The 239,224-nt window shown below is 51.8% G+C and overlaps 8 protein-coding genes and 1 long non-coding RNA gene across 33 annotated transcripts; 3 read left to right on the top strand and 6 right to left on the bottom strand.

Annotated features, from left to right (window-relative positions):
* Nucleotides 1-4,189: 4,189 nt before the first annotated feature.
* On the bottom strand, nucleotides 4,190-22,075 carry PRR35 (proline rich 35). Of its 3 annotated transcripts, XM_085075181.1 has the most exons (4): nucleotides 21,943-22,033; nucleotides 21,852-21,910; nucleotides 9,139-10,841; nucleotides 4,190-8,112 (listed from the first exon to the last, which is right to left on the bottom strand). In XM_085075181.1, the coding sequence occupies exons 1-4, from the start codon at nucleotides 22,031-22,033 to the stop codon at nucleotides 7,179-7,181; spliced, it is 2,787 nt and encodes a 928-aa protein (XP_084931307.1). In that variant the 3' UTR covers nucleotides 4,190-7,178. The 3 variants fall into 3 exon arrangements, with proteins under 3 accessions (XP_084931307.1, XP_084931306.1, XP_084931305.1); XM_085075180.1 differs by having other exon boundaries at nucleotides 4,191-8,112; nucleotides 21,852-22,075; XM_085075179.1 differs by lacking the exons at nucleotides 21,852-21,910; nucleotides 21,943-22,033 and having other exon boundaries at nucleotides 4,191-8,112; nucleotides 9,139-11,104.
* A 34,238-nt stretch (nucleotides 22,076-56,313) lies between these two features.
* On the bottom strand, nucleotides 56,314-113,976 carry CAPN15 (calpain 15). Of its 13 annotated transcripts, XM_085075167.1 has the most exons (17): nucleotides 113,555-113,974; nucleotides 107,931-108,321; nucleotides 107,658-107,839; nucleotides 104,948-104,988; nucleotides 103,188-103,322; nucleotides 97,274-97,593; nucleotides 69,255-70,749; nucleotides 65,721-65,929; nucleotides 65,324-65,507; nucleotides 62,291-62,514; nucleotides 61,273-61,398; nucleotides 60,503-60,655; nucleotides 60,176-60,337; nucleotides 59,321-59,547; nucleotides 58,969-59,129; nucleotides 58,512-58,690; nucleotides 56,314-58,280 (listed from the first exon to the last, which is right to left on the bottom strand). In XM_085075167.1, exons 6-17 carry the CDS (start codon nucleotides 97,447-97,449, stop codon nucleotides 58,103-58,105), a joined length of 3,474 nt encoding a protein of 1,157 aa, XP_084931293.1. In that variant the 5' UTR covers nucleotides 97,450-97,593; nucleotides 103,188-103,322; nucleotides 104,948-104,988; nucleotides 107,658-107,839; nucleotides 107,931-108,321; nucleotides 113,555-113,974; the 3' UTR covers nucleotides 56,314-58,102. The 13 variants fall into 13 exon arrangements, with proteins under 13 accessions (XP_084931293.1, XP_084931295.1, XP_084931294.1 ...); XM_085075169.1 differs by lacking the exon at nucleotides 103,188-103,322; XM_085075168.1 differs by lacking the exon at nucleotides 104,948-104,988.
* A 6,056-nt stretch (nucleotides 113,977-120,032) lies between these two features.
* On the bottom strand, nucleotides 120,033-122,884 carry NDUFB6 (NADH:ubiquinone oxidoreductase subunit B6). Its single transcript, XM_085075204.1, has 4 exons — nucleotides 122,598-122,884; nucleotides 122,430-122,522; nucleotides 121,331-121,375; nucleotides 120,033-120,185 (listed from the first exon to the last, which is right to left on the bottom strand). The coding sequence occupies exons 1-4, from the start codon at nucleotides 122,775-122,777 to the stop codon at nucleotides 120,117-120,119; spliced, it is 387 nt and encodes a 128-aa protein (XP_084931330.1). The 5' UTR covers nucleotides 122,778-122,884; the 3' UTR covers nucleotides 120,033-120,116.
* A 26-nt stretch (nucleotides 122,885-122,910) lies between these two features.
* Nucleotides 122,911-129,842, top strand: EEF2KMT (eukaryotic elongation factor 2 lysine methyltransferase). Of its 5 annotated transcripts, none has more exons than XM_085075195.1 (9): nucleotides 122,911-123,000; nucleotides 123,902-123,964; nucleotides 125,203-125,283; nucleotides 125,473-125,577; nucleotides 125,762-125,895; nucleotides 126,703-126,861; nucleotides 127,121-127,428; nucleotides 128,366-128,515; nucleotides 129,251-129,842. In XM_085075195.1, the coding sequence occupies exons 1-9, from the start codon at nucleotides 122,971-122,973 to the stop codon at nucleotides 129,349-129,351; spliced, it is 1,131 nt and encodes a 376-aa protein (XP_084931321.1). In that variant the 5' UTR covers nucleotides 122,911-122,970; the 3' UTR covers nucleotides 129,352-129,842. The 5 variants fall into 5 exon arrangements, with proteins under 5 accessions (XP_084931321.1, XP_084931318.1, XP_084931317.1 ...); XM_085075191.1 differs by lacking the exon at nucleotides 122,911-123,000 and adding an exon at nucleotides 123,538-123,813; XM_085075192.1 differs by lacking the exons at nucleotides 122,911-123,000; nucleotides 125,473-125,577 and adding an exon at nucleotides 123,529-123,813.
* Nucleotides 129,843-131,412: 1,570 nt separating this feature from the next.
* On the bottom strand, nucleotides 131,413-140,976 carry ALG1 (ALG1 chitobiosyldiphosphodolichol beta-mannosyltransferase). The gene is made up of 13 exons (XM_085075196.1): nucleotides 140,695-140,976; nucleotides 140,543-140,620; nucleotides 139,251-139,354; nucleotides 138,647-138,795; nucleotides 138,064-138,153; nucleotides 137,299-137,409; nucleotides 136,361-136,476; nucleotides 135,452-135,490; nucleotides 134,819-134,878; nucleotides 133,993-134,103; nucleotides 132,958-133,072; nucleotides 132,198-132,273; nucleotides 131,413-131,874 (listed from the first exon to the last, which is right to left on the bottom strand). Exons 1-13 carry the CDS (start codon nucleotides 140,927-140,929, stop codon nucleotides 131,740-131,742), a joined length of 1,419 nt encoding a protein of 472 aa, XP_084931322.1. The 5' UTR covers nucleotides 140,930-140,976; the 3' UTR covers nucleotides 131,413-131,739.
* Nucleotides 140,926-145,222, top strand: LOC146430963 (uncharacterized). 3 transcript variants are annotated; one of them, XR_014855218.1, is made up of 5 exons: nucleotides 140,926-141,028; nucleotides 141,377-141,521; nucleotides 141,934-142,051; nucleotides 143,476-143,658; nucleotides 143,827-145,222. It is a non-coding gene; the product is annotated as an uncharacterized LOC146430963 (long non-coding RNA). The 3 variants fall into 3 exon arrangements; XR_014855219.1 differs by having other exon boundaries at nucleotides 141,010-141,120; XR_014855217.1 differs by having other exon boundaries at nucleotides 141,010-141,521.
* A 1,129-nt stretch (nucleotides 145,223-146,351) lies between these two features.
* NAGPA (N-acetylglucosamine-1-phosphodiester alpha-N-acetylglucosaminidase) lies at nucleotides 146,352-155,213 on the top strand. The gene is made up of 11 exons (XM_085075165.1): nucleotides 146,352-146,530; nucleotides 146,764-147,249; nucleotides 148,472-148,611; nucleotides 149,188-149,296; nucleotides 149,538-149,666; nucleotides 150,476-150,684; nucleotides 151,493-151,540; nucleotides 151,844-151,972; nucleotides 152,906-153,037; nucleotides 153,190-153,250; nucleotides 153,795-155,213. The coding sequence occupies exons 1-11, from the start codon at nucleotides 146,367-146,369 to the stop codon at nucleotides 154,027-154,029; spliced, it is 1,842 nt and encodes a 613-aa protein (XP_084931291.1). The 5' UTR covers nucleotides 146,352-146,366; the 3' UTR covers nucleotides 154,030-155,213.
* A 309-nt stretch (nucleotides 155,214-155,522) lies between these two features.
* On the bottom strand, nucleotides 155,523-195,366 carry SEC14L5 (SEC14 like lipid binding 5). 5 transcript variants are annotated; one of them, XM_085075160.1, is made up of 17 exons: nucleotides 195,278-195,366; nucleotides 191,467-191,573; nucleotides 189,527-189,602; nucleotides 175,479-175,628; nucleotides 175,244-175,375; nucleotides 172,999-173,127; nucleotides 172,152-172,365; nucleotides 170,366-170,478; nucleotides 165,608-165,797; nucleotides 165,204-165,292; nucleotides 164,741-164,811; nucleotides 163,951-164,122; nucleotides 163,176-163,310; nucleotides 162,703-162,840; nucleotides 161,711-161,956; nucleotides 160,603-160,781; nucleotides 155,523-159,576 (listed from the first exon to the last, which is right to left on the bottom strand). In XM_085075160.1, the coding sequence occupies exons 3-17, from the start codon at nucleotides 189,587-189,589 to the stop codon at nucleotides 159,471-159,473; spliced, it is 2,127 nt and encodes a 708-aa protein (XP_084931286.1). In that variant the 5' UTR covers nucleotides 189,590-189,602; nucleotides 191,467-191,573; nucleotides 195,278-195,366; the 3' UTR covers nucleotides 155,523-159,470. The 5 variants fall into 5 exon arrangements, with proteins under 5 accessions (XP_084931286.1, XP_084931289.1, XP_084931288.1 ...); XM_085075163.1 differs by having other exon boundaries at nucleotides 195,305-195,325; XM_085075162.1 differs by lacking the exon at nucleotides 195,278-195,366 and adding an exon at nucleotides 194,900-195,091.
* Nucleotides 195,367-201,501: 6,135 nt separating this feature from the next.
* On the bottom strand, nucleotides 201,502-237,351 carry LOC146430960 (syntaxin-binding protein 4-like). Its single transcript, XM_085075159.1, has 21 exons — nucleotides 237,267-237,351; nucleotides 231,633-231,728; nucleotides 230,773-230,842; nucleotides 229,693-229,767; nucleotides 221,491-221,576; nucleotides 220,679-220,799; nucleotides 218,078-218,219; nucleotides 217,786-217,892; nucleotides 216,852-217,005; nucleotides 215,240-215,312; nucleotides 212,491-212,588; nucleotides 210,774-210,870; nucleotides 208,643-208,770; nucleotides 208,064-208,156; nucleotides 207,487-207,552; nucleotides 207,202-207,390; nucleotides 206,625-206,741; nucleotides 205,429-205,478; nucleotides 204,444-204,574; nucleotides 203,108-203,165; nucleotides 201,502-202,358 (listed from the first exon to the last, which is right to left on the bottom strand). Exons 1-21 carry the CDS (start codon nucleotides 237,331-237,333, stop codon nucleotides 202,256-202,258), a joined length of 2,121 nt encoding a protein of 706 aa, XP_084931285.1. The 5' UTR covers nucleotides 237,334-237,351; the 3' UTR covers nucleotides 201,502-202,255.
* Nucleotides 237,352-239,224: the final 1,873 nt, after the last annotated feature.

Here is a 239,224-nt window from a genome sequence, read left to right as displayed (position 1 = left end):
TCCAAACTAAACTGTCAACATCCTTAGGTACCCAGCACCTAAAATCAGTGAGGAAATAACGGTGGCTGGGTGCTTTGACTCCCTGGAGCCTGGATTTGGGAAATGATGTGGGTGTTCTGGCTTTGCAGCAGCTGCTGTCTGGAATGGGGGATCCAGGGCTGCCCAGGAAAAGTACCTGTCTGTGCAGGTACTGTGCTCCTGCATCTTCAGGCAGCTTCTGCCTTGCAGGAACATTTGCTCCTTCCCTCTCAACCCCTCGACCCTCAGCATCTTCCCTTGCACCCCAAGGCAGCAGTGGGGAGCATACAGCCCTGGTGCCACTTGGCATTTCCTGTGTTGCCCCAGCCCCAGCAGGCATGGGCTCCTTCCAGGCTGGGAAGTGGGCAGGAAGGCAGAGCTGATCAAACAGCAGCAGCCACAGGGATCTCACCCTGCTTTAGCCTGCAAAGCCTGAGGGAAACCTTCTCGTGCTCAGCTTGGCTGCCTTTGGAAGCATCGGCCCTGGTGAGAGCCAGAGCACTGCTCTCACCCGCCCTAGCTCTTTTAAGTACTTAAACCCTCTGCACTTCCCTCTGTGGGCCTTTGATCCAGCTCCAAAGCTAGAAAGGTTCTGCCCTGGGCAAATACCCAGGGAAACGATCCATTCGGAGGCATCCAGGAACAGGGAAAGGAAACCTCCAATTGCAATAACAGATGGGAAAACGCAGCAGGGAAATTTTGTAGCTTTTTGTACTGTTTTTCTTCATTTAAAGCTGAAGAAATGGGATAGCTGCTCCTCCACACTGGCTGCACACCATGGGGGGATGGAGAACGCAACTGCTGCCGGAGCAGCTATGGAGCTCCAGTCCCAGGGACTGCTCTGCTCTTCAGTGTTTGTGGCTGATGGGGGTTGAAGAGTTCATGTTGGACTCGAAATACTCTAGCAGTGTTACCACTGGAGTCAGGGGACAGTCACCAGGGCACGGTGAGATGGCTTGAGGCAGTGATGCCACCAGAGTGGTTGTGGTGGTGAGAGTGGTGAGGAGCAGTAGTGCTGCTTCCACAAACAGCTGGGAGCAGAGGATCCAAGATGAGCCACAGGCAATGTGTGGAGTGATGCCTTCTGGCTGCCTTTGCTCCTCTTCCTCCCACAGAGAAGCTCCCAGGAGGATGAGGAGGACTTGTGGTTCCTCCCCAGGAGCTACAGTTTGGGTGAGAGCAGGCGGCTGGGCTGTCCCTCTGATCTGCATTGCCCTGGCAGATCAGCCCCTGCCAGGTCTCAGCACATCTGTGCTGCTTCCCTGGTGTGCTACCAGCCCTGGGGGTGACATTTGTGCCTCGAGGGGAGTCACAGCCTCCCCTGCTTGCTCCTACTGTGCTAATGCTTCCAGGCAAAAGGAGAGACAATGCTGAGAAGAGGGGTGAGGAAGAGACAAAGGGAATGGTGTTCTCGTAGCACTATTAGTACCTTCCAGGACACTTGGATCTCCCAAGAACAGCACCACTCCTTACTTAAGGTCATGGGGAAACTCCCCTTTGACATGCAGTCATTTGGCAGAAAGAAAACATTCCCAGCCTTTCCCCATGTGAGACGTGCAAAGGTTGTGACAGACCCTCTGGAGTGTTGGGATCCCTTTGGGGTCAATTCCTGATTTGTCTTCCCAGCTCCAGAGTCCTCTCAGCCTGGTATCTTTCCCTGCCCTCAGCTTGCAGTTAAAGTTGTACTATCACCGCTGCAAAGCTGGGTCATTGCCTCTCTCCTGCCTGAGATGGAGCAATTCTGCTCCAGGTTGTCTTTGCAGCTTCACATGTCTGCTCAGAAATCTCCTGGCCGACCTTGGCCCTTCTTGAGCCCACGTTTGGTAAATTTCCACTGCTCCGAGCTCCGGCCTGCCCATGTTGGGGTAAGAGAAAACTGGTTGTGCTGGGCAGGAACCACTTCTCGTCCCCAGCTGGTTCCACGTGGTAGCCCACAGTTCCGAGTGAGTGCCTAGCTCCCTGGCCCTGCTGCAGGTGGGGCCTGGGATGCCCTGACACAGCGGGATGGGGCACCCCAGCACTCGCTCTCCTGGTCATCTCAGCCACAGCCTCTGGATTTGCATGGTACCAAATCACTTGGATCTCCCCCACGCAGCTGCACATTGCTGTGTGCAGGAGGTTAACTCCCCCTGGTACCAAATGTGTCCCCATTTCTTGGTGTCACACCTAGCACCCTGCTGGTGCTTGGCAGCACCCAACTCTGGACATGACTTTGGCTCTACCACATCTTTTACTTGTGGGCAAGCCCAAGGGGGTTTGCAGCTCCATCCCTTGGACCATGGTTTCCTTGCCAGGCTTGGGTGCAGTGGGAGGAAGTGATGCTCGCCACAGCCCCAGCCATCCTCTATGCAGGAGGATGACTCCTGGTGGCTGTACCTCTGCAACGAATGTCCTCTTCCAGCATGGGATCCATGCCCAAATTTTGTCACCAGTCCTTTGCTGCCAAGTCAGGGAAATCTCCGGACAGAGCATTTTCAGGGGTCTCTGGGGTGTTCCCACCTCATGCTCAGGGCTGCCCTCCTCACAGTGAGCAGCCTCCTAACATGATGTCCTGCCATGCATCCCCACAAGTTCTAGCCCTGTCTGTGTCCCAGGGTGCATGGGTTGCTCCTGCACTGTCTCCCCTTGCTGTTGACCCTAGCAGGGCATCCAGCCAGAACTCACAATCACACAAACACGGCTGGAAAACTGGTTGGGGATGCAGCAAACCCACCCTCCGTGTCCTCCACTCTCAGCTTCCCTGGGGCCACGTCCTTGTGCCAATGAGATGGGGAGTGTAATAACCTCCTCTTTTACAAGGAACTTTGGAACCTGGTTCCTTCCACTGCCTTGACCGAGATAAGCTTTCCCTCAGGGTTTGTTTATTAGGAAACTTCTCTCCCTCCCAATCCCTGAGCTCTCCTTTGCTCTCAAAGCCGGAGGAGAAGGAATACTTGAGCAGGAGCAGCTATATGCACCTGGGGTTAGAAACCCATAAAAGTTGTGCAGCTCCATTGACCAGGAGCTGCTGGGCTCTGAGCTCTGCCAGGGGCCTGCTGTGACCCCATGTCCCCCCATCCCCAGGAGCAGGGGGGCTGCTGCCTCAACAGGGCAGGGGAGGGATTTGGCTGGGTCCTCCAGCTGTCGACTGGGACTGGGCTTGGCTTGGCAGAAAATGGGGGGGACATGCAAGTAGAGGGAGTGTGGTCAGCCATGACCAAGAACGATGGCTATCGGGTGGGCCTGCGTGTAAAGGGTGGGTAATGGCTCCCTATCAGATGCCTTTAGGGTGACCAAATAGCCGTGTAATGGATCCTGTACTGGAGTGGGCTGAGGGGCCTGGAGGTGCAGATTGCAGCCTGGATAAGCCATCCCAGTAGTTCAACTCCCATCCATTATTTAAATATAATCTTTTCAATTGGAATGGTGCCAGCAGCTCAGCCACCTCCCTAGTGGCCTGCAGGTAGGAGTCCCTGGGGAGGGGATTGCCTTGGACAGCCATGGCATGGCGGAGAGGGGAGCCATCCCCTCTATGGGGTGGCTTGTCCTTGGCCACACCAAGGACAGGGTGTGAAGGTTGAGTGACAGGGTGGCACTGGGGACACGGGATGTGACCCAGCACTCTCTCTCTGCTCTACCCTGCACCAGAATTCAGGGTCTGGTGTTGTGGTCCCCAGGGTCCAGCCATGGTAGATTGTCAAGAGAGATGGCAGAAAAAGGCTGTGTGTGTTTGCAGGGACTTCTGCAGGAGCAAGTAGTGTCATGACAAGACATGGGGGAAATGGCTTCAAACTGGAAGGGAGTAGGTTTAGATTACAGGTAAGGAAGAAATTCTTCCCTGTGGGGGTGGGGAGAACCTCTGGCACAGGTTGTCCAGAGAAGCTGTGGCTGCCCCTGGATCCCTGGAAGTGTCCAAGGCCAGGTTGGATGGGGCTTGGAGCAACCCGGGATAGTGGCAGATGTCCCTGTCCATGGCAGGGGGTGGAAAGAGATGAGGTTTAAGTTTCCTTCCAACTCAAACCATTCTGGAATTCTGGGATTCTATGAATTAGGACTCTCGTTGTTTCTGTGAGGACATTTCTCAGCCTGACTTCTGCTATCAGACGCAGTGGGCTGCCCCTCTCCCCAGCACAGGACAAGCCAGTGGGATCCCAGTGTTGATCCAGCAGAATGAAAGGGTCAACCCCCACCCACGTAAATACAGACCACACACAGTCAACATCTGGGTACATCCTGCTGGTGGCTCCCCTGGCACCTCAAAAACAGAGGCTCTGTGATAGGAACTATGGCATGGACTGGTGCAGGATCCAGCCGGAGCACGCAGAGCTCCCAGGACAGAACAAAGCAGCTGGCAGCAACTCCCGCTTGGAGGTTTTCCTTTTAATGGTTTGGTTTTTGTTTTGTACATTCGTAAAACTGTGAACAATAAATATTGTGTGATCAGCCCCCAGCTCCCACTTGACCCCCCAGCTTTCTGCAGAGGTGAGGGACAAGGTGAGTGATATGGGGAAAGCTGCTGGCACCAGCTCCACTCATGGGAGGTGCCCAGCTCACAGTGTGGGCACCACAGAGCAGGGCAGCATCCCAGCTCGGGCAGCAGAATGGAGTCAGGGGCTAGGGACAGAAAGGTGACAGTGTGCAGATAACATCTCAGCTAAAAAGGGGTGAAAGGCAGCACTGCCTGGTGGTCTGGGCGTGGATCTCCTGCTGAAGCTCAGGGCTGATGGTCCCAGAGCTCAGCTACCCCTCTGGTGTCCTGGACCTCCAACGTGCCCAAGTTCAGATGCGGATCTGCTAAAAACATGCAACGGTGCTTGGAACTGGGAGGAGATGTGGTTCCCAGGTGGGCAGAGGGACCTATAACACTTGTTGCTCCTCAGAGGAGGTAAAGACTGGGTGGGCAGAGAAGGATGTCACAGGAAAATGGGACTCTAACTTGCTGGCTGTGCCTCTGGGTTTCCTGCTGTGATTGGGGTGAAGGTCCAGGCATGGAAGAAGAGGGAGGAGTAGGGAGCCCTGAGATACAGGAACAGGGAGGTGCTGGCAGGGGGGACAGGGGCTGTCAGGGCCCAGTGAAGGAGATGAGGAGGGGAGATGACAGCAGAGCATGGGGCGACAGAGTAGCACAGGATGGCAGAAGAGGCTGGAGGGACACTGGGAGGCTGTTGGGAGTGGGTGATGTGAGCAAGATGCTTGATAGAGAGGATCTGCTGTGCTGATGGTGTTCTGGCATCCAGAGATGACAGCACTATTCACACCCAGAAAGGCTGGTCAATGCCACCTCCTTGGGCTCTGAGACTGAGGATGCTCCATCCAGATTCAGGGGTCTGTTCTGGTGAGGTCTCGTGACCTTCCCCTGGGCCCTTCTGGGAAGCAGTAGAACATGGCCCATCAGCAGATCTGGAGCTGGCTCAAAAGGGCCACATTGCTGAGCTGAGCATCTTTCCTTCTGAATGTCCCCTCCCCCCCACCCCCGCCCCACCCTTTCCTCCAAGGAGGAGAGATCAATAAACCCATGGGCCTCTGTGCCCTAAGCAAAGTCTTGCAGCAAGGAATAACCCCTGTGATGAGGTGGAAGCTTTGTCCAGTGAGGAATCAGGTAAAGAATCAGAACAACCAACTCTTCTTATTACCTGGGTCCATCAAAATACCCAGGAGTCCCAGGTCCCACATGGGGCCTTGCCTTCTTCAACCACCACAGTGGTTTTTGGCCCCAAAGTGGGTAAAGTTCCTGGAATATGCTGTGTAGGTCCCTTATTTATAGCTTTGCCACTGTGCTTTGTCCTGCTTTCTTGGCCACCATCCCAGCACTTCCCATTTCAGTGAAGAATCCACCAAGGTGGTGAAGGCCCTGGGTACTAACAGGACACCCCACCATGTCCGGAACATGGAGTGGGGATGGGAGAGGAAATGCTTTTCCAGGAGAGCACTACAGGGAGGGACTCCAAGAATTGCTGGCCCAAGCATGAGAACATCCTGAGCCAGAGCAGGTGCTTCTCAGCAAGGTGGTGGGGACAGGGATGTGTGACTGCCCTGCAGTGGGTCCCAGTCTGCTCAATGGTGTCAGGAGCCCCCAGTGAACACAGGTAGAATGTGGCTTTTTGGGAAGGCCAGTGCTGATCCCACAAGCAGCAGGCACCTGCCTGGTTGGCTGGATCTCCAGTGCTCTGGCTCAGGGGTGGTTGCTTGGCATTGTTCCAGCATGGGACAGGCCAAGTTTGTGCCTTCACAGTTGTTTTTGGGGCTTGTGTCCCTTGAGCTCAGTGGTTCAAGGCAGCATCATCTCACCCATTTTGCTGTCCTGTGTGCCAGTGTTAGGGGGTTTAAGACTAGTGGGCAGGAGCTCCTGGGAGCTGAACTCTGCAGGATTGGGGCCTTGGTGAGGAACATGCATCACCTGGTCTGCATGGGGAGAGAGGGAGGGAAGGTCCTTTCTGTGTGAAGGCAAAAGGAGGTCAGTGGACAGGAACAAGTCCCCACAGCCCAGCATTCCCTACACATGGCAAATGTCCCTGGCAGGAGAACTCAGGACCCAGGTGTGGAGCTGGCAAGGTGGCTTCTGTGTCACACTTGTCATTGTGGCTGGCAGGATTTTCTTGTCTCCACAGTGCACAAAACTGTTGGCCTCTGGGTCAGTCCAGCTAGGCACCTGGTTCCCTGCTGTGACCCTCCAGCCTCCATGGGACTTCACTCTGTCTTTACAAGGTACAAGGTGACAGCCATGGTCTGTTTGACCACAACCTGTAGTTCCACTCCTGTCCACAGATTATGGGAACTGGGTTGAAAATGTCCCTGAGTGCCCCTGATGAGAGGGCTTGCTGAGCCTTTTGATGAAAGCTTGGTGCAATTTTCTCTTGGTGCTTTTCGCAGTTTTCTCTTGGTGTCTGCTGGTGACTCCCCTTTTGAAGAGAATTCCAGGACTGAGTGCTGAGGCTGGGAACATGCAGAGCTGAGCAGCACAGTCTGTGACACAAAGTCTGTGATGGGGGAGCACAGGGACTGGATTTTTACACCTTGTGGAGTCAGCTGGGGGAGCTGCTGGAACCACACACAATGTGGTCCCAGCCAAGCAGTGGTGGAGCTTTCATCCATGGGGAAGAGGAGGAGCAGAGAGGTGGGACACTGGGAAGGTGAAGCATGAGGTGGTCAGTGAGATCCAGGAGCTTTTCAGCAAGGTGGACTTAGGGGTCAGCATGCAGGGGGCTGTGGACACACACGGCGTCGGTGTCGCCAGGGACGCTGCAGGACAGGGAGCGCTGCACGGCCCGGCAGCCCAGGGGCCCATCCTCGGCACTGACCGGGAGCTGTGGGCCCTGCGAGGCGCTGGGTCTGCCGTCGGAGCAGAGCAGGACGCTGGAGTCTGCCTCGCACTTGGTGGTGCGGCTGTAGTAGGGCTCCATGACATGGCGCAGCTCCAGGGGCACGGTGAGGGGCAGCACCTCGGCCTTGATCACGGCGCCCAGAGGGGCCTCGGAGGAGGCTGCCCGCAGGCTCTCGGAGCGACTCATCTTGATCAGCAGGTCGATGGTTTTGTTCTCGGCCTCCAGGAGGCAGTTGGGCAGCCCCTCGCCATCTCCAGCCTCACCGGTGGCAGCACATTTGCTGAGGGGCCCTTGGTCTTTGCCGTGGAGCTTCTCACTTCCCAGGCTCACATTGCAGGGCTCCTTCTTGGCCTGCTGGACCTTCTCCAGACCTTCTGAGGATCTCTTCACTGACAGGTCCAGTGGCCCCTCATGGGGTTTGGTGGCTTTCTCCAGTGCCTGGTGGATGTGGTAGAGCTCCCTTCGGATTTTGACCAGCTGGTCTCTCAGCTCTTTTTGCCCTGGGGTGTCCTCTTTTGCCAGATCAGACAGTTTCTTCTCCACCTCCTGGTACTCCTCCAAGGTTTTGGACAGGTCCCCAATAAGCATGGTTGTGGCCTCAGACCCTGCTGTGGTGGCAGAAGTCTCTTGGGGTCTGCTCTGCTTGCAGAGACCATGGTCCAGGGCAGCACCCACAGAGGGAAGGACTTCGGTGTCACTGCCCTTCTCCGGTTCCTCGGGCTGGCCTGTGAGGACATCTGAGTGCCAGTGGTCCAAGGCCTTGGGGATGTGGCCAGGGTTGGCCCTTGAACCGCTGCAGAGAAGAAGTGAATACAATCAGTAGCAAAAAAGACAGGAAAATCCTCAGGCGTGTGTCCAGAGCCAGCAGCACCAGATTTAGCCAGGGTTCCTCCACTGGCTGCTGCCTGCATGAAACCCTTCCAGGAAGGGCTTAGGCCAGAGCAGGCAGAGCCGTGACTGGACCTGCCCCAGGCACTGTTGTCCCAGAGGAGGAGGGATCCTGACACACACTGTTTCATGGCACTAACAAAGAAAGAGACCAGTCTGGGGAGATGGTGCTGATCCCACCTCAGCTAGCCAAGCCTGGATACTCGTCTTGGAGTATCAGGGAATGTTGGTGGAAGTGACCATCCCACAGTCCTGAAGGCCCAGTTGGAGGGGATCTCTCTGGCTAGCCTGAGAGCACGGAAATGGCATGTGGGGATAGAAAACCATGGAGAGCTTCTCCAGAGGGAGCTCCTCTGGGAGTCAAAGCAGTGGGTTTACTGTGCCATTTTTCTTGGAGGCACAGCTGGACTTGCACAACCAGGGGAGGAACTGAAATTCTGTTTAAAGGAGCTGTGCACATTTCTAGCCTCAGGTAAAAGGAAATGTTTGGGAATGTGACCCTCCTTCTGGGCTTTGAAACCAGAAGGTGAATCAAAGGAATGCAAATAGGTATGTTTAAAAATAGACAGCAATTGTTCCAGCAAACCTGGGATATCTGGGGACACAGAGGAGCTTTCCTGGTGCCTGGGGAGCACAGGTCCACCCCACACAGACATCACATCACCTCTGGCTCTATATAGAACAGGGGAACGCAAAAGACAGCAGGTGTGACATAGCCCAGGTGCTTGGATGCACCTGGGAGCTTTTGAGGCCCTGGAGGGCAGGGAGTTCTGTTTGGGTGGGCACTGGTGTGGCCCACCAGCCTGAAGAGTGCTCAGCCCCTGGGGCTCATCCTATGGATTAGTGGGAGAAATAGAAATACAGCAGGATATGAAGATAAATGAAGTCAGCCTCAAGTGAGGACGAGGCAGAGAGATTTCAGGCACCTTACCTGCTCTGGTAGCTGAGCTTCCCAGCCATCATCCTTTCGGGTCCTATCAAATCCAGCCCATTGGCAGGGAACTTCCTCTTCAAGGGGTTTCCTGGAGGGCTGCTGGTCTCCAGACAGGTCACCACTGGCAAGTCTGTCTTCCTCACACTGCCATGGGTAAAAGCGCCATCCTTCATCCCCACCATGGTTTGGTAGATGTCAGTGCCTGACTTCTTGCGTAGGTTGCTGAGGCCCAAAGCTGAGTTGCTCTCCTTCTCCTGGGACAGCCATTTCTCTTCTTCTTCCTGCCCCAGCATGGCAGAGTGGCTGAGCTCAGAGCCTGGCTCCTCCCGGACACCTTTGGACCAAGGAAAACCTGTCTTCAGCATGGGAACCTTCAGCAGCCCAGGTTTGGTTGGCTCACTGGGAGGTTTGGTTTGGGGCTGTGTGGGCATGATTGAGCCCACCAGCTGCTGGGTGTCTGGCTTGCTAGAGGACATCTTGCTCTCTGTGGAACCGAAGGTGTGCTCAAAGAGCAGGGGATAGTAGAAGCGGGGGAGGAAGGCTGAGCGCTCAGGGCTCTGCAGAGGCTGGAAGTGGGAGGTGTGTGGGTGCATCAGCTGGGCCGTGGAAGCCAGGAAGGGCAGCTGAGCCAAGTGAGGGTGTGTTGTTGCACTGTTGGCCATGGTGGGGCTCAAGTAGGAGAAGAGACTGGGGTTCAATGGGTAGTTAATACCCAGCAGTGAGAGATTCAAGCCCTGAGGTTCATGGTAGTCACTGTAGGATGGAGGGGGGTAGCACGGGATGATGTTGCTGTCAGTACAAGGTGGGGAGACCTCAGGTGTGCTCCTCCTTTGCCCATTTGCCACCAGCTTCCACTGCTCCATCAGGATCCCACCACTGGCTAGGCATTTCTTTGGTACTTTGCAATGCTTTGGCTTAGCATCTAGGTCAGGGGAGGCCATTTCCCTGCTTTTCATGACATGGTTCTTGAGGGAGAAGACATCTGTGATGATGAAGTCGGGCTCCACCTCCTTGCAGGGCTTGCTGTCCCTCTTGTTCTTGAAGCCAAAGACCAAAGTGTTCACTTCTGGGTCACCTTGGCAACCCGGCTCTTCATTTTTCTCTTTCTTCTCCCCCGCATCCATCTCCCTCAGCAGGCCAGCAACACCCTCCTCCTCCTCCTGGAACTGGGCACCCTCCTCGCTAGCCCCTTCAGCAGGCAGAATCTCCACCCCTGTCATCGGCTTGTCTTCGTGACCGTCCCTGCTGGGGACCTGCTTGGCCCAGTTGGTGCCTCCCGGGGTGGCCGAGGAGTCGCAGGTGTCCTGCTCGTCCCGCCGCCCACGCAGGCGGGAGCTCTCCGTGTGCAGCAGCCGCAGCTCAGGGTGCAGCATGTTGCCCTTCTTGTAGGGCCAGTCGGACTCAATGAGGAGGGACAGGGAATTCTTACACAGGCTGTACTTCATGTGGTTGTAGAGGTGGGACTTCTCCATGCAGGTGAAGGGGCACTGGAAGCATTTGTAGTTGTAGGGTTTGCCCCATGGCCTCGGGATGTAGTGAGGCTTCTTCGGCTTCCTCTCCTTGTGCTTGTAGACCGAGGTCAGCTTGCAGCCCACATCATCCTTGGACATGGTGGAGGCTTCCTGGAGATGGCTCCTGGTGGGAACAGAGGGGCACGGCAGGTGAGTCTTCCCACACCTCTCCGGGAAGCACTGTGTGCCCTGGAAGAACAGCATGGAGGTGGTGAGCTGTGCCTGCAGCTTCTGGGTAGATGGCTGTGCTCCATGGGCACCTCCTGGCCCCAGAGACTGGAGCTTCTGGGACCTTGGTCTAGAGCTCCCATATAAACTCAGGCCAGGCATGGAATTTTTGCCCAAACCTTATAGGTATGCCTATATATGCTGATCCCATTATTGACCCTCCTCTCTCAAACCACCCCAGAGGAAAAGGAAAACAAACACTATTAAAGGCGTTGGAGCTAAACCACCTCAAGCTGACATTGAGGCACCCAGGTGACCTGCCTGGCCAGTCAGAGCCTCCCTGGGGCAGCCCCAGCCCAGCTCAGGGACTATTTTCCTGCTGAGGGCAGAGGATAAAAGGGACTCAGCAGCCCCAATACCGTGCTGGGCATGGACCCATTTGGCTTTGCCATCTCCTGGGGTACTGCAGTGCTAGAGCCAACCCAGGTGTTCCAAAGCTCTGGCAACAAAGCTGCTGCAGAGCTGGGCTACATTCGGGTACCTGCAACCCTGCATGTGAATGCGTGATCCAGATGCAAAGAGGGCAGTGGGATGGATGGACTGACTGCCTGTAACCTGGTGTTGCTACGGGAAAACAAGTCCTGCCTCCCTGTCTCCATGGGACTGATGTTGTCCTATGCCAGAACAATGATAATCTGGTTTGGAAAACCAATCCAGCCAAAACTACACCTCCCCCTCTCCCAGGTGTCTTCCCCAAGATCAAAATGTCCAGGCAATATTCCCCGCAGGACTCTGACACTGGGCTGCCCCCTCTGTGCTTCCCACCACAACCTCCCTGGCGACAGCAGTGTCATGTCTGTCCCACAGCCTGTCCCCCACCAGCTCTGAGAGTGGGCAGGGAGCACAACCTCCCAACTTTTCTCCTCCCAGAGGAGCCAGACCTGCACAAGCTCCACAGTCATGAAATTGGGCTCCTTCACAGATGGCCAAGCAGTCACGGGGTGCCTGACTCTGATGCAAATGCCTGTGTCACCCCTCCAGACTCTGCTTTGCCCTGGAGGGACTTACCAGCTTCTCCTGGGGAGAGTAGCAAGTTTGAGGGCTCATTCTGTGTGTCTGGGGCTCATTTCTCAGGGGCCAAACCATTCCCTGCTGCAGCAGGTCCCAGGGCAGAGCTCTGCCCCAGAGATGCTGCAGCCAGGCTGGTGTGGGAATGCAGAGTCCAGGAAGGAGAAGGCCAGAAGCAGCTCCAGATTGCCACCAATGTGGCAGCTGGAGCCATTTGAGGAAAAATCTGCTCCCTGGCTTCTGGGAAGGAGACAAGATTTGGAGGATTGGAGAGGAAACAGAGTGAGTCTCTGCATCTTTGGGCAGCTGGGACAAGGAATGGCCTGTGGGCAGGTCCAGGCAGCGGCTCAAGAACCTGAGAGCCCCTGCAATGGGCCCTGCTCCCCACTGGCCTGGAGTGTGCCCAGTCATAGCCCACATCCTTCTGCACATGGCTTGGGGGGCTTCCCTGCAGGGGTGGTGGGGAGCATTGCAGTTCCCAGGGCAGGGAGATTGGCACCGCAGTGCCAAAGGGCTGGGATCAGAGTGGGATGGGCTGGGAAGGGGCTCCTGCAGCAGCACCACACCGGAGGATGCCACATGGCCCCGTGATAGTGCCCACCTCCCACGGCTGGCTGGCATTTCTGCTGCTCCCCCTGGTGAGCCCACATCCTTGGGGCTGGCCTCTCACAGCCCCATGGCCCCATGACCATCTGCTCCAGGCACACAGGGATGCTCTGGCAGCAGTCTGCAATACCAGTGTCCCTGAGGACAGTCCCACCAGCCCCATGCCCATGCAGTGGCTGTTCCAGACTGAAGGATGCTCTGGTACCCACTCTCATCACCACGGCCACCAAGGGATATCCCCTTCCCCTGGGAGCATGGTGAGAGCATTTGTGTGATAGAATTACCTGCATAGAACCCTTTCAAATTCCTTTCTGAGGTTTGTCATCAAACAGCAGTGTATTTCCTGCCTGCCACAGGGACAGCTGTGCTGTGGCTTTCCCAGGGGCAGGCTGAGCTGCAGGCAGGGCTGGGGAACAGCCCTCTGCATGCCCACACTGGGGGCTGAGGTGGAAGTCGACCCTGCTACTAAGATCGGCTCATGCAGAAAATAAGCAAAAATGTCCCTTTGTGATGAACCTGTGTCTCCTGGGATGTCGAGGAGAGCTCCAGGGCTGCAGCCCTTACCTGCAGCAGCCCAGGCTGATTTCTCCCATTGCAATGGGATGTGCGGGCAGAGCTCGGGGCCTCCCGCCTGCAGGTTCACCTCAGTGCTCACAGCCTGCACCCTGCCCACGGGGACACACTTGTCCGTCAGCCCTCAGCCACCTCCTGTGTGCATCATGCCTGTGAGCCGTGAGAGCTCCTCACATGCTGCACTGCCCAGGGGAGCAGAAGGGATGCAGCAGCAGCTGGACATGATGAGACCCCTCTGAGCATCACTACCCTGCTCCAGCCACTGAGCCTGGGGTGCAGCGAGCATCCTGGACCTGCCTGTCCCTGGTCCCCTGCCCTGTGTCACCCTGCTAGAGGGCAAGAAACCAAGAGTGACGGAGCAGGGAGCCGGGTGCCTCGGCCCCGCTGCGATGCACGTCGCCTGTTTGCAGGTCAGTTGAACAAACATTTGCTGTTTATATGCCAGAGGCAGATTAAATCTTTGCTGGAAGACTGGAACTGGTTGTTCCATTCCTGCACACCTGATCCTCCTCCTCCAAGGCTGCTGCAAAAGCCATTCGTTCCCCTCCTGTGCCCGGTGGTGCAGGGGATGGCAGAGAGATGTCCCATGTAGGGACAGGCAGCTTGGCTGCTCCACCTCCTTAATGCTGTTGAGAGGAGCAGCAAGGGGGGAAGACAGGAGAGAGCAGAGAAAAAGAATGGGAGAGAGATGGGAAGTGCCCTGCGTGTGAGCCAGGCAGGCTCGGGCGCAGTGGAGGCATCCCCAGAGCCGGCTCAGGCCCTGCGGAGCTGGGAGACAGGCGTTGTGGCTCCTGGTTGCTGAGCAGTTCCCGCACCAGCAGATCTTCGTGGTCTGCTGAGTCTCTCTCTGCCACAACACATTATTTCCAGTGGACTGTCAGCTGCGGCGGTGGGGGCTGTGCCTGGGGGCAGCGCGCGGCGGGGATCGTGCACCTGTGCCTGGGAATTGCAGCATCCCTGCTCTCCTCCCCGGGACTGCCGAGGGGAGAGGGCATGCTCCGATGGAGGGAGCCGAGTGGCAAGGGAAGAAAGAGAGGGAGAGACAAAGGCAAGGAAGAAGAGAGATGCCCAGGAAAGAGATCTGCAGTCCCTGGTGCTCCAGTACTTAAAAAAATCTCAGCCTGGTCTCCAGCCACAGGGACGCAGGGAAGGGCACAGAACCATTGGGGCAGCTGATCCACAGCACCTCAGTCATCCATCCAGCTCCTGTCTTTAATAACATCCAAAACTCAACTTCCAGGATGTAGGACAGGCATCTATGGTACCGCTCCAATTTTCCTAATCCCTCAGCCATTCCAGCAGACTGGCTGCTGCTGGATGGAGCACATGGAATGCACATCCCCACTCTGAATCTGAGCTTCTCAGGAAGCTGTGGAAATGTTCAGCCCCTGAAGCATCCTGCAGCAGGCAGTTCTGGGCGCACCACCCGGAGCTTCATTCTCCAGCTTGCTCCCACAAGTCTCACATGATGCCCCCCAATGCTTTGACTGGTGGAAGTAGCAACCACAGTCCCTGTCCACCCTCCAGACACATGGTTCACCACCACACCCCTGCTTCACCATCTCCTTTAAAGGCTGAAGCTGGACACAGGGCCAAACCCTCCCTGATGCCATCCCCTTCCCTGAGCCTGCTCCTGGTGTGTGATAGCCACTTGCAGGAAGGGACTCAGTCCTATGGGTTTCCTGTACCAATACAAACCCTCTCCACCCATAGGTGGGCATGTGAACTTGTCCTGATAGCTTTTGCAAGAGCTTTTCTGGCTGGAGCAAATACCCCATGTCTCAAACTGATATCCTGTCTTTGATGCTGACCTCCAAGTGCTCCAGTGCTGACTGGGAGGCTGCCAGAGAGCTGCAACGCTCCCATGGAAATTGGCTGCCCTCAACCTTTCCCAGATGGCTGTAGGACACAGCATGGAGGAATGGGCTCAAGAAAGGCATGGAAGTTCTTCTCCACTTAGTGTGGTGGCGATGAAACTCCTGCCTTGCACCTCGTCCTGCAGCTGAGGATTCCTGTGGTCTCTTACAAGCTGGTCCTACCCCCCACAGGTGGGAATTCAGTGGTGGTGCCCTGCTCACCCAGCACCAGCCACAGGGACAACTCTTGCCTGCTCATATATCCACCAGTTACTTCCTTCCGAGCTGTCCAGGTCACTCATTTCCTGGGGCTCAGCATCACTCCAGTCTGTGTGGTCCCAGCATTGCCATTTGTCATCCAGGCATGCGTTGCCCTGGTGACCGTGCCAGGACAGGACACTGTGGAGCAGAAGGATGGCCCTTCGATGGGACCTCACAACAAACCCACAAATCATCCCGCTTCTGCCTTTACCCGGACTGCCGTTCTGGAAATTCCCGTGGGGTTTCATCCCGTTTTCCCCAGCGCCGTAGCTGGAGCAGCCGGGCAGCACCGCGGCAGGGGAGCGGGTGGTGTGGAGCCACTGATCAATGCAAACCACTTTCCCTACACTACACGCTTTTGCCGCAGGGGCTGCTCGGCTATTAGCGGCTATCGGGTCCCTTTTCGTTTTCATAGCCTGGGGTTGTGTGATTTGAGCTTTTAAGCGTTTATCGGAGCTGGGATGAAGGCAATTGGCCATGGCAAAGCAGCAGGCACTCGGCAAGAGGAGACAAGTGTGGCTGGTGGGGCTGGGAGCTCTGCACCTCCCCAGCCTCACCCTGTACTGGTGCTGTGTGAGTGACTGTGTGAGGCTGTCCCATCACCTCCTCCTCTGGGTCCCTACATCAGCAGCTTTGAAACTGTTCCCACCTTGAGCTGTGCCTTCCTCCAGCTTGATCTCAATTGTGGCACCAGAATCTCTTCCCCATACGACCTACCTTCAGAAGAGCCTGGGGTTTCCTGTGTCTTCCAAACAGCCAATCTTTCCATGTCTGCCCACCCACCACTTCTTCATGTGCAAGGCCAGAGCTCAGCATGGCTCTGCTGCTGCGAGGCTTCTTCATCACCACTTCTGTGTTTCCATATGTGGGCTCACCAAACCACATGCTTCACATCCCCAGAGCAAGACAAAGTCAGAGTCGTGGCCTACAAATCTGAAGCATTTGGATTCCCAACCTTTGGGTTTCCAGCATTTGGAGGCATCTGGAGTTCCTGGTTGGTAAAGCTTAGCTCTCCCCCCAGGTGCATTTTGGTGAGACCCAAAATCCAGCCCAGAGAGGAGGGTGGGTCCATCTTTGTGAGCATTGCTGCCTTTGGATATGCAGGTTGTCTGGCATGAGGTGTCCTTCAGCCAGGTGATGAACTTACTAACCCTGCCATGTGCTGGAGCCAAGGTACCTTCACATGTACAAGTTTTCCCTAATTTTGGGTCAAATCTTCTCCCATTTGTGCACTTGCTCAAGAAGTGTTGCTGTGTGTCTGACCTCTGCTCTAGCCTCCACCCACAAAAAGTTTGCCTGAAGGCTCCCTGGGGCAACCCCAACACCCCGTGAAAAGCGTTCAACCAAGTGGCAATGGGCTGGAGACGTCATTGTCTGCCTGTGACACTCACAGAACAACTCACAGGCTCCTTGAGAGATGAGATCAGGCCGTCACAGCCTCCAGGCTACTCTCCAGAGACGTGAGGGTCCTCCACCGCAAAAGGCTTTCCCTCCCACAGCCTATCCTGCTGCGAGCCCTTCGGGGGAAGAGGCAGGTTCTGGTGAGGAGATGTAAGACTGTCTCTCCACATTATATCAACCACCCGCAAAGCTTCTGCCCAGGCCCCACTGTGGGATCTTCTTACATCTTCCTCCACCTCCACTCTAACCACTAATGGAGCCTCAGGAGACCACAGGCTCCCAGCAGTGGAGTCAGCACCTCAATGGCACACTGGCAAACTGATTTCCAAATTTGTGAACACATTATCAATCTCCAAATGAAAATGTGCAGGTGGGGGTGGTGCAGAGGGGAAGGTGTCTGTGCAACTCAGGTGGGCTCAACAGTGTGGCTGGCACCCAGGGATGTGCAGAGGAGGTGGTGTCCAGGCTGGCATGGTGAGCATGGGAAGAGGATGGACAGCTGGAGACAGCTGGGGGGCTTAAGAAGTGTGTGCAGCTGGAAGAGGAAGGTAGGTCCAGCCATCCTATGGGCTAAAGTCTGTGACATGCCTATAACGTGTAGGGCTTTCCTGTTTCCAGAAAAAAATTCCATAGCTTATTTCAGTTTCTATGACCTCTGAAATTCCTTTCCCACTTACAGGTTTCTCCTTCTCCTGCTGGTGTGACAGCACAGGATGGATCCTACTGTCTGTGACCACCTGTGCTGAGAGGTTGCCTCTCAGCCTTCCATCTGGTGGACCTCTGGGGATGGTGGCAATCTCCAGAAGCTATTTCTGGTGACCTGCACCAGTCCCCTCTGTCTGCTCTGGCACACCAGCTGCGGTCCAAGCAGGGCAATGTGGGGCTCAACTCTGATTCCCAAAATCCAATTCTCCCTCCCACCACAGACCAAACATGAGTGTTCCCAGTGTGGACGCAGAGGTTAGATCATCTCTCTGCCCTACACAGCACAGATCCCTCGGCTGGGTATGGACAAGATTCCACATCCTCTGCCACCTCCCCTGCAAAGCAATGAGCTCTGTCACACAATGAGGTGCATCTAGTCACCGCTTGACCAACCCAAAGGCTCCCTGAGGCTCCCCAAACTTCTACAGCCCAGTTCCTCATACTAGAAATGTTCCCCTCTTCACTTTCCATTTATCCTTGGACAGTTCACATTCCTTAAATGCCCTGGGGATGGGAATGGTAAAGAAAGGAGATTTCTGCTTTGCTTTTCCTGTCTTGGCAGAGCCCACCTCTTCTTGTGTCTCCTAAGACACACCAAAGATGGCCAAATGTTCCCATATGGGTATGACCTTTCTCACATCCTGAGGTCTCTCCTACCTGCTGTTCCCATATTTCCTGCTCAGGTGTCCTAGTCCACAAAATCAATCTCCATCTTCCCACCAGAAAATGCACCTTCTTCCAGTTCAAATCCACCTGATATCCTCTAGAGGCAGGAATAGGGATTCAACCCTCCTCTGCCTGCCACCCTCCTGCCTTGCAGCCCAGCCCTCTCCTGCTTCTGTTTGTGTCCATTGCTGTGTCCTCACTTACCCTTTGCTGCAGGAGAGGAGCTGCACACAAGGACATCACAAGCATTTCCCTCACCCTTTCTTCTCTCCATGCTTCCTGCTATCTTCAGAGCCTTTTCCACTCTCTCCTGTCTTGGTCCAGCTCCTGGCAGTCAAGATTCTGGCTCTACTCATGTCTTGGATGTGGCTCCTTTTCTGTAAATCTACAGCCCGTTTGGCAGGACATGCCCTGCTGCAGGGAGTTACTCCATCCCAGATGCAGGACTTTGCCATTCCCTTTCTCCAGCTGGCAGCTGCACCTTGCACAGCTCATGGAGCCTGGCAGTCCAGCCTGTGTTTGACCCACCTTGTCTTTACATTTCCAGTTTGGCCATGAGGACACTGCAGGAGACCATGTCGGGGGCCCTGCTAAGGTCACTTATCAGGATCTGTTTCTCTCCCTCCCTTGTCCTGGCAGCCAGTCCTCTCCTCATAGTGGGCAGTTGTGCTGCTCTGGCACAATTTGCCCTCAGTAAATTCACCCTGGCACCTTCTCATCATCTATGAAGATGGAAAGGACTTCAAGGAGGCCTCACAGCTGTCCCAGAGACCAAGATGGGTGCTCCCTGGTGGGTCTGAGCCACCTGTGCTGGAGGGCCAGGGGTTGTTGTGTACCCTGCAGGACCTCTGCACATCTCAGCAGAGCCTGGGATGGAGCCAGCAGTGTCCAGCGATGGTTTGGCTGTCCCACAGCTGGCCCTCTTGGGACTTTCTGAGTTGTGTCACTGTCACCAGGGGCTTAAAAAGCAGAGCATTGCTGGTGGCAGCCATCCAGCCCTCATTTGGGATTGCCCCACACAGCCAAAAGCTTTCCTCAGTACACCCTCAGGACACAGACCTGCCAGCAGACACACTCAGTCACTGCCTCCCTCCTGATGGACTCTTCTGCCAGCTCAGGTGGGCAGGGGAGGGCAGGAAAGGGGCCCATCAGTCACAGGGAACAGACCTTGCTGCACGCTTCTTTTTCTTGGCTGGGATCTTATTCTCCCAGGGTAATCCCCGAAGATTGTCTCTCTTCTAAGTTACAGGACTCTCTTCAGCCAAAACATGGCCAAGATGGGGCCATGATTTCAACTATTCATAGAAAAGGGGGGCTGTTGCAATGCTGGGCCCCCACCCAGGAGGACATGGACTTATCCCTACTCCAGTCTGCCAGGTGCCAGAACTGGCTCCAGCCAGCAATTTTAGGATGGAGCCATGAGAGAGATGTTTAAGCCATTACAAGGTCTAACCAGCCACCAAGGAGCTGCCACCTCAAAGGACCAAGGAACTTGATATATGTAAGATAAAAGCCAATAAAATAAAAGGTGTGGGTGAGGGGTGCTTGGTATGCTGATCCAGCAGCAACAGCGGTGCAGTTTGGTGACCACATCCATGAAATCCAGCCCACTGCTGATCCTAAGTGGGAACATCCCCTGCTTCTCCCTCCCCATCTCTGGGGGAGCACAAGCAATTCCACCTGCTAAATAAAAATCTAAAGGGGAAATGATCCAATTCTGATTGGGAGAGCTTGGGAACAGCAGGGAAATTGCATAGTAGAGAAGCTGGTTGGGATGGACTCCAGGGAATGTGGAGGAGGTCTGCAAGGCAGAAGCCTTCTTGCAGGGATGGGACACCCTGGCTCAGGGCCAGCACATGGGGACACTCATAAACCCTTCAGAAGAGAAACTCGGATTGTTCCTGGGGGGATACCCTGCTGCCAGCAGAGAGGAGGGGGGAGGCTGCTCCACGGGGACCCCAAGCACACAGGCAACACATCACACCTATTTGCAGGCAGATTTCTCTCCAAAACACGTATTTAGTCTTGAAATACATATTTATTCTTGGGCAGGAAGCTCTGCAGTGCTGTGGGCTGACCCATGGGCAGTAGGCACCTCTCTGCCTTCTGCCTGGTACTTGATAACGGTGTTTGGTTGGGTTTTTAATGCAGATCAAAGGTGATACTGCCTGCTGGGATCCTCCCTGTGTCTCCAGCTCCATTGCCTCCAAAAATGGCCTGAGCTGCTCAGCCCCTGGTCCCGCACCTTGGGCAGTGCCGGGGCTGCAGCATGGGGGCGGCAGCCGAGGCATGTTGCTGTAACTGGATGCAGGGACGCCGAGCGGGCAGGTAGCACTGGCCACCAAATTGCCCAGCGAAGTCTGTAGTGGCCAAGGGATTACCAGGAGGAGTAACAAGGGCCCGAGGCAAAGCCACCGGGAGGAGGCAGGGATGTTATTAGCTGGTGCGGGGAGCGGGAATACAGCTCGTTAACCTGTGCTGTGCCGCAGGACGAGATGGAATGGCCGAGCAGCCGTGCTCCTGCGGGTCCCGAGTGCCTGCAAGGTGCCGGGAGAAGCTGCTGGGACAGTGCCCAAAATGCCTGTGCAGGGGCGGGGGTCTTCCTGCATCCGCCCTTCAAACCGCGGTCCTCCCACAGCCTCCGGGTCGGGCAGAGCTCTGAAATTCTGTGGGATCTCCCGAAAAGGGTGAGAAGACCTAAGGGGATGAGGGGTGACACATCCACAACCTCCTGTCCCAGATTTTCACAGAGGGGAACCCAAATCCTCATGGAGGAGTGAGAGCAGGGCAGCAGCATCCAGTGGGTGCCAAAAACTTCTCCCCGTGCCAGTCAGTCCAAGGATTTGCCACCACCCTAATGCACAGCTGGGCCTCGCTGACCTGATTTCCTTGCCTTTTTTTAGGAAGCCTCTGACTGCTGCGAACTGTTCCTTGTCATGTGACCTTTTGATTTAATTGTCGAAATTCCTACAAACATGCATTCCCTGGCGTGAGGAAGTATATTCCTAGTTGACACCATTAAGCATCTCAGTAACTCACCTCCTCTGGCAATTCAACAATTCAGTTTAGTTTTCACTTCCTTTAAGAAGGATTTAGAGGAAAAAAAATATGGATAACAAGGATAATACTGTCTTACTGCTGAATTTCCTCCTTCTCCTGGTTTGTAATTTTTCACAATTGTAAATACTCATACATCTCCAAACCTGCAGACAATCATCGATCTTTTTGATTATTACACAAACACGGAGAGGTAAATGCTTTAAAATTATCCTGCCCTCTGTGTTCCTCCATGATGGTTCCTTTTGCCCAATGTATCCCTTCATTTTTCAGTGGGGAAACCAGTCAGACCTCTGCAACCACCCCATGGTCACGGGGAAAGCATCCAAAATCCTCCACAAACTTTCTATTGTCAGGGACTCGCGTGAGCAGACCCCGGTGAAGGCAGTCGGACATGTCATTAGGAGAGCAACCCAAGCAGAAAGGCCCCATATGACCTCCCCGGTGCCGAGTGCCTTTAATAATCAGGAGTTACGCGGCTTGCAGAGATACCAGCGAGCGGGATCAAAGAGCATCACTTGGGAAACAGTCGCCTCCCTGCTCCCGGTGGGTTTGCTCATCCCCGCTCCAGGTACGAGCTCCTGCTCCCGGCAGAGCCCCAACCTGTGGCGCGGCACCGGGCTTCCCTTGGCACCGCCAGATACCTGGTAATTTATTTGGGAGAGTGCAAAGCTGGCAGGACCAAGCAGTTTTAACAGGGGAGTGTTTTCCACTCCAGGTCCCTGGTGTGTTTTGTTCCCTGCCCAGACCCGCAGTGAGACCCGCCGCTGCCTCCAGCACCTTCCACCCTCCGCGTACCCCATCCATCCCCAAAACAGATTGAAATGTCAGCACTTACAGCTCGGCCCCCGTCCCGGCTGGGTCCCTGCTCAGGGCCGGGAGGCTGCGGGGAGGCTGTGGGAGCGGGGCGAGGGCTGTCTCCCTGTCTGGGACCCAGCGTCCCCAAAGCCCGCCGAGGCGGGGGGCAGGTGATGTCCGAAGCCACTGCCGAGCATTTACAGGGTTGTTTGCAGGAAACATCAAACTCAGGAACAGAAGCGCCAACCCAGGAGTCATCGCCCCCCCTCGCCGTCCCTCCCCACCCTCTTGCTTGGTCTCATTTGTACCGATTTGCCCCGCAGGCTTCGCGCTGATTTGCCATGTCCCTGGCAGGGCTTCGACCGGGGAGGGGGAGCGGGAGCCAGACGGGGAGCGGATCGGGGGGAGCAGCCATGGGGAGGGTGGTGGGGACCAACAGGAGCCTGGCTTGCCAAAAGCAGTTCAGACCTAGAAAAAGCTTTAATGTGCACAGACGGAGCAGGCTGGGAGCAAAACCAGCTGGGCTGGAAGAGAACGTGCTCGGCAAGAGGCTGGTTTGGGGCTGGGTGCGTGCGTGGCTCCGGGCTGCCTCCTCTCTCCAGCCCTCTGCCCCCAGAGGGGAGGCAGAGGAGGGAGGGGAAGGTTATTTGTGAATATTCCCCTTCCAACATCAACTTTTCCTATCGACGAATGATGGGCAGGATGCCAACCTGGTTTTCTCCGGCATTAATGATTTACCTGCACCAGCCACCACCCTTGCCCTGACAGCTCCTGCACCACATCTCCAGCACAAGATCCCTCTCTATGCCACGGGATGGGTCCTCTTGAGCTGGGACAGTCCCACCATCATCCCCACCCTGTGCCCACCTGGAGCTGATACCATCACTGCCATGTCGTGCCCACCCTGGAGCTCATTCCCCGTGTGGGCTGAGCACCATCACCCGTGGAGAGAGACAGAAGCCCCCGTGGCGGTGATGCAGAGATTGGCTGCTCCCCTTCTCCCCTTGCAGGTCCTTTTCTCCTAGAAGTGAGCCCCAGACCATTCAGTTGCGGTGCCCTGGCTGGAAGGGCCACGGGAAGCTGTATCCTGAGAATCTCCTCACAAGATGCTGGATCCAGCCCAGACATCTGTGTCAGGCTGACCCGGCATGGCATTGTTTAATACAATTCCTTGAAATCGGGCCTTCCCAAAAATCTCCTGATGCTCTGGACCAGCCCATGTCTTTGGGGCCAAGAGAGGAGACCCTGTGTCCCCCCTCACACTTGACCCAGGAGCTCCCTGTCACCTGTCCACATCCTAGGTTTATTTTGCAGGGCTGTGGTGTCAGTGCTGAAGCGCTGGATGCAGCACTGGGCACAGCGTTGCGGGAACCCCCCTGGCTCTGCACCCCCTGTGCCATGAGGGGGCTCTGGCTCTGCTCTTGTCCCCGAAGCGTGGCAGGGACACAGCCCTTCCCGGGCACTCCGCAGGCAGCCGGCCCCAATCTGCCGTGGCGCAGGGCCACCTGTGCTGGCTGCCCACGCCATCTGCGAGGGGGGGGCGGGGGGAGCAGGCTGCCATCCCCCCGCCCGGGTCAGCGAGCGGGGGGACAACTGGGGTGGGGGCAGCGCGGCTGCCTCGCTCCATCCGAGCGGATGCCACTGCATCCCGCCCGGAGGGGGGAAGAGGAGGGGATGAGGGTTGCTCCCCCGCAGGTTCCTCCTGGCGTCTGCTGCCGTGGGGCTTGCGGGGACATTTCTGAGCGCTTTGGTGGACACAGAGCGCACCACGGCCCCCCGGTTGGCTGCAGCATCCCCACTCTCTGCTGTCTCTGGGTATCCCCTTGTGCATGGACGCAGAGGTGGACCCGGGGTGGGTCTTGAATCCGGACCCTCTGCGTTGAGCACACGGCTGAGCATGGGGAGATCCCATCCTCTCCTGTCCAAGGGAGTCCAAAGGGGAGCATCCCAAAGGACCCCCAGGACCCTGTTACCACAGAGATGTCTCTCTGCCCTCCTGCTCTGCCCTCCTGCTCGCGCTGGTGGCAGCTGCCATCCTCTCCTCCCTCCCTGCTCAGCTCCAGGAGCATCCTGAGAGCTCCCGGCCGTGGCCGGAGCCCCCGCATGTCTGGATCCCTACACCCGCTGGAGCCAGGCACCGGCAGGCTCATCCCAGGGATCCGCCGGGCGCGGTGGCTGTGGCTGTCCTGCTCACAGGGGACGTCGTCCTTTGATGAGCCGATAACGGAGCCTGCCCTGCGCCTTCCTACAGGTAGCCGGAAAGTTTTATTTGTCACCGGCTGCTGGAAAGGTCACGGCGTCCTCCTGCCCCTTCTATTTCTGGCCCGTGCCCTTTCGCCGTCAGCCGGGAAGCGCTCCCGTGCTCTGGATCCCGGACACGCCGTCTCGGTGCGGCCGCGTCCCCTGCGCCTGGTCCCGGGGGCGGTGGGAGCGCTGCGGGGAGGATGCTCTGTGCCTGCCCGCACTCTGCCCGCGCCGCCCGGGCTCTTGACGGATGAGAAACCGCTGCAGGGTGGGGGGAGCCATATGCCATCGGCTTCGCGGGGAAATAAGGGGAATTTTGGGATGCTGCTGGAATCACCTTAGTGCGAACCCTCGGGAGGCGGGTCTGGCCCCGCGTGTCACAGGCACCGACACGCTCCCGAGGTGACGGGGCTGGAGCAGTCGCTGCTGTGCCTGCAGTGGGGTGCCAGAGATGCAGTGGGGAGTGTGGGTCTGGAGGGATCCCGGGAACCTCACCCAGGGTCGGTCCTTCAGCACAGCCACACGGTCAGGCAGCCGCCCAGCGCTCTCGACTTCCCTGTGCAGGCTGGGCAGGCGCCGGTGATGGGAAGGAGAGGCACAGAAGCATTCCAGCACTGGGGAAACATGGGCTGTGCAATGCTCCCGGCTCTTACTGCTGCCACCCAAAAGTGGGGAGCAAAATGGGAACCCCCCTCACTGACAACAGGAGACAAAGAAGGGCGTTCACCCCGAAAGCTGCCCTTTTCTCAAACCCTGCAGGTTTTTTCCTAACTTTGAGAAATACCCGAACCTTCATCTGAGCTCTTCCTGGGGCCAGGCAGGATCAGTCCAGGGATCCATCGCCTTCCCAGCCACTGTGTCCCGGGATTACCCTGGACCCAGCTCTGCATGTGCGGGTTGACTTGCAGCCGTACAAGGAGTCCTGGAGAGCCTTGGTACCCCAGTGAGGGAGCCCCATTACTGCCCACAGCATCCCAGCATATCCTGGGAGAGCTGTGAACCCAGCAAGAGCTGCAAAGGAGCCCAGCTCCCCTTTCCAGCCTCCCCAGTTTGCTCGGGCAGTGTTGTACCATTAGATCCTTCACTGTACAGAGCCTTTCCCAGCTCTGGGCCAACCTGAAGAAGGTTGAGAAAAGCCCCGGGGAGCTTTTTCATCCCTCTTTGTTCATGGAGCAAAGATATTCCCAGCCCTGAATCTATAGATTGGCCCTTAAACTACAACAATCTCTGGGGACCAGAGAAACAAACGTAGATTTTGGTTGCGGTTTGTTGTGTTTTGTGTTTTTTTCTGTTTCTTTTCCTGCGCAGACAGCCTTTGCCCAGGAGGGGTTAGCATGAAAAATGCATGTGGGGATTGGGGGAGCGGGGGGAGTGGGAGGAAGGAGCTATCGATCAAGTATCTCTGAAAGCCACACAGCTGTGCCAGCCCCGCTGCCTCTGCCAGCCCTTCCCGGCGCTCCCGGTGCCGGCTCGGTGCCTCCCCAGCTTTGGGATGGGGTGGCTGATGTCGTGCTCAGGAAAACCCCTGGATCCCGGAGAGGAGCCCTTTGGATGCCTCTGCCAGCCCTTCCCAGTACTCCCAGTGCCAGGCTCGATACCTGCCCCGGCTTTGGGATGGGATGTCTGATGTTATGCCCAGGAAACTGCCCTGGATGCCTCAGAGCGATCAGATCCCCCGAAATCCCTGCCCTGTGTGTGGGTCCCTCCATCCAGGCTCGCAGCTTGCTCCTTGCCATACAGCATGTCAGAAATGGAGTCGGTCCCTTTTCCCCCAGATCCCATAATGGATTCTCCTCCCAAGCTCTGCAGGACCATAAGGAGGATCTGTGGAATAGCAACAACTCTGCCCTCCGTGCCCATCAACCCTTCTGCCAGCCCCACACCTCTGTACCACTCCAATCAGAAATAATTATGATAATTGCAAATAATAATGAGCCTGATGCAAACACAGACACAGCCCAAGTACAAGGGTGGGCTCCAAGGGGGGTAACCTAGCACTAAGGTGGGCAACCCAGATCACATCCCAGACCAGGAAAGGCAAGCTGAGGCATCTCCAGGTCCAGCAAGAGCTGATGCTGGCAGGAGAGCAGGGACACAAGTCCTGCTCTCAGCTTAGGAGCAGTGCTTTTTCTGGTCCTAGCAGGGCTGGTGGTTCCTACAGGCAATGCCCTCGCAGCCCTGTCACTGAGAAACCCAGGATACAACTGCTGGATCAGGGTAAGGCACTGAAGGAGTAAAATCTTCTCCATATGGTGCTCATCGAGATGGGAACATCAAGTGATGGCGCTGGAGTGGAGGCTTCATGCTATTGATGTCCCCCTCCAACAAAACCAGCATTGCTGGCCAAAACCAGTCTGGAGCCTGGGGCAACAGGAAGGGCTGATTTTGGGCATCACCATGGCTGAAAATGCCCTGAAATTTGTCACAAATTTGAAGTGTGGGAAGGGTGGGAGAGGAGAAAAACAGTGAGGAGAAAAGTGGTGGGAGAAACGGATTAACTAATACCATGAGGGGGAAAAAAATCTCTGACGTCTTTGCTTCTCCGTGTCTGGGCACCAGTGTCCAGCACTGGGGACCTCCTGCTTTGCCAGTGGCACAAGGTTGGGGCACCTGGCAGTACCAACTCGGCCTGATTTAGCTGAGATTTTGTTTGATCCCTGCCACACTCGGTTCCTGTGCACCCAGAGAGAGCAGTTCAGTGCCCTGCCCACAGCTGGGATTTTGGGGTCCAACCAAGGGGACTCAAAAAAGCTGGAGAGCGGTTGCACTGTCCTCATTTCAGTGCACAAATCTGAGAGCATTTGCCACCAGGCAGGATTTTCAAAGGTCCAGAGCCAAGGGGCGAGGTGTTCTCTCCTCTTGTCCGCTGTGGTCCAAGGCAAGGGCAGGGGACTCCCCGAGCCCCTGCCAGCCCTTCCTGTGCTGCCTGATCCCTCTGACGCTGAGTTATTGAGAGCCATCAGATTTTCATTCCTTGCTCAGGAAAAGCTCACGGCAGCAGAGAGAGAGCTTGGCCCAAATCACCGACCCCACACAGGATGCCTGGCACAGATCCTCGACTCCCTGCCCACCCCCAGCACATCCCTGGCCCCACATGTCAGACCCTGGGTCCAAAACCCAACTTGACCACACCTGATTGCCTTCAGGAAGGGCATCTCCAGCTGTGCCCGCAGTCTCAGTGCCCACAGCAGGGTGCAGGGTGCTGCCGGGGTGACTCCTATCCTGGTCCAGGCGGTGGGGATACAGCCACCCCCCTGTGCCACCTGCAGGGCTGGCTCTGCTCTCAGAGGTGCCTCTGACTGAGCGTTGCAGGTTCTCCGAGTTCCCTTATCTAAATACAGTCTAAATTACATCAGCGGTTCTGATGCTCCCCTGGGCTGACCCTTCCTACGTGTGCTGGGGCACTGCATGGAGAGCTGCCCCTGCACGGGGCTGACAGACAGGACCCAGGGAAGGGAGGTGCAGAGATGGGGAAACTGAGGCACAGGGCAAGGCAACATCCTCAGCCTTGCACCCACAGAGCAGTTTGATCATCTGTGCAATTGCTGGGGGTATATAAGCCCAAATGCCCCAAAACATTAATTTTAAATATTTTGTACATCTTTACCCCGATTACAATTACAGAGTTCCGTTTGCCCAGGACTGCTGGGGTTTGTCCAAGAGTCTGGGAGTTCATGGAGGTTCCCCAGCCCCAAGTACAGCCAGGGCTTCTCAACCCCCACATCACCATCAGGCGCAGTCGATACCCCAAAGCAAACAAACCCCTCCCTGCCATAAACTCGGCGAGGCCCCGCGGAGCGCGGAGCTGTTGCTAGGATGATTTTCCATTCAGCAGGACACAAACTATCCCCGGCACGGAGCCTGGTCCCCCTCCGTGGGGCCGGATGTGTGGTGCAGGGACGCCGCAGCAGCTGGGCTGTACAGACCCCCCACACCCACACAAACCCTCGCCTGAGCACTTTGTTTCGAGTTTTGCCTGCCCGTTGCCTCCAGCCCACGTCCCCCCTTCGGTCCCAGCTGGGAACAGTTTCCCCTGCAAAGGAAATTCCAGTGCAGGAAGGTGAAGGCAGCCAGGCAGGCGCTGGAGGCGGCAGGCTGAGCAAAAGTGCTTTTTAAAGTTGTTTGATGATTCTTTTTGCCGCTTTGTCAAAGGCATAGGGACCCCCAGCGGGACCGGCCGGGATGGGACGGTGGTGGGCGGGAGATGCCGGAGAGCAGCCGGGCAGGAGCCGGGAGCTTCCCACAGCCCAGGGAACCTCGACAGCGATTAATGCGAGTAAAGGAACGTCAGCTGGCCCGGGATGCTCTCGCACTCGTGTTGTCCCTGTTTGCAGGGACAGTGGCTGAGGCTGGGTTCTGCCAGATTCCACCTCCCACTCTCTCCGCCACTGTCCTGAACTCCGCTGGCATCAGAAAGGGCTTAAAAAATCCCCGCTGCTAACAGCAACAACTGCCCTATCCCACCTGCCTGCACAGCAGCCGGGCACTGAGCAGGTCCCTCGCACCTTCCCCCTCCCCGGGATACCCTCCTGGAGAAGGAGACAAGGGGGACTTACCTGCACGCAGGACTCCTCTGCCCTCGCTGCGGCTCTGCTCTGCCTGATGTTCGCTCTGTGGAAGTGGGAAGCGTTTTAGATCATGCAGTAGGTTATATATTGTCTGCAAGTCTGGCCCTAGGGCGTCCATCAGTTGGTCTTGCTTTGCTCCTGCCCCTATATGGAAGATGCATCACATGCTCCGCGGCTCCCAGCTATCCGCCTGGCAAAAGAGGAAAAGAAGAAGAGGAGAAAGGGGGAAGAAAAAAAATTAAAAGGATCTTCATCACCATGAAAGAGGCAGGGAGAATTTCTCAGTGGAAAACCCACCAGCCAGAAATCCCTGCCTGACCTGAACTTTCCCTGCTCTCCTTTTGTTATCCCTGGCTCCCAGTGCCCCCTTTCATCTGCTGTTCAAGGCCGGGGAGATGTGAAGGTGCCTTCACCTTGATCCCTCTCCTGCCTGGCCTCCGAGCAGGTGAGGGGCTGAGGCTTCTGCCGGGTGCTGCTGTCCACCTGCAGATCTCCAGCACTAAATATTTATCCCTCCCCAGCAATGCCCCCGGTGCTGCCAGGCAGGACAGGGATGGGGCATTCCCAGGACTTCCCAGCCATCCTGCCCCAAACACACCCAACACCCTGGGGCATCAGGGCCATGCCACGGGTGCACAATTACTGAGATGGCATCTCCTGGAGCAGGGTGCTGGCCAGGAAAGCTCCGTGTGGTGCTTGGAATGGGGGCTGCTCCCTTCACCCATCCAAGGGGAAGGGGCTGGTAGGGAGATCCTGGCACAGTCAGGTGTGAGTGTCCTGGCCACCACTGTGGTGACCACAGGAAGGACAGGCAGGAGGCTGCTGCACCTACTGTCCTGCCAAGTGTCCTGATGGTCTGAGGACATTTCTCCAGAAGAAGCAAGAGTTTCCCCCCTTTTCCCCATCTTGCCTCCCCAGCAGGGGTGCACAGCCAGTTGTGCAGAGCAGAAGCTGCAGAAATCCCAGATTTACCATCTTCTGCACCAGATTTTTCCTGGTGGCTTCTCAGTCCTTGGTACTGCTGCCACCACCCCACCAGCTCCCCAGGGCAAAGTGCAGCTTCTCTGTTCTCCTCCTGAGTCTCTCAGCTGGGAGTCATGCAGGGCACGTTGCTCTCCTGTTTTGGGAAGGACATTCCTGTCTGGAGCTCCTCCGAGAAAGCCTTGGCCTCCCTGTCCTCAGAAAGGGGACATGAGGCAATGGCACCCCTCCCAAACCCAGAGTCATCCTTGGGGCTGATGTCTTCTGGTGGACTTGGTCGCATACAGCACAGGTGGGTCCATAATGATGGGTTCCTGTTTTAGTTATGGATATGGTGGGGTTTTCTCCTAATGCTTTTGTTTGTATTTTGTTAAGGTCCAAGACCTAAGAATTTTTCACAAAAAAATTTATTTGCTTCATTCCCAGACTTCCCAGCTTTGGCTGGGCTGACAATGTGCTCCCAAGGTCCCAGACCCTGCCCACAAACCTGCAGCTTCTTCTGAACTGTGTTTCTACCCCCATCAAAAATATTTGGGAAAAAATAATTTTGTGCTACACCACTTAACTGAAACAATTCTGGAACCTTCGGTACACTCAGAACTGAAGCTGGGTGAGGGATTCCCATCTCCAGGTGGTACAAGCATGGGGAATTTGACTTCGAGGTGGCATCGTATAGGATCATCTAAATACAGGGCATCTGGAGCTGAGCCTCATGAGGTCCTGGGCAAAGATTTCCCTACAACACCTTAGGAGTTGAAGGGCCAAGGATCAGGCTGGTGATGTTTGTTCTTCTGCCCAGACAAGCCCTTCAGACCCTGCACTGAAGGGTCTGTCTGGGCAGGAGGCATTTGGAATCATGGAACCATGGAATATCCTGAGCTGGAAAGGGCCCACAAGAATCATGAGTCCAACTCCTGGCCCTGCACAGACACCCCAACAATCCCACCCTGTGCATTGCTGAGAGCATTGTACAAACACCCCTGGAGCTCTGGCAGCCTCAGGCTGTGCCCATTCCCTGGGGAGCCTGGGCAGTGCCTGATCACCCTCTGGGGGGAGAACCTTTCCCTGATATCCAGCCTGACCCTCCCCTGGCACAGCTCCAGCCATTCCCTGGGTCCTGTCCCTGTCCCAGAGAGCAGAGACTGGAACTGTCCTTAGGAGGAGCTGTAGCCCCTGCTGAGCTCTGCCCTCAGTCTCCTCATTTCAAGGCTGAGCAAACCAAGTGCCCTGAGCCACCCCTCACCAGACTGTATTCCACTCTAGACCCTTTACCATCCTCGTGGCTCTCTTTTGGTGGCTTGTTAATAGGTTTAGATCTTTTTTATGTTGTGGTGCCCAAAACTGCGCCCCAGAACTCTGGCTGGGGTTGTATCTACTTCCTTTGGTTCATCAGAGCTGGTGTGAACTGAGCTCTCCCACCTTGGAGCTCACACCTCCATCCTGCTAAAGCTCAGCCTCACCAGTTCTCATCATTCTGGGGATCTCAGAGGGAAAGTTGTGGAGAGACCAGTGCCTGGTCTGAGCATGCCTTGTCCAGATGGACCAGGATTTCCTCAGAGTGCCACATTCCCACAGCATGATTGCTTCTGCTGTCCCTCCATGTTCTGGAGGTGCCACTGTAGAGGGGCCATGGCAATGCCAGAATGTCTGGTGTTCCCAAGCTCAGTTAAAAGGGCTGTGTCAGAGCAAAGGAGTTTCCATGGATCACACATCTCCAAGGATACACTGCTGTGTGTCAGACCAGAACCAGCTGAGGCTTTGTAAGAGCTCACAGCTCCTTCCAGCTGAGGGGCACAGTCCCCTGTCAGGGCTCTTTCTCTCAGCCACTACTGTGAACTTCAGACCAGGGCAGACCCACCTTCTGGGGTCAGAGAGGCCTGCTTAGAGATGGCCTGGTGGAAAAGTACAGGGGAATCATTACAGCAACAGAGCAGGTCTTTTGGGATGTTCTCATCAAGAGGGAAATGGCACTGCTCCTTTCTCTTTAGTTTGAACTTCACTTGGGTTCCACTTCAGCCTCTTCCTGAGGTTTTCAGTGACTGTCAGCAATCTTGAACTCATGGTTCTGCTTGTGGAATTTCTTACTGGATCCATACTTATCCTAATATTTTGCCCTACATGGACATGATTTCCCATCTTTGGATGAGTGAGTGTCTCATCTTCCTGAAAGGATCCCCATTCCAGGGAACACCTTCCTCTCATGCTGGTGGCACCTTGGCATGACCTCCCACCAGGCTGGACATGTCCTTGCTCAGATAATAGAGCTGCATCCAACTGGGTAGCTCAAAGGCAACACAGCTCAGAGCCTGGTGGGAGACACTGTTCCTGTTGCTGAAGGATGAAGAAAAGCTGAATCCTGGTGCAAATCACCTTCTCCTTGCTGGGCAGGCTCCTGCTCAATAGACCCAGCCTGTTCCCAGGGCTTGGGAACAGGAGTGAGGGATCAGAGCAACCAGGATAACTGATGGCTCCCAAGGAATTTGGAAGGGGAGGGATGGGCAGAGCTGGTCAGGCACTGCTGAGGTGGGAGCTCCAACAGGAGTTACCGAATATGAAGAAATCACACCTGGTTTTTCAATTCCCCCAGCTTTGGCCAGTTGGAAGCTTGGAGAGTATCCAAGGGAAGTCTCCTGTAAGTTTGCTCTGCCTGTGTCCTCTACCCAGGGTTTCCACTGCTGAGCACCACCAGAGACCTTACTAGAAGGACTTTTTCATGACTTTGTGCAGCCACCAGGTTCTTGTGCCCTGTGGTGCTGGGCTCAGACACTGGGGAAGATAGGGAAGTCTCAGGTCAGTTCCAGAGGGACCCAGATGATATTCTCTAGAATAGTTCAAATTTTCCCTTCTGGAAAGCTCTGTTCTCTTGACTAAAACATTTGACAAATCAAATGGACAATGAAAAGCTGTGTATATCTGTTTTCTGGAAGGATATTTTTTCCCTGAGGACCAAAGGAAGGACCAGTTCCCATTCCCATGGAGTCTTGCATCTGGAGGATTTTGTTTTTCCCAGAGTTAAAGATGGTTTCCTCTGTTTTGCTTCATCTGTTCATCTGAAAGTCCCACCAGAAAGGTTTTGTTGAAAGTCTCAGAATTGAAAACTCATGTGTCTACACATCAATGCCTAGGACAGGTACCTGTGGTTGGGACCTGAAATTAGGAGCCTGAGCCTGAGCCTGGTTAAGGGTGGAGATCTTAGTTCTCCAAGGAGCCAGCCTTCCCTAAGTCAGCCTGGCCTCTGCTGCTGTCTGGAGCTGGTGAGAGGAATTCCCTGGGAGCTGTCAGGGTCCTGGTGGGGCAGCTGCCCCACTGCTTTGTGCAATGCTGGGGTGGAAGGGTGGGAGGAAAGCTCCTGCCAAGAGGGGGGATTTCCATTTTGCTGTGTGGTTCAGAGGTGGTGGAGCCCATCACAAGAGATGGAGAAGGCAGAGAGGCCTGAAGGGACTGTGGCTGCAGAGTCCATCGGCTCTTGCTGTGACAGAGGAGCTCAAGAGGCTGGAGGCAGCTGCTGTGACAGAATGATACTGGAGCCCATATCCCTCCCTCCTGCAATTAAAAAGGCGGAAAAGGGGAAAAGAGCAGCTTCGCTGGTGACCTTTCCCTCTTGCAAATCTCAGCCTGCCTCACTTCATACACCAGCATCAGGAGCAAACAGCCGGGCTGGGACCTGGCAGACCAGTAGTGGCACAGAACTACCCAAGGAGGTTGGCCGTGCCTGTGTGTGTGTGCACACCAGAGTGGCTGCTTTCTTCCAGCCTGCAGGCTGCTCCGGGGAGGGGGAGCGGGAAGGGTTTGCTTGCCAGCTTCTCCTGAGGTCCACTGAGAGGTGTCTGTAGGGCTCATCTCGAAGAATGTCAGAGTGCATGTGCTCCGCGAGATGGCCTTTCAGAAGGCATCAGTCCTGCTGTCACGCAGTGGACCACAAATCGGGAGTGACAGCTGTCTCCGTGTGCACCATCCATCTGTGGCAAATGTGTCAGCTAGCTGAACACTCCCGAGGAAACTGCTACGGAGCCGGGAGAGGAGGAGGAGAGAGAGGGGGAGAGAGGGTGAGGGAGAGGGGGGAAAATGCAGCAGCAACAGGGGCCAAGACCAGCAACACGTTAACCCAGCAAGACCAAGGGTCCTGGATGGTCTTGGAATAGACAGCAAAGGGCTGTTGTGTGGTGGCATCTCCAGTGCTCGGTGGAGATGCCCATTAAACAAGAGCCCTTTGCTCTCCCAACCCGAGAAGCTCCAAACCATAAACATTAACGATACCATAAAGCTGTCACACAAAGGGGTGGTAGTGGTGCCACAGTGAAGGGAGGAGGACCAAGGGCTTTTCCAAGGCCATGGCAGGAGGAGCAGCAGACCTGGGAGAGGATGCAGCAGTCCCAGCACCACCCCGGCTGCTGATGCTGCTCCGGGCCAAGGAGTGGGTTGGGCACTGGGGGACACAGTGGGACAGCCCATCTCTTCTCCTAGGATGGGTATCACCTCCCCCTTTTCTCCTCTCCCCTCCTGTTCTTTCCATCACACTGAATTCTTCATCCTGGTGGAATTTGGTGCTATGGGACATCACAGCCACAGGAACTGCATTTGTTTTACCGTCCTTCTGAAGCAGGTCTGTGTGATTAACGGAGAAAGGGCACCTCTTCCCTTGACTTTCTTCACTCATCCCATTCAAATAGGCCTGAAGAGAGGATTTCTTAGGCTAGAAAAAGTTTGGTACTTGCAGGCCACTCTCTCCTTCTGCAGATGATACCCAAAAAGTTCAGTCCCCTCACCTGGCCTGTGTCTTTGATGCTTTTCCAATAATACCTACTGAGATCCTCTACCACAAATTTACCATTGGTATGAAAAACCCTGGATTGTTGTACTAATATTGGGGAGCTACTGACTAAATTATGCATGAACTGGAGTCTTTCCAGTGGAGTGTTATCCATGTATTCCCAGAGACCAAGGAGCTGGAAGCTCCAGGCCACCAGCCACAGGTGACATGTGCGCCTCATCACCAGCTCAACCTTGAGAATTAACAACAACCTGAGACTTTCAGCAGCTGGAAGCCCAGTCTTCATTTTTGGACAAAAACAGTGTGTAGGCACCTTTAGGGCTGTTTAGAAGAGGGAGAGGCTTACCTTGATCCTGAGGAGGTCATAGGACAAAATTGAAAGAAGATGCACAGGAGGTTGAGATCTGAGTCTTTCTCTATAGATGTTTCTGCTTTATAGTCTCAGCTAAACTCCAAATTCCAGCTGAAAAATGGTAAACTGGATTGTTTCTGGTCATGAGGAGGACCACAGGAACAATTTCATTTCCAGCCTTAAGTTTTCGAGCAGGACACACCCACACTGCAGAGAGAGAACTTGGCCAACACCCGTGTATTGGTTCTGTAATGATAAAATATCCATTTCCTGCCAGACATCTCCTCAAACCTGGGGCATTTCCTGGCCTGGAGTGCTGCTGCAATGACTGTGAAGGGCTTTTTCCAATTCTCCAGTATAGAATGAAATGGAATGGGATGGGATAGGATGGCATAGAATAGAATAGTTCAATTGGAAGAGACGGGCAATGACCATCCAGTCCAGCTGCAGTCTTCAAACATTTAGCGTCTGGAGCCGGGAATTACACAAGACAAAGCTCTCTTTTCGTCTGCATTCACTGGAGTTGCAAGGAAAACTTTCCAGCAAAGGAAGGAGGCATGAAATCCCTGGCACCAGTTAGGAGAATCTGGACATCTTCCTCCCTGCCACAGTGCTGCTGAGGAAGTCCCCAAAGCGCAGGCAGTGACATTTCCATGTTGGCAGCCCCGTGCAGGGGACTGGAAATACTCATGGGAGTGGAGGAGCAGAGCCAGTGGGGCAAGGAAGAGGGGGCTGGGAGAGGAGCCCACCAGCTGGGAAAAGGGACTGTTGCGTTGAAGGTCAGTGATCTCAACCATTTTTCATGCTAAAACCTCCTGCAATCAGAGCTAATTACAGTTTAAATCCCAGAATAAGCAACGTATCCCTCCTCCCATTGGATTTGGAGGATAATCCCTCTAGTAGTGCTCATTTACATCACTTAGCACCAAACTGAGCACTGAACACAGCTAAAACCTTGCATGGGAGACAAGAACCTGTCAGCCAACAAAGCCAGTGAAAGGTGTTTCCACAGGGAAAACATGGAAAAGACATGCAGGTAATTCCCAGCTGGTCAGCACCCAGGGTGGTTGGAGGAAGAGTTGCACACAAAAGTAAATCAGAAAGTTCAGTGACTGAGTTACCAAAAGCCACGTTGGTCTGCCAGAGGTGAGTTCTCTGCTTATGAACAGAGGGGATAAATGCCTTGAAAAAGTGAAACAATTTAAAGAAGGATTAAGTCTGTATTTCTTAACCAACTAAGGACAGTTGGCAATCAGGACAGATGAGTTAAAGCAAGCTGTGGAATAAAAATTATCCCAGAAACGTGGGAAGGTGAGAGCAGAAGCAAATATAGCCCCAGCATCAGCTGTCACGGGTAATAGAGCCTCATGAATCAGGCTCTAAAAGAGTGACTTCCTCCGTATCATTAGAATTGCAGCTTCCCTGATTGCCTTGCTGGCATTTGTTATGCTGAGCCCTTCATCCCCAGCCCGTGTTTGTTTTGGACATGTACAAATGATCACATTAGGGACAAAACACAGGGAGGCTGGGTGGGATCAGTGGGATGCTCCTGCTCTTCAGGAGGCTCCCAAAGGTGCTCCGAAGAACAGATGTGCAGATCTGTGAGAGGCTTCCAAAACAGCAGCAAGTGGTATCTTAATTTGGGTGTGGAAACCTGAAGAACAGAGGAGGAAAATGAGTACAGTGTGGAAGCATTCAAGGGGAAAGTAATTCCAGTAATTCAATAAAGCAAGAAACTGCTCTGATTGAGGTGTCTAGGATGCCAAATGAAGCAAAGGTGAAGCAATGACTTGAGTAAGACAAAATGGAAAGCTGAAGTCTCCATTCTGTCAGTGTGAAGCTGCTCTATATCTCGTGCCTGTATCTAACTTCTACCCAGATGTATTTCATATTAAATCTGGGCAACCAAGACCACCAGAGGATGTGTATTTGCCCAGAAAAGGCAATAACAGGATGGGTAAAGAAATGCTCAGTGACTCAGAGAGAGGAACTGGCTTTGCTTTTCTTTTCAGGGATTGGTCTCCAAACCCCTCCAGCAGTACAGGAGTTGTAAGAGGCTTTGCACAGGACCCCAGTCTACACCTTCCCCATCCAGCTTACCTGGTGCATCATCACTTGCAGCATGTCTTCCAAAAGATGAGGCCAAACAGAGAGATCTGGAGTGCTTTTAGCCATCTGATCTTCCATTTCATCACTGTGAAATGCTTTCACAGATGTCCTGGTTGCCACAGGTCTTTGGCTGGCAGCATTTCATGGGGACATGTGACTTGCATATCAATAATGCTCCCCTTGGCAGGTTCTGTAACTGCTTTCTCTTCCTTTTTTCTCAAAATTCTCCCACGACTGACTGTGGTCTGTGTTTGGTGGCCTGGCCATTTTCTTGGCAGCTGGGAAAGATTCACACTGGCAGAGGGCAGGGTTAGATTAGTGATTAGAGATAAATTCTTCCCTGTGAGGGTGGGGAGGCCCTGGGACAGGCTGCCCAGGAAAAGCTGTGGCTGCTCCTGGATCCCTGGAAGTGTTCCAGGCTAGGTTGGATGGGGCTGGCAGTAACCTGGGCTAGTGGAAGGTGTCGCTGCCCATGGCAGGGGTGGAATGAGATTATCTATAAGGTCCCTTCCAACACAAACAATTCTATGATTCTATGGGGACACCAGTCTGCAGGGCTCTGGCTGCAGACAGAGCTGATCCTGCTGTTTTCCCGTTGGGATGCTCCTGCTGTTTGCATTGAAACACAGCTGTCATGGGCAGACTCCTGCCTTATGGATCTCACCGCACTTGCTTTTTTGGGAAAGTGCCTTTCACCAGCCCAGTAAATAGCCAGACTCCTTTGAAAACTGATCTCCTTCATCCCGTCTCCTCCTGCCTCTCCGTGTTGTTTGGATCTCACAGTTTGGTTTTCTAATGAGGGACCAGGCAGGGGTCTCATCTCCCTTCCTTGCAAAAAAAGTGTTCTTGCTGGCTCCCAAAGTCACACAGCAGGGACATATTCCTTGTTCTGATTTCCAGCCCCTTCCAGGGGCTTGTCAATCCCAAAGCCACGAGAGAAGCCAAATGAGGTCTTGCACCTCAGTCACTCCCTCCATCCGAGTCAGGAAGCTCAGTGTCCCCTGCCAGCTGCAGACTCAAGCATGCACCCCTTGCTCCCACCTTCTGCCCCAATCTGTTTCCTGGCCATGTCTGACACCTGCCAGATGTGCAATCTCCACCCGAACCTCCCCCACCCAACCGGTGGCACCACAAACGTGTCCCTAGCCAGCAGCAAGGCAGAACCACATCCGAGCCCTGTGCACCCACCACAGCCCCTCCTCCGCTCCCCGCACGGCCAGGCCAGGTCCCTGCGATGTCTGGCAGTGACAGGAGCGGAGCTGACCCCGCCAGGCGGGTCCCGCCCGGGGGCGGCGGTGTCCGCTCGATGCTCAGGTTACTCTGTGCCGCCTGATGGGCTCCGGCTGCCTTCAAGAGCCATTAACACCAAGGCAGGGGGAGAGCAGCAACAAAAGGCTCTGAAGTTGTCCCTTTCCTGCCTGGGAAAGTCCTCCCTGGGCTGGGGGTGCCAAAGCCTGCAGAGGCCAGGTGCTGGACAAGAGTGAGGCTTTCACAGCTGAAAAAGAAGAACAAAATAAAAAAAATCAGCAGCAGAAAAATGGCAAAAGTTCCTGCAACCTGTCTGGGATGCTGTTACCACCCAGGGAAGAGGAGCTCAGGTTCAGAGGCCAGCAAAAGGGGTTCTAAAGAATAGAAAAAGCCATGGTGGGAGTAGCTGCTTTCCTGGGTTTACATCCCAATCTCTTCCCACCTCACTTTTGCACTTTCTGTCCTCTGGGACATACTCCATTCATCCCACTTCCCCAGCTCTTGGAGACCTTCCTGTTCCTGTCCCCTGTCATATCCTGTGAGGCCAGCATCTCCTGGGGCCCTGGTGCTGGTGGGGTGGCCATGCACACACAGGTTGGTCTGGTGGTTCTTCTAGAACATCCTGGTGACTTCACGTGACAGCATTTCCTTGGAAATACGGGGCAGCACTTTGGGTCTTTCTATTGGACTAAGCCCAAGAAGCCTCACAAAAATTCTTACCACTTTTCAGATTTTGACTATTTTGTCCAATTCAGTTGAAATGGGACCAAACACTTTGGTAGGATGAAGGCTGGGAGAGCCAGTGTGACCATGTGAACCTCGTTCCCTTATGGCAGCAAGCTAAACTGATGGCATTACATTTAAACTGGAAAAGGGACCAGGTAAGCAGGAGCTGGGAGCAGGGAACAGGGATGAACTGGCAGGAGCTGCCTGGCTGTTCACTGGACGTCAGCACCTGGCAAAGCCGAGGGTTGTTGGAGCCATATAAAGAAGAACTGGAGAGAAGTCCATGTCAGTTGACACAAACTGGCTTCCTTCAGCTCCTCTGACATGTTTTTGGAGAGGATGAAGCTTGGCCAGTGACAGAACAGCTCTGTGGCCAGCTGCCTTGGAAGTGCCTGGTCTAGTACCATGCAAAGTATTGATTCAGAAAAGAGAGAAAGATAAAAATAACCTGCTGCATGTTGAAGAAGCCAAGCCCTGGCTTGGGAACATATCCCAGGCAGGGAGTCAGCTCTGACACGTTGTGTTTGGGTTGCCATCTTCTCCTGCTCCACCACTCATCTGCATCTTAAACTAACATGGCAATCCACTGAAAAATGGCAGAGCTGGAGGCAGATGGGAAGATGTGAGAGGCACAGGGAAGGAAAAGGGTAGGTCTTGCTCTCCTAGTCCTGCACAGAGCCCAAGGTGGACAGCAGGGATGAAGGCCCTGTGGGAGGAAAGGATGAGGAAGGTCTGGGTGAGGGTCTGGAGGAGCCCTCCTGGGCTGCTCCAAGCTCTCAGCAGGGTCGATGGAGGCACCAAGGGTGTCTGCAGGGTGCTGGGAAGGGCACAGGGAGCAAAGGGGAGCACTGTCATCCTTCATGGTGACCCACCAAGGGTGTAGGAGGCAGAGCCCTGTAACTTCAGAGCAGCAAACACGTGCAAGACAACAGCAAGAGCTACAGACCAGAGAGAAATGGGAGAGTGAGCAGCTCTTTCAAGCAGCCGGGGAAGAAAAGATAATCAAAAAAAGCACTTTGGCTAGAAGGTGCTTTACAAAGTATTTATGAGGTGCGCTTGTTAAAAATGGATAAGCTGTGCAGTGAGGCTGCAGAACTCCTGCAAGCACCACGGATGGGAACTTCTGCTGCCCAAGGAAGGCCAGGAGGAGCGAGCCTGTGCTCGGGGAAGCAGCATGGACATCACTGCTGTGCAGCCCACACTGGTCTGCAGGACCTGCACTGGCCATGCTGTGCAGCATGCTTTATTCGTGTTCAGGATCCAGAGTGAAAAGGATTTCTATCCCTCATCTTCTACCTCCTTTCTGCAGAAGCTGAGTAGCTCCTGGCACCAGGCTTGTGTCCCACACATTTCAGGGGTTATTGCATCCAGCTGAACCCACCAGCAGCTCTGCAAAGCTGGCTGCTCTCCACAGGGAAAAGGAGTAGGCTTGGATGCAAGGTGGGGGAGCACAGGGCACCCTCCGTCTTCAGCATCAAAATGCTCCTGACCAGAACTGACCGTAGGCCGGATGAGCCAGGAATAGCAAAGAAAAGGTACAGTGGGCTTGGATGTAGCTTTGGAGGTGGCACATGAAGAGGAGGGAGGAGAGTTTTGCAGGGCGTGGATGAGGGATGGCAGACAGGTGCGTTGGATCAGCGCAGAGAGGGTGAATCGTGCCGTGCTGTGCGGAGCCCTGCCGCTCCCGCCTCTGCACGCCTCAGGTCCCCAGCAGATCCATCTCCACCCTGCCAACCCTCCCGGGAACGATCCCACCCCGCCGCGCTCCGCGGCTCCCGGCGAGGCGTCGGCGCTGCGACAGCCGCGTCCCATCGGCGCTGGCAGCGCGACGCGATGTGATGGGGAACAGCTGCTCGCTGCAACGCGACCTCCCCCGGGCAGGGTCCCCCCGCTCGCAGCACCCGGCGGGGCGTGAGAAAAAGAGCAGCGCTGTCAGGGCCCATCAGCGCTGACGGGCACGGGGGGAGCGGCGACGGGGGAGGCAGGGCTGCAGGGGAGGGTCGTGGCTCCTCGCCACGCCTGGGGCTGGCACAGGGTCCTTGAGGGCAGGGGACATGTCCCAGGTTTGTGTTTGCCGAAGTGGTGGCTCCTCTGGTGCTTGGATAAGAGGTAAGACAAGAGTGGCGAGGAGGAGGAGGAGGAGGAGGCGATGAGGCAAAGCCAGCAGGCTCCGTGTCCCTGGGAGTGTGGGGTTGGCAGCAGCTTGACTTGGATGGATGTTTCTCTCCTGGTGCCAACCACAGGACCCCAAAGGCCGGGTCTCTCCTGGACAGCTCCTTGCAAGTCAGGGTCAGAACGATCTCAGTGTCCCACTGTGGTGAGGCACAAAAAAACCATTCCTCTTTGCTTCTCATTCAAACCACCTGCTTTGTCTGGGCCAAGGGCTGCAGAAGAAAAGATGCTTCCAGCTGTAAGAAGCCAAGCATGCCAGTCAACAAATTCGCTAAAGGCATGGCTCAGCCTCCTAGCAACCCCAGCATGGAAAAGAAGTAAAAATCCCATCTCAGTGGGTGAGATCCTCCCTCTTGCCCTCAGCTCAGTGTCAGTTCTGTGACAGCACGGGGGAGGGCAGCCAGCATCTGGGGACAGCAACAGATGGGAGCGGCTCTGCATCTGCGAGCCAGAGCTGGGGCTGCTTGGCTGCAACTGGAGCTGAGCTGGGCTGCTCAGAGCACCCCTGCAGCATCCCAGTCCCCTGGAAAGGCCACAGGAAAAATACCTGCAGGAGCCAACACAGTGAAAGTGCAGCCATGGAGTTGGGAGTCAGTGATGGGCTGTGGGATTGTCCTGTAACTCTGCCACAGGAATGTGATCAGTCCTGCTCCCCGGGGAAAAGGTCCTGTGCTGGGGCACTCCCTCTCATTCATGTGCCAGCTGAAATGATCCCCAGAAAATGGCCTTTTCTGATGGGACTTGTGGTGAGGAGCAAGAGCTGCTGCTCAGGGAGATGTTGAGGCAAGGGAAAGGAGGTCCATCTGTCCCACATCAGATCTTCTCCGTAAAAGAATCACAGAGTCATAGAATGGTCTGTGTTGGAAGGGACCTTAAAAGTAATTTAGTTCCAACTGCCTTTCCAAAGGGTCTTCTCTCTGCTTCACATGGGAATGGTTCCCTAGTGAAAATTCCCAGGTCACACCCATGTCACACAATCCCCCAAACACTCCAAAACTTCTCTGAGGATTTTGGAGCCTCAGGCAAATGTTCACCCATCATTTGCACAGGATAAAATGTAGACTCCAAATGATGTCCCACAAATGTCACCTCCGTAAGAACAAAACAAATGGCAGGCTGAGTCCTGCTGCTTGCCTTCCTCAGCAAAATCCAGGGGAGCCACAAGGTCCTGCTCCATGAGGCTTGAGCTCTGAGACCAAGGAAGCTCAGCAGCCTGGAGGGTGAAGCCTCCTTCACTTGGCCCATGACAGCCCATCTTGTAGAGGTGGGTTCAATGATCTGGAGACCTGTGTACAGAGACCCTGACCCTTTTCCTTCAGGCCTCTGAAGTGCCTTCAGGCGAGCAAGAACCTTCAGTCATTAGAAAGGCTGGATTGAAACTAATTGCCCCAAAAGAGAAAAGCTTCACGTCCCATCCCCAGGCCCTCAGGCCTTTAGAATTTCTGTGGGCAGCACAAAATTAGTAAATTGCTATTTGTGTGATTCCCTAGACCCTTGCCCATAGGACATTTTTGCTCTGTCATATAATGTAAACTCCAGGCTTTGGATGTTCAGAGAATCATAAGTAACTGGAAGAAGGAAGGCAAAATGTAACATGGTCCCTTGGAGAGCTGCAGGCTCCACAGAGCCTCCCTGGGAACGCAGCACTCACACACAGAGCTGAGACAACCACTGACCCCTCCTCAGCTGAGCACATCCATTTCCTCCCACTTGCTTATTGTCAGGAGAAAAAGTCATTATTAACAGCCAAAATTGAATTTTTAAAAAAGTTATAACTAATGGATGAATTTCATGGCAAAACAGGTCTCTGCTGGTTCTGATCCCTGGTGTTCCTTGGTCCTTGTTTGTCTCCTTTATTTCAAGGTCACCCCACTCAGGTGCAATCTGGGTACTTCTATTAGTGCTCAGTGCTGAATTTGATGGCCTCTCCATAGACACAAATAATCAGTCACATCAGAGAAACTGGGACAGGCAACCCTCACTGGAAACAGTTCTGACAGCAACACCAAGTTTGGGGCTGCTCCTTTCCTCCACAGACAGGGAAAATGCTGGATACACCCAGAACTCTGCATCTCCTCCCACCTTTGAACATAGAATGATAGAGTATCTCCAGCTGGAAGAGAGCCATAAGGATCATCAAATGCAACTACCTGCTTCTTGCAGGATCACCTAGAACTAAACCATATGATTATGATCACCATCCAGGCACGTGAAATTGGGTAAAAAGAATGTTGCTCTGAAGCTGTCTTGTCCCCCCAAGTGGTCTCACCAAGTCCCTTTTTTCCAGTCAGGCCCTCATTTCCTCCACCATCACACCTGCAGAAAGGAAACCTGAGATGTGAAGCTCATGAGGTGGAGGACTAACATAAAGTCATGGAATTGTATGGGATTCTCCTGACCAATAGATACTGCTGGGGAAACCTTGTTAGAAAGGCTGAAAGCCCTCTCCAGACACCTCTCCCTCATTTTGTTTCAGAACAATTCAAAACACAATCTGGAACCCCCTCAGCAGCTCCTCTGTCACCAGAACATGGCCAGAGGAACAAGCAGACCTTTAACCATTAGCCATGATGTGGTGCTGCACTCCTGGTGTTTGCTGGTGAATCATCTCTTTGTCTCTCTGACATGGTGCTGTCAGAGAAAAGGGAATAATGGAGTGGACACACACCCTGTAAAGGAGACCTCATAGAATCCCAGAATCATTTAGGCTGGAAAAGCCTTCTGAGATCATTGAGTGCAACAATTAAGCCAGTGCTGACCGTGTCCCCAAGTGCCACATCCACACGGCTTTTTAATCCCTCCAGGGATGGGGACACACCACATCCCAGAGCAGCCTGGCCCAATGTTCTGTGAAGAGCAGATGCTGCCAACCCTTGCTCTGGGCTGTGTCCCACCACAGAGCAGCAGAGGCAGCTGTGGATGGCCTGTAAACAGCACAGGGTGAGGGAGGTGGGAATGGGCTCCTGGATGCTGCAGGAGGGGTTTTGTCTCTGAATGCAGAAACCAAGGGTGGAGAGCAGCAAGAGGAGATACTGAAGGGAAGGGAGACAGGTGATGTCCTCTTATGAACTGCTCTCCCAAGTCCAGCCTTGCACTTGTCAATGTTAAACCTTCTGCCCTGGTTTCTGTATCCTGAAGGCCAGCAAAAAGGGGTTTCCAGGTTATCATCCTGAGCAGCAGGATGGACAGTTCTCCAGCCAAACTAAATGGGTGCTGTTGTGTTTTCCCAGAACTCATGAGAACAGCCTGATAAGAGATTCCTCTCTTGACCTTCAACCAGCAGACTCCACCCCCAGTGCCCCATAACTGCCACCCCCACCCTCCATCCCATTTGGCCTGGAGGTGCCTGGAAGAGGGTGAGGAGCAGGGAGGAAGCTCTCTGGTTCATTGATCCCATCTCTCCAAGGCACAGGAGGCACCTGGGCACCGGCAGCGTGGCCGGTTGTTATTGTCGTTGCTGATTTCTGTGCTCTCCTGCCTCTTTCTCCCTGACTGGTTTGGTGGCCCTGTCATTACCAGGTTTCTCCAGCTGCCTGTCAGGGTCCTACTGGCCTCAGCGTTGCCTCAGGCTCCTGGATAACAAACAAGGCACAGAAGAGTCCTTGGGCTTCCACGGCCTTAATTAGCTGGTGTCATTTTAGGGATGTGTGTCCTGCTGGAGACACAGACAGCTCAGGAGGCATCTTTGAATGCATCCAATTAGAGGGGGCTTCAGAGACAAGCAGGCAGCTCCTGAGTGCAGGGGGCTGCTGTAAGACCTCTGTCCTCACTCGAGGCTGGAGGTGAGTTGTTCTCCCCCTGGCAAACACCAGTCTCTCCGCGGTGGGACCTGTCACTGCTGTGGTCCTGGTGGCATTCACAGTGTCCTGCCTGGTTCTACTCCAAGAAACCTGCCAGCAAATCCTGTCATAATCAAAGCTGCAGTAGATGTTGGCATAAAATTAGTCAGTGTTTGCTCCAGTTTTCAGCAGCCCTGGATCTCCAAAGAGACTGCTGCCCAGTGTCTTTGGACACAGCACAATTCCCCTGTCCCTTCCCCACTGCCAGGTTCTGCTGTGTGTGACAGGCTGATGTGCCAATTCTCACCATAACCACAACCAAGCAGTTGGACTTGATGATCCTTGTCCTGAGTTGGTCCCTCCCAGCTCAGGATATTCTGTGATTCTTTGATAATCTGTTGCTGAGATGCAGCCCAAGGAGACACTTTATTCCTAAGGATGGGTCCTTAGGACATCTAAGGAGGCACATTCATGTCCTTCGTGGACACATGAATTCCTCTGCCACCACAAGCACCCCCTCACCACTCCAATGAACTTGTGCCCAACAGGATCCACAAGGAGAAGCCACCCTGAGGTGCCACGGAGAGCCAGAGGCTTTGTGATTTCACACGGTACCTCCACTGGCATGGAAGTGACCTGAGTTATCTTGTAACCAAATGAGAGACCAATGGAGTGAGGATGTGAATCACAGAACCACACAAAGGTTTGCGTTGGAAAGGACTTTTAAAGACCTTCTGGTTCTACCCCTCCCCACAAGGAGCAGGGACACCTTCCACTATGGTTGCTCCAAGCCCTGTCCAGCCTGGCCTCGAACACTTCCAGGGATGGGGCAGCCACAGCTTCTCTGGACACCCTATGCCAGTGTCTCACCATCCTCATTGTAATTGTAAAAAAAATTATTTATATCCTATCTAAAGCCTATCTAAATCTCCCCTCTTTCAGTTTAAAACCATCATCCTTCATCCTATCACAACAGGCCCTGCTAAAAGGCTGATCTCTGTACCATGAGTGTTATAGGATGTTTTCTGGGATGTTTGTTCTTTAACATCTGCACACAGCTGTTTGCAAAGCCCTCATGGGAAGCTCTGCATTCCAGTCAACCATGAACATCTCCAGCCAAACACGAACATGCTCAGACTGCCAGAGTCTTCCTGTACAAGGTGAGTTCATCCCTTCTCCCTGCCCACATCCTGGCTATGACAGGTCACCTCTGGCACCTGCCTTTCCTCCGGGAAGGTCCCTCGGCAGCCCCATTCTCCCCTCCTGCCCCAAGCCTCACTGCTGCTCCAGCTAGCAGCACCCACCACCATCCCTTCAGCCTCCACCTCTCATCTGCCTCAGCCTCCTCTGCAGGAGGCAGCTTGGTCAATCCCTTCCCCGGGGCTCAACAATTATTAAATCAATGAAAACCTCATGGAAGTGGGGTTCCCATCCCACCCCCAGTCCCGGGTGTGATGCTGAGGAGTCAGGGCTCTGCTCTAGCAGGGCTCAGTGGCAGAGACTGCCCAGCTCTGGCCTCTCAAAGAGTTAACGCCGAGCAGCACCATTAATATTCTCACTGATAAACCCCAAATACCAGCCGTGCACGGCTGTCGCTTTCATTAGCGCCGGGAAAATGAGCCCTTCAAAATAGGACAGGCGGCTGGGGGGGGCGTGGGGAGGAGGGCTCTGGGGCCAAACATGCGATTTTCCGTGCGATTGACGGATCTTAAACCGCCTTCCAGTGACGTCAGGGGTCTCTCGGGTGATGGCGAAGGATTCCCCAGCCCCCCTCGGCCCCGAGCCCCCCAGCCCTCCCCGGGTGGGTGCCCCCCGCCCCGCCGCTGCCGAGAGCCCCGCGCCGGGTGCCGCGCTGGCCGTCGCCCCGAGCGCCGCGCTCGGGAGGTGTGCGGGCGGCTGTCACATCGCATCAGCTCCCAGCCCCGGCGCGGTGACTCGATTAAGGTCCTTCGCCGCAGAACCGGTTAAAGAGTCAGCGATTCACTCAACCGGCTGGGCAGAGCCAGGGGTGGCCGGGCACCGCCGGGCACGGGGACCTCCCAGGGATGGGGCAGGGCAGGGAGCTGGCGTTTGGGGCTTTTTCCTTTTCAGATGTGGAAGGGGAGCGAGAGCCCTGCTCGGTGTGTGGCAAAGTTCATCTTCCGTGTAACCTGTCGAGGAGGTGCAGAGCCCGCGGCACCTCAGATCTCCTAAACTTTGCTTTACCAACTGTATTCCCGGCAAAGCTGAGCCCTGAGGGGCACTGGGAGAGGATTGCTCAGCCAGGGGCCAGATGCATCCTGATTTCCATCAGAACTTTCAAGGGGATCCCGGGGGAGCTGCCAGAGCCTGGTTTGGTTTTTTCAGCTGTTGCATCTCCCAGTGTGGGAGTCCAGCTCCTTTGGGATGCTGTGGTGACCAGGGAAAGGGATCTGATGAGATGGGGAAACTGAGGCAGGGGCCAGGTGCTTGTGCACACGTGCTGTCCAAAGACTGATAGATGGGCTTTAGGACTGGGGTTGTGATGCTGTTGGTACCAGAGGAGCCACAGAAGGAGCTGCTGCAGGAATGGGAAGCACAGCCTGCAGCTGGGCAGAGGCTGCTGTGACACTCTTCAAGAACCACAATAATTGTGACACAGTGTCCCCATCCAGGTCCCATTGTCCATAGAGAGAAACAAGTCATGCTGGGTGACGCCAGGTGTGTGCTAAGGCCTGACAAAGAATGGTTTGGAAGGGACCTCAAAGCCCACCTCATTCCACCCCCTGCCATGGACACCTTCTACTAGCCCAGGCTGCTCTCAGTCCTGTCCAGCCTGGAATTGGACACTTCCAGGGATGAGGCAGCCACAGCTTCATCCTTCTCTTCCTCAATGAAGGGACTGAAGCAGCTTCTGTTCATGCCAGGCATTACCTGGAAAAGGAAGTTCCACTTTGACCTATGCCCAGGGAGGGTGATGATCAAGACAAACGTGTCCCTGACCCAGAGAGACATCTCTGAAGGTACCAAGAACCAGTCATGATTCAAGGTTTCTGGTCTACACAGTCCTGGAGGACACTGCCATGGGTGCTTTCATAAGGACTGTAGCAGAGCTCCATCCCATTTTGTATGGAGCTCATGGTCCTGGGGCTGTTCGGGCACAGAACTGCCCTCCTGCCAGACCCCAGACTGGAGAAGGGTGCCCTGCAGAAGGGTGGGTGTCTCAAAGAAGGATGCTCTGGCTGATGCCCACGCCAGGGTGATGGTACATTCTTAGGGCCATGGTTCTTGGCACCAGCTGCATCCCCATGGAGCCCCAGCACACCTGGGACTGGAAAGGCCTCTGGGGAAGTTCTGCTCCAAGCCCCTGCTCACAGCCTACTCCCTCCTGACTCCCTCCTGGGGTGCCCTCCAGAGCTCATCTCTTAATCTGACCAAGCAGCAGCTGTCCCCAGAGGTCTCGCAGCAGCCAGGCAAGGCATCTAGCATGGGACAACCCCAGCAGTATCCTGTGAAGAGGGACAGAGATGTCCACACCTGGCTGCAGCACAGCTGGGGGTGACTGGTGGAGAAGGGACACTAACACCAAAGTCAAGGGCAAGGTGACACTGCTTAGCGAAGACGGGCTGCACTTCACTCCCCACCTCTGCTGCCTTCAGGCTGATGCCCCTGGTGCCGGGAAGGACCAAACCTGGGGCCGAGGAAGCCAAATCCCAGTGTGTCACACACGTGGGGCCGGGGAGGCTGTGCCGGGCTCAGCCCTCGCCGCGAAGCAGGCGGCAGCCTGTGTGACAAGCCAGACCAGCATGGTGGATGGCAGTAATTATCGTGCCGCCCACAGCTGAAGGGGAGCATATGGTAAGGAAAAGGAAACTAACTTGTATTTTTCCGCACCCCCGGGCTCAGCCTTTCTGGGGCTGTCACAGTCGATTTGTGCTGCCTGAGCTGTTTCGCCCCTGCCGCCTCTGCATCCGGCAGCTCCCTCGCAGGCAGCGGCGGGGCTGGAGCTCGGCGCTCGCTGCTCCCGCAGCCCCTCGTGCCGGGGACCAGTCCGGCTGCTCCGCGGGGTGCGACAGCCACGGTCCCGCTCCCTGCCCCTGCTGGGACACGGCCAGCGCCATGCTGGGGCCGCGGTGGCAGCTGGATGTGCCAGGGATGCTGCGATGGATGCTTTTGGAGCCATGGGGTTGACGGGGCACCTTAGGGTGCAGAGGGTCTGGGGAACCCTGGACAGAGACAGACGCTTACCCTGGCAGGGGGCTGGGTTTGGGGAGGTTTCTGCAGCAGCCCTGGGTTATCCATCAGCTCTGACCTGTCTCTGCTTTCCAACCACACCAGGCTTTCGTGAAGGTGGGTTATTCCCCACTGGAGCTCCCAGGCAACCCCTAAAAGCCAATACAAGTCCTATCCCTGAGCCACTGTGTGTGCCACGGGCAGCCATTTGTAGGGTCCTGGAATGGTTCGGGTTGCAAATGACCTTGAAGATCATCTTGTTCCATCCCCTGCCATGGGCAGGCACACCTTCCAGTATCCCTTGTGGCTCCAAGCCCCGTCCAGCCTGGCCCTGGGCACTTCCAGGGGTCCAGGGGCACCCACAGCTTCTCTGGGAAACCTGTGCCAGGGCCTCACCACCTTCACAGAGATGAAATTTCCTCTACTACCCAATTGCTCTGCAATTACTATCCCTACTCTCTGTTGCACTGACACCCTGGCATGATGTGTCCTCTCAGGTGGCCCCAAGGAGGCTGGGATCTGGCTGAGAGGGAAAGCTGCTGCTGCACTCCATAGATCTCTCCCAGTCCTCTGTCCAAATCCTCCTGCCAAAAGCCATCTAGGAAGTGGTAGATGCAGCAGGCAGCTGTCCCTGTTGGAAGCATTTGGTTTCCAGGCCAGCTCATGGCCAGTGGGGACTTCTCAGGAGTGGGATATCTCCATGGAGCTGCCAACAGGCATTGGGGTGGGTGGGATCCTGCTGATGTTGGCCATGTCGTGACAAGGAGGGTCTGATGCTGGAGCTGAGCTCCTTCAAGAATCGTGATCCCCTCTGTGTTATGGTTCAGGGCTGTGTGGGCACCACCTGGGCATTCTTGCCAGCATCACCGTAGACTGCTTCATCTGCCAGCTGGGTATGGATTCATCCCTGGAAAGCAAACTTCCATTTTCCACTGAGAAGAGGGAAGTGGGAGTTCCCAGTTCCTTTCCAGACCTGCTGCTGCTGCCAAAGGGCTCCTAGAAGAAACTTGGCTGAGCCACTTTCTATGCAGTGGAATGTAAGACCAGTTTTCTCACTATTGCTGGTGTCTCAGTGGTACAGGGCAGCATCTCAGGGGTCTGTTTTGGGTATGGAATCTCTGAAAATAGAGCTGAGCCTTATAGGAGGTGGGGACCATGGTCTGGCTGGTTTGAGACCTCAACTCAGAACTCTTCAGGATGAAAAACCAAATCTGGTCACCCAGGCATCCTGCTTGACCCCAGGAAGGGAGGATTTTGCAGGGGTCTGCTTCACACAGGTGGCTGCTGGTCACAGGATGCAACACCAGCAAGTGGGGGAGGTTATTTCTTCAGGAGTAATTTTGATGAACTGAACCCCTCACAAAGCCCTCAGCAAACACCAATCGAAAGAGGGGACATGAGGAAAAGAGGGCTTGCCCCAGTGTGCCCTGGAGCTGCCCTTCCCGCAGGCAGGGTCACCTTCCTGGGCTTGTTTGCAGCCCCTGGCAGCTGCACAGCCAGGAGAGTAGGGCTGGGGACAGCAGCCACTGCTGGGGCTCCTTCCCCTGCTCCAGGAGGTGCTGTTCTCCATCCGGCTCCATCCTGGGCCAACTGGCTGCCGTGCCTGGATGCCAGAGGAGGGTGGCTCGGGCAGAGGCTGCTGGTTTTTAGCACATGGCCCGGAGAGCCGCTGACCTGCGGGCACGGCGTGGGGCCATCTGTCGTGGCAGCCGCTGGCCCAGGGACAGCTTGCATGCCATGGTCCTGAGCATTGCTCAACGCCGCGGCTGTGTCCCCCGGGCACGGCCAGCTCTGGATGCTCCCCTCACAGCCGGTGCCCTCAGCCGCTCCGGCAGTGCTGGGCTCCCCATCTGACCAATATCCCAGGGATACAGATGGAGAAGTAGAAGGGAGCTGTGCAGCCCCTTGGCTCATCGATAACCCGGAGTGGAGGGATGATGTGCACACAGAACGGAAGCATCAATTAGTTTTTCTCTAATGGCAGAAGGATGGGGGCTCTTGAGGGGGTGGGGGGGGATCCTGAAATGCAGAGCTGAATTCCGAGGCTGGAGGAGGTGAAGGGTGCAGCCATGATGCAGGGAGCCCTTTCCATGTCTGTGTTCTCCTCATGCTGGATCCCTTGGGTTTGCCTGCAGAACCCCGAAAGCATAACCCTCCCACACCTGGGCTCCCCATCTGCCACAAGAGCCCTTTTTGGGGGAAAATTTGGTTTGAGGGGAAAAAACACCAAACCCGAGCTTAAATCCCCCAGCCAGGGCTGAGTGAATGGGAGCGGTGGGGTGGGTTAGGAAGGAGAAGACCCCCGGGAAGCTGCGGCTCCGTGCCTCCTCCCCCTGCGGGTCCCTGACCTCCCGTTTGCCTGTCAAGAGCGAGCTCCGCCACCGAAACACCCCCTGTCAAATTAGTGAGTCAGAAGACGTAAGAGAGACCACCGCTGCTAATTTGTACATTAACTGGTTCTGACAGAAATATTTCACAAGTGAAAAAACAGAAAATGTGCCTCAAGACAATGTGCAACTTCCGTACCAGCAAACTTCTGCTTAACTGTGCGGTGCCCGAGGAGGGGGGACCCCCCGCCCCGCCGGGAGCACCGGGGTGGGTTTAGCTCCGGGAGATGCTCCTGGAAGGCTGGATCAGGCCCTGAGCCGTGGGAGTGGGGCAGGCGGCCGCCGATTTCCCAAAATGGTGTGGGGAGGCAGCGGGTCCTGGCACCGTTCTCCATGGGGAAAAGGGAAAGGGAATGACAGGGTGCTAGGGGCTTGGGGAGAGCCCCCTCCTCGCCCCAGAACAGAGGGGTGCTGCCCCTCCACAGCCCCCCTCTATCACCCACCCGGCTTCCAGCAGCTGCCCAAATCGGGGTCTGCTGCTTTTTGCCTGCAGCCCAGGATACGACCTGCTGGGGCTTGTCCCCACTGTCACCTCGCGGGACGAGCCGTGGGTCACGAGCTGTGGCCTCTCTGCGGGGAAAATCCACGGGTGTAGGTAGCTCCCAGCTGTGCCCACCCAGCCCCACTGTGCCCACGGGAGAGCAGCAGGGTGCAAACCCTCCCCGGGACCCACGGGAACCCCCTTGAGCCACCGCAGCACTGTCAGCTCCTCGTCACCACAAAAGCTGGTGGCCAAAGCTGGTGGCCGAGCCCCTCTGCCGAGCCCCGGGCAGCAGAACCCCATGGAGAGCAATCAGGAGCGAGGTGGCTGCCGGGGCTGACTTGTGGCCCCTCACGGTGGCCTCACGCCCCGGCCCGGCCCGTCCTCCCCCGCGCGGGACTGGCACCGGTGCGTGTCGGGGCGCGGGTGGGAGCAGGTCCTCGGGCCAGCAGCATCGAGCACATGATCTGTTGTGGCAGGTTCCCTGCAGCCTGGAGCCAGCCCCGAGCGAGCGCTGGTGATGGCTTTAATTGCTTTCAGATTCGATAGCCCAGCCCGTGACAGCCCGGGCGGCTCGGCCCCAGCTGTGCCTGCCCGGACCCTGCGAGCCCGCTGCCCTCGGAGAGAGAGCCCGGGAGGAGGAGGAGGAGGAGGAGGGAGGAGCCGTCCTGGGATGGGGTCTTCTTCTTCATCCCGGCAAAGTCTTCTCCTTCCTCATGTCCATCTGGGTGACCCCCTGAGCCTCGTCCCTGGGGACACCCAGCCGAGGGACAGCGTGGTACCCCAGGATGCCGTGGCAGCCCCGCTGTGGAGCCACCCGGCCATGTGCCACCATGACCCCCAGGTGAGAACCCCAGAGCAGCTCCACCCCTACCCTCAGGGTGCATCTCTGCCGTGTCCCCAGTCGGAGGTGGGGGGGATGTTGGAGGGCTCTGCTCACCCATCAGAGCTGGGGATGTGGGAGATGGAGGGTCCGTGATGCCACTGGGCAAAGGTTGGCTCTCTCTCGTGGCTGCTTGTGCCCTCCCAACCTGCACGGCCATGTCGGGGGGCTCAGAGCGGCTCCCCAGGCAGTCTGGCTCTGACCCACACCTCGGAGGTTTTCTCCCCCGTCTGAAGGGGGGAGAAACTGACCTCAAGCATCAGGTCCTCACCCCGCTGGGTGGTGGCTGTGGGGGGGCTGGGGATCTCCTGGGTGAGGGGTTAAAAGGCACTACTGTGGCACCCGAGGGCTGGCCCTGACCCACTGGTGCCTGTGTTTGCATCCTCCTCCTCTTTCCCACTGCTGCCGTGGTCTGAGGTACCTCCCCCGGCTCCAGCCCAGCCCAGGCGGGTGCAGGCAGCTGCAGGATCCCTAATGTTTCCCTGTCTGGCACCGGAGTGTGCTCGAGGGAAGCACAGGAATGAGCACTCTGGCACCCCGAGCTCACCCATACACACACGGCCCTACAGCAGGACTGGGGGTCGCAGACTGAGCCTCCTTCCTGGCACACGGTGACAATGAGGACCGTGCCATGTGTCCTTCCTGAGTGTGACCAGCTGGGAGCCCTGGCCCCAGCGACACCCGCTCCCTCCGGGGCTGCCCGGGTGGGGATGGGGCTTCCTTGCAGGCAAGGCAAAACCCCGCACGGGAGTCTGCAGGTTGGACAGCTGCTGCCGGTGCAGGTGAAGGCTCCTCCGTGGCTCGCCAGCTCCTGGCAGAGCGCAGGACGCAGCGGAGGATGAGGAGGGGGCCGCTAGCAGCCCGATCCATTATTGCGGGCAGCGCCGGCGGGCGCCCGGGGCAGGGGCTGCATTATTGACGAAGGGAAAGGCAGGCCGGGGCGCAGGCAGGGACCCTCCTGCAGGGCTCAGCCCCGGGCAAAGCACTTCGCCTGCGCCGCAGAGCCGCAGAGCTGCCAGGCCTGGCCCGGGGCAGCGGCCGCAGCCGCCGCAGCCACCCACCGCAGCCTGGTCCTGCGGCTGCAGAGCATCCCCCGTGCCCGGGCCGGTGCTCGGCTTAGGCCACCCATCGGCACCCTCGGGGAGTCTGACAGAGGTGAGCAACGACATCCTTGCCATCCCCACGCTGGCACCGGCGCTGCGGCTCTGCCCCCCTCCAACCCGGCGCAGTGCTGGTGCTGCTCTTTTTTAAGCTTCCCTCTGTCTCCAGGCGGAGATTTGTGGCGTAAAATGCACAATATGTTCTATCTGCCCTGTGGGAGCCATAAAATATTCACCAGCAGCTCCCATTATAGTCAGAGTGAATCACAGAGAGCGCTCGAGCCCTCGCTCCCTGACATGCCTCCTCCCCGAGCAGCCCCGGCGCAGCCGCGGGGTCCCGGCAGTGCCAGGGCGTGACGAGCGGCCAGAGCCCAGCCGGATCCCACAGCGAGGACCCACATTCCCACCTCTGCCCTCGGGAGCTATTTGCCGGGCTCAGCAGGTCAGGGGTGGCGACCGTGCTGATGGGATGGTGACTGCCTTAGAGAATCGTGGAATGGTTTGGCTTGGAAGGACACTGCAGACAATCCAGTTCCACCCCCTGGCAGAGGACACCAAGCCCCATCTAACCTGGCCTTGGACGATTCCAGGGATGGAGTAGCCATCAGAAGCAGTCCAGCTTCTCTGGACACCTGTGCCAGGGCCTCGCCACCCTTCACCTTCACCTGCCCGAGCACCCTTGTGTGTGCCCAGGGAGGAGCAGCTCTAGCGCTGCTCGTGGAGGGGACCAGCAGGACAGCAGCAGTGGGATGAGATCACATGGCCCTGGCAGCCTGCCCTGGTCACACTGTCCCACCAGATGAGCTGGTGTGAGGACATCCCTGGGGTGACTTGTGCTGTCATTTTTGCAGCCACAGCCCCTTGAGTGAGGTGTCACAGGGCGGTGATACAGCCCCTGCCTGCTCCCTGCCTCAGCTGTCACACACCTGTGCCTCTGCTTTTCACATGGCTCACTACCACCGCACTGCTCCCTCTCCCCTCCACGGTGTCCTGCTGTCCATCCTTCCCTTCCATCCATCCTTCCCTTGACCTGCTGCTCCTTCTGCCCATCCCCATCTCCCCCTTCAGACCTCAGGCTTAAGACTGACACAGCCAAAGGATGACAAATTTCCTGACAAAACACCCTCCTCCAGAGCTGATGTGTCAAATACAATTTTATCTTTTGCCACACGATTATTTGTAATTATGAAACAGTTAATGCTGCCTCAGCCCTTGGGAATTGGGCACAATTAGGGGCTGATTTCACCTCCACCCCTTCCATGGCTACACTGCAGCTCTCAGCCCAGTCAGTGATGTCGGGGGTGTTCTGAGGGCTCCTAGAGTGTCCAGGCAGAATCATTGCTCTCCACTGCCACCCACGTGCCTGCTCCTGGGAGATGGCATCCCCTGCACCCACCAGCCCATCCGAATGCCCCCGGCTGCACTGGGCACTGCCGTGCCAAGCTCCTGGCTTGGCAGGATTTGCTCCCAGTGCGTTGGCAGGCATGGGGCTCACCAGGACATGGCTCCAAGAGAACTGTGGCCGTGGGAAGGCAGGACACGATCACCCACCTGGGCTGGTCATCACGACAAGGGCCACCACCAGGTCACCGGGCTGAGATGTCCCAGCGTGTCCTTGGCACTGAGCAGCACAGACAGGGGCAGAGGGACCCGTGGTGGCCCCACAAGCCACCGGGATCGCCGGGAGGGAGCAGCGAGGGGGTGCACGGCCGCGAGGGTTAAACCCGGCTCCTCTCCCTGAACAGACTGAGGGAGAGGAGGGAGCGTGGCAGTGCCCTCCCCGCCAAAATTAACTCTCCATCTGTTTCTCCCTGGCTGAGGTTGATGGCTTGTGACAGGGCCTCCTGAATGCAAAGATGTTTCGCCCGGAAAAATCTATTACAAGTTGCTGTAAGAAAGACCGAAATCCTCTCCTTCTGTCTCTCCCTACTGGTCTCAAGGTGCCCACCCCGGGGGAGAGCGGGCTGGCAGCCGGCCGCCTCCGCTCAGCCGGAAAGTTCTCCCCGCGCCAGGCGGCCTCGCCGCCGGACAAACGGCACGACAGGGAGCAGGGGTGCTGCCCTGGGTGCTGCGTGGAGGCAGAGCTGCTCCCGCATGCCCAGCCTGGGCACGGTGCCGGGGATGCAGCGGGCACGGCCATCGCGCTGCCCGGCACGGAGCGGGTGGGGAAACTGAGGCAGGAGGAGCGGGAGCGCGCCCAGGCGGATGGATGGTGGGTGCCCTCTCCCGGCCACGGCACAGCCCTGCTCGGCCCTGCCAGAGGACAGCGCTCATTTCATGGGAATTTCCGGATTTTGCTTTTATTTTGCTTTATTTCTGCCCCTTTCTGCGCTCCCGCACCCCAAAGTGCAGCTTAACAACTTCTAAACTCAAATTCCTCCATTTTTGGGTGCTCAGCTCTCCCTCCAGCACATCGCCTGCTCCGTGGAAATGCCTTCAAGACCCATTGCTTTGACCCCCAAACCTGTCCCCTTATCCCTATCGTCCCTTCCACAGCAAAACCACGCAGCTTCAGTAAAAAACAAAACTTTATTTGGTCCGTCAGAACCTGAGTTTGAAAACCACCCATGGATAATTCATATCATACAGAGATTACTGATTTGATTTACAATTGATAAAATATCCTATGATTCTGAAGAGCTGGACAGTATTTACAGGGTTAAAAATATTCACAGCTCAGAAAGACAGAAAGAGAGAGGAAGAAAAAAAAGTGAAGGACAAATCATCCCAAGGAGGAAGGAGCTGGAAAGAGAGAAAACAGATCGACAAACAAAAATACGGACAGAGCTTGGCTCAGCAGCTCTGGCTGAGGGGGCTGGGAGGGTGCCAGGACAGACCACACCTCCTGCCACCCCCAATCCCCGGGGGACACAGAAGGACAGGCTGGGCAGAGCCCCCTGCACCCTTTGCCCAGCCCAGCTGCTGGTGCAGGGTTTGGGGTGCAGGATTTGGGGTCCAGGACCCCCCCGCATAGTCCCCACCAGAACAGGGTCCAGCATTGCCCATCCTGCCCCCCCGGCTGCAGGTCCACACAGCTCAGGAAGGAGAAGGTTCACAGGGGACCCCCAAAACACACACACACACACACACACACACACACACACACACACACACACACACACACACACACACACGTATGTCAAGTCAGAGAGCCACGATGCCCTGAAAACGTGGGGTGCAGCTCCCCCATGATCAGCCCCCACCTCGGAGCACCCACGGGGCCAGCAGCACCCCGAGGTGCAGCCCTCACCTTGTGCTCTCTGCCTCCCACAGCACTCAGGCTTTGGAGGAGGGAGCTCTCCACTTTCCCCCCAGAATCACCCCCTCCCCAGCATACGGACTCGGTAACTGCAGGGTACTGCTCCCCAACCCCGGGTCTGTACCTGCTGCTCCCCTCGCCATAGGCACAGGGTGGGGGGACCACAGGGCAGTGCCCGGGGGGCTGAGCCCAGCTTGGGCCATGGCTTCTCTCCAGGCACTGCTTCCACCGGCCGCCTTTGCATAGTAACACTTGTGTGACAGGGTGAGGGGGCCCTGGGGCTGCAGCCCCCGTGAGCAGCATCCCAAGGCCTCGCTCCCCACACAGAGCCAAGGAGGAAGTGGTGAAACCTTTGAGTTTCACCCCATTACAGCAAAAACCCCTCAGCAGCAGCTTTCCGCAACAACCCTGCGCCCTCTCCCCCCCAGCTCAGGCATCCAAGATAGGTGGGGTGGGTGGGGGGTCCCTGGCACGGGTGGCACCATGACAGCGTGACCCTGGCAACCCCCAGCCCGACCTCAGTGCCACGTTGGTCCTGGCAGCAGACAAAGGGGGAATGAGACAGCGGAAAGGGCCCAGGGACAGACGGAGGGTCACACAGACGGACAGACATCAGAGGTATATTCTTCTTTTTGCAGCGCCAGCACCCTGGCGCCACAGGAAGGGGCAGAGTCCTGAGCATGGTGCCTGGGAAGGGCCTTGACAGCAACCTCCAGCCCCTCCCTCTCCCACAGCCCCCGGGGCGGGCAGAGGGCACCGGGCCCAGCGCAGGTACAGGGCAGGTGGGATCCTGAGATGGCCCCGTGCCCCCAGCTGCTTCTCATAAAGTGCGTGGGGGCAGCGGTGCCAGGGCGGGGGGCAGCGGGCAGGGCTGGTGCTGGCCCTGAGAACTCGCCCCGGCCCCGCGGCGTGGGGCAAACTGCTGGGGGTGCCCCTGCAGCTCTGCCCTCCGGCTCAGCGCGGGCGGCTCGGGGGGCACCCCGGGCCAGAGGCTCGGTGACAGGAAAGGGGCAGCGGGGCGGGGATGGGGAGGCGCTTTGTCATAGGGGCCTGGGGCCGTGCAGCCCGGCAACCTCGGGCGTGAGCAGCGGGTTGTGGGTGCCCTTCGTCAGCATCCAGTCATTGAGGAAGGCCTGGGTGGCTTTGCGGTGTGCCAGGCGGTGTGTGATGGAGAAGCCGGCATTACCCTCCAGCTGGGACAGGATCACCAACACCTGCCTGTGGAGAGAGTGACAGGCTCAGGGCAGCAGCCTCTGCCCCAGAAATCCCACCTCTGCCCCAGCAATCCCATCTCTGCCCTTGCAATCCCACTTCTGCCCTGGCAATCCCACCTCTGTCTCAGTAATTCCACCCTGTCCATGCCTCCCTGCCAGTCCCAGCTCTGCCTTGCTCCCAGCCTCCTGCCAGCCCCGTGGCAGCCCCTATGACCCACCCCTGCCTACCCCGGACCTGTGCAGGGGGGGGACGCTGTCCTGCGTCTTGAGGCTGCCGCGTGTGGACACCACGTTGAAGCTGTCAGTGCAGTCACACTGCACGTGCAGGTAGGACTTGGGGTGCCGGTTCTCCACCACCACGATGAGCCCTGCCCAGCCGTGGGTCAGGTAGTAGCAAGTCATCCCCTCACGGCCCTGGGGCAGAGAGCAGGGAAGGGGATGAAGCCTCTGGACACCCCTGTCCTCAAATCAAAACGCCTGCCCTGGTATCTTCCACTGCAACAAAGGGCTGCCCATCCGCTGCCCCAGGGAGCAAAGGAGGTGGGCATCCACGGGTGGCAGCCAGAGCTGGCACAGCCCCACCCAACCCCTGCCTGACCGAGGACATCACAGGTCCAGGCTCCCTCTGGCAGCATCACCCCCCACCCCCACAGCCATGTGGGTCCAGCCCCCACCCTGTGCCCCCCACCCACCTCGTGGCGCTCGCCCTTGTTCTCGGTCAGCAGGATGATGGCATCTGCCAGCGTGGTGGGCTGCGCCTCTACCTGCTCCACCATCACCAGGCGGGAGCTGTAGATGGCCAGGATGTAGCTGGAATAATCAGTAGTTGGTCGGCTGCTGGTGGGACTGGAAGCTGCAGAGACACCCGGAGGGAGGGGGGGATCAGGGACAGTCACAAAGCCCACAGTCCTCGGGAGCACGGTGCTGCTGGGTTGGTGCATGTGCAACATGCAACAGGCAACCTCCACCTTCAAGAAGGTCCCCATGATGAGGACCAAGGACTTTGGCACCGCTCCCTTCCCCAGGGCACCTCCATCCCCTCACCCTGGGCAGCAGGACCGGCCAGGGCGGTGCTCCAGTGGTTGAAAGCACAGCACACCACAGCGTACTCGCCCGGCTCCAGCATCACGTCGCAGTTGACGAACTTCTTGACGGCTCGTTTGCTGTGGGCCATCAGGCGGCCCAGGCTCAGCTTGTTCCCGCTGGTGAAGGTGGCCCGGAAAACCATGATGCACAGGTCCAGCAAGTGGCTGTCCACCGTGTCTGACCTCCTGTGTTGGGAAGGAAGGGTCCTAAGTCACCCAGGATATGGGCAGCAGATCCAGGGAAGAGCTATCCTGCTGCTCCAAATATGCAGCCCCAGGAACCAGCCCCGTGTTCAGGGGTTGGGTTCCAGCTAAACATGAGATTTATTCCCAAGATTTGGAGAGATGGTGATGAGGGCCATCCTAGAGCTCTGTGACCCCGGGGGATGCTATGTGGTGAGTGTTTGCATTTCTTCTGGGCCCACAGAATCACAGAATCATTAATGTTGGAGAAGACCTCTAAGACCTCCTCTAAGACCAAGTCCAACCATTAATCCAGCACTGCCAAGGCCACCACTAAACCATGTCAAGTGCCACATCCACATGGCTTTTAAATCCCTCCAGGGATGGTGACTCTACCACTGCCCTAGGCAGCCGGTGCCAGAGCCTGATCACCCTTTCAGGGAAGAAATTTTCCCCAATATCTAATCTAAACCTCCCCTGGGGCAACTTGAGGTCATTTCCTCTTGTCCTGTCTGGAAGCAGAGCCCAACCCCCATCTGGCTGCCTCCTCCTGTCAGGGAGTTGTGGAGAGCAAGAAGGTCCCCCTTGAGCCTCCTTTTCTCCCCCAGTTTCACTGCCCTGCCCAGCTCACCTGCTGCCCTCCTGGAAGAGGGCAAACTCCAGGGCTGCACGCTCCAACACCGTCAGCGACGTCACTGTCACTGGCCCGTTGGCCTTGTTGGGGAACATGCCCTGCACACGCACCTCGTGCCAGTCCGAATGCAGCTTGCAGATATCCACAGAGTCAAAATACCTGTGGGGAAGCTGGGCTCAGCCCCAATGGGGCACACTGCAGGCTGCAGGACACCCGCATTCCCCAGCGATGACTGGTCCCACCTGTCCCATCGTGACCCCATGTCCCATTTTCCATCCCTGCCCTGTTCCCTGCCCCAGAGCTCTGCCTCTGGCAGTGCCATACTTGATGAAGTCGCTGTACTCCATCCAGAAGACACCCTCGCTGCTGCCGTGGGGCATCAGGTCATGGCGCAGGGGAAGTGGCCAGTGTGGCCACTCGTCTGACCAGCTGCCGTTCCAGGAGAAGCGGCCCCAGGGATTCCGGAGACGCAGTAACCTGGGGAAGGAGAAAAGTGTCAGAGACCCAGGAGGGAGGGGAGACCCTGCCAGCCCCCCACCAAGGGACACCCCGTTACTCCTGCCTTCCAAAACCCTCACAGCATCCCAGAACTAATGTGTCACCCTAGGTGTCTGTCCTGCAGCTCTGGACATGCTGCTCCTCTGCCCTTCCTCACCCAAAGGGACTCAGCTGTGTGCTGTAAGGAAGGGGTTCAGCAGAGGAGAGGCTGCTGAGAGGGACACGAATGAAAATGCAGCTTCCTACAGCCCCCCAGCTATCAGGGGGGCACCTGTTTCCAAAGGCAACCCCTCTCCATCCAAAGGCACGCAGGATGCTCTGAGCACCTCACTGAGGTGAGAGCTCAACTCAGTCCTCTGTGTCTTGTGAGACCAGGTGAAACATTCTGCCCTTGGACATGGAGCCAGCACCGGGCAAGGACAGCTCATATGACAACAGCATTTATGTGACACTCTAGGATGGTGTCACCCTTGCTGGCCATGAGGATGGGACACCAAAGAGTCCCAGAGTCCCTCAGTTTTCTGCCCGCAGGGTATCTGCTGGGGCTGCTGGCAGGAGCAGCTGCTGTGCCACGGGAGGCTGCAGCCCAAGCTCACCGGAAGCCCTGGACATCCCGCACGTCCAGGATGGAGTAGGCGTGCCGAGGTCGGAGCCCCATGCTCTCGTAGGCCACGTCATCCACCTTCATGTTCCCTCCACCACAGGATGCGCCCATGAGGAACCTGCACAGGGACAGCAAACCCTCGGGGTCCTGCCAGGCCTGGCACAGGGAAAAGCTCGTCCCTACCACTCAAGGCTCGGGACAGCTTTTCCCCCGGAGGCTCCGGGATGATCCCTCTCTGCAATAACACTGTTGGGATCAACAACTGTTCCCAGGCAGTGCCCAGCCCCACTGAGCAGAGGTCTCTCCCTTGGCCATGTGCACACTGCGCCCAGGCTCCAGGGACAGCTGCTCTGCACTGGGGAGCTTTGCCCAAACCTCCGTTTCTGCCAGGCCCCTGGTCCTGCCCACCTCTGCTGGCTGGCAGAAAGCCACAGAAGAAGGCAGCGGTCTATCAGCTAGACAAGTTGGCAGGGGTGAGGACACTATTTGGGGCACGAGGTCTGCATCAGTCAGGTTTTGGGGGACACCATGTGCTAAGGGCTGTCCATCCATGCAGCTCTGTACCCCAGCCTTCAGCCAACCCGACCGCCCTCCTGCCAGAGTGATGAGCAGGAGGTCTCTGCTTTGGCTGTGCCCCCTCTAGACCAGCTCTAGCCAGGTGTCATTAGCAAAGATGTCACATATGAGTGGGAGATGTGCAGGTTCAAGCACTTCACACAACAAAAATGCTTAAAGCAAAGCAAGCAGGCTCAGTGCTACTTCCAAACTCCTGCAAGGCAGCAGCAACATGCAGGGGAAGGTCACCAGGATCTTGATTTCACATGAGAATTACTCACAGGAGAAATAATTTCTTAGAGCTTTGACAGGGAGCTCCACCAATGCTCCAGATGAGTGGCAAGGGTGGTGGACTCCACCCCAGCTAATGCTGTAACCCCTCTCCTGAGCCTCTAAAGACAAGAATGTTCCCCCTCACCCCCCTCTCCAGTGCCCCTGCTCCTGCCTCGTCTTACCCAGCCTCCTTAGAACTCAGCATTTTGGCCCAGATGAGGTCAGTGTCAATGGGCTCCTCGCGAGGGTTAGTGGAGCTGACCTGCAGCATCAGGCTCTCGCAGGGGGCCCCCGTGAGTGTGGCCAGGCCTTCAATGGCACGCCCGGCCTGGAGGGCGAAGTACGAACCGTGCAGCTTGGCCAGCGCCTTCTCAATGAGGGCCACCCACAGCTGCTTCCTCTGGGCCTGCAGAGAGAGGCAGGGACATGTCACCACCCTGGGCAGGAGGTATGAAAGCCCCTCACACCCACCCCTGCCACCCTTCCTGGTGATGGAGAGGCAGGAGCAGCAAGGCCACCCTGCCAGGAGCTTGTCCCCTTGGCCACAGGTGACCCATTCACTCACTGCTCAGTGTTCTGTTTGCACAGTTTAATTCCCCTTGGGAAAACTCCTGGAATGAATACCCAAGAGGCCTGGGTGCTGACAGAGCTGCACCCTGGGGTGCCCAGCAGACAGGCTGGCAGGGTGGGTGCCCACCCTGAGCCCCTTCCATCCACTTCAACCTGTATTTAGAACCATTTGATAACAGAAGAGGATACCAAGCCTGCCAGAGCTCCAGGAGCATTTAGACAATGCTCTCAGGGTCCCTGTCCTCTCGGGATGGCCTGTGCAGAGCCAGGAGCTGGACTCAATGATCTTTGTGGCTCCCTTCCCACTCAGGACATTCTAGGATTCTGTGATGTGGAGCACATCTAGAACAGCTGCCTTTAACTCACACACCTCTGCAAACCCAAACCAACACCCCTTTGCCAGAGGAGGCTGCCCAGAGCACACACAGCCATGGGACTGACTGGATTTTCCCCAAGGAACACAGACACTGCTTCAAGGACAAGCTCCAATAACTTGGACTGGTGAAGTCCTCTACTCTAGCACAGGGAGTAACTACAAGCCCTAATTACAAGATGCAAGTTTTTTCCCAGCAAATGGGGCTTGGTATCTGGTGCTTGAAGAGCAGCAGGGAAAATCACTTGTACATTGTGACTGTGTGACTCACAGGTGGCAGCCAAGAGCTGGCAGAGGAAAGGAGGGCAGTGAAGATTTCTTTCTGATGGATAAAGAGAGCTTATAAGTGCTTTTTGCTGGTTTTTGGGTCCCTCACTCAACAAAATCCATGTTGTTTATTTCTGCCTGAGCCACAGCCAGGGAGCTCAGATAAGAGCCTGATTTTCTTTTATTTTTAAAACCCTGTTTTTCCTTTTTTATCCCCCACATCCAGCTCCCACAGCTGAACACTCAGCAGAAAAATCGCATCATGATTCAGATGCCCCTGGAAACAGAGGCAAGGCAAGTCCAGCCCACGTGAAAAACTTCAATCTTAAAAAAACCCCAAAAGCAGACTTGAAATTCATGAAAGATGGATGGAAGAGAAAAAAAACAAGACAGGTAGATCTCATGTTGAAATAAAGAAATCCATCTGGATCCTCTCTGTCTTCCGAGAGGCAGAATGTAGATACAAACTCCTTCTTCCCTTTTCCAAAGTTTCAAAGTCCTGCCCTGACACAGCTGGGGCTGTGTGTCAAAAACCAGAGGACTGGATTTGCAGAATGAAATCCAAGCCAGCACTCCCAGTGTCTGTCTCCTCCTGACAGTGGCACTTTGTTTTCTTTGGCAGATTTTGCCGCCTGACTTTCAATAGAGACGTTCTCAGTCTCCTTCATGGACATGATCCCAGCAAGAGCCCCTGGGCCTGGCAGGCAGGGCAGGGCAGGGCAGAGCCATGTCCTGGGGGGGCTGAGGGAGCTCCGTTCATCCGAGCAGATGCCACCCCAGTGTTCTCAGAGCAACTGGGCACTGGCTCGGAACAGGCTGCTCCATGTGCCATCCCCTCCCTCTCCACAGTCTCTTCCTGGCAAAGCCAAGCTGCCAGACCTCCCCTCAGAGGAAAGAAACAGCTTTCCCTCAGTCCCCCATAGTGCAAACCATGGGTTAAAATGTTTTCCTTTTATGTGAAGAGTAAGGGTGGCTTTCCCTGCAAGTGAAATAGCTGTGGTATAAGAAGTGAGGGAAAAGTAACTGCAAACGGAACTTCTTCACTGCAGCCTGGAAAATGCCAAAAAGGGTGTAAATAGAGGGATATTACGGTCTCAAAGAGTTCAGCTGTCTTGAGGACACAGCAAAGAGCAGGGTCCTGAGCTGCAAACAGGGTGCAAACAGAGTGCAAGGTCTTACATTTGGGTCACAGCACCCCCAGGCAGCTCCGGGCTTGGGGCAGAGCAGCTGGGAAGTACCTGGTGGGAAAGGACCCGGAAGTGCCAGTTGGCAGCAGCTGAACATGAGTCAGATGTGCCCAGGTGGGCAAGAAGGTCAAAGGCACCTGGCCTGTATCAGCCATGGTGTGGCAGCAGGACCAGGGCAGTGACCTGTGCTGGGCACTGCTGAGGCGCCTCCAGTCCTGGGGTCAATTCTGGCCCCTCATGACAGGAGAGGGGCTGGAGTGTGTCCAGGGAAGGGAACAGAGCTGGGGAAGGGTCTGAAGGACCAGGAGTGGCTGAGGGAGCTGGCAGGGCTCTGCATGGAGAAAAGGAGGCTCAGGGGGACCTTGTGGCTCTGCACAGCTCCCTGACAGGAGGGGGCAACCAGATGGGGGTCAGGCCCTGCTCCCAGGGAACAAGGGACAGGACAAGAGGAAACTGCCTCAAGTTGTGCCAGAGGAATGCTAGATTGGATATTGAGGGAAATTTCTTCATGTAAAGGTGGTCAGGCATTGTAATGGGCTGCTCAGGGCAGTGGCAGAGTCACCATTCCTGGAAGTGTTCAAAAAATGAGTCAACGTGGTGCTTTGTGGCATGGCTTAGCGGGCATGAGGGTATTGATCAATGGTTGGACTTGATGATCTTGGGGCCCTTTTCCAACCTTAATGACTCTATGACTCTAAAGTAGGGGCCTCACATGAACCCCAGCAGTACCTCTTCCCATTGCTTCTCCTGGGAGAGCCCGGGATGAGCCTCCCTGAGCCCCAGAGCACTGCCCAGCCCCGTCCCCCCACAGCACTGACCTGTGAGAAGAGCAGGTACCCGCACTCGTCGCAGGGCAGCATGTCATCCACTAGCACCGTGGTCCACGTGCCGTCCTTGCACAGCCGCACCTGGTAGGCACCCTCGGGACACAGTGTCCTGGTGATCATCACCCTCTCCACCAGCTCTGGCCGCTCGGCCAGCACGGCCAGAGCGCTCAGGAACCTGCCGGGCAGGCGGGGTGGCCTCAGCGGGGCACGGGCAGGCAGCCTGAGCTGCCCAGCCATGCCGCACTGGGAGGGGGTGAGGTAGAGCATGGGCTACAGCCTGGAGGCACAAATGGGTTGCAGTAGGGCTGAGGGGCCCAGCTGGAGCTGCAGGAAGAGGGGGTAAGGAGGAAGTGGTGGGAAGATGTCAGCCCGGCTCGCTCCCCCTTACCAGCAGTTCCCCAGCAGTCCCTGCAGGATGTCTGAGGGCCGGGGTGTCCGGAACACTGACCACTTCACTGACCGGTCCTTGAAGATGCTGCAGTTGATCTCGTGGGGCCGCAGCCACTGCTTCACCCGCTGCTGCACGCTGTCGCCTTCTGGGAACCCAACGGACTTGGGCCCAGGTGGGAAACTGTCGTCTACAAAATTGACTTTGTTCTGTGAGAGCAAAAGGCAAGGAGAGCATCAGTTGGAGCCACTTGGGAGGCTGGCTTGGAGAGCCTCCCGCTGCCCTCTGAGAGAGAACAAAGCCCCCAGCCCTCCTGCCTGGCCTGGGCAGTCCCTTCCCAGCCTGGCAGGAGAGCAGGACTGGGCTGGTGTCCACTGGCAGCAGCAGAGATGCTTTTTGTGCTTCAGGTCCAGCGTTCAGCCCTGCCTCGGGCTCACCTCTCTGGCCCCAAGCTCTGGGCTGTGACTCCAATCTGCCTTTCCCTGTTTCACAGGAGTCTCCCCGGGCAGGGACCGTCTCACACTTTGTGCTGGTGCTAAAAGCTGGGCTGTGGGGGGCCTTGGCTGCCTCCAGAAGCAGCAAAGCCTGTGAACAGCAAGGCTGCAAGGAGCCACCTGGCACACAAACACTCCTCAACCCGAGCCTTGTCCCTGTCCCGGAGGGAACACGCTGGGCTTGGCAGCTCTGTGCCATCCCCCAGGCACATCCATGGGGGATGGGAGGGGCAGCTTTTGCAATTGCATTCAGACAGACCACAACCAGGAAAGCAATTCCAGAGTGAGGGTATCCCACATCCCAGCCCTCTTGCAATAGCTGTTGCATAATAAATAAATAGGATGGGTAGAAGGGCAGGTAACCCCACAGGCATTAACCTCATGGATGGAAGCACAGAATTCACCAAGTGGAGAAGGGTGGCTTTTTCAGTCTAACACAGGGTGAAATTGGAACAGGTGTTTCTTTGTTATTGTTAATTAAATTAAATTAAATTATTTCAGCAAAAGCTGGCTCTGATTTAAATTAGCTTTATGCACACCAAACCAGTAGCTGACCTCCTCTTTTGTGGCAATCCTAGGTGAATGCTTCCTTTGTGGAGCCTCAATTAGCACCTCCAGCTCCTCTTTTGCAGAAGGGTGTTTCTCAGCTAATAGCTGTCCTGGTCTCTCACATGGGAGCATCTGCCCCGTGCAGCTGAAGAGAAGCCACCATTCCAGCAGCCTCAGCCACATCCTGGCTGGGGACTGGGATGTGATCCATCCCTGCACAGGGATCTCTGGGCTCTGGAGGAACCTGCTGTGCAGGGCCGTAAGGACATAAGGAAGAGGATTCTCCCCCTCTGCTCTGCCCATGTGAGACCCCCCTGGTGTCCAGCTCTGGAGGAGTCAGCACAAGAAAGATGTGGATCTGTTAGAACAGGTCCAGAGGAGACCATGGAGATGCTCCAAGGGCTGAAGCTCCTCTGCTCTGGAGCCAGGCTGGGAGAGCTGGGGGTGTTCACCTGGAGAAGAAAAGGCTCCAGGGAGACCTCAGAGCTCCTGCCAGTGCCTAAAGGGGACTTATTTATAAGAGGGAAAGCAATTTTTTACATGGAAAAGTAGTGATGGGGCAAGGGGAAAGTCTTAAACTAAAAGGGAAGAAATTAAGATGGGGTATTAGGGAAAAATTTCTTCCCTGTGAGGGTGGGGAGGCCCTGGCACAGGTTGCCCAGAGAAGCTGTGCTGCCCCTGGATCCCTGGAAGTATCCAAGGCCAGGCTGGACAGGGCTTGGAGCAACCTGGGATAGTGGAAGGTTCTCCCTGTTCCATGGCTGGAGTAAGATGAGGTTTAAGGTTCCTCCCAAGCCAACCCATTCTGCGATTCCATAATTCCAGTGGAAGAGGTCAGCTCTGCACTGCTCCCTGACAGAAGAGAAAGGTTAAAGCTAAAATAGGGACCACACACTGAGAAGACGCACCCCTGGAACAGCAGAGGAAGGAAAACCCACAGCAGGAGCTTGAGCAGAAATCCTGACAGGGAGCAGCAAGAGGGGCTGCTCCACACAACGTGGGGCAAGGGGACAACAGACGGAGGAGAACTTGGCCAGCCTGACTCCTCCAGGGGAAGGCTGAACAGCCTGGGAAACACTTGGACAGCAGGGAGCTTGGAGGTTGCCTCATGCCTCCTGCCTGAACAGGAGCACTGGGAGGGACACCAAGAGCAGAGTGAGCACAAGGATGGGAGCAGCACTGTCCCTCCACTGCTGCCAGGCCTTACCTCGGACCTAAGCAGTGTCAGCACGGCTGGGGTTTAGGTGTAGGGGGATTTTTGGAAGACGGCTGTGCTGATCTACCAGCCCATTACTGGGTTAAGGAGCACAACAGGCTCAGCCAAGGCTCCGACTGAGCACTGCGGGACGGGGCAAAGGCAGGCTCCTCTTCCTGGCAGTGCCAAGCTGCTAATTCAGCCTGGCCATCATCATGATTCATCCTTCAGGCCTGATTCCTGATGTAACAGATGTTCCCTGCCTACAAAAGAGGCTATTCACTTGCTTAAAAGACGGGGATAAGCAGAATCTGGGTCTCTGCTATAAAGACACCCACGCCTGTTAGGAAGGACACGCAGCAAATTTTAAAAAATCACAACCCCGAACAGGATCATTCTCAGAGCTTCTTCCCCCCCAAGCCAAACATCTCTGTTCCCTGGACTCTGCAGAGGAGGCACAGGAATGGACACACTGCTCAGACCAGGCAGGAAAAGCCTTGCCTGTACAACAAAATGGGACTGCAACTCCTTTTCCATCTGGTCCAGAAGAGGTGGAGGCTTCCCCCAGAAGGAGGCCAGAGAAAGCAGTAACCACAGGAACACTTAATGCCATATAGGGAAAAAAATGAGGTCATCAGAGGGGTGTTTGAGGTTGAAACCCAACTGACTGAACCAGATACTTCACAGTGGGAAGCTGGGTGCCCCTGAGACCTTCAACTAGAGCCAGCTCAGCTGGCCTGCCCAGAACAGGGGGAGCCATTTGTGCTGCACCTCTGCATTCACAACACCAAAACCAAGAACACCAAGGCCCAGCTCACGGCTCTGAAACACCTGCACTTGCTGGCAGTGGCAGCAGTTTCTCTGCCTGCACTTCTATGTTGAGCCTCTGCTTGTTGCATCCCAGATTTCCTGCATCCACAGACAGTAGTGCCACCAGCACATCTGGACACAATCCCTGCCTTTTCCACCACTAGACACTGGAAAGAGATGGATTGACACCTAAGGATGTCCCCCTTCATCACAGAAGTTCTCCCTCACAGATTTAAAATACCACTGGGTTTCAGAGTTAACAGGTTTAGCATTAGGTTTTAGACTTCCTCACCCTTGGACCAGGATTGGACTATATGGGCTGTCTTCACCCTGGAGATTATTCTGCACCAAAATACGACATTTCAGCCTTAACAACCAGCATCCAGCTGTTGCAGGGGAAGACCCCTGGAACCCAAAGCACGGAAGGCACTGCCCCAGACCTATGGGGGAGGCAGAGAGAGAAGCCAGGAACAAGCAAGCACTCACCTCCCGGCAGAAGGTCACGATGTTTTCCCACAAGGCTTTGGCTTCACCCTCGTCCGTCTGCCTCCTCTTCTCCACGTGCATGCTCTCCCTCCTCTTGAGGGGCTTGAGGCCCTTGCGCTGGGCCACGTACTGCTGGGGAGTGTGGCAGGCGGCACAGTGCTTGGCCTTCACCTCGTTCAGCAGGGTGCAGGCAGGACAGGCCCACTGACCCGGCCTGTCCTGCCCAGCGGGCAGCGGGGTCGGGAAGAGCCGGGCGACCTTGCGTGCCGACGGGGCCTTGGTGCCGCAGGAGCAGCTGGCCCTGTCGCAGGCGCCGCAGTCGGAGCACCGTGGGGCTGGCTCGCCCGGCGCCCCGTGCTCCTGGAAGCCGTGCAGCTTGGAGGAGCCGCACACTTTGCACTTCTGGGCCTGCGTGGGGTTCTTGAGGGTGCACTTGGAACAGGACCAGGTGGTGAAGTCAGGGCTGGAGGGGCTGCATGGGGTGAACCTCACCGAGTCCCCCACCAGGTTGATGGTGTCACTACCTTTTTGGGTGTTGCAAACCTCGCACTTGCTGGCTCCGGCGGAGTTGAGCAGGGAGCAGGAGCTGCACTTCCAGTGGGATGGACTGACTTCCATCTCCTCCTCCAGCACGCTCAGCCGTTTGTTGGACAGCAGGTCCGGGAAGCGGGCGGCGGGGGCAGCCCTGGCCTGACCCTGGGGAGAGCCCTTCTGCCCCGTGGCGCTCGGAGCTGCAGGCTGGGAGCCTTCGGGGCCCGGCATCTGCAGCTGTGGGGGCACCTCCCGCCGGCTTCGGGGCACAGGGTTGTTCTGGAGTCCCGGGGAGAAGGGGCTGAAGGCTGCTATCTTCTGGGCCTCTTGTTCCATAGCCACCGGGCCCTGGGTGGCCACGGTGTCACCGTCAGAGATCTCTGCAGAGACTAAAGGCTGTGGGGTGGACGGGGCCATGTGGAATCCGGCTGGGGTGATGACTTCAGGGACGACCAGCGCCTCTGGTGGGATCTTGGGCAGGGAGAGCTTGCGTGGGCCACCACAGGCGGAGCAGGAGTTGGCCACGGGCGTGTTGTGCAGGGTGCAGCGCTGGCAAGCCCAGCCACTCTCCAGATCTGCTTCATCGGGGCTCTTCCCCTCTGAATCCTCACTGCTGCTTTCTGCCTTGGCAGTCTCCTCCTTGGACATGCCCTTGGGCTCCACCAGCACGGCGGGCTTGGGCAAGATGCCATTGATGACAGGCAAGGGGGAGCCACTGGGTCCCGGCTCTGGGGTGAAGCCACACACCTCACAGGTTTCTTTGCCCAGAAAGTTCCTGAAGGTGCAGCGGGCACAGGCCCATTTCTGTTCCTCCACGCTGAGGCGCAGGATGTGGTTGAGGTCAGGCTTCTGGCGGGGAGCCTCACAGATGGAGCACTGCCGCTGGCCCACGGGGTTCAGGAAGGTGCAGCGGGTGCAGGACCACTCGCGGACGGCAGCCATGGAGCCAGGAGAGTGGGAGTGGCTGCAAGAAAGAAGATACAGCATGAGGCTGAGGCCACCCAGCATGCAGGGCTACCACGTGTTTCCTGACTGGCATGGTCAGGACCTTGCTTCCAGGAAGGGAACAACCATCAATCCAGTCACTGCTCTCCAGGCACTCACTCCTCTGGCACTGCCAAATTCTCCAAGTGCATGGCAATGCATTGGCTTCCATTCAAAACACTCCAGGAAGGGCAAAGAACCAGCCAGCACCCACTGCCCCTATTCTCACAGCAGGGCTATGCCCTAGTGAACAAACACACACCATCTCTGTGCCCAACCCTGGCTACTTCTTGGGTCTGCAGGTCATTTGGATCTCTCTGGGGGAGGTGACACCCTGCTCTGACTTCTTGCTGTTCCAGCATCAATTTTTTCCTCCTTCTCTACTCCATCCCACCTCTGTCTCACTTTCTGTTCCTGTCTCTCTCCTCTCCTCTCCTTTCAGCTCCACACCACTTATCCACACTGGGATAACCGTGTTATTCCACACCAGACACCACCAAGCCAAGGAAGGCAGGCTGCGGTGTGCAGAGCTGCTTCTACCTGGCTGTAGGTTTTGGGGCCAGAAGCCTGGCCCAGCCAGCCTGGGAGCAGTAGCTGCATGGTGCACCAGTGCCAGCACAGCTCACCAGCAGCTTCCAAGCTCAGCAAGGAGGGGCACCATGTTCCAGCTCCAGCCGCTTCCCCACTTACCTGCGAAGCTGAGAGGCCATAATGCCCTACTGGATGCACCAGCCCTTGGTGTTGCCTGGGAATGCCTGAAACCTTGATGGCAGAACGGGTCCAACATACACCAGAACCACCTCGTCCCAGGGCAGGAAGTCACAATTATGTTTTCTAGGCAGGTATAATTTTCAGAAAGTGCAGCAGTAGCAGCAGCAATTCCATGCACTGTGCAATCCCTGGGTTGCAGGGAGCAGCCTTCCCCCAGTGCAGCCCTCCAGGTGCTTTCACGATGCCATGTGTGCACTCACACTGAGAACAAACCCCAGCCCTGCCTGGTGCCCTTTGTCCCCTGCTTGGGGTCACTTCCTGCAGCTTGGAGCAAAGGTGGGGCTGAAGCAGAGCTTTCTGCTTCCCCCTCCTTCACACAAGGACAAAGAGCTCTCTCCCAGGTAAACACGCACCAGGAGCCCAAAGCCCTCCCTCCACACAGTCCTGTTCCCAGATAACACGGCCAAGTCTTAAACCCAGTCTTGAACCCAAGCTCCAGGTCAGCTGTGTCTCTCACCAGCAGAGGACCCTTCCAAGCCTTTCCACACTGCCCTGCTTGCCTGAGAACACAGACAGAGCCAACCGTGCAGAAGAAGTCTCCAAGTCCACCCCATGCCCTCAGCTCTTCCCAGGAACAGCAAGTCAGACCTCCACAGACCAAGAGCAGCCTAAGTCAGGGGAGTTCAGCTCAGTGGGCTCACCACTGGCTCCCTCTCCAGTGTCCCTTCAACAACCAAACTCAACCACCACAGTGGCTGGAACAAAGGGAAGGAGAGTGTTTAATCCCATAAAGGGCAGGCACAGACAGCTCCAAGATGCTGGTGCAGCCCGGGGAAGGAACTGGCTCCTGGCTGGTCTCCAGAATCCCAAGCAGCAGCACCTGCACACGCAGCTTCCCAAGGCTCTGAGCAGACTGCAATGCAGCAGCAGGGTCTGGAGGGGCAGAGGATGCAGCCAGAACCCCCCTGGGGAGGGGGGAAGTGACCCTCCCTTTGGCTGGTACATGAGAAACTCTCCTGGGAACACTCCAGCAGCAGCAGCAATCCAACCACATTTCCACACCATGCTCCACAGCCACTGGAAGAGTAGCTCCACCTCACAGAGATCAGATATAACCTTCAACGCCCTTCTTAAATCAAACATTTCTCTATAAAAAGCCTGAAATCAAGAAATCCATTTTATTGCAAGAGAGAGCTTGAAAACTCATTCTGGTTCATATACCATGCCTGCATCGTTTGAACTCTGCAAGGTGTTTATTTACTGGAGTTATTCCCAGCTAAGAGAAATATAAACATTGATTTTTCTGCTTCAAGTCCTACAGCTGGGAGCCACTGTACATCCCTCTCCCCTGCGGCAGCGCCGTGTCCACGACATCTGAAAGGGAGATCATTCCTCAAGCTGAGGAGGGGAAGGAGCTGCTGCCTGGCTCTGGCAGCAAATGGGGCCATGAAGGGCACCGTGATCCTGTCACATCCATTCGTCTTACTGGGTGAGGTTCATCAAACCACAGGCATCAGCAAAAGGCAAGAGAAGGCTGTCAGCAACCTGTGCCATCCACCTCCATCCTCCTGCAGTATTCCATGCTGTTACTCAGTGTACAGGAGAGCACTGGCTCCAAAAAATCCACCCCAAAATGAGGATGCCGCAGTGCTGACTGCAGATTGGGACATCCAGCCACCAGTCTTCCTGCTGCACATCCCTCACACACCCATGGTCCTACCCAGCACGCAAAGGCTTCTAGCAATGCCACCATGGGACCATGGAAGGGATCACCCTGTCCCTTTGCATAGAGACAAGAAAACTCAGGATAATTTAAAACACAGAAGTACCACATGAGGGGACAGTGAAGTGAGCCATATCACCAGACCTGCTTGATGTGGCATCACCAACAAGCTGCAGGCTTGGGGAAGACAGCACTATTTCACTTGGCTGGGCAGGAGATCCAGGCTCCAGGCAGCAGGAAGGGAGGTGAAAGCCAGGACATGGCAGTGCTCTCCTCTGAGCCCTGGCATGGCCCTGGGGAGCTGTGACATTCTCTGGTCACACTGTCCCTCTCCTGGTCCCCTCTTCTTCCCCCGTGCCACAGAAATTGGCTCCTAACACTGTCCGACTGCTGCTGGGATTTCCACCTACTTGACTTTCTTGTGGACACCAAAAAACCTTCCAGAAGGGTCATCAGCTCTTCCCTCAAATCCTGCAGTGGCTGGGCCACCAGGGTGACCAGCTCTGGCAGGAGGCTTCCCTGCCTGCTGCTGCACATCACGGTCCCCAGCAGCCACACAGCTTTCCCTGAAAGTGAGTGGGAGATGCACAGAAATGGGAGAGGTCATGGGACATGAACCTTCAGCTGTGCCCCACAATTCCAGGTTCCCAGCCAACCAATCCCCCCACCTTGGTGACTGGCAGGACACCAGCCTCCATCCTGCTTTCCCCACACCCCTGATGGACTGATTATCCATACGACTGATGGAGAGTTCCAGACCCTGCCTGGAACACCAGGCTTAAATGAAGGGTCCAAAGTTCCCAGAGGACATCAGGCCGGAACCTGTCTTTACATGGTCCAACCCATACCAGCACATGGTGGGTCATGGCAGCAGCCTCTGCCCCACAGCAACAACTTCCTCCCAAAACTGAACCAGCTGAAGGAGAAATCCATCCTCAGCCTGTCCAAGCTCTACACTTCTCCTTAAACAGCCTGGCTGGCTCCTTTCCCAGCAGGCAACAAGGCTGCATGAGGAAACAGGGTTATCTCCAGCACCTATTCACCAGGCCCATCTGCTGTGTGTTAACACAGTCACTCTCCAGCCCCAGCACACACAACTGACATAAACATTGCCTGCCACCTTCCTGCGGAGAGGAGCTGCTCCGAAACCAGGGACCTGGCAGCCACCCACCCACAGGAGGGCTTTCCTGGGGGACAATTCACAGGGAGCACAATGACGCAGGTGCTCCACTCCGCAGCCTGGCAGCAAGGAGCTGCTGGAGGCTCTTTTGGGGTGCACACAAGAAGGGCAGCTTGGGGGGCAAGGAACGGGTAACAGGGTCCAACCCCACACCTCCAGCAGCATGGATGGGGCTGGATCTGCAAGGGTGTGCTTCCCAGCATAGCAGCTCTCCCCGACCAAGGCAGGGGACATCAGCTGGCAGGAGGCACCACCATGTTGGCAGGACTGCCCCTACCTTGGCAATCACAGCAGTGTAATTATCATGCTTAAAAAATAATATGGAAGGTACTCAACCAAGCAGGCAGCTTTCAGCACACTGATCAGGTCCCAGGGAACCTCACTGCTCCAGGGATTAAGAAGGTTCCAGCTGGTCACCTTTCAAAACCACTTCAGGACAGTGATATCCCTGCCCTGGGCTCTGCTGAGTGATGAGTTTGCTGAGCCTTATGTGTCCAGCTGCTGCAGAGCCCTGGCTCCTACACAGCCATCAAACTGGCCAGGGATGGCCACCACCTTTGGGTGCCATCTGGAACCCAGGACTTTTCTGGAGCAGGGCAAAACAGGAAGGAACGGGGCAGGGTGGGAATCCGAGAAGTGCCCCAAAACCCTCCAGTTTGAGTCTTTCCTGCTAGCAGGGAGGTGGGGGTGTGCCAGGGCTGTGTGATGTGCAGCTGAGCTCCAGGGCAGGAGATGGCACCCAGCCCTGGGCAGAAGCACCTTGGAGTGCCAGAGAACAGCTTAAGGTGACCTGGGCACCAGAGTGAGAGATCCCAGGGCTCTGCTGCAGAGCCCATACTGGCAACAGGATTAGAGGAGCTTGTGTCAATCACACAGAGCAACACAATCAGGCTGTTTCTCTAAATAAAACTCCTCCAGGGCAGCTAAAGCCTTAAAACTTACTGCTTCGTTTCTCTCCCGCAGTAAATAAACAAATAAATAAAAATCAATTGTTCTAGTCAGCAACACAAACCCCGAGCTCCCTGACACAGAATGCATCCCAGCAAAATCCTCTCTGACAAATACACAAAAAAGCACTAGAACTTTGTGGAAGAAAAGAAAAATTACCAAAAACCCCTTAGCAATCCTGCCTCAATGTCTGTGAGCTGTGAATCCCTTCCCCTCAACCCCATGCCTTCTATTTAACATTTCCCTTTTAATTGTCTTTCAGTAGCACTGCAGACCCTGACCTAAGAGAGGACTGCTGAACCTTCTCCCACACAGACCTACCACATGTCCAGAGCCAGCAGGAGCAGAAGGCACTTGTGCCCACCAGGAAGGGGTACAGGAGGTCAGGAACCACTCGGCATCCCTCTGGCAGTGCACTGTTAGGAGCACACGTGGGTTGGGATCATGAAGCCTGGAGATGCTGTTGGCTGAGCTGACTCACTCTTGCAGAGCCAGGCAAGGGCTGGGAGGCTGGACCTGGAAGGTTGCAGCAGATATACTGGCAAAGCAACACAGAAACACTGGGAGCTGGGACTTTCCACTTGGTACAAGTTTCTATAGGAGCATCAGTGGAGAAAAACAATCTCTGATTCACACTTTTGAACCCTGGAGGCTATAAAGTAAAGTGTCACCAGCTCCGTGCTGGCATCATACAAACAGGGCAGGTTGCATAAGTACTTCCAAATCCTGCCACAAAATGAAGCAAGAAAATAAACCAGGCTTTAATACCAGTGACCTTCACCCTATCCTTCCAGGACCCTTCCAACTCAGGATATTCTGTCTTGGAGAGACACGGACACAAATAAAGCACAAGAAGGGACCTGTCTCTTTGCCTTTTTCTCCCAGACCTGCTGAGCAAGGGCACAGACAGCACAGAGAATCTCCCCTAACTCAGGCACGTTCTCCTGGAGCACCACATCAAAGTGACCGAGTCAGGCAGTGCCAGGTGGTCCCACAGCAATGGCACAAACATACCCAAAAACCAGGGGCTGCACCTCTCCATGTGTGCAAAAGCAGCACCCCACTTCCCACTTCCACAAGAGCAAGTGTGGAGAGTCCCAGGATAACTCAGGTGAGAAGAGACCTCCAGCCCAAACTCCTGCTTCAAGCTGAATCTCTCAAAGACCTTGCAGAAGGTTTAGACAGACTGGTGTTGAAAACCTCCAAGCATGGACACTACACAACCTCTCTGGGCAGAGACCTCAACTAACTGACTGTCCTTGGGCAGAAATGTTTCTTACATCCAGTCTGATAATCTCCTTTTTCATCCTATGTTTGTTGTTCCCTGCCTTCCCACTACATGCTGCTGTGAAGAGCCTGGCTCTGACCTCTGGATGATGTGTCTGTGGGTATTGATAAAGCTCCTCCAATGCTTTCTCTCCAGCTGGAACTAATCATGGAATCATGGTACGATTTGAGTGGGAAGGGAACTTCAAGCTCATGCCATTCCAGCCCCTGCCATGGACAGGGACATCTTCCACTAGCCCAAGTTGCGGCAAGCCCTGTCCAACCTGGTCTTGGACACTTCCAGGGATCCAGGGGCAGCCACAGCTTCTCTGGGCACCTTGTGCCAGGGCCTCCCCATCCTCCCAGGGAACAATTCCTTCCCAATATCCCATCTATCCCTGACCTCTGGCAGTGGGAAGCCATTGCCCCTCCTCCTGTCATTCCAGGTCCTTGTCCCAAGTCCCTCTCCAGCTCTCCTGGAGCCCCTTTAGGCACTGGTCTCCCTGGAGCTTCTCTTCTCCAGGTGAACACCCCCAGCTCTCCCAGCCTGGCTCCGGAGCACAGGGGCTCCCGCCCTAAGCGATCAACTTAGTGGTCTCCTCCAGACTAATTCCAGCAGGGCAACATCTTTCTTGTGTTGAATTCTTGAATGAGCCCAGCTCCCTCACCCTCTCTTTGCAGGACTCACACTCCAACACCCTGACCGTCTTAGATCCCCAACATGAAAAACAACTCCACCTTCTTCATGCAGTATCTGGCAGCAGGCATCTCCTTCAGCCAGGACCAGAACTGGGGCCTTGCTCTGAGCTCCCCTTTGTTTCTTCAGTTGGTGGAAGGGAACCACAACAACTACAACTAAACAAATTCCTGCTTTTGTTGAAGCACTTGAGGAAATAAAGACTTCTTGATCCTGAAATATTAATTTTTGAGTGCTCCAGAGTTTTATCATATATTTATATCTGCTCTCACTCTTTCGTGTCAATCCAGGACAAACTGTCGAGTTCTGAGAAACACACCTTAGGCTGGGGAAGGAAAAACTGCTAAGGGACCAGCCTGGTCCCCTTCCATGACAAACTCTCCTGTGGCCAGGACACCCTTTCTTTCTGGAGGTTCCCTCCTCCCACTATCAGCACTTCTGACCATTCACTGGGGCAGGACAATCACATTTATTCAGGAAATGGCATTTTCTGCTGGTAATAACCTGCAATGAATTGAAAAAGGATAACTGGATTTGTCCTGTTTAATAAAGCAATGATGGTAGGCAAAAATCCCTCATCAAAGCAGAAGGGAGGGAAAAGAAAGGTCTAATTCTGCAGCAGGAAACCATGCAAGGGTGAGCACTTGATGGTGAATGGGGCCATTGAAGACCCAGCAATGCCACACAACTATCCCGAGAAGGTACCAAGGGGCTCAGACAGACACTAAGAGTTTCCCAAGCTGATGACGCACTCCAGTTCCTGGGAATTTCTTAATCCCATTCTACCAAACCTGCAGAGGGTTCTTGCACAGTTCCTGTTTAGTTTCTTTTCCCACACTGGACACAGCTCCAGCAGCTTAGATGTGCTCCAAAAGCCAGGGAGAGACAAGGCTGGGAGTTTTAATGAGAAGTTCCCAGGGGAAAGCTGAACTCTGCTAATGAGAGGTCTGAGAGAAAAAACACTGGCCCAGCTGTACAGAGAGCACTCAGCAGAGGAGTTTTCTGGCAGCCAACAAAGCCACAGAACACGCTCTCAAACTGCAGCTTTCCCTGCAATTTACTTTCTTGCCACCTCCCCAAAAACAGGGATTGCCTGTCAGATGTGAAGGTTAAGAGGGGACGTCTTGCTGTGGGACAGGCAAGAAAGGACTTCAAAGAAACACAGAATGTCCTGAGCTGGCAACGACCTACAAATATTGAGTCCAACTCCTGGCCCTGCACAGGACACTCCAACAATCCCACCCTGTTCTTGGAAGTGTTGGGCAGTTCCAAGGCAACGCTCTGTAAATTAAAATGCTTGCAAAGGGTGCAAGTGGGACAGAGAACACACTCCTCTATCCTCCACCAGCCATGAAGAGACACCAAGGAATGTGTCCAGAGTGCGGTGGGCAACAGGAGGAGAGCAGAGGCACAGCTGGGACAGGAGCACCCTGAAAGCTCCTGTCACACACTCCAAAGTCTGGCTTTGATGGAGAAGGGAAGTTGAGTAGACTGTCATCGCTTGCAGAGTCCTCTTCATGGCTAAATCCCTGGGTTTTGCTCAGGAAAAGGGAGGGAAGGGGCAGAGTCTTTGAAGGGATCTGCCCATCTGAAGTCACTGGAGCTGCTGCAGGAATGCCAAGTGACACACACCTGGAAGGAACGTGCCTCACGCTGGCTTCCCTCCAAGCCTAGGGACACACAGGGAGCATTACCCTCAACTGATGGACAGGAGACAAGAGACTTTCATCATTCTTCATCAAAGCAGAATCAGAATCTGGAAGGCTTGTCTTGTGAGAAAAACAGGCTGCATGATTAGCCCTTAATATACCTTAATTGCTACAGTGTTGTAAGAAATGAGCTCTAGAAGAAAACCAGTTTGGCTGGCAGAGCACAGGCATGCTGGGACAAGACCATTCCCAAAGGCTCCTTGGCTAATGAGCAGGTTTCCCAAATCTCTGCCAGGGCAACAATAACAATCCCTGGGGATACAAAAGGAGGAGGCAGACTGACTATTTCAAGGAGGTCAGCAAAGTCCAAGTTCTAACTCTGCTTGGAAGTTTTGGAAGCTTGGATTCATGAGCTTTCAATGAGGCGTCTCACCCTAAAACAGCACCACCTGCACCTCCAAAGTTATCGACTCTGGGCAGGGCCCAGAGGACATTGCCAACAGCAATGTGACCTCTTCAAAACCCAGGACAGAGGAACTCAGTAGCAGGAGATCATCATGGGACAGACTTTGGAGCAGCAAGGCTGGCAAGAGAACAGCTCAGGAAGGTCCTTCTGGAGCCCCAGCCCTGGAGACAGCCACCACACAGCCTCAGCTCCTCCCAAGCTGCACTATTTCTCATTAAGATCAATTCCAGCCTGTTGTTATAATTAATAACCTCATCTTGCCTCCCTGCATGCAAGCAGGGGAAATTTCTGCAGTTGCAATCACACTTTACTTCAAAGAAACCAATTCAGCACAGCGCTACTGCTGCCATCATTCCTCTTACTCAATGACTTTATTTACCTTTTCTGTACCTAATTTCCCCAGTCCTTTGTGTGCCTGGGGAACTAAAAGCAAAAAATACTGAGCTCCATTTGCACCCAAATATTATAGCAGGGGAAGGAAATTTGTGTTCTTAACTCGGGCCCACCATACTATGAGCATTAATACATTGATTTGTCTTGAGGAGGTGATAAACTGAACAGCCTTGCTTTGACTACACAACACTGACTTTGACCAAAATCTACATATAATGGATATTTGAAGCCTCTTACAAGCAAACACAGAAAGGAGGTACAGCAGTTTTATGGGGGTTTGTCACAGTGGCATGAAATTGGTGTAACTTGGGTGCAGAAAGTACAAAGAAACATCTGCTGAGACATCCCTGAGTGCTTCAGTGTGCCTGCAGCTCCCAAAAAAGCTGCTTTTTCAGGGGGAAAAAGCCCATAATCCTCCAGTAAATGCAACACAAGAATTCAAGAATTTTGGGGGTTTTTTATCAATAAAAGGCTTGAATCCTAGAAGACTGATGGATCCAATTTTCGTTGGATACTTGTAGCTTCAGCTTCTTGCACACTTGGAGCAAGAAAACACTTTGAGAAATGTAGTTTTGTTCTTTAGAAAGCCTGCTAAAAATTGGATCAGCTACCCTGTATGGTTTTTATAATTACTCTCTATCTGTGGTCTGAGCAGCAAGTTCCCCACGTAAAATAAAGTTATCCAGCAAAATTCATGAGCACCTAAAAGAGAGGAAGCACTGAACATGTAAGCAGGTAACATCACGGACGGATGGAAGCACAGATCTCCAAGCCTGCTCTGATGTTAGGCCAGCATGAGGTGTGTAGAAATCAGGGAATATCAAGAACAGCAGGAAGAGGATTTATGACCAATGCACCAGCTCTAAGACTAGCAAGATGCCGGGGAGGAACAGCTGGGAAGATGATGCTTTTTAATACTACTGCTACACTAATTCATTTCAAATCATGGCAGGTTTTAATTTAAAAACCCAACAGAATCTTGGGTAGGAAAAATGGGAAGCATGGCCACAAGAGCTCAAAATGGAAGTATTTCAGATGAAATGCATGAAGGAATGGAGTAGAGGACATCTCTTTGGATGTCTCATGTCTGGACAGCGAGGCATGGGACTGGTTTGAGGAGCTGCAGGTCATGCTCTGTGAGAGCTCCACACTCCCACCTCACTGCCACAGCCAGGTCCACCAGTTCAGCTCCAAAACACTGCCCTGTACCTTCAGAGAGTAAATTAAATCCCTTCTTCCCAGCATGAGAAGGAAATTCAAAGCCATTTGCAGCCTTTGAGGCTTGTGCTGCAGTGGGATGCCACACAAGTGGGGAGGTGGCTGCCTGCCCCCCACGGGGGTTGTGGGGTGCTGGGAGCTATCCTGGCACAGGCACAGCCACAGGGAAGGAGGTGGCAGGACACTGCCAGGCCCCTCTCTCCTTTTGTCCCACCAGTTCCCAGCCCTACATCGGGCAGGCTACTATTTGCTTCAGAAACAACCATCTTCTTCCCTAAATTCTCCCTGATGAAATAAATCAAGGCATAGCTCCAAGGTGCAATTAAGACAAAAACCAACAGTAATAAGAGCTTGGTACCATTTGGGAGGGAGGGAGAGAGAAACTCTTGTTTCCATGAGGTTTGAGACTAAGGAGAGCAGGGCTGCAGCCTGCCAGGGGAAGCAGAGCCCCCGGCCTTCTCTTCCTCCTCTCCTGAGACTTTAACTGGGCTCCCATCCCAGCTCCTGGCAGAGCTGCTGCCGGGAGCTCCTCCTGCAAATGAGGAAAGTTCTCAGGCCAAGCTCTGCAGTGGCACTGTCCCATGCCAGAGCAGGCAGTGCCCTTCCTGGGGCTGCCAGCCACACTGGGGCACCCTGAGCAGGACCATCCTGGAGAGCTGGGAGGCAGCAGGACACTGTGCTCCGCGGCCAGTGCCTGGCAGGCTCCTCAGGATGATTAACAGGCCTTAATGAAGAGTTAAGCCAGTCCTGTGCCTCAGGAAAGCAGCTCATGCTTAATATCTCAGCCAACAAGCTTTGCACTGATCTGCAGAAAGAAAGATTGCCAGGGGACAGAGGAAGAGAGAGGAACTCTGACAACTCCCGGAATCCCTGGAGTTCAGTGTGTGGTTGATCAGGGCCCAGTAATGAAGCCACTGCAGCTACAAACATCACCTGGCAGCAAGGGAAAGGTGAGGATGGAGGTTTCTCCAGAGCCACTGCCACCAACAGCACACCCTGCTACCTCTCAGCACGCCTGGGCACCACCACCAACTTGGTGACAGAGGGTCAGCAGGCAGAGGGCAAACCTTAATGTCCCCTCTCCTACATCAGGAATCCTGGCCAAAGAACACTGATGCCAGCAGATTTTGGTGCACAGAGCAGAGCCCCAGCTGAGCTGGGTACTGCAGTTTGTACACACACACACACACACACACACACATATACAGACACACCTCACTGAGTCCTAGACTCCACACACAACTTCCAAGTGCCCTCACACTCCTTGCCAGGTGCTAGAAAAGACACACCAAGGCCTGGTGCAGCTGCTGCTGGAGCCACAGCCCTCCCACTGTACTGACCTGGGCTGAAGAGGGGCCACCACAGACAGCAAGGGCTCTGCACAGCAGCAAACCCCACCAGCCTCACAGACGGCTCCAGCCTTTCCTGCTCCCGGAGCATCTGCACCTTCTCCAGCTCTGTTCCCCTTCCCAGGTTATGTCAGGTCAAGCAGCTGAATGCAAGAGCACACAAAATTCATTGCTGCACCAGGCGAGCTTTGGGGAGCCTGTTGCCAGCTGCAGCAGGCTCTGCTCTCCTTGCAGGCTTGGGGGGAGGAAGAGCAAGGAGGGGGAGAAGCTGCCTCAGGTGCTGTTCAGACTCAGGGCAAACAAACCAGCATCTCCCCCACGCAGCAGGAGGAAGAAGCAATTTATTGTGACAAATGGTGAAAGCCTGCAGCAGGGTTGGCCCTTCCTGTCAAAGCTGGTGAACCACACCAAGAGAGGGGAGGGCCTGGCAGTCAAGTGGGATATGCATCACTCCCAGGGGGAAAACCATCAGCAATTCAGGAGAACCAGGCTGCAAGAGATCCCTACCTGTCCACCTGGGATGCTGGTGAGCACCACGTGAGCCAGCCAGCCACCACTGCTTGTTCCCTGCTCCCGGGGCTGCTCACTACCACCTCTCAGTGCCCTCTGCTCCAGAGGGGTTATGCCTTGGCCCTCCAGCCTCAAAGGGGAGTTGAAGGTTTGGGCAGAAGTGTCTGGGATGGGACACGGGGTTAGGGAGCATCCAACAATGTGGCACAAGTGGGACATTCATATTTGCACCTTGAGCTCATAAGTGAAGTTCTTGTTGGCTGTGGAGAGTTCACAGTCCAGGACAGGAAATAAAATCCTTAACTTTTAAGGGACCTGAAACAAGGAGAATCTGGGATGCCAGTTGTCTGGATTATCCGGAAGAGAACAGGCAGAAGCACCTCCTGAAGCAAAGGAATTCAATTGTCCATTTGGTCTCTAGTGAAAACAGAGATGGCTGTGTCCTACTCAGCTTGCAACACCTGCCTGGCTGCCACATTCCTTTTTCTCACAAAGTATCTGGTGGGGTTCCAGACAGAACTGGGACTGATTTTCCCACTACAGACTACAAAACACCATCAGCACCTGAAAAGAATATGGTTTCACACCTGTACAGACTTCTCTGTATTTACCTGTGCAGCTCTGTGCCTGCAGCAAACTGGTGTTTTCAGGAGCCTTGGATTCTCCTTCCATGGGGCTTAAAGAGCAGCCAAGGCACTGACAGACCACTAAGACAAATCCAGAAATGAAATGTGAATCTCTCAAGTCCTGGCAATGCACCTTCACCATCCTCTAAATTCCTCTTACTGCATAGCAGAATGATTTCCAAACCTTTGGGTCAATCTGGAGCTGCTCTTTCTGAGCTGCAACAGCCACATGTGGGAGCACACACTTCCCTGCATCCCAGAATAGAAAGCAGCTGGAGTCGCATCTGAGCACTGTAATGGGAAGATGAAAGACTTCCAGACACTCCTCTTTTTCCACTGAGCCCTTTATGGGGTCTTCTCCCTGCTCTCACTTCACATACAGCTCCTTCAGCTGCCGTTTTTCCACAGCTGCTGAACTTCCAGATGCTCCTGGAGGCCTTTCCATTTTTAAATTTACTCTATTTAAATATCAGGGGCATATGGTTTATTATAACTATTAAAGGGGGTATGTACGTATGTATGTATGAATGTGGGGGGGAATCTGATCCTAGGATCCAGAAGGCTCCCAGGACCTCTGAGCACCCAGACATCAGTGCCTGGCCCCAGCTCTGCCTGCAAACATCACCCAAGGGCTGTGAATGAACTTCCAGCTCACCTACATCACACCAGGTCCTTCAGTGCCAGTGAGGAGGTTTATACCAGCCCAGGAGATATTCAGGACTGTTGTGCCCTTTCTAGGGCAGCTGCCACCCCCTGGAATGGATGAAGGCCAAATTTCCAGGACAAGACCAGTGCCAGGATCTAACCAGGAGCTTACAGAGGGCTTCCATCACTCCAGTTCCACTAATAAAAGATGTGTGCATGAGTTGGGTTAGCACTGCTGAAAAAAAGATCCCACAACACAGGAGCTCAGATTCTCTTGGAAGAGAAAAAGATCCCAATGGAAACTTGCTGCCATGGTACCTAGCTGCCATGGTACCACTGGAGGAGCTCAGAGATCTGGGCATGGAGATCCTTGAAATAAGTTTTGATCAACTCTCTCCAGGTTCCATTTGAAACAGGCTCTGGAGAGAGCAGCAGAGGCTGCTCTTTGAAGGAAGCAGGCAGGGAGGCTCTTCAGCTGAGAAAGAGAGAGGGAGGGAGGGAGGGAGGGAGGGAGGGAGGGAAGGAAGGAAGGAAGGAAGGAAGGAAGGAAGGAAGGAAGGAAGGAAGGAAGGAAGGAAGGAAGGAAGGAAGGAAGGAAGGAAGGAAGGAAGGAAGGAAGGAAGGAAGGAAGGAAGGAAGGAAGGAAGGAAGGAAGGAAGGAAGGAAGGAAGGAAGGAAGGAAGGAAGGAAGGAAGGAAGGAAGGAAGGAAGGAAGGAAGGAAGGAAGGAAGGAAGAAGGAAGGAAGGAAGGAAGGAAGGAAGGAAGGAAGGAAGGAAGGAAGGAAGGAAGGAAGGAAGGAAGGAAGGAAGGAAGGAAGGAAGGAAGGAAGGAAGGAGGGAGGGAGGGAGGGAGGGAGGGAGGGAGGGAGGGAGGAGGGAGGGAGGGAGGGAGGGAGGGAGGGAGGGAGGGAGGGAGGGAGGGAGGGAGGGAGGGAGGGAGGGAGGGAGAGGGAGGGAGGGGAGGGAGGGAGGGAGGGAGGGAGGGAGGGAGGGAGGGACTGATGAGGCTGATATCCGCAGCTATGTTTCACAATAGAGCCTTACCTCTCAGCAGGGAGGGGAGGAGGCTAGGAAAGGAGCAAGAAGCTGAACCCATTAAGTTTCTCTCTCATCTGAGGAGCTGGGACAGCTTCAGCAAGGAGGGTGGACTCGTGGGACCAAAGGACACTTGTTTCCACCCCTTTAGCTCCCCACACCTGAGCTATGTTTGAATAGGCACTTCAAAAGCAACCCCTGAGGAAAGCAGGCTGGATGAAGAAGAACCTCTACTTGCTGTTTTAATTTCTCTGTCTTTAAGCCAATTAAGGAGTTTCTTTTTAAGTGACGGTCTGTGGTCTGCCTCAAAGAGCTTGTGCTCCCCAGAGCCCAGAGTAGGAGGAGGTAGCCATCTGAAGCCAGCACTGTAGGGACTTGCACTTCCCTGAAAAAAAAAAACCCAAAAAAACCAAACCAAAACCCTGCTCTAAATCCTCAGAATCTCTCTATTTTCTAACACACTTCTGCAGCAGGTGTCTCTCCCCTTTGCACCTCAGTTTTCTCACCGATACATCACACAAAAAGCAAGTGGTGTTGACATCAGGCAGTTATCCTTGTGTCTTTCAACACTTGCCTAGTGTTTGAAGAATCCAGCATGCAAAATGCCTTTGAAGCTTCACATCCAGTCAAGAAGAGGCCAAGACAAAGGCATGGTCTGTACTTTATTCTGGTCTTGTAACCATGGAACCACAGAATGGGCTGGAAGGGACCTCAAAGTCCATCTCATGCTATGGGACACCTTCCACTATCCCAGGTTGCTCCAAGCCCCATCCAACCTTGCCCTGGACACTTCCAGGGATGGGGTAGCCACAGCTTCTCTGGGCTATGCCAGGGCCTCACCACTCTCACAGCCAAGAATTCCTTCCTAACATCAGGATGGTCAAGCTCAAACGTGATGGAAGGGGGTTACAAGCACTCATCCAGGGACACAGTAATGGGAGCTGGAAAATGTTTCCTGGGACAAATGGCTCTTCATGTGGGAGGATTGTGCTGTCAGATCCCTTGCATGGATTAAATGGCAAAAGTTTTGCCTTTCAAACACCATTCAGAGCTATTTTCCACCTCTCGTGCCACCACAGCCCACAGAAAATACACACATTCTGCATCAGGTAACAAAAGCACCTGCATTTGCAGGGTAGTTTGGAGGGACAGGTCCATTTGCCCAGATGAAGACCACCTTGTACTGTCTTTAAAAACAGGAAACAACTTTAGGGTCACACACCTGAACAACAGCGTTTAGAACTTATGCTGGCGTCCCTCCTGTTCCATGTTTGAGGCTGTTTCACACCATCTCCCAACGCACCTGGTGTTTGAACTGAAGGCTGGTGTGAGAGAAGAATTTTCCTGTTTCTGAGGACTAGAGAGATGTGGGACTAAAGCTATGGGCCCATAGCTGGAGAGAGCCAGGAAAACCTGATGGGACTGTAAACTCAGGACTCATTCCCATCCCCTTACTCCCACTGCAACTTCCCTCACATGGGGAGGGAGGCTGCAAGAGGAGATTTACTGGTGGCTGCCAAGCCAAATTGCTGCTCAGCTAAAGATTTATGCTGCAATTTGTGGTGCTATTAAAATAGAATTGGAAGAGTGGTGGGGGAAGAGAAAGAGAGAATGAAAGAGAGGGGAGGGGAAATGGATCAGGAGCAACACCACAGCTCCAAAGCTGTCTGCTCCATCTCCGACATCTCCATTGAACCAATCACTCTGCATTTCCAGCTGCTGTGCTCCAGCCTTCAGAACCTGCAAGGCCAATGCTGGGGCTCACTTCGCAGCAGGGCACACGCAGGGTACAGTTAATAGAAATCCGTCCATCTCCACAGCACCTGAACTGTCAGGCTCAATAAATACAGCTGGCAGAGAATGGCACAAAAGGGACAGGGCGTCTGCAGGCTGGTGGCTGCTCATATGACTTCCACACTGCAGCCACCAAGGACGAGAGAAGGGACACCTCTATCCCAAATGTCACCCACTGCCTTCTCATTCCAGCACTGGTTAAACACCATTCCACCTGCTGAAGTCAGAGGTGAGCTAAATTATCCCCTACACCTCCAGGAACTTGCCAGCTCTGCACGTAAGATCTGTAGGAAATAGGCTGCCAAGTCACGGATCGCTATCCCTGCACGTGCAAAGAGCCATGGGATTCCTCCACCAAGGCCCCCACTGCCCCCTCCTCTGAGGAGAAGTCCAGGAAAGGTCATGGTGCCCTGCAGCTCCCAGGGAATCCTGGCTCTGCTCTGCACAACTGGGTGCTGACACATAGCCTCCAAAAAAAGCAAAGGCAAAACCTCTTTAGTGAACTTCAACAAAACAGCTTTCCCTTGACATGAGGGAAACTCCCCATGCCCTGAGCCAGCCCTCTGTCCTGTACTGCCAAAACCATGGGGGAATTTCACAATTCCAGCCAAGGAGACTTTGCCTTTTCAGCCCCTGGGCATCCCTGCAGAAAGAGCCAGGCCAGGCTCATTCCTAATTCCAGAAACCACCCTAGGGCTGGGGGTTTCAGTTTACTGAGAGGTCAGACTATGGATCCAAACTGACCCTCCAGGCACTGGGGAGCTCTCAAGCCCTGACAATGAAGTACCTCCTCGGGGTGCCCCAGCCAGCAATTGAGTGCAGTTTCTTGCATGGGAGATAGGACAGGATGGGATCCTGAGCACAGGCTCAGTGCCACCAACAGCAATGGATCTGTTTGTGTGCGTGCTCCTGACTTATAAAGGTCACTTCTCTTGCTCATGTGCCTGAACTTCAGAGGGGACAATTAGCCACAGTTCCCTAGAGGCTCAGTGGGATAAAACACACTGACCTCCCTGTGGTTTGGCTGGGAATGCTTCATCATGCACAGCATACTTGGCATTTTCACTTTCTGGTACTAGTGGCTTCTGAAACAGTCCTAGGCCAACCTTCAGTGTCAGTGTGCTGGTGAAATAGCCCTGGGTGTGCAGTGGACCCTGGGATGTGTCCCCTGACAGCGGGGACTCCCTGTAGGCAGTGACAGGGGCTCCCTCAGCATGCTGTGATCCCTCAGTCTAAAACCCTTCCTTGCACTTCCTGCCCCATCAGCACCAAGCCATGGTGCCTCGAGGTCAGCCCAGGCAGTTGCCAGTCACAGATCACCCTCCAGGATCCCACCAGTAAACCCTGAACTCCAGGAGGACACAAGAGCATTGCACCACATGGTCCCAATGCCCCATCAAGCAAAGGTTCAACACAGGAATCCACACTTGGCCTCAGATTCAGTTTGGCATTACTGGGCACTTTCAAAATGAGGGCTGTTTGGTTTCTCCAGCCTCTTGGAGACAGGGAGGAGGATTTGGTCGGGTATATAGAAGGGCCAGGAACAGAGCAGAACAATACTGTGCTAGGCTAGACGGAGCCACACGACCACCCAGCACCCCAACCTGCTCCTTCTGCTCAGGTGCCCCAAGCTCTAGAGCTATTGCCACCTTACCTGAGCCAGCAATGTATCTGGCTGACTCCTGGAGCAGGCAGACAGGCTGGAATTACCAGGGAAGCCCCTACAAGTTATACTGTACCCTGGAGGCCTCCAGGCTGGGTAATTCAGACTGTAGCACTATTTACTACCTTGTAAAGATGACACACACTTAACTTAGTGTTTTGACAGCTGGAATCTAGAGGATGCTCCTGACTGGAGCACGTGCCATTAACCCTCCCGAGTCCATGTGCCAGAGAGAAGCATCCTTCCAGCACAGCAACTCCAGAGAGGCCAGGCTGGGGCTGCTCCAACAGCTCAGCATCCCTTCCCTGCAGCACACCACTGAGTCTTCTATCAAGCACAGCAGCTCCTGCTCTTGTTTAAAGCTCTTGAACCTCTCCAAGTCACACACAGGCTCACAGACAACTCGTGGGTGAGCTCAGCACACATACTCCTCAAGGACACCCTGAAGGACATCACTGCCAACCTGCGCCGGACAGAGAGGAGGAAGGAGCACACTTGCCCTGGAGACTGAAAAGCTGTACCAGACACAGGGTACCCTGTCAGCTGCTGTGCCCTCCCCACCACACTGCCACCACCAGCAGCCCAAGCAAGCCAGGGCTGCAGTGCCCACAGCAGTATGCCCAGGAGACACAGAGCAACTAAACATTTGCTGTAGGAAAACATAACCCAAGGAAAAGAGGTCACTGGGTGAAGCTTTGCTGGAGATTTTCTAGGGCATGTGTAAAATGTTCAGTGCCAGTCACTGCACATGCCACAGGGGCTGCTGGGCAAGACAGCAGCAATGTCACTGAGCAGTCCATTCAGTCCACAGGCTGCAGTCCTGAAGCTCCTGAAAAACCAAAGTCTTTCCACATTTCAGAAGCGCCAAGTGTTTCCACGTTTGTCCTTCCCCACAGACAGACACAACAGCTGGGGGAAGGCAGCAGAAGCCTCAGGTCCTGGGCAGGGAACGTTCAGTTGGGGGCAGGGGTCTGATGGGATGTCCCAGTGCTGCATGGGGCATGTGCCAACCAACACCAGGGCTCTGAATGAAAGGTGTCCTCTCCTTAGTGTCCCAAGGAAGCAGGGGAAAAAAATACAGGTATATATACACACACATCTATCCATCTACCTACCTATAGCTTCACTTTCCCAAGGCAGGGAGGTTAAAATCAGGTTTTAAGGAAGACAAAAGATCCTGTTTATGTCTGTCTTCTCCCCAGTCCACAGCTGGGGAATGCTGCTGAAAGCCAAGGAGTACAGAGACCCTTGGTGGGACTCTCCCACAAGAAGCTGGCAATATCCTGCCTCCTTTTGCTATAGACAACCTGCCATGCTCCAAATGCCAGAGCCCAGCCTTGTGTAACCACAAGCCCCAGTATGCAATGCACTGGGAGCAGCAGGGCTGGAACCTGAGTGTCTGCAGACTCAGCTGAGCTCTGCACTGCTCTGGGCAAGGGCAGGTGAGGCCCCTCCAGCTCCCTGCAAGCTGCTGACTTGGCAGCCTCCAAGCACCTGCAACCCAAACTCTCCTCACCCCCTGCACTGCCCTGGCTCTCCTGCTGCCCATCCTGCAACCATCCAGAAGGGCTACGGGCTGCCTTCACACTCCACTTCCAGCTTCCTTCTGGTTTGGATGTCCTGCTGCAGCCTCAGAAATGCCATCTGTAATGCAGGAGCAGCTTCCTTCTCTTCGGATCAGTTCTTCACACCTCCTTCACGGTGACCTGGAGCACCTGCCCCTCACAGGGACTCAGTGATGCCTGCGGGTGCTGTGAGCTGCACTGGCTGGCACAGGCTGCCGGCTGAGATCCTGGTGCCTTGCCAGGCAGAGCGGGAATGCTGGCAGGGTGAGAAGCATGGGAAGGTGCCCAAGTCAAATAAAAGCCCAGGGCAGTTTGTCTGAATAGAGCGGCTGATATGGTTCAGCCACCTGGGTGGGTTGTGGGTCCCCAAGCAGGAACAGAGAGATGCAGCCCAGCCTGGCAAATGCAAACAGCACCCAAGCAGGGCTCCCCTTTCCTCTTTGTGCCCTTCTGTTGGCAGCAGTCCCACACTAGGGGGTGTTTCATCCCAGGGAACAAAGGCCTGCAGAGGGTTCATTCAGCACAGCCTCCTCTCCACACACAGCACCAGGCTCTGGGCGCACTGGGATCAAGGCAGCCTTTCAAGGACACGGAGCTGGGGATCACAGGGGGAGGAGGCTGCAGGGAGGAGGATACAGCGCTGAGCATCCCCCCCTTGCTGTTTCTGACTCATGTTAGTCAGAGACTCCAGTCCAGAGCCACCAGTGTCAAACCGGATTAAGTTGCTGGTTGGAGAAATCCAGCACGTGCCTTTCACAGCAAGCAGTACCTGGTAATCCGAGGGAAGCAAAGGGCTCCGGAGGGCTCCCAGGGAACGCTGGGTGCAGAGAGGGAAGGGAGCTCCCTGCCCACCCAGACAGCAGGAGGATATTCCTGCCTTCACCACCCCTCACAAACCCACAACAGGAGGTTAAATGTAGGCTTATTTCCCTCCAGGAGAGGTGCTGCACACTGTTAAGTGTTTGTGGTTTCCATCTCACCTGGGAGAAGAATAAATAACCCTCCAAACACACACTTTTCTACATTTTCCCCTTGCTTGTAGCAGCTCAGCCAGGTTCCTGAGCTTCCTGCTGTCATCACATCCATCTACCAGCTCCTGCCAGAGGACTGAGACCATTTCACAACTCCAGGCTACATGTGTGACACCTCTCAGGAGGACAAGGGATTGGCCATGAGACACAAGACCATGCTCTGCCCTATGCAGCCAAAGAAAGCACAAGAGTTACTCTGGGTAAAAAAAAAAAAAAAACAACCCTGCTCTGGTTCCTCTTACTGTTCCCTGCTCTTAAAATTATTAAAAAAAAAAAAAAAAAATTAAAACCACACAATAAATTCATCACCTACCAATCCCTCTCCCTCCCCAGCCCCAACACACCTAGAAACACACCAAGTACCAAAGGGCTCTCTCAGGCCTCCAACCACACATTCCCACAGCACTGATTACAAGAGATCAGCTTCCTTCACGGCAAAATTCCATCTCCAGGATCTCTTCCCAAAAGAGATGATAATGATAGATCTATGCAGAGCCAAAATTGGATGCTAAACTCCTTCATGCAATGGAGCACCCAGAGCAAAATTCTCCAACATCTGCACCTGGAGAAGGACCTGAACCCATGTTCCTGGAGCAAAAGTGCTCAGCTCCTGCAGACAGAAGCACCCCCAAACCAGGTAAAGGTGCTGGTTTTTCCCTTCTCCAGGCTGGCACTATTGAAGGGACAGCTCTGCTGTGCTCTCCATGCTGTGACAGCAACATCCAGGCAAGAGGGTCAGGTATTTCTGCTCAGATTTCAGCCATGCCTGCTGCATAAGACTAGGACATGCTCCAGCTGCCTCTGCCCTGGATTTGACCTCCTTTGAGGCAGGATGGCTCTTGTGGGACATGGAAATGAGGAAGGTTGGAGGGCAAGCAGGGAGCAAAGGAAGGGTTTATTTGGGGATCTATTGAGAACTCTGGTCTCCGCTGCTCTGCACCACCCTACATGTCATCTGTGGCTCCAGAGCTATAAATAGCCCAAATTTAAACATCTAATAGGCTTTGTGACCGCTGGAGCAGCCAGTGTGGAGAGCAGATGGGCAGAGCTGGGGGCCTCAGGCAGATGAAACAGCATTCCATGCTGCCAACTCCTTGGCACTGCAACATCTCCTTGAGCGAGACACTGCTCCAGACACCATGGGCTCTGGTGAGAACTGGTGAGCAAACAGTTACAAACATCAAACAGGCATCCACAACAACCTGCAGCATCTTTACTCTACCAAATCCCAGCTGAACACCACAGCAGCTTCCAGAGGGAGCACAACCCATGCAGGGATGCATCCACCTCACTGCAGCACCTGGGGAACACAAGCTCCACTCCCATGTGATGAGCAGGCATGTCCTGAATGTGAGGGCTGATGGCAGTGCCCTCGTGGTTAGGAAGAGTGGTCCCTTTTGCCCTCCTCATCCCTCCTCTGTGGGTACACAGTCAGAGCACATGTTGGTGATCCCCAACTCTTCCGCAGCCACATCTCTATTCCTTGCATGGAGGCTTGGGAAGGGAGATGGACCTGCTGGACTGAGCAGTCCCTTCCAATGCCAACCAGTTTGTGATTCTTCAAGGCATAAAATCAACTCTCTGAGCACACCCAACTAAATCCATGCAGGTTGCTGATAAACCCCAGAGACCTGTGCCTGCCCCACCCCAGGTCTGTGTTTTGGTCTGAGCTGCCAGACTTTCCTGAGATGTGATGACAGAAAACAGAAGCAGGTGATCACCAGGTGATCTGCAGTCACCTGATGCTTTACCAGGAGCTTTTCTTCCCAAACATCTCACTTCTCTTCTGGGCCCTGCTTTCCCCAACAGGAAACACACAGAATCATTTAGCTGGGAAAAGCCCTCTACGTACATCAATTCCAACTGTTCCCCCAGCACTGCCAAGACCACCAGTGACCCATGCCCCCAAGTACCATATCCACATGCTTTTTGAACACCTCCAGTGATGGCAACTCCACCACTGCCATGGGCAGCCTATGCCAGGGCCTGATCACCCTTTCAGTGAAGAACTTTCTTCCCAACACCCAACCTGAACCTCCCCTGGAACAACTTGAGGCTGTTTCTCCTTGTCCTGTCCCTTGTTCCCTAGGAGAAGAGCCCAACCTCGCCTGGCTGCCCCCTCCTGTCAGGGAGTTGTAGAGAGCAAGAAGGTCACCCCTGAGCCCTCCTTTCTCCAGACTAAAACTGTCTGGTGTCCTCCAGACACTTCTGCTTGTGCTGCACCCAGAGCTGAAGTGCCACAGCACAGGAGGGTGGGAAGGAGCAGCACAGCGCCACAGTCCCGCTCCACACGGCTCCCTGTCACTTTTCCATGTGCCAGTGTCCCATAATTAACATCTCCACCAGCCTCAAGACAGCTCAGAGGTCCCAAAACTGGCCAGTGCGATGCTGCCCAGCAGGTCTGACTTGCTGCTGTTCATGTATTTAAGCCAAGGGCTCACAAACACCCAAGCTTGCTGAGAGTTTCTCCCCAGAAGTAAGTGGTGCTTCTGGGGAGGAGAGGGTGGCACAGCAAGTGCCCTCCCACCAGCTGCCAACAACAAAAGAAGGTCACCTCACTTCCCTCTAAAAGCAGGGAGATTTACATATTTTTAGCATATAATAATAATAAAATATAAGAATAGTAAAAGAATAATAAAAGAGTGTGTTCCTCTCTCCACAGTCATTGAGACCCAGAGGTATTTCATTCTGCAAAGGCTTTTACAGAAAAATACAAAGCCTTTACGGAATGCTGTGGGAAAGCCCAGAAAATGAATATTCTCTGGAAGAGGAAGGAGTTCAGAGAGCTTCAGCCAAACTGAAGCTGTGGTGAGCAGAGACACTTAGATCAGCTGCACAGGCCTTGCAACTCTTTCCCCAAAATGCCTCTCCTAAATAGAGCGAAATCCAGAAGTTCTCAGTACTCAACGGGACCCTCTTTACAGATCCTGTGGACTGACAAGTAGGTGAACAGGAACATTGCCTTAAATCTTATCAGGGAACAGTTTAGAGCCCAGATTGCCTCCTAACCCCTTACAGATGTGGAGGGATGCATCCTGGAGAGGTGCCACCACCACTTCCAGCAGCAGCAGGAGAAACCACCATGATCCCACAATTCCCAAAGTACTCAAGTGTGGCAGCCACAGCAATGGAGCTGTGTCCTGCTGCCAACACTGGGCCTGTGGCACTGCCCCCTTCTGCTCCCAGCTCCAGGAAGGGTTTGGCACATCAGGGAGCTTGACCATGATGGATCCCCAGGCTCAGCTGAACACTCCCACCCAAGAACAGCCCAGGCCAGGCACCTTCAAGTACATGAGCAAGATGGTGCCCAAGGGGACTTGTAGCTGAGCCAGAATTTGTCTGGCTGCACACAGCTACCAGGGATGGATTTAGGCCAAACATCTTTGCCCTAAGCAGAGGTTTCTGCAATCAGATTCCTCCAACACCTGGTACCTCCAGTCTCTCAGCAGCTGTGTCTTCCGGGAAAGGGACAGGCTCCTGTTTAAGTGCTGACACACAGAAAGAGACTGCGCAGCCCTGTCCAGGAAAGACCAGGGACTCTAATCTGGTTGTCACAAGTCTGCTGCTTCTACTGCTAAGGCCCTTTTTCTACTTCCTCCTGTCTCGTCTTCAGCAGAAAGGGAATTCCACACCATCAGCCTCACTCAGGCAACAGGAGACAGTGAAGCCTCCTCCTAGCTTCTAAAATCTTGAAAGCCAAACACTGATTTCTCCCCTTATTTTCACCCCACCATAAGGGATGCCTTCCCCAGCTCCCCCATCAAGTACCAACCAAAGTCACTCGCTAAGTATTTGTGTCCCTGTTTTCCTGCCAAGGAAGGTTTGTGTTCATCCCTGAGACAGCCCAGAGCAGCTTGGCTCTGTGCTGCTCCACAGCAGCCAAAGCATTATCAGCTTTGAAGGCGGCTGCAGGCAGGGACAAAAAATCAGCAGGAAAAGCAAAGTCTATCCCAGAACTCCTGCCCAGCCTAAAATTGACTCCCCAGCACTCCACTTCCTTCCTACACTACACGACTCCGGGGACAAGGACTTGTACAGGCAGGATACCTACCCTGACTTGTTCTATTGACTTACTTAATTTTTTAAAAGAATATATTTATCTGTTCCTTTCTGGAAACCAATCATCCGCTGCTCCTTGGCCCTACTGTTCCCTGGGAACGGCGGCTCTTTGATGCCTAGCAGCCTGGCTGATCTCAGCAGGTCTTTTGAACCCACTTCCATAATCACTGCCTGGAGCGAGTTCTTCCCACGCAACTCACTGCTCAGTGAATCATGGCCGGTGATTTTCCTGTCTCCAGGAACCACGCGACACTGAGTCGGGATGAGTTCTGCTCTCCCTTTAGCAGGGGAAATAAGGAATTATCACAAAAGCCAATCCTGTCCCCACAGGACACTGGCGTTATCTGCGCCGAGACCAGCAGTTCCTGTTCTTGCCCCAACATCCGCTCCACCACCAAGGCTGGTTCTTCAGGAAATTTGTTTCCACACGTCAAGATTTCACTTAGTTCCTCGAGCTCCTCCAAGCTACAGACTTGGAGTCATGGGCAGCCCCAGCTGCCACACACGAGGCTGCAGAGACACCACCTTTTTTAGTGCCCAGGGCCAGCTGTGCACTAAATTTCAGTTCTGGCTGTGCAGGGCCATGTCAGGGAGTTCATCTGTGAAGTGAGACACCCTCCCCAACTCCTCAAGGCAACAGAGGGAAAACCAACCGTCCAGCAGGGATGATCCTGCAGGAAAGCCCCCGATTTGTTTGCGGGATCCCTCTAAACTAGAGGGGACAAACCCGCACAGCACAGGTTACTGATCATAGCTGTGGACCAGCCACAGGTTGGCACACACAGCAACAGAATTTGGGAACTGCACAAAATATCTTTTTTAAAGGTACTCAAGCCTTATGTTAGAGAGTGAAGACAACAACTAATTAGTTTCACACTGTTCTCAGCTCAACAAGAAGACCCAAGACAGGTCCAGAAAGGAGCAGAGCCTGACATTGCTGGGAGGCTCTCAGAGTCATGCACCAAAGCCTGGGAAACATATCCTGGGCCTTATAGCGGCAGGAAGGCAGGAAAACGAGGACTACGCCACAGATACTGCACCATTATCACAGCAAATGCCTCCAGGGGAAAGCCACGACAGCCTAGGGACACTCAAAGCAAGCAGCTATTGCTAAACCACCAGCAGCTCTAAAACAGACTGAAGCAGGTACAGACACCATCCAGGCTGGAGTCCACACAAAGCAGGCATTAGGCAAAGGCTCAAACGTTATCAGCACAAAACACGGCAGCCTCTGTAGCCAAGCCCCCAGGCAGAGGGGTTTTAGATGCTTTTTGACAAATCTCTCCACCTGTCAGAGACTGAATACAGGACACCAGCCTTCCAAAAATAAGAGAAACTCCTCACTGCAAGGGGCTGATGTGGAAGGGACAGAAGCAAAGGCTCAGAGACACATATGAGGTACTGATTTCACCAAGGTGCAATAGGAATTGAGGGCTGGAAACACTAATCTGTTTTTAAGAGTAATTCTGTTTTGGTGTGTTTCATTTCCATGGATCTGTTATTCAAAGCATTTCACTACTTTTGCATGAAAACAGCTTCTCTCACTCTTCTGAGTTCAGAAACTCTTGCAACTTATTGCTACCCAACCTGGAGACACAATCCTCCACCTGTGACACTACAGTGTGGTTGGGAGATCGGAAAGAAGAGGAGCCACAAGAACACGGCAAACAAGGAACTGAAATCCCATTCCCAGGCAGCCACCCTGACAATTTAGGTGAGTGAGGAAGAGCTGGCATGAGTCCTGCAGTCCCTTCTGCAGGAGATATCAGCCACCCTGTATAAAGGACAGGGCTTGGCATCACTCAGATTGGTGGGAATTTGGCTGTAGCTTCCCAAGGAACCAAACAGAGCCTCTGAGTGAAGAGACCCAATACTCAACAGGATGCAAAGCAACTCGTGAGCTAAAGGCAGCGCCGGACTGAAGCGGAGAGGTGAGCAGGTGAGCAGGTGAGCAGGCTCCTTCCCCTCCTCCTTACCTTCGCAGCCGGTGCTGTAAGTGCTGGTGCTGCCGCGTTATAAGGGCACTTTCCCACACGGGGCCACCGGGACTGCTCCTATACCAGCCCACGGCTGGGTGCCCCGGGTAGGGCGAGCTACTGAAGCCATGGTCCGACTCCGTCTCTGCGGCCAGCGATGAGGCAGAGCTCCCCATGGTTCCCCCCTACCCAGGCCACGCTGAGATTGAGCCTAGGTTAGGTCCAAGCCAGTGGCATGGGCGGCTCGGGTGGAACGGGCGAGGTGCTGCGGCATGGGCTGTGGCAAAGATCCCAGCACGCTGGAGAAAGGAAGGTCGGTTCTGATCAGAGTTGGGAAAAAAACAAAACAACAAACAAACACAGAGAAAGGGGAAAAAAAGAAAAGAAAAAGAGAGAAAGATAAGGCATGATTTCAGCAACAACCCTCCAGTTCTAAAGCCTTTAATGCATGCTCTGACCAGGGTCTCCATCCCAGTGCTCACTAGGATGGGAATGGCTCTGTCAGTGAATCCCGCTTTTGCTGCTGGAGGTGGGGAGTCTGGGGGTTCTAGAAGAGGTTCTCGTCAAGTTAAGCACCAGGAGTTCCCAGGCACAGGAAAGCACCAACTGATGGAAGGAAGCACAGCAGAGGCCAGCACAAAGCCCTTCACACATGGGAAAGAAGCAGAAAACAGGACAAGCCAGGCCCACCTGGAGCCCAAACCAACAGCCCTTGGGGACCCCACACATCCCAGGTTAGTCTGAGCTCTTACTGGCACACCAGTTTAGTTACCTCAGCTACAAGGACTGGATGGCTTGTGTGCTTGTATGTAAAATAAAATATCCCTCTTTTCCTTTTTCCCCCTGACATCCCAGTAAGGCTGGAACTGGACAGATTGCGGATCTGTACAAGTATTTTCTGCATTTACTTTCAGCTCCAGCCAATTTTTAGCTGATCCTGAGCACACCCCTACCCACAGAAGCAGGTCTGGGGCTTTGCTCCTCCTTCTCTCCCTCTCTCTTTACTACTTTTTGGAATTTATTCTTCAAGCATCCTCACAATTAAACTCCAGAAACATTTCATGTCCTCTAGTATTCAAGGAAGTTTAAACACACACACATATCTCCTTCAAGTAAAAAGGCAGGACAATCTGGATGCACATCAGGAGCAATGGATCAAGGTAACATTTAACAGAGCAAAAAAGAAGAAACAAGGAAGACGGAAAAATTAGCACAGCTGAGCTTATTCAATTACCCACCAGGATTTAAGGAGATAAATGAACCACAGAAAGACCTTTGCGAAGAAACGACTTTTGCCGTAAAAAGGCTGAAATGAGGAGTCCTAAAATACAGTTTTTCAATCCCAGGATTGATCTAAGGGATCAAGAAAGGCCTTGATAGATAATAGACTCTCAAAAGCAGCAGCTCAAGGAGCAGGTGCAATTTTGCTACAAGCTCAATACCAGAATGTGCCTGCATTAGGTCATTAACTGAAGAATGCTAACTGCTCTGTCATGGTCTCTGTAGCCTGAAAAGCCTGGACTAACCAAATGTATCTGAAAAAAAGCCCAAGAAAACAGTTTTCCCTATCTCCTCATTTTAATTGGTCTGCCTCACTGCTGTGGACCAGCCCTACATCCCCGATGCCCAACAGCAAGGTTTCCCTGATTTCTGCAGATCCAGCCAAAGTGGATCCTTGGCACTTCCCTCTCATTTCCTGCTATTCAAGCAGTTAATTTGTAACAAATCTGATTTTCTGGCAAAATGAAAGGGATACAATGTGACGGGAAGAGCACTTCCAAGCATCATCAGCTCAGTCTAACTGGAGACATCAGTCATCCCACACCTGTGGTATCTCTGGCTTTTCTGCCCCATCCTGGGGCCATAAGGGCTCCAGCAGCAAAGGCACGGGGGATGCAACTCTGCCACCTGCTAGAAGAACAAACTGTCTCTCACCTCAAAACTCAGGTTCTACCATGATAAAGTAGATAAATAAAGGCAAGATGGGTAGAACAGCCCCTCACTGCAGGCTGAGCCAAACACAGGAAGGATGCCCAGGCGTCAACAGCCTTTTCCCCACTCGAGTTGGGTTAAACTGCCACATAAAGCAATTCCACAGCCTTGTTCAAGACCACTTCCTCCAGCTGGTAAAGCGGAACCCTTTGCTTCCTCCTCCTGCCCATGGGAACACCAGTTTTAGCTCATCCCAAGAGGAGAGAGACAGACATGCCTGCTGCCCGCATCACTGCTGGCTCCCAACGTGGTGCTGCTCTCCTGGCCTGTCTCCTCTGCCAGCTCCACACCAGGGAATGGGAACAGGTAGCTCCACTCTGCAGGGAGAGGAAAGGCTGGGAGTCCTGCTTTAAAACCTGCAGTAAAACCCCACGGTGGGTGGAGTTGGGAGAGGAAGAGAGCTATAAATAGGTGGAGGATAACCTAGCTAAGTCGGAGTGATCTCCGAGACTGTCTGGTCTAACTGGGCTGCTTGGCTGTGAGCACTGCGTGAAATCGGATTTCTCCAGGCAAAGCAGTAAATCCTTCTCCTCAGGGTCACCCTCATGCCAGGTGAGAGCAGCCAATGAATGATATTGGAGGGGGATGATTGACCCAAGGTGGGGAGAGGGCCAACCAGTTTGAGAACAGGAGTGGCAATAGCATTACAGCCCAATGCAAAGCATGTACGTGCTCACCATGCTGAGCCCCAAAACGCCTCTGGCCAACACTAAGCAAATGAGGAGCTTCCAAGAAGTCAAGGTGAGAATAAAAACTGCACCCCAGCAAGGGAAGAGGTCAGTTAAAGAAGAAGAAAGCCCCTCTGGAAGCACTCAGCCTTATTTTTGAGGAATTTCTGCCACTGGGCAGGGAGATGCCCTGTAGGCAGGTGGCGCAACAGGGGAGGCTTCAGTCACTAAAAGGGAGCAAACTGCCAAGAGTTCCTCTGCCTTGGCAGGAGGGAGCAGGATTTTTCCTCTAATTAATAAAGCACTGCTTCCACCTATCTAATCTGGAGAGGAAGCAACAATGTGAACAGATTGAAGTGTCTTGAGAAGGGTGGATCTCACTTATGGAAATTAACAGTTAAGCACCTTAGCAAGATGCTGAGTTTGGATTTTGGTTTTCTGCCCCTTGCAGCTGCAATAATTACCAGATTTCAACTGCTGCTGTGTAACTGGTCCCAAAATATCACTACCAAAATAAAACCAGGTTTGATTTCACCGCCCCCAAGCCCCTCCATAGCCACTTACCCTGATCTGTGGTATGTGATGCAGACCTTTCCTCAAATTCCCCGCCAGACCCTGAGCAGCAGGCATGCACAGCGTGTTGGAGGGCAAAGCTGTCCCATGGAGCTTCCTCCCGCTGTCAGGACAGCAAAGCAGCTGCCTGGATGTTTCCAGATAACCCTATTTCTCCTCATCAGTGAGCAGTGCTGACCCTTCAGCCCCAGCTCTCCTGTCACAGCAGAGCAGGCAGGAAGGGTGGGGATCTACCCAACCCCCTTTCCTTCCCTCCAGCTTCAAAGTAGGTTTTGGCTCTGAAGAGAGCAAAAAACTAAAAAAAAAAAAAAAAAAAAGGGAACTAGCCCATGTGTTTCAATGCGTCTAGGAAGTTGCAGGATCAACTTTTCCTAGGATCAGCCCCAAGCTCTTCCCTTTGGCACACAGCAGAAAGAAGAGACAGAGGTCCCTGGAGCTGCTGCAGCCCCTAAGGAAACCAGTGAGGCAGAGTCACCCCACCTGCTCTCATGTGCAGCAGCTCCTCCTTGTGATGGGATATCCCCCACTCTATTCCTAGTAATTTATTGATCCATGTGACACAAGCCAGCTTTGCTCCTGCTTGAATTTTCCAGTCTCTCTCTTGCTTCTCAGCCTTGCAAACTCAGGGACAAGACTTTGCCACTTCATTAATTCCTCCATTCCCCCAACCTATAAATAAAGCCAGTTCTGAGCTACTTCCTTGTTCCAGGGAAGACCCAGGAATGAAAATACCATCAGACCTACTGAATTCCAGACAGCTGTGGTCTGAGGTGTGGGCCAGCAACTGGCCCAGGAGAAGGCACACCATGTACCTGAGGGAAATACAACCCTCAAAGCTGTGCCCAGAGGAAGCTGCAGGAGACTTCTAGGACTGAGGCTGAAGTACCAGCCCCTTCTCCTGCCTCTGCTGTGTGAGCTCTGGGGGCTGACTGAGATCCATGGAATATCCTGAGTTGCAAAGGACCCACAAGGATCATGAGTTCAACTCCTGGCCCTGCACAGGAGTCCCCAAAATCCCACCCTGTGCATCCCTGAGAGCATTGTCCAAATGCTCCTGGAGCTCTGGCAGCCTCGGGGCTGTACCCATTCCCTGGGCAGCCAGATGTGCTGGGACCTGGTACCACCTTCACCAGCGAAGGAGGAGCTGTCTGCCCTCAGTCCCATGTAACCTGCTGCTGGCAGGGAGAAACCAGGGCTCTTGGGGAGCTCTCAGTGTCCAGTGCCAACACACAGCCGTGGAGGAGCAGCCTCCTCTCTGGGGAGTGTGGGATGTGACTCACACACACTCTCAAACACCAAGGAGCTCAGGGGCAGATGAGAGCAGCTGGAAGAGCTGGAGGAGACCACTTCAACCACCCTGAAGGCATGGCCAACCCTTGGGCCTCTACCAATCCTGCCTCTGTTCACAGCAGATCTCCCCTGAACGAGGCACACGCTGCCAGGTGTGGGGAATGGTGTGCAGGGCTGGGAAGGTGCACAGCACGAGACATGGTGGCCTGGGAAGGTTATAAAGTCACAGAGCAGGCCAGGCATGGGATAGCTAAGGATGCAGAGTGGAGTGTCTGATGATGTCATGCCAGCCAAGGAAGGGAAATGAGCTCAAGCATTTGTGTGATCCAGCCAGTCCCAGCCCAGCTCCCAGGACAAAAGGATGTGCAAAACCAGGAACCAGCACCAAGAAGAGCATGGCTAGAATTCACCAGGCTGAGATGTCCCTGGGAAAACAAGTAACCCCAAGAGAGGAAGAGCAAACAACCCCTCTTCTTCCAGAAGGCAGCAAGGGAAGAGAGACAAGCAACAAGACACCCACCTCAGGCAGACACAGCACTGAAATCCAAGCTGCAAATGCCGACCCAGTGAGAGCTCCACAGCTCAAATGCAGCGAGAGCCAGCAAGCTGGAACACTCTGTGCTGAGCAGGTGTCGTGCACACAGCTGGGGACAAGATAGAAAGTTTTGCTGCTCTTTCTCCCTGCCCTCACCTGCCAAGCCAGCCCGAGTGCTGCAGTCTTGGCAGGAAATGAAGGTGTCAGCAAGTTCCAATTTCTTGCAAAGCTTCTGGCAGGGAGGGGTGGCAAGGCACCTCCAAGGACACACCGAGGCAGAGGTGTAACAGGAAGGATGGGACAGTGGTTGGTGCACTCAGCCAGCATGGGGGAGGCTTTTTCAGCCATTGTGCTCCACCGCAGAGCTCCCTGTGGTTTGGACTCAGAAAGCTCTGCCTTTACCTGCCAGGGCCAAAAGTCTTCAGGTGTGCCAGGCACGAGGATGATAGGCAGTCAGAGGATGCAAGCACTGCAGATGGGACGACACAGAAAAGGGAGAGAAGGGTGAAACTCACCCACCCAAATGTTTGTTCTGGGGCAGAGGGCTGAGGGAGGAGAGTCAGATATTCTGGCCTTGGAGGAAATCGAGGGGACAGGAAGCTCTAAGTGAACTGTTTTCCAGATCTTGGTGAGAAATAAGAATGGTGCAGCACTTGCAGAGATATCATTAGCTGAAGTGAACTGTCTGGAAGCAGATTTCCAGATGGGCTATTAATGAGGTAACAAGATAATTAAACCTGGAGTCCTAGACCAGCACAGAACAGGATCTCACAATCCAAGCCACAAAGTCCAGAACAGCAGCACATGTCTCTGGCCACAGACACCAACATGCAAAGGCAAGCTTGAAGGTCTTTACATTCTTTCAGCTGCCTTGAAACTGGTTCTGGCCCAGAAGAAACTCATACACAGCAGCTTAGTTGGGCTGAGCTGCATTAAATGCCCAGCACTGACTCTTCATAAGTATGCAGGCAGAGGAAGAGGTGTCCAAAGCCTGAAGTGAAACATTGATAGGAGAAGTAGATTTATTGCAGAGCCAGCTTAGCCACAAAGCAACTACCGCCAGAGTCTGAACAAAGTTTCCTCTTCTCCCTTGCACTGGACACTGTGAACCAGTGATAGATAATCCAGGGAGCTACTGGAAATCTATCCTGGTCACTTTGAGAGAAGGGATTACACAGATTTGAAGGGGCAATCAACATCTTAATCACAAGATAGAGGGAGAAAAAGAGGGAGAAGCAGGAAGTTTTTTTTTCCAAAATAAGGGTTAACTTCAAACCTCATCTCCATTGACAACTGCAAAGCAGTCTCTGAACAAGCATGAAAATGGCAACAATGGCACTGCAGCAGAAGGGTCTGAGTGCACACACATTTAAGAAAACCCACACAACGAAATCCCTACAACCGCAGCGCTCTATTAAGTCAATTAACACTGCTCCAGTGAAGTGCAACGAGGCACGTGTATCCCGCAATTCCCAGCCAATTGTGGGTGACTCCGGAGTGTCACCACAGTGTGGGTGGGCTGGCACGGTCTTCTCTGCACCAGCAGCAAGGAAATGCCACAGAGAGACTCACAGGGGAAGGAATAAAACAACACAAGCCACAACATCCAATCTCGGGAAGCTTTACCAGCAGATCTCATTTCCAGATCTTTTCCTCCCCGTGTTTATAATCCTTGCAGCAGAGTTCTGTCATCCTACTCAGCTCACAGGCTGCCCCAGCTACAAAAGATGTCAGGCTGAAAAATCACCTCGACAGACTGCCTGCTGAGACCAGTTGCATTATAAAAACAGGAAGCTCTTGCCTGCCTGCTCCCAATATGCTACGGATTTAATGGGAAGGAGCATACGCAGGGATGCTTTGCAGGAAGAGCACACACATGGGACCCTTGCCAGGAAAAATGCATCTTGAGTAGCACATGTGCTCTTAGTTTCCTCTTTTTTCAGAAAGGTTTAACTACACTCTGAGCTACCCAGCAGCAATAAACCACTTTTTTCCCCTCTTTCTCACTTACAGCAGAGTGTTGCTTGGTAAACAGCAGATCTTCCTGTCTGAGGCTGTGCCAGCCTGTGCTGAACAGAACTGTTGTTATTGCACATTCACAACTAGAGATAAACATGAATAAGAGCCACGAGTAAGAGCCAGGCACTGGTTCCTCAATACACTGCTTTATCAGGTTCACCTTGATTCAAATGTTTCTGACATCTCTCCCTCCTGAAGGGGCAAGATGGCACAAGTAGCAAGGACAAACATTAAAAAAGAAGACAGAAATGACAGCAGCAAAAAAAGTGCTCTTCTGTACTCACTAACATTCACAAACTGTGCAGCTCACAGCTCCACCTGCACTTGAAACACTCAAAAGCACAACACAGAAACAAATGGGCCCAGCCAACCCAACCTGCCCAAATGCGAAAACAAAAAAGCCTTCAACACATTTCTCAGGACAAATCTCCATCCAGAGCCACAACTGCTGCAGGACATAAAGGTCACAGAGGACCAGGGAAGGAAAGAAATGTGCAAGTCATCATCTCATCTGCAAGCTGACACTCTGCAATGACACAGGCACAACAGACCAACCCAGGAAAAGTGGACACTGGAAGTGTGAGGAGGATTTCTAACCTTTCCAAGAGCAGATCTCTGGACCAGCTGCTCCAGAAGCACTGAGGAAAAAAGCACAGCGTGAGTTCCAACAATTAGTTCCTGGACAAGTTCATGACCTGCATGAGATGACTGCCTGTCTTCAGCAGCAGGGAACTGGACTTGATGACCCATGAAGTTCCTTCCTCCCAATCACTCAGCAACCCAAATTCACAGCGGCCCAGACATAGCACAAACACGAGGTCATTCCCAAAAGGACAGCAGGGATTGTATCTTCAGATCATGCTAAGCTGACAGATAAGCAGATGAAGAGCTGGCCACTGCAGAAGGGAGGGGAAGAGAATTGCAGCAAGAAACAGTCTCACAGCCAGTGAAAACCCAGGGCATGGACTTGGGAAGCAAAGTCTGAGAAGCAGGAGGTGGAGGAGATGTCCCCTGAGAACACTGTCCCCAGACACTCCAGCCACAGCTTTAATTCTAACACACATTAGACAGACAGTAAATATATCATTTGCCCAAGCCACATCCAGCTGCATCCCCTCCTTGAGTGAGCTCCAGTCCTCACTGCAGTGCCCTGCCCAAGCCACACAGGCAGCAGCACCTGGGTGTCTCCTTCTACCATTTTTATGTAATTTGGCCTTCCCTGGCTTTCATCAGGCACCACGTCCCAATTTCCAACCAACTGGCCTAGATTTAAGCCAACACATCTTTGGCTGTGCCTCAGGCAAGCGCAGAGGTGGGAGAAGCCTAACAGACAACGGTGCCATTTGGTATTTCCATCACAAACAACCAGGAGATAAAAGCAGAAGAACTGCTGAGAGCTGCACAAGAGGCTCCTGCCTTCCCCAGGAGCACAGGGAACCAGGAGACAACAGGGAGGTGGGACAGACTCGGAGGGCAGAGAGGATGTTTCTTTTCTAGAATCAGAGAATCACACAATGGTTTGGGTTGGAGGGAATCTTAAAGCCTATCTCATTCCACCTTCCCTGCCACCTTCCACTAAGAACAGGGTGCTCCAAGCCCCACCCAGCCTGGCCTTGGACATTTCCAGGCATGGGGCAGTCACAGCTTCTCTGGGCAACAGGGAAGCACAGCTCAGCACAATCATTTAATGGAAAAGCACCACTTTAATGTTTACCCCTTTCCACCTCCAGATGACACCTAAAAAACACATTAATCCTCCTGCACACTGATGTGGTAGCCATGTCATTGCTTCTGTTAGGAGATCATACTGTATTGAAACTATAGGTGTGGAGTAACACCTGGTACAATGAAGTGATACAGACAAAACAGTGCCTGACACCAGCACAACCCTCCCCTCTCCTCACCAGAGCAGTTTTACTGGCTTACTGTCTCCATCACAAGTGGCTCCTCTTCAGCTACACCAGTACAGCTGGAATTGTAGGATGTGTTCAGTTACACACACCTTCAGCAATATTTTCTGAGAACAGTCATTTGAACAAACACAATGGTCATATGAGGAAAAGGCTGTACTCAGAGAGAGCTAAAACACAATGCAGATGGTTTGAATAATGCTAGAGCAAAGCCAGCCAGGCCACCTGTGGTACCTCCAGCACAGGGAGAGAGCTGGGCTTTAACCAAGGGCTGCTGGCTGCATCCTGAACCAAACGGGCAGATGGAGTGGAGATCATGTTACTGGAGTCACTCCCAAATGCCTTGCAAGACACATCCAGCTGCCTGAGCCTTGTGTGCTGCTGCAGACCCCCAGCCTCCCCTCCAGCAGGCTCTGCTTGCTAAGACTGGCAAGGTCAGGCAACAGGAACAAGGGCAGCAGCTTTTGAAAGACATTCCAAGGCTGCATCAAAACAGGTCAAAGGGCAGGAACCTCATCCCTCTCACCCCTGAGAACAAGCCATGGTGCAGATCTGGCCAACACATGCCTGATGACAGTCACCACCCAAACACCACAGTGCTCATGGCCTGGCTTCACTGACCAAAGCTAGCAGAGATTCCTGCAGACCTTCTGCTATGGCTGGACTTCAAAATCACACAGAGACTCCAGCTAGTCCATAAACATCCAGGCAGGCCAAATGGGCCAACACACAGCAAGCACTGTGTCCATGTGATTAATCCAAAGCCCCCACCTGGATGAGGCCACATCAGCCTGGATCATTTGAACCCAAGGACAACACACTGCAAGCGTATCCTGAAGGTCCCAGCTCAGACTGGCTTCCCAGCACCTCGTCCTGCCTCCACAGCCCAGGTTCTGAATGCCCAGGCTGAAAGCAGCCCAGCCACATGAGGCACAACACAGTCAGCTCTCTGTCCCACTGCAGGGCTGGGAGCTGCCACAGCTCTGTGGTTACTGCAGGCAAAGCAACACAGTTTCTTAATTTATTGCCCTGCCCTGGCACTGCCTCAAACACTCCCTGGGACAGTCAAATTTCCACTGCTTAAGATTGTGAGGTGCTGGAAGACCCCACAATTTCTCTTCCACTCTCACAGTTTCTTCTTCACTGTGAGAAAACCACGGGCCATCAGTATCCCCACACACCTGAGCACGTGGCCATCACACAGACAGCACGGAAACACTCAAAGAAGGAATTCAAACAAGGAAGAAAGACAAGAACGAGAGGCATGAGAGACATGAAGCGGGGTAACTGTGCTCACAAAACCAGAGGAGAGAAGGTCCTTCCTTCCAGCCCCTCCCAGCCCAGCCCAGCCCAGCCCAGCCCAGCTCATAGCCAGCTGAGTCAGAAAATTCTCTCACCCAACACAATTCCTGCTCGGCAGGTCCAGTGCCAGTCGGTGTGGGGTCAGCCTGGTGTCCCTGGACCTGAGCAGCCAATGCTGGCACCTGCAGAGTGGCCCAGCTGGAGGAGCATGCTAGAAGGTCCCTGCACTGAGCACTGGGAGCACACCAAACCTAGAAGGAGCAGCTGCTGTCCCAAGCTGCTGGACAGAGAGAGAAAAAAAGCTCGTAAGAATAAATGACTGCTGAGACTCCAGGCCCATCAGCATTGCACCAGCAGAGACAACCAACCTCACATTTTTGGTCCCTCAATCAGCATCTCCTTGAACTCCAGCTCGCAGAAGGCTCTGTGCTTCCCACGACATCCAGCTGGAGCTTGGTCCCACCTGGAGACAGCTCTTGGGGCAGCTCAGACTCTTCACTCGTGCTCTCAGAACCTTTGGCCGTGACTTTATAGCTCCATGCCCACCACTGGCCTCACACCCTGCCGGTGGCTGCTGCTCAGCATCCTGGTGCGAGCTGTCATCAGAGCAGGGAATGCCACACCTCAGGAACACAGCGGGATGGAGCACAGCAGGGTTGTATGGAGAAGGACTCTGGACAGCTCTCGACAATTAGCAACAGGCCAGGATGTCCCGAGGGGCTGGATGGGAACGCAGTGATGTCTGGCGGGGCACGCTGCCTGAATGTTCAAATACAGAAACAGATGTTAATTACTCTGCATAGCCAGGACATCATTAGCAGTTACATCTCCTGGAGATTCTGAAGTACAAATTCCTCTGATTATGCCAAACGTGCCCATCCCACCCCCAGAAGCTATGACGTTTGAGTAGTTGCCTCGGCAAACCTCCCTCCTCCGAGATATTTCCCCTTCCTCCTTCATATTCTCTGCTCTCAAAACAACCTGTTTTAATGAAATTCCTGCTTTGGGAAACTGCTGTCTCCTTTGGGATAGGATTTTAGCAGATGGAGGCAACAAGAATCATTGTCCATAAGTGTCTGGCCCTCCAGCAGACTCTCCCTCTGTTTTAGGTTGGGGAGGGAGCACAAAAATAAGGATTCAGCTAGCACCATGTGATCACTGAGCCTCTTTAGGAGCATAGCAGAGCAAGAGACCTCATTCTGCCCCTCACTTTGCCCATTGTCCCCACAGCCATCCCATCAGATGCAGCGTGATACCCCTAGGGTAGACAGATGATGGTAAATTCACAAAGAGCTTTTCTCTTCCAGCACTCCCCACCACTGACAATTCCAGGCAGTGGTGAAAAGATGCCCTGTGGTGAACACCTGGATAGGTGCTGCTAATGGAACAAGAGCAGCAAAGGGAGGGTGTATGAAATGGGCAACTGAGGGACATGGCCAAATGCACACCACTGAGCGACCAATAAAAAGTAAATAAGGGACTGATTCATGTTCAAAAGGACCACACTGATCCTTCTAGCCCAAGGGTCTGGGCAGCTACACAGGGAACTGCAGGCCCACAGCACCTCCAAGGCAGTCACTAAGCTGCTCCTGCACTGGAAAGGCTGAAGATTCAGGAGAGCTAATGACGGAGTGAACCCAACACCAAAGGACAGAGCACCCCACAAGTGCCACATCGCATCATTTTCCCTGCAGGTGATGTGTTCATGTACCATGGGATAGGGAGGGAATGCACTCAGCATCCAGCAGCTGAGCACAAATCTGCTGGGCTAGGCTGGAATTCCAAGGACTTGCCAAGCTCTGCCTGCCTGCCAGAGTCTGCAGGAAGGAGACTGGCAGGGGCAAGTTGGAAACTAAGATCTTGACCACAGCAGTGATGCGGCCTCTGTGGATTGCAGAGCTGCCAAAGGAGAGGACAGAGCTCAGCACACAAGGACCCTGGCGCTGAGGATCTTTGCCCAGCAAAGTTGTCCATGAGCCACTTTCTCTGCAAACCTTTTCATTACAAGAGCAGAAGGACACAAGTTGGGAAGCTGCCTGTGAGATCCTCAGCAAACTGAAATCACCCGGGCTGGGACTGGGAACAAGATGCCAAAAGGGAAACTTTGGTGCCACAAAACCCATGTTAGAAATGCAGCTGGGCAGCATCACTGGAAGGGACAACTGCTTTTTGTAAGGCCTTGGTCTCTATTTCACCAAATTGAGAGTGCATTGATAATACTGAGATTTGGCAAGGGTTGTTCACACCAGGGCTGGGGAAGGACACCAGCTCAGTCCCCTGTCACAGTGTCACTGTCACAGTCCCTGATGCTGAGCCTGCTCAGGCACACAGCATTTCCTACAAAAGGGGCTGCACTGCAGGAACAGAAAAGCTCTTTTTCTATGAACATGCATTAGAGTTTACACCGTTGGCAAAGTGTGGAGGCACGCATTTGTGGAGGCACAGAGATATGGTTCCAACACTGGTTTTAATGTGCAAGCCTAAAGACTCGGCTTCAGTTTTTAGAAATCAAACTTGATCATCTCAAGCTGGCAAAAATAGCCCCATGTTCCCTTGAGTTATTTTCTTTTCAAATAGGCAGGGTACAGCACAATAGGAAATATCAGCAGTTATGTATTCAACCTCCAGAAACCCAACGGGCCAATTCCAGCAACCCCCGGCAGCTTTCCAATCCTCCCTGATCTATTTGCTGGAGTTAGCCTGAAAAGCAGGCTGCCCCCAAGCCATTCAGCAAACTCCACGTCCCGCTAATTACATCAATATAAATGTATTATCTTGGCTGTCAAACACAGGCTGCCTGAACAGGACAAGGCTCTGCCATGGAAATGCAGGAAAACAATTGCTCTTTCTGCTGGTGACACATTTCTCTGGATCCTATTTCCTTGCCAGGGCTCCCCCTTCTCCCTTCTGCCTAGGCACCAGGGCAGCAGCATTTTTCTCTTCCAGAGCAAGAGGAAATGGCACACAAAAACCCTCCTCATCTTTTAAGCCACTGAACACCAAGAAATTTTGGGAACACCACTGGCATTTCCTATCAGCCAACCCGAGAACTGCCAGCACACGGGAACGGGAGCTGTGAGGGCAAGAGTTAAATGTTTCTCATGAGCAGGCAGCAGCTCTTCTGCCTCTCTTGGCTTCCTCAGCTGCCACTGCTAAATGCAAGGCAAGTGTCAACACTCCAAACAGCAAATGTGACAGAAACTGGGAGCAGCCTGCTCCTTCCTGCCCAGCTCGGTGACCGTGGCCTGGAGAGGAAGGATCTTCTCAGGAAGGCTCCAACAGCAACCAGCAAAGATGAGAGAAACACAGGCAGATCCAGGAGGCTTCAAGGGAGCAGGAAGGCAGCTCGCCTCGCTCCAGAGAGTGGGATTATGATGGAAAATGAGGAGGAAGCCACTGACTCACCTGTCCCACCCGCGTAAGCAGCTTTCCCACCAAAGGCTGCACTGAGCATGACCTTGCTCAGAGCCCCAAGTTCCAGCAAATCAGGGGCTCACAAGGTTCCCCCCAGATCTGGGAACTGGGAGAGAGACATGGTGGAAGGACACTGGGCATTCCAAATCCTCCTCCTCTGACCACAGGCAGCCACAGCCCCTCACTCCAGCTTCTCTCTGTTTCATAAAAACCCTCACTTGGAGAAATGCCACTGGGTCTGGTCCTTCCCAGACCCCTCTGCTCACAGGAAGCCTCAGATAGAAGCCAGAAACAACCAAGCCTGGATTCAGATGAAGCAGGCAGATGGAAGGAAAAAATAATTTCTCCACCTGAGAGCAGATGATGTTCCCACCAGCGGGGATCAGCACGGCTGTGGACACATGGCACAGGCTGTGTCTCTCTAGATCTCACATGCAACCACTGCAAACTTGGAAACTCCCACAAAACCTCTGCGACAGAGGAGAGCAGTGTGTTTTCCACAAGTTAAAGCCAACTGCACTCCGCCAGCTGAGGGAACACCAGGGCCGTGGCCACTTCCCCCTGCAAAGCCAGAGGAATTCCGAGCAAAGATAAAGGGTGCCCAGAGCAAAGATAAGGGGAGAGCAACCCAGGAGAGTGAGGGGTAATCAGCCCATCTCCCAAGAGCACCCAGGCTCCTCCATGGGGTCACCCAGCCCTTCCGCCACCATGAGACAGCTCAGAGTCTGGGCATGATGCCTGACCTTTTTTACGTGCAACTTTAACACTTTTGGGTTGTTTTCCAGGATTTATTCTGATTCAGGAGACACTGTGCCTGGCCCACGCCTCCGGTTCCCTTACGCACCAAGTCATCAGGCTGGAGGAGGCTGCTCTCCCTCCTGCCAAAGCAATCGGGCTTAGCAAACCCAGCCAGTCACATCAAACCTTCAAAGGCCTCTCCAGCCCTCCAACCCCTCCCGGGGAAGGGAGCAATGTTGGATCTTGCCTTCTGCCTTCAACTGTTAAAGCCTTGGACACAAACAGAAGCTGATGCAACTTGAAATGAGTTAATATCCCCACATACATAAAATCAGGGTAATTTGAATCATGCCTCGGACATTTTATGCTCAGGCAGAGCTCAGGGGCACAAGCCAGACTGTTCAGCAGGATCTCAAAAAATGGCCAGGCAAAAGCCACCAGCAGACTCTCAGTGTCACAGGCAGCCAGTCTGTCACCGCAGGTCTGCTCCAGTTTAGAGAAGAGCACAGCCCTGAAGCACAAGTCCTTCCCAGTCCCAGGTGACAATGTGCAAAGTGCAGCAAGATCTCTGCATTCAGAGCGACAAGGGCCACAGTCTGGGATCTGCACCCCTCACCTCCACCTTGGCTCCCTCCAAACACATCTCCTAGACTCCATCAGCTCCTGACCAACCCACAGCAGTGCAGCAGCGTCCTGCACCAGTGCCCCAGGCCACATGCCGCAATTCCCAGATAACCTTCTGTCAGACCAATGGAACCCACCCAGCTGCATCCCAGGCTTGCAGGCCTATGGAGCACCAAGCTTCAGTGAGATTCCCAGCTGAAAAAATGCTTGGAGGAAACAGCATGACATTTCAAACACAACGTTCACATTATTCCATCTCCTCTAAAAGGCCCACAGATGATCACCCTGAACAGTGGTTTCCTGGTGCCTGGGGAGCTGTACCCCAGGAGCAGGAAGAGGAGAGAGCTCAGCAAATGGAGAGACAAGCAAGTACTGTGCTTTTCCATCCTCTAATACTCCTGCATCCAGGACCTGGAGGCTGAGATGCTTCAACTGCAGCTGAGCTGATGTGCAGCAAAATCCAGGGGTCTTGATGAGACTCTGGGACCCCAACAGCCTTAGGATGTTCAAGACCCAAGGATAAGAGTGAGCCAACTGATTCTAAACGGCAAACTCGCAGAGGCTTGAGAAACTCTGCACAAAACCCTGCTCAGCCCCAGCACCGGTGTCTAAGCTGGAGGTGAGAGTGCAGACATGAAGGACAAGCAGCCCGCGGTGCTGGGGGCTCTGCCGTGCTCCAGCCCGGAGCCGGCACTCGGCAGTGCCCTAAGCGGGGTTCCCCTGCCCGCGGGAGGCCCCGGGAGCTGCCATCTCCCCGCACCGAGCGCAGGGCGCAGGCAGGTCAGGCACTACAGCCTAACGCGGGCAATCACGAAGCCTCCTCCGTCCCCCCCACCTCCGCCTGCTGCACGACCCTCAAGCCCGTTAAAACCTTTCCGGCTGTGCGGCCGGGCTATGGTGCTGGCGGGGCCCCGCAGCCCCCAGGTCATCCCGCAACCCCGGGCAAGATACCCCGGCCGCCGCACAGCCCCGAACCGGGACCCCGGCACCACCCGCCCCCCCGGGCCGCCCCGGCCTCCAGCCCCCGCTCGGGCCCACCGGCAACAGGTGGTGCGGGGCGGCCCGGGGGCGGCCGGGCCCAGCCGGCGCCTCCGGCCGGGAGAGCCCCGAGCGACCCCCGGCGCGGGAGGGAGCCGCGGCCCGCGGGGCTGCGGCGTGAGGCCCCGGGCGGGCGGCCCGTCCCCGCTCCCACCCCCGCGCCCCCGCCGCCGCTCACCTGGGGGTGGAGGCGCCGCACTGCCGCTCCGTCCCCCCGGCCCCGCGCGTTCCCCCGGGCGGAGCAGCTCGCACCCGCCCCGGCCGCCCCGCCGGCCCTTCCTCCCGCCCGCCCGAGCCCCGCGCCCGCCCTACGCCGCCGCCGTGGCGCAGCGCCCCGTCCCGGCCGCGGGCGTGCGGCGCGGAGACGGCGCAGGGACCGTCGTGAATAGCGCGGCGGGACTACGAGCCCCGAGGGGCGCCGCGCGCAGGAAGCGGAAGGCGGCGGCCGAGCGGGGCACCCGGGAGCGGCGGTTCGGGGCCGAGGCAGGCCCGGCGGAGCCCCTGGCGGGAGCGGTGGTTCGGGCCCGAGGGGCCGGCGGAGCTTCGGGCGGGCGGAGAGCGGGGGCCGGAGGGGCCGGTGAGGGGCGGCGGACGTTGAGCGGGCGGCGAGGACTACGACTCCCAGCGTGCCTTGCGGCTGGGGGCAGAGCGCCGCCCCCCGGCCGGGGGATCGCAGCGCAGGCAGCGCTGCCCTCGGGGGCGGCGGGACCGGCCCGGGCTGATGGTCCCGGGACCTCCCAGTGGGGTTCCGGGGAATCCCGGGCGGTTCCGGGGTGCTGCGGGGGATCCTGCGGCTCTGGTAGTCCGGGGACGCGGCTTGGAAGGCAGGTGCGCGGTCCTGAGCCCTCACACAGAGGTTCCGTCTGCCCCTGAGCATCCCCGCCCGCTCCCCTGGAAGGCGCCGCCGTGAGGGGATGGAGGATGCGGGCGTTCCCTGCGCAGATCGGAGCCCGCGGCTGAGCCGACCTGGGCAGGAGCCACTCGTAATTACAGCTCGTAATGACCTGGCGGCACATGAAGCGAAGGTGGAGCTGGCAGGGACCTGCTCGGCGCTGCGGGCGATGTGCAGCCGTGCTTTGGCTTGGGACGGCGGGAGCGGGGCCGGGCCGCGGCCCTCGGGCAGCTGCAGGTGGGGCCTGCACTCCCAGCCAGCCTTGGAGTCCAGACCTACATCCCGACTCAGCCCAAGGCCGGACTCGCCGGGTTAAGAAGCACGTTCAAACTCTCCCGCCCCACGGAGCTGAGAGCTGCGAGCAGTTCGTGCAGCTCCTGCCGCGCTCGCGGTGCTGGGCTGCTCCCTCCCGGAGCCACGATGGAGAACGGGGAGAGGATCTCGGATAGGACTAAGCCCAGCTGGTCCAGCTCACCCTGATGGGAAAGCAGTGGTCGTTGTTCCAGCAAAAGCAGCATCATTTAATCCGTCAACCAGAGCGGGATTAATTCCTGCTAAGTAAAACAGGACAGCTGCTAAACAGGGAAAATGTTATCTTTAGGCTGTTGGACCCTCCCCAAAGGGCACCGCAGGCTTTCTGTGGGGGCAGTTGAGGATGCTGAGATGGCAAATGTTCAGGAGACCTTTTTTAGGATGATGCAGGGACCGAAAGCTGATGGAGAGCTTGGGCTTCCCTTCATCTCTCTGTAAGATGTGACTTCCTGTCATATCAACTAATTTATTTGCTGACAGATCTTTTCTAGGGACTGCAGCAGCTCTGCCTCTGTTATTCGGGGTGGACCAGGGGAGGAGCAGCCACACGTTGCCCTTCATCACAGGTGGGGTTCCTGGACTGGGGAGATTGGAGGTTCAGTGCTCCTCCAGTGCTTGAGGAAAGCCCAGACCAGGTATCCTCAAAATCACAGAACCATGGAATATCCTGAGCTGGAAGGGACTCATCAGGATCATCAAGTCCAACCGAACAGCCCCAGGAATTCCACTATGGCCGGTGGGGCTGCCCTGCCTATTGTAGGGCAAAACCTCTCAGGATCCACTGGGGAAAGGGGGAATTTGGGCTCAGAATCTGCTCCACCAAGGTGGGTGTTTCCAGTAAGATCTGTCACCAGCTACAGATCTTAGCTGGAGTGGGAGCTTGGGCACTCAGGGACATATCTGGACACCATTCTGTGGCTGCAGTATGTCGCTGTTGAGCAGCTAGCAGAGTAAGGAAGTCAGTTCTCAGTGGCAAGAAGGAAAAAGCCTTTATTGTTTTGATTTCATCATATATATAGAGTTTTCAGAAGTCACCCAGATTGGTCAGTCAAAACCCCTCCCCTAGGCCTGATTGGCCAGGTCTGCACCGTCCAAGTCTTGGGACACTGTTTTTAATAACATCCAAACCTTATATTTATTTATAAAACACAAAAGGATTTCTCATGGGAAAGACCTGTGCTAGCCACAGCAGTGAGCTACCCTCAGGTGTCTGAGTTGGCCCCATAGGTCACATGAAATCTGCTGGATGTCTTCATCCCTGATCTCTTCAGCCTTACCAGGTAGCAATTGGCTCCTCAAAGCACCCGAAACACACCCATGTGTGGGGATTTGGGCTCAGCCCCTTTTGTTATGCTCAGGATTATTCATGAGTGTGAGCAGTGTGAGAGCATAGCAGAGAAGTCCCTGCAGCTCATATGGGCTTCAGCATCAGATCTACGCAGCACAAACCCCAGCTCTGGCATGACAGGGAGTTCCTGGCTGGAGTTACATCACGAGCCTGGCCCTTGATATTTGGAGAATAAATGTACGAAGCAAACTTTTCCCAGTTAGAAAGTGATTTCAAGTAGTGGGTGATTTCAGTGTGTTCTGTTTAGAATTGCAACTGTGGAATAGGTTTGGTTGGAAGGGATCTTAAATCTCATCCCATCCCACCCCCTGCCACAGGCAGGGACACCTTCCACTATCCCAGGTTCCTCCAAGCCCCATCCAACCTGGCCTTGGACATTTGCAGGGATCCAGGGACAGCCACAGCTTCTCTGGGCAACCTGTGCCAGGGCCTGCCCACCCTCACAGGGAACAATTCCTTCCCAATATCCCATCTATCCCTGCCCTCTGGCAGTGGGAAGCCATTCCCCCTTGTCCTGTCCATCCATCCCTTGTCCCAAGTCCCTCTCCAGCTGTCCTGGAGCCCTTTAGGTACTGGAAGAGGCTCTAAGGTCCCTGCAGCCTTCTCCAGGTGAACACCCCCAGCTCTCCCAGCCTGTCAGAAATTCAATGCCCTGGGATCCACATTCTCTAATTTTAGCTGGATAAACAGGCCTGTAACTGGCAGTGGCCATTGCATCTGTGAGCAGTGGAGAAAGGTGGAGGATTCCAGTTATTCTAGACAAGTTCCTGTTCCTGTCACTGAGTATAAAGTGGATCAAGTATTCAGCCAATGCAGCAGCAACATCAATATTGCAGGGAGCTGCATTCCTGGGAATGAAGGAATGCTGGGGCTGAAAGGCTGGCTAAAGGTGAGGGGAATGTCACCTGCTGCTCTGCCCTGAGCAAACCTCATTACAGAAAACATTTTCAAGCACTGTAACTCCACACTGTTCCTCAGCTTCTCCTCCACCTGTCATGCCTCCTAAAATGACCATTCCATGGTTTTTCCTGGGGCTGACTGGCTGCCTGAGCCATCCTGAGCTTTTTTTTGACAATACAAACCTTGCTTTCCTCCAGCTGCAAAGATTCTCTCCCATTCACCACCACTTCCCAAATCCAACGGAGAAGAGCATCAACTAACTCTACCCCACGATGGACTTGCACAGCTATCCAACCAGCCATGGATTGAAGTCTGTCAGCCCAGACATGGCTCTGGATCTCTGTAAGCTTCCCTGGCAGTGATCCTGAGCTGCCATGCCATGGGATACCCTGAAGGATGGGAGGTGGCCTGGAGCAGCCCCAGCTGGCCAAGCACAGGGACACACGCCCAGGGTTGGCAGAGACTGGAGGATGCATGGGGAGATCTCCCGTTGTGTTCTGGCAGAGCTGGAACCAGCAGCTCCTGCCTGAGGCACATCACGTGAGAGACAGGGAAGGTTTGCATGTTCCACATCCCAGGATCTTCCAGTCCTTGTTCCCCAGGATATCAAGCTTGAATGAGTCCTTCCCTCCATCCTCACCTCTGCTATGACCTCCACCCTGCCTTACTCCTGGTACCTGCCCTCAACCCTCCCATTTGTGGTCTGAGGAGCAAGGAGGTCCTGGGGCAGGACAAAAAGTCATATGATCCACCACTTTTTTGGGAAGAGATCTTCCTCCTTGAGCTGTTGCAATGGAAGGCTTTTTGCAGCAAGGCAGGTGCAACAAAATGTAACCCTTGACTAAATACATGTGTACATGTTGTGTGTGTAAGGGTGGAGAGGCCCTGGCACAGGTTACCCAGAGAAGCTGTGCCTGCCCCTGGATCCTTGCAAGTGTCCAAGGCCAGCCTGGATGGGGCTTGGAGCAGCCTGGGGTAGCAGAAGGTGTCCCTGCCCACAGCAGGGGATGGAATGAGACGAGCTTTAAGGTCTTTTCCAACCCAAACCATTCCATGACTCAGTGATTATTTACATGTGTATCTATGACAGACCTGTGATATTTTTTAGATTCTAGGGATCTCAAAGTTATGCAGATGTAACCCTGTGGGTACACATGTGTGTGAGCAACAGTGAGGGCATTTGAGGGAACAATATTGTACAAACCCAGAAGAGTTTTGCTTTCATTGTCAAGAGAATGCATCACCTAAGTTTTTAGTATGAGGGGAATTGGACTCAATGACTTTAAGAGATACAGGAATCCCACAGGGAAGATCAAGACTGTATTTGTGGAAGCACATGGTCATTGCAGAGATCCAGCAGAGATCAGCAGTGTGGGGTCTGACACCAGGCAGGTGGTTCCTCCTGCTTGCCCAGTGTCACGTGCTGTCACCTGCAGTGGGACAGCTGAGGGGATGGAGATGAATGGTCCTGCTGCAGCTGTGCCAAATCATGTTCCATGTCCTCTGTTGTATTTTGGTGTGGTTCTGACACTCAAACCCCTCCCTCCTTGAGTGAGTGGTATCCATCCCCTCTACTCAGGGAGGATTATCTGTTCCAAATGTCCCAGGTGACCCCAGGGCTCCATACCTGTCCTTGGGACTGAGTCTGTTGCCTAGAATGACACCCTGGGCCCCACATCATAGAGATGTGGGGGATTGGGGTATCTCTTAGGGGTATCGGAGCTGTGGGAATGTCCATGGCACCCTGGGGGTACTAGAAATTCCCTGTAGTCCTGGGGGAATTCTCACTAGTGGAGGAGAGTTGTCAGCATTTCCTTAGGGGAATCTGAGAGTCCTGGGAATATCAGGCATCTCCCTGGATAAGTGGTATCCCCAGGAGATGTCACAGTCCCCAGTTCCTCACAAGCACTGCACAAGTGCAGGGGGACCTCGGAGATTTGGGGTGCCCCAGCCAGTCTCAGTGGGGTGGGAGTGTCAGGGGACCCCAGGGAGAGGAGGCCTGCCCAGGTCACTGGCTGGGAGGGGGGCTTGCTGTGGCCCTTGGGCACACCTTGGGGCAGGGGTAGTGACAGGGACCCCCATGGCCTTGGGTAGGACAGGTCTCATCCCCCTGCAGCACCTCTACCAACCCCACCACCCATATTGCCACTGACACCCCTCAACAGCCCCATCAACACCCCAGTCTCCCCCATGACTCTCTTACCTTCCCAGTGCTCCCCAATAGCCCCTGCTCACTCTCCAGCCCCCCAGTGATCCCCAGCTTCCCCTGTGATGACCTGGAAGATCCTACTGCCCCAATTCATTCCCCACTTCCTGAGCCAGTTTACCGGAGGAAAGAGAGCGATGTGGGTCTGAGCACAGATACCTGGCACAGGGTCCACGGCCTCCCTGATCTCCTTCAACTGCTGGACAGCTTTCCCCGTGTTTGCCATGGCCCTGATGGTTCAAGTCCCTACCAGAGCCATTATGAGGGGTCTGGCTGTCCCCAAGCACAGAATGGGGGCTCTGGCCTATCACCTGCACCTCACAAACACGGGCTGTGCTGGTCTCTCATGGCTCCATGAGGGGATTCTGTCACAGCCCCCCAGGTTACCCTTTGGATTGCTGGTTTAACCTTTCCTATCAGCGAACTAGCTACTAAAACACTTCAAATAATAGAATATGTCAAATTGGAAGGAATCCACAGGGATCACTGGCTCCAGCTCCCTGCTCTTTAGGAGACCAGCTTTCCCAGTACAAAGTGCCACAGGTATGTGGGGGCTGGAAGACTCCTCCTCAGAAAGGGCTGAAGGCAGAGAAAAGAGGGGTAAAAAGCATTTTTGACAGCACTGCCTCTTCTGCCACCTTTCCTAGGCAGAGAGGTGGGATGACATAGGGGGAACCTAAGTTTTTATTGGAAGTCTGTCAGAATTGGTTGGTAGAACAGGTTTGGCAGAATGGGAGAGGAGAACCATGTGTGTATGAGGAGCTCAATGTTACACTGCTCCTTGGAGCTGCCTGCTCCAAAATCCCTGGGATCCAGAGCGTCTCTCTTGTCATCCCAAGGCCCACATTATCCTGCTGCCAGGTCTCATCAGGTCACATTAAAAGGTAAGGGGGTTGGAGATCCCCAGGATCCAGCAAAAATGAACTCCCACAGGAGGAGCACCTGGAATGACATGGACTAAGGAGACAGTAAATGACAGAGGATCAGAGGCAATAAAGGAGAATAAAGACTCTTTTATAGAAGAGACAAAGCAGGTGCAGCTCTTGCCATGTTCACCTGAGGAGGAAATGGGCTCCTGGCCATCAGTGGTGCGCATGGGGATCTTCTTTCATGGGTGGTATGACCTCTCCAGTCTCCAAAATCGTGTCCCCCTGTGGGATGAGAGCATGGTGAGCATTCCCTGTAGCATCCAGCCTCCTCCTGCACATCCCAGTCCTTCAGGGAACTTCTAGTTGTCCCCACTCCCAGGCGAGAATCTCACCTCAACTCACTCAGAACACTCTCATTCACCCAACATTCCCAGAATGCCGGAATAACATCACAGCAAAATTACCTAGAGTCTGTACTTGCTTTACCCCTTTTTTTCACTACAGAACAGCAGCTACACATTTTGAGCCTGTCTTGTTTTAAAAATTACTTATGCACTGCATAACCCCTCCAGCAGTGATCAATGAATCCAAACCCATGGCCCAGAGCCCACAAAAAGCCATGAAATTCCTCAAAAATCAACCTGCTGGCCCAGTGCTGCTTGTTCCAGGTCCAGGCACTGTCTTGGCCTGCTGAGCTGACCTAACACAACTGAAAAATTACGGTGAAAACAGAGACCGACAGCTTAACCTTCAGTCTGTTGTTTGTGGTTGTTAGGGATGCAATATTTCATTATTTTAATTTAGATAAAGCACAATTAGGAGGTTATGCCAAAAATGGGCAGCAGTCAGAAAGGGCAGAGCTGATCTTCTGTGGGAATATTTGCCCTCTGACTTGTCACACCAATCAGTAACAGCTCAGAAAGGCCTGGAAACAGAAAAGACCAAACAATGTGACACTCCCTGCTTCATGAAACTTGTCCCAAGCTGAGGTGACACAACTCCTCAGGGAAACCTGGATGTGGGGACCTTCAGGGACAACTGGGAGCAAGCCAGAACCAACATTCTCGGTGCTGACAATGAGGACAAACAGAGCCACTCCTGTGTCATTCCATGTGTTAATAATCCAAAGGGAATGTTTGTGTTTTCCACCCAGGATGGGCAGCAGCAGCCAGCTTCTGTCAGCCAGATGATACAGAAGAGGTAACACTGAAAGGGGGACTGAGGACAAGATTAAAGTGCCCAAACCCCCTGTCCTAGTGCTGCTCCAGGGCCAGGCTGCCCACAGGACCCAGCACAACCCTTGGAAAAGGCTCCACTAGAAATTTCTCAGGTGCTGAGAAACCTCCCCAGGAAATAAACCTCCCCAGGAAACACCTTCCTGCCTGTGTGGCAAAGGTGGAAGATAAGACAAGTGTTTGGAGACTTACTGGGAATATCCGTGGATTTGCTGAAACCACACCATGCGGCATTTTCTGGAAGTGGGGGAAGATGAGAGGGAAAGGGTAAAGAAAACTGTTATTTGGAGGAAGTACAAAGGATTTCCAAAATGAGCACCACAACCCTTCCAGAACACAAGCTGTGCTGGGTACAAGGTCCATTAAACCTTTCAGTAATTAAAGAAATACCTGAGGCTACAACAGTCACACCTGCCAGGGAGGGCAAGATTAGCCCTTCCCCTTCCCCACACCAGTAGCTGCCCTGGTTATTCCCAGAGCTGTTCCTGCAGGACAGGAACAATTCAGACACAACTTTGCTGTCCACAGAAGGCAGCACATACAAAGTTGGGCATTGCCATAAATCATAGAGTCATGGAATGGTTTGGGTTGGAAGGGACACCTTCCACTATCCCAGGTTGCTCCAAGCCCCATCCAACCTGGCTTTGGACACTTGCAGGGATCCAGGGGCAGCCACAGCTTCTCTGGGCAACCTGTGCCAGAGCCTCCCCACCCTCACAGGGAACAATTCCTTCCCAATATCCCATCTATCCCTGACCTCTGGCAGTGGGAAGCCATTCCCTGTGTCCTGTCCCTCCATCCCTTGTCCCAAGTCCCTCTCCAGCTCTCCTGGAGCCCCTTTAGGCACTGGAAGGAGCTCTGAGGTCTCCCTGGAGCTTCTCTTCTCCAGGTGAACAGCCCCAGTTCTCCCAGCCTGGCTCCAGAGCACAGGGGCTCCAGTCCTTGGAGCATCTCCATGGCTTCCTCTAGACTCATTCCATCAAAACCACGTCCTTCCTGTGCTGAGCCCCAGGGCTGGAGGCAGCCTCTGCAGGGGCACAGGGGTCTCACATGGGTGTTTCTTTGTGATGAAATATCACAAAAAATTATATATAGGTGCTACTCCAGCAAGGGAACACAAGTGGTGAACAGGGCATGGAGAATAAGCTTAACCTGCAACTGATTGTCAGCAGCACGTTCACACACCCAGGGTGAGATCACTGCTCACATCATCCCCTCCCGGCCCGGCTCTGGGCTTTTCCCAGCGTTTCACCGCCCTTTCCCGGCCATTCCCTTCAACCCCCGCACGCACCCGGACGTGGTACTTCAGGTAGTAGGCAAGGATCCAGGCGGGGAGCAGCACCCGCAGCACGACGAAGCGCCCGCCCTGGTAGACGTTGTGCACCTGCGGGCAGAGGGACGGTCAGGCGGGGGCAGCGGCCCAGGAAAGGCCACACGGTTCCCGCGTCCCGCCGCTCACCTGCTGCCGCCACAGCTGGCCGGGCTGCAGGAAGCGATCCCAGAAAGCGGCTACGGGCCCGAGCTTCCGCGGCGGCAGGACGGGTTCCCGCGGGCTCAGCTCCTGGTCCCGCAGCCAGCGGCGCCGCAGGGCGCGGAGCTGCTGCACCCGCAGCCTCTCATCCTGCACGGAGCCGCTCATGGCGGCCCGGCCCGGCCCGGTTGGCTCGGCTCCGCTCGGTCCCGTTCGGCCCCGCTCGGGCACCGTGTCCTTCGCGGCCGCGCGAACCAGTGACGTCACATGGCGCGCGGCTTTGACGTATGTAGGCAAGGGAGCCAAAGCGATCCTGGGCTGAGGCGGCTGAGCTGTGAGGGAAGGGCGGAGAGGACGGGGAATGTCTGGCCTGGAGAATAAACAGCTCTGGGTGACTTAACTGTGACCTCTTCCAGTGCCTCAAGAGAACTGACGGGAAAGAGGGGCAACTCTATTTGCAAGAGCGTGGAGGGACAGGACAAGGGGGAATGTCTTCCCACTGCCAGAGGGCAGGGATAGATGGGATATTGGGAAGGAATTGTTCCCTGTGAGGGTGGGGAGGCCCTGGCACAGGTTGTTCAGGGCAGCTGATCCAGATTCCCCTGGATCCCTGCAAGTGTCCAAGGTCAGGTTGGATGGGGCTTGGAGCAACCTGGGCTAGTGGAAGGTGTCCCTGTCCATGGCAGGGGGTGGGACGACGTGGTCTCTAATGTCCCTTCCCACCCACACGATTCCGTGATTGCAACGTTTCCATGTTTCCATGATTCCATGATTCTTATATCCCATGATTCCAGTGATCCCAATGTTTCCATTATTCCAACGATCCCAAAGTTTCCCCGATTCCCTGATCCCAATGTTTCCATTATTCCAGCGATCCCAGCGATCCCAGTGTCGCTGCCCGGTCACTCCCCCCGGGCCCAAGCGAGGGCATGGCGCCCCCTGCCGGCCTGGGCAGCTCGGGTGGGAGAGCACCAGGCGTGTACCGGAGGGTCACGAGTTCAAGCCCCTCTCAGGAGTTCCCGGTTCGAGCCCCCGGTCGGGCTGTCCCGCTCCGCCTTCTGGGCGGCTCCTGCTCGGGGCACTGCGCCAGGCGAGGCGGCAGGCCGTGCGCGGCCGAGCCATGGCCGAGCCGCGGCCGGGGCTGGCGCTGCTCTTCCAGCACCGGTTCCTGGCGGCGCGGCCGCTCAGCACGCTGCCCTGGCCGGTACGGGGTTTGGCGGGACGGGACGCGGCACTGCTGCGTTGTTTGTTTATTTGTTTGTTTATTTATTTATTTATTTCTCCTGTTTTAGGAGCTCGAACAAAGCCTGCGGACTGCGCCGGACTCCGCGCTTCTCGCGGATATTCTGCACAAGGTGAGGGACAGCTCGGAGTCACACCCCTTACCACCAAGGCGCGGTGCCACCGCGTGTCCCAAAGCCACCAGAATCGCTCAGAAATACAAAGATCGTGACCCGGTGTCGCAGTGTTTCGTTGGGCCCTGCAGAACTGCAGATTTCCTTCTGTGCCTGCTATTTTGGTGTTCTTAGATCAAAATTGAGACCCGCGTGCCAGAGCACTCACGTGGCGAGTGGCACAGTCAGCACAGCCACTCCTGAATATTCGCGGATACAGGGAATGGTGTGATAAATACTTATCATAATGTTGGCTTTTCGCAAATATTACAATGGATACTATGTGTATGATTTTAATTCTTTGCTTACAAAGGTAGCCTTGCTGTGAAAAATTGCTGTGTAATGATGACTAGTGTCTTTCTTTCTGGTGCTAGCTGAGCTTAGACGTAGTAGCGAAATAGCTGTTGTAGTTTTGTTAGAATGCTTGAACTGCCTGCTTGAACTAGATAACATCCAACGAACGAACCCTGCCTCTGACACTCCCAACTATCAGCGCCTGTCGTCTGCAGAAACCACAATCTGGGAGTGATAACAGAATCAATTAAAGAGGACTGCCCATGCTCTGAGGAGGCGTATCCAAGGTGGAGCTATGCTAAGCAGTTCCCAGAGCATGCAAACTAGTTTGGAGGAAAGTATGAATATGCATAACTGTTTATGAATATGCATTAGGCTGAAGAGTATGTAAAGGGTGTCTCTGTCTATACCAGGTGTGCTTTTTTGGCTGAATGCCAAAGCACTCAGCGCTGACCTTTTGTTTTTATCTGTCCCCTATTGTCTTTTATGAAACCTTTTTAATCCTAACAGGAGAGTGGACCTTGTTTTTCACTATGGTGATGCCTAAACTGTCCCTGGGGATGGGAGATCACAAGCCAAGCAGCAAACCAAGAAGGAAAGAGGGAAAAGAAAAGCAAAAGAAGGAGGAGAGTAAATGGGATTATTTCCACTCCATTTTCCTCTTTACTCTTTTGAAAAGTGAGATTTTTATTGCCACAAAAAATAAGAAATTTGTGGCCACAGATCTGTAAACTCACAAACCAGTCAGAAATAATCAAGTTTCAGTTTCTCAGCATCGCTTGTACAGACTAAATCCCAATGCATTGCATGGTACCCAGAGCCAATTAATGGTCCTTCTTTGCCCTTTAGTGCCTTTCCTGAGCCCTCCCCGCGGTAATTGGTGTCCACGGCTCTTCTCATTTTAGACAATTCTTCACCCTCTGTGTGTGAAATATCCGCCCTCAGCCAAATACAGGAGGTGCTTCCTGACTGAGCTCATCAAAAAGGTACCTCTTGCTTTTCAGCTTATTTTTCACTCTTTTTTTTCCCCTTGAAAATATGTTATGTATTAACAAACCACAGCTTTCAGTGTAAATATTCTGGCCAGCAACGTATTAAAATGGGAACTAAAGTGCAATTGTTTTTTGTTTCATGACAATGTGACACCCAGAGCTGCCCTCTTCTCCTTCCCACAGCACGAATCCACAACAGCTGAACCCCTGGATGAACTCTACGATACACTGGCGGATATTTTAAAAGAAGACGTTTTTGTAACTCACTGTTACAAAAACTACTTACTGGTAAACACTGGTTCTGCACTGTTCTAGACCACATTTAATCACCCAAACTAAGCAGTAATCGGCTTTAAAAACACCCACCCAGAAGCCTGGAGTGCTTCCTGCCTTTTTCCTGGTGCTACTGTTGATTGTAAACTGTAAATCCATTGTCTGTGCTCATCCATCTTTGCCTTCTTGTGTTCTGCAGCCCACGGGGGACTGTGTGACCCTCTGTGAGAGCACAGCACTGATCACCGAGGGCACCACGGGGCTTGTCACATGGGAGGCTGCTCTGCACCTGGCCCAGTGGGCACTGGAGAACCCTGTGGTGTTCAGAGACAGGTATGGCAGCAGCAGGGTGGAGGGCTCGGGAAAGCTGTGTTCATTCATGCAGGATTACAGGACAGTTTGGGTTGGAGTGACCTTAAAGCCAAACCTTAAAGTTCCACCCCCTGGAGGCAGGGACGCCTTCTACTGTACCAGATTGCTCTGAACCCCAGTGTCCAACCTGGCCTTGGACACTTCCAGGGATCCAGGGGCAGCCACAGCTTCTCTGGGCAACCTCTGCCAGGGCCTGCCCACCCTCACAGGGAACAATTGCTTCCCAATATCCCATCTCTCCCTGCCCTCTGGCAGTGGGAAGCCATTCCCCCTTGTCCTGTCCCTCCAGGCCCTTATCCAAAGTCCCTCTCCACCTCACCTGGAGCCCCTTTAGGCACTGGCAGAGGCTCTGAGGTCTCTCTGGAGCTTCTCTTCTCCAGGTGAACACCCACAGCTCTCCCAGGCTGGCTCCAGAGCAGAGGGGCTCCAGCCCTCTGATTCTGTGGGCTACACGACTGTAATTGAATAATAGAAATATTTAATAACAGACTATACACACAAAAGAACTGAAATGACACCCTTTTGCTGCTGAGTACTTGTCTGTTCTGCAACAGTTCAAACTTTAACCCAGGAGAGGACCTGTCAAGAGGGGTTTTAGGACCAAACCCTTGCACTGTGCAGTCTGACCTGCTCTGTGAGGTCAGCTGTTCAATTTTTAGTAATTTAACTAATGGTCTTCACTCCATGATGGGATTCACTGGGGATTACCTGCATTAGATGATCAACATGCAGCTCTGATCACATCATCTCCACTTTATTTATAAGCAGTCAAGAGGAACAAGGACTTTTGAGGAAAGATAATTTAATAATAATGAAGCTCACGGGGGAAGGAGCTGTGCTGCTCGGTGCCTGTTTCTGTCCACTGACTATGAAAATGGGAGAGCCAGCTCAGGTGGTGACAACTGTGCTGCAGATGGCTAAAGCCAGGTGGGAATGTCTCTCATCCCTGTGGTGGGAATGCTTTGTGCTTTACAGAAAGCAGCAGTTCAGCTAATTAATTTTATGCTGACAGTTCCACCCTCAGTTATTCCGTGCTCTCCAGTTGCTTGGGACAAAGGTTAGATTGTGGATGGTTCACTCAAAAATCATTGTAATTATCTGGAACTGATTTTACCTTTAATTATATGCCTTGATTTCCAGCTCAATGCAGAGTACTGATAGCATTTTTTACTCTGTTACCCTTCAGGACAATCCTGGAATTAGGGAGTGGGATTGGTTTCACTGGAATTGCCATCTGCAAGACCTGCCAGCCCAGGACTTTCATATTTAGTGACTGCCATCCCCGTGTTCTCCAACAGCTGGGAGAAAACCTGCAGCTGAACGGCTTCATCCCAGAGCCTGGAGTGACATGGAGCATCCAAACAGAGTCCCAAGGACATGAGGTGGAAGGAGAGAATTGCCAAAACCCAAAAGTGATTGTTGCTGAGCTTGACTGGGGCTCAGTGACAGAAAAACAACTGCTGGGTCTCAGAGCTGACGTTGTCATCGCAGCAGGTACCACACACACTCATGGGGTACAGGGATGGGCAGGGCTTAGCAACTCTGGCAGCCTCTTGAGGAGTGACTTATTAAAATAAACCCAACTACAGGTCATGTTTGGACTTGTCTGTGTATAAATTTGGAGGGAGTTTTATAAAAAATCTAATAATGGAAAATCTAGTGATAGTAGAACGATAGCAGTGATATCTAGTGAGAGCGAATGTCTCAGCTATGGGTTTTACACCCTGATTTGGAGCTTTGCAAAGAAAAACCTGAGAATCCACGTGAAAAAATTGCTTTTGTCATTAAGGTACTACAGGATTAATGTGAATTCTATAAAATGAAGTCACTGCATGGAACCTAATGCCAGTGACACTGCTCAGTGCCCAAACTACGCCAAGCTAGACTCTGAAAACAAGGAAGTCAGGGCTGAAGGGATTCACATCTCACTATTTGCTGTTACTCGTTACAGCAGGATGTGCTTTATCACATTGCACCACCTGTACCTGCAGTGGTACACACACCTGGACACCTCTGTGTAGTAAACAACACCCTCCAAGTATCACCCACCAAGCATTTCCCCCCCCTTGGTGCTCACTTGAACCTCTCACCACCATTTCTGCTCTCCAGGACATGACTACAGATAAAAAGTGCTGCAAGTCCTTAGCATCAGCCTCTAAACCACTCATTTCTAACAAGGCAAGCTTGTTTTGCCAAGGGCAGTGGGAACAGAGAGCACCAACACTCAGTGGTTCTGCTGTCTCCCTTAGGATGGGCTTAAATAAAATATCTGGCAATCCATTTACAAAAAGGAGCACTGATTTTTAGTGATGAGGGCATAGCACATAAAATAAAAATATTCTTCTGTCCTGTGAAGATTAGATTTCTGTTTTGCAGCTTTCATTCTGGTTTTTGTTCAATTCTCAATAAATATTATATCTCTTTTTTGCAGATGTGGTGTATGATCCAGAGATTAATTTAGCCCTTATTGGGATGCTGCAGAAACTCTCCACTTCCAGAGCAGACAGAAAAGCTCCTGAGGTGTTCATTGCTTGCACAATCCGAAATCCAGACACTTTTCAGCTGTTCCAGGTTCAGCTGGGTGGGTGACTGTTCCATCCAGTGTTCAGTAGTTTTGCCCTTTTGCCTCTCTCCCCCTCATTTGTTCAGTGGTAGAGATGAGCATTTGTTGGTGAGGAGCATTGTCCAATAGCAGGATCTTATTTGAGAGCTGGATTTAAGAGCAGTAGTTTTTCTACCTGGATCTGACCAGGAGATTGGAACTCACCTTTATGTACATCCTGGCTATCACAGTTCACATCTGTAAGGGATGACTTACAGATCATCTGGTGCCAATAGCAAACTAAGAAAGGTTTAAGCCTTAAGGAGGGAGCCATCTGTGCTGCACTGTCACAGTGATAACACCTGAGATGGAGCTTAAACCCTTTATCTTATCTTACCTGCTCTTTGAGAGTTAAAAACCCCAACTAGAGATTAAATAAAATAGGGATTTGGGGATTTTTCTTCATATACTCTTTTAAAGCCTATCTTACTGCAGTCTGTTTGCTGCTCAGCTGGTGTTCAGCAACTGGACCTGATGATCCTTGTGGGTCCCTTCAACTCAAGATATTCTGTGAAATCTGTGAAGTACTGGTTAAGTTACAAAGTTACACTGAGTGTTCAGCAAAGGCATTAATAGGGTTTTTAAAAATCACTCATAAGCCTTTGCCTGTAGATCACAGCATGCTAAAGATCTCTTCTTACAGAACGTGTCATGCAACTTTTTGCTCTTCATTTTATTAAGCATAAATATGATTCCCAGTGTTTCTCTTCACAGATAAAGTTGGGATCAGGTGGCAGATCATTCCAGCCCCCAGCAGCTGTAATTTTCTCTATGATGTGCAGCCAGATGTAACAATTCTACAGCTCTTTATATAGGCTTGGCAAACAGAACTGGAATTTTGAGGCCAACAGGAGCTATCTCATCCTCGTAACAAGATTATCCTGAATTCTGGAAACATACACAGGAGGTCCTGAGGATACAACTGTACATATGGACATGTGGAGTTCTTCCTTCCTGTAATTCCCAGCGTGGATCCAAGCCTACTGCTGCCCCTGGGAAGTGAGTGAACCTCAAGAAACAGAAAACAAAAAGCCCCAATCACACTGCATGTGGACTCTGTAGAAGGGAACAATTCAAGTGTATTTTTTTCCAGCTATGTTGTGATTTGTAAATACTGGGGGCAAACCTGCAGGATCACAGGTTGAGGATCTCACACACACAAGGGAGCAAAACAATGTTTCAGAGTAATCAATGGGTTTTGATACCAAAACCAGCTGTAATTGTCTACTCTGGTCTTTTATACTTGTCTGTATATACTTGCAGTTTGGGTTATCTTTAAAACCCCAATAAACAATACCCACAGTGATGCAGTTGTGTCCCAGAACTCACTGCTGTAAGAGGAGGAGACAGATGCTGCTGTAAATCAGGTGCATCTTTACTGTGATGACAAGGCAGAATTGATGTCCCTTTCTCTCACATAAGGACTGCCACTTCCACAGTGGCTGCTGGGAATCCATTCCCTCAGTCTGGGCTGGGAATGGAAAAGGAATCATATTCCACAGCAATGCTCCAGGTATCCTGCAAGGAGGAAGGACTGAGCTCACCTGCTTTGAAACTTTCCATCATCCAGTAATCCTTCTCCTCTTGCACAGCATTGGTCCTGAAGCAAAAAAATCAAAGTGCTGCTCATTCTGTTCTCTTTTTTTTTCTCTGTTAAAGGCTACTTAAAAGGAAATTAACAAATACTTCAACCTCCTCCTTCTGTAATAATGGATGGTACATAACTTGAAACATGAAGGATCTTCTTATTCTTTGAGCTGAAGGAGAGCATGACTGCTGGGATCAATCAGAAATAACTCCAGCCCAAGTTTTGCCTCCCTGTCCCCCAAAAGAAAGAACTCAAAGGTGTTACTTCTAGAGTAAACACAAACTGGCAGCCCAGACAGGAACTCTTTTATGTCCCCTTACACAAAATTCAAGTCAAAGGTTCTGTACAGATGGCTCATTTTGGATCTAAAAAGTTATATTATAGGAAGATGAAACCTCTCTAAAGCTTTTGGTATTGCTGTTTAATTAGAGAAGCGCCTAATTTATCTCCATGTGCACAGGAATGGCAAAACCCCTGACAGGATTTTGACTGAAAACAAGAAAAATACCACTAAAAATTGGTAAATAAATCTTCACGGATCATTCTTCAATCAGTAAGCTGGAGGTTTTGCCAAATTCCTGCAGTAAAGCACCTTGACTCTTTATTTTCACTTTTTTCCCCCTTCTGACAAAAGCAGATATTTAGTGATTGCTCAGAGGGTTTAAAACTGCTGGTGCAGAACCCACTGTCCTCACCTCCCATCCTGAACCAGGAGCTCTGAGGAGCAATAAACACTTGATCAAGGTAAGCACATTTACTCTTTCAATGACTGACATCTATTTAATCATCAAAAAGGCGAGGAAAAGAATCTCATAAGCATTAGGCCTGCATGTAAACACTGAGCTTAATAAAAGCTGAAGGCTGAACCTGAGTGAGCACTCACAACATGAAGTGCCCTGTGATTAAGTTATACATACTTTAGTCATACATTTTGAGTTTATTTTTCTCTTTTCTATTAGTCTGCTCAAAAAGAGATAAAATTTATGTTCTTTGCCAAGGTATATGGGCACATTGATTTCAGAGTAAAAAAACACTTACTGCAAGCTCTGCTTTCCTCAAGTGCCCAGAAAAGCTGTCACACACCAGTGCTGTGCTGCCATACTCCTACACACACTGTCAAAAGGAAAAGCAACTTGGAAACAAAATGGTTCTGTCTCAATAAAACCATACAAGAGGATATTCAGTGCCTGGGCAATTAACTTGTGAATCACAGAATCATTTAGGTTGGAAAAATCATTCAGTCCGACCTTTGACCAGTAGAAATAATTAAAATAAAAAACATCTGCCATTTGCCAAAAAAACCCATACCCAAATCATTTATTAAAGTGCTGACTGTACAGGAGGTAAAACTGGTAATAGTTTATATCTGTATTCAAGGATCTTCACCAAAAAGAGACCTTCAAGCAGCACAGGTTCCCACACAACAGAGCCTCAGCTGCTCCTTCAGCACCTTTTATTCACCCAGGAAGTTCAAATAGCACAGGAAGAGTGTGAGAACCCCTGTCCCAAGATGAAGGAGTTAGAAACTCTAACTGCAGACAATACAAATGTTTATTCACTGTTTCCCAAATCTGTGCAGCTGCAGGAACGTATCTGACACCACCCTTGCCCCCAGTCATTCCTTGTCCCCCAGCAAGGGAAGGACAATCTGGTCCCAGCTCTCATCCCAGCGCTGCTGCCAGGACTCGCGCAGGTTCTGCCTGAAGCTGTGAAGTTTCCCTTCCAGGGTAGGGAAATGGAAGAAAAGTATCTGAAATATAAAAAGCAAAACCACAGGCAAATAACCATCATGTTCCATTTGAGGCTCATTCCAGCCTCCCCAGTGTTAACCCTCAACTACAACTGCAGTTCTTGGCTCTGGCCCCATAAGGAGAGAGTAAGGACAACATTTGAAATTATTTTGCCAGTTTCAGATTCACATTTAAACATGAGTGAGGCAAACAATGCTCAACAGGCCAAGCAGCACCTTCTGAGATTGCAAATGACACAGGTGATGCTCAGATCTCAAAAGGCTGCTCACACAGTGACACCTCTGGGGTTATTCTGGGGGAAGAAGTCAGTCAGAGTCTTTACCTTGAGTTGTTCTGCGAGTTCCTTCGAGCCCTTGAATATCAGACCGTTCTCATTGTCTTTCACAAGTTCATGTAAACTGTGAAGAAGTTACAGAAGGAAAAGTGAGACAGAAAGCAACAAGTGGGACATTTAAAATGTTGCACAGTGACATCCAAAGGGGCCAGACCAGGATATCTGTAACACTGGGATCCCAGATGTAATGAGCAACACATCTGACATGATGGAATGAAGTAGGGAGTTTAAAATCTTTACATTTAAATACTGCTTCTCCTTTCTATGTCAGACTAAATCTACCACAGCTGTACCAAAGGGCCTTCACTGTGTCTTTGTGCTACTCATCTGGACATCCGTTAAAAACCAGGGCAATAATCTGCTTTAACCCACAAGGAAAGTCTGGCCATGATCCATCATAAAATCTTCACAGGGACCCTCTCTTCTTTTATAAAGCTACTGTTTTCCCAAAAGATCATGAATTTTAAGAAGACTCAGTCCTTTACTGAAGAGATTAGGCAGAAGGAAGTTTTCTAAAATTAAATATAAGGAAACAATGAATTACAGGCATTTTTAAAGGAAAGTGGTTGCATTAAATGCTCCCAATTAGTATTAATCTTCTAACTTAAAACAACCTTGACTTCTATCTTATTGAATTTTAAAAATGGCATAATACAGGAATCTCATTCAGCAGTAGTTGCTGAACTCTGGCTTTGTAAGAATATTGTTTTATGTGATTCCCTTGAGCTGTAACAGAATAGGCTCTTACCATTTAAAAGATATTGCACACACAGGTAAACAGCAGCCAAACATATCCACCACCTTCATGGGCAAATCCAAACCACTGGAGGATTTATGGAGACACACCCCCAGGTCTGCTGAGCCTGAAAAACAAATGCAGCAGAGTCTGAACTCTCTGAAAGCAGCTTTTCTTTATTTCCGTGCTGCTTTGGGTAGTGCAAGTGAAACTTTCAACTACCCAGAATGACACAATTTCAAGTAATCAGGGAAAACAAAAAGCACAGGATGTTTTGTGACTCAATATCTCAAACATGACTCAAATAAGTAATGTTTCAGAAACGTAGTAAGTGAGTGCATGTTAAACTAAAGGAGATTTTTAATTTCTATGTATCTTACAACAGCCTTTCTGCCGCTTAATCTGCTAAAAATGTGAAAGAAAACCCCATCACAGTCCAAACAGGATACACTGCATGGTTCACTAGTGACCTCTCCCAGTTGAAGTCAGTTCAAAATAGAGGAATTACAGTGTATTTTACAGACATTATGTTCATTATTTGAAAGGGCCCAAATAAACAATGTTTTACAGCCACAAAAATTGTCAGGCTCTCACCCTGCAGAATGAAGATCACATTGAATATGTATTTTATTACTTTATTACTCCCACTTAGTGCTTTTACAATGAAGATGCTGAAGGAATAACATTCTAATGAGATGTTAATTTAGAATTTCAGCTACTTTTGGTTGCTCAGCCAACAATTTTTTGAGTTCATTTACTGGAGTGACCCTGAAAGTAAAGTAGAACATGCACAGGCACCTGTATTTCAGGGAAAAAAAGGAGTGCAAAACCCAGGCTAAAAGAGCAACACCTACTTCTTGGGAAAACAGGGAAAAGCTACCCAGAGGAATTTAGCAACTTTGCTGGAATGAGTCAAATCCAAGAATACCCTGTCACTAAGCAGCAACATTCCTGACTATATTCTCCTAGCAGTCTGCATCAGCTCCCTGCACAGTGCCAAACTGTTTCCCACACATCCTCCACCCCATTTCCTCATCCACTATTTACCAAGCAGAAGAGGGTAATCCTCAGCTTCCAGCCATGGAGTACAGATCTGGATATGCTTGAAGTTCAGTTTTTGGATCAGTCCATTGTAGTAATCTTTTAGAGGTCCTTTACCTATTTAAAACAAAAAAAAGTTTTATCAATATGACTGAAAACAGTGTGGTCTGTGAAATACAAGCACCTGTTGGATCAGGTGCACAAACAGGACACAACACATGATATCCTCAAAAAGACATGAAAAATCTAAGTTACCTTGAAAGCAATGTGCACCCAGACTTCTCTTATTTCAATGAAGAATACTTCTCAGTATTTCAATAAGTTTTCCATCAAAGCAGAGTAATGGAGTTTTTAAGGTCGGAAAAGCCCTCTCAGATCAAGTGCAACTGTTCCCCAGCACTGCCAAGGCCACCACTAACCCAGGTCCCCAAGTGCCACATCCACATGGCTTAGATGGGGATTCCACCACTGCCCTGAGCAGCTGTGCCAGGGCCTGACCACCCTTTCTATGAAGGAATATTCCCAATACCCAATCTAAACCTACCTTGGCACAACTTGAGGCTGTCCTCTGACATTTCTTTAGCAACATCATCTCAATGTTGACCTTAAATTGTTTTTTATGCAGAGCTGGATAGATAGGGAGGCTCTTTAAAGATGTGCCATTATTAGATAGTGCACTAGTTCAGCTATAAATCACTGTTCTTATGACCAAACATATAGACAACAGTGCCTCCTCTCCCCTCACCAACAACAGGAGAGTCAGCACAGAACAAAAGTGACAATTAAACCTTCTGTGTTAGCACTGAAAGAATTGTAACACAAATATTCTTACCTGTTATCACACACACCAAAGCTGGCAGCTTGACTCCCTTCTCGATAAACTGCTCATAATCTGGAGAAGAAAAAACACTGGTCAGATCTGACAAATAAGTGAGTGTTTGGTTTAAGAGTGGTGACAGTGCATTAATTATTGAGCTTCCCGCTGCAAGCAATTTCCTTACAAGCATGCACTTGGTAAAACAGCAGTAAATTCAGCGATGTTAACATTTACAAACTTCCACAGAAATAAATCCAGCTGTTTATGCACTATGCATAAAGTATTTATTCAAATGCTCCCCAATCAGCTGCTTCAATAGATCAATTAAGAATTGGAGGAGCGAAGTCTACAAGATAAAGTATTCCCTCCCTTCCTATTAGCAGATGCCTGTGGAGAGTAGCTGTAATAGCTCAGAAAATAAAACTGCAGTTTAGGAGCGAGTTAGAGATTTCATTCCCCCTGACAACTTCTCTAATTGAATTCAGATGTTGAACTGCTGTATTTTAATTACTAATCTGAAATTACTGCTTATTAATCAAATGCAACTGCATTTTCACCTGAATATAGAAGCATTGCTCTTTAGCAAAACCCTTCTTAAGTGTCCAGAAGACCTGTTTGAGTAAATGAGATCAACTCCTTCATACCAACCTTCTAAAGCTTTTAAAAGGACTGAGAAGTCTTCATCCTCTGAAAGAGAAGGCTTTATTAGTGACATTCATATTTCTATGATTTTTAATTTTCGTCTTTAAATAACAATTGAGATTTTCCTCACCTTCACCTACACAATTTAAATACAGACCATGTACTCAAAAGTTAAGTACATAGTCTGTACTTAAAGTTTACTATTTAATAGAATGCACTATTAAAAATCCTGTAATTTTATTTTCATTAATAGAAGTCCATAACCATACTTAATGTAACCATTATTTATTTCCCTTGTTGGCAACATGACAGACAAACCAGCCACAAATACTGCACATCTTCGAAGCTATCAGGGTAAAATTTTCTCGTTTGTAAAACTGAAAATTAAATGTAAAAACTGCCCTGATAATTCAAAGATAAAGACAATCTCACCCATAGTTACTAGCAATGGATTTGCTTCCAATCTCTGTTCCCTTCTTCATACAGAGGGAAAAAAGTGACATAATTATGTTACATTTATCAGAAATCATGGAATCACAGACTGGTGGGGTTGGATAGGACATTAATGCTCATCTCATCCCAACACCTTCCACCAGAGCACGGTGCTCAATAAGGAGTAAATATTTTACTTTCTTAATCCATTTTTCACAACCATGCAAGATAGTATGTCTAGAATGAAAGATAAAAGAAAAAGAAGTAGGAAATATATTTTAATTGTTCTTAAAGCTGTGCCTCTAGACTGTAGCACTGCAATTAGAATACAACTTTTTAAAAAAACATTCATTTGTAGCATTATATGTTATACAACATGTAGTTGTATCAGACACACCTTACCCTCAAATTCTTGCATGAAATCAAAGGACAAACATAACTTCAATGTGTGGATGCCTATTTTATATGAAAAATAAAACAAACCTGTCCAGCTGGTGCTGCTGATGAGAAGGGCTGGCCGGTCCCTGATCTTCACCACATTCCCAGTTTTGCCATCCCTCTCTGTGAAGGCTGATCTCTCAGCACTGGGATTGACAGCTCTGTACTATGGAAACACAACTTCCTGAGGATGGGCTACACACACAGCCAGCAACAGCAGGGAACACTCTGCTTAACTGGCATGAATTTCCAGACATTTGGCTTCAGATTTGCTGCTCAACTTGTCTAGAAACAGAGTTGTTACGTTACAGGAATACCAGGACAGGGCAGGCCATTTTCCCCTCTTTCCTGCTGCTATAGGCACAATTCCACTTTCCAACCAAATGTTTTCCTTAAGAAGCTGAGCAAAGCCAGCCTCCCTTTCCATGTCTGTCTCACACTTAGCACAGCATGGAGGCCAACAGCATATTTATCCAATTAAACTCAGAACCTACACATTCTGGGCTGGGCATTTCCAAAAATCTCCACTATGCACTATGGCTTTCACTGCTTTTTCAAGCATTAGTTTGGCGGAGTAACTCCCTGGTCAATCTGCCACAGGTGACATCCTGCACACAGCCAGAGGAGAGTGTTTAACTCTTGGACCAAGGTCCTGAAGGCTCTCCACAGTAATTAAGGAAGGGATGCTATTAAGGAAGCATCTGGGTCAGTGGAACACTGCAGAGCTCCACCCTAGATACTCATCACAGATTTATGCCAACTTCTTTAAAAACAGAACACTTCTACTACTTCACACCAAGCCTTGTGTCACCACAGTTCAACTATTTCACTTCTGGCCTCTCTCAGTGACGATTAAGGCAACTCAGAGCCCCCTGTGCCTGCTGGGGGTCAGAACATGTGAGCCCCCCCTCCAAGTATTTTTAAGTGCTACAAATCCACATCCCTTGGTTAAGGACTGTAAGGGCAGCTGCACTTGCACATACCGTGGTTTGAAAGGCTCATAGTCCTTGGCAAGTTTCATGAACAAATTGTGTTGGAGGTCCAATGGTGTTTCCTTAAAATAAGATGCTGGTTTGTCATACAATGTTATAGCCCTGGGAGGAAATAAATGTGCAGCTTAAATAAGACACAGATGTAATAACAGGCACACGGTACAGTGGCAGGCTGCAAAAATGAAATCAGAAAGAAATCAACTAAATCAATACAGCAAAGTAATTCATTTTTTGACTCCTGTATTCCTGAAGTTTGCTGGAACACGTCAAAGTGGACACATTTAACAAAGAACCCCTTCCTTGTCAGCATATTCTAAGGGTGAAATACACCAGTAAAAACTGCAAACATCACTGTCCTGAGTTTTAAACTTATTCTGTAACTGTGCTTGAGCAACTCTGATCTTAAAGCCCTCTGACGGCAACAGAAAACCTGGCAGGCCAGACTAACTGTTAAAAATCCCAGTGATGTCTGTCCCATTCTGACTCCACAGGCAGCCTGCAGAAAACTTCCATGGCTCCTGGACTGCCACCTCAGTCAATGGGGTGTTGGTTAAGAAGGATGATGAATCCTGAATGCCCCCACTCCATTGGCTCAACACAAAACTGAGCTGATGTGGCAAGCTGAGTTTCAGTGGTGATGGATGGGCTCAGGAGAACTCCTTTTTTAATATCCCTCTGAATCCTGAATCCTCAGCGATCTGTTATTTCATTTTACTGTGCACACACACACTAAATTGTCAGAGGTACATGACTTACTTTATCTTGAAATTCACCCAGAGATCTTCTTTCATGGCATCAGTGACACACAGGTTATAGTCAGACAAGCGCCCAAAAAGCTTTTCATACCTGACAAAAATTAAATGTCAGTCAGAAACTACAGGCAGGCAACTGCAGCAACTGTTCCCAGTGCCCCTGCTTGGTAAAAGCCAAACAAAACCAAAAGAAACCCAACTGCCCGTAGCACCGAAATTGGATTGCCAATTATTGATGGACTCCTACACTCCAAAGCCTCTAACTACACGTAACCAATTATATTCAGCAAGGAGCTGTTTAAAGAAGAGTTGGAGTGTAAAGCAGCATTAGAGAATAAAAAACCCAGAACATATAAAGAAATTCCAGTAACAAGAGCAACATTTGCACACGCACGTAAAAGCAACCTGCCTACTTGATCCAACCCCCCTCCCACATGTTCTACAAAGGCAGCTGCAGAACAGAAACCAGTTTAACACAGCAAAGCCCAGAAATCCCTCCCTGTTCCAATTATAATCTCCCCACTGGTTTCCATTCTGAATTCCACCACGGCATGTCATTTATAAAAAGCAGGAATGACTGTACAAACCATTTAGCAATCTCGACTAGCGGGTGGTCCCTCCCATGACTCAGGCTCATGATGGTGTATCCATAATTGTGCCAATCAATGATGAGTTTGCTCCCCCAGAACTTTGCTGCCACCCAGGCAACAGCTATACTGGGTAAGCCTGGGGGATTCTGCTCAAAAACAAAACAGAAATAGCATAAGACTGTGACCAAGTGACAAACGCAAAGCAACCACCAGGAACAAAAAATCAAATCAAAATTGCATCGCTTTAAAGGAGCTTCATGAACAGAGACTGTTGGTATTCACCTATGAACACTGGTAGGTACTTCAAATTCAACCCTTGGGTCAAGATCAAAATTCCCCCCCAATAAACACACCAACATTTCTAGTATGATTACCCATGGCAATGAAGTTTGAAAGCATAACAATTAACAGCAAGAGAAAACTTCAGTTGTTAACAGACAAATCAAGGTTTAGAGCAAAAAAATACCTGGATACAGGTTTACACCATTGATGAGGCCAGTTCAGCTCTGAAATAATTAGAATAATGTCTGACACGGCTAAAAATGTCCTGTAATGTAGCACTATTTATTTTTATTGAAATTAGTCCCAACACAGAACATACCTGAAGAAGAATATAGGATGGCTGATCAATCCTCAGCAATGTGTACAGCAACTGCACTGACTGCACAAGGACCTTTAGGACATACTGGCAAAGCTTTGGACCCACTACAAAGTGACAGAAAAACAGGTAAGAATATTAGAGCTTTCCCCACAGAAATGAGAACATCACAAAAGAACCAGCCAGCTCTGCAGAGGTAGGGTCAAAATTGCATGAAAATGGAAACCAGTTTAAAAACTTTATCAACAACCTGGGTAAGTGATTGAGTGCACCCTCAGCAAGTTTGGAGATGGCACCATGCTGGGTGGGAGTGTTGATCTGCTTGAGGGTAGGAAGGCTCTGCAGAGGGATCTGGACAGGCTGGATCACTCCAATGTAGACCTTGAGGGGCTGGAGTGTATCCAGAGAAGGGAACAGAGCTGGGGAAGGGGCTGGAGCACCAGGAGCAGCTGAGGGTGCCCAGCCTGGAGAAAAGGAGGCTCAGGGGGAACCTGGTGGCTCTGCACAACTCCCTGACAGGAGGGTGCAGCCAGGGAGGGTCGGGCTCTGCTCCCACAGAACAGGGGGTAGGACAAGGGGAAACACCCTCAAGTTTCCCAGGGAAAACAGGGAAGGTTTAGTTCAGCTATTGAGAAAATTCCTTTATGGAAAGGGTGGTCAGGCCTTGGAAGGGGCTGCCCTGGGCAGTGGCGGAGTCCGCATCCCTGGAGGGATTTAAAAGCGGATGGTGGCGCTTGGGGTCAGGGCTTAGTGGTGGCTTTGACAGTGCTGGGGGAATGGTTGAACTCAATGATCTTAGAAAGTTTTTCCAACCTAAATGATTCTGTGATTCTATACTATGATCACTATAAAGCTAAGTAAACATTTCGTGATTCCTACAAATTCTTATTCTGTATTCTGCACAGAAAGAAATAAAATCATGGAATGGTTTGGGTTGGAAAGGACCATAAAGCTCATCTCATTCCAGCCCTTGCCATGAGCAGGGACACCTTCCTACTAGCCCAAGTTGCTCCAAGCCTTGGACAGTTCCAGGCAGCCACAGCTTCTCTGGGCAAAAGGAGCAAACACAAGGTGGGGGAGGAATAGGTAGAATGAATATAATTTCCACATTTAACTCTGCATGTGAGCAGCACCAATGTACCAGCAGGCGTTTAATTCCAGCGGCTCCTGTTTCACAGAGAAAGGGAGACAAAAGCGCGGAGCTCTGTGCGCGGCGGGACCGGAGCCGCCCCCGCTCCGGGCTGCTCCCAGTCCCCCGCACGCCCGCGGCCCCTCTCCCTCCGCCCCGCACGCACCTCGCAGCCCGCGCAGCTCCGCCACGGGCACGAGCCGGATCTTCTCGCTGCTCAGCACGTCCCGGTGCGGCCGGTTCTCTGCGAGGGGAGAGCCCGGTCAGCGGCGCGCCGCCCCGCCCGGCCCCGCGGCCCCCCGGCCGCCCCTCACTCACGGAGGTAGCCCAGCAGAGCGACGTCGCGCCCGTGCCGGGCCAGCGCCAGCGCGTGGTACTGCATCCGCGGGCTGCGGCCCAGGTCCCCCAGCACGGCCACGCACGCCCGGCCCGCGCCGCCCGCCCGCCGCCGCCGCCACAGCAGCAGAAACAGCAGAGCCGCCACCGCGCCCGTCACCGCCGGCCACAGCCCCGGCGACGGCCCGAGCCACGGCCAGTGCCCCGGCGCCGCCATCTTTGAGCGAGCAAGGCGGGAAAGGCGCGGGAACGGCGCCCCCTGGCGGGGCGGAGGTGCCGCGCTCTGAGGGAGCCCGGAGAGGCGGGACCGGGACAAGTACGGAGAGAGAGTTAATTGGTTACAGCAGCAGGGAGGGGTTAATTAATTACCGCCGTACCGGACACTCGTCTGCAGTGTGGGGTTTCCTGGTAAATTTTAGAATATCCCGCAGTCAGGGGTGATTTCAGTGCAGCCCCATTACCAGCCAATGCGTGTGCTTTAGTTCGAATTCAGCTAAATTCTAACTAGATCTTCCCTGGATCTGAGTTAATACTCTACATCTTTCTGTGATATCCCTCAGTTTGTTGTCTCAATCCCTGACCATTCCAGTAAATAGTACCAGGTACTACCAGGTACTGAATCCCTTCAACATCTGCATCTCACTGTGTTCTCATCCATGTACAGAACCCATTTGCAGCTGTTTTCAGCTTGCTGATCCCTGTTTTCTGATGGCAATACAAAGCAAACAGAAGCTTCCTGACAGAAACATTTGCCACATGATCTTGGCAAGGCCCCATGGAAGTGACTGAACACCACATTGGAAGAATCAGTAAGCTGTGCAAAAGTTTGAAACTAAGTCAGTTGTACTGGCCAGGGATCCAATATGAGGTGTCACACCGTGCAGAGAACAAATGCTGTTTCTTCACTGTGAATAGGGATAAAGACAAAATGAAGGATGCTGGTGACCAGAGGCAGGACCCAGGGAACGGCTGGAGCTGTGTCAGGGGGGTTTAGGTTGGATATCAGGGAAAGGTTCTTCCCCCAGAGGGTACTGGGGCACTGCCCAGGCTACCTAGGGAATGAGCACAGCCTGAGGCTGCCAGAGCTCCAGGAGTGTTTGCACAATGCTCTCAGGGATGCACAGGGTGGGATTGTTGGGGTGTCTGTGCAGGGCTGGAAGTTGGACTCATGATCCCTGTGGGACTCTTCCCACTCCGGACATTCCATGATTCTTTCTGCAGACTGTTGTGACCACCCATCTGAATCGTATGCTGCTATTCCACTTATGTTTCTCTGCCCCCTATGACAAAGCCAGATGTCAGATGTTGCATTTCCAGTGTAACTCTTGCCAAACAGCAAGTATGTGGTAACAATGAAACCATTGTTTCCTTGTAAAACATATAACTAACTACAAGTGTGGGCCGACTGGTTCCACAACAAAGCCTGGAATGTTTGCTCAAAGATTCTGCTCAGAATGCATCTTCTTCTGCTGAGAAAGTATAGAATCATAGAATCTTTCCAGAGTTGGAAAGGACCCACAGGGATCATTAATCCAACCCCAGCCCTGCACACAACCCTGACCCCCACAATCCCACCCTGTGCATCCCTGAAAGTGTTATCTAAGTGCTCCTGGAGCTCTGGCAGCCTTGGAGCTGTGACCATTCCCTGAGGAGCCAAGATCTCCTCAAGAAAAGTCCCCCTGTCCCACATCCCTGTCCTGCTTTTACACATCCACGCCCACCATGGCAGACACACATCCATTCCAACCTGTAGGAGGTCTGGTCTTTTGGGCACCCCTTGTTTCATTCCATCCTACCTCACCTGACAGTTTCTGCTGTGTATAATTTTAATGCAAAATGAAAACTGCTTTTCTATTTACTTCCTTGAATAAATATCCTGGCTGCAATGGAATGAGGGACTGATGGATTCTTTCAAGCTATCAGGTATAAAACCCCAACTCCATACAGCTGTGTTTTCTGGCAGGTTATCAAACTACTGAAGATTACAAGTGTATCAGCTTTATGGATGCAATGACTTTTAGTTTATGAAGGTAGAGTTGCAATAAAAGTCCTTTTGACCTATGTAATCTTCAGAGCACTGTGCTAGAGAAAGATAAATAAGGTGCAGTCATCACTTCTGGCTGAGGCTCTGAAAACAGGGATGCACTTGAGAGAAATGCATTTTCAGAGACTACTGATTTCTGCCAGTAAAATTTTTCATATGAATTGAATAGCAGTTATGCTTTTCAAAAGGCTTTTCCTGTCTTTTCTCCTGACCATTTTAGAAAGTCTAGTAATACTGTTTTCAGTTTATCCAAGAAATAGTCTATTTAAGCTCCATCCCCAGTCCTCCTGCCCTCAATGGGCTACTGTAAGTGCAACAGAGACAGAGCAGCCAAAATCCCTCTCACTATCGGAACCTCACTCATCCCAGAAGTCTCCAAATCAAATGTCTCCAGCAAACCTCATGAAAACCTGCTGCTACCCTGGTTATTTTTATTGCCACATGATATATATATATATATATATATATAGTACAAACCTTTTATACCAGAATTTTTTAAAAATTTGCACTGAAAAAATACCATCCCACTAACAACTATTTGCACCAATCACACCTGCACTGCAGGGTATGGGCTAAGAGCTCTCACAAACCTGACATGACTCCAAAGGGTTCAGAGCACTGGCACTGTGATATATCATCATGGGAGAAATTATGGCCATTTTTAACAGTGAGGCAATCTGCTTCTTGTGTTTGTTCTCCTGTTTGCTCAATTTCTGAAGCACAACCCCTGCCACAGCAGAGATGAAAGGAGTTGGCTGCAGAATAACCTCAATTTGGAAGCAATTCCAGGTGGCCTGAAATGCCACTGCAGGTGGCCCAGCACTGAGCTCATAGCCTGGTCTGGTGCTGCTGGGATGCCCCTGAGCTTTGCCCTGAAGATGAAAAGCCTGTGGTGTTTGAAGGTAGGACTGGTCCTAACATTCCTCTAATGATTCCCACTATCTAAAATATGAAATTAATATTATTTTTAGTACCTGCAGTGGCATGAACTGTACACCTGTTTTACCTCATCTAATGTGAGCTGTTCCCCGTAAACTTTTCACCAAACCTTCCAACCTTCCTCTCTGAAGGGAAAACGCCACAGGATCACAGAATCAAGGAATACATTGAGTTGGAAAGGACCTTGAAGATCATCTTGTTCCAACCCACTGCATGAAAAGACCCTTTTAAAACTGCTCCTTTCTCCTCAACCACTCCAAACTCTGCACTGTTCTTGCAGTTGCTGCCTTTTAACCTCACCAGCTGCTTTTTGTCTGCTTTATTATTTTCTCCCCACACAAAAGAGTCCTTCAGGAAGGGGTGAAACTAAAAGAAGTTACCTAGGAAATTTTTACACAACTTCCCAAAGACAGTTTCTCCTGAATGGTTTATATTGGCTTAGACATCTTTCCAGGCAGGTACAGGTTGAGGTTACAGGAATACATTTTTTATTTTCACCCAGGACATAGAAGAAGAAGAAGAAGGGAGATAAGCAGAGCCAGAGTATATGGCTGATAACCATGGGCAAATTCAAATTAGTAATTAACAGACAAGTTTTTTGCATAACGTAAAATTTTGAAATTACAGGGAAAGGATTAAATACTTGCTAGTCATGTTCACACCCAAGTTTTCAGAGATGGACTGAACTTCAGGCTAAAGAGAGTTGGAATGAGTATTAGATCTAGACATCAGCATGCACATTCCTCTCATGATGTTCACTCTGATAACACGAAAAAATACCTACTGGCTGACCTCCACTGAGTGGAAAAAACAAAGATATTCTGACTTAGAGATTGACTTAGACTAAGACAATTTAGGGTTGTGTCTTCATACCAAAGCTCAGCTCCTGAGATTCATTCAGCCCAGTGTGGTCACAAGGTGTTTTCCTGGCCCCTGCACACACATGTACTTTAGACCCTGTATTTTGGGGACAAGAATATGTTTGTGGCATGCCTGGAATGGAGACTGGTTATCTTTAACAACAGGTAGTTATCTCCATTAAATCCATTTGCAGTTTGTCACTGCAAAACAAACACTGGAATTTGGGCAATGCCACCCTTTCCTCTTTGAACAGTTCTGGAAAAACAAGTCACTTGTACTCCACTTATACTTAATATCAATGAGGTGGAAGGGGCTGCTTTAGAGAGGAAAGTAAACTGAAAAGGAAATGCACTATATGGAAAGGAAAGACTATTCAGTTTTCAAACACTGCTTTGTTTTTCATTCCAGTTTGGAAGAGGGTTCAGTTCCCTGTGGATTTCCAAATGTGGCTTTTGGCCTGTGGATTCTACACTGCACATTGTGATCCCTGCCTCTCTTGTAAGCTATGGAACAGACAGGGTGAGTTTGGGAATTGGGTGGAAACCTCCTGATGGAACCCTTAGTACATGATGATCCCTGTGAAAATGTGAAGGTGATTGTGCAAAAGACCAAGCATGATCCTGAGTGAATTCCCAGAACACTCTACTCATGCTTTATGTAGAGCTGAGTTTAGTCCATGAAAACCACAGTTAGGCCACCCTGGAGTTCCACTGGACAGCTTGTTTCCAGCTGGAAACACAAGCAGGACACCTGCAGCTCTCCATGGCTGAATGAAGGGGGAGGCATAACAACCCATTAGCTAAGATCTTTTAATGCACTAGTTCCTGCTGAGGGAGTTTTCTGGTTAATTTGTGACATAAAAGTATATTTTTCCACCTGCAAGATACCTTACACAGCAGCATATTAACTGTACCAGGTGCACTTATCCTGGGAAAGCTGAGGCATAATCTACCAGCTCTGGAAACACTGGCTTTTCCTCGTGCAATATGGTCTTGGGTTGTTGCTCCACAGCCCCACTGCCACAGGCACAGGGATGATACCTGCCCTTGTACCACATCATTCATGGAACCAATTGCCTGACAAGAGCTGGGGAGGGACTTTGAAAATGTGGTAGGACAACAGGGAATGGCATCCCACTGCCAGAGTGCAGGGTTAGATGGGATATTGGGAAGAAATTCCTTGTGAGGAAATTCCCTGAGGAGGCCCTGGCACAGGCTGCCCAGAGAAGCTGTGCCCCTGGATCCCTGAAAGTGTCCAACGACAGGCTGGATGGTAGCAACCTGGGATAGTGGGAGGTGTCCCTGCCCATGGCAGGGAGTGGGACTGGATTTTTTAAGGTCCCTTCCAACCCAAACCATTCCATGATTCTATGATTAATTTTTTAAAATCATGTAGTTTGACTTGGCATACCACAGGATCCAACCACTGAAGTTAGGTTTAGGAAAACTCAGAACTGCCTGAATACGCCATATTCCCTCAGTGTAGTTAGTTTTCCCTTCTGGAAAATGGACACAATCCTAATCCTCCAAACGAGGATGATGGAGATGCAGTGGCTGTAAGGGCCGTATGTTCCGTGCTGTCTGTGACAGAGGTGCTGTGGAGAAAGAGCCGGATCTGCAGAGCGAGATCGGCGGAAGCGCTGCCCTGGACCCTCGGAGTGTGTCCCTGCGGGAGCGCTGTCCCTGCGGAGCGCTGTCCCGCATTCCCGGCGTGTCCCTGCCGAGCTGCCCCTACCCTCGCTCCGACCCCCGCCCTGCGCCGCCAACCGCCAGGGGGCGCTGCCGCCGCCCGCCGCCGAGCGCCCGCCAAGATGGCGGCGTGTGGGGCTGCGGGGGCTGCGGGCGGTGGTCCCGGCCGGGCGGGGGTTGGGGCGGGCCCGGCCCCGGGACGGGGATCGGGGCGAGCGGGGGTCGGGACGGTGCTGGCGGCCGCGCTGGCGGTGCTCGGTTCGCTGCAGGTGGTCCGCGGCGCCGGGTGAGTGTCTGTCCCGGGCGGGGTCCTGCTCGGCACCCGGGGCTCCCGGTGCGCTGAGGTCGGGCTGGTGGAGCGGGTGCTAAGCGGGACGGCCGCCCGTGAACCGCGGTGGGTCACAGCGGGGACGCGGGAGAAGCGGGGTGGGGTGTCAGCGGGACCGTGCCTCTCTGAGCCGCGCCGCTCTCGTCACCCCGCCTTTGCGGCCTTGGGGCAACCGGGTGTTGTCATTGCAGGAGTCCCCCCAGCGAGCCGCTGCTGCTGCCCTACCCCCGCTGGCAGCACGGCCCTCGGCACGGCCACAGGCACGTCAGGGACTGCCAGCCCGTCAAGTACGGCAACGTCACGCACGAAGCGTGGCCCGGCGACAACAGCACGGCCGGCCCGGTGGCTGTCACCAGAACGTTCGTCTCGTACATCCCCTCGGAGGGCAGCAACCGCAAGGAGGTCTATGGCCACTTCACTTTCGTGAGGAATCCCCTGAGAACCTTCTCCGTGCTGGAGCCGGGCGGTGCCGGCGGCTGCCTGGCTCATCGCAGAGCCCCCGTGGAGGAGACGGCAAAGCTCAGGAAGTGTCTGGTGGCCCAGAACGGCGGGTACTTTAACATGGATACTGGAGAGTGCCTTGGGAATGTTGTGAGCGATGGAAAGCTGGTGAGAAACTCTGGAGGCCTGCAAAACGCTCAGTTTGGCATCCGGAAGGATGGCACCATGGTGTTTGGGTAAGAGCTGGGGGATGTTCGCAGAGCGCTCTCCACCCTGAAGACTTTTAGGCATCACTGGGCAGGAAGCTCATCCCAGCACTGCCTCCTTGGCCTCCCCAGTTAGAGTAGAAGCTCACTTTGAGTGCTGAAGTTAGGGATGTTCTACCTGTACCTCATGGAGTAATCTCTGTGGCCCTTGGCTCATGTCCTGTGATGCCTCTCCCCAGGCTGACAATGGCTTTGAAAGTTGCCAGTCCCTGCCCAAGCTGTCGTGCATTTTGATCTGTTTTCAGCCGTGTTCATGTTGTCTTTGTGTTCCCTGCCCATGGGGAAAGGGAATTCTTTTTGCATGTTTTCCATGCAGGTATTTGCAATTTCACTTTTCTACAAAGCACAAAGCTGTGTTTGCCCACAGTCATGGATACCAAACAAGTAAAAGTTGAGCATCCAGCTCCCACAAGACATCAAAAAGGCCACCTTTAAACCCAAAACCTCTGGCAGAGCATGGCTGTCCAGCTCCAGCCCCTGCTCCCATCCTCTCCTCTCAGTTGCAAACATCCCCCAACATCAGGCTCTGATGAGGCAGGTGTTACTCATCACCCTAATTCAGTAGAGAGCAATATCTCTTGGGAAGCACACCGTGGTGAGACACAATACCTGAGCATGGAAGTGGCGGCTGAACAATCCCTTTAGTGGCTGGCTAGTCAGTGACAGTGTTTGCTGTCTGTAAGAGCAGAGGAACCTCCTTCCCAGATGGAAGGGAGGAGGCAGTATCCTGTGCAGCTGCAGGAAGGCTGGATGCTGTAGCTCCAAATGCTCTCCATAGCTGTTTAGTGTCATATTTTTGGAGAATAGAAGATGACAGGCAGCAAGATGTTACAGCTGCTTCCACAGATCCCTGAGTATTTGGCAGTTGCTCTGTCCTTGTGTTCTGCCAGATGCTTTCTGCCCTTGTTACCCTGGCTCGGTTCCACTGGGCACATTCCTGGCAGGAGTTGTTTCAGGCACAATGGCCTGGGACCATCATTAGCTTTGGGTTTGTGCAGAAGAGCACAGAACAGGGGCTGCTCTGCCTGCTAAAGTGATGTTTCACACTGCTTGTCCCCTGGTTTTGGATGTAGCTATCCTTCATTCCAGCACTTCTCTTTCTCCCTGCTTTAGGAGCCTGCTGGCAGCATGAGAGGCTTTTACATGACATGCTGTGACTGTGGGTAACCTCTCCTCCTGCTCTCCTTCATAGTTACCTGTCTGAGGATGATGTCCTGGATCAATCAAACCCTTTTGTGCAGCTTGTGAGTGGGGTGGTTTGGCTCCTGAGAAATGGAGAGGTTTACATCAACCAGAGTCGGGAGGCCGAGTGTGGTGACACTCAAACCACAGGTAAATATTGTGGAGCCTGTCTGTGGATTGTCCTTCCCATGGAGCTCTTGGAAGGAGGGGCTCTTTAGAAGTCCAGTTTTCATTGAGTCATGGAATGGTTTGGGTTGGAAGGGCCTTAAAGACCGTGTTATTCCACCCCGTGCCATGGGCAGGGACACCTTCCACTAGCCCAGGTTGCTCCAAGCCCTGTCCAACCTGGCCTTGGACACTTCCAGGGATCCAGAGGCAGCCACAGCTTCTCTGGGCACCCTGTGCCAGGGCCTCCCCATCCTCCCAGGAAACAAACTCTTCCCAACATCCCATCTAACCAGTCCAGAGAAACTCAAAGCAGTTGCCCTTTACAGGAGTTTGAAGCTTGTGAATCCCCTGTTTTGTCCTTGTGCCTGACAAAAACTTAATCAAGTGCACTTCTTTAGGGCTTGGATGAGCAAGAGGAACCTGGGCTGTGTTCTCACTGTATTTTAGTTTGGATGAGCCCTTTGCTGGGAGCTGTTTTGCAGACAGATGTGTCTGTTCATGTGTCTAAAGAGCCCATTCTGTCCTTCAGCTGAGTGTGAATTGTTCCCTGTCCTGCAGGAACCTTCGACAAATTCATCAATGTGATCTCAGCCAGGACTGCGGTGGGACACGACAGACAGGGCAGGCTTGTCTTGGTTCACGTGGATGGACAGACAGAATCCAGGGGGTAAGGGTTTGGATAAGGTATTAAATTCCTGGAACTGGCGAGATGCTGCAGCTGCCCAGGGTTATGTTCTAAGGCAGAGACTTGCAGGCCTCAAGAGAGCCAGAAAAGGCTCATGCAGCCTTCAGACAGCACATCAGGATGCCTGGGATGGGAGAGCTTCCCCTTCCACCATGGAGAGCAACAAGCTTCTGGTCTAACAGCTTCACTGAAGTCAAATCAACAAACAGCCTTTGCTTTGCAGGGTCAGCCTGTGGGAAATGGCAGAATTCCTGAAGCAGCAGGGAGTCATCAATGCTATCAACCTGGATGGTGGAGGCTCTGCCACACTGGTCCTAAATGGGACCCTCGCCAACTACCCCTCTGAGCACTGGTAGGTGCAGCTGGCTCATGCTCAGGGCTGCCCAGGGGGCCCTGCAGCTCCTGTGGGAGTGTAGAGCCCTGTCCCACCCGCTGGCCTGGCTGGGGGGGCACAGCAAAGACAGGTGACAGGATCTGCGGGAGAGAGCAGCTCTAGAATTTAAAGCGATTGAGTGACTCTATATTTTTTCCACTTAGTCACCCAGGATTAAAGCTGAGCTGATTTCAGACAGGCAGCAAAGCTGTGGCTGTGACTGAGTGGCTGATGTGGGAATTGGATAAGGCAGCAGCTCTTAGTCTGGGAGATTCAGAGCTGCACATTCATGGGAATTAGCAGAGATCTGTCAGCAGCTTATTGTTATGGAAGAGAAACACTGACTAGGAGACCCTGCCCTGCCTCATTGGAGGGAACCTAAAGAATATTTTACTTTAAATTCAGGTTTTTAGTCTGTTCTGATGGTAAACAGGAAGAGATTTAACATTCAGTTGCCGTAACTGCAGTGATAGAATTTATATCAAAGCAAATAACATTCAAGGAAAGGTGTGTTGGGTGCTAAAATTAGGGAAGCTGAGAGTGCTTAAAGGAGATTCTGTGTGTTGCTTCTGTAATTCCCTATTTGAAATGATATCTATCAGATGGGATTTAACACTCAGTTAAAACATAGACTCCAATGCAGCTTTATGTTTCTATTTTCCCAGTATTAACGTTGTTTTTTGCAAGTGTGGATCAGGATGAAATTTGTGGATTATATAACTGATTTTGGGTCGGGCTGGGCAGCACAGTGCTGGCACAGCTCACGCTGTCCCCTCTGCTGTCCCCAGCCCCTTTGATAACATGTGGCGCTGTCCCCGGAGCATCTCCACCGTGGTGTGTGTGCACGAGCCGGGCTGCGAGCCCCCTGACTGCAGTGGCCATGGGCTCTGTGTGGCTGGGCACTGCCACTGTGACAGCCACTTCTGGGCAGGTCCTGCGTGTGACACCCTGGACTGTGGCCCTGCCAACTGCAGCCTGCACGGCGTCTGCAGTGCCTGTGAGTCCCTGTGGGTGTGACACGGAGGGGCTGGGGGGCTGCAGGGGAGGCAGGACCTGGCAGTGCATCCCTGGGGAGTATTGTGTGCCACCCTGCCAGACACCCACTGGGTGGCTTGGGCTGTTTCCCCTCCCCTCCAGCGTCTGAGGCACAGATGGTCAGAACATGTTGCCTTTAGGAGCCAGCAGCAGGGCTGGGCTGGGGCTTGGGGATGGAAACTTGAAGCTCTGTGCCTCAGTTTCCCTTCCTGCCCCAGGGTTGTGCTCAGGGTTTTTTGTGAGGCTGCTGATGGGCAGGGCTTTGTATTACAGTGTGTGACAGCAGCTGCTTCTGTCCCCTCCTCTTACTGTTCCTTCTTTACTTACCTCTCCTGCTTCATGATTTTTGTTAGTGTGCAGTTGCTGCTCTTCCATGGATTTGAATTTAGGGATTGCTGGAATGTCTGTCCCCAGCTTCTGCCCCTCTGTGCCTGCCCACTCTTGTTACCCTCTTCCTGTTCTGATTCAACTCTCATTCGAGTGTGTCCCAGTGCAGTGGCTGGGCCGAGCTTGGTGGGTGCAGGTGTTGCCAGTAGCTGACCCAGAGCTGATCCTAAAGAACGCCATCAGCAGGGATTCAGCTGTGTTTGGCAGCTGGGGAGGGGGTGTGTGTGAGCCCACCTTTTGTGTGAGTGCAGGATTTCTCTTCTAGGGCCTCCCTGGCAGGGGTAAGAGGACACCCCAAGAGGGAGAGGGTCCTCATTTCAAGTCCTTGCTGCTTCCAAGTGTTTTTCTGTTGTCAGTAATGCCTGTTCCATGCGTTTGCATAGCTGGATGCCTGTGTGACGCCGGCTGGACTGGCAGCAACTGCACTGAAGGTAAATACTGACTGCTACTCCACTGCCTCTTCACAGCCAGGGAGCAGGGAGTGGGAACCACTTCCCAGCAGCTGAGAGAGTGCGGGGAAGGGAAAGGATACCTTGTGGGCTGCTCATGTTTGGCAGCATGAGTTTAGTTGCAGCTCAGGCTTGGTGTGAGGCACTCAAGCCTTTGCTCCTCGTTCAGGGGACAAACTCGGCTTGTTGCTGAGCATCCCTCCACACCCTGAGCTGTGGCTGTGAGCTGGGATTGCTCACCTCTGCAGCCAGGGCTCTGGTGACATCTCTGCTTGTCTCCCGCAGCTTGTGCTCCTGGTTCCTATGGGGAATCATGCAGCCAGAAATGCCAGTGCCAGCACGGCAGCTCCTGTGACCCTGTGCACGGAACCTGTTCCTGCCCTGCAGGCTTCTATGGCTCCAGCTGTGAGCACGGTAAGGGCTGCTCTCAGTGACCTCCTGGGCTGGGACAGCATTTTGTGTCACCTCTGAGCCACCTCTTATAGGTAAAGCAAGGGGCAGTTCTGCCAGGGGAACTCAGGCCTGAACGTCACCACTTGGCTCCCAGCTCTTCTGGGCCTGCCTGTCCTACCCAAATAGGGTAAAAAGGAGAAGAAAGAGCAGAGAGGAAAGAGGAGTTTGCTTTGTCAACAGAAAATTGTGCATTCCTGTTTAGTCTCAGCCCCAAAGAACTGCACTCCTTCCCAGAGCTCCTGAGCATAGGACACAAAACATCCTCTGCTCCAGGGTGTTGCACCAGGCTCTGCTGTAGCCCAGGCTTCAGGTGATCCAGGTCAGTGCCTGTGGAATACTCCACAGGGCTGTCCTGCCATTCCACCCTCACACCCCATGTGCCAGTGCTAATGGAGCTGGCCCTGTTCTTGCTCGTGTAACCAGTCCAGGCCCCCCTGTGTCTGAGTGAATGAGTTAATTGCAGCAGGGTGTGAACTTCATGGGTGCCTGATTCTGTCAGTGATGCTCTGTTCCAGCCTGGGAACATGCAGCCAATCCCATCCCAGAGATGTTGCCCAGAGAAGCTGTGGCTGCCCCTGGATCCCTGCAAGTGTCCAAGGCCAGGTTGGGCAGGGCTTGGAGCAGCCTGGGATCGTAGAAGGTGTCCTTGCCCTGCAGGGGTTTGGAATGGGATGAGCTTTAAGGTCCTTCCAACCCAAACCATTCCATGATTCTGTGATCCCAGTTTTACATAAACTTCCCTGTGAGACCAAAGAGCAGTCCTGAGCTCCTGGCATAGTGCTCCCAGGCTGCTACAGGCTCAGCTGAGCTGGGGGAGCTGCAGCCACAGCCTGGGTGCTCTCAGAGCAGGTGGAACTTTGACAATGACCAGTCCCTTTGTGATCCCATCCCCAGAGTGTCCCCTGGGCTGGTTTGGGCCGAGCTGCCAGAGCCGCTGCGCATGTGACCACCTGTGTCCCTGTGACCCTGAGACGGGCAGCTGCAACATCACCAACCACAGTGCACTGCAGGACCACTTAAACAGAGGTACTGACTGCAGGGGGATGTGGTTTAAAAGATTTGGAAGAGCAACTTTAGTGCATAATGGTGTTTGCTTAGTCACCAGCTCTGTCTAATCTTGCTCTTTTTTAGTGGAATTTTCCACCCTGCCTCACCTTTCTTCCCTCTTTGTTTTCCAGCTGGACAGTGTTTGGCTTCCCAGAATAAGGAAAGGAGCAAAGAAAAATTCTCTCTGTCAGAGTAAGTGTGTGGTGCTCACTGTGTATCTCAGAGGCTGTCACAGAGCATGGCAGGTGTTTAGTCTGCAGAAAAGGAAGCTCAGCAGGGACCTTCTGGCCCTCCACAACTCCTGACAGGAGGGGACAGCCAGGTGGGGTCAGGCTGTGCTCCCAGGGAACAAAGGACAGAACAAGGGGAAACTGCCTCAAGTTGTGCCAGGGGAGGTTTAGTTTGGATATTGGGGAAATTTCTTAATGTAAAGGATGGTCAGGCACTGTCAAAGGGTGCCCAAGCAAGGTGGTGGAGGGATTCCCCCTCCAGGGGATTTAAAAGATGTGTGGATGTGGCACTTGGGGACATGGTTTCGTGGTGGCCTTGGCAGTGCTGGGTTAATGGTTGGTCTCGATGATCTTAGAGAGCTTTTCCAACCTAACTGATTCCCTGATTCTCTCCTGCCTGACAGCAGGACGAGCTTGGGAATGCAGAGAAGGGAGGGCAATCCTTTGCCCATTGGGCACATGTGGCACAGGTGAGCTGTTAGTTACGTGATTTGTGTGTCCCACAGAAGCTCGTGGCTCTCCCTGAGCTGTGCCTTGGCCTTCCTGCTGGTGCTGAGTGCCTTGGGCAATGTGGGGCTGGTGCTGAGGGGACGCTCGGAGCGGCACCACCAGGAATATCACTACCACCCACTGAGGGACCTCAACGGGGACACCCCTCACACCCCCACCTCTGCTGCCTGGGACCAGGAGGACACTCAGGAGCCCGAGGACACTCAGGACCCAAAGCATGAGCTCCTTTAGAGTCACAGATGAGACGAGATGAGGTATTTCACTGTGCTCCCTACACTGCCCCTCAGCAGCGACTGAGGGGTTGTTCCAACTGCGACTGGGGCTGTTCCCACTGGGAGCCTCAAACTGCTGCCTGAGGAACCTCAGCCCAAGAACTCTCCTGCTGAGGCTGTGGTTTCCTTTCCTCTGCTGCCCCAGCACCCAGGACTGCAGCATTAGGGGATGCAGGACATCCTCTGGGTGAGGGAATTCCACAGCTGTAGCAGGAAGGGAAATGGGCTGGTTCCTTTCAAACGTTGAGGAAACAGGTGAGGGATGCAAGTCACAGGTACCTCAGAAAGGTCTCTGCTCACCCAAGCAGTGCTGAGTATTTTTAAGATGCAAGATGAACAAAGCTGGGCTTAAGGGTGTTAAAGTCAATGTCTGCCTTTCCCTGGTAAGCTCAGATTTTAATCAGAAATGTGACAAAAAGTTTGTTTAAAACGTTGAAGCAGGTGCAGCACCCAGTGCAAGCAGAGCCCTCCTGTCCTGGCCAGGGTGGTGGCCCAGAGGCGACACTTTGGGTTGTGACAGCCCTGGAGTGTTTTCTAACCAATGCTCAGCCTATAGCAGCCCCAGAGGGCAATGGGTGCTGCATTTTGGGGAAGCTCCTGCAGCACAGCACCATAAAAATCCCTGTCAGGTCACAGGTTCCATTCATGCATCTCTCCAACTCCCAGGAGCTGCTGGGCTCTGCCTGGCTCTGTGGGCTGAGGGGTCCTGAACAGAGCCTGGAGCTCTCCCAGTGGGGAAGGGCACAGACAGGTGCCCTGGCATGGCTGGCATGACATGGACTGGGCTGCCCTGCCCCAGCCAGACACTCCTCAGAGGGACCAGCAAGGTCTCCAACCAAGCCAGGATCCCCAATACCTCATCAGGAAATCTGGAACACATCCTTTCCACAGGTACATTACAACAGTGTTTGAGTTTGCTTCCCTGGGAGGGAAACCCAGCCTGGATGAGCCCCTTGGATGCTGCAGAGGGCTGAGAGCCTGTCTGAGCCCCACACCTCTTTATGCACTCATTCCCTTTTTACCTCTCCAAGTATAGGATGTGTAATTTCTGTGCCACTGTTGGCATCAAATCAGCCTGTAACCAAGAGACTCTATTTTTCTATGATTTACAGAAGATAACTTGAATAAAGTCCATTTGTGCTATCTGTCTGAAACTCAGAATTCCTGATGTTCCTGCAATCCTTTCCCAGTCAGGAAAAGTGCCCAGTGGAACCCAGGAGCTCTTTTATTTTTAATAACATCACTGGAAGGATGTGCTGTTCCAGCCCACTCTGTGCTGGGAAATCAAATGAAAAATGCTGGTTCTGCAAGAAAAAGCTCAAACATTTCAGTTAAAAAGCAGGAAAAAGTGAATACAAGCCTTACCTCTGCTTCTGGGGTCAAAGAGAGCAGCACACAGGCTTGAATTTTCATTTCCCCCCAGTATGAACAGTTGAATCAAAGACTTCCATGTGTTCTCAGAGATGTTTTATTTCCAACATACCCAAAAGTACAAGTCTACCAGGACCCACAGACACCATCACTGGAGTACATTTGTTGTTACAGTGCCCTGCAGTTTGCAATGGGCTCTTACAGGAGGTTTGGGGGGTTTGGCTGAAAAAAACAAGGATTTCAATGTATAAAACCAAAGCCAGCTGTAAGGGAAAGAAAGTGCTTGCTAAAAAACTTAATTAATGCCCATTTAACTTACGTGTAACTGAAAGCTTGGAAGTGGGTGTTGGTGTTACTAAAAGCCAGCAAATGTGACTTGACTCCAATTTCACCTTCCAAGAGAGAAATAATCAGATGCAAGGAGCATCACAAACGTGTTGGAGGAATATTAAAGCTAATTGCATGCAGGAATCTCTGACAGCTGCTGTCAATTAGGAGTCTAATAGCTGTTCCTTGCATTAATTGCTCACAGTACAAACATTTGGGATATTAAAGCAGCATGAGCTCGTAAAATGCCTTTTGAAATGAGGGATTCCCTGCCTGAAGCACAGCTTGCTTCAGCCCCAGCAGCTTCCCAGCCCAGTGGGGTGGACAGCTGGGCTCACCACTTCCTGCTGGGAATTCCGAGTGGATTATGGCATTTTCAAAATATTTTGATAATAAACCAAACTGGGGTTATAAATTGTTATTCAAAGTTCCTGAAGGGGAATGGACAGAACCGAACTGGCTGCGCACGGCAACTCGGCTGCAGCTCAGTCCCTCAGGATTCCCTCACCTGGTGACAGTCGGGAATTCTCTTCCCAACAGGGAGTACAGGAGCTGCTCCGGTGCTTCCCAGCTGACTGAGAGCCCCCCGTGCGGCTCACAGCGCGTCCCTTGGTACCTGGGAGTGGTGTCACCGCCGGCACCGCTGCCCCTGTGCCCTGCGGGGCCGGAGCTGCCCTTCGTGCCCTGGGGGCTCAGCCCTTCTTTAGCGGGTGAAAAAGCCCTTTTCACAGCGGAGAGGCAGCAAAAAATGGCTCAGGACTGCACCTTGAATGACAGCTGCAGTCAGCCAGCATCCATCCTCACGCTCCGGGTTTGCCTTTCCCAGCCCTGGACGGACAGCAGGGAATGAGGCAAACCTGCAGAACTCACTGACAGCGAAGGTTTTGCACCTGGCCATGTTTAACTAAACTGTGGCACAGCCCTTTGCCCCTACAGCACAGCATCCTGCCTTCCCCTATCACCCATGAAACATGGCACCAGCTCTGAGGTAGGTGTTGTGTTTGCATATGAAACAGCTGAAACTGGGAGAGCCCCAATCTACTGGGAGCCCATTTTGAATCAGCAGCTCTTCCTGCACACTGCCCGAGCTCATTGGCCTTGCTTGCACAGCAGCTGCTGGGGAGGGAGCAGGGAGAGCTTTGCTGCATCACCCAAAATGAGTGGTGATTTCTCAAGGTTCTGGCTTAGGAGCTTTTTAAGAATCCCAAACTCCTCCCAGCCTAAGCTCCCTGTGAAGAAAACTGTGGGTTTATTTTTTAAAGCATATTGATGTAATTTGAGGGGGAAGAAGGTGATGTAGAAGAATTCTGTCTCTCTGGCATCTCCAGTTCACAAGGTCAGGTTTAAAAAGCACAGCATCAGCCACAACATCCAGGCTGTTGTTCCCTTTCTCCTGTTAACATTCAGGAGAAAAAGGAAAAAAAAATACTGGATTATTTAAATTGTTTAAATTATTTAAATTGTTTTCAAAGTGAATTGTCATGTGGAATAACCCAAGCAGCCTTGGCAAGCAAAGGGCACAAGCTGCTTCCCAGACCTGTGCCATGATCTCTCATGGGCAGGAGTGGTACTGCCAGGGAATAAGAGGAAAAGCTGGGATTGGGATATCCCCAGAGGCAGGAATGCTCTGTGGAACCAGCCCCTCACCTCACCCTTCAGACATCTGCCAGGGGCCAAGTTCCAGGTGCTTCACTGATAGAAGTTAAACAACCAAAACTTCTGGCAAAAGAAAACAGCTTATCCCACACTTCAAAATAAATGTTTTTAAAAAATCCATTGCAAAGGAAGAAATTCTTACCCAGAGCAAACCCCGGGAACAGGAATGTTGCCACTGCAGGACGTGAGCAAACCCATGAGAAAGGAAGGTAAAGCCCTGAAACAGCACAGGGAGGACAGGGCTGGGTTTGCTTATGGGGCTTTGGGAATTTGAAAATTGTTTTTAGCATCAGACTTTATAATGGATCAAGAATTTTCCATGAGGGATACACATACACTTGCAGAATTCCTCATTTTCCAGAGGAAAGGTGTATTTGTCCCTCTCTATGAGCCTCCAGTTATGCTGAAATGCCGGAGACTGAAGTTTCATTTGTCTGGGAGAAATGTTGAAATCTATGGAACAACTGAGAAATTTTTGGAAATCAGAACTTCCCTGAGCTCTACCATAACCAAGTAGCCTATTCACAGGGAGAGATGCAAGGTGGAGAGTGATTCCCTTGGCTCCAATCCTTAAAAAGCCCACCAAACAACTTAAAACCACATCAAGTTCTTCATCTCCCATTGTTCCAAATGTTTGGGATCTTTTTACCTTTGGCAGCACCTGGTGCTTCAAAACCAGTGATTGAAAAAAGCAGGATGAGAAGGAACAACTTCACAGATTCCTGAATAAAAGCCTGACTAAAAACTTGATGGGTATTTGACACCTGTTCTCATTTTGTTGCCACCTGGACAAGAATATGGATAACTTTGCTCCCCAACCTGACCACAGGAACAATCAGAGATTAGGGATAAACATGGCATTTTTGGTGTGTAGGAAGACAGTACATCTTCATGACAACTCCTAAACTCAATCCTTGCTTCTTAATCCTAAAAGACAGTCCAAAAAAAAGCATTGGACTCACACCTTTCCTTGCAGGGAAGGTGACACAGCCCTTACCCCAATGCAGCCCTTTTGCAAGAACATCCAGTGATCACAAAGATCAGGACCCAAGCAGAAAGATTTCTTGGGATTGAAGACAATCAGTTATTCCTTCCTAAAACAAAGTTCATCCCATTTAAAAAAAGGTGACTGTATTTAATAAATAGTCATTTCTGACATTATAAATAAGTTAAAAATTAATTTAAAGTAAGCTAGTATAGAATAAATAGGCTTCAGTAAGTGCTTACATACATACATGCCTCTGAAAGGTTTCAAGTGAGCTCACGTTTAAAAGAAGCAAGTTCTGTAATACTGCCAGAAAATCTTGTGCCTTCAGGAAATCAAATATTGCTTTTCTTAGCCCTTTAGAATTGGATTCAGTTCCCATCCCCTCAGGAATGGGACAGACCTACTCATTATTGCTGTAAACCTGAGTAAAAAGGAACAATAGTTTGGAAGATGCCACTCACTGGAGGCAGATTCAATGCCTGGAATTTCTTAAAAAAAAAACCCAAACATTCTGACTTTGTTTCTCAGCAGGGTTAAAAAAATCCAACACGTTTCCCAGAGCATCCTGCCAGACCAGCAGAGGTTTTTGGTTTGGCCTGGAAGTGATTTCTGAACTGTCTTACCTGTACCCAGGTGTTGGCACTTCTTCCAAGGCCCTGCCCCTGGAATGCCCACTAGACTGGAGCCACTACCCTGTGGGCACCCAGGAAATTCCATCAGTTTTGCTACCCAGGAATTATCTAAAGGTCCAACAGGTAAGGCAACATCAGCCTCCTCTGTGGGAAAAGGACCGATGGGAAGAGCCCTTTGGAGTGGAGTGAGAATGGATTCCTGCAAACTCACAGGCATCCAAAATCCACAGGTGGAGAATGAGACTACTGAGAAGCAGGCTGCTGACCTAAAACTCCTAAACCTGCCTTTGGAATTTCAGTTTCTGTGGTGGAAGCAGCTCCCAGAGGCCTCTCTGTGTTCAAATGGCTGTGACTGCCCCATGGCTCAGCCCTGGAGCTCTTTGGTTTGGGGCTGGAGCAGCCCTGGGGGCTCTTTCCCTGCTGCTGCTATCTGGAGAGGTGGGAGCTGCTCTGGGACTGGCTGGAAGATGTGGTGACTCCACTCAGCTGGGAAAAGCCGCTGTTGCAAGATTCCAGGCTTGACATGGATCCCCTGGGATGGGACAGAACAGATGTGCTGTTAGGAAGGCAGCAATTAAGGGATAACCATTCCTCCCACAAATCAGCTCCCCCTCTGTAACACTTGCACAAGTGCTTTTTGCCCATCATTTCCACTTGCTCTCTAAAATCTCTGTGTCATGATGAAAAATTAAATAGAAACTTATTTTCCCTATTACAGACGTTATTCCTTGTCCCCGACTTGTTCTGGGGAAGGGGACACAGCTAAAGCTTCTGGGGGCTGCCCCTGAAGAGAAAGGAGGGTCCAGAGCACTCCACATGCAGCTTCTGTGAACCCAAGGACTCCAGGCTGCTGAACACACCAGAGTCCCAACTCCAGCATCTCCAGCTCCTCCTGCCAAAAGCAGGCTGGGTTCAGGAAGAGCCCCAAGGAACAGATCTGCATCATTGGAGTGAGGCATTTCTGCTGCTCTGATCCTACAGAACCTGGCCAGGTCACACCTCAAGATCATCACCTGAAAGTCTGTTCTGCCCAAGGCTTCCTCCAGCTCTAGGGAAAGGTCAAGGACTTGCACAGAGTTCAGATTAACAGGAGATTTGAAGTGCTTTGAGCATTTAAGGAGGAGGCCAGGCACACCCTGCCAAGGCTGACTGTTCACCTGTTCAGAAGTGCTCATCCTTCTCAAGTGCCAAGCAAAATATCAGGGAAATAGCCCAGCTGTTATTTAAATTACCCCAGAAGTAGCTTCTCAAAATATTCCCAACTGAGATAAAAATCCACCTGAGTCACAAACCTCCTGCTCTACAGGCAGCAGCAAGCAAGACCCAAAGCACAAATTCCACTGGTGGACACAGAGTCAAGGGATCTTTTAAATAGCTAAAGCACCAGAGGAGATTGGTTGCACAAAATGCCACCAATCCACCAATTTTGTGTTCATTCACTTGTCAATTGAAACACACCCCTTGGGGGTCTCTGGTATCCAAATGTTTTACTCACACTCAATCCTCTCATTTGGCTTCTCTATTGCAACTCGTAGTAAACCCCTTGTAAATGCCTTACCTGAAGTCCTTGGAGGCCAGCACCTCATAGTAGTAGATGAGCTTGCACTTGTGGCTGGAGCCCTGCAGGGAGGCCAGGACATCATCCACCCGTGGGAGGCTGGAGCTGGAGCAGGGCTGGGGTCCATGCATCCTCCACTGCAGGATGTAAAAGCCAGGCCAGCGTGTGACATGGGAGCCCTGCAGAGAGGGAGGGACAGCAGGTGACCATGGGTTTCTTGGGGAATGGCTGAATGACCCAGCACAGGTGTCATTCATCTGTTCTACCTGCCTGAGACACAGCTCTGTAGTGCCAGTAGGAAAAAAAAAACCAAAACAACTTATTTAGCTTACTTTCCATTTGATTTCTGTCACGGAGTCTCTTCCCAATGACTCACCTAAATTAGGATTATGACAGCAACTACTTTCCCAGGGAATCCAGGGAATGATCACAGCATGGTTTGGGTTGGAAGGACCTTGAAGCTCATCCCATTCCACCCCCTGCCATGGGCAGGAACACCTTCCACTATCCCAGGCTGCTCCAAGCCCCAATGTCCAACCTAGCACTGGACACTTCCAGGGATCCAGGGGCAGCCACAGCTTCTCTGGACAACCTGTGCCAGGGGCCTTACCTCCCTCACAGGCAACAATTCCTTCCCAATATCCCATCTATCCCTGACCTCTGGCAGTGAGAAGCCATTCTCCGTGTCCCTGTGTCCTGTCCCTCTATCCCTATCCCAGCTCTCCTGGAGCCCCTTTAGGCACTGGCAGGAGCTCTGAGGTCTCCCTGGAGCTTCTCTTCTACAGGTGAACACCCCCAGCTCTCCCAGCCTGGCTCCAGAGCAGATGGACTCCAGCCCTCAGAGCATCTCCATGGCCTCCTCTGGACTCTCTCCAGCAGCTCCACATCCTTCTGCTTTTGTTCCCCAGGGCTGGGGCAGCTCTGCAGGTGGGGTCTCACCTGAGTGTGGCAGAGGGGCAGACTCTCCCCCTCCCCTGCTGCTGGGAATGACCACAACCCCATTTCCAGCAGTACCTGATTTCCCTCACCATCAGTTCCTCTCTCACCACCCGATCACTTTGGAGTTTGCAGAACTCTAAACCCATACCAGGACCCAAACCCCTCTGACCTGGATGCTCTCTCCTTCCCTGCAGACCAGAGGAGACTCCACCCGGCTGTAATCCACCCCCAGCACCCAAGTCTTGTCAATGAGCTGCACGTTGTCCCCTGCAGCAGAGGGACTTGGGGAGGTGGCTTCTTTGTGACTTGGCTCAGGAGCTCGTTTGGAGTGAAAGAGGCTGAACACCACATCTCCCTTCAGGATGTCAAAGTCCCAGGTGATGACAGATTCCCCTTCCAGGATCTCCACAAGTATCTAAGAAGCAGAACAGAACAAGACCCTTGCAGGGTGAGGTGCTCAGGCAGCAGCACTGTGTTCCTCCCCACTCTGGGGCAAACACACTTGGCTCCACAGTCATTTAGCTGGCTGCTGGTCTTGATTCCTGAGGGGTATACACACAAATTCCCATTCCCAACCCTACCACAGTACACCCACTCAGGTGTTTTCACCTTCTCTCCCCACGCCACAGTTGCTGGTAAATGAGTTACTTGACCTAGAAAAACTCAGTGTCACTGAGCCAAAGCAGGACACAGCAAAGTGCCAAATCAGTCACTCCCCATCAGAGAGGCCAGAGGACTGATTTGACACTTAATTGCTCCTTTTTGGGACATCCTGTTTCCTGGTGACTCCCATCAGGCAGTTCCCAACACACATCTTCCTTTATCACCCCCATTACTGTCTCAGCAATGCTGCTGGGAATGGAAGCTGAACTGTCAGATGGGAAACTGAGGGGCATTTATTTTCCCCAGGAGGAGGAGGAGGAAGAGACTAGACCTTACAGAAGATCAGACCCTAGTAGCAATAAGAGACACTGCTGCTCAAGCTGCTGTTCTTAACTCCCACACTTCCAGCTGTTCCCTTCCAGGAATGGCAGCTGCTGCTGAGGCCTCCCCTGCTCTCTCTGTGGGAACCCTTAGCTGCTCCAGTCAGCCCCAACGGAGAGGACATGTCACTGTCCCAGCCCAGCCCCTCCTGCAGGCCAGGGAAGTTGTGCTCTGTACCTCATGTGGGGCTCCTTTGAGGACACTTGCAGAGTGGTAGATGGTTTCTGTCCACAGCCGGATGTGATCCGCGCTCTCCGGCTCGTCCTCAGTTTGATAGAGGGACTTGGGGACAAGTCCCCCTTCAGGGACAGTGCACTGCAAACAGACAAACAGGAGGGCTCAGGATGCTCCAGCAGTGAACCAGGAACACTGGCCAGCTGTCAGACCTGGGCTGACCCCTCAGCTGGGCTAGGATCCCACAGTGGCTCTGAGTTCACTGAACTATCCAAGGTTTATCTGAGCTCCCTCTAGGGAGCTGCCCTCTGACCCTGCTGCAGGATCAGCACCACCACTGCAGGGGGAAGCTTCCTGTGCCCAGAGCAGGGGGATCCCAGCCAGCACAGAGGTTTAACCCCTTTCAGAAGGCCAGAAGGGTGAGGAAGAGGGGATCAGTTCCAGATTCCACCTGCACAAGAACAAGGAAATCTCACCATGCAGTCTCCTCCCAGGAAGTCTGGGATCACATCCTTGTCCACATAGTCCACCAGCCCTCCTGAGCCCTGGTAGTTATTGCCACTGTAAATGAGGAACTTCTGCCGTGTGTTCTCATTGATGAAGGGACTGACCTGAAAGAGGAAGGGCACAGAAGACATGGCTGTCACTGAGGGAGGCTGGAGAGAATGTCTGAGCCATCTCATGAGGGTGCTTTGGGCTCTAGCCTGGAAGGTCTCAGCAGTGTGCAGTTTCACAGCTCTGAGGCATTTCCCAAAGGAAGGGATTACAAATGGAAATATTCTCTAACTGTCCTGTATCACCATCTCACAGCACTTTATGCTTCATGTAAAGTAAGTCTGCAGTCACTGCCTCACCTATAAACCTCCCAGGAAATGTAATGACCATGTTCTCACATTGCCAGAGCAGTCTGCAGGCACCAGGCAGAACCAGATTTATTATTCACTACTTAATACTCTTAAATGTCCTACAGCATGAGATTAAAAAATATCTGTCTTTCCTCATCCATATGAAAACACCTCAAGTTTGGGTGGAAAGGAGAATTCCAATTCAGGTTTCTCATCCTGTCCAAGTGGATGGCAGCCACTAGAACCCAGTGAGCTACAGGCACTCTCCATGGTTTGGCTCTGCTGTGGTCTCTTCAGGAGCTCACCACAAGTTACCTGGAGTTTTTCCCTCCCTGCCTCTGCTGATGTAGCTATTTGTGAACCTGCACAAGTGCCTGTGATTCTGCAGAGCTCAGGTTTCACCCACCAAGGTCCAGAGCACAGGGAAGACCCGCGGTGCTCTCACAATCAGGAGCCTCCCCAGGGTCTCTGGGTAGTTGTCCTCCACCACCTCAATGATCCTGAGCAGAGCCTTCACCCCAGGCCGCCAGAGGTGCCTCATATTGAGCCCTTCCAAGTCCACCAGGCATGTCCAGGATCTAAAATAAACAGGCAGAAAAAGACCTGTCAGAACTTTAGCTTGTGGTGGCTGCTCAGTTTAGGATCCAGAGTAATCCCACAGCCCATGCAGGATCCAGGAGAGCCAACAAGGGGCATCAGCAGTTCCAATAAAAAGCACATCACTCAGGCAGCAGACACCTAAATTCAGGTGAGCTCCAGGTAAAACAGACATCCAGCCCCAAGGGCAAAACCATCTGTCACTCTGGAAGAGGATGAAGGTATGGATGCAGGCCTATTGCTAAAAATAATGTAAAAATGCATTTTAAATGAAGGTGGAATCTGACAGACAAGCTCCTGTATTAAAAAAATAAATTAGAATTTCAAAGATGTGGATTAAAATCACCAAGAAAGGAAGATTAAATTAATCTGAGATGGGATATAAAAAAGATGCAAGGAAGGATCAATACTTGCTTTCCAAAGAAACTGCAGAATTTGTCTGCATTTAAGAATATACATATATATTTGCGGACCCCAAACAGCCCGTAACACACACTGCTGTCTGCACTGTAACCCTAAGGACATCAACCCAAATCTCCAGAGCAGCATTCTTCATGTCAGTGAAAGTGCAAGGATTCAGGAAAACCAATTATACTGACGTGATGGGGCGGCCAAAGATGTTGGTGTTTTCCTCACACCTCTTCTGTCCTTCCTCGTTAATGGACAGAACCTGGAATCAAAGACAGCACAGACAGGAATTAGCCCAAGTATGGCAGAGGAACCAGGACAGCCTGGAGATCTTATTTTAAAACATACAGAAGTATAGTAGAGGGTAGGGCAGGATATTGGGAAGGAATTGTTCCCTGTGAGGGTGGGGAGGCCCTGGCACAGGGTGCCCAGAGAAGCTGTGGCTGCCCCTGGATCCCTGGAAATGTCCAAGGTCAGGTTGGACAGGGCTTGGAGCAACCTGGGCTAGCGGAAAGTGTCCCTGCCCATGGCAGGGATGGAAAGAGATGAGCTTTAAGGTCCATTCCCACCCAAGCCATTCCAGGATTCTTGATGCACCATGACAAGACTTCCAAACACTCTGAGGGAACAGGTGAACACAAAGGCACAACTCACGTGTCGCAGCAGGGATTCCTCTCCCAGGGCCTTCACCAAACCCTTGGTGTCCATCTGGCCGAGGCGGAGGATGTAGAGCGGCCGCCCATCTTCAAAACAAAGGGTTAAGAGAGGGGACCACTTCAATCTCCTAGGCTATCACTCTCTTATCTTTTTTAAAAGACACATGAAATATTTGAAAAGGATAAAAATCACTTCCAAAAGTAACCTTGTCAGAGAAATTGCTTTGCAGTCACTGCTCTGCCTGGTCTGTGCAGGGGAAATACAGTTACAGTGAAGCACAGTGGCCATTCACAGGCACTGAACTGCTTTGTTAACTTCTAAAACGTCAATACAGCTTCCTCCAACATCCCAGGTCGCCGGTGAGGTGCCAGAACCAGCCTGTGCCAGGGGCAGCTCCTCACCTTTGTCCTGGTAGTGCCACCCCCCGGTGTAGTACTCCTCCAGCAGGGCTGGGGGCCTCCAGGACTGCAGGATGAAATCCACCTGGTACTGCTTGCGCCAGGACAGCGACTGGCACAGCATCTCCCGCGCCTTGTCGATGTTGAAGTCACGAGCGCGCAGAAACCGCAGGATGTGCTCATCCTTGGGGATCTGCGAGGAGGGAAAGTCCAGGATCAGGACTGGCACATTTTATGGGCTCTGCAGAGTATACACCATTTTTTAATCTCTTAAAACTAAGACAGCAAACATCAAACCTCCATTCTTTCTCCCTCCCTCTGCAGCTAACCCAGCTGGAAGCAGCAGAGGGTGCCAGGAGCACAAAAGAAGGGACCAACTCACTGCCTGTGGGAAGCCCTTCCCCGCTGCAATTCCCAGGAGACCCAGCAAACCCCAGGCTGGCTAGTTTCCCTTGGTTGGTTATCCACAAAGAGCACCAAAATACTGTGTGAAAATCAGGGAGCTGCGAGTTCACCCATCCAGGGCAAATCAGCACAGGATGGCAACAGCCACAAGTGACACATGAACCACATCAAGCACTGGAGGGGGATCACAACTGTGCAGTCTGAATGATGCACCAATTCCAGCTCTTGTGTTGATGTTTGAACAGGAAAGCTGATGAGTGCTTCCAAAGGCTTCCCTGCCCCATCACACCACAAGAACTTCTGATCCAAATCAACCAAATCTACAACACACCCTCTCCTGATTACTCATCCCAGCACTATCAGTAATTCTAATATCACAGGCACAAAAGCTTTCCAAGGGAAGTCTGTAGAATGGCTTATTCCAACCTCCTTCCAGATCTGCCATGTTTTCTCTAGCTGAGGAATCAAAGAGAACTTGCCAGGAATGCCAAGCAGCAGGAATTAACAGATCCCACAGAAGTGTCAAATCTGACTAAGAGCCTGTCAGCTGCAAACCCAACTGGATTAAAGCTGCATGTGCTGCTGGGTTCCCAGTCTCCCATTCCAACTTCCCCAAAAGTGTTTGGCCTCATTCTCTACAAGTTTCCATTAAAAATTCCACCTCTGTGAAGCAGGGATCATCTCCTCTGGAGCATCCATGCTGTGCTTAGCATCCGAGCACTCCCAGCCCTGCTGGGACACAAACCCCATGTTCAGGAGTCAAAGCTCCTTTGCTCACTGCCATGCTCAGGGAAACAGAAAGCTGGGAAGAAAGCAAGGCTGGCAGCCGTGTCAGGACGGAGCAATTTTGGATTCACAAGCAAGAGACGGCAAGAATTGACTCACCTAAAGCAGGGGCAGAGTTCAGGCAGCCTAAACGAAGCCTGATGCACCTGAGCAGCAGGGGGGAGATTAACACTGTTCTAACACTGCATCTGCATGTCCTGGAAAGGACAGCCTGTCCAGATCCCAAAGAGGATCTCAGGAGTATTTACAGGAATTCCACCAACATTTTTTTCAGTATCACAGCAAGTTTAAAGCCAGCAGAGTTTTCACCAGATAATTCAGATTTGTGTTTGTGCTGCTCAGAGGCAGCTGTCACTCATCAGACCCAGCCCAGACACCCACAAGAGCCCCTGGATCCCTGCAGGAGAGGGGATGGCTGCTGGAAGGTTTGCTGCTTTTCATGTTTCAAACCTCCCCTGTACACAGCTCCAGGCAAGAGGCAAACCCAGCACTTCTGTTTGGACCAAAGGCAGGAAGCTCCAAGGAGACTTATTCCACAGTGGAATTAGTCTTTTATCCTTGTCCAACCAAAGCAGAAACTCCCACATGCAAGAAAATGAAGGTTTAATTTCAGCCTGCTCTTATATTCACTGGTGAAACTGCTGCACTCTCCTGCATGGTACAAAGCCATGAGCAGAGCTTTCAGTTGCTGCAATTTTAACACCATTTGCAGTTTGTTCCTTCAACACCTCAGATTTTTTAAGCAACTACCTATCTGATTGTAAAGGTAATGTCTGCTTTGGAAGGAACAAGGCAGGGATAGTGAAATAGGACAGAGGAAAAAAATAAGGGCCATTTTCCAAGAAATAGGAGATCTATTTTTTGATAATTTCTGACAGAGGAATAAGGCCATCCCCTCTCTGAATTAAAAGAACAGATTGTCGCAGCAAGGTAAGAGCCTCTCCAGGGAAAAGCTCCCGATTTTGGCCTGCTCTGATAGGGAATCAGGAGAAGCAAACAGGTGAGCAGTCAGGGGGTTCAGAGGAAGCTTCTGTAGCCAGCACCTTCCTTCCTGTGTGCCCAAAACCCCCTGGGGACAAGGCCCACAGAGGCCACTCAAAGGCCTGAGGCCATCCCCAGAGCTCAGGATTCAGCTGCACCTTCCCAAGGCTCCCAGCAAGGAGCCCTGGAACAACGGCTGCCACACCTTGCCCAGCTCCAAGCACCCCAAGGGGCAGTTATTCCACATTTTCCTCATGTGCTCTCACTGCTTCCTTCTCCAGCTTCCATTCCCCAGCCTCTGACACAGAGAGGGGGAAAATCAACCCACAGAAGAAAGATTTAGTTGGTGCCTGTTCCAGCTGAAACCAGGATCCTTGCAGATCACACCAGAGATAAAGCCTTCCTGTCTTGCTCCCACCCAGGACCCATTAGGTGAGGCATCTCCTACCCCAGTGGAGCCCACAGTTTCACTGGACAGGTCTCCATGGACTGGGAAAGCCTCACATCCTCCATCTCACAGCACTGCTACTCCTGGACACTGGTCCCTGCCTGTCTACCTGTCTAGTGCCTGTCATCTGACAGGAGGCTGAATCCCAGGCAGACACAGATCAAAGGCAGTTTTTAGCAGAGCCCCTTTTCTTGGTGAAGCTGTTACTGTGAGCAGGTAGCTGCTCACACAGCTCACTCACCACCCTCTGGCTGGCTGGGAGCCCAGCCCCAGCTCTTTACTGATGGGCAGAGCATCACAATGACATGAGAGCAGCTGGCAGCGAGGTGTGACAGCCCTTCTTGGAGCCCTTTTTGCTCCATCAAGTGTGTAGATATATAAGATAGATAGATAGATAGATGGATGGATGGATGGATGGATAGATAGATAGATAGATAGATAGATAGATAGATAGATAGATAGATATACTCCTGTAGTCTCTACTTGCATCTAGCAGCCACCACCCTCCTGGACATGGTCCAAGTTACCCTACCTGCTGTTGATGCCACTGTACACCAGTGGCCTTGGCCAGCTTTGGCAGATATCTGGTGGTGTGAATTTATCAGCTCTTATCAGCACTGTTGGCGTCTGGAGCTTATCAGCTCTCACAGTGCCTCAGCACCTCCTGTTCTCTTCAGCCTGAGGTTTTCTGGTAGCCGTTTCTCCATCCCCATTCCTGGGTACCAACAAAACCCATGTGCATACTCACCTACAAGGGAACTTCAGGTGTTCAACAGCAGCAGAACTATAGCACTAAATCTTCGTTACATTTTATCTCTACATGAGTGATTCACATTAATTTTTCCAAGAAAAACCAGCTTTCTAAACCATGTTCAAACTCCCTGTACTCAGATGAGACATGCTCAGCTCTGGGACAGATACAGCCCAGCATGCAGAAAGCACTGGCAAAGCTCCTGGCAAGCAGCAGTCTCTTTTGGAAAGGCCAGGTAAAGGAAAAAGAATTAACATCTTCCTAAACCCAGGAATGCAGAGCACCTCTCCTAACCCATCCTGACTGTTTCTTTCTAAGTCAGGAAGCTTTTACTGTTGAAACCTCATCCAGCTGTTCTCTGCTTCCACGGGGGATTGCTTGCTCCTCTTCCTAAGCACTGTTTATCTAGTCAGTCCACCCAGCTACTCTGGTGCTATCCTTGGTCCTTCCTCCCTCCTAATCCCTCTCCATCACGAGATCTGCAGTTAAATCCCTCTTGAGGCATTCCAGCTGCTCTGAACCCTTTATTTTCCCACCCACATACGAGTTACCCACTGAGCCTGGCAGAGACTGTCCTTTAACCAAAAGGAGCCCAAGTAGCTTCTGGACTTTCCAGCAGAGCAGAGACACACCTGTCCCCCAGTGCCCATGCTGCTTTTCAGGGAAAAATCAGAGAACCACAGAACTTCCTTGAGTTAGAAGGGACCCACAAGGACCATTGAGTCCAGCTCCTGGTCCTGCACAGACTCCCCAACAATCCCACCCTGAGAGCATTGTCCAAACACTTCTGGAGTTCTGGCAGCCTTGAGGCTGTGCCCATACCCTGGGGAGCCTGGGCAGTGCCTGAGCATCCTCTGGGGGAAGAACCTTCTCCTGATACCCAACCTAACCCTGCCCTGGCACAGCTCCAGCCATTCCGTGGGTCCTGTCTCTGGTCATAGAGAGCAGAGATTGGAGCTACCACTCAGGAGGAGCTGCAGCTACCACTGAGCTCTGTGCTCTATCTCCTCTTCTCCAGCTGAACAAACCAAGTGTTTGGTTCAAACACTTCAGCTGCTCCTCCTATGGCTTCCCCTCCAGACTCTTCCCCATCCTCATGTCCCTCCTTTGGACACTAACAGCTTTACATCCTTCTGATATTGTGGTGTCCAGGGCTCTTGGTGAGACCACTCTAGCACAGAGCAGAGCAGGACAATCCCCTCCCTCGAAGTCCCCAGGACACAGTGACCCTTTGGGCTGTCAGGGCTGACTCACATTCAGCCCAACATCAACTAGAACCCCCAGGTCCCTTCCTGCAGCATCACCCTCCAGGCTCTCACTCCCCAGTGTGTCTGGGCATCCCCATCCCAAGTGGTCCCCCTGGATGTGCTGCTGTGCCTGCCCTACCCACCTTTCCCTTGTGAGTCTCCTGGAGCCACTGGCGCAGGCGGATCAGGCAGCTCTCCTGCATCGGGGTGAGCTGGCCCAGGTAGCGCTCGATGTAGTCAGCGTCCAATTTGTCAGCTGGAGGGAGGGAACAGCAATTCAGAGGAGACTGGCACTGCCAGCAGGAGGATGTGCAGTTATTTCTGCACATCAGGTTCCCTATGATTTGCAGGGGAATTGCTCAGAAGCCTCATTCCAGCTGCCTGAGGAAGGGAGGGAGGGAGGGATGGATGGATGGAGGGAGGGACGCTCTCCTGGTGATTGTGCCATGAGGCCACAGGCAGCAGGTGCTGTATCACAGCTGGAGCACTACACCTACCTCTGAGAACACCAGTATTGTATTCAGCCCTGGACTGCTCCAGCAGGAGCTTTAAAAGGTATATCATGAGCCCTGACACTCACCAACCACTCCAATACTGGGCCCTTCAATCCCTACGTATCCTAAACCTCAGGCACAACTGCAATGACAAGAGGCTCGCTGGAAAACCAAGCCGTTATTCTGGCCAGGGACACTAGAGAGAAAGTGACAACAACAGCACATTTCTGACACCAAGGGAGGCTTTCGGCAGAGGGGAGAAGTCCTGTGCACACCAGCAGCTCCAGGCCCCTGCAGCTCAGAGACAAAGGACAAGGGGCTGGCAACTGCCAGCACTGAGGGACAGAGGGATGTGCCAGCACTGAGGGACAGAGGGATGTGCCAGCCGGGGCTGGGGTGGCAGCTGCCAGCCAGGGGGGAGCAGTACAGGCAGCAGCTGGGCTGGAGGACACAGGGAGCAGGGCTGGGCACACCCCAGAGCTGGCTCTTTGTCAGGCACAAGGTTTTCAGTAGATGCCATTCCCTACAGAATAAGGCCTGGACACCCACAGGATAAGCGGGATAATAAAGAAATGGTATTTGGAGGCGAGATAGCCCATGGAACCCACAGAGCCAGCAAGGTGGGGAGCAGGCCCAGGGAAGCTATTGCCTTTCTAGACAGGAATATGGACAGAAAAACAAGGGCTACTCTCCTCTTCTGCTAAATGGGACCTGCCACCCTGAAGTTAACTTGAATCTCAAACGTTTCTCACAGTCAGCTTCCGTGTGGATTCCCATTCTTTTCCAGAAAAGCTCACAGATAAGGTCAGGTGAGACCAGAACTACTGATATTTCCAAATTCCAAGCTTTTTCCCTCGCTACACTCAGCAAAACAAGTGCTACCTTTCCTTCTCAGGAATGACAACAACTGTTTCTATTATGACAACTCTAGATTCAAAGGTCCCTCCTATTTCTTTCTGCCGGAGAAGTATTTTATTTAGTCTAGAAGATATCATCAGATCAACATGGGGAAAGATAAAGTTTGATTTAGGCATTTGGTGGGAAAAATGCATTAGGAGACGTTCCACATGTTTGTCTTGTCCTGATAGAGGAGCAAAGACCATCTAAACCTGTCCCCATGCGTATTAATTTTGGAACAGATAAAATATTTAATTCCAGCATCCTGAAGACACCTGTAAGCTTCTCCAGTTTAAAGTATAAAATACCTTAAAGGACTGATCAAACCTAATTTTTTTCTAAGCTCCAAAGCATACTGCCTGCACAGCTTTTTTGTTTTAGAAAAATAAAAGTTCCATTGTTTGTTTTTCTTGAAAAAACAAAATAGCTTTCCCTCCTCCTCCCCCACACTCCAGACAAAACATCTGATGCCAAGAGAAATGAAAATAAGCTCCTTGGTGAGTGCTACTGCCTCTGCTGCTGCCTGGGCAGTGCCTACCGTCAGGGCTGGCAGCCTCTGGGGGAGGGGAGGAGCTCCCAGCCTGCTCCCTGCTGGTGCCAGGAGCTCCCGAATCCAGCAGGATGTCACCAGGGTCACATCCCACAGCCGGGGCTCGCTCATCCTTCACCGCCGCGGGAGGGCTCCAGCGTGGGATGAATGTGATCCCTTGGGAGATCAGCTCCTTCAGGTAGTGCTCAATCACCTCCTTGCCCTGAAGGGGAAAACTCTCATTAGGAAAAAGCCTCCTCCAGAGCCAGCAAGGTGCAGGAGTTTCCTCAGGACAGATAACTAATGTTGTCAGAGGTAAACAGAGGAGAAATCTCTCCTTCCATCCCCATGATCCTGCTGAAAACCCTTCAGTATGAAAGCCCTAAAAAGGGGTGAATTACAATAATGGCCAGGCAAATCCCAGGCTATGGATGCAACTGTCTTTATAACACTTTTAACCCATCCTCCTGCTCCCAAACCCAATGAGCTGCTCTGTTCCTCTGCAGCCCAGGGGAACAGGCCACTACTGAAGCCCAAGCTCTGGGGACACAGGGCACTGATTTTCACCCAGAACTCTCCCTTCCCGCACAAGAACAGTGTCCCCAGTGTCCAAGGAGGAGCCTGGCACACACAGCATCCACTGCAATCCTCCACTGGCAGAGCCTGCTCCATCCCTGCACAGACACACTCCAGCCAGCAGATTGTTCTGTGCTCTTTGCACACTGCCTTCTTCTTCCTTTGCCCAACTGAGGGATTTCAGAGCCATAAGCAAGGGCTCAAAACTACATTGGATCTATTTACAGAAAGGAAAATGGAGGATTTGGGGTGTTCTGGCAGCCAGGGAAGCCCTCCTTACCCGTTTGATGTTGGAGGTGTACTGCTTCATGGCAATTTTTTCCACTGTGCTTTCAAAGCCGAAAAAGGACTTGATGTCGAGAGATGCTGACTGCTCAAAGCACGTCCACTCCTCATTCTCAGGGTGAACCTACAGCCAGGGGAACACACAGGGTGAGATGGTGGCAGGTGGCTCATGGAATGGCCCTGGAACCCCACTGGCTGTTTAACCCTCAGAGCTACAGAGTGAGGGGGGAGAGGAGGCACTGCCAGACCTGGATTGACCAGCCCGGTTCATTCTCCCAGAGTAGCAGAAACTCATCATGAACTGGGCATCCAGACTTTGGTTAACCCAACATTCTTCACATGCACAAGGAAATCAATATTTCAGCCCATCTCTGCCCCAGCAGATCTGAATAGTAGCAGCAAAAGTTGCACTAAAATAGCAGTGAAACTACCCACTTCAAACCACCATGTCAGGATCTCTTATGGAAAGACAGGGATGGCCTTGTGGAACGTGCAATTAAAACTCCTACACCTGCAAAGAAGACAAATGCAAACCAGGTTTCTCTTTTAGTTTTGAATGGGCGACTCAGCCACTAATATCAGCCTTCTCCTCAAAAGACTGGAGATGTGGCAGAGCAGGGAGTTTTCTCACTGTCAGCTCAACACACACCTTTCCCTTATTTCCCCTCAGTTACTCTATATATGGTAAAATCTTTCCTTCTTTTAAACTTAACCCTTTCCTGAGAAGGCTCTGCCTTCTCTCTGTAGGTGCTGCTGTTCACAAACTGACAGGAAAGAAAAACAACTCCAGCCCCCACACAAAGATACCACAAAGGACAAATTCCCTGGGGAGATATTAAGTAACTGCAGGAGCAGGATCATATTTCTCCAAGTTGCCTCACAGAACACCGCAGAAAAGGAAAGATGAGAATAAACCTGCTTCCGGTGCACTCTGGCAGGGAAAAGGGAACTGGTAAAAATAGAGCAGGGAACCATCTTGAGGATGCAGCCAGCAGCTCCCACCCTGTTCCCCTCAAAGCCCAGATACTGATGTTTCCTTCCTAAGGACACAGCCAAAATCAGCAAGTGTAACAAACTCAGAGCTGACCTGGGAGCACTTCAGACCTGTCAGTGCCTTTGACAAGGATGGAAGTGTGATTTACTGCAGTTTTTAGGAAGCCTCATGCATCCACCAAGGGATCTCTGGCTCAGGAGCACCCTCACCATCCAAAACATTCACAGCTCCTCAATCCTCCTCTTGCCTGAAGCTCCTTACAGCCTGCTTACTCCCAAGGAGCTGAGCTGCTCTCCAGTTGCCAAAAGGGCAGGTAATCCAGGTAAGGATCTGAACTTTGTGTGAGGAACAACAAACAGGATCAGATTGCTTCCAGAAAAAAATGAAGTTATTTAACGGTGACTGGGCCCTAAGAACACCTTTACAGTGAAACAGCACAGGAACAGCCCCAAAGGGACATAGGCCAGACCACAAATAGGGCTCAAGTCCTTTCTCCAAACCTTTGGAGCATGAAGATAATGACAAACAAGGTGCTACAACTTTCACTTATTTCTGGGCAAAATGAATTGCCAGACTTTCCTCAGGCGCTCATTATAATGAAGGCCTGAGTATGAAGGGTTTATTTCTAAATATCCAGATCTATATATGTAACAAAAGCATCTAGAGCTTGGGCAACTCAAATTTCAACTAAAAAACCTCAGGGAATACCAAAAGCTCTGGAGCACCAGCTCTGTTTTCCACTTTCTCTCCAATCACAGAACCACAATCAACCTAAAGAATTTACTCAAGCCCTACAAAATCATGAAATCACAGAATGGTTTAAGTTGGAAGGGAGCTTAAGGCTTATCTTGTCCCACCCCCTGCCATTGGCAGGGACACCTTCTACTGTCCCAGGTTGCTCCAAGCCCCATCCAACCTGGCCTTGAACACTTCCAGGGATCCAGGGGCAGCTACAGCTTCTCTGGGTAACCTGTGCCAGGGCCTCCCCACCCTCACAGGGAACAATTCCTTCCCAATATCCCATTTGTCAGTTTGAAGCCATTTCCCCGTGATCTGTCTCTCCAGGCCCTTCCTGTCCCTCTCCAAAGCAATGCACCAAGCCCACACCCAGCACCCACAGCCCACGAGTCTCTAATCACAGCACAGTGCTGCAGAAGTGCCCAAATGCATTCAAGCACCTCCACCCTGTGTGTGAATGCACAATTCCCACCCCTCCCAGCACAGGGAGCCAAAGCAGAGCTCTCACTGAGTAGCTGCAGGTCTCCCTGACTACGACACGGTTGGCAAAGGTCTCGTTGTGAGCTTCAATACGGAGGGTTCTCTCTCTCCAGTTCACAGTGTTCTTCTGGATGAAGAAGACATGCTCTACCCCTGCAATCTGAGGAGGAGGGGGGAAATACAGAGAGAAAAGAGTAACTTTCAGAGCCTTTATATGAGTCAGTCAACAAAATCCAAGTCTCTGCTACCAAGGTTCCACCTGCCTTCTTCAGCAGCCTGGGAGCATCCACATTCAGCTTGCAGCTCCGCTCAATGACATGGATGGCTCCATCCTCACTCCTGGATTCGTGCAAGATTTCACTCCCTAGGAAGACTGGTATCTCTGGGCATGTAGGAAAGCGCTTCTCATAGGCCTAGAAGTGAAAATAAAGTAAATTTTAGCTTCTGGGTAAATAAATTTTAACTCTTTCTGAATTAATTAATTAATTCCCTTACAGTGAAAGTCCAACAAAACAGAAGCCCCTGACCCCCTGTGTTAGCCCCAGTTTTCTCAGAGGTGAAGTTAAAGCAGAGTAGTTACAAGTAGGGACAGCACCATGTCAGTCACAAGCCAAGAATGTCCTAACATAACTTTTCCTTCACACATGAAGTAGAAACAGAATCCTGTTGTTGAAGAATACTAGGAAGGGACTCATAACTCTGACATCAGGAAGCTCCTAACTAGCAAAAGCAAACACAGCTCTGCTGATTTCTGCTGGCTAAAGACCTGAATTTTGTAATCTCTGGGTGAACATTGTTTGTATGAAGAAGCTATTAAAAATATTTAATACTCCTGTGCCTTAAAATGTGATGTGTCAAACAGTTCTAGCTGCTCTAAACTACCCAGGGCAAGTCCACCAATTACCGGCTACTCACTTTGCCTCAATTTATCTATTTCTGAAACAACTCTGTCCTGGTTCTGAAATATTCCCTGCTCTAACTAGCACATTCCTCTGAAAAGCCCTTTCGCCAAAGCTTCTTTATCAGCTGGGGCAGAAACCCAGTCTTCCCTGGCACTTGCAGCAAAGTTAACTTGCATAAACTACCTACTATTGCTGCTCCTTCCCTAACTTCTCCACTTCTTATTATATTCCTAGATGTTTGCAGGATGGAATGTTTTCCTTGGATTTCTGAAAAACCTCTTGCATGTTGTGTTGCTGATGTAAATATGTGGCTGTTGCACAGGCTGTTCCAGGAGGAGAACCTGTGTTCTGCCTCCACTGGACTCTCACAGCTCCGTATTTGCGTTGTAAGATTTTTTTGCCATCATTCCAAGGCAATTCCTCTAGGAATCGTCCCATCTTCCAAGAGACAACACCACTTTATACAGCAGAGAAAAATGAAAATATTCATGAGTTCTCTGCCCCAAAAGCAAACACTGATGTGCTGATGCTCAAGCTGGGCCAGGCTGTCAGCACTGCGTTCCCCATTACCACAGCAATGCAGAGCCTGGATGCCCCTGCACAGATTCATGTCCCCTGCTCCCAAAATAGCCCAGGCACTTAAGGACACATTCCAGATCTCCTGCTCCCGGACCTCTGGACAGGAAAGAAGTTATTTCAGATTATCGTGTTGCTGCAGTACCAGGAGGGAAGTGCAGGCAGCTGCCAGCTGGAGTCCTGGCCAGAACAAAGCACGCAGGTTTGAAACTCTGCTCTCCCAGCCCCTCAGCAACGTCCTGCTTGCTTTGCCACACTTCTCAGAGAACTTTGCCCATATCCCTCTACCTGTGCTTTTCACTCCTCATCACAGGAATAACTAAACCAGTTGAGAAAAATCCAAAATTCCCATGGTGAGTGCCTGTTTCCCACATGGATCCAGCTGGCTCCAGCCAAGAGAAGCACACTCACTGCTTTAAGCAGCTTAATTTGTTAGGATGGGAATTCATGGATCTATGTCAGGCATTGCCACAGGACACTTGCAGATATTCTCTCCTGGCTCCATGCCCTTTCCTCCCCTTTCCACAGGGCAGAAGGGCTGCACCCCTCAGTACCTGCTCTCCTCCCTGCACTTGCAGCACATTCATCTGCTCAGCCAGAGTTAACACTTCCTACTTGTACCTCCACCTGCCCTCTCCCAACCCTCCAGACTCCAAACCACCATCCAGGGCTATCCTGAGACCAAAGCCTTCACCTTTCTGGTCTCTTCTGTTCCAGCACATACAAGTAAGTGTCTCTCCAGGCCACCCATTCTAAGCTACTGGAGTCCCACTGGTCAGGCAGTGAATGCTGAGAACACCTTCACAGACCATTGGGACACCAGAATATTTAGCACCTATTTTTGAGCTGTTTGTGCCATGTCACTCCATACATAAGCCTTTAATACACTTCCAAAGAGTGTCACTGAAAGCCCTTCCCTGAGAGAAGGCTGCCCCAATTAACTCCACAGCAAGGGTGGATAGCTTGATAGGACAATGGGAAACGGTCTTAAACTAAAAGAGAACACATTCAAATCAGATGTTAGGAAGATGTTCTTCCCTGTGAGGGTGGGGAGGCTCTGGCACAGGATGTCCAAAGAAGCTGTGGCTGCCCCAGCCCTGGAAGTGCCCAAGGCCAGGTTGGACAGGGCTTGGAACAACCTGGGCTAGTGGAAGATATCCCTGCCCATGGCAGGGGGTGTGATGAGATGAGCTTTAAGGTTCCTTCCCACCCAAACTATTCCATGATTCTCATCTTTCAGGGGTGCAGCTGTGCCAGGAACATGTGAGTTTCCAGAGAAACAAGAGCTGTTCTAGTGGGACCAGGACCCTCCAGAGGCCTCACCTGAATAGCTTCACCCCCTGCCCCCTCACCACTGAGAAACCACAAGAGCCAGTCTGAAACCATCAGTGAATCCAGCTGCACTTGACTCCCACCTGAACATAAAGCCACTGGATCTCAACCCACAGCTGCTTCCTTCTCCACTAAGTATGAGCTTGATCCAGTTGGAGACAGGCTCCCTAATAAAATGTCATTAGATCCAGCAAAACTAAGACCAGGACTAAGAGTGCAGCCATTATGTCAGTCAGCTAAACAACATCTGGAGCAGGAAGAGAGGCCAGGGCAGAGGCACATGGCAGTGAGCAGCCTGGTGATATAACTGTGACACCAGCCCAAAGCTATCGCCTAAACAGGGGGAACATTGCCATATTTGAGAAAGAATCCATATCCACATCGATATTAAGTCCTTTGCTAATCTTCTTTGCACAACAGCTCTAAAAATACAGCAGGGAAGATGCCTGAGATCACATGAAGGACAGCTGAAGCCCCACGCTGCAGTCACAGCAAAGCTGTTCCCTGAGCACCCAGACTTTCCATCCCTGCAGACACTGAGCTGAGCAGGACAGCAGCCCACCTTTGCACCCAGCACCCTCTTATCAAAATCACTATCTCTATGCAATAGTCCATTGCTGCTCCAACAAGGAGACTGATAGAAATTATAGAGACAGAGAAATATTAAATGTTTTTCAAGCCATCACCAGAGTCTCCTCCTCTGGACTTCTGCAGAGTCCAAGGTGGACAACAGAGCATCCCAGAGAAATGAAAGGCACAGAATATTTAGTATTCACTGTTTTAATGCTTTTGCTGCCTGCAGCTGCTCTTTCAGCTCCTTGCTGCAGGAATGCTGCACTGACCAGGATACAAGAGCTGTGATTTGTCTCTCCCTTGTTTGCCTCTCCTTTCCCACAAGGAACTACAGCAATGCTGTGCCACCACTGGGTGTTAAAGCACTGTTGTGGGTCTGCACTTCAGACAGACACTGTGACACACCTGAAGTTTCCAACAGTTTCAAATATATATATATAAAAAATAAATAATAGTGCCTTGAAGCCACTCCCTCCCATCCTGTAAACTCCAGTGGGATTAACACCTCATACCCAAAGCAACCATTTCACAAGAAGTGCTGGCTCAGGCCCACCAGTGTCCTTCCCTAAATAAAGTTGGTTTTCCCCAGATTTCTGACAAAAGAATTGTTGCAAAAATCAGTGCTTTTGCTGTACTGGACCCTGACCAGCAGTCAAAATTTCTACACTCCTGAAACTGAAATTACACATTAAATTTCACAAGAGGGCTAAGTGAAGACAGGGATTTGGAATCTGTTTGAAGTCATCAAGGTATTTTTCTTAGAACCATAACCAATTATTTTTGGGTGCATCTGAATGTAAAGAAAAAACAATAATTTAGATACAAACCATTGGAATGAAAAAAGTCAACAAGAAAAATTAAATGAAAAAAATACAAGTGAAATAATTTCTAACTGAAAAGTTAAAACATGAAGGAAAGTTAAAGATGCCGAGGTTTCAGCAGTGCCAGATTTTCCATTCACACTGAAGGGACCCAAACTAGGATAAGGGTATTTCCAACTGGCTACAGTTATGTGCATCCCAGCAGAGACCCCTTAGTGCCACTGAAGCTGAAAAAGATTAATCACAAGAGCCAAAATTAATAGTGATGTGGCTGTCTGAAATCAGAAGAGTGCTCTGACCAAGATTTTGCCCTGTAATCTCCTTGTAAATGGGTCTGAGTGGTTTTACCTGGTCAGGTAAATATCCATTGCAAATGGATTATGGGACCAACACTGATAAGTGAAAATCAGCTTGTGAGAAGAGAATTTGAGAACAATACAAGAAGCCACACTTGAAAAAACAATAACCAGCACAAAGCCCCATCTGTGAGAAGAGGTTGCCCTGAAGGTCAGCCAGATGCCAAACACAAACAAATTATACAAAACCACAGGTGTCAAACCCCGAAAGTGACATTCTAAAGCCTCACAGCCACAGAGTACAGAGAAAATGACCCTTCTCTACAATGCCCCTGCTCCACCTGCAGAGCAGGCACCCTCTGCAAGTCCTACATACTCCCAGTTCCAGGGTGTCAGGGATCCTGCCAGTGCCAGTGTTCCTGGCCCTCCAGTAGAAGAGCTGTGTCAGTGCTGGTTCCTACAGGACTCACAGGACATGGCCAGCAGGCAGGATCTTCGTAACAGCTTCTCCTGCATCTCCTTGGCAGGGTTTTCTAGGAAGTGACCTTGAAATCAATTACACCACAGAGGCCTCAGGAATGCACAACAACAGGGATGTGTAACCACTGAATTACTGCAGGAAACAAAACACCTCAACAGCCAAACCCCTTGCACACCTCCAGGCAGTTCCCTGCAGCCTGCTGGCTCCTGAGTGGTTTTCATGTGCTTCCAGGGGCAGCTTCTGTTAGATGGGACCTTCAAGAGTGGAAAAGCTATGGAGTGTCAGGAGGAGAAATTACATTGTGTAGAGCACAAAGAACTTAGTTGTGATGCACCTGATGCAGTCGCTATTACATGAATATGTGACAAGGGTAAGACTTCATCCTTGTGCTAAAACACCTTGAATTCTCATGATCAAACAATGTTTAAATCTGTATTAATTAATGAGATTCCTCAAGGTCAAGTTACAGCCATGTGCAGGTTGCCAGGAAAAAGGAACATCTGTGTTCAGAGAAAGGGAAGTCAAGAGGAGATACAATACCAGGTTTTGAGCTGAAGATGCCCAAATCATCATGCCTTTGAAAAGAGATGATGAGAAGCAAGATAAAGACACCTCATCCCTTTTAAGTAGGAAGTGGATGCATTTGGAGCAGCTTGTGAGCAGCTCTAATGATACATAAATATTCCTCTGCAGATTCAGGCCTTCTAGGAAAAATTAATTTCATCCTGCAGTCCCTCCCACTGCTTGGTCTCAGTGTTGAAGGGAACCACAGTCTGCACACACCAGACACAATAATCCACGTGCTTTGAACAGATCAGATACCAGCTTCCCACTAACCACAAAATAAGATAAAATATACAAGGAACAATGTGGGAGGGACCAAATGCATATTTAGAGTATAGAAATGCACTGAATTGGGGAAAAGAGAACTTCATTTCAAGGAGGTGCAGAGTATGCACAGTAAAAGTCTTTATGGCCCGAGAGAAAAAGACACTTTCTGTTGGCAAGAGGAAAAAGATTTGCCAGTGAGAAGTACATGGGACAACAGTAGCCAGGCTACAAACATTGACCCAGTGTTATCTCTGCCTGGACTACAGCCAAGAATTTGCCTCATTCCTTCAGATTTTGGTGAAAGAAACAATTCAGGGAGCAGCAGCATCTATTACAATACAGGCACAACTGAGGGCACAGCAACCTCCTAAAGCCAGGCCCTGCACTGCAGCTACACAAAGCCACCCCAGGAAGCCACCAACGTGCCTGACCTCCTGTCGGAGAAGGAACAATATCCCATTCAAGCTATCCTGCTGCAGCCTTCTCCTCTGCTGGGAGAAGGAGCTCTGTGGTGGAGCAGTTGAGGTCACAAGCAGCACAGGGCATCAGCCTTTACAAAAATCTGTGGGTGTGACACCTTATCTAGGAGCCACTGCTTGCCACAGCCCAGTGTGGAGAGAGAAACCAGAGTGGGAAGGCAAGGAAGTAGAGATCTTGTGTGACTAACACCTGCAAGAGCAAAACACAGCAGTCAAGTGTCACATCACACATTAACTGCTTGGTGATTCACCCCAAAATCAAACAGGCTGGCTCACAAATGAATGGCTACTTGGAAGGACACTCTGTCATTGCCAGAAGCTACTGTAAAAATTTATACAAATTGGCCATGATTCAGGGTCAGACTTGGGCAGCTCACTGTGCTTAACAGTTAAAACAAGCTCATAGTGGTTGAGATGTAAGAATTAATGAAGATTCTAGATTTTATCACCTCTTTTAGCCCTTGCTGAAGAGTTTATTATTTGTCTTCTGCCCCTACATGTTCAGTAGACAAGAGAAGGGTCTTTTAGTCACTACTAGAACATGAGATGAAGGTAATACAACAGAACTGGACGTGTCTCCTTGTGCTGTGCTACTGAACTGGAGCTCCCTTCAGAGCTCAGCCATCCCTGCACCAACCAGCACCCACCAGATTAAACTTGAGACACAACCCATCTTCCAAGGAAAAAATCCTCCATGCTGCAGCTGGAGAAGGTGATTAAACCTGTAAAGAGTCTTGGAATTAGCGTAAATCTTCTCCAGTCCACACATGGTGCCAGCACCATTCTGCCCAGCAAATGGAGTCTGAGCAGTGGCAAAGCAAAGCTCTCAGAGATCTTTGTCATCCCCACAAAACACTGAGCATGATGTGCAGATTTTGCTAGCAGTTCTCCAGAACTCCCAATGAACAAGCAGTTCCTCTATCATCTTCTTCCAAAAAGCAGCTCTTCCATCATCCAGCAGCTGTGACAAACAGCACTCACAAAACACTTTCAACCTGCTTGAGGGAAAACATCCCACACCACAATCCCAGGAGAAATGTCAGCTCTTTCCCAGCTATTTCTCACTCTCAACCTGCTTAATGCCAGGGGAGGAGGTGGCAGGGCTCAGGGCTGAGCACCCCAGTGCAGAGCCAGCCCAGCTGACACATAGAGCATCACTCCCAGGCTGCTGGTGCCAAACGCTGCTCAGCAGGAAAATGAGGGGATATTTTTAGTGTATCTTGACAGCAGCTTCAAGCCTTCAAGTCACACTGAAGCATCATGTCTTGAGTCAACACTAGATTATCTCTAAGTGTATAAAATGTTAACCCAGTAGCTTCTGGCAGCCACAGCAAACTCACCTTCAAAACGTGGCAAGAAGTACGGACAAGGGAAGCTGCCTTCTTTGAAACACCTGGCACAGCCCATGGCTGCAAACAGATCATCCACCTCCAAGGAGGACTGGTCAAGAGGCAAGTCCTATATACTCAACAATCTATATATCAATAACAAATCTAGAACATAACAGACAGAGCAGATTCTGCTTTGCAGGGGGTTTTTAAGTATTGCTTGGGTTATTATCAAGACATTTCATGTCATATGTGGCATGGTTTGAACACCAAAGAACACCTGTTTTGAAGCATTTTCCCCCCTGCACAATGATTCTCTCTCCACCTCCAGGGTCCTGCCACCCAGCAATACCATTTCAGGCAGTATTTAAAAGCTGTGCCATTACTTGCATCACAGCAGCTCCAAAGGAGCTTCCAAGCACTGGACACACTGCAAAGCTCTTTCCTGTGTCACCTGCAGCTAGCCAGGGACACAGAGGGCAGCAGGATCCTCTCCCCTGGTCCGCCTGCAGCTGCTGCCCTGTGAGCTCCACTCCACACAGCCCTCTGTGCTTTCACTGCTGCTTCTGAGGATTCCAGCTGCCAGGAACAGCTCTGCTTCCCTGCAGCAAATGCTCTCCTGGCTCCAGAGCTCACACTTGAAAGGAGACGCTATGAGCCAGCATCAAATATTTTAGTTAAGATTCTACTTTTCTTTATTTAAAACCAGGCTGTGATGATACCAGAATAGTGACAACAACTTGGAGCTGCAGCTGGGAATATTCCAGTCTGTAATTACAACTCAGCATAGAGGAACCCCCCAAAGTGTCCTCTGTGGTGCATCTGTGCTGTGGCACTGCAAGACATGGCTCTATAGGTGACCTGACACCCCATCTGCAGCACTTATGTAGCAAGACAGCAGCAGCCTACGAGACCTGTGAACACATATGTTGAAATGTCACTCTAAACAAAGCCACAGAGCTGATGTGATCCTTGCTAGACATCAGCCTGCTTGTGCACTGTACTACTCTCACACCATTTATCTGTTACCAACACACAGCCCAAGCTGTTTGGGTGTTAATTAGCAAAAGGGGGCTCAGAGGTTCTGTTGCAGAAACATCATTGCATCAGCCAGTGAAATACCAAAACCTTCAAGACACCACAGCATTAGGGGGAGAGCACACACAATATACCAGGATTTAAGAAGTCTCTTTATACACTGTATCTGCTAAAGGCAGCAGGAAGAAGTCATTAAATAAAGCTGCTTAAAACCAAACAACTTTAACACACTGCATGTTGATGCTAAAAAGGAAAGTAAGTTTGAAAAAGTGTATGGAAAGCAGTTCTGGCTGTCAGGACCTGAACTCCAGCAGTCAGAGTCTCTTCTCCTGCAGCTAAGCCTGACAGCCAAAACAGCAAGGAGCTGTTTTGCTGCATCTACAAACCTCCTAACACTGGTGACACAAAAGTATGTTGAGATGGTTGTGAAATGAGTGATGCATTTTGATTTGAGTTGTCCTGGATTATTGACTCTTGCATGTAACCCTGGGCCAGATCCTCAACTGCTGGAAAGGAGTAAAACTTCAGGGGCTGCCAAGGAGCTTTGCCAGGGTGCAAATAGCGCAGAGAAGGCTGATGATTGAAGGGCAGCAGTGAGGGCCACTGCCAAATCCAGTGACAATCATCAGAACTGCTCCTGAGGGTCAGGCACGAGAGAAAGACATCTCTTATCAGGACCATGGATGTTTGCTTTTCATGGGTATGACCTTCTGTACAGGATGAGAAAGATGAGGGAGAAGGAATATTTCTGCTGCTTACTCCATGAGAATTAAGTTCTGACTTTAAATAAGCTTGCAGTATTTGTAGCCTGAATTAAATTTGTCACTCAGCTTCTTAGAACTTCTGACACTCAAACTGTACTGAGCTGAAACAGAAGCATCCACTGTTAATTTCCTACTTTGTCTTACCTGTGAAATAAACTGCAGATCAACTAAAGGTAAAGAACATCGAGGCCTAAGAAAATCTGGAGAGGGACTTTGGAGAAGGGATGAAGTGACAGGACAAGGGGGAATGGTTTCACACAGAGAGAGGCCAGGGTTAGATGGGATACTGGGGAGAAATTCTTCCCTGTGAGGCTGGGGAGGCCCTGGCAAAGGTTGCCCAGGGAGGCTGTAGATGCCCCTGGAGCCCTGCAACTGTTCCAGGCCATGCTGGATGGGGCTTGCAGCAACTTGGGATAGTGAAAGGTGTCCCTGCCCATGGCAGGGGTGGAATGAGATGGGTTTTAAGGTCTCTTCCAACCCGAACTGTTCTGTGATTCAGTGAACACTGAACTGACACTAAAACCAGAAGAGTCAGGGAGCTGCTTGGAAGTACAGGCCAGGAGTTCAGGTGATGCAGCTTTCACTTGCAGACCCAGGCAGGGAACTTATGAGCTGCCACAGGTCTATCAGAGACTCTGAGTGATGCTGGAGGTAAGAAACACCCCCACACCAAACAGGCACTGGCACCCCCAGAGAAGCCACCCCCACCCAATCCTGCTGCAAGGGCACAATTGCCCTGGCCTGATGAGCAGCATTCAACCAGCACAGAAACACACACCAATGCTCCTCATGTGTGTGTGTCCAAGAGCTTGGGCTCCCAGCTGCTCAGATATGTGTCAGCACATGCCGTGGGCAGCACCAAGAAATGAGGTCAAGCAGAAAGCAGCACTGACTCACATCAGGCACATGTGGGGCTCCACAGCAGTTTTGTCTCAAGCACAGAGTACAACTGCACAGGCAATGGGAGCTGATGCTCCTGCAAACCTCCCAACGCTTGGGCTTTGTTCTCTTTTTCCAAAATAATGACTTATTTTTATATAGCAGTGCAGAGAGATTGCTCTCTTGCAGCAGAAACCATAAACTGCTCTGAACAACAGTGAGAGCTGAGCATGAAGTGCACTGTGGCAAGAGGAGCAAACCATTGGGAAGTGTCATCAGGGATTTCTCATTTGCACCACTACCACAGCAATTTTAATTATCCATCACATACAGAAGACCCTGCAAGGTCTCTGGGGGGTTATTCCACACCTGTAGCTTTAGGGACTTAGTCCTACAAACCTTATAAAGTGTGTGAAGGCAGTCGATGTCAACTGTGAGCGTGAAGGGCTGAGGCACTACTAAAAATAACAGGAACACAACTCCCTACCACGTTCAAAGCTGAAACCCTCCAGCTAAAGCTATCTCATCTAACCTAATAATTCATTGCAAATAACATTAAGTATGCAATCTCTCTCTCTCAGCTCTGTTTCCTGCATATTGGACTTGTTCACCCAAACCAAATTCTCATCCCCAACACATCAGAGAAGGCTCACAAATATTTAACTCACTCATATGTGGCAGAGGGTACCCTTCTGGATTTTTCGTTCATTATAACATTTTTTGAAAATCCCTTCTAGCTTTCTAACTACAACTACAACAGAAAGCAAATGAAAAGTAAGTTTATACTTGGGAATTTTCTTGGCTGTAAGATAAAATTAGAAGACGTGCAATGTCAAATCTGCTGATCTAATTGAAGGGAAGACAAGATCAAGTCCAGAGAGGCACAGACAATCCATTGAAGGAACAGTTCCATTTAAAAGAAGACACACACAAAAAAGAGATAAAATAGAAAGGAAAAACATGACAAGATAACAAAGTATAACAGAAGTCAAGGTTCTTTTCAAGTATAAGGGATAAGGGATCCAGGCACTGGATATGTGTTTGAAGAGCATAATACTTTTGATCCATTAATGTGAATCCAAGTTAGGAACAAAGCAGGTGGAAATAACTACGGTGACCTTGGACAGGTGTGGAAAAGCCACCCTTTGTTTAAATCTTTTTTAGAAGGGAGGACAAGAAAAAAGAAAAAAATCAGAACTCCCAAATGACAAGAAAAGACTTGATAAGCTGATTCGTTTTTACTTCCTCAGATGCACAGGACTGGCAAAGAGAGCAAGAAGAGGAATGTCCTTCCAAGGACTTGGAATACATGTCAAATATCCTGCCTGCAAATGCTCCAACCCAAGCTGCGGGAGCCTTTGCAAGCAGCAGAGTGTCAACCCTGAGACAATTATCCTGACACACAGTAACAAAGGTATCAACAGGAAAAGCCCCAGCTCATCCCTGGAAGACAGCCCCAGAATGAGCTGCACACACATGGCCTCTGCACAAGTCCAAGGAGAACTCCTCTTCCTGATGGGTGGGCTCAGCAAAGGGCCTGGGAAACACCACGTGTGTGAGCCAGGCCAGGAAACAAGGAATTGCTTGCCAAATTTGGCTGTGACAACCCTATTTCTCAGACTCTCCCACGTGAGCCAAGCACACCCACTGCTTTCTATAGTAGGGTCCAAACATCGGAGGTTCTGAGGGAAAAATACTCTTCCCAACTTACTTCCTGCGTTTTGTTCAGGCTGTGTTGTGAGGGATGACCCAATGAAGAATGAAGCACAAGTGTATGAGGCTGAAGGTTGCACAGAGATCTGTAAAACATGGGGGTGTCTTGGGGTCACCCCTGCAACCCCTGCTTTCCTACCACAGCCTGGGACCTCAGCACTCCAAAAGTTCCCACACAGCACTTGAGGGGAGAAGATGAAAGCAGCTGAATATCAGTGCTGAGGAAGCTGCTGTCAGATTTATGGTGAAGGAGATTAACAGCAATGCCACGTGCTGAGTAGCAAAACAGCTTCACTGCACACCCACTCCTCCCTGCAAAACTTCCAGCAACTGACAGCTGGTACCTGACAGCTCTGAGAGATCCATGAGATCCACGCTGCCTCCACACAAACAGGAGCCTCCATCTGAACACAGCAACAGTGGTAACCAAGTCTGCATCCAGCTCAGCCTGCATGGACCACCCGAGATTGAGATGCTGCTCTACCCAAGATTGAGATCCTGCTGTGAAGACAGGATTTTCACAGGACATCAGTGTGGGACTACAGGGTCTATACTGAGCACCCTACTCCACTGGGTGACCCTGGAAAAGGAACTTCTTCATAAGAAGGAAGACTAATAACTTTGCTAAGATTTGCTGAACAATTAAAAGATGACATTTACAATCTCAGCCCTCAATTCTCAGGAAATTTTAAGTTCTCCAATGCTGAAAAACCCAAAGCAAATAAAACCAAACCACTTGAAAATTAAACCCACCAGCCCCTGGCCTTTAGGCATGTGCTAACCAGCTTACAAAGGATTTGTTTCAAGGCAGCCCTCCTCTATTAGCAGCCAATCGATTGAGGAGCATCTGGTGGGAGTTTTATCCTGCTAATATAGACAACAAGAATGTGGAGAGGTGTGCATGGAGCAAAGGCTCCCAGGATCTTCATCACAAGTACTGGTGTCTTATTCTCACACAGGATGCATTGAGAGAGCAAAGAGCACAGCCAGGAAAGCTTCACTGCCACAAACATCAGCTCCAGACTGGTCAGATCACTTCTATGGCATTTTACTGGTTTAGCTGTTAACAGACAGGGCAAATCTGGGTAAGACTGGGGCAAAGAGGAGGTGGATTTGGGAGGGAGCTTAACTGTTAGCAAAAGCAGTGTTCAGCTGGATGATCAAGGATCAAAGTGAACAACAACCACTCTCAGCTGCTGCTACCTTTGGGGTCCATTATTTACACTGAGGAATAAACTGATTCCCCCAGTTTTAACAGCTGGAATGAAAGACTGGAGGCTGTTTTGGATAAAACAATTCTTAAAGCATGTATTTCTCAGGAATCTTGAAGAAACCACATTGTCAAGGCGAACTCAATAGAGGCTCTCCCTTCCACTAACGGGAATCATGTCAGCTGCCTGCAATGGCTGCAGCTTTCCATCTGCATTCCTGGCCTCCCACAACTGAAGAAACTGGGAACAGGCAATGGAGGAAGCAGCTCACTAAAAGTGGCAAATACCAAGCCTGGGGATCCCTACAGCTGACTGAAATGCCCAATAGATGACAAGAAAAAGCCTTGCAAGACTCCATAAGCAAGCTCCTCTAATAATGCCCAGATGCTCAGGGCTGCCCTTGAAATGCAACAACAAACCTTTGACAAGGGTATTTGACTCACACCTAATTGTGACAAAGTCCACAATATCAGAAACAAACTCTGCCTAAAACAGCTCCCATGGTCAACAGCAACTTTCTGCATCACCAGTGAATGAGCCTCAGCAGAAGCCCTCAAGCCCCTTGTGGAAGTCACAAGACTTGGAGAGAGATCTCCCAACAGTTCAATCACAGAGCGGACAGGGAAGAACAAAACAGAGGATTTTTTTGCAAAGATTTCTGGCTTTTAATCAAATATCTCAGTATGATTCAGAATCCAGCTGTAGATACATCCATACTACAGTGCTGATTGGGATGACATCTGGACAGATTTTGAACTGAGTGGCACTTGGTGATATGGCAAAGAAGGTGTCTGGCCACAAACTGAACCTGCCTAACAATGTCCATTTTTTCCCTTCCTTGTCAAACAATAATTACAGAAGGTCGGATTTTCTTGGTTTTTTTTTTTTTTTCCTCCCCTTCTAACAACTAAACCACCATTCCTAATGCTGAGATGTTGATCCTTATTTTTCATGGACAATTGAAGGCAGAGCGCTGAGGCTCTGCTCCTGCAGTAGGGCTGTCACAGCCATCCAGACAAACCTGTAGTCCCCCACCTCCCACTGGCCCTCAGCAGCTGGAGCAGGAAAGGTGCTGAGTGTTACTCACTGCCATGACGAGCTCAAAAGGGTATTTGTAGACTCGAACTGGGGACTGGTATTTCTGCACCATTTTTACCACACACCTGTAACAGAGAGAAATAGGAGCATTTTAGATCCCCCACACCAGGCAGTGCAATATATTCTATACAATTTTTACAGACCTTACTAGAAGCTGTAACTCTTTCTTACAAAGAGAGAGAAGATTTATTTGGTAGAATATTTTGCTAGTAAGTGGCAGAGACAGAGACAAGTCTCTGCAGTCCCAGTTCAGTGCTGTGTCCAGCAGCCTGTGCTGCTTCCCAACACCACTGCAGTAAATTTAACTTGGAGCTCCAACAAAACTTACGATAATTAAAGCACAATACAGAGATGGAAAGCCAGAATAAATCATACTCTGGAGAAAGAGCCTGTCTTAGGAGCATTACAGAGCTTATACAGCAATTCTTTCCCCTATCCCCCTTTTCTACATTACATTTGTAATCATTAGGCAAAATCCTCCTCGATGAAAGCTTCCACAGCATCCCATATCTGAGTGTCTTAAATGCTTTTGTGCACAAAGTAGGATTCAGTTGTTTTAGCTCACTGAAAGGAAGGAAAAGGAACCAGCATGATGAAAGAACATGCCTGATGCGAAGCTGGCAATCACATCCCACAGCCTGGATACCTACTGTTCCAGCTGAACTTAGGCAAGAACTGCAGGCAATGGGAACAATCCTGTCCTCAGCATTTCCCTGCTCCCAGCCACCTCTCACTGCTCTCATCAGGATTCCTCCCTCAGACTCTCCTGCCTGGCTTTTAACCCTCAAACATTAACCCACACCTCAAGAGAAGTACACAAATCATTTTAAAAAGGGTTATTAGGTTGCTTTCTGCAATTCCTTTAGGAATTCCTTTGTACTGCTCCTACTAATACCATCCACGAACATCAGGGACACAAAAGGCTGGACGGCTGGTTGGAGGCACTGTGCTCATTCCACCCCACTCAAATTCCACTGCTGAGCAGACACAGCCCTCGGCAACATGACGCAGTGTAGCACTGAACTCAACAGTCAGAGCACTCAGACAACTTATCCCTGACATTTTCAGCCCAAAACCGGAGGTGAAACATGAATAGACAATAGATTCTCCCTCAAAAACTGTTGCAAAATGTCATCACACCGTAAAATCTAAGCAAGGGAGAGGGGGAAAGGACTTTAAAAGTTTGAGTACCTGAGAATGGGGGATTTTTTGAGAAATAGAGTCCAGTGATCAGACAGTTCCTCTGCAGAGGATCACATTACCCAAGGAGCAAAGGTCAGGACTCGCTGGATCTCTCAGTCTCACTAGTGCTAAAAGCCAGTCCACACCAAGCCAGTCAACGCAAAGAGAACCTACCAGCAGAGCATCCAACCCAGAGTGCAGCAAGAGGAGCAGGACAAGCACACCCCAGGAAGCTCGGGCTGCTATCAGGTATCAGATACCCGAGCCAAGAGGCATAGGGCACCTTGGAACAAGACCTGTAACATGATTAGGCTGGGCGGGACCCTCCCCGTGAGCACAAATAGAGCGGGAGAAGCCTCGTCAAGCGCTTTTAGCTGGGATCTTGCTTATTCTGACCTCACATCCTACACCAGGAATTCCTGCACCTCTGCAGGAGATGGTCATGAACCTCCACAGCAGGAAGGCTCAGGACAGAGCCATCTACAATCACCCACAGCCCAGAAATTAAGTCACCAGCCACAGAACAGTGGGATGGCACAAACTGTAGCTCAGCAGACTTAACTGTGCTGCTTGGACAGACCTGCTGCTCCCTGGCAGCTGCTGGACCCAACTGCCACGGGTTTATTGCCCCTGCACTTCTCCAGCTGAGGGAAGGCTGGAAAAAAGAGCCAATGACTATTACACCCACAGGAAGCTGTGGAAAAATGACAGCTGATAACTCACATCTGCCCTAGAAACCTTTCATACCTCAGGAGAGTGCAGTGGCAGACAGGCCTTCTATGCCCTCTCCTCCAAACAGAGCCAAGAGACGGTCATTGTGCTTCTCAAAGCAACAGGGAGTCCTGCTATAATTCCTGCAAAAAAAGAAAAAAACCATCAGAAAAGGCAGTGAAAGGTGGCTACTCAGCACACCCAGCTGCAGATGATGATCAGCACTGATAAGGACAAGGAGTCTCAGGTGTTACCACTGGCCATCTAGGCTGTATTAGCTCAAGACCTCCATCTTCCCAGGGCTTTAGCAACAAAGACAGATGTGTTTTTTAAATCATCTCGTGTTCCACTCGAATCATAAACAGATCTGTTCAACCACCAGAAAGAAACCACCCAACTAGGGAGTACGTCTGCTCCTCAAATATCCATCCAGCTCTGCAATGGCCCAGGCTCCCTGCCTTGACTTCCTGTTTGCATCTGCTAAAAACACATTAGGAAAGACAATTCAGGTGAAGAGCAGTGACCCACTGAACTGCAGTGTGACCTCTTAGAAACCCCAATCCACAGGTGGAGGCACACCTAGAGCATCCATGGGGAAACACCAGGAAAGAGGTTCAATTCCAGCTGGCCAAGCTCAGAGTAGTTGATAAAAGCTCAGAGGTTGGAGTTGTCAGTGCATTGAAGCAACAAATCTGGCTAATAACAACCATCCCAATAATAGCAACTGTAACAATCCCAAGTAGATATTAAAAGTATTTCAATTCTTGCACACCTGAGTACAGAAAACAGCAGCAGCCACCACATTTCACAAAGCTTCCCGTGACACAGTGTGCCAACAGCACTGAGCCCTGGGAGCCTCAGCTCTCTGGACACCCCTTTTGCTCCAGCCTACACAGCAACTCCTCTGGGAGCCAAGTAGAGAGTGCTCATTACAAGCTTGAGATCCACCTGCTGGGTGTTCCAGAGCAAGAGGAGGGATATGGACCCCTGATGGCACATGCACTCTGGGAGCATTCCAGAGAAATGGATTCTGAAGAAGCAGTGGTGCACCCGCAGTGTGCAAAGCTCCTCCAACACGTGAGCCAAGCCTCTGAGGGCTCCCGTGAGGAACACACATCACTACACACAGCAAAAGGACAGGCAGTGGCATTAACTGGGTGTTTCCTTCTCATCTAGAATCAGTCACTGTGCACATGAGGGATTTTCCATATGCTTGACTTCTGTTCCACTATTTGTAGGAGCAGCTTACCTGACAGAATACAGCCAGATGGTTGGCAATCAGAAACTGAGGGTATAGATTAAATACACAGAAAGCTCTGAATCAAAGCCCCCCACCTCTGCTTCTCATCCAGGCACAGAACTCAGTTAGCTCTTTCCACTCTGAAGCTTCCTGTTGGATGTGGAACTGGCAGCAAGTGACTTTATTAACTTCTCCCACCTGTGGTGGCTGCTTTTCATCTTGAAGAGAACTGAGCAGGTTCTTTTGTTTTGTTTTCGACAAAGAACTGCTGAAAATAGCAGGATCCTTGACTTCCTCAAATACCATGACACCATGTGAAAGCCAGCTGTGACACCCAGCTAAGCTGATATTTGCAGTTAGAAAAGGGGGACTCCACAGGGCTGTATTCTTTCCTCCCTCCTTCTAGAGAAAGATGGAGAGAAAGTTGTGTGACATTTCTTTTGCCTGGAGTGTCTTTCACTTAGGGAGATATTGTAATTGATGCTTTACACACAGAATAATAACACCATACCAAGCTGTAGGATATTTATTAGAGCTTTTAGACCTAAGCACTTAAGAACAAGTCTTTCAAAGCTTGATATAAGGAAGCCTCAAGGTGTAATGGTGCCAGAATAAACCTTTACCATCTTCTGCAAGCAGACATCTGCTCAAGCATGGCTTGATCCTACCCCCAAGAAACATCTCTGGAGGAGGTGAAGCAGCATAGAGAGTGCAGGTCACTGTGCTGAGGTGGAGCCTGGGCACTGCTCCTACACCTGGCAGAGATGCCTGGAGTCCTGGCGTGGATCAAAACCAAAGACAAGCAACACAAACATCCAAACAACAACATCCACACATTCCTGACCACACAATAAGGAACAGTCTTTTTGGCTGAGGGGAAGAAGGAAAGGGAACCATGTCTAGCACTCTGCCCTCAGAGCTGATTCCCTTCCATGTGTGTATCAAAACAAACCCCATGCCCAATACTTCCACACCTCCATCTCTCAGAGTAATTTTCTTACCACAGAACTCTTATGTACAGCAACACATTAACTCCCTGATATCTGCCAGCCTGCAGCAGGAGATAAACATTCCTGATGGAAAGCCTTGCTTTCCTCACCTTGCTACTCCACAGGAAGTCATACTACATTTATCCATCCACAGTATAGGAAATAGTTCAATTCTCAAATACAATTTAAGAATGGAGACACAGAATCAGGGAATGGTTTGGGTTGGAAGGCGCATTAAAGCCTATCCTGTTCCACCCCTGCCATGGACAGGGACATCTTCCACTAGCCCAGGCTGCTCCAAGCCCTGTCCAGCCTGGCCTTGGATACTTGCAGGGATCCAGGGGCAGCCACAGCTTCTCTGGGCAACCTGCGCCAGAGCCCCATCAACCTCACAGTCATTGTTCCAAGTCCCTGTCCAGCTCTCCTGGAGCCCCTTTAGGCACTGGAAGGAGCTTTGAGGTCTCTCTGGAACCTTTTCCACGTCAACACCCCCAGCTCTCCCAGGCTGGCTCCAAAGCAGAGGGCCTCCAGCCCTTGGAGCATCTCCATGGCTTCCTCTGGACCCTCTTCAATAAGTCCGCATCTTTCTTGTGCCATGCTTCAGTTTAACATGTAAATCAAGAGCAGAGCCAGGCAGCAACAAAGCATCAACAAACTGTTTCAGTCTGCCTGGAGTGAAGTTTGCAGATGTATTTCTTTGAACAGAGACTGGCTGTCATCAGCCACACCAGATAAGTGGTGCCATCAACACAAGCCCCTCCTCACCATCTACAAGCCAATTTTACTACTTGGAGGAGTTAAGCCAAGTGGCCCAGAGAACATACTCGTTTCACCTAAAAGCTGACTTGAAAACATGGAATCACAGAATGGTTTGGAAGGGACCTCAAAGCCCATCTCATTCCACCCCCTGCTGTGGGCAGGGACACCTTCCACTATCCCAGGTTGGTCCACGCCTCGTCCAACCTGGCCTTGGACACTTGCAGGGATGGGGCAGCCACAGCTGCTCCGGGCTACATGTTAAATCCATCAACTTTTAATAGACATTGATCGCGGTCACCCTTTGAGTTTACAAGCACTTCAGGGCTAGTTTCGGGGTAGATGTTGAACCCCGATTCCCCGGGAGCTCTCCGCAGCCGCTCGGGCTCATGCTGGGCTCTCACTCTCAGCCCCTCCACAGCACAGCCCACCTGAAGCGACCCCGCCCGCCCCTCAGCCCACTGTCCCCAGGCACGACACAAACCTGACAACTTTAAAACCGCTCTATTTTGTCCATAGACCTGAAGTGATGCCCCGCCATCCCGAGCCTACCGCTCGGGTCTTCACCGGCTCTCTCCCCGATCCCACAGGATTATGACTAAAATTTCCCTCTCGGCTTCCCGTGGCTGAAGGATAGCGACTCCCGGCGCCCCTACACACCCCACCGCCCCCGCTCTGCCGCCTCACGAAGGGCCGGGGCACACGGGGCGGGAACAGCCTCACGCCCCCCGCGCCCCTCCCTCACACGGCGGCCCCGAGGGACCCCCGGAAAGCGCTGCCCACCGCGGCCGCCTCCCGCCTCCCACACCGATCCCACATCCCCTCTCCCTCCTGCCCTCCCGCCCGGCGCGCTCCCCCTCACCGCGGGCGCGGCGCACTCCAGCCGAACCCATCCCGCTCTCGGCGGCTCCCGCGGCTCCCGCGGCTCCACCCCCCGTCTGGCCCCGCCCCTCTAGGCCCCGCCCCCAGGGCGCTGTCCATTGTGCTGCGGGGGGAGCGGGCAGGCCACGCCCCCGCGCACGTGCGGCCCCCCCGCTTCCCCCGCCGCCATCTCGCTGAGGGGCGCGTGGGCCTCAGTCGTGAGGGGGAGCGGGAAAAGCTGTGCCGGGGTGGAATTCCTTCTCAATATCCCGTCTATCTGTGCCCTCTGGCAGTGGGAAGTTATTCCCCGTTGTCCTGTCACTCCAGACCCTTGTCCAAGGTCCCTCTCCAGCTCTCTTGGAGCCCCTTTAGGCACGGGAAGGGCGTCTAAATTCTTCCTGCAGCCTTCTCCAGGTGAACACCCCCAAGCTGTCCCAGTCTTTCAGCAGAGCTGCTCAATCCCTCTGATCTTCTTGGTGCCTCCTTTGGGCTTGCTCCAGCAGCTTCATGTCCTTTGCTCAGGACTCCAGACCCAGGCACGTCTCCAGGGTCTCATGAGGGCAGAGGGAGAGAATAACGTGGAATATGTGTGGAGATGAGCTCACCCCATCCCGCAGAGTGGTCACAGCAACAACCCTGCCAGAGCTCAAGGAGTGCTTGGACAACACTCTTGGGCACAGGGAGGGATTGTTGTGGTGTCTGTGTGGGGCCAGGAGTTGGGCCTGATGATCCTGATGAGACCCTCTCAACTCAGGATATTCCATGATTCTCCCCAAACTGGCACCTGCCCTTGAGGAGAAGAAACCTGCTCGGGTCAGGGCTGGAGGAGGCAGAGCCACAGCTCCCAAACACAGCCTAATCCTGCTCATCCCAGGATGGATCAGCCCTTCAGGAGCGGAGGGACCTGCTCACCTCAGCCCTTAACTGTCTCTCACTGTACTGTATTGTTTGATTTATTACATGACTTACTACACACCTGTGAACTGACTCCTTGAGTAACTATTCCCCAAACTGTACTCTCTAGCAAGGTGATCACCCAGCCAAGCAATGCTGAGAAGGACACTGGGATGCATCCTCACCTCTCAGCTTCCCCCTCTCCCACCAGCTCTGAAAATCTATGCATTGTTTGGTGAACCCTGGGGAGCTTTGGAGGTCAGTGTGAGTGGCTCCTGTTTGTGAGGCCACATGCTGGGGAGTTGTCACCATCAAGTGACAGTCCTTGAGGCCATGGCACTGTGGAGGAAGTGATGCCAATGCTCTGCTAATTGGGGGTGTCAGAGAGTGGCTGAGCAGCTGGTCCTGGGGCAGGAGGGACATGTGGCACCACGAGTGGTGGAGGAGAGGGATGTGGGAGACCAGCTGGGGGATGTTTTGCACCTTCAGAGCCTCCTTTCGGGTTCTCCCTAGCTGCCTCTTTGCCTGATGGTATTCAAGTAACATCACATTTAGCTGCTTTGTGTTTTCCTGCCTCCTTATCACTTCCAGCTGTGGAGTGTCCCCTGATCTGGGCCGGCATTTCAGGAAGCTGCAGTGCTATTTCTGATCAGCAATACTTCCTGAAACGTTCTGCTATCTCAGACTGAGGAGACCAGCCTGACACTGCTCAAAAACAATCATTCCACAGACCATCGAATGTCAGAGTTCCCAAGGCTGCACCCCACAGAGTCAGACCACTTTTCCTAAAGACCTTTACAATACAACTTGGCATCAAAAGCCACAAAGTTATTCAAGGCCCGAAACATCTACTTTATAAATATATATTCAGAATATAAACAAAATATATTCATTTATAAAGAAATATTCTGAATTTCTCATCACAATGCAACTTCCTTTTTCGAAGAAGTTATATTTCTCTCGTGTTCCTCATTCACTATTAAATTTCCTCAGAGAAAACAGAACATTTTTCCATCTTCTTGCTACAGAATTTGCACCATCCTATAACTACTTTGTGTCCTAATTTTGGTAGTTTCCCTTTTGTTCAGGTCATAAAAGCTGTATGAGATTTTGGTGAGTCCCATCCCGTCCTTTTCTCTGCTGTGTAGCCCTGACTGTAATTCCTATTTCCCAACATTTGTTTTCTCCTGCTACCAGAAGGTCACCTTGGCATTTTTCAGTGTCAGTGGGCTCCTTTTCCCCTGACACAGGGCCAACTCTCCAGGGCATTCCCAAGGGCCCTGACTGTCCTCCCACCTATCAGGACTGGGTGTTTGCCTCAAGGGCTGACACTGACCCTCAGTTTCTCTCATGGGAGCTGCTCAGAAAGAAGTTCTCACTCCTCAGCAGCCCAGGAACTCCTGCCAGTTCTGCAGTTAGAAAGGAGAATGTCTTCCAGGAAGGACATCTGGTCTGGAGATATCATTCAGCCTCTACTTACCCCATTACAAGGGCTTTTCACTGCAAACTCTGCTTTTGTCTGAACTTTTATGTCTCATCTGTTGGCATAAATTTAAAAAACAGAAATTTAAGCGCATTGGTGCATCACATGCAGAAAAAAGCTTGTAGGGATTGTTCATGGCATTGTTATTCCTATTTATCTTATTATGAAAGCAGCTGAAAGAAGCTGCAAAGGAGGTTTGTGGCAAAGCTGCAGTCAGCAAGGCCAGAAAATTCTGTGGTCTGTCATGGCGGTGCTAGAGTAGATTCAGCCCTGAACAGGAGAAGGATCTCCCTGGATCCCTGAGGAAAACCAGGAAAGGAAAAGCTCTCACCACCAGCTCAGCCCTTTCTACAGTGTCACGCTGAGGAGGTGCTGCCCAGCCCTCTTCCACACAGGTTCAACCACCTTTAGAAAATCAGCACTGTTTAAACATTAAAGACTTGCTTTAAAAAATTCAGCAGCAAAGTTCACCTGCTATTCAGAGCCACATTTAAAGCAGTGTGGAGGTGTATTCCACTCTCTAAACCTGGGCTTCAGTCCAGGTGTTACTGAGTGGAGCTGGGAGAAAGAAGAGGCTCCACACACAGCCTCCAGCGCTGGGATAGACACACCAGCATATTCCACTGCGCTGTTCTGGGCTGGAGTTCACCTCTGCTACTTCCACACCTCTCTAAAGACAACTTTTAGCACTTAACCTTACTCTGCTTCACCAAAGCTGAGCAAAAGCTGTTCTGAGAGCCAGGAAAAGTTGAAATGTTGAGGCTTTGTTCACAGAAAACAGGGATCAGCACTACCTGATACCACATCACTCACAGCTCCTCTTGTGCCAGGAGGTTGCCCCCACATCCTATGGATCCCCAGGGCTTTGCCTTCCCTGTGTCACTCTCAGTCCCCTTTGTTTTCTGGTTCAAAACCGAGATGAAATTTGTTGCCCAAGGTCACAGTGAGATGACAGAGATCACTGGCAGGGATGAAATTGGAGACCTAATGAGCTCGAGTCCAGCAGACTTAGATTGGGTTCCTTTCCCCATGAGACTGCAGATAAACAGTGTGCTAATGGCTCCGCTACATTCACCTTCCAAGATAATGCCGAGGTGGCTCCCTGCCCTGCCTTCCCTGCTTCTGCAGCTGTTAAAATAGATGCTCAAATCTTGGTTTGGTTTGGCTTGGTTTGTTTTGTGAGGCAGAGGGGTCTCCCACCCTCTGACCCACCAGCTAATTAATTTCTGCTTTGCATAAAAGAAATACCCAAAAGAAATAAACCTAAACCATCAATGATATTTAACACCAAAAGCTTGCAGTTCAACAACTGATCCTGCTGATGCTCTTTAAATGCGTCTTTTTGAGTTTATCACCTGCAGTGTGTTGACATGCTCTATTTATGGGAGTCTCTCTGCATTTTGGCTCATAAAATATTTGCCATTTTCCATCCTATCATAGAATCATGGAAACACAGAATGGTTTGGGTTGGAAGGGACCTTAAAGTTCATCTCATTCCACCCCCTGCCATGGGCAGGGACACATTCCACTAGCCCAGGTTGCTCCAAACCCCATCCAGCCTGGCCTTGGACACTTCCAGGGATCCAGAGGCAGCCACAGCTTCTCTGGGTACCCTGTGCCAGGGCCTCCCCACCCTCACATGGAAATTTTTCCTCTTATCTAAACCTACTCTCTGTCAGTTTGAAGCCATTCTCCTTTGTCCTGTCAATATGTGGTCTTGTAAAAAATCCCCCTCTGTCTTTCTAATAGGATCCCTTCAGGATCTGGAAGGCCAGTCAGGTAGATCTGATACCATTCAGGTCTCATTTTTATCACAAATACTCCTCCTCATTTATGTTCAGTCATGCTGGGACCCTCTGAGGCAGATACTGAGACAAACACAGCACATTGCGACAGCAGCACATCTCCACATCCTTACAAACAAGCTAAAATATTGCAAATTAATCCAGAATTCAGCTCTCTACAAGAGTGCTTAGACAGGCCTTGCGTGAATAAAGAACATCCTATTTAAATAACTTCTCTTTCTGTGCTGTTTGTTCCCTTATGCATTTCCCCTTCTGCCTCGTGGTAGTTCTGTGAAGAGATGTCACCCCGTGACTTGCTGAGTTCTGCCTGATTCCCCTTGCCTGGGAGTAAAGCCTGACACAGGTTTGTTATTCTGGGTCACCGAAATCAGCATCACCTCCAGGAGCAGAGCTCTTGTCAGAGCTTAGCTCTGAGCACTGCTCTGCAGAAGTAGCGTTAAGAACAACGGCATTAATAGAGAGAGGGAAATGCTGGGCTTGAAGCAAAGACAAAAGGAATGTGATAAATTCAAAGGAAATATTGGAAACCAGCTGATAAATATGAAAGCCTTGGGAAGCACCCAGTGCTTGGTCCTTGCTTGACACGAACATCTCCAGTGGCTGATGGGATCACAGAGGATTTCCTTTCAGAAAGGGCTGCCATAAGCTGAGAGCAGAGAGCTGTTGGGGCTATTTAAAAGGTTAAGAACTTCACAGGTCCTCTGCTACCAGACAGCTCAGGAGATCCTAAATAAAGTGGCCTTGGGGCAGCATCCCTTTTTTTACACCCCTTGCCAGGCGCCAGCACCACCCGCACAATGCTTGTCTCATACAAGCTCTCACTATTGTGATGCTTTTATACAAAATCTTCTTTCTTGGGACCTTAAAATACAGATTTATGGAATAATACAGACTATGGAAACAGCATCAAGGATTTCTCTTTCAGACCATGTAACTGGTCCCTGCTGGGACAGTACTGGTTTGTGCCTTTCCAGCACTCAAGGAGGTGGAGTTCAGTACTCATATTTTGAGAAAAATATTCTGAGATTCTCAGAGTTAATTTTAAATCTTCTGTTGATTTCCACAACATATTGTTGATGTTCCAGCTAGTTGAGTACAGCCTAAACAGTTGTGTTTTCCCCATAACTTGTCCCTTTTCTCCCAGGTGTCTCAAGTGCCACTGGGTATATGAAATGACACAGCACAGCCCCAAGACCTGCTCCCTCCCAAAATCCTGTTTGTGCTGTTCCCTGACAAGTGTGACAAGCAGCGGCTGGAGATGTCTCCCTAGAATGCCACCTCCAGCCAAATGCTTTTGAAGAGACCCTGCCAGGAGCAGATTGGGATCTGCTGGGTAACGCCAGGGGAACTGGAGGTGTTTTTCCAGAGTCAGGGCACACCAGACTGGTGAGACTGGATTTTGCTGTGTGCACCTCTTACCTGTCTGTGTAACACAGGAGATGAGAACAAAGCTATAGGGCCAAACCTACAGGTAACACCAGGATTTGCTATCATTCCATCGCAGCAGAGAGCACTGAGGAATGAGCTATTAACCATAGGGTATCCCAAGATGAATATTTTCTCCTTCCTGGGAATATTCCTTGTGAGCAGTCCAAAGGATTATGTTTCCTTTTAAAAGAAGTTCTTTAATTTATATTCCGAGGTATGCATTCCCAAGATTTAATTTGCCCCGAGCTATGAAATTAAGTTTACCCAAAATTTCAAGCTGGTTATTTATATGATTTGTTCCACCAGACAGTTGCTGGTTTAGCAGTGCAGTGATACCTTGAGTGCAGGAGATGCTGGAGAGCGTCATGATTTTTCCTAAGCCTTTAATTTAGACTAGAAAGGATCCACATGCTTTGAACCCCCACAAAGAAGATTTGAAGTAATCTTAACAAATTATTTGTAAAAGCCAGATTGCACCCCATTTTCCTGCAATTTCTCAATGCATCTTCCTAGGAGCTGCCAAAATAAGAGGGAGGAAAAATGGTCTCAGGCTGTGTCTTTGTCTCAGAGACATTGAATGCAGCAGCTGCAATCAGAACCCAGAGAGCAAACTCCTTGCCAGGAGTGTTTCCATTTTATTTTCCAGACCTCTGCCCATCTCAGATGTGCTCCCCATTCATTGCTGTCTCAGTGTTGCATCATGTGGATCTCATTTCACAGTGACTCTGGGGACCTTTACTGAGCTATGTTCACTATGGCCACTATGTCCCACCCCGCGTTCCAGGAAGGACTCGGTGTCCAGCGCCACATTGTGACCAGAGCATCCTGCTGGCTGTCCTGCACTCTGGCCACCAACTGCCTGAGGTGCTGCTTCCCACTTCAAGCATTACAGCTGGGATAAGCTATACAAAAAGAATAAAATAGAAGTACCTATCCCAAGACAGCTAGGATACTACCGATTAAGCTGCTTTGATTACAGTCACTAAATAGACTTTGGTTTTTCATCTGAAATACCAAAAGAGATCTGTTGGAGACCCCTGAGTCCCTCAGGTAGGTTTGTGCTCCTCTTACTACCCAGAATACAAGCTCTAAAAGGCTGCCACTGAAATCCAGGCCTCTGTAGCCTCTTGAGAATATTTTTCCTATAAAGCTGCAAAACCGTGAGCAAAAAGCCTTGTACGATAACTCGGAGGTAGACGCGCAGGGGAGGCTGCTGAAAAAGTCTTGGAGAGTTAAGAAGAATTAGTCTTGTGTCAGAAAGCTTCTTCTCAGTGTGCTTTGCTGGAAGCTGAGGTGCCTGGGGGGTGTCTTTCCCATCTCCCATGGGATGGACGGTTGTGGTTCTGAGCACCACCAAGCCATGGGATATTTATGTCAGCTTCTTAGGCAGTTCCGTTGGGCTTGGTGGCTGTGGTTGGTCACTCTTGGTCTGGCCTGCAGGAGGGGGCCACGTGGTCTTCTGATGAAGGTGGCTGAAAAGGAGAAATACAGCTTCGGTCGTGTGGAAGAAGGACACAGTGAAGGATAATACTGGTTTTTTAGGAAAGGAGAGGAAGCTACAGATCTTGCCTGGTTAGACTGTGCTGGCCGCCTATTTTGTCTGAAAATGCTTTTCATAACCTTGAAATTAGCGTTTGCAAATGGGCACTTTGTACCTAAACAAAAAACTGTCCTGGCAGATCTTCAGGTTGAGTTAAGAAAATGGTAGGAGATATTTAGGTCTCAAAGTGGCCTTTCAGATTACTTTAGGAAATGGCTCTGTTAAATGTAAGCCATTTATATTCAGGGAAGTTTGAGAATTTAAGGTCCAAACAAAGCCACCTCATCCTGCTCTCCTTGTCTGGGGCTTCACAGCATCTTGATACCACAACATAAATGATTAACACATTCAGTGATGCTTTTTGCCTTATGGAGAGTTCACTATAAAAATGCCAGCTAGACAAGCCACAGAACCACAAATTCCCATCTGGCCTGAAGGAAAACCAGCATTTTACAAAGCAAAAGAGAAATCCAGGAATTCACACTGTTCAGGGTGAGAAGTCTCTTGCTGTCTAGGAATTTTCACAGTGTTTCTCTGTCATGACCATCTGGAGGCCTCTCTAGACTGTCTGATCAAAAGTAGTCAAGCAACAGTTTCGGTTAAAAAACCCCAACAAAACAAACAGGTATTTTTAGTATGTGTGTTGTCCAAATTACAGACCACGGCAGTTTTGACACCTACTCCTTGTAATTTGTGATTCCTTCGGCAGGCAGGCACTGGTCCTTGTCCCATGGCAGAGCTGCAGAAGGAAGCACAGAGCCAAGTGTTAGTGAAGAGAAAATGCCCAATGCAAGCAGTGCTGCTGCATTATGATAATGCACATTTAAATGGGGCAGGAGCTCAGAACATGCTGACAATGCTCGTAAATCAGAGGTGCTCCTGAAAGGCTGCAATTATTTCCTTTGTGTCTTGTGCTTTGAGACAAAGCCAGTGCTGGGCCATGGCCACACTGAGTTGGTGAATAGGATCAAAGAGGAAGGACTGGGCACCTGTTTGGGGCTGTGCATTCACCTGGACATGACACAGAGGAGATCAGACACTCATTTTGTGTGGGAAGAGACAAGTAGGGTCAAATAATCACCACCAAGAAATGTTTACGGCTCATGGACCAGCTCAGAGTCCCAGACTGGGAAAGTTAATCCAGACTGCCATGGAGCTGGGTGCCTGTTCTTTGATTTTCTGCAGACATGTGAGGAGTAAGGAGCATGGCTGGTTTGTACTCCAAGGAAATGGGGAGGTGACTGTTCCCTTCTGTTCAGCATCCCTGTAGTTGTACCTGGATGACGTAAGGAAAGTTTGGATCCTGGATTTAAAGCTATTGAGAAACTGTACAGGCTCCAGCAAGGGGAGCCCCAGGCCTTCAAGGAGAGGCTGGGGAGGGCTGAGGGAGCTGGGCTGGTTTAGCCTGGCAAGGAGGAGGCTGAGAGGCAACTTCACAGCACCCACTCCTACATCAGGGATAATTAAAGGATGCTGGAGCCGAGCTGTTCTTGGCAGGGCAGCCAGTGTAACTGGGGGCAGTGGCCACAGGCTGCCCCTGTGGGAGCTCAGGCTGGGTGCTGGCAAGATCTTTGTCACAGAGCAGTGAGGGAACACCATCCAGGGAGGCTGTTGGATCTCCATCCAGGGAGGCTGAACGCCTAAACCTGGCTAAATCCATCTGTTGGAATGGTCCTGCCTGGAGCAGATCTGATCTCCAGCAGTTCCTTTCAACCAGCATTTTTATGATTCTGTGAAACCATCCTCCTGCCTGCTAGGTTTTCTTCCCTGGATAAATGCCCTTCTTCTGGCCCTGGGCACAGGTCTTTGACTCCATACCCTGCAAGTCTGCATTGCAGATTCAAAGATGAGTCACATGGATATAGGGAGGGCAATTACATCTCAGTGAGCATGAGAGAATCAGGGAGGCTTAACTGGTATGGAAAAATATGGAAGGTGCAAGAAACTGTCCATAACACTGACAGACATCCCTGAGACTTGGTGGGATTCAGGTTTCTCTGGTTAATTTAGTGCTTACCGTCCTTGTTGGAGAGGATTGGCGCTAACAGTTCTTTAGCTTCTGATAGCAAAAGGTCAACAAGATCTGAAGATGGAAGAGATGTGTCTGAGACTGCATCTGTTTTATCCTCTTCTCTTTCGTGGTCGACGCTTATAAATATGAAAAGTGCCATCAATACTTCTTTCAGAGAATGGTCATTGACAATCCTGGCCAGCCTCTCAGGGAGGATGTGCTACATAAATTCTGTGTGTTTGGGGGGCGTTGCATCTCAATCCCTCAGCATTCAAGTATCTGTTAGACATACTTACATTGCTTTGTTACAGACAAATAGCAAAGTATTCTGTAGAATTTGTCAAAAGCATTTCCCCCTCATTATATTAGAAGTAACCAACTTGGAAACTTAAAACTGATTGCCATACCTCTTAAAAACCAGCTTTTTAAAGGGACTGGTCATTATCAATGGGACAGTCACTTTTCAAAGATTTAATCTGTTAAAAACACATATAGAGTCATGATATATTTATTCCCAAATGATGGGAGATAGGTTCAGGTTGGAGGTGAGTCCAGAAGCCTGAGCTCTATTTCTGCAGCCATTCATGCAGCTGAGAGTCTTGTGAGCTCTTTGTTTACACCCTATCTACTCTAACTGCTGATAGGAAAGGATGTGGTCCTGGAGCCAAACCTGGTTTATATTTGGAAAAGTAGGTGGGTCAAAATTCTGCTGCTTTGGAAAAACCTGCTTGGGGTCTCTGCTGACAGAAGGAACTTAACCAGAACAGAGTTTCAGCTACTCATTCCCAAAAAAAGCCTGAACAGAGGCCAAACCCCCTAAGCACCAACCCCCCAGCAGCCTCCAGATCATCTTTCTCCCATGGTTTCACTTCCAAAGTGAAGGTATGTTTAGAAACTCTGGGTAGGTTACGTGTGAAGCGCTTTCCCCTGAGAAAGGTCAGAAAAGGACATTCCATGTTGCTGTTCACCATTCCCAGAAGCCATCTCCTACCTTTTCTCATCTGGTAAATGACTGTGTGTGCTCAGGACCTTGTGAACGTTCTGCCATGCAAAAAAAAAGAAGAGAGATTTCAAACTTGTAGGAATGAATAATTCCTGAGAACAAACCCCATGGGTTTTTCCTGATGATCAGATTTAATATGACAGTAATCAGCTTCTGCTTATTCATTGCCCTTGAAGCGAATATCTCAAGGCCTTTTGCAGCTCAGGCAGCATTCGTGAATCTACAGACACATCTGAATTCTGCATTTTAATGCAGTGCTAAAATACATGAAATGCAACACAAAAATCCTCTTCCAAGGAATAATTTTGCAGGCTGTATTTCAGTGATCATTGCTGCCAGCAGCCCCTGGCTCCTGGGCTGGACCTGCACGTGTAAGCTCTCATTACCATGCATGGTTCATGACTTCTCCAACACTGCTGAGGGGTGGAGAAAAAAAGGATGATATTTTGCTTCAGTGCTCAAAATCCTGTGATGTTTGACCCTGGGGTCAAGTGAGATGCATTTCCAAAGTCTGACCCCAAACTGCACAGGCTCCAGCACATATTGCTGAAGCTCTGGAGGCACTTAATTCTTCCTTCTCTGGAGCAGAGGACACAGCATCTACATTTTCATCTGGTCCACTGTTTCTGCTTGATTTCAAGAGTTTTTGGGTCAGGCCATCAGTAGCCATAGCAGATACACTAAGTAGTAATACTTCCCATACTGGCCAGTTTACTATTTACACATGCTGGTATTCCCACTATAGGGCATGAAGTGGAAGAACAGCCAATTGAAAGACTAAACTGTAATATTTTGCAGGAAATCTGAGGGGAAAAAGCATTGGAAGAGCAAACCCACTCTTCAGATTCCTATGTATAGTGATGCAATCCTCAGCTATACCAAGGCAAGGTGAGCATGGATGATTTTGACAGCAGAGCTCCTGCAGCAGCCTCAGCACAGGGAGCCAGGGAGAGCAGAGCCACCAGCAAAACCTGCACCATGGAGTTTGCATTGCTCCCAGGGATATGAGGAGATCTGAGTTCATTCCCTGCTTCCTCCTAACTAACAGACAGTGACTTTTTAGGGTGAGACAGGAAAAGAACCCTGCTTGCTTATGGAGCAGGAAGTTGATTGGACTTGCAAAACCACCCTGAAGGTAAGAGGCCATGGTGGTGCCACAGCACTGGAGCAATTCCACACCTCACCTGCACAAACAGGAGCAGTTTCCTATTGCAGATCTCCAGGCGCTTCCGTGAGACTTCAGATTTTCGTAGCTGGCCATCAGCCAGGGACAGCCGCCTCTTCAGCTCCAGGATGTCCTCCTGAGGCAGGGACACAGGGGGAGGAGAAAGCTGGTGGTGATGTTCCAGCCTTGCCTTTTGGAAACATCAGTTTGTGACATTTGCTACGAACAAAAGCAGTGTCCTTTGGAAAGGGATGGTGGAAATTCTGCAATTTATAACACAGAACCAGAGACCGTGCTGGCCTTTTGGTCCCACGCAACAAATGATCTGTGTGCTATTTCATTTTCTCCTGTGTAAATAAAGGAGGGTAACCTTAGTTGTGGTTGCCTCTTCCCTGAACATGTCCAAGACCAGGTTGGATGGGGCTTGGAACAACCTGGTCTAGTGGAAGATGTCCCTGCCCATGGCAGAGGGCTGGAATGAGATGAGCTTTAAGATCCCTTCCAACACAACCCAAACCATTCCACGACTCTATGAACCCACAGAAGAAGACTGTGAAGGGTTGTGGGTTTTTCCCCAGACTGAGGGGTTGCATTACCTCTATTTCAGAGACATGTTTTGCTTTTTTCCCCGCCAGCTGCATCTTCAGTTCTGCAATCTCAGCCTCCAGCAGGTGGATCACTTCCTCGTAGTCCTGCTCGGCGCTGTGAGCTTGTCTCTGCACCACCTCGGCCATCTGCAGTTTGCTGTGCAGCGTCCTGTTCTCTGACAGGAACCCCAGTGCTTTCTGCAATCACCCACACCTTCTGGTGAACACACCCTGTCCCCCTCAGCTGCCAACCCCCAAACCCACCCCAAGCACCCCAGAAATCCCTTCACTAACCTGGTTCAGCCTCTGAAGCTCATCCTCCATTGACTTCTTGCTGTTCTCCACCTCTTTCAGGAGAGACTACAGGAAATATTTTCACCAGATTAGAAGCAACAAACAACAGGACATTCTCTAGAATGCCTCTACCTACCAGAGTATTATTTTACAGAAGTTTTGTGCACTTCCCCCCCACCACAGAGAGGGCTTTCTGGGCTGTGACCTGCAGAATTCCACCTGGACACAGCCATGGTGCTGACAGCCAGGTCAGGGTGAGAGGACAGGTGGTGCTTCTGTTAATCACGGACTAGAATTCTTAATGACACCTGCTTTTTAAATATATTAACTCCCTGCTGAGAAGGGACTGCATGCTTTGAGTACAAAGACGTTTTCCTTTGAGGCTGAGAGTGAGAAACATGCAATTAAGGAGAGTGAAGGGTGAGAGGCTCCTGTGTGACGAGGAATGCACAGAATGCAAACTGGTGACTTCACCAGAGGGACAGGCCACCCTATTACTCCCATGGAAAGCAACAGCAGAAAGCTTTCCATGAAATTTCTTTCCAGCCAAGAAATCTGCTGGAAGGGGAGGCTCCACCTTTAGCCTTCGGACTTCGTGCCGCAGATCTGTCATCTCCAGCTGCAGCTGCTCCAGGTCCTCATTGCCATTGCAGTTGAGGGAGTCGAAGGTCTGCAAAGAGAGGGAGGGACAGGCTCCTCACACATCAAATCAAAATCCCCTCAAAAAGGAGTCAGCATTTTTATGCCACAGATCAAAAGGCACGTTAAATAATTCAGCTCCAGGATGGTTCTTTTTGCCCCACAGAATTTCACTCTCTGATCCCCATAATTGCTGAAAGAGCTGAGTCACAGTGAATTTTCATTTTGTGAACCAAATGAAATTATATAAATTGATTGACTATGGCTAGTTTTTTCCTTCTGCATAACTGCCAGGCTGCTTCCTCATAGATATTATTATTTCCTTATTAAAAACAAGAAGTTTGAGGTCTTTTCTATAATTTCATATAATCAAAATGATTAATGATTAGTTATGCTTTGTCTTGCTAACTCTAGAACAACCAGAAAATGGTAATTTAGCTTTTCCCATTACAGAATTCCATGGATTTCACATAGAAGATCCATGGATTCAATGCAGAAGAGCTTTGGGGTGACTGACCGGTGAGTGAAAAGCCGATGTATCCAACAAATTTGCCACTTCGTTCTGAGTGAAGAGCACAGAGCTGGAATCCAGACCAGCCTCGTCCAGCTCCTCCTGCATCAGATCCCTGAGTGCTTGGAGAACATCTGTGAGAAATAATCAGTTTTTACTAGGCTAAAAGAGAAAAGTGATGTGTGCTAGGAGAAAATGCCACTGATTTTGGGGCTATCTGCTTGTGCCAAGCAGAGTTTAGAGGTGCCAGATAGATTTCTCTAACACTTCTAGGTTCCTCAGCAATGCCATGAAAATTGAGTTGTTGACAATCTTTATTAGACCCTTGTTTCTTATCCAACTGAAAAAAACCTACACTTTTAAAACCCAGAAAACCCCAGATATTTTCACAGGGGAGTTTTCATGATTGTGCTTCTGAAAGTTTTAAAATTTTCAGCCAAACCCACATTTCCCCAACAAAAGGCACCTGCTGCCATTTCTCATGTTGCTGATATGAACAAAAAGACAACTCAGTGAGTTCAGCACTTAGAAAAGTTGCTAAGTTGATAAGTCTGAAAATCCAGACATGAAGGAAAGCACAGCAGAAGGGGCTGTGTGGGACAGATGGGAGCCATCAGGGAGGTGGCACTAGGATCCCAGACCCTCCAGTCACAGAATCACAGAATCATGGAATGGTTTGGGTACAAAGAGACCATAAAGATGATCTCATTCCATCCCCTGCAGGGACACCTTCCACTATCCCAGGCTGCTCCAAGCCCCATCCAGCCTGGCCTTGGACACTTCCAGAGATTCATAGGCAGCCACAGCTTCTCTGGGCAACCTGTCCCAGGGCCTCACCTCCCTCACAGGGAAGAATTTCTTCCCAATGTCTCATTTATTCCTGCCCTCAGGCAGTGGGAAGCCATTCTGCCTTGTCCTGTCCCTCCATTCCTTGTCCCAAGTCCCTCTCCAGCTCTCTTGGATCCCTTTGGGCACTGGAAGGGGCTCTGAGGTCTCCCCCAAGCTGGAGGCAGCTCTGCAGGTGAGGTCTCACCTGAGGGGCAGAGGGGCAGAATTCCCCCCTCCCCTGCTGCCCACGCTGGGGTCTCAGCCCAGCACAGGGTGTTCTGGGTGCTCATGCTGGGACATGTCCAACCTCTTACCCACCAAACCCCCAAATCCTTCTTCCAGGGCTGCTCTCCAGCCCTTCTCTACTCAGCTTGGATTTGTGCTTGGGATTGCCCTGAGCCACGTGTAGGACCTGCACTTGGCCTTGTTGAACTTTATGAGTTTCACACAGTCCCACCTTGAAGCGTGTCCAGGTCCCTTGAATGGTGCTCAGTCCCTGGGCTGCAGCAGGAGCCAGAGCCTCTCTCCAGAAGCAGCATCTTTACTTGCCAGCACATTTGCTAAATACCCCCACTCATCTTTATTTCTGTTGCCACAAACTACACCAGTCACTCAGAGGAGTAGGCCATGGTTCTGTGACCCATCCCTCACTCTGCACAAAACATTGATCCACATGCCTTGTGTCTGTTCTGTCTGGTGGGGACACTGCTGATGGGTTTGGATTTTTTTAAAAACCTTCTGGGAGCGGACCCTGTAGGCCAGACATGCTCTGGAAGGCCACAGAAAGCAGAACTGGCTCATATTTTTTCTGTCTCTTCTGGCCAGTTCCTGGTAGAAAAGCTGGAATTTTAAAGAAAGTGAGTCTTTGCACCAAATTTCTTTTGATTTTAGCTATGAGAGGACAATAGGAATGGCTTTAAACTGACAGAGGGTTGGTTTAGATTAGATATTGGGAAGAAATTCTTCCCCATGAGGGCAGGGAGGCCCAGAGATGCTGTGCCTGCCCCTGGATCTCTGGAAGTGTCCAAGGCCAAGCTGGACAGGGCTTGGAGCAACCTGGGATAGTGGAAGGTGTCTGGTGGAATGAGATGAACTTTGAGGTCCCTTCCCACCCAAAGCATTCCAGGATTCCATGATTCTACAGAATGCCTTCTTTTGTGTTTGCAGCTTTCCTCAACTCTCAAGGTTCCATCAATACCCAGGCAGGTGTCCCACCTGCCACCTCTCAGCAAATGCTTCTCTCCTTTTTTAGCTGCCAGTGAAGCTACCCAGAAATGCCAGAGCCCCCACGGGCAGAGCTCCCTCTCACCTCCATAGGCCACTGTCCCCTGTGAGTCTGTGGTCAGGCTCTGCCGGAGCTGCCTCTTCTTCTCCTCCGTCACATCCAGACCAAGATACTGCAGAACCTTGAGCAGAAACAAGGAGCCTTTCAAAAGAAAAATACTGGAGACTCTTTGGGGTAAGCACTGGGAAGACACAGTGCTGAGCTTCTTCAGGCAGGCTTGGATTGGATTTCCAGTCTCCCCTTTCCTACACATGTACAGCAATGTCTGTTTCTGACTACAGCAGGGTGTTCACATCCCTCCAAAAACATTTTATCTGCAATCAGATTTGCAGCTCTGATGAGCTTTTGGGACTTTTATCAACAGCCAGTGGAATTTTAGCAAGACTCATCTGGGAAGAGCTCAGCCTCTCCTTTCTCTTACTGCTCAGGAATTGTGTTTGGGACCAGGAAGATAAAAGCCATTAACAGGGTATTTCCCATGGGGAGAGGAGACATTTAAACATTTTGCTCCCCTGCTGCATGTTTTGCTCTCTCATTACTCCTGATGCCCTGACTTCTACTGATATTTATCAGTTCAACCCCAGGGCACCACACAGAAGTAGATAAACCTGTGCAAGCCCCACTTTCCTGCTGGCAGCAGCGACTAAAAGCTTTTAAAAGACAAAGCCGAACTCAGCAGACTCTGGGAAAGAGCCCGAGTGAAACGTTCACCTGTGCAAGGCTGCACACCCAGCTCCTGCTCATACCAAATTCCCTGGGAAGGGAAGGGAAGCAGAGGGATCCTCGCTCACGTTTCCATCACCAGCAAGTCCCCGGGATCCATCTGCTGTCCCTTTCAAGTCCCACCTCCCGCTCCTCTGCCCACCAGCCCTGTGCAAGGCAGTGCTGCAGGCTCCCAGACGTTGGGGTGTCGCTGGGGTTGGCCACCCCAAAGTCACCTCAGGCTCTGCCGCTCGGTGTCACCCTCACCCTGTCCCCGCTGCCGCCGCCCGCGCCTAATTTTAAAAAGGGGAAGGCAAGCGTCCCCCTGCTGCCAGCCGAGAGGAGCTGCTTTGTCCCGTGAGGAGCAGAGGTCGCTGTGCAAATGCCATCCCGGATCCCGCTGTAGGAGAGCTCCGCAGGCTCGGCAGAGCAGCTCCCGCCGGCGCTGCCGTGGGGTGGCAGCAGATGCTCGTCACATCGGGGCCTCCGTGGCATGCCAGCCCCGCACGTGGGGCTCTGTTCCCACGTCCCCCCTCAAACGCCAGAAGAACCCAAGGTGCCAGGCTGCTGCATGGCCCCCCAGGGCACCCTGCTCCTCATCAGGGTCTCGGTGAGCAAATGGGCAGCTCTGCTCCCTGCCCATGGGATGTGTTTTCCATAAAATGATGGAAGAATCAGTGGTTCTGGATGGCTCCTCAGTGAGATATCTCCTATCTCAGCGTTCCCTTGCCCACACCAGGATGCCCGAGGTCACCCCAGCAGCGACAGCAGCACCAAAAGGTTTGGAGGGCACGACCTGAGTCAATGGCATGATGTCCAAGGGAGGTGCAGCTGCCAGGAGAAGACTTCTGGAGCTTCATAGAGCACTGAGAAATGACCAAGATGAGCTAAGGGAAGTTTAAATGCCCCTTTGGACACAGTCAGGATGTTTCACCCCCTTTACTTTCAGAGGCTGAAGTCAACCTTCAGCAATCTTGATTGAAAAATGGATTATTTCCTGCACAGTGCACAAGGAGGACCCTAATTTCCTGCCACTTACCATTTCCAGTTTTCCATCCTTGAGCCGGATATGGGGATCCAGTGCTACTTTGGGTTTGGTGCTTGAAGCTGCTTTGTAGTTAGAAGCTGAAGCAGGTGCTGAAAAATCAAAAATAAATGATGATAGAGGAATATTTGGGTAGAGGAAAGAGGTGTCTGCAAAGCAAAATTTGGATCTGTTGTTGCATGAAATTTAATGTGTGTGCAGCAGGACAAAAATCAAAGTCTGGGATTTACTAAAACCAGCTCTGGAAGGCTGAACTAGGGCACTCTTGGAAAGCTTGGATACTGGGGCAAATCCTGAAACTGGGCTTCTGCATGGTTTGAAATGAGATGTTTCATCCAGGGACAAAGGACTACAAAAATAGCACTTTGGAAATTTCCAGTCACAGAGTTTTGTGGAGTTTTGGAGTTATGGTGAACTGTGAGAAAAAAGAATTAAAATCTGCCTGATTCTTGTCTACTCTGATTAAGCAAAACTGAAACAATTCATGACACCCATGGGAACAGATAGATTAAAAGTGATATGGAAAAGCACTGCTCTGAAATTTTTTCCCTTTCCAAGACTGCAAAAAGCCTTGAACCCTTTTGCCCTCAGCTGGGCAGGCAGGTTTTTTTGGGTAAAGGGAGCCACATGCCTTGTGAGGCCCCCAAAGAGGCAGAGAGAGACAGAGGCAGCAGCTGCTGAGCTGGTGAAAAGCTGTCATGATCTGGAGGATCCAGCTGCCAACAGCTGGCTCAGCATTGCCAGCACTGCTGCACAGCTGAAAAGGTCCAGAGCCCTGGAGGGAACCCCACATTTTTCATTATGGTTAACCCTTCTCTGTAAGGAACTATGATATTCCCTGGGAAAAGGGCTGCACAAGGCATTACCTGCTCCTGAACAACCCAGCCAGATCCAGAAGGGAGCAGGGTTGCTTTGCCTGCTCTGCCCACCCTCAAACCATCAGCCCAGGTGACAAAATTCCTTCTCATGCCAGCGGTACATGATTTGCCCAGGGAACAATTCCTTTTACCTGCCTGGCATCTGGTTAACATCACGGGAAGCTCTGTTTTGCCAAGTAACACAGCTCCTCCAGAATCCCTGGAGCACTTCTCCCCACACCCTCCTGACCATCGGGGCAGAGCCCAGGTGCCAGGAGAAGGCAGCAAGGAGCAGCAGAGGTGCTGCATAATCCCCCTAATCCAGGTATCCATCTGCTCTGCTAAGGCCAGCAGCTGGGAAGCAGCAAGTGGTAACAAATGGGTTTGTTGGATCCACCACCACTTCCCTCTCCAAGTTCAAGGGCAGAGCCATTACCCTTGGAGCCATGGCTAATCAGGATTAGCTCCATGGGGCTTTGCTGTCAGCTCTGGACACACAGATATCCAGGGCATCCATCAGGCACCCAGAGAGAGGCACTGACTGTCCCAGGCTCCCAGCCTGGCTGTTCTTTCTGTCTGCTTCCATGGATGACAACACTGACACAAAGCCTCCTCCGCATTCCACATTAAAATCCTGGAGTGATAAAATGCCCCAGCTAAGTCAGTCCATGGCTGGGTCACTGCTGCTGCTGGATTGCTCTGTCCCCACGACCATGGACAGGGTCACCCGAGAGACTCTTTGGCATCGGCAGGGTGCTCAGGGTGGGGAGGACAGAGCACATCATTGTCCCAGGGCCTCTCCAGTGGGGATGGAAGGCAGAGCTGAAGCTGCTGAGCTCACTCAAGGTGAGCCAGGCATTGCTGGGAGCAGCTGCTCCATCTCCTGCTGATCCCAGGTATGGACTACACACCATTTACCTCCAGAGCTTGCTCTTAGCCTTCCAGAGGGGAATTACAGCAAGGCACACGGATTTGTTAGCAGAGCCAATGTCCCAGCTCAGGAGAGACAAAGCATGGAGAGGAAACACAGCATGGAAAAATAAGCAAAAATTGAAGACTGGATGTAGAGAGAAATCTGATTTAACCACATCTTTAAGCCATTTCTGAATCTCACCAATTGAGGGCATCCTTAAAGCCTGTTCAGAGCCCAGGATTGCTGTGTACAACCCAACTATCATTATCTGACTGCTTTTATGCTGTGTGTCCAAGACCTCCCATTCCCACCAGAAAGGAATGTGACTGTGGAGAACCTGCTGCATGCCTGAGGTGGGCAAAGCCACTGCTGCAAATGAACCACAGGCTAAGAGTGGAGGAATTTGTCTCCTGTGAATACCTCAGTCCTCAAATGCCTTAGTAAAGAGTTTTGCTACTGTGGGCAAACATGGACATAATTACTACTCATTGAGTAAACCAAGCCGCTGCCTGCCCTCTCTCCCAGCAGGCTGAGTGTCATTATCACCCCATTAAATTCCACTATAGCAGTATAAACACTGCTTTTAAAAAATGCGGTGATAGGACAAGGGGAATGGCTTTACACTGCCAGAGGGCAGGGATAGATGAGATATTGGGAAGGAATTCTTCCCTGTGGGCATGGTGAGTCCCTGGCACAGGTTGCCCAGAGAAGCTGTGGCTGCCCCTGGATCCCTGGAAGTGTCCAAGGCCAGGCTGGACAGGGCATGGAGCAGCCTGGGCTAGTGGAAGGTGTTCTTGGAGCAGCCTGGGCTAGTGGAAGGTGTTCTTGCCCATGGCACGGGCTGGAATGGGGTGGGCTTAAAGGTCCTTTCCAACCCAAACCATTCCACGATTCTGTAATTTCACCATTCTCAGCTCCAAGAAGCAACAGCAGTTTGTCACCCACACAAGGAGAAGGGTTGAGCAGGACTCACCTGAGACTGTAAGCTCTGGTGGGCAAATGTCCGGTGACAAAGAAGGCACAGGAAAAGGATTTTCACGTCTACTCTAGAAAAACAAGACAAGATGGCACAGACAGTCGCTAAGAAGAATCTGTTGCTGTAAATAATGAGCAGAAGATAGAGGAGTTCACAAGAGAGCCATGAGGGCACCACATACACCTCTTGTGCAGATGGGTCTAAAGAGATTTCAGGGGTTTTTCTGGGAGCATCTGGCACAGGCTGAGCCACCCCAAAACCTCTGGTCACACACAAACGACTCTGTCCTTACTGTAACTGGGCCTGAGAGCTGGGGCTGGATTTGACCTTGCATGGTTTCTCCAGAGGTTCTCCCTGAAGCTCTGCATCCAACCCAGCAGGGAGGTCCTGAGTCTGACCACAGGCAGGTGTAATATTTACCCCAAACCCATAATTATCCCAGGGAGCATGGCAGGAAGCTGAGATCATCCACCCACTTTCTCAAGTGCCACGTCATGGCTGAAAGCACAAGGAAGACAGAAAAACAATCAGAGGGTAAGTGTGGGGAAGACCACACTGGCACAGCTCTGGCACAGCTGGGGACTTGGATGCCAAGAGGGGCACAGGTCTGGTGTGAAGCCATGGGCACTCTCCTGGCATGGAAGCCCAGACCTCATTAGAAGTTCCATCTTTCAGCAGCAAAGTGAGGAAAAGAGCCATGTCATTCCAGCCAACAGTGTGATTTCATACAAGAGCACAGCATCACACAAGCTGGGGGTGAGGGGTCCAACCACACCACTCAGCCACAGCTGCAGGGGCCCTGGTGCCTTTCCAGGGCACATCTCCAGCCTGGTGCACCCAAAGGCAGCACGTATGTGACATTCGTGCAAGTCCATGTCCCCACAGGGCTGGAAAGAAAGATATTTTGTGAATGGCCTTGTATGAAGAGAACATCCAGCTGGCCCCCTCTGAAGCAAATTTGTGTGGAAGAGGGCAGAAGGGACACCCAGTATGGCACCAGTCCAGGAGGGGAAGGACAAATGCACAGAATGCAGCTGCAGACCCTGAGGGCTGTATGGATAAACTGTCCAGCCATTCACAGCTCGAGCACTTCTCTGCAAACATAATGTGGAGCTTGGCTTTGCAGGAGGAATGAGCCTGGCTTATCATTAGAGGAGTCAGGAGCAGGAATGGGCTGTGTGGGAATGCTGGGATTCATCTCATCAGAGGGCTTGAAGAATAAAGAGTTGCTGCTGCCTTTGGGTAGGAGCCTAGATCAAACTGACTCCAGAGATCCCTTCCAGCCCTATGACTGGTGCTCAATGAGATGCAGCTTGCTATCCACAGAAGGGCTTTGTTTTTTTTAAAACTTGAGACTCCTGAAACAGGTCTGAATGCAGGCCCTGGAGATGAAACTCCTGTCATTACCTCCACAGATCCATCTCTGTCTCAAACCCAAGAGAGAAGAAATTACTTCCGATTTAAAACACCTGCCTGTAGGTAAATACATCAACAGTACAGACTTTCCACTGGATATCCAGAAATATTACCAGGGAATCCCTACAGAAGAGTTCTCTGATCAAAGCAAGATCCCAGGACTGATGTCTGGCAGAGATGAACTTCCACCTACCTCTGGGGACCTCACGTGGACCTTCAGCCTGCAGGAGCTCAGGCCATTTCCCACAGCCTTGGGAGGCGGAGAAGGGATGTTGTTGTGAACTGACAGGCCAGGATGTAACCGTCCCCTGCCAGGAATAAAGGCCACTTCTGTGCTTCCCTCGTGTCTTCAACAAACAACAAACAGAACATCTCATTAACAAAACAAAAGGCACAGATCTGTGGAGCACCCATGCTTGTGGTTCAGTCTCCAGGATAACCTCACCTAAGCCTGCATAGCCTGCACCAGTGCAGCTGGATCTCCACAGCTGTGCTCCATTTGGGGTTACCATGGAATGGTTCAGGTTGGAAACGACCCCTAAGATCACTGAGTGCAACCATTCCCCCTGTATTGCCAAGGCCACCGCTGACCCATGTCCCCAAGTGCCACATCTCCATGGTTTTTGAACAGTTCTAGGAATAGTGATTCCACCACTGCCCCAGGCAGCCTGTGCCAAGGGCTTTACAACTCTTTCCATGAAGAGATTTTCCCTAATATCCAATCTAAACATCCCCTGGCACAACTGGAGGCTGTTTCCTCTTGTCTGTCACTTGTTACCTGGGAGAAGAGCCCAACCCCCTCCTGGCTCCACCCTCCTGTACAGATCCACAAGGTCTCTCCTGAGTCTCCTTTTTTCCCCCATCTTTTAACATCAGTTCTGTTGCAGAGCTCAGCTGGGCAGTGATAGGAGATGGTCACAAGGTTCAGAACATTGGGAAGGTCTGGATTACACCTCAGGATGACCCATGCCTTCAGAATTTCCATATGTGACCACCTATCAGGGCCATCTTAAAGCATCATTTTAAGACTAATAATACTTTTGAAGCCAAACCTTGGTATGACATGAAGGCTTCTGCCTAAGACTCAGCAGCACCTGATGATGACAGGAAATAAGTTCTAAGCCTACCTGAATTTGGCTTTTTCAATTATTTTTCTGGCCTCTTCATGTGTGCTGCCCACCAGAGAATCTCTGTTGATAGCAATGAGTTGGTCTCCAGGTCTTAGTCGACCATCCTAAATAGGGAGAAAGACACAGCATTGGGAAGGGATGTCTCTGCCCCAAAGCCTTCTGCTGCAGCACAGATCTTCATTAGTCCATGCAATTATCCATCTACTCTTAGAAAAGCTGCTTCAGAGCAGCCACACCCCCTGGAAAGGTCCCCATGGCAGAACCCCCGAGGGTCTCCATGCTGACTTACCTTGTAACAGTCCCCATCTGGCAAAAGCTCTTGGACATAAATCATGGGCCCATCAGGCCTGTTGGATCCACCACTGATTGTCAGCCCCAAGCCGGAGGAGTTTGCTATAGAAATGCTCTGGATTCCTGAGTCAATGGAATAGCTGCAAGGGAGAGAAGTCAGCAGGTGACTCGAGGTGATCTGGGTTATCTTCCCATGAACAAACTCTGCCTGGATATCTTTCTATGTATGAGCCTTCTACCTTCTCCCAAACTTTTCTTTGCATCCTTTCTTTCCCCCACCCTTGGAAAGGTGAGGTGAGGGCTCCTGTTCTTTGGCAGACATTGTTCAGTATAATGAGGGCGACTGGTTCCCCTAATCCCAAATAGGGGAATACTCTTTTAGAGAAGAAATTAAAGATTTAACCAGAATATATTTGGCATTCCTGGTTTTTATAGCCAAAAGCACACAGGATCAACACAGTTTTTGCTTGAATCTTGCTAAATGATCAGACAGCAATTTACAGATGGATCAACTATCAAAGAGCTCTAAGCAAAAATCAAATTGAAGCTCAGGATACACAGCTGGGTGTGTCTTAACCAGGGTTTGGACCCAAAATCTTGCAAGATGCCCTAAGAAACTGACATCCTTTTCAGCAGCACCCACCACACTGTGAATTGCTGCTTAGGAGGTGAAAAGGAGTTGAGGATGAAAAGGAGCAGCAAACAGGCTGGACCCTTCCCTCCAAGAGCTGCTGGACAGGACCCAACAGGCCACCAAGGCCCAGCCACAGTGGTGGCTCTGTGCCACGAGGGAGGTTTGGCAGTGGCAGAGTTGGGGGAGCAGAGATTTCACTGAGCCCTGGTGGGCAGCAATGCGACAGGATTTGGGGAAGGATTTAGTGGGGTGTAAGGGTCAATGAGCTTTTCTTCCAAATGGGATGGGTGCAGCTGGCTTTTCACCTTTTCAGTTTATTTCCACAGCAGCCACTGCCCAAAGAGTCTGCACTGGCTCCTTGTGTTATAATTTAAGACACAACAGCAGCTGTGCATCCTGTGCCCCACAGTGACACCAGCATGTCTCCACCCCATGTTCCCAGCAATGCCATCCCTGGTGGTCAGACACCCCAAAGGAAGGGTTGCATGTGCCTTAGTCTTATGAAAAAATGTTGCTTTAAGGTGAATGATTTTAGGGAAACGATGCCATGAAATACAGCACTAAAACACTCTGTTTAACCCAAAATCTCAGACACTGACTGGTGAGATTGCATTGTATCCAATTCCCGATGCTCAGTGGAATTACAGGTGAGAGGTGAGGACCATGATGAGAGGTCACAGCCTGGGGACAACCTGTGGTGAGTAGAAGGACTGGCAGCCACATGCATGAAAAGACCTGTGGCCCAAATTACATCTCTCAGTTGACCACCAACACTGTGTGGTCTGTGATTCCAGGGGAAGACCACTGGGGCTTGGCACTGGCATGGAGACAGGCAGAATATGGCACTTCATGGCAAGGAGGCCACCAGGACAGGCCCCTCTAGCCTAAATTCCCATTTCCCTGCCCATGGCATGGGCATTGGAATGAGATGATCTCTGACGTCCCATCCAACCCAAACCATTCTGGATTCTACATCTCAGCCCAGAGCAGGTTAACAGCACAGCAGGATGGCTTTTCCAAACCAGCTGCCAAGTAGATGATCTGCTCTCTCCTCTGCATGGGTCTCTCACTCCATGCAAGCAGCTTAAACCTCTGGTGCCAAATATTTGTCCTCTGTAAATCCCTAATAAGCTGGTATTTAGCAAGAGGATTTACTGGTTCTGCAGTGAGGGCTGATTCTCCTCACCAGCGTCTTGGCTTGTTTGTGCTGGCAAAGGGGAGCTGCGAGCCCTGGGGACAAATGGTCCCCATTCCACAACTGTGAACACCCTCCGAGCTGTCCCTCTGGAGAAGAGCCCCAGAACAAGACTCTGCAGAAAAACCAGCTCTGCCTGTCCAAACCTCTGACCCTGTGAAATGTGAGAGGGACAGGTGACCACATGAAAACTCACTCCAGGAGATGCTCTGGAGAGCAAAGGATGCAGTGGCTGCAGGCAGCTGTTGTTGACCCCAAAGCAAAGGGCATCGGGAATGTTTACATGGAGAGGTGCTGGTACTCTTGGAGCATGGGGTCAACGTGCCAGCAGCAGGACAATAGGAAACAAGCTCCCAAAACACCTCCTGAAAGCAGCACCAGCCTTGCAGGAACACTTTGCTCATATAAAGGTTTATAAAGGTGATGTGCAGGGTTCTCTCATCTGGCTGTAAACCATGGAGTCTCCCTGGGATTTGGGGGGGAGGAAGAGGAGCTGCTGCATGTTAACCATGGTGCAGACATATTGAGTGCCTCAACTGGGAAGCTTCTCACCCCTTGGGAACAAACTTCCCAGGAACAGCCAAGATGCCACTCCGACACCCAGAATATTCTGTGGCCTCCCAGCCATTGTGGTGATAGAACAATAGAGAGGACATAAGGATGAACAAAGCTGTTCTCCAAGCACTGGAATGATTTACTGGGTGTATCCCTCAGACACCTGGTGGTCTCCTGCTGACCCACAGGGCAGGCAGGGTGGGATGTGTACGTACTGTGCGTGAGGGGCGTGCGCCGGGTTGCCGATGAAGGGGCCGTGGGAGTTGGCAGGGCTCAGCAGCAGTGGGCTCTGGGAGCGTGAGGATGAGCCTGACGAGGTGCTCTCCAGGTATCGACCTGAGCAGCAAAGTCACAGTCAGTCCAGGGCACACAACTCCACACTCACCCTCTCCCCGCTCTGTTGCTGTACTCCCAAATTTTTTGGGAAAGCCACATGGTGGTTAAAGACATCAGGCTAGAGCTCAGGGAGAGGGAGCATTCAGCCTCCTTGGCACAATTCCATCGTAGGACTGTCACTCCTCTGCCAACCCTACACACCTCTGCCATAGGGGAAGGACTGGCAGCTCTCTGATGGGATGCCAAGCTGGAGGGACAGCTTCTTTCCCTGGGCACACATGGCTTTGTGTGCTGGCACCTTGCTTAGGTGCATCTCATTAAATATTTCCCATTTGCAAATGAAAAATAATGATCTTTGAATGAATTATTGCTGAAATGCCTTGAAATCCAGAGCAAAATGCTACAGCTGCACCCACTGATGGGGTCACCTGCCTAGCACATCAGTTAGGCAGAGTCTGGGGATCTGGGCAATGCTTACAACCCCAGCTCAAGTCTCCCTTGATCACGCTATGGCAGCACTGGCCACTCTCTGGGCATGAACCAAAGGCCTGCAATAAGTACAAGCTTCCTTCAAACCTCCACCCCAGCACCTACCCAGATCCAACCACAACTCCTCCAGAATAAAGGAATAACTCTCTCTGCAGAAAGAGAGGCTTTCAGTTTCCCCCCCAAAGACTGCTGAGCTACTCACTGCCACCGTGCAGGACCGGCGAGCTCCGCGCTGAACCCGTGTTGCTCTGGGAGCCAAACTTCTCCAGCAGCTCAGAGAACTCTCTCCTGTGACCAAAACCATGGTGTAGTCAGCTTCTGCTCAGAAGTCTCCCCACCTGACTACATGGCAACAGTGCCGCTGATGGCAGTGACTTGGGACCAAGGCTGGTGCTCTCCAGCCGTGGGGAGCAGATGAAGCTTCCTCATGCACAAGGGGAATGAGGTTTCAAGAGCTTGTGCAAGGCTTCAGGTCTATAATCAATCTCAAGGCAGTGCAGCTTTCCTGATGGGCTGGAGCTTCAGTGTGCTCCTTCCCTGCCCTGGAATGCATTCAGGGCAAGAAGAGCTGGGAAGGGATGTATCCTTAGCGGCCTTTTCCAATCTTTTATGATCCTATGACTCTATGGACAGGCTCTGTGCTGAGGGCTTTCATGCCTGAGAAAGAGCAGATGAACACTGGAGCCCTGCTTTGCATCCTGCTTTGCACCCCATCTCCTGGACCCTCCTGGGAATCAGCTGGAATATTTTCACCCCCAACTATAAGGCTCAAAACTTTTGCAAACACACCACACAAATTAAACCCTGCCAGAAGGAGCTGTAACTGCAAACACAAACTAAAAATTCCTGGCCTCTTTGTGACTCCTTCTAGAACAGTTAAATTCAGGTTATCCTCTGTTTTTCTCCTCCTTTCCTTGGACAGAAAGCAGATCCTGTGGCTCTTGTAGGAGTAAAGAGGGAGGTAGCTTTTGAAGCATCTGCAGAAGCAGCAGCCCACTCACCCAATCCATCCATGGTGATCTCCATGAACATCACAGGCTAAACTCTGTGAGCATGACACCCCAACAAAGACCTGCATGAAATTTCATCCACAAAATCCCCTGGATAAAATTATCTCCATGCCCAAGCACCGTTCAGTAATGCTTTGTTCCAGGTTGAGTTTGACCACCATGTGTTGAGCCCTTGATGAGCTGGAACTCCCTGTACAACACAGGTGAGTTGCTTCATGACCTTTTTTTGCCAACTGTGACATCCTGAGTTTTTAAACCCCATGAGGAACCACATTTACCAGCTTCTCCTCATTTCTGTAATCCTTCTTTGAGCTGCTGTGAGCCCCTCACATCCTTTGGGATGAGGAGGCATGGAAAGGGGTGCCATCTTCCATCATGTTCATGTTCAGCAGCCTCCTGATCCACCCCTGCTGTGCTGGATGTTTGCTCTCATGTTGTCCCCCTGCAATAGGGGGTCCCCTCCCTTCATAACTCGACCCCACCTGGTGGATCTGACCTTTTGGAAGAGAAATCCTCAAGGATGACTAATTCCTTACACATGCCAATTAATAAGCAGCCAGGCAGTGGGAGAGACCCTGAAGTTGTTGTTTCAGTGGCCACGTTACCACCATTAGATGTTGTCTTTGAAGGCAGGAGGGAATCCCCATGGAAAGGTGCCTTCCTGATGCCATAGCCCCAGGAAAAGCCTGGCTATGAGTGGCTCCCTCTCAGGCTTGACAGTCAGACAAGCACAAGAGGTGAACCTGTAGGAACCCAGCCACAGCAAAGTTCCCTGAGCGAGGAGACTGCTGTGACACACTCACAGACGCTGCGTCATCTGCGTTCCTCACCAGGACAGATGTCGGGTGTTATTGGCTAGATTAGAGTCAACAATATTAAATGGTGAATGAATCATCAGCTCCTCAGGTTCCTGCTGGAAATACTCTCAGTAATTTACATCTTCCCAGTCACAACCAGCTCATTAACAAACTTCAAAGACCAGCGCATGCCTTATCTAATATTGCCATCAAATTTATGCCTTATTCATTCCATTTCATGCTAATTTAAAACCCAAGTGTCACACAATACTCAGTGACATACCTCGGTGAATCCCAATATTTGCATCCCCACTATTGTCTTTATCAACCAAATCCATGACCTTAAAAAAAGACCATGACTTTGTTCAGAAGCCCCAACTCCCACAAAGCTCTTTTGGCTTTCACCTCTTGGGCACAAACTTCCCAGGAACAGCCAAGATGCCACCAGGACATCCAGAGGATGCTGTGGCCTCCCAGCCATTGTGGTGATAGAACAGTAGAGGGGCATGAGGATGAGCAATTCCAAGCACTGGAATTATTAACTGGATCCACCCTCAAAGAGAGTGGCAGGCATTTGGTGACCCACCAAGGGACAGATGTGTGGGGCCAGCCCTGCATGATCTGTACTTATGTGCATGGGGCAGTTTTATAATGTAAGACACCAAACTATATGGAAAATACCACGAAAATTTCTCCACTGAAAGGGTGTCAGGCACTGCCCAGGGAAGTGGTGGAATCATTTGAAGTGTTCAAAAAATGTGTGGATGTGGCACTTGAAGACATGGTTTCATGGTGGCCTTGGCAGTGCTGTGTTAAGGGTTGGACTTGAGGGTCTCAGAGGGCTTTTCCAATCTAAATGGTTCCACAAGCACTGGGAAAGCAGAAGGACAAGTCAGCCCCTGGTTTGCTGCTCTGTGGATCCCTAGGGTGAGCCTTGAGTGCATCTCAGCAGAATTTTTCCAATTTCCCAGTAAAGCCTCTGTGTTTCTGCTGCTGATTCACCCCGGTTTCACTGGCAGCTCACACAGCCATGGCCTCACCCCTCCCTGACCCAGTGCAGGGGCAGGTCCAACATGCTGGAATCTTATGTATTGTTCCCAGTAGTTACCAAGCCACCAGCACCTGGGTTTTGTTTTGGGCTGGGTATTTCTGTGGTCATCTATTGTTCCATTTTCCTCAGATAATAATCCAGAGCAGGTTATAAACCCCAAACAATGGCTGAAATACTCTTAGTCAACGCAAATGCAACTGGTGCAGCAGCTCTGTGACCCTGCAAACCCCATCACTAACCCATGCTGACAAACTCTGTCATAAACGAGGACATGCATGGGCTCAGCATTCCTTGTTGTTGTTTATTTTGTGTCCTGAAATTCATCCACAAAGGACCTTTATCATTATTTGCCCAGGAGCCTGAACGAGCTGCGAGACTGGGTCCAGCCCAGGGACAATGTGACTAAAGGCCACTGTCCCAGCTCCTGCTTTGTTGGTCAATCCTGCCAGCCCCAGTTCCACAGGGACACAAACACATGACTAACTTGAGGCACACACTTATCCCAGCAGAAAGTAACACACTTTCTGGTGCCAATCTCCCGGGAATTAATTTTGTGCTCAGTGCTGTGTTTGGAGGAGTTTGACGCGGGCAGACGATGCCCAAACATTGCCGATTAATGAACGAGTGCACTGAAGGAATGCCAGCAGGTCTTGCTTTGTGCTTTCAGACACCAAGAGGCTTCAGAAGATGTCTTTAATATTTAAAATTTGAGCCTTACTAAAACATTGTGAATTGTCAGGTGCCTGCAGGACTAAAATGCCCAGCTTTATTAAAAAACAACAACCATGGCGTTGTATGAGGTGGAAAGTTCATTTTAACAAGCCCTTCTCCAGCTTTTTTCATTAGGATGCAAACATTTGAGGTCTGGAGGATGCCTGCAATGCTCAGCCCTGCACAGCCTTCACCACACCCAGGGTGGGATGAGGGGTCTGCCAGAAGCAGCCAGCTCCAGGGTGACTTTGCTACAGAATAGGCAGCAGGGGCTCAGTCTCCCCACAGAATATTGTTGTTTTATCTCATAATGCCTTTTTGTCCTGCCCTTTTGTTCCTGGGAGAACAAAGGGCAAATCCTACATCAAAGGTTACACAGCGTCTGGAAACCTCAGCTCTGCACCACAGCTGGGAGAGAAAGTGGAGGCTGTGACATCAGAAATTACTGGTTTGTCTCAAAAAAAAACAAACCTGCAGGTGAGTGGGAGCCATGAACACAGAGCACTCCAAAAGCGTCACACAGGCAGATTTTCTCACACACAGCTCAGTGAAATCAGGGCACTCTCAGCCAGCCTGCAGCTGACACCCAGCTGTGTGGGGAGGTCACACCCTGGAGGGGAGGGATGGGGCATCCAGAGGGACCTGGACAGGCTGGAGAGGGGAACTGTGCAAAATTCATAAAACACAACAAAGGCAAGTGCAGATCCTGCACCTGGGCCAGGGCAATCCCTAGCACAAATCCAGGCTGGGCAGAGAAGTGAGACCCTGCAGAGCTGCCCCAGCCCTGGGGAACAACAGCAGGAGGATGTGGAGCTGCTGGAGAGAGTGCAGAGGAGGCCATGGAGATGCTCCAAGGGCTGGAGCCCCTCTGCTCTGGGACAGACTGGGAGAGCTGGGGGTGTTCACCTGTAGAAGAGAAGCTCCAGGGAGACCTCAGAGCTCATTCCAGTGCCTAAAGGGGCTCCAGGAGAGCTGGAGAGGGACTTGGCACAAGAGCTGGAGGGACAGGACACAGGGAATGGCTCCCCACTGCCAGAGGGCAGGGATAGATGGGATATTGGAAAGGAATTGTTCCCTGTGAGGGTGGGCAGGCCCTGGCACAGGGTGCCCAGAGAAGCTGTGGCTGACCTTGGATCCCTGGAAGTGTCCAAGGCCAGGTTGGACAGGGCTTGGAGCAACCTGGGATAGTGGAATGTGTCCCTGCCCATTACAGGGGCTAGAATGAGATGAGTGTTGAGGTCTCCTCCAACCCAAACCATTCCATCCTTCCCCCTCTCTCTGGCTGGGGTGGAAGCAGTGCCAGGCACAGGTGCATCTCTTGCTGTGTGCAAGGCTGTGTGTTCCCTGAGCACAGCTGATGTCCTTGGCACACCCAGGCTTGCTGGAGTCATCCCCAGCCCTCCCTTCCAGTTCAGCACCAAGTGCTCAGAACAATGCCATGGGCTGAGCTGTCACTGTCACAGCTCAGGGCTGCCAGGACACGAGGGACTCTCCTGCATCCCCACCAGGCCAGGCATGAGCTCCTCCCACAGCCCCTCTGCTGGGAAAAATATCGTGGGCAGAAGGACCTGGGAAGTGATTCTGCCCCTGGGCCTCAAGGCTTGGGGTCAGTTCTGGGCCCTCATGACAAGGCGGACATTGAGGGGCTGGAATGTGTGCAGAGAAGGGAACAGAGCTGGGGAAGGAGCTGGAGCACCAGGAGTGGCTGAGGGAGCTGGGAAGGGAGCTCAGCCTGGAGAAAAGGAGGCTCAGGGAGACCTTGTGGCTCTGCACAGCTCCTGACAGGAGTCTCTGCTCCTAGGGAACAAGGACAGAACAAGGGTAAATGGCCTCAAGCTGTGCCAGGGGAGTTTCAGGTTGGACATCAGGAGGAATTGCTTCCCAGAAAGGGTGGTCAAGCCTTGGAAAGGGCTTCCCAGATCAGCAGTGGAGTCCCCAGCCCTGGAGGTGTCCAAGAAAGACCTGGACATGGCACTCACTGCTGTGGGCTGGGAGATTGTTCAAAGACTAGACTCCATCTCAGAGATCTTTTCCAACCTTAGTGACTCTGTGAGTCCACAATTCTGTTCCATACTGCCAGGGCACTTGCAGAGAAGCAGCCTTTCCTTCCTGCTGGTTATGTGAGCCCTGTTAACCCAACAGCTCTTGTTTCCCAGGATGCTGGGGATGCATCTCGTGTGGAGACAGAATGAATTTAGCATTTTATCATGCCAGGAGTGAGAGCTGCAGCACAAACTGGCTTCTCCCAGTGATAAACCTGACAGACCAGGCTGATATCTGTGCAACACAGAGCAACAAGGAACTATTGTAACTTTCAGGCTGAGAATGAATAAACAATAATTATGAGTATGCAATAAAATTATCCTCATTAGCTGAAGGTGAGCACAGACGAAAATCAGATTCATGCATCACCTAACCTGATGAGTCCAGCTCCAAATCTGAATTTTCTGCTCTAAACCCTGGCATTACTGCTGCTCTCTGCAGCCCAGCTGATGCGACAGGCCAAAAACATGCATCTGATACACGCCAGAGACTGAGTTCCATGAAAAGCACAGGTAATTTGGGCCTATAATTAACTCCAGGGACAAATAATAGCATTTATGACTCAAATTCACCCGAGGGCAACCACAACAAAATGCTACTCAGCTGAGTCATTGGGAAAATTGGCAGAAGGGTTGGATCCAAACCCAGAGCCATGACGTTCCCTCCTCCAGTATGCCTTGTGTGCTCTGTGTGAGGAAGGATCTGAAAACGAACTGAATTTTCTCTGCCCGGTGTCCTGCTCAGCTTTCAGGTCTCGTGAGCTGCTTTTCTGGGCAGTGGGAAGGTGGGAAGCTGCCCATGGCTCATGGCATGGCACCTCCACTGGCATCACCCCCAGAGCACATTTCCACCCGGCTGTCTGCTCACCCACGCTCAAGCACAGACTTAAAAGATAACAGGGCATCAGTAAAAGACAAAACGAAGTGGGAAAAAAAAGCAGAGACCAGAAAAATCCTTCCCCCTGTTCCCACAGCCCTTAATCCTGGAGATATGTATTCGTGTATTAAACAGTTTGCGAGATGATTATGTAAGGGAAATCTCTGCAAATCTTTTTGGAAAAAAAAATAAATAAACTGATTACTTCCCCCCTCTCCCTCTGGCTAACCTTTTGCAGATTTAACAGATAACCAACAGTGAACAGAGGCCAAATAAATTGCTTAAAGTTGGATTGCCCTGCCAGCCTGTCCCAGCTCCCTGCAGGGCGACTGGGGACTGCGAGCAGCAGGGGGGAGCTGGAGCCGGCGAGCCACGAGTGCAAGTGCTTTAGGAAACATCTGCTGCCATTTAGGATGCTAGGAGCCACATCGGCATGCATGAACAGCTTGAAACAGATCCGGGTGGAGGCAGAAAACCTGTGCTGGGGGCTCTGGTTGAGAAATCAAGTGTTTCCTGGAGCAAGCTCTGCTGCTGCTGGACACAGGGAGCTGCTGAGCTGTGGGATGTCATCTGTCCTGCTGGGAGAGAGTGTGAGATGCCCAGTGGTGTTTTGCCTCTCCAAGGCGACTGCTGTGGTCCAGAACTGCATCCTGAGCATCCCTACTTGGGCCACAGAATCTCTGGTGACCTGCTTGCTTCACCCAGCACTTCCTCAGCAGCTACTGAAGGACTTGCACTTAATGTAATAACAGGAGATGCTATTTCCCCTGGAAGAAGTGGGTAAAAGCAGCCTGTCATTTGTCATTAATAGAAAATAATTCTTTCACCAGCATATTGCTGTGTCAGAATTAGTCTCACCCCTGTCATTACAGCACTCTCACTCCTCTGCCAAGGCAGGAATGCTCCTCAGTGGCTGATGGATAAGGAATGAATCCATCATCTCTGACACTAACGGGATGTGGGTGTGCTGAGCAAGTGCCTCTGACCTTCAGCCACCCACACACAGAGCAAAACCCCAGCACCAGGAACCTGTCTGCCCACAGCCACACTCTCCCAAATCCCACCCTCATTCCCCTGCTTCCTGCTGCACCCCAGCTTTCCTGACCCATGGCTCTGTCAAGGAAGTGGCTGTGCCACCACATTGTGCCAATGTCCCATGGGATGCAAGCAAAGACCCATTAATCCAAACTCTGCTTACCACAGCTCTGCCCTCTTTCATGGCACCATCATTGTCCCACACAGCTCACATCCAGCCAACACAAGACTCAACTCTTTCCTTCTCTTTTCAAATCCTCTGAGTCTCTCCAGAGAGAGCAATGTTTTCCAGGGAGCAACAAGGGGACAGGTTTCAGGGAGAAACTGCTCATCCTCCCTGAGAAGGAGGAAGCCCCTGAGAAAGGAAGACCTTAACTCAATGTGTCCAACTGGAAAGGAAAGGAAAGGGATAATCCTGCTGTCCCTGTACATCTTCATCCAGAGCTCTGTGCAGGATGTGATAAACCCCTGCACAGCAGAGCTGAGGCAGCTGTGCCACCCTACAGCCAAAACTGGAGCAGCCCTGGTCCTCCTGGGGAAAACACCTGTGGAAATCTGCTCACTGCTGGAATGTCCCACAGACCTACACAGTCACAGCTGGATCTGAACCCCCAGCTTTGAATGTCCCACAGACTGGCACAGTCACAGCTGGATCTGAACCCCCAGCTTTGGAATGTCCCACAGACTGGCACAGTCACAGCTGGATCTGAACCCCCAGCTTTGCTTCCCTTCCATTGCAGCTCCATTGAATTTCTGGCAGTGCAGTTATCAAAGACCCCTGGCCTCCTCTGCCTTCCCCATGGGCTTTGAGCCTGGTTCAGTCCAGCTGTAGTGCCAAGGAGTGCCACAACCCCCTTCCCAGTGTGCCATGGCCCCCTTACCTGGCATCGTCATCGCGGGCTATCAGAAGGCGCATGTGGCTGGTGGCCGATGCTGTCCTCAGGATGTCCACAGCCCTGGAACACAAGGGCCATGACATGTCAGTCCCAGCTCCCAGTGGTTACCCTGCTCACCCCAAAGCTGGGCAGAGACCCCTGACCTGGGCAAACCCCGAGGTTTTGGCTGGATCCCTGTGGAACAGCCCCATTCCCTGCCCTGGCAGTGAGGCTGGGGACAGCCAAGCCACAGCCTGGTTTTCCCACTTCTGCAATATGTGAGAAGTCCCTGACAACCAAACCCAGCAGGTGCCTGTGGTGAGCAAATCCTCCTGCACAGCCCATGGCAGGGAGCTGAAGCAAGGTGGTCTTTAACATCCCTTCCAACCCACACCATTCCATCATTCTCTAATTCCCGACCTGGGGAAGTTTCCATCTCAGGGACAGTCACTTCCTGGGTCAAAATACAGGCACCCCTGGGAGTCAGGGCAGTTGCTGGGGGCCAGGCACAGCCTTCCACAGCCACAGTGATGTTCTCATGGACATCACCAAACCCAGCTGCTCTGGGGCTTTGGGAGCAGGAGCAGCTCCTCGTGCTGCTTGCCATCCAGCCTCAGCACCCCTCGCAGGAATGCAAGGCAGATGGTAGGAAGGCAGTGTGTTCAATGGGAAAGGACAGCCCCAGAGTGCTGGTGCTCCTGTGGAGCTGTAATTATTCCCTTGGTGGGGAGCTGAGGGGCTGGATTGTGGCTCCAGAGGGAATTCCCTGCACGGAGCAGCACTGTCAGGCTCAGGCACCAGCTAATCTCCTGTGCTGGGAAGCTGCAGCAGATGGAGTGGGGGTGCCAGGAGCTGTTTAAAACCCAGTGTTTTGGGGAAATGCCTGAACATCTCACAGACACAATTTGGGCTCGCCAGTCTATTTTTATACTGAATCTTTTTGTCTGAGAATAAATCCCCCAAGTTGGCTCTGTGGAACAGCACAGGGTGATGCCCTGGTGTCCTCCACACAACCCACAGCCTAAGCCACTTCACAGAATCCCACAAAAGCAGCAGGAATGGAAAATTTCCATTTGGATATGGTACCTCTCGCTCGTAACCCCAATTAGGGAATCTCCATTGACCTCCAGGATCTGGTCTCCTGGCTGCAGGCGCCCTGGAAAAAAAACTAATGGATAGAAACTGCGGAAAATACAGCTTGAAGGGACTGGGAGAGGCTGGGCAGTTCCTCCCTGTGCCCAGAGACAGGATGAAAAATGCATTGGTTGTTCCAGAGATGCTTGTCCAACCTGTTTTTCCAGCTGTCCATAGATGAAGTTTCTGCAACCTCCCGGAACAATCAGTGCCAATGTCACAGCACTTCCTCTGCTCTAGGAAGTTGCAAAAGTAAATACCAAAATCTGCAATAAAGCTTTTGCTTAATGCACTTCGAGGTCAAGTAGTTCAGTTTGAGGTCAGGTAGAAAACTATGAGAGGCACTTCCACCTGTTCTGGATTTATTTTCCTTTATTGGATGGGAAAATGATGTAACAGCTGGGGAAAAAAAAATCTTTTTAGCTTGAGTTGTAAAAGGTGAACTCTGCAGACCTCTAATACCTACTTACTTGAACATATCCAGAACGAAATGAGTGACCCAGAGCTGACCTGAATTTGCAAAAGGATCTCAGGTCATTTTGGGGCCACAGGGAGGTGGGAAAGGCCAGGAAAGTTCTTGTGTGGCAGAGCTGGGTCATGTTTTACACACACAAAGCAATTGTACAGATGCTGAGAAGCCAATCCAAGGCTGCTGTCAGATGTTAGAACAACTGCCACACTAAAAAATACCCCCATCACTGGAAAATCTCAGAGCAAGCACCCAAAATATCTAATAAGGCAATGTATGAAACAAACACCCTCGATGTGGGCTGTTCTCAGCCCTGTGGCACTCTGCCCTGTGTTTCACTCACCGTCTGCGTAAGCAACACCCCCTGGAAGGATCCTCTTGACATAAACTCCATATTCTTCTCCAGTGAGTTCCTTGATGCCACCGATGACCTTAATGCCTGGAGGACAAGGAGAACCCATGAGACAAAGGCAGGAGAATCAGAGTTTGCACAGATCACCTCTGAGGGATGCAACCCCAACCCTAAATCCACAGAATTATGGAATGGTTTGGGTTGGAAGGAACCTCAAACCCATCTCATCCCACCCCTGCCATTGGCAGGGACACCTTCCACTGTCCCACGTTGCTCCAAGCCCCATCCAACCTGGCCTCGGACACTTCCAGGGATCCAGGGGCAGCCACAGCTTCTCTGAATAACCTGTGCCAGGGCCTGCCCACCCTCCCAGGGAGCAATTCCTTCCCAATATCCCATCTAACCCTGCCCTCTGGCAGTGGGAAGCCATTCCCTGTGTCCTGTCCCTCCATCCCTTGTCCCAAGTCCCTCTCCAGCTCTCCTGGAGCCCCTTTAGGCACTGGCAGGGCTCTGAGGTCTCCCTGGAGCTTCTCTTCTCCAGATGAACACCCCCAGCTCTCCCAGGCTGGCTCCAGAGCAGGGGGGCTTCAGTCCTCCACGCCTCATCTCCATGGCCTCCTCTGCACTCTCTCCAGCAGCTCCAAGTTTATCCCTGGTGGGAAAGGATCTGCTCCTGCTGCAGATCAAATCATTCCTGGTGACAAGGGTTTGCCCCAGGACATCTCTTCCCTGTGCACAGCTGGCCAAGCCCCAGGGGCACAGCAGTGCTGGGGATGTCCCCACTCCCTTGCCAGGCCCCAGCAGCCCCTCAGCCTTTGATGTTGTCACCAATGGCAGTGCCACACACCAGGAGCAGCCACTTCCCTCAGTTTGGTATGGCAGGAGCAGCCCAGGCAGGAGCACAGAGGTGACTCTGTTTCATCTCTGAGCCATTGCAGCAGCACAGCTCAGGTGCCCTGCAGCACACTGGCCCAGAGCTCCTGCTCCTCACAGCCACCCCTGTGGCCACAGGAGCTGACCCTGCTGGCCAGTGTAAGCTGGCTGGCAGGAAAAGGTCCAAGTGTCTTATTTATCCAGGGCTCATTAAGTCCTACTTCGAAGATCCAGGCTGTGGACAGAAGGATTAAAAAGCCTGGCTTTAATTAACAAATCTTTCCTGAGAGCCGCCGGTCAGGCATTTTGCTGCTGTGGGCAGGAGGGCACACTGGGGACAGGCAGTGCCACCGAGGGGCATGGCCAGTGCCAGGCCAGCTCTGTCCTCTGGCTGCTGAGGGCCTGCTCTCAGAGAGCAGGTCCTGGGCTGTAAAAAATCCTCCCTCCAGGGGAGCAGGGTGCAGCTTCTTCCCCAAAACTTGGGAGCCCTTTCTGCTCAGGCAGGAGGGAAGAGAAGCAGCCCCTGGATCAGGATTACTCAGGACACAGTGTTATTTCCATCCCTGTTTCCATTCTTTTTATAAACCAAGCTCTGCTATCAGGCCCCTCAGAGTTTTCATCTGCTTCTAGGGAAAGACTTTGTCTCTCAAGTCACCTTTATGTAAAATTAGATTAAAACTTGATTATTGCAATTTTCCAGTTCATTCCCATATGCACCAATTGCTGCTTTTCCCAAGCTCCAAATGGCTGTCTGAGTTCTGGAGTTTATTCCCTGGGCTTAATGCATTAACCAGGCACCTGTGAGGAGCTGTTTTACTGCTGGAACAGAGAGTTCACAGCAGAACACCTCAGGAATGGACAATAATATTGTTCTCCATTGCTTTTCGAAAGAAATTCACTCAAATTGGAAATACTGCCCAAAAGAAGGATCTGTGAGCAAATGAGCCTCACCAAGGCATGGGTCAGGTCAAGAACCTGGGGACCAAAGTGGGGAGGAGCTCATGGCCAAGGATGCTCAGCTGGAAATTTCTCTGCTCCCTATCTGCTGGGCTCTGCAGAGACTACCCAGGGGACAGGGTGACACTTGGGATGGGCTTGGGAAGCCCCTGGTGTGAGGTGGTCCTGCAGAGGCAAAGCCCCATCAGCTCCCCTAGGTGGGGAAGAGACTGGAAGCCAAGCCCAAGCCAAGGGGATGACCCAGGAAGTCATCCTACGTCCTTCTTCACACTGGAACATGAAGGAATTAGGAATGATGAAGCACATCAGACAAATCATATAAAATGTGCACCTTGAAGAGGCAAAGCTGTAGCCTCCCCCAGCAGCCCAGTGTGGGACAGGCGCCTGTGCAGAGGTATCAAATCAATAATGACTCCTTTCCCTTTTGTGTCTGCAAATCAATTGTAATAATGCCTTAATATAGCTGAAGTATCTCTAAATCCTCCTTTATCCCCAACGATGTCATGAGAAAATCCGATCTTGTTATTAAAATCGGTGATTACTCACAGTATTGCTCCAGACACACTCAAACTTGGATGGGGGGAGGAAAAATCCTGGAGTTTTAACTCCCTTGATGGGAAAGCAGCTGGATGCTGCCAGGCTCTGCCCACACTGCCCTCCCACCCATCACCTCACCAAGGAGGTGCTCTGGGTGCCAGTCCTGCCCCCCAACTCCACTGGAGAGTCCCAACTGGGGCAGGGAGCTCACCCCTTCCAGGGCTTGGATCAAGCCAGGGGACAGTGGTGACTGATGGCAGGAAACCTGAATCTTCCAGAGCTGTGGTGGCAGCAAACCTGGGAGGATATTTTATCACATATTTTATAAACTCTTGCTTCAGTCACATTTCTATTTGGGACTCTGTGTAGGTAAATAACGGCTCTTTAATTATCACAGCATCAAAGTCCCAGTATAATGCTTATTAAGTCATACTTAGGGCCAGATAATCTAGCCTATTTTGGATCCCTCCATTTAATCTTTCCTTTCTGGCAAAGGTCCTGGAGCTGATGCCCATGTACCCAGTATTCTCTCTTTTGCAGAACAAAGTTTGCCAGGAAAACTCCAGATGGACTTAGAGGTAAGACTGACCAAGTCTGTGTTTTCTTTAGGCTCTTAGCCATCCTATAAATTTCTACAAGACCCTCAAGCCTCTCTGGTGCCTCTAATCCCGCTCCTACTAATGCCAGAGTCGCATTCTCAGGCTATAATCTCACCTGCTCCTGGATCCCTGTCCCACAGGTCAGGGGGTGTCCTGGCTAATCTGGTTGTTTAGTCCAACTGGGATCATCCCGGGCGCTTCCTGACCCCACCGGCTGCCGTGCTGGGCACCGAGAGGGGCTGCTCCTTCTGTGCCTAAGCTGCCAATGTTCAATTACATTTCCCTTAATCCCTCTGTTGATCTTGCGGCCCCCGCCAGCTTTTTCTGTCTGGAGGAAGGGACAGATTGGAGGTGAATCACTCACTGCCCTGTCCTAAGCAGATGAAGGTCAAGATAATGGGATCTCAGTGTTTCTGAGAAATGCTTCTTAATCAGCACTTCCCTTTGATGGCTATTCTTTAATTCGAGGTTCAGGTTTGAGGAGCTGCCAGGTAACCCCTTTGAACTTCTGCTGAGGTTCACATGTGGGTTTGCACCTAAAGCCACAGAGCAACAGACCTGGGGCCAAACGCTGACCTGCCACGCTGGCACCGAGCAGTGATGCTGCTCCAAAGGAGCTGCTGGGATAACAGCTGTATCCAACCTGGGAAACTGCTGGGATAACACCTGCTTCCTACCTGGGAAACTGCTGGGATAACACCTGCTTCCTGCCTGGGAAACTGCTGGGATAACAGCTGCATCCAACCTGGGAAATTTATGGGATAACAGCTGCATCCAGCCTGGGAAACTGCTGGGATAACAGCTGCATCCAACCTGGGAAATTGATGGGATAATACCTGTATACAACCTGGGAAACTGCTGGGATAACACCTGCATCCTACCTGAGAAACTGCTGGGATAACTCCTGCATGTATCTTGAGAAACTGCCAGGATACCACCTGCATACAACCTGAGAGACTACCAGGATAACACCTCCATCCAACCTGGGAAAAATTCATGAAAGGCACTTCCTCTCCCAAAAAATCTATTCTGAGCAGCTAAACCTATAGTAGGCACAGTGATTCTGCAAGCACCACTCATCAGAGTGATGAGTAGGCTGACAAAAGGCAGAGTTGATGGGATATTGGGAAGGAATTGTTCCCTGGGAGGGTGGGGAGGCCCTGGCACAGATTGCCCAGAGAAGCTGTGGCTGCCCCTGGATCCCTGGAAGTGTCCAAAGCCAGGCTGTATGGGGCTTGGAGCAACCTGGGATAGTGGGAGGTGTCCCTGCCCATGGCAGGGGATGGAATGGGATGAGCTTTGAGGTTCCTTCCAACCCAAACCATTCCATAATTCTGGAGGATGATCACTTTTCTTGAGTGCTTCAAGCGTCACGGGAGATGATGAAAGCAGCTGATGATGACATCAGAAAAATCCACATTATTGTAGCTTCCTGGAGCACATCACAATTTTCTGTAGAGGGTCTGTAAGACCTTGCAAAGACCCTCTGGTCAGAGACTGGGGTAAAGAAGAGGAGCTGGGACCCTGCAAAGTGGCTCACAAAGGGCTGCCACATCTGTCACTTCTTCCAGAGGTCAGTGATGGTCCCGTCAGGCTTTTCTGGGTCTCCTCCTCTAACGAGCTAATCTAAACCAGCAGCTGAAATCCCATCAACTCAACCAAATCCACCTCTGGAGATTAAAATATATTCATCAAGTAAAGACGTTTCTCTGAGCTCCCATGAACTTTATGACCAGGGGAAGAGTCAGCAAACTTGCTCTCCAGGGCAGAGAATCCCGTTACCCCAGAGCTGGGAACAGCCAATAATTAATCTATAATTAATCTCAGGAAATCTGAACTTGATTCTCTGGTGGCTTCTCACAAGTTGTCCCAAAGGGTCATTCAGGGATCTCACCAAGAGGTCCCCACATGCTCTGTGGGAGGGTGGGCTGCACTCACAATGAAGAGTTAGGGGGAACACTGTGAAATTCTGATGCAAGATCACAGATTTTTATAAAGTCCATGGCAGAGCAGCACTGGATAACAGAGAAGTCAGAAAAAAAGCTCGGCTGGATCCTTCTGGGCTGAGTGTCATGAACCTGGGACTTTCTCACATTCTGATGGATGTGACCTTCTCTTTTCCCTTCTCTGCTGTGCTTTGAAGTTCAGAGTGCTGTGGAAGGACACCTGACTCATTCAGTGCTCATTCCCTTCCCCATGGGCCAAACTTTCCAAACCCAGCTCGTGCAGCCCAATCCCCAGAAGAGCTGCAGGAAGCACCTTGCCATCACCCATGGGGGGGAAGGCAGCTGGGAAATGCTGGGGGTTCTATCTATCTATCTATCTATCAATCAAGATTTTAGTTTATTTAATTCAGGAAATTCTGAAAGACCTCTCCCCCTCATCCTGCTCAGGGTAGGGGTGGTGGCCCCAGGCTCCTGCACAGCTCCTGGCACTGGCTGCTCACCATTACCATGGGATTAGTTGGGATTTTGACATTCCTTTAATATCGCAGCTGCAAAAGGTGCAAGAGGTGCTCGACACAGGTACACACAAGACACAAGAACCAGTGAGACACCAGACTTCCCATGGGGAGGCACATCCTGACACAGGGGGACTGAGGGGACATTGGAGGTGTCCCAGCCCACCCTGCAGGCCCTGCAAGAGGATGAGCACTTACCCAGCCCATTTGCACAGTCGTAGAAGTCAAAGCAGTGCACGGTTCGATCCATCCCGTATGGTCCCATGAGTGTCCTGGGGGAGACAAGAGGACATCTTTCTGTCCTGGCCTAAAAGGAACAGAGGCACAAGTGCCCAGCCCAGCACACACAGAGCCACATCATCTCACCAGCCTGGACACTGCCACCAAACACTGCAAACACCCAGTCTGAGGGACACAGCCCCACTCACTGCACCCACAGCAGCAAAAATCAACCCCTGCCAGCCCCCCCGCAGTTCACACAGATAAATGAGAGAATATGTGCAGGGCTGAGCATCATCCTCCCCACCCAGCAAATCTGATGGACCTGTCTGTGATTCATTACCCCAGATTATCGGGGCTGGACAGCTGTGCAGCTCCCGGGAAATGAGATCAGAGCTCGGACCAGTGTGCTGGGAATAAAGCAGTTTCACAAACACAGGCAGCCTGTAATGAAGACAGGCGGGCACAATCCACTCCCAAGGTTTTTAATGCAGGCAGAGGGTCTGGAAAACGGGGATGCAAGAGTAGCTGAGCTGCTCTAACTCCTGCCTGATCAAGTGGAAGCTTCTTATCATGAGCCAGAGTGGGTGGAAGAGCATCACACACCTGACATTCCCCCAAGCCAAGTAACTCCCCCAGACATCCTGGAGTCTCCCCCTAAACACTCTCAGACAAGGTCCCAAATGCTTGACCCCAAAACCACCCTGCCCCGGCCATGGATGCCAGATGCCAAACCTGGGAGCACCAGTGCTTCTCCTTGGGCCCCTCAAGATGGGTGACCCCTGACTGGAGAAACCCCAACCCAGACGAGCCAGATGGGAAACCAGGGGTGAGGAACTCCCAAAACACTTCCCAGCTTTTAAGTTGCAAGAGAGAAGGTGTTTCCCAATCGATATCAGGTCCTAGATCTGAACACAGATGAGGAGGAACAACACCATGGGAAAAAACAGGCTGCTTGAAATCCAGCAGGACGCAGGACAAGAATAGCCCACAAGGACTTCCCAGGAATCCAAAATAAAACTCATAATATCGAGCTACCCTGCAAAGCCAGGAACACCCAGCTCTAAGGTTCGGACTGGCAGTTTTTTCTCCCTGTTAAAAAATGCCCCTCCTTGCTATCCTTGCGCTGTACTCAACACTGAACAAACAACTGGCCGCATCTGACTGTCAGAAAACAGAGCTCGAAGGTGTCCCAGGAAGGCAGAGCAGCCCTGGGCCCAGGCTGGTTCAATCCCTCACCCGGGATTTTCAGGGTGTTTTGAGTAAATCGCCGAGGAAATTCCCCAGGCGAGCCCCAGGCACTCAGGGCAGGCTGGAAGGCTCCATACAGATGCAGTTTCAGCGGAGCAGATGCCTCCTTGATACGACCAACTCTTATCATCATCCCCCTGTGATCACCTTTTATCATCATCCCTGCTGCCAGGCACGGCTGCCCAGCAGCCCCGAGCTCTGCTAATGCCACAAACACGGAAAACCCAACCAGCAATGGTGTCCTGGGCTCCTCCTGCGGCGCATCCCTGCCTCCCAACCCTGCTCCTGGAGAAGCCACGGCGGAAGAACTTTGGCTGGAGGTGGCCACGGGACCCCCAGGACCCCTCCCCGTTCCCACCCAGGCTGGGGGGAGTTACCTGCTGATGATGATGGCTCCCTTGTAAAGGATAGAGACCGCGGGCATCTTGCTGGCACTGGCAGCCCAGCCCTGCCAAGCACCAGCCACTCCGATTTGGCAGGAATCCGTTAAAGTGATGGGGAAAAAAAATGGGAAAAAAAAAAGGGGGAGGTCGGAGGGCATCACGTGGTCTCCCCGTATGCATGTTAATTCCACCCAACATTAACAGATCAGCTCAAAACATCTCCAACTTTAGATTAAAGCTGACGCAAGCCGGAGCCAGCACAGCCCATCCGAGTGCCTTCCCAAAGCAGCAGGGCCCGAGCTC

This window comes from Lichenostomus cassidix, chromosome 14, assembly GCF_008360975.1.
Source record: "Lichenostomus cassidix isolate B80296 chromosome 14, HeHo_3.0, whole genome shotgun sequence".
NCBI lineage: Eukaryota > Metazoa > Chordata > Aves > Passeriformes > Meliphagidae > Lichenostomus > Lichenostomus cassidix.
The sequence above is the reverse complement of the archived record's forward strand: the minus strand, read 5'-3'. Positions and strand labels throughout refer to the sequence as shown.

What these genes read in the sequence shown, in the direction of transcription:
- PRR35 (XM_085075181.1), bottom strand. Translation starts at nt 22,033, where the DNA reads ATGTTTCCTGCAAACAACCCTGTAAATGCTCGGCAGTGGCTTCGGACA. An exon ending in GCTTTGGGGACGCTGGGTCC is followed by an intron (nt 21,911 to 21,942) that starts CAGACAGGGAGA and finishes GCCCCGCTCCCA; the next exon opens with CAGCCTCCCCGCAGCCTCCC. An exon ending in GCCGGGACGGGGGCCGAGCT is followed by an intron (nt 10,842 to 21,851) that starts GTAAGTGCTGAC and finishes CTGTTCTTCCAG; the next exon opens with GGCACACAGTGCTTCCCGGA.
- CAPN15 (XM_085075170.1), bottom strand. Translation starts at nt 97,449, where the DNA reads ATGGGGAGCTCTGCCTCATCGCTGGCCGCAGAGACGGAGTCGGACCAT. An exon ending in TTACAGCACCGGCTGCGAAG is followed by an intron (nt 70,750 to 97,273) that starts GTAAGGAGGAGG and finishes TCTTTCTTGCAG; the next exon opens with CCACTCCCACTCTCCTGGCT. An exon ending in GAGTACAGCGACTTCATCAA is followed by an intron (nt 60,338 to 60,502) that starts GTATGGCACTGC and finishes GCTTCCCCACAG; the next exon opens with GTATTTTGACTCTGTGGATA.
- NDUFB6 (XM_085075204.1), bottom strand. Translation starts at nt 122,777, where the DNA reads ATGAGCGGCTCCGTGCAGGATGAGAGGCTGCGGGTGCAGCAGCTCCGC. An exon ending in ACCTGAAGTACCACGTCCGG is followed by an intron (nt 121,376 to 122,429) that starts GTGCGTGCGGGG and finishes CCCCACTTCCAG; the next exon opens with AAAATGCCGCATGGTGTGGT. An exon ending in CAAATCCACGGATATTCCCA is followed by an intron (nt 120,186 to 121,330) that starts GTAAGTCTCCAA and finishes CTCATCCCACAG; the next exon opens with GGGGACACGATTTTGGAGAC.
- EEF2KMT (XM_085075191.1), top strand. Translation starts at nt 123,730, where the DNA reads ATGGCCGAGCCGCGGCCGGGGCTGGCGCTGCTCTTCCAGCACCGGTTC. An exon ending in TGACTGAGCTCATCAAAAAG is followed by an intron (nt 125,284 to 125,472) that starts GTACCTCTTGCT and finishes TCCTTCCCACAG; the next exon opens with CACGAATCCACAACAGCTGA. An exon ending in GCTGTTCCAGGTTCAGCTGG is followed by an intron (nt 128,516 to 129,250) that starts GTGGGTGACTGT and finishes TTCTCTTCACAG; the next exon opens with ATAAAGTTGGGATCAGGTGG.
- ALG1 (XM_085075196.1), bottom strand. Translation starts at nt 140,929, where the DNA reads ATGGCGGCGCCGGGGCACTGGCCGTGGCTCGGGCCGTCGCCGGGGCTG. An exon ending in TTTGGTGTGTGTGATAACAG is followed by an intron (nt 134,104 to 134,818) that starts GTAAGAATATTT and finishes TGTTTTAAATAG; the next exon opens with GTAAAGGACCTCTAAAAGAT. An exon ending in GGATTACCCTCTTCTGCTTG is followed by an intron (nt 133,073 to 133,992) that starts GTAAATAGTGGA and finishes TTTGTTTTTCAG; the next exon opens with GCTCAGCAGACCTGGGGGTG.
- NAGPA (XM_085075165.1), top strand. Translation starts at nt 146,367, where the DNA reads ATGGCGGCGTGTGGGGCTGCGGGGGCTGCGGGCGGTGGTCCCGGCCGG. An exon ending in GGACAGACAGAATCCAGGGG is followed by an intron (nt 149,297 to 149,537) that starts GTAAGGGTTTGG and finishes TTTGCTTTGCAG; the next exon opens with GGTCAGCCTGTGGGAAATGG. An exon ending in GCACGGCGTCTGCAGTGCCT is followed by an intron (nt 150,685 to 151,492) that starts GTGAGTCCCTGT and finishes GCGTTTGCATAG; the next exon opens with CTGGATGCCTGTGTGACGCC.
- SEC14L5 (XM_085075160.1), bottom strand. Translation starts at nt 189,589, where the DNA reads ATGGTGCAGAAATACCAGTCCCCAGTTCGAGTCTACAAATACCCTTTT. An exon ending in AGGAATCCCTGCTGCGACAC is followed by an intron (nt 164,812 to 165,203) that starts GTGAGTTGTGCC and finishes CTTTGATTCCAG; the next exon opens with GTTCTGTCCATTAACGAGGA. An exon ending in TCCTGGGAGGAGACTGCATG is followed by an intron (nt 162,841 to 163,175) that starts GTGAGATTTCCT and finishes GTCTGTTTGCAG; the next exon opens with TGCACTGTCCCTGAAGGGGG.
- LOC146430960 (XM_085075159.1), bottom strand. Translation starts at nt 237,333, where the DNA reads ATGGGACCATACGGGATGGATCGAACCGTGCACTGCTTTGACTTCTAC. An exon ending in AGCTTCAGAGGCTGAACCAG is followed by an intron (nt 207,391 to 207,486) that starts GTTAGTGAAGGG and finishes GGGTGATTGCAG; the next exon opens with AAAGCACTGGGGTTCCTGTC. An exon ending in AACTGCTCCTGTTTGTGCAG is followed by an intron (nt 205,479 to 206,624) that starts GTGAGGTGTGGA and finishes TTTGCATGGCAG; the next exon opens with AACGTTCACAAGGTCCTGAG.